This window comes from Vulpes vulpes, chromosome 16 (assembly GCF_048418805.1).
Source record: "Vulpes vulpes isolate BD-2025 chromosome 16, VulVul3, whole genome shotgun sequence".
NCBI lineage: Eukaryota > Metazoa > Chordata > Mammalia > Carnivora > Canidae > Vulpes > Vulpes vulpes.
Window position 1 is genome coordinate 13,099,952 of NC_132795.1, and position 261,200 is coordinate 13,361,151.

The window sequence follows — 261,200 nt, forward strand, 5'->3', positions numbered from 1 at the left end:
TGCTCAGAGCTAGCACATCATCCTCATGTCCTTAAGAATGGTTAAGAAAAGGGATAGGTGGGGATCACTGTATAACCTGCCCCTCCCGCAGAGCTAACAAAGAAAACACCTTGATAAAATCTATACTTGTACTTTAGAACAGACCACCTGAAATCCCTGGGCTTCATATTATGGTTTTTACAGTTTTTGTATCAAATATAAGGTGCAAGGGAAAAAACATGTTTAAAAAGAATACGGTATGTCCCCCAAGCCAGATTCTTAGATTTTTCACAAGTTCCATTCTACTCATATTGTCATGCACACACACACAAATCAAAAAGGACACGAAACAGGAATAGGGACTTCCTTTGCTTTGGAAAACAATCAAGAAGCGAGAAGATGTAAAATGCAGAAGAAAACATTTTTTCGTAGTAGCTAGTAGCCTTCATTAGGCATTAAGACACATTTCTGTTTATAACCTTAATACAGACGTATTTGTACTTTATAAAAATCAAGTCTCCCAGTAAAAATGGTATTTTACCACACTCATCTTTAAATTCCATCACTAAAAATGTAGTTATACACACCAATTTCGAACCTCTTGGAACATTCAGCAGAATAGATTTTAGTCACTGGAATGAACGGCTGCTCAGGAAAATAGCACTGCTTCAACCGTGATAGGGTTTGGTAGTCTATATACTTGTCTTCCAGTAAAAAGATTTCATAAGCGTAAACACTGGACTCCTTGTGGTTTCATCGATCAAGAGAACGTTTCTGAGCAGCTTCTGAGCAAACGTTTCTTAACAGGTTGATCACAGATCTGGGGTCATCGCTCCTCATAATGGCACTGCCAGACACAATCATGTTAGCTCCTGCCTGGAAGAAGTAAACATTTAGGTTAAACAATTTCTGGACTAGAGTTTCTACCCTTGCATTTATCAGCACTTTAGCTATGTGAAAGGTACCTGGAGGTGAAGAGACTTACACAATCTAGTTCAATGAAGACATAAGTTAAAATGCTTAACCAATGGAGACATCAAATTATTTTAAATGTGTTTTAGAAATCAATGACTTTTGTAACCACCTTAAAATAAGCTACATTGTTGCATCATTGCTAATATTTAGAAAAAGCTGTAAGAACTTTTAATCCTCAACTCTATTAAGGGTTTTGAAAAATATGCTAATGCTCACAAGGCTACTAAAAATATAAATTCTATTTTAATCTTTAAACTATGTAGTTGACCCTTGAACAATGCAGGGGTCAGGGGCACCAAACCCCTGTGTAGTTAGAAATCTGTTGATTTTGACTCCCTCCAAAATCTAACTAATAGTCTCCTATTGACTGGAAGCCTTCCAGTAACAACAGTTGACTCATCCCTATTTTGTATATTATATGTATTACATACTGTATTCTGAAAGTAAACTAGAAAGAAGAAAATCTTAAGAAAATCATAAGGAAAATACAAGTAGAATACTGTGAAAGAAGATCCGCGGAGTTTAGAACCATGTTATTCAATGGTCAAAAGTGTATGATTTGGAAGACAATTACTGCTAAAATGTGAAACTATCTATAAAATATAGCAACATTACATAATTTCTCATTTTGTTGTCAGGAAGAATGAAACACTCTTTCATGCAATGCCTCACTGCATTCCAGAAAGGCTCTGAGGGGCTTAAAAAATTTTTCAATATACTCTTAAATGTGGAACCAAAGAAATCATAGAGAAAAGCAAGTAAGGTATGTCCAAATTTAGCTCTGAGCTCCCAGGATTTGACTTGAGGAGGGAAACCCAATCTGTTATGTGATCTGCTGCCAGAACAAAGTGGTAAGAGGCTAAAGGGAGAGGCCCCAAAGGGGAAGGAAATTTCTCCCAGGAGACACTGTCACTGTGGTACAGCATACTACATCACTAACAACACTCCTCGTTAAAATGAAAAAAAAAATCTGTATGGTTACAGCTTGACATGTGTTCTAATGTAAGCAGAGAAAGCCCAATGGCAAAGCACAATTAAGTAAAAAAGAATTCCACAAGTGGTCAAAGGATACAGGCTGTTTGGTTAGCTCCTCTTCCATAAATACCTCACAGACAAGCTTTTGAGGAGTATCCAGCAGAAAAGTATGGCATTTATACAAAAAAAAGTGCAGATTAGACCATTTTGCTTAACAAAAATGGACCACATAAACTTTTAATGACCTGCAGTGTTACAGGAAGGGCTGGCGCGCTCTCTCTCTCTCTCTCTAATTTTTGAGAGAGAGAGAGAGCAAACATGAGCAGGAGGGGCAGAGGGAGAGAGAATCTCAAGAGGACTCCACACTGAGCGCAGAGCCCAACATGGGGCTGGATCTCAGTACCCTGAGATGATGGGCTGCCACCCTCTTATGAAGCTTAGGGCCTAATTACTGAGCTCGGCTAGTTACTTGGGAAAACCCACCCCACCTCTGCACAGAGGATCACAGGTACCCAGAAATCAGATGGAGATGGAGCCATCAGAAATGGCTCTGGTCAATTCTTGCAAGGGACATACTAGTAATTAATATACCTCAGTTACACAAAATAAGAATCTTTCCACTTTATAAGCACATGTTTTCTTGCCCTATTTTGGAAAAATGTCCTACTCCAAGGTCTAGAACTTAATGATCTCCAAAAAGCTGGCATTCAGCATATTGTTTTTTAAAAAAGTAACTTCCTTCAGCATCACTCAAAGAACTGGGACTTAACGTTTTAATGTGATTTGAGGACATTCTCTTATTGCTCTTCATTTTCGTAGTTCTACATTTGGATAAGAAAAAAATACTCTTCTCAGAAAGAAAGGCAATTTAGGAAATGGAGGGGAAACCTCTTCCGCCGACAAAACAATATCCTAGACAATGCATGTGAAAGGAAATTGGTCAGGGTCATAGCTGAGTAGCAGTCTCACCTCTGCACACTTATGGATGGTGTCAGGACCTACTCCACCATCGACTTCTATGTCCAAAGATGGGAACTGCGTTCTCAACCAATGAACCTAGATATACACAAAGAAATCAGTGACTCCTATGGTGGATATGTTGGGGGTCGGGCGGGGGGGGGGGGGGGACAACCAAAGGGAAAAAAGAAATCCAATAGCCAGTATCAGCCACTACAACAGGACTCCAAATATCTCACACATTTATTTGTTTGTTTACTTAAGTTTATTTATAATCTCTACACTCAACGTGGGGCTTGAACTCAGGACCCAGAGATCAACAGTCACATGCTCTTGTGACTGAGCCAGGCAGGCACCTCAACACATGCTAACTTTTTATTAATACAAATTATGATTGGCGATACCTTCCTTTTTAATATACTGAGACAAATTCAGTTTCATAAAAGCAAGGCTTGCTCTGTTTGGGAAATGGCATTCAATTTGTCATGGCTTTGCAGAGAATATACCTCATGCAAACAAGACAAAGATAAAACCCTCAATATTCTATGAAAAGAAATCTCCCAAAAGATCTAACGGCTACACAGATAAAAACTTTGAATGTTTTCTTCTTTGTGCTTACTGAATGAACACAAACAATAAATCCTCACCCCCAAATGAAGTATTTCTTTACCTTCGGCATCATATCTTCCATGAATTTCTGCCCTCCAAACCCAGGTTCCACTGTCATAACCAAGGCCATATCTATCTGATTAGCCCATGGTGCCAAATACTCAACTGTAGTTCCTGGTTTGATGGCAAGGCCAACCTATAACAGAGACAAATTTGCTACATCACATTAAAAATTATTTCCATATTATATTATTGTGGCATATCACACCCAGTAGAAATATTCTTAAAGAGTAGGACAGGCACAGAAATGGAATGCATATTCAGACTGTAGTTACTTTTTTAAGAAAGTCAACAAGGCTACCCAAACATAAATGTTTCTAAAAGGCAGTAATTTTCAGGAAACATTAGTGGAATATAGAAATCCTGTCTAACAAACCAGTTATACTTTAACTCTGGCTTCTCGGCTGAAGAACAGCTGCCTCCGTCTGGCCTTGCCTATCACTTCCTGTCTTCCACCCAAACTTCCACTCTGACAGTGGATTACTGTCACTGCTGACCTCTCACCTTCATCCCATTCTCCCGAATGTCTTTAATCAAAGCCCCTGGGTTTTCGGTTGCCTCAAGATGAAAGGTGTATTGATTGGCTCCTGCTACAGCCATTGGTTTTACCCACTGTTCCGGCCTGGACACCATCATGTGCATATCTAAAAAGAAAAGACACATCTCCTAAATATTACTGGCTCAGGTTACTGAAGCTAACCTACTGTTTTTATTGTTTGGGACAATAAACTATTTGGCATTAAAATAATTCCTAAGCAATTACCCTTCTGTATAGCTATAGTTAGCCTCCTTTGATCTTGAAGACAGGGTTCTGGTTAAACTCACTTACCAAAAAACCACACTTTTCCACACAAGGCATATGATGCTGTATATGACAAGTAAGGACTAGAATTTAGGAAACCTAGGTCCAGGACATCCCACTCTAAAAAACTTTAAAAAGTCCTATTATCTATGTGGACTTAGTTCCTCATTTATAAAACAGGAAAGCTAAAATAAGTGATTCTATCAGCACCTTATGGAACACTTACTATACCACTAATTACCCCAGGGCCCAGGGACAGAGCAAAAAACAGACAAACACCTCTGCTGTCACAGGGATTACATTCTTAGTGAGGAGGACAAACCATAAAGAAAAGAAGTACTGTATTCAGTACGCACTGGGTTGGTAGTTAATACAGAGGTGTGGCTGGATTCGGGGATCATGGGCAGAACAGATAAGGTCAGAGGGGCACAGGGTGAGGAGACACAGGACAGAGCTCCCTAGGCCACTGGGTTTTATTCTGCAGGGGACAGGGGCACACAGTGGGATTCTGAGCTGCGAAGGGACAAGATCTAACCAAGGAGGCCATGGCAGTAAGGGGAGCAAGAACGACAGCAGCAACTGAAGAGGGCGAGAAGCGGCAGGCCTCTGGCACAGAGGGGGCCGAGGAGCCAGCAGGCTGCAGGAGGAAACTGCAAGTCTGACCCACATCCCAACTGTGAAGCTCAAATCACAGAGAGACGTCGTTAGGGGAGAGGGAGGTGGCCTTCTTTGGGATCTTGACTTAAATTGTAAGAGCAGTTAACCAGAAGAGGGTGGCTAAAGGGAGGCTGACTCAAGAAATGACACCGTCAAGAAGAAAACAGCAAATACGCCTGTGCCGATGGATGTGTTCAGACAACCGCTTGACAAATGAAGCCAACATTAAAGTTTATATTTCTAAACTAACAAAAGTAACAAAAACAAAACATATTTTAGAGGTAAAACATTGTTTTTTAAAAGACAGACTGTATTTGGGGTTTATTTCTTTGTGATATAAACAAAGGCAACTCAATCTGCTTTAAAATATCTAGTTTACTCATTCCTTAAGTTACCAGACTGCTACGTCATTCCATCTCCAGCAGGCAGTGACAACTGGCAACTCCCACTGGAGAATCTCATGGTCAGTCACCGGTTCCGTGAATCTGCTTGTAGTTCACATATGGAGATAAGCAGTTCTCAAAGCAGTTCTATCATCAGCCTCCCTTTACACTCTGAAAAATTACTGAGGACCCCCCAAAGTGCTGTTGGTGTGAGCTGTGTTTATCGGTATCTAAAATATATTAGAAATTCAAGCTAAGAAATTTGTAAAGGTCTACTTCTTCACTGAACAATTAGAAGCAACAATAAGCCTACCACATGTTAATGTCAGAGGGACATTATTTTACTCATGTTGCAAGTTACTAGCGTCTGGCTTCGCAGAAGACCTCTGTATTCTCACGTGTGCTCTGCATTTAGTCTGTTGACGAATGTTGTTTTCTATGGAGACAAGGGGACAAGTACATGGAGGAAATGGCAGGGGTCCGTTAATCGCCTGTGTGGACTGGTGTGGATAGTCTCCTCGTCCTAACCCAGCACTCGACAAATACTCCTTTCCACTGCAGTGTGGAATCTGTAAACCCTACCAGTGAACTTTTCTGCACTTGGTTACCCTACAAGTCACTGGCCTAAACTAATACAATCTGAATGGATCTCTTAAGTGCCAGTTCACTGAATGGCACAGATCTTCCAAACAACGACACATTTCATTATATCCTATCAGAAAACCATACTTGCTAATGTCACTATGGAGTTTAACAGAAAAGCTGTAAACAGTAGAAAGCTAACGACCTCACAGAGGCAGATACGAGTTTTTCACAATTCAAATGGTCACTTCCAAGCTCTAACAGTGGAAACATAAAAAGAGGTTATATTCCTTGAAGTGACAAGCTAACTTAGTTACTTTTAAAGAAAATGTCAGTCCTGCGTGCAGCTTTACATGTACCTCCCACTCTGTCACACTAAGTATTAAATGAAATGTACCCAAGGATCAAGATTTACTGTAATTAATAATTTGTACTGATTCATCAAGGATATTTCTATGAACACATGGTGGTGAAGAATATTATGATAACTACTTGGATGGTTCAACACCATTGCTTTGATTCGGGCCACGGCACTAACAAACTCACCACTGCTTCTGTACTATACAAATAATGGCAAATAACACTGTCTTATGAAAATAGGGTTCACCTCACGTCCCACCTGCAAGGGATTCCTGTGGGTCGTCAGATCATAGCTGAAGACCGCTGATTTCAATAACATCAAAACAAAAACAAAACAAAACACAAAAACAACAGATTACCCCTATCACTTGATTGCTTAATGGTTATTTCTACTCAATATGGAGATTGAACCGTTCAGAACTTAAGCAGTTACATGTGCAACTTGTGAATTACTTCTTAAAATATACACGTGAATCAGTTATCCAACAACAACTAAGACCCAAGAATTAAACAAGAAAACACACTTCCTAATATAAAAACAAAGGCCACAAAACCCAAACATTAAAGCATTCGGAGTCCATTCATCTTTATTGTAGACCCACTGCCAGACAGACTGATTAGTGAGTTTATTGGCAAATAAATGAAAAACAGAAAGAAAAAGCAGATGGTGTGTGGTTGTGTCAACGGGGTTGGTAAGAGAGGCACAAACATAGGAGACACAAATAGCAGTGAGACGGGGTGCTAGGAGTCCAAATAAAAGAGGAAAAGAAAAAAAAATTCTTTTAAATCCATATAAAGCCAGATGCAAAGGACTCTGTGGCCAAAGCACAGCAGGGTAAAACAAGGCTACTTATTTCATTCACCTCTGATGATCATAAGAACAAACTTATCTTGGAAAATTCATTTTCTAAAATGTTATAAAAAGGGCAGCCCCGGGTGGCTCAGCGGTTCAGCACCGCCTTCAGCCCAGGACCCAATCCTAAAGACCTGGGATCAAGTCCTACGTCGGACTCCCTGCATGGTGCCTGCATCTCCCTCTGTCTGTGTCTCTGCCTCTCTCTCTTTCTCTCTCATGAATAAATAAATAAAATCTTAAAAAAAAAATTGTTATAAAAAGCTTAGCTAATCAGGAGTACATTCCATTATTTGAAAATTTCAAAATGGTGAACATTCTAGTGGAACATGATTTCCCTCATGCTACAGAAATTAAGTGATGAGACATTTTCTTTCGGGAAAAGTAGATGGGTCCTATAGAGGCCCTGCCCGAGAGAAATTTCCACAATGATGGCAATGCTCCAGAGTGGCATTGTACAACACAGTAGGCACTAGACTCACGTGGTTATAGAGAGCTTTCGATATGGCTACTGTCACTGAGAAGCTTAATCTTTCATTTTATTTAATATGAACTAAGTTTCACAATTCCAAAAATGACATAAGAATGTACTTATAAAAATTTGTTAAATTTCTTATAAATTTCTTATGCACAAGAGATTTGTCAGGTTAAGCCATTCCTAAGTTTAAGAGCAATAACAACACATGGACTGAATCCATGCTCTTGAGAAATGACTTCTAGGTCACTGTGACTTCTTAAAAATCTTAACTCACCTTATCCTACCTACAATGCCAGAGTGGCACATATATAGGCCCCACTTCCAGAAACTCCAATTTGCATTAAATAATTGGTTTTCCTTCTAGACCATATATCAACTGATTTATAAATTCATTTAACAACTATACTAAGCTCCAATCTTGTGTCTATGTTCACGTCTAAGGAAACCACAGTAAATAAAGTGGATTAAATCCCTGCCCTAAAGGAATTTACAGGGATGCCTGGGTGGCTCAGGTGGTTGAGCATCTGCTTTCTGCTCAGGTCACGACCCCAGGGACCAGGACCCTCCACCCCAGGGTCCTGGGAAGGAGCCCCATGTTGAGCTTCCTGCTCAGCAGGGAGTCAGCCTCTCTCTCTCGCTCTCGCTCTTGCTCTCGCTCTATCTCTATCTCTCTCTGCCCCTCCCCACCACTTGTTTTCTCATAAATAAAATCTCTAAAGGAATTTACAGTCTGATAAAAGTAATCTGATTGAAGTTCTAAAAAGGAAATTCAGAAGGTGATAGGCTAACTGGACAAAGGTTAATTTAGAATGGGGTGCTTGGAGAAAGGCCTCTCTGAAGAAATGCCAATAATTCAGGGCCAACAGATAAGTCAGAGCTAGCCAGGTGAACACTTGTCCAGGAAAAGAGATCAGCCGAAGTGGCAAGGCCCTGAAGCAAGAAAAGAGTTTGGCTTATTATAAGCAGCCAACAAAGCCTCGGCACCAGGAGCAGGGAGAAAGGAAGGGTTCAAGAGGAGACTGGAAGGTGGGAAATGGACCCTCTACTTTTCCTTTACTTGAGCAACATATCCAGCTTCTGACAGCGTTAACACACCCACTTACCAAAGAAAGGGTCCTGGCCTAGCTGCTTTCGGAGGCTTTCTACCACAGGGTGCCCAAAGGTGATGTTGGGAACAAAATGCCTATAAGACAAACAAAATCTTACTCTGAAAATGTTTTCAATTCAGTTTCTGTATTTTTCTCAAATGTATTCTCATGAGGGTAGAGGGGATCATCTGTGATAGCAGCATTTTTCAGTGCAACATTTAACATCAACAGTGTTAAACAATACCAACAATATCTGAGAATTTCAGTTATATAAAGCAGTATTTCCTTGACATTTCAACAAATTGTAACAACGTCACAAGACTTGATTCTATGATTCATCATCCAAGAGGTAAAAGTGGAAAGAAGACAAAAATCAAAACCCCGAAAGTTCTATGACTTGCCCAAGTCACACACTAGTTAGGAAGTTCTGGACTCTGACACGGGGCTCTCCAACTCTCATCTGCCACAGGCTGCCTGTGGCTACTTCTAATCTACCTCTATCACAGGGCAGTAGACGACAGTTTAAAATTTTGTAAAAATCATCAGCAAAGCAGCTTGATGTGTGTATTAATAACTACCATTTCCAGAGGATTTACAACATGCCAGGGGTTGTACCTTCTTTCATTACATCTTCACAGCAGCCTCATGAAGGAGATGCTGTTATATCCCTGCCTGAAGAGCACAGGATGAGTAACTTCCTATTGGGTTATGAGTAACCCAATAATAATCTGTGGAGGGAGGATTCAAATGAATTCCTCTTGGCATCTGACCCAAGGTACTTCACACCACCAACCCGCTCCAGGCAGCCCTCCTCTCACTAGCTCTCTTCGATATTTAACAAAACCAAGTACCTGCCTGGGTTTTATACAGAAGTTGGGGAGTTCCTGCTTACCCAGAAAAATTTACCATCTCCTTGGCAAGAAATGGCTAGGGACTCCACAGGAGCCATGACCTGACTGTGGTGGCTCTCCAATTGGTGGGAGCCAATTCCCTTCACATCCAGGTGGCCTGTGCAACTAGTTCTCACCAAAGGACTGTCACAGGATGGAAGGAGACGATGTCCCTCAATTTCTTCATCGAAGAACATTCACACTCAACTGTCACATGAACGAACTGTTCCATGAGTGAACTTTATAATGCTGACCCACTGAACTCTGGGCTTTATTGGTTAAAAGCCATAGACATTACCCTAGATGAGGACTGCAAGAAAACCTAACAGTAGCAACGTGGCAACGTGAGGGGAGTAGCATGGCTCTTTAAAAGAGGGGAGGATCATAAGATTTACAGAACAAATAGAATTTGTAAAGATGGGAAAGGAAACAAAGCAATGGCAGAAATAAGCAAGTTATAGTCAAAGAAGGGGAGAAGTGGTGGTGGTTGGCTTGGCGAACGTGAAAAGAACAGGAGGTAGACTGCGTCACATGGAGGGTAGGGAATGGCAGGTGCGGACTCTGGAATCCATCCTGTGGAAAATGTGGAGTTCTAAAGGCAGAAACAGGCTGGCTCTGTCGGTAGAGCATGTGACTCTTGATCTTTTTGGATTTGTGAGTTTGAGCCCCACAGTGGGTGTAGAGACTATTGAAAAAAAAAATTAATAATAATAATAATAAAGCAAGAAGCAAATAAAAAATAAACTGCAAATAATAAAATAGGAAGATGGCCTGGGCAGTACATCAGAAGCTAGGAGGTAGGTGTTGGCAAATGGCAAGGAGCCATAAGAATGGAAATGAAGACAGGTACAGTGACGGGACTTGCTCACTGATTACATGTGGGAGACAGAGAAGAGAAGATAAACGTGATTAGGATCTTAAGCTTAGGGCAGTCTGGTGGCTCTGGCTCGGTGGTTAGCACCTCCCTTCAGCCCAGGGCGTGAGCCTGGAGTCCCGGGATCAGGTCCCACATCAGGTTCCCAGCATAGAGCCTGCTTCTCCCTCTGCCTGTGTCTCTGCCTCTATCTGTATCTCTCGTGAATAAATAAATAAAATCTTTAAAATCTAAAACTTCCATGGGCCAGCCACCATCCTAAATTCTCAACATTCAGTATGCAACCAACTCTGTGGGGTAGGCACTCCTATCATCTGCAAGTTACAGATGAGGAAAAGAGGCTCAAGGTCAACAGCCAGGAAGTGCCGGAGGCGGGCATTGAACGGGGGGGCCATCTGGCTCCAAAGTCCAGCCTTTCAACTATTACGCTCACCTGCTGTCCACTGATAACTAACAACAAAAAAAGAAAGTCCAGGGGATGAGGAGAAAGAGGTCAGGACTCAGGACACCTCTGAGAGGGACCGGGTGAGGTGAATGGGTCCAGACACTTGCACCTGCAAACACTTCGGTCCCTGGAGGTTGTGTTTCTAGTACATAGAACATCATTCTACCGTTCACCTAAGAGCAGTGACTACCTGTGTTACGGAGAAAATGATTTTGTTTACTTGGAACACAGAGGTGGGGATCAGAGAAGCAGACAGGGAGGCCTACTGGATAGCATACAACTCCAGAACGAGAGATTCGGCTTCTGTTCACTGCTTCTGTAATCTGCTGCATGGCCCTGGGAGGACTTCAGCAGCCTCAACCGCAGGTTACCTTTATAGTGAAAATAAATTGTGTCTGTGTTCACACGCCATCTAAACACACACACCTTGAGAATATAGGAGAATAAAACAAATTTACTTTATGGGAAACAAGAATAAAATATCACCTGAAAGGACTGGTCCCCAAGTGGTAGGACTTAATTGCACTGATGATCAATGCAGTGCACTGGGTTCGCCTCGTCCACCAGGAGAACAGAAACCTACAGATGCCCTCAGAGGAAACCGAAGGCTTATGGGTAAGCCAAGGCAAAAAAGGGCAACAAACCCGAGCATGAAGTCAACGGGTCCTAAATTTGCCCAACAACATTAACCCTGGGAGCCCTTGCCACAAAGGATTTACAGGCCCTCCTCCAACCCTCTGACACCAAGGAGGACCTGAGAATCTGAATTTCTAATAAATGCCCTGTGAGTTCTTATCAGACCAGCTTGGAAAATACCAAATTATTTCACTCCAGTGAAGTGAAATCTCATCAAGGAAGTCTGCTTCATCCTTATTCTTTTTCCCCCCTTAAAGGTACTTTGTGAAGTCTGCAAAAAAGAACACACAATAAAAAAAAAAAAGGTCTCTTTCCCCCCCAGAGACTTCCTGAGATTCGGCTATAATCCTCTCCAACTCAGGCACAGAATTATTTTCTCTCTCATCACTTCCCATCATCAACCGTAAGCTTTGTTTACAATTGTCATACAATCAGCTTCAGACAAATAAAACCTTTACCGGCTCTCCCATCAAGGCTAAGATGGCTAGAAGACCTGGCGAAGGCTGATCTAAAATGGAGCTAGGCGGTAACCAGAAAACATCTCCAGTGAATCCGGAAACACCTTTCGTATGTTTACAGGGGCTGGCAGGAAACACGGAGGAGCACAACAGGGCAGGTGGGGACAGGAGACCGATGAAGAACATCCACCAGCCGAGCTGCTACGGCGGCTCCGTTCAGCTCCAGCCCGCTGTGGCCTCAGGAGGCTGTGGACCCACCACCGGTGAACCTTTGGATGTTTTTCAAAAGTCAGCAATTTAGTACTAATGTGAAATCCCCCAACCCTAAATCCTGGTAAGCAATTTAGAAATTGCATAATTGCTCTTCTCCTACACTGAGGACCAACGCATTTCTGGTCACTGTCGTGTCATGATAGGTTTATATGCTTTCCAATTTTCTTTTCTAGAGAACTCACTTGTTCTTTTTTTTTTCCCCAAGTATCCAACCATACACCATGCACCATGCCCCCCAGTATTCCCAAAACTCGTTCCTGACTTTCAAGATGAAGACATCCAGTTTTAATCAGGAGAGAAACTGGGGGGAGGGGAAATAATAGGTGCACTAAAACTGTAATAGTGGAGTCCGTTTAAACGGATCAGGAAAAAAAAAAAGCATGAAGGCAGGACCTGGAGGGAAGCTAAGCTGTGGCTGGCCACCTTGGAAAAAGGGAGTCCAGGGATCCCTGGGTGGCTCGGCGGTTTAGCGCCTGCCTTCAGCCCAGGGCATGATCCTGGAGTCCCAGAATCAAGCCCCACATCGAGCTCCCTGCAGAGCCTGCTTCTCCCTCTGCCTGTGTCTCTGCCCCTCTCTCTGAGTCTCTCATGAATAAATAAATAAAATCTTTAAAAAAAAAAAAAAAGGAAAAGGGAGTCCAGGCCCCCACTTTCACACACCTGGCCTAGGAAACAATGCACCTGAGCCAGCCTTGCCTCTTCTGGCTGCAGATCACAAGAGGTTGAACCTCCCTAAACTAGTTTCCTCCTTTGCAAAAGGGAAATAAAAATACCTCTTAGCTCAAAAAGTTGTGAAGGTTAAAAGGGAAAGGATTTTAAAACGGTGTTTGGAGAATTTAATTTTGTCAAACCAAGATGTTACTTGGCAAAGGGGGAAAGGAGTCAATAAAGACAAATACTTTTATCTTAATAAGCTCGGGGTCTGCCACAGGGGATGGGAAGGAACAAATATGATTCATTAGAAATCCCTCTTATGATGGATCCAATCATTCATTCAACCAATCATAACTAAACCTGCCACGGTGCTTCACCTGAAGAGGATTGAGGTGAGCCACAAAGAGACCCTGCTTTCAGAGTCTGCAGCATTAGCAGGAGAGATACGAAATACACAAACGTTAAGTATAAACTTTTAGTTCCTCTTTGAGGAAAAAGAATGTCTTAATCATTCTCTATTAGCCCAGGAGCCACAGAAGCCATTCGTTTCTGAGACAACACAAGCCGCTGCATGCTTCTGATCCTGGTTCCTCCACTTCCCAACTAGGAGATCTCGGACAGGTGACTTGACCTCTTTGTGTCCAATTCCCCACTGTCAAGTGCTGGTGCCAACAACAGCACCAACCTCATGAGGTTGTGTGAGTTAATTCCCAAAAAAACATCAGAATTAGTGAAGTGTTCAAAAATATTAGCTGCTACTGTTACCAATCATAGTCCTGACTTGTGAACAAGTTATCTTTTCCATTCCCTTACTCAAACATGGTCGGAGACTTATTTAAAAAAAAAAAAAAAATCAAATTGCTGTGCCTGTTAAAGAGACTACACACATATACGTGCGGCCTGCTCCATCCTGACGTAGGGGTCTCAGACGCCAAATTTCATGTCCCACACTTGAAAACGGGCCCATCTCTGAAGTACACACTCCATTCACTTACGTGTGAAAGTTCAGAACTTTCCAGAAAAGCAGAATTACCTCCCATGACAGCACGATAAAATCGCGCTTTTGTAAAGAGGAACTATTTACTAATCTGATGCACTTACCCTAGAATTCTCAATACTCTCGGGTCAAGAATTTGCCATTATCAGTCGGGATACTGATAAATGAATGAGGTGCAAACGGGAAACGAGATCTAACCAGACAGAACAAAGGAAGACAGAACTCTTGTAACAGGAGTGACATCAAAACCAAAAGGCAGTGACTGATTCTTTTCGTAAATGACACAAATTTGCGCGAGGGCACACAGGCATTCCACCTATTTAAAATCAATTATTTTTCTACCCGGACCCAAGGTAATGGCTGTTACTACTTTAAGGCCAGTAGTCGGGCGACTTAAACTACTTGGCGGGCAGCCCAGCGGTTTAGCGCCGCCTTCAGGGCGTGACCCTGGAGACCTGGGATCGAGTCCCACGTCGGGCTCCCTGCATGTAGCCTGCTTCTCCCTCTGCCTGTGTGTCTCTCTCCCTCTCTGTGTATTCTCATGAATACGTAAAAATGTTTGAAGAAGGAAAAGAAAAAGAAAAGAGGGCAGCCCGGGTGGCTCAGCGGTTTAGCGCCGCCTTCAGCCCAGGGCGTGACCCTGGAGACCCCGGATCGAGTCCCACGTTGGGCTGCCTGCATGGAGCCTGCTTCTCCCTCCCTCTCTCTAATAAATAAATAAAAAAATCTTAAAATAAAAAAAAAAAGAAAAAGAAAAGAAACTACTCGGCGAATCTAACAAAGTACAATCTGCAACTGGGGCACGATGCTGTGTGACCCCGAGAGTCCCACCGCGGTCTCCAGGTTCGTTCCCACCTTGTGGAATCACCTTCCAGAAACCAGCATCCTCCTGATTCTGAACGATCTGGACTGTGTGCTACAACTACAGTGCTTAAAAATTACTTACAAAAAAAAAAAAACAAACAAAAAAGCACTGACCTCCCTGGAGAGCAGGGTGCCTGAAGAGAAAATAAACAGGTGAATCAGAATCCCAACAATGACCCCAACAAGTGCGGATCACAGAGAGCCTGCTGTATGGCAGGCCCTGCATGCTGGGCGCTCGGCCCGTCCGCCTTCCCGAGGGGCCTGCGCGGGGCAGGTTCCATCGTTATTCCCATTTTTTCACAGAATGAAGCAGAAGCTCAGCGAGGTGAAGCGGCTGGTCCCACCTAATGGGCAGAACGCGGGCGAGCTCACCCCAGGTGCGGGGCTCGCCGTCGTCACACGGATGTGCCTCCCCAGCGTTAGCCTCTAACTAGCCATATGAGCTTGGGCAAGTCATGCCTATCCCCTTGGGCCTCAGTTTCCCTAACTGAAAACGAGCGCCGCGTCCTGGAGGTCCCCGACTGCGTGCGGGTCCCGAGGGCTGGAGACCACACGTTACGGGGGGGGGGGGGCGGATGCCCTCGGGTCGCCCGGGGCCCTCCCCGCCGGCCCCCTCCTCAGGGGCGCGTTCGCAGCGAGGCGCTCCGCGGCCCGGGCCGCCGTGCAGCCAACAGGCGCCCCACCGAGCTGCGCCGAGCCCGGCCGCGCGGCCGCCCCGACCCCAGCGCCCCAGCGCCCCAGCGCCGCCGAGTTACCCGTCCATTACATCCAGGTGCAAGTAATCGGCCCCAGAGTCCAGCATCCGGAGGCACTCGGCCCCCAAGTTGGCCAAATCGCTGTTAAGGATGGACGGGCCAATCCTGCAGCCGGACGCCATGGTGCCGGTCCCCGAGAGCAAGTTACCCACGAGTCCCCCGGCAGGACCAGAGTGTCGCCGCGATTGGCTGCGCAGCTCTAGCCCCTTCCCGGTACACTCTTCCGGACTCCGCCGGAAGCAGCTGCCCGCGCGCCGGAAGTCCCGCCTCCCCGGGGGGCGGGGCCGCCCGCCCAGGGGCCTGGGGGCGGGGCCTTGCCTGCAGGCCCCTCCTTCTTGCCCTTGACCTTCAGGAAGGCCGCCCCTCGGAGTTCGCGGCCCTAGCGGAACTGGGGCCGCTGGTTGAGTGCTGGCTTTGCACCCCCGCGGCCCCCTTGCCCTCACGCCCTCGCTTCGCTTTGTGCTTCCCTGTTTGCATCTGCATCGCTCTCCGCTCCAGCTCCTGCGCTTGTCTTCAAGGAACAAAACAGCAGCCCCTCGGCTCGCGCCTCTCTCCTTAGACTCCTGCCAAAGGTGGAGGAGTCAGGCTTGGGGCAGAGGCCTCGCGCTTCCGGGACTAGCAGTGCTCCCTGCTTCTGTTTTGTCACCTGCTAGGGTCCTCCCAGCCTTTGAGGAGATGTAAGGATTTGGCAGGTGAATCCGGGGTAAGGCGCCCTGCGCGTGCGGCCTGGTGCTGCTCGCAAGTTATCTCGGTGTCCATCGACAGGTGAGACAGGTGATGGATAGAGAAGCTGTGGTCTAGGTATTCAATGGAACATTGCTCAGCCATTAGAAACGACAAATAGCCACCACTTGCTTCGAGGTGGATGGACCTGGAGGGTGTGATGCTGAGTGAAGTAAGTCAGTCCATTGGAGAAGGACATTCTATGGTCTCATTCATTTGGGGAATATAAAAATTAGTGAAAGGGAATAAAGGGAAAGGAGAGAGGATGAGTGGGAAATATCAGTGAGGGAGACAGAACATGAGAGACTCCTAACTCTGGGAAATGAACAAAGGGTGCTGGAAGGGGAGGTGGGCAGGGGTGGGGGTGACTGGGTGACGGGCACTGAGGGGGGCACTTGATGGGATGAGCACTGGGTGTTAGGCTATATGTTGGCAAATTGAACTCCAATAAAAAAATTTTTTTCAAAAAGGGAAATAGGAAATATATTTGAGTTGAAATAAAAAATACTAACCAAAAAAAAAAAAAAAACCCCAAATCGGGGTGGTTATTACTATTTTCCTTCTTGACTTCCAGCCCTCAACCTTCTAACTGTCTGCTTTTCTCTCTCAGTCATGTTCGCTGACAAACTAATACATTTGCTGTCCAAACTCAATCTGGAAGAGAGAGGATCTGTGCCTCTCCTTAAGTGTGTCTAGGGTCATTGAGTCAGGACGAGCTGAAATAAAACCGTGTGAGGGAAAAAAGGGGATTTAGCAAGAGCATAGCTTAGATGGTAGAGAATGGGCACTTTGTACTATTTGTACACATTTGTACTATTACAAGACAGCTGGTGGGGACTTGGACGCCACGTGGTTCTGGCCACATTCAGAGGGCAACCGGTTCCTTCCCATTCCTCCCGGGAAATCTGCCAGTTATTCCAGCAGGTCACAAATCCGGGCAGAGAAATCAAACTGGGATACCCAGAAGCCCATTCTGCTTTACTTTGAAATATATGGGTGGAAAGCTTGAGAAAAATGGAGCTCGGATGGGTTGGAGAGAAGAACTGGAGGTGTCTAACTGAAGGGTGACCTCCAGCAGACCACGGGGCTTGAGAAGAGACGCCCGGGCACACCCCAGGGATGCAAAAGGAACACTTTCCTCCAATGAGTTGACCTATTCCCTATGTTGAGAAATGAGAAATGAAACTGAATCAGGCATCTTAAATGTTTTTAGCTTTATTTTATTATATGTGCATATTCAAACACAGAGGTCTTAATATCTTTCATAAATATCTTTCATAAACGTTTCAGTATTTATTCATATGCATTTTTTTCCCATGCTCTTTGGTCATTCAGTATTCATAACAGACTTCAAAGTCATCTGAGGGAAGTTGGCTGTGTAATCAATCTTTTGTTTTTACCTATAAAATGGCTAATAAAGGATTTTCATCCTGCAGTCACAGTGACTATTGAAAAATATTATGGAGGTACATTGATCTGTAATGCTAAATGATCCTGAAATAATATAAGTAAATTTGTCTTAAGCTTTTCCAAATACATTCTGCCCTTGGTTTTTATTGTCCTGAGTGTCAAACCAAACTGTGTTTCTGAAATGCTGCAGTTAAGACCCACTAAAGTAAATGAGGAAGTGGGACTTTCTACTCACTGCCAAGACAAGGCCATGGAATTGGAAGTGTGAGGTCACAGGGCAACAGCATGACTCGGTGTGATAGCAGCAAATTCCAGAGACTTAATAACGTATCCTGTATAACTTGAGGAAGGGTATTTAGTTTGCATTTTGGACTGTAATTCCACTTACGACCTTTTCTTCCCGGTTGGTCCCTATAAACACCTTAGTCTCATCTTAGATAGTCTTAGAGCTAGGCAGCAGAGTGAAGAATGTTCTTTATGGACTAAAGGGACAGATATCAAAGAAGGGAGGAGATGTCACCCTGCCTTACGTTCTCTTGCAGGCATGAAATAGCAAGCCAGTTATTCCCAGCCTGTGCAACAGGCCCTAACACCCAAGCACCAAATATTTCTTTTCTTTCACCACTGTCATGCCCAATTATGCCTTTTGACACTGTGGTTCTCAGTGACTTGTCCCAGTGCCCTCAATAGCTCAGTTTCCTTTTTGGAAAAATCAAATATCTAATAGACTGATAGAAAGCAGCAAATACTGAAAAATGAAAGTAAAATTTTTGCTATAGAAAATGCTGTATCCAGGATTTGAACTGCTTTAATTGAATCCAAGTGGTATAAATCTATACCCACTATCATGGATGATACATGTTTATTCCAAGGTCTCTCAAAAGTTAATTTCAGAAGAAGCAACCCTCTTGGTTGTGTCCAATTTTTTTATACACGGGAAGTAGGTGCCTGTTTTGCTTTTTCTTTAAACAAGATAAATATCATTAAGCATCATAGCTTAAGAAATAATCTAATCGGTATTTATCATATATAGTAATTTTTAGTCATCTACTCAATAATATTTTGATTATAAAAAATTGTTAATTATATTGAACTTTTTTCCTGATCTTCCCCAAATGTGTTTTTTAAATAGTTATTCTTTCAAACTCCAGGTAACAGTACTCCTGAGAATACATCTTGTGACAATTTTATGCACATACATATAAATACTTTATCAATACACATAAACATTCAACACATTACATTCTACACATTTAAGGGCACCTTAAACGGAACAGCTGCACATATCTGCAAAACCTCAGGAGTCCCAGTATGAAAACATCCCCACTCTCTAAGGCCCTGTTTCTCAGAGTGGAGGCTTTTTTGCAAGGTACAACAATACTTAGCTTATTAAAAAAGTTTCCGACAGACTTCCATGACACTAGAGTGAAGGAGTCAGGCTGAAAGGCAGACAACGCCAGCGTAATCATGTTCAAAACAGCCTAGTACTTTTTAAATACACGTAAAGGTATTTAGAATTCTCAGATATTCAACAATCTTCTTTGACCCCTTTACTTTTTGAATACTTGATACAATTATACGTAGAGAATTTGGATCAAGAATCAAAAAACTGGAACAAAGTGCACGCATATATAGAGACTCATGTAGCCCAGACACTTGTCATTACCAAACATAAGGCCTCTAACACTAATTGAGCAGCATAATTTTTAACAGGCAAAATACATCAGCTTAGAAAGAATCATAAAACCACTTTATATGTATATTTCTGCACTTGAGAATTAATTCAGCATTAAGTAAATGTTCGGAAAATTTTGGAAAACATTAAAAGAGGCCACATACCCCCCTCTATTTTCTCAAATGTGAGATTTGAAATTTTTCATTTTGTTCATTATCTGTAACTCACAGATATCTTTCATTCTCTTAGTAAATGGGATCAAAACCCCAAATTCTGTTTGAAAGTATAAATCATGACAGAAGCAATCCCTATTTAATAAGCAATTCTAACCAAAAAAATAATTTTTCTTTGTGATTTGGGTGAGTTCTTTGAGATCTCCTCTCTATAAACATACTTTTCATAGCCAACATAGTTGAAGTTGAAGCATACAGAACGTGTTTTCAATTCATTGCAATATAATCAAAATCTGTAACTTTAATTGGAGGACTAGAAAAATGCACACACACGCACACACACACACACACCCCACACCAATGTAGGTACATATGAGTTTTTAAATGCTTAGTAGTTATGCAACAGTTTCCTAATGTAAACTGTTAAAATTTTGAAATTCAGTTCTGAACTATATGATGCCAAGCCCTACTACAGGATCAGTAACACACTAGATATGGCCTCACAAGCCTCCTAAGTTTTATGCTTCTCTTGAAGTAATTAAACTTCAAGTTAAAGTAAAAATACACAAGCTGTGTCTATAAAGAGATTGCTCACTTTATAATTTTTCCTTATCAACGGAGATGTCTAAAGGATCCTAAGAAAATTGTTAACATTGAGATAAAGTTATTTTATTGAACCAATTCTAATAATAACCTTAATATCTGAAAATAGGCCCTGAAGGGCAGGCACAGGATACTGTAATCACATCTTCCAATATCTCCTAATCTTGGCATTGATGTGGTCATGGCTAGAAGCAGGAATACCGTCTCTTTCTAGCTATTCTATTTACATTGAGTTTTTATCATAGTATAGGCTGTTTAGGTTCTTAATTCAAAATTACGTCTGAGTAGGTTTAGAATATTTTCTCTCTAACGTGGTTGTGAAATTGAATGATCTTAGGGCATTAGCATTTTGATTTACAACATGCAAGATAAATGACGGTTGAAAAATAAATATTGAAAAATCCACAGCTTTAAAAATAGTATTTTTTTTTTCTTCTTGAAAGTGGCTGTATTGTCGATCAAAGCAAAAATGGCTGCAGGCTTATTTATTAGTCTCCTCAAACTATTATTTTCCTTATTGATTTCTTATGTAAATAGCTACTCATACAGCCACCTGATTTAATATTTTTGAAACTATAAAAATAAACATTTGCATGAGATGTATAATGTGAGTAATCTCAAAAATTGCACTCTCTTTTTAGAACATATTTGTTAATATTTCTAGGTAAGCAGCTCCATAATAGTATATATTTTTAACTGCTCAAGGCTTCTTGAATCATAAACAATGTGCAGTGAAATGGCTCTTTCCTCTTATTTCTTCCCTGGTTTTTATGGTCTTCACACAACCAAATTATCTTAGCCATCAATTTTTTAAAGATGTTTATGAAACAACGTGCGCATTAGCAGCAAAATCTACTGAGATTTGTGTCACCCGTTGGATGTAAAGTGCTGTGTTTTCATCTTTCCCAAGCAAAAGTATTCACCTTTAGTGAAGTGATCCCTCCCACATCTTGTCTACACCTGCCACTCTTACAAGACACAGGATTAAACATGAGACTCGTCTAGGTCTCCGTCAGTCTCCCCCAGCTCGGTGGGTGTAAGGGCGAACTGGCTGGACAGCAGGGGGTTCTCCATGCCATGCTCCTCACTGATGTGAAGGACGGTGTCTCCATGCTGTAGGAGGATGGATGTCTCAAGGCCTGTGAATTCATCAGGGGCTGAGAGCTGCGTAGAGAGGGGGCTGTGTGCTGGAGCACCTTGGACTTCTGTGTCCTCTTTCTTTTCTCCTTCTTCAGTGGGGAGAGGCTCCCTCTGTCATCAAAAGGATCATAACATCATAGAGAGGCAGGACAGGTGTGAGGGAAGAGGATTAAAAGTGTTGTTGTCCACCTAAAGCTGAACAAGGAATCTCATGGCCAGTCCCAGCTCTCTCTTTTGCTACGTGGGAGCTCTCATAGGGACCTTTCCACCCTTGTAAGCCTGTTTGCTAACCTGCAGCAGGAGTGCACTCTATGCCCTACACTACAAGGTAAGACTGAGGATAAGAGGAGATGATGGTGTTACCATGCTTGTTAACCATTAAACACTATACAAACATATGCAATAACATTGCCCCTTAGCCTTCTTTAAATACCACTGGGAAGGACACGGGACCTGTGGGAATCCATTTATAAATACTGAAAGAAGGAAAAAAAATCAAAATAATGAGGGAAAAGATTGGAATAGAGAGTTCCTCTCATCTGATGCGATACAGGTGACTATTCAAAGGCTTCTGAATTAGACACTTTATTTTCCTCTTAAATTGAACTATCTTTCAACCAGGTGTCATATAGTGGTTTTCAATGGTTATTTCCGTTGTGAAATATTTTTCTCTTAGGTTTTTCACAACAAAGAATACCAAGGTTTCTCTTATTCCTTCTTAAGTAGATGTATTCCTGACCACATACGTTATATGGACGATCTTGTTCATGACAACAGGACCATTGCCTGTCTGGGTAACAAAATGTTACAGATTCAGACTTAACAATATGGTATCCATGTTGTCCTATAGGTAAGGATGCAGGGGGCAAGCCTTGCCTGTTTCTTTAGAGCCCTCACCTGCCTGGGAGACAGGCTGTGAAGATCAGCAACTACAATGGCAGGGGAAGACGTGAGGACTGGTTTGCCCATTCCTTCTGGCTTCTTAGATGGGGCTGGGCTGCAGCCTTGTAACTGGCCTGTGGTCAGAAGTGTTTCTGGTGGGGCAGCTGCTGGTTCCGGCTGAGCCTCAATGAAGGTCACAGAACGTTTCTGATCTGCTGTAGGTCAGAAGTAAAGCAGTAAATAGGGAAAAAATATATCGTCAGTGCTAAATCATTTGCTTTAACCATGGTTTCCTGGCTTTTCTTCGTAAAGACACTGCTGGCTTATTAAATAAATAAGAGTATATTGGACTATTATGTACATGTTTTGTTTGATTTCACCTCCTTTCTTATAAAGAGTAGGCCTTGGGCAGAAAAAAAATCATTATTACATAAATGTCTTAAAACCAGACCTCCATGGAGCATTAGGTGAACGTAGTCGTCACTCATAACAGCTACCAACAAGACTGAGAAGTCCCTATCATTCATCATTTCTTTGTCTTCAGTAAGACACATAACAAACTCAGTTCCTGGGTTGGGTAAAGAAAACACAACCTTCTAGAATCAAATCTCCTAGCATTTGTGGTTTACCTTGGATTGTTCCATTTCCCTAGGCACATGGGATAGCGATAGGTAGGAAAGGTGAAAAGAAGAAAAGGCACTCAAACATTCTGGGAAATTCTTCCCTTATCCTGAGCATGAGCTCAGGGGCTGCAGACCTTCCCAACTGCGTTGCCTGGCATCGTGTCAATGGGATAGTCAGAAGGGACATGGGAGGCCTCACCAGCCGGCTTCGTCTTAGGTTGAATACTCCTGCGTGTGGTTGACAGCCGGGCCCCATGGCGGTTTTTGGGTTCAGTCTGCGTCTTCTGACGTGACAGTAGAGGACGTCTTAGCTGAAGAGAATAGGCAAAATAAAGCTAGCAAGAGGGCTCTAACTGCCTGGGAGGAAACTCTGTGCTCAGAGGATTCTGACTATGGTGTATTCTTTCCTGTATGGGTTTCTGTGGATGCTTGTATTTCTAGCCAGTAAAATAAACCTCTTTTGGCATATGGGATGATTATTTGAACCTGGCATCCCCCCCCCTTTAACCATTTCCACCTCCCGATCATTAGTTCTTTATGTAGTCCAAGGACATTAATTGACATATTTTAAAATAGTCAATGTGACAGTTTCAAGATTCAAAACAAATAAGTATTGCTTATTGATCAGCCTTAGCTCATCTAAAAGTTGTAGTTAAGGGGCAGCCCAGGTGGCCCAGTGGTTTAGAGCCACCTTCGGCCCAGGGCATGATCCTGGGGACTCGGGATCAAGTTCCACCTCGGGCTCCCTGCATGGAGCCTGCTTCTCCCTCTGCCTGTGTCTCTGCACCCCACCCCCCGTGTCTCTCATGAATAAATAAATAAAATCTTTAAAAATAAAATAAAACTTGTAGTTAAATACACGCTAACTCTCAAGGGGAGGTTGATGAAAAAATTTCAGATCCTGAGAAAGCATCTGCAATCCAAATCAATATTGGGAAGCTCCAATCAAAGCAACTGTACAAAGGCTCATTTAAATTTGTATGTAGAGGGGATCCCTGGGTGGCACAGCGGTTTGGCGACTGCCTTTGGCCCAGGGCGCGATCCTGGAGACCTGGGATCGAATCCCACATCAGGCTCCCGGTGCATGGAGCCTGCTTCTCCCTCTGCCTGTGTCTCTGCCTCTCTCTCTCTCTCTCTCTGTGACTATCATAAAAAAAATAAAAATAAAAATAAATTTGTATGTAGAGAGTAAAGGGACCCCACCTGAGGACATGTGTAAAGATGATCTTTACTTTGATTTCAAGTTTAACCTGAATCATTGATCTTGCAATGAAGAAAGGACAACTGTGTCTATGCCTCTGTACAGAAACAGGTCTTACATCAACTTTATAACAAATCTTTCTGGCTCAGTAACTTTGGTTGGGAAAGAAGGTTTCTAGATAGGGAACAAATGGAAGTATAGCCTGCTTATGTTATTAAGTAATCAGCTTTACTAAGAAGTTAAACTAGAAGCTAAAAATTCCCTGCTTTCCCAAGTACTTACGTTTATAAAGTTGATCTGTACTGATTATTTCAGGTGGGGAGAAGGCAAAAATATGATTTTCATATACATAGGAATTACAAGTTAGATAGAGCTTCTGTTTCATAAGATGACTCTCCCACCCTTTCTAGGTCTGCTTACCTGCCTCAGGCCCCTCTTCCTCCCCAGCGGCTGCTGAATGAGGAGATTCTGCTGGCCAGGTTCACTCTGTACACTTGCCACCCTGTCAAGCATCAACAGTGTTAGTGCGCCCCAGAGAGAGTACAGGTGACCGTCCTCTGGTGGGTGTTAGCCAAAATCACTTCTATGAAACAGTCACTTCAAAGATACCATTATCTTTGAAGGAAGGATGGGAAAAGGATCTCTGGGATGGGAGATTTCAAGGGTTTGGGAGGGAGGATGAGGCTGTGTAGCCCCAAGCTGCCAAAATTGAGATTTTGTTTTTAGTCACTGATGCTGTATCTATCATTCAGCAAAACATTGGTTCGATCACACCCCTGGTTTGGAAGCCACCAAAAGGTTAAAGGTGTCGTATTCTAATCTCAATTTTTTTTTTTCCAAGGGGAAGGGAAAAGGTGGTGACAAACAAACACAAACAACTCTATCACATGGATGGGAACACCTTTGTTAAAATTCTGATTTAAATGAAAATAAGATGGACAGATACCAAACACATCAGACACAGAATCCATTTGGGTGAAGGGGCACATTCAACACATGTTTGCAGCCTGAAGTCTCTGTGACTACTGAGTAAATGAATAGTCACACAGGTAGACAATTAAATGTTCTTTAAGAAAAGATTTTAGATTTAAAAGACCAGCAACATAATTAGGCTATCAGTAGAATTCAGAAACTTAATTGAATAGCTGCACTCGTATTGCACGACTGATAAAAACCACCACCTGCTCCTCCCAAATTACTGTGTATGTGTGTCTTTTATATGCAAAAATGATTCCTGACAGTGGTACTTCAGTGTTGGGTGAGGCTGAAAATAGTGTCATGGGCCCATGATCCATTTTCATTCTGCATGCATGTATAATAGGTATTTATAATGGGAATGGGAGGTGAAAAAAAAAGGAAATGTATCGTGCCCCAGAGAACATTGTAATCCTGTGGATGATGCCAATGTGCTTATTTGGTTAACAGGTAATTTCTGCTTTGCCTTTGCAAAAGGAGAGTCATCTACAAATAGTTTTTGGAGTAAAATATTCCACAGAGGAATCCACAGTCAGCAACTGTCCAGGAAAAAGAAAGACTATATTCATTCATCTCCATTTTTTTTTTTTTTTTAATGAGCTAGCTAAAAAATCTAGCTGCAGTTATAGGGAGAGAAACTGGTGGTAAGATGGACAATCAGATGTTTCCCCTGTTATGTTAATGACCAGTTAACCATCATGTGGTTGACGGCCGTATCTGTCATTTTTTAAAAATCTTACTCATATTTCCGCTGGAAGAAAAATCAGTGATTCCCAAATGGAGTTTATCAAAGTTTTTATGAAATAAGGATGTAATTATATCATAATTACACCACTTGGGATACACAGTACAAAATTCCATAAAGAGTCCCCAAACAGATGCTTTTTAAATGTTCTTGTTCTCTTTAATGTCAAGTTCAAAAGATCAATATGCATTATTTTTATATATATGTGACCTTTCTATGAAGATGGAAAATTATTTGCAGTAACAACGCAATAAATTCTGATAAGCAATCCAGACTATGTTGCTGGCATGTTTGAAGTGACATCTCCTTATTAATTATACATTTTAGCATGTGCCTTAAATTGGAATGAGTATTCAATCACCATATGCACAGAAGTAGAAACAAGTTTCTCCCAGATACCAAGCAAAGCTTTCTTTGGAATGGTTTCTTCATTGACATCTAAATGTTACCTCAGTTCCCTTGGCCGTAAAGGGAGGTTAATACTTACCACCTACCTCCCATTAAGGTAGAGAAAAGAAGTTAGTTGATGTAAAATGGTTTGAACATGAAAAGGGATGTATCTTGCATGCTTCTTTGTTTTACATTTGATATTTGTAATGAGTTTATTGCTTCTAGAACGCTAAAAGGAAGTAGGTTATAAAATATTTTGAAAATAATTGGGCAGAGAAAATGAAATTGAGGCAGTCCACTTGTCTCATTTTTATTCAGTAACCCGAGATTGTGAGAAAAAAATGGTGCAAGAAAAGAAATACACGTTACTCAGGGAGTGTTAAATGTCAAAGCATAATGATAATTTCATGATGATTATTCCAAGAGAGGATCATAAGCATCAAAATTTTCTCTATGGATAGAGAGGCTTAGATCTAAGAAATGAATCAAGTTTACAGCTTTAGTAATTAGCTGTTCTATGTAAATGATACAGCATTTCATCAGTGGAATGCACACATCAAAGATGAAATTATAGAACATGTCCCTGGAAATAGTATATCCCAGCTAATACATTGTATTCTTCCTAAAAAATGTGATGCTGTCATGGTTGTACTGGGGACATCAGAGTCTGGCTTAACTGTGTGCAGTTGGGACACATTATAAACAGCCAGAGAAGTTCATAATGGAAGTAATTTATGCAGAACATATTACTTTCTCTCAGGTCTGTATCAAATTGCATATAAAAAGTAGTTTCAATTTAGTTTCAATTTCTCTCCAAGTCACATACTATTTTAGTCATCTGTAGGATTTACGATTTATGACCATAGGAATGTATAATACTAAAACCAACCAGGAGAAGACCAAGGTGTTTCCCCCAAGCGCCTCTCTAAAGAAGATTGGTTTCTTGAAAATGTCAATCTTGAGAGTGAGAAATGGCTGATTTTCCAAAGTTTCACAAAATGATAGTTTCAAACAATACAGATAAAAGGAACTAAAATATTCTAAATTGAAGCTAAAATTGTCCTTCGTATTTTTGAGTCACTGAAAAACATCACTATGGCAAACCATATAATGATCTACATTTTAGGGAAGTACATGTACTTGGGGCTTAGCAGAATTTTGACTCAAATGTCCATGAAAAACAAAACCTCCTCACTCGAAATGCAAGGAAGTAAATTATAATCTAGTGAAGTTCAGACGATGTTAGGAGAACAATTCTGGCACAAATTACCTCTCTTTCCCTCTTTTGGCCTGAGGCCCTGTATTGTAGTGTAGAAATATGTATGCCTCTCCTACATGGGATATATACCTAATGGTACTTCGTAAAACACATTATAGGTGAATAAAGGGGACATTCAGTCATGTAATAAAATATAATATGTAAAAATATAATAATTCATATTATTTATCTAAAATTACAAAAATGCATAGATTGGGACATTGATATATTTCATAAATAAAAAATTTAAGTGGAAATACTAGGTAAGACTAACACATGGAAAGTGAATTAGTATTTTCCTTGTCTTCACCTGTGCTTTTCGTCTCAATTTTAACATGGTTATTAGAGAAATCTAGAGGTGGAATCCAAGACACAAAGCAAAGCCATTTACCCTGAGTGATTGTCTTGTGATTGGAATGAAGAAAGCCAGCACTAAAGGAGCCATAAAACATTTGTAGATAGTAGGGAAAAAGAAGACAAAATTCTACTTTTCCCTTTCCCAATAAAAGATCATTGTTTAAAATCTGCTTAGCCTCCACAATGTCGAGGAGCAACAAGTCCTGTTCCCTTAGAAGTCCTAGCTGGATTAAGAATCAATTAACATGAGTCAGATTAACAGCAGAAAATCAAATTTAATAAGTTTAAGTATGGAGAATCCACACAGACATGGAAATTCCAAAGATGGGCAAAATGAAGTGTATATGTCATTCTAAACTAAGGAGAACGCGTTTGGGGTAGGGATTTCAGAGGAAAGGAATGCACTTCACAGGGTGATAAGAAGAGCAGATGTTTGGTAATTAGATGTTTGCCTTACCATACAGATGGGTCACTCAGATAAAATTTGTCTCTGTTAATAAACCCTTATTCTGGGAAAGACCTCCAATTAAGAGTCGGCTGTGTGGTTAAGAGAAGGAGAAAATTTCTCTCAATGCCACAGGGTCTCTAGTGCCTTCAGCTCAAAATAATCTACATGCTAAAATGGCACATTCTAGGGGAGTCTGTCCTGACCTCCTTCAACATTATCCAGAAAAATGTATGCTAAATGCCACAGGATTTAGAGATTAGTGGCTGGACTCCGAGTAAAAAGGGAATCATCTGGATCTCAGATAGCCAGTAAGAACTGAAGCAGCATTGGTACAGGACATATCTGTGTATCACAACACATTTTCTTAGCTGTTCACTCTCAGTTACACACAAAGGATTAAAACATTTTTCTAAGTACTTGGAGAGTACTTGCCAAGTTTTCATACTTTGAAAATGTGGATGATCATGATATGGGTTCTACTAAATAGGTTATTTTAATTTTGTCTCATTCAGGCTACATAGTCTTGTTTAAACTTGAGCCACATTCTTATTTTTCACTGGGATTAAAATTACCCTTGTAGAATCAAATAGCATTCTAATCTCTTTCTTAAAAATCAGAACTGATTGTCAATTCATGTCTTTCAGAGTATTCTAACGTGTCCAAACAAAATCTAATTTTCAAGGATAAACATCCAGGCTTAAGTGCTTGAATAATTTCTGTATGTCTAATTCTTCTGGTGAGAAAACATGATGGACAGTGTGTGTATTTGGGGATTTCTAGGCCTCTACGAGTAATACTCTCAATGGAAGAGAATGGGATACTATTTTATTGATTTCTAAAAGAATCTTTGCTCCATAGCATAGTGCTTCTAACAGGCTGATACTTCTTGTGATGAATATTTAAAAGAAATCAGATAACACAGGTTAAAAAAGAAATCAGATAACACAGGTTAAAAAAGAAGAAGAAGTTTTCAAAAGATCTGTGTAATTTTTATTGGCTGTTACCTATTCATTGGGTCACCCTAGTTATTCTGGATTCTTCCTCATTTATCCCTCAGGCCAACTTGTCCCACTGACCTAAAATAAATGCTCTTTCAAAAGCAAATCTCCAGAAAGTTTACCAAAATATGGGGGTAAGGGAAGAAATGGGGTTTATTACTTTCCCTTGGGCATGCTTCCTGGTATTATTATTATTATTTTTGTAAGTAGGCTCAGTGCCCAGCATGGAGCCCAACATGGGGCTTGAACCCACGACCCTGAGATGAAGACCTGAGCTGAGATCAAGAGTCGGATGCTTAACCTACTATGCCACCCAGGTGCTCTGCTTCCTGGTATTCTTGAAGGTTCGGAGCCAGATTCTCCTTAGGACTACTTTGGATGTATTTTAGCTCCTGAGTGCTCGGGTATGTGCTAAATATAATTGCCATGGTTAGTGCCTACTGCTTCCTTAGGGTCTTAAGAGTCAGCAACATAAAGAAGTTTCATGCCCAAAATAAGATTACTTGGAAACCAAATATAAGTGCATATCCTATTTTATGAACTGACCTCAGTAAATAACCAAAAGTTCCTCTCCTCCAAAGAGAACTTGGTGACATGATGGAGTTCAAGAAATACATCTTGCAATGTGTGGCAAAGGTGGATGTGCTACTGCCTGGTGAAATATCCCTGCATTAACAGAATTACTTAGAATCCAGCATTAATGCCTCATCTTCTGTTTTCTTAATGACCACCATGGAGTCTGGGTGGCTAACCCTCAGAACAAGAACATGCCAGTTATAGGAACAACAGATCCACACAGTTGGTCTAAAACAGTCTCCAAAGTCCTGACATGACTGACTAATTCAGTTGTAGATAAAACCTATATAGCTTTGGTTCTGAAATAGTCTCATGCAGCAAGAACTTTGGGTTTATTCCCACTAGTGCTGGACCCAGGGCAGATTGGTTCTGATAAATCCCAGCTCAGCGATTTGAACCCTGAACCTACTAGAGATGGCCAAATCCTTTAGAACATTTATAAAAATAAACTCGAATTCTTGCTTTCTGTCACCAAACCTGAACTAGTATTTACTCAGCAAGAGGAAAATCTGGCCTAATTAGAAAAGCCCTGGGCCTAAGCTGGCTGAATAGAAGGCCGGTTTCATCCTTTCCACTCTCAGAGGGCCACTGAAATTCTCTTCTAAGCAAGGTTCACCTATCTCACATGCAACTTTAAGCAAAACAGATTGTTCTTTGAAAGTAGTGGTTATGGTGCTAGACTTGGTTCAGATCTCTTCAAATACCATGAACAATGAGGGGAAACCAACTTGAGGACCATCTTGTTCCTCCTCGTCCCTGCAGCTCTAGATAATGGAGTTAAGCCTGCACTCTGCAGCACTTCCACATTTACCACCAATAGCCTGATCTGTCAAGGCAAGGGCTCGCAAACACAAATGAATGTCATGAATTATGGGTCTAGTAAAATAAATGATACACCTGATAATGGACTAAATTTCCCATTTTCAGTTGCCAAAGAAAATGTGAAATCTGAACAAGATGCAAAGAAAACAAAGAGAAAAACAGAAAAGAATATCCTGGCACAGGAACAGCCTCTCAACATTTCCTCATCTTTGTGATAAAGCAATAAACACGTTGTATTGTACTCACTACATAATGCGAACCTGGAAGGGGATGTTTTTCTCTTGAGATGGAACTAAGGTACTGTTAGAATGAACAAGAAGCATTACCCCTAATGAGGATTAGTTGAGAGGTGTGGATCAACGGCACAAGAGTAGGAATGTTTGACAGGGTTTATCTGAGTGTTAAAGGTGCAGTCCCCCTTTCTGATGCTTTAAACCAATAGCCAAGACATTGTATTGTCTGCATCATGAGACATCTCTTACTTACCAGGAAATGTTTGTGTCTGATATTTCATGGCAAGTTTTGGAGTCATCTTTGTGCTGGGACAGACATTCTTTTTATCAGTGTCCTTTGAACAAGCTACTATGATAGCCTGCCACATAGCATGCATCAAAGAGAGGGAATTATATAAATTGTATTGACATTGCTACTCTTATTATAGCAGCACTGTTTGTTTTCTTACCATTCATGCCATGAGCTAAAAGACCTGTCTGGATTTAATAAGGGGCCTCTTGATGATGGGGAGTCATATTAAAAGGCTTCTGAAAAACAATTCTTAGGGGATATAGGTGTGGGAGGGAATGATTTGTTGGGAGAAAGTTAACATTTAGCACATCAAACTTTTTAGATGTCCGTGGACAAGCCCTTAAAAAACCTCCACAGATTTTTTTTTTTTAAAGTAAGCTTTTTAGCTTATTTGTGATTGAGCTCTGAAGCTGAAAACGAAGGAGGCTACACCTTTGACTTCCAGGCTCGTGTGTTCATGAGCAACAAAGGGCAAGAAATGGAAATAGATATCAAGACGGGGGGCGAGAGGAGACAGAGAGACAGAGAGACAGAGAGACAGGGAACAGCTAGTTTCCCAGCACAGACACCAATAGACAGGTAGCGTTGACACTGTACCTAGAGAGGCTGCCCTCGGCGGCCAGGCCCTGGGAGTCATCGAGGACATTAGGTTCACTGCAGGAGGGGTAGGGAGATGAAGCATTTAGGGAAAGAAAATGCAAACAAATAAAAGAAAAAGAAAAAAAGGCATGCAATTTTCTGCTTCCAAGAGCCAAAAAATAAATAAATAAATTTAACAGAACAAGAAGGAGAAGGAGACAGGTAACCATTTCACCTTGTGCTGGGTTTGTCAAGACATAGGACTCAAGGCAATGGGGGAAGGGGAGGGACTTTGGGTGGGTATGACTCTCAGAGGAGTGATCTATTTATTGGTCAAGAATTGGGACTTAAAATGAGCTCCAAATGGACACATGAGCTCTGAAATGCATTGCAAAATGAATCTGTAGAAGATGAGACTATCATTCCTTTGGTGACCATTTGGCTAGGTGATTATGACTTTTCACTTGTCTTATTATGTACATGATTCTTCATTGACCAGGACCCTACCTACTTCTCTCTTGTGTGTTGTGACATTATTACACAAAAACCACTTACCATGAATTGCCACAACCAAATTCTTGGAACTGAGGCCATTAAGAAAAGCAAAGAAAGAACTCAACTTCCCTTGCTAATTTTGCAATGAAAATGCAAGTCAACAAATGGGAGGAAGATAACCCTGGAATATTCACGTGGCACTCTCATTTACCTCCTTCCTCCATCCTCTAGTGACTCAATTGTAAATGCCAAAAGAAGAAACCTGTCAGGTTGGTGAGAGAATAATTAAATGGTTTATTGATTTATTTGGATGCAGCTAATTTGAGGATTTGTAAACAGAAACTGTGTCATACTTTCTCTTTCTCTCCTTTACTAGACAGCATTGAACTAAGCAAGCACCCACAAGGTACTCAATAAACACCTATTAAATTGAATGGAATTAAACTATTTAGAAAGCTGGAGCACCTGCCCTCCTAAATTGTTTACCTAATTGTACACTGTAGAAATAATCTCTGACTCCAGAGAGAGGCTCCTTTTCCCTAACATAGACATTACTGCCTTCATTAGCCTTCCAAAATATGAGTCAACCCAAAGGGCTGAACTATATGATTTTTCTGGATTTCCCACATATCCATAAGAGACCAAATTTTCTCCCTTGAAACAAGTTAATTTCTTAATGAATATGTACAAAGGGAATGGTCTGGTTAGTTTAGGTAAATCACACACACACAAAAAAAACCCTCTATGTTAAATTCCTACAATTCCCTAATTTAAATAAAACTTTCACATGAATTGGTAGACACTAATATCAAATGCTTTTATATTTTTTTGGGACATTTTATAGTTTAGTTCTAGTTTTGTTCGTGCATTTTATTTAAAAGACCTCCTTTTTAAAGGTAAATTAGCAAAAGGTAGGTGAAACAATCTCTTGCAATGATAGTAACCATTATATATCATTAATTTTTGTAATAACCAAATAGTATATAAGATACTGCTTTCTTTGCAAGTATGCAATTTACTTATTAATCATTTTTTATCATTTCCCCCTGTTTTTTCCTATTATCCAAAGTTAGGCTTTATTCACAAATTTTATTTCATCTGTAAAGTTCATGAACTATTTGCTAAAGGTCTTAGGCACAAGGTAATTATTTCTGTATAAAACCGATTTTATCTGAACATTAGAATGTGCTCTGATTTTTATTATTTTCCACATATGAAGTATACCACATTGAATCTGTAGGTATTAAAAATACACAAGAAATTAGCCAGAAACACATAAGGCCAACTCTGAAAGAATTTAGTTCCTGAAGTGAAAATATCATTGGCTCTGAAATAGACAATGTTTTGACTCTTATGTTAGATCATTTTCTGTATATATTTATATATATGTATATACATATATAAACTTTTTAATGTGTATTCTTAGAGGGCAGAGAATGTATAAAGAAAACGTCTTAAAATGTTTAGTCATGGAATCATAGAACTATAGAGAAGGTACCATAAAGATCACTTTAGCTAACCTCCTTATTTCACAAAAAAGAGCGCTGTTGGCTCTTGTTAAATGACCTGCCCAAGGTCACACATAGTGGCATAGGTCCTTTTCTGCTTGGTTAAGTATCACTACCTCCAACTAAATACCAATGACATACTGAAAGTCTCAACTTTGTCACATATATCAAGCTAGTCCTATATACATGATATATGTGAAATATGAGAATGTCATTTGACAACCAGAAAAAAGACCATGTATCTACTTCCAGGGAATTTTTAAGTTGAAACAATGCTTGGATCAGAATCTGGGACCCCTTCTACTGGTCTGGCTTACAAAACACTTTGCAAACTGCTGCCTGTATGACTTTGGTTGAAAAGTCCTTTGTTGACTGGTTTACATAAAAACATGATCATCTGCTTCTCTTTTGGCCATTTTAGAATAATAAAAGTGAATTTTCAGAATTTCTACCTTTGCCCCCAAAATGCAGAGTATAAGATATCTGTGGCTCTTTACCTTTGGCTGGGTAACATGCCCACCTCGGCCTGAGGTGCAGACATGCTAGAGACGTGGCTGGAGAACCGCCTCCTTCCAATGGCACTCAGGAGGTAAGCTTCTTGTTCACTTACCACACTGGGCATGCTTACAGAGTCATCTGATAGGGACAAAGGGATGGAGTGTTATAAAACTACCAGGTCAATCAGAAGACCCAAACCAAGTTGTACCTGGGTTCCAACTTAGGGCAATCATTTGTCCCTTTTTACAGACTATAATGTAAGACTCCCAAAGGTCTCAGCTTCTAATCTGTACAAAGGGACAAACAACTCTTCACATCCACACATCTCCCGCCCTCAAATAGCCTTCCTGAAATAAATACAAACTTCTTGTCCATTTTTACAAGTAAATTATTTGTGAAAGTCAAGAGGCATCTGGAAATTAATGATTTCAGAAAAGCTGGACTGAAAATTTGTAAACATTCTGAGAATAGTGCAAAAAAGAATATGGTTATTGAATGAGTCAAGTGTATTTCTTTGACCTTCAAAGACTACATTCAGTACATTTAATGATTTGTAGACTGCTGAGGGCGAGACCACTTCAGACAGTTTTAGGGAAAATATTTGAAAACCTTTAAAATTTAAAAAAGAAATGCATAAAGCTTTAAACTTCATGCACGTAGTCTTACTTTCTTCGTGAAAGCAGAAATTGATGTGTTCAAATCCATATGAAAGTTAGCTTTACCACAGTATTTGTGACAAAGTAGCCTCATTTTAAGTGAACTAATAATGTTGCTTGTTGCTGAACAGCAAACATATATATATATATGTGTGTGTGTGTGTGTATATATGTATTTATTTATTTTTAAAGATTTTATTTATTTGACAGAATGAGAAACAGCACAAGCAGGGGGAGTGGCAGGCAGAGGGAGAAGGAGAAGCAGGCTCCCTGCTCTGCAGGGACATGGGGCTCTATCTCAGGATCCTGAGATCATGACCTGAGCCGAAACCAAGCATCAGACACTTAGCCAAGTGAGCCACCGAAGCGCCCCGGAACAGTAAACATATTCTGATTAAAGTAGCGTTGTGGTGAACTGATGCTACCATGTAAGGTCATCTGACATCCTTTATTTAATATACCCCAAGCGGTCATATTTCTAATGAAACTTTTGAACCAAAAAGGTGGGATGCCTGGGTGGCTCAGCGGTTGAGCATCTGCCTTCAGCTCAGGGCATGATCCCAAAGTCCCAGATTGAGCCCCACATTGGGGTCCCTGTGTGGAGCCTGCTTCTCCCTCTACCTATGTGTCTCTCTCTCTCTCTCTCTCTCTCTCTGCCTCTCATGAATAAGTAAAATCCTAAAAAAAAAGGTGTATATGAAAAGTGCCAGAAATTTTAATTTGTTATATAACGACTGACTTGAGATTAATTCATGTTATAGAATGGTATTTCTTTTTTAGGTGTGTTCACAGAGAAGGGAATAAGCAAATGTGCCTTGAAAACATGAAAAACATGGTAAGGTAAATAAGGCTATTTCCACAAAGTCCTTTCCAATTTCTCACTGATTTTTTTCCCCCTATTTAAACTCATATATCCCTTAACAGTCTCTCAATATTTGTTTGATGATTAATTATGTGCTGCTGCCTTCCATTCACCCTTTTGTTAAATGTTCTTTATTGAAAATATCTATCATCTCCACTACAGGGCTAGATCTAAGATCTCAGAGCCCAGCCTGGGTGGCTCAGTCAGTTAAGTGTCTGCCTTCGGCTCAGGTCACGATCTTGGCATCCTGTGACCAAGCCTCACATCGGGCTCCCTGCTTGGCAGGGAGTCTGCTTCTCCCCCCACCCCTGTCCCCTGCTTGTGCTCTTTCTCTCTCTCTTTCAAATAAATAGATAGAATTTTTTAAAAGATTAAAAATAAAATCTCAGAGAATGTGTTTTCTCTCATACTTTCTTGTTGCTTATTTTGTACCTGTTAGGTCTCAATATAGGTTTGATGATAGAATGGGAAAATAGTTTAACCATCTGGCTTTTAGACCCACCCATAAGATTTTACTTATTCATGAGAGACACACAGAGAGGCAGAGACATAGGCAGAGACATAGGCATAACTAATATAAATTAATACACATGCACATCACAATCACACATTTGTTAGTGACTGTTTTCACTGGGATGGCTGTGATGTCTAAGAGCAGAGATATTAGCAAAAATTTTGTGTTCATCAGTGTGTAAGTGCTGGCTCCCAGTCAGTGATATCTCTCCTTATGTCCTATTTTTCTTCCCTATCTCCTTCCTGCTGGCTAAGTCATCTACTTATTCATAAGGTTACCTACTAAAGATATTTAGCTCTACTAAAAAATAGGTGGTAACATTTCTCATAATTAAAAAAAAATTGCCTGGAGACACTAGTTTAAGCATTAAGGAAAAACAGATATTACTAAAGTTCTGAGCTATTACTAGGACTAAATGACTATAAAAATTGCTGATCCTTATCTCTCTCATTTTGTTTTCTTGGTCATGATTTTTCAAGATTTCCCATTACAATTTGAAGATTTTTTTCCATGCGCAATAACCAGAGTGATTTAGAAACAAATATACATCTGTAGCTCAGGTGAAGGACAATATGATCATCATTTCATTATCTGATAAACCCTGAAATGAAATCTGGAAATGTTATTGCATTTATTTCTTTCCCTCTCCTCCACATCCAACTGTAATAGGGTATTAAAATACTTTCATTCATCTCAGTTAATTAAAATTCTAACCTCCACTCCTATTTCTTCTAATTTAGTTTAGAGAGGGGCTTTGTGTTGTAGTTTGATATGGAGAGGCTCGGAGTGAAGATCTAGATTTTGTCCTTTTCATTCTTAAGGCACTGACAGCACGCTTTGCTATATAAATGTTATTTCAGAATGTCTTTAAAACACAACTGGAAAATAATCAAGGCAATAAAAATAATAAAATGACTGCAGTATTTAACTGAACCGTCTACTTTTTACTTTTAAAACCCACTCCTATTAGGCATACATATGAAGCACATTCTCAACTGGATTTTTCCCTCATTTCATGATACCAAATCTTATGCATGTGTGTTGGAAGCTCCTGGACCACCTCAGTCATTAGGGACACTCTTAACTCAAAGTTGGGTTGTATTTCCTTTTGGGTTATAGTCCCTCAGGAGCCCCTATTGGTTTGCATTCTAAATAGTATAGCCAACTTTCTGAGTCCTGAGTATATGCGTGGCTTGGTTTTCCTTGTCCAGTGGGGTCATGTAAATGCTAGTCAACCCTCTAAGCCAGATGGCCAGGAGAAAAAGGAATAAACATTTCCCTTTGTTACTTAAGTACGATTTAAATGAGAGTAAGTGGAAATGGTTGAATATATAAGTTCAAAAAAAAATGTAGGGGTCACTAAAGATTTATTCTTTTTTTCTGAATTCCTTTCAAATGACCAGAGCTCTTGAGGAATTTATAGAAGAGTAAGCAGTAGGAATCATGGAATCAGTCACAATTCCATTTTATTTTATATTTTATTTTATATTTTATTATTTTATTTTATGATTTATTTCTTTTAGAGAGAGAGTACAAATGGGAAGGACAGGGAGATAGGAAGAGAGAGTCTCGAGCCGACTCCATGCTGAGCACGGAGCCTGATGTGGGGCTCGATGCCATGACCCTGAGATCCTGAACTGAGGAGAAACCAAGAGTCAGACACTTAATCGACTGTACCACTCAAGTGCCCCACAATTCCATTTCAAATCCTTTTTGTAAAAAATGACCAGAGGATCAAAACTGCGAAGAGTCAGAATGGCTTAAATCCTTCCCAAGCCCTCATTTGCATGGCCATGCTGTGTCACACATGCCACCCCCATATCTACCCCATTCTGCGGGGTGACCTACTTTCCTCATCTTCCTCATCGGTCCTACTCAGGGTGTCCTGCGAAGCCTGCTGGGAGGGCTCACTGTCCTGCTCCCAGACAGTGCCAGTGCCCGTGTTGGAGCGGGACATGGTGGCCAGGCTCAGGCGGTAAGCGGACGTGGAGGTGCCCACAGTACTGATGGATGTCTTCCCTTGGTAGGCTGGGGGATGGAAAGACCAAAAAAAATCCATGGTGAGGGTCTTGAAAGAAAACAAATGCTGGCTTCAAATTCCTCCCTCATGTCAAGGCCACTTGTACTTTTTAGGAAAGATCAATTAAATAGCTTGTCCCAGATAAATGGTCTTTAGGATAAAGTACCCAGTGGAAGTGAGATAGAAGAAGGAGGAGAAGGAGGAGGAAAAGGAGAAGAAGAATTAGCTATTGATTTATTTATAATTGAATAGCTTCCTTGTGGGAACGTAGCATCTTTAATAACATAAAATGCTTTGACATTTCTTCCTTTCTCATGGCTTTTGCTTTCAAATGTTAAGGCTGGAAGAATGCAAAATAATTTTGACATGAATTGAAGCTTCCAACTTGGCAGATTTTCCTGAGAAATATACCTTTCCTGACACAAGCATTTAGGAGTAATAAATGCATTGTCTGATAGGAACTTCTCAATCAAAATCAGAATACGTAATCAAAACTGCGTTCGTGTTCTCCTTTTCTGGAAATTATGACTTCTAAAATATCCCCTTGAATGTGTCAGGTTATTTTATTATAAAGCAGAATATTTGAATGGCACTCTGCAGCTTTCAGTAAGATTATACTTGTCAAAATCTTGGTCTTTAAGACATTGCCAGGAATAATATATTTTAGAAAGAAAAAAAAAAGGCCACATGTATGATAGTCTATTTATGGGTAATGACTGCCCTCTAATGGCAGATAATGATTTGTTTTCCCTGCTAGTAATTTACTGTCAATAACTATAAAAAGTAAACAATGAACCCCCACAAGAAAATCTTTTAAGTAATATACAGAAAGGACCTCCTAGCCTGCCAACTCTAATTCAACCCTTCCTCCCCCGATTTGTAAAAGTTAAAGGCTTTGTAAGCAATCATATTAGTTCGAAGTCCCCTCCCTGTGGTCACTGTCAGGTGTGTAGATTCTTTATTCTCTACTGAGTCTCAGTTTCTTCATTCTGTAAGGGACTCTCAGTTATGCTCCTCATAGGTATTTGTGTGGATTAAGTGACATAACACCTATGAAACCATCTCCCGTATGATAGATGCTCAAAGAATGTGAATCCCCCTTCTCCTTTCCATAAAGGACAAACATTTCAAGATTTTTTTTTTCTAGTTAAATAGCCAAGAAAGAGCTTAACTTCTGAAATGGAGATTGAAAAACACGTTTAGAAGAGAGTAAAATTCAAATCTTATGATACCCCTTGCTTTGGTGCTGACAATGATCCCATGGTCAAGTCTACTGGTTAACTCATATATGGTTCCAAAGAGAATGGTGACCTGGACAGAGGCATTCTCTGTAGGGTGTAGGTTCCACTTGCCAAACGGATTCAAAACACCCCATGGTTACTCACCTGAGCCACTATGAACTGCCTCTTTTAGAATTTTTAGTTCACTGTTGAACTCAGCAATGAGGGAGCTCTTACACAGAGGGCGTGGGATGAAGCGTCGCTCCAGCTGGTCAGCAATGTGCTGCCGTGCAGAAAGCTCTTCGTGATTCTCTGCTGGCTGAGCCAGAAGCTGAAAGGAAGGCATGGATTCTCAGGTCCTCGATATTTCCCAGCTGTAAAATGGGCTAATTATTGTACCTATCTGTCCAATAATTGGTTGTGAGGATTAAATAAGGTAATGCGAATGAAATTTTTAGAATGGGGCTTTATACAGGAAGCTCTGAATCAATACATTATTTTGAGTCACTGCCCCAGGAAATTGGGGCATGAGAAGAACAACACGGTAGCTGAATCATGAGGGAGGATTTCAAGGGAGGAAACATGCTTTAAGTGTTCTGTCTCTTTCATGTTTATTTATAATCAGATCTGTGCCATGTCACTGAAGAAAGGAGAATGTTCTTCAGATCATCCATTAGGCCGATCTTTTTTTTTTCTTTTTCCCTAGGAGGCAGGGCTGAGTAGAGAGAGAGCAGAGTTTTAGGGACTAAAATAAAGTCCCTCACTGTGAAGGGACTTCTGACATGAAATGTTACCCTCTGCGATCTGTTTTTGAGCTGTTTTCTCACAAGCATGGTCCCAACAGGTCCTACTAACTGGCCATCCTACGTCCCTCGAGCACTGCTGCCACAACCCTGCCTTAACCTGGAGAAGAGCACATCCCGGGGTGGGGGGGGGGGGTTGTCACTTCTGGGAGAAGCACACACCACACCTTGCACTGGATGAATGGGCGCAAGAGCACGAAGATGGGGATTCGGGTCCGCACGATGAAGTCGAGGAAGTCCCACAGAGCCAGGCCTCCCACCTTGCGCAGAGCCATCTCCTTCACCTGGAGGCTCAGCCAGTACCACTGGCTTCCCAGCTGCCTCTCAAAGCAGACGAGAATCACCTTCAGCGCTTCACACCAGGAAGAGAGAATAGTAAGTCTGCGTACTTGGGCTTCAGAGGAACCTGCTCACATCCACAGCCCTTTATGCATCAGAGAAGATTTTTCTGAATTTCTAAATTGGCTCCACGTTCCCAAGAACTTACGTGTACTCCTGAGTGACTGTTCTGACATCACGACAAACATTTGGATGTTTTGATCTGTTCTGATCCTGATTAGGAGAACACAGCCACCTTTCTTAAGTACCTTTAACTACTATTTTGGAACACCCGGTCAAAGTGCTCATAGCACTGAAAGGGAATGTGTTATAAACATAACGCGTGGCTAATATTTTGCTTTCTGGAAGTTCTGTCATAGAGGCTTCACAGTAATACTAGCAATATACTAGTAATATACTAGTATATAATATATAAATAATATATATAAATATATATAATATATAATAAATATATAAATATATATCAAACTAGAAATATACTCACTCCTAAGCTAAAACATGGGTGTTTTAAAAGATTTTTTCTTTTAAGCGTAGAAATACTATATTTTTGTTATTTAAAGTAAAATCAAACTATGCAGAAATGGACAAAGTTAAAACAGAACAAGGCCTTCCCCTTCCCAGCTCCCTTTCTGGCCCCATCCTCATCTGCTCCTCAGAGGAAACCAGGAAACGTGTTTGAGTATATCCTTCCAGATGAAAAAACTCCATTCTCCTTCCTTTCTCCCTCTCATGTTGGAAGTCATGTTTATTACTAAACCTTGTTGGGGTTCTTTTACAATATCTCTTTCTCCCTAGATTCTGGAAGCCCTGTCACCATCTGTATTTATTTATTGTTCTTTTAGGAAGAAGATTTCCCAAACAGCGTCTCGGGACAAACCAGAATATCGTAAGATGTCAAATGTTATGGTGGGAGCATCCTCTGGCACCTCAGCTCACCGCATGGTGTCTGCTATGGGGCAGTCAAGGGAAACTGGGCTTTCTTGATCGTGTTTTAAGGCCCATCTCAGCAATCAGACACACAGAATCCCAACTCCCTTCAGCCTTCAAAGTCACACACGCCTTTATCACTTATTTAGGACATTTCTAGGGGGGAAAACCATGCCACATAACACAGAGAGAGATGTTGTAAGGTCTTCTTTACCCCTCCGCCTCCTCCCTTTCCTCAAAATCTCATTTTTCACAGCAATCATCCATCCCAATTTCTTTCCCTTGACTAAATTAAACAAACAAACAAACAGACAAAATCCAACACTCCTCTTTCCCTTCTCTGAGCTTGGTGACATTTCTACTGCCGTGTGCCTATTAGCCTTCTTTGGGTTTTTGCCATTCTGCTTTCCACCTTCACCTCCTCAGCCCAGCACATAAACAGGATAACAAAGGGCTCAAGAGCGGGGACTCTGTTGCCAGATGGCTTGGATTTGAAATTTGGCTCTGCTGTTTATGAACTGTGTGGCTTTAGGTAAGTTATTCAACCTTTTTAGGCCTTTGCCTTTTCATTCCTAAAATGAGAAGAATGTTTACTTCTTAGAATTGTTGTGAGGATTCAAAGTATAGAAAACACTGCTTAGTGCACAGTAAGTGTTCAAAATAAATCTAAAAATCAATTTGAAACAGAGATCCAGTAGCCTGGCCAAGTAACCAAAGGATCCACCTTCATTAAAAAAGCAGAAAGCAGAGTGAACTCGTCAAGCGTTTTCTCTTCTCCTTGCCTTAAGTGGTAAGCCCTCTGTCTCCAGCATCCTCTTTGCAATGCCAAACCTTATGCAGAGAATTGTCCCAGAATCTAGATTTTCTTTGAACTCCATATTTTCATGGCTTTGGCAATTAAGCCCCATGTGAGTAGGTCCTGTGCAAATACATTCTTATTTCCTTTTTTCCCTTTTCATCTTCACTGTCAATCACATAATTTTCAAATGCTTACATTTATGTATGTATGTATGTAATCTCTCTGCCCAATGTAGTGCTCAAACTCACAACCCCGAGATCAAGAGTCATATGCTATGCTGACTGAGCCAGCACGTGCCCCAAATATTTCCCCTTATGATATGGTCCAAACACCTCACACACTCCAAAGTCCTAGGACCTGTGTTGACCAGTATGTATGGTTCATCTTCTACTCCTCACACCACAATCTACTTCAATAAATTGAAAAATGTCTGGCACGATCTTCTTAACTTGTTGCTTTTGAGATTTCCTGCTGCCAGTACTCCTTATTCTCAGAGCTATGGCAGGAGTGGTTCCCCACACCCCCCTCCCATCCCCTGGGCTCAGTTCAGTCAGGGCCAAGGGGTGGCTCTCCAGTGTTGTGTGAGTCAGGGCCAAGTTAAAGGCAGGCGTGGGGTGATGGAAAAGTAGGAGTGGAAACAGGGAAGGAAACTGGCAAGCGTCTGGGGGGAAAACAAGTCGACTGGCCCCACCAGAGTGAAAATCAAGATGGAGATTTAGAGATGATATCGTAAGGGAAGAAAAATAGCTAGTAGTGGGCTGTACTGCTGGGCCACCAAGTCTCACTGCCCCCTCTAGGGGCTCCATATAGGGGACAGACCAATGAGTCCCATGAGTTGTGTCCCCATATACTAGTCTCAGTCTACATCTGATAACAGCTGCCAAGGATAACCTCATTAGTGATCTCATACTTAACCAGCAAGGAGGAATTCTTACTGCAGATGCCTTCCTTACATGTCCAGATGCTGTTAGAAAAACAACCAAGTAATAGAGGCAACACAGATAGGAAAAAACTTTGGGATTTTTTTGGCATATGTTTATAGACTCTTTTGCAAGGGTGATGTCTCTTACTTGCTCAAGTGGCTTCTTTAAATACTTTCTGGACTGAGGTCTTTCAAAAGAGTTTTCAAGTCAAGATGTAATGTAACTCAGTAAGTACTTACATTACACATCTACACACACACACATACACACACACACACACACACAAGTGGTGGGGGTGAGGGGAGAGGGGAGAGGGGAGAGTACCCACCCAAGTAGGCTGCTTGGCTGGTGGACTCTGCTAGGCCTTCCCGACGCAGGTCTTTGCCTGCGTCCCCTGGGGTGGAGCAGTGGGCGGGGGAGCTCTCCAGCATGAAGTTCTTGCTCCTCGACGTGCTGATGATGCGTGGCGGCAGGAGCACATTGATGACCGTCTGCAAGAGCAGCTGCACCTCAGGCTGTTCCAGCCATGGGCTATCTACAGAGCAGAGTTCGCGAGAGGCAAGTGGAAAGGAAAGCCCGTCACAAGGCCGACTTCCCACTTTAGACCCAGAAAAATTCAGCTCTCTTTCCAATTGCAAACTAGAGCACCCTAGACATTCGGGAGTTTCCCCACCCAGTATAGCTTCTCCTCTGGGCAGAAACCACATTCCTGATACTGGGTAGTTTTCTCCATAGTCGGCACCCGAGAGCTTGTGTTCTTAGCCAAATCTCTGCTTACCATTTCTTTCTTTCTTTTTTTTTTTCTGCTTACCATTTCAATCTCCTTTCTTTTCTCTGCTCAAATACTCATAATGTTTTGTCTTTATATTTGAGATAAGCTCTTCCTAAAAGAAAAATCCCCCAAGAAGGAAGAGTAATGAAAATATATTGGAATGTAATGGCAGCAGCAGGGTTTATTATGCTAACCCTGATGGCAGTAGATTATAAAGTCCACTCATTGTCAATTCGTACCATGCTGTATTTCAGGTAATACCATTTTCTTAACAGAAATAATGTTCTCCCAATTTTTGCTGTACTGAAGGACACATCTTCTAAGAAGTGGAGCAGAGAAACTCGACCCAGGGTCGTTAAACTGAAACGAAAGAAAAACTCTATTTCCTAGGATAACCCTGTTTAAATCATTCACATCAACTTCAGTGATGGCCTTCATGGGAAAAAGAATAAGAAATAACAGCCTGACACTTAGGAAAACACAACAATGATAAATTTCCTTTAGTTAAATTAATCAGACCTTTGCTTCCAGATCCTACTGTGAGCACAAATGGGATGAGTAGATTTAAAAGCATCCCCTCCCTTCGCTCTTGATTGGTGAATGGAGAGATCACATGGCTTAAAGGAAAATCTTCTTTTAAAGCCTGTGCAGCAATAATAGAAAACAAAGATTAATTGACCCCCACACCCATTCGGTATGTTTGTTTCTACACAGCACGCTGGAGACGGTGACTCCCTGTTGGCTGCTCCTGGAAACTACGAATTCAATTGCGCTGCGTACAAGATTCACTCAAAACTGATACTTTACCATTTGCTTGACATAACTGAGAGTTATGTACCTAAAAAACAGCAACATCTTGAATATCAAATAAATGCAAAGTTGTTGTAGTACTTTTGGTCTGGTACAAAAACCACCACATATCCCCATTCATTTGCTCCATGTGTCCACCGATAAATATTTTAGAGATAAAAGAGAAAGAATAAAATGCGAACCTGCCACCTGTCCCATTTGGTAGTTATTTAAAAGTCCTCTGGCCTCTGTATAGGGCTTCTCCAAACCAGAAAGGAATAGGTAATATAGAGAGAAAGAAATGATCTCTGTACACGGGTTATTAACATGAATCACTTTAGGGATCATTGTTTGCTTAGTTTCTTTTCTACCATCACCCATTCTCTGGATGATGGACCGTTGAGCTAAGTTGTCAGATAATGGTTGCATTGTTGCCCATTTACATCAATTGCATATTTCCCACCAGTCACAGAGCTTTCTGATGAACTACCACTCTCTAAAATTAGGTGACACACAGCAAGAGGCAGGGGAGTTGGCATTCTGCACTTTTTGCCTTGGGAATAATTATTTTAATTTCAAGAAATAAAATAACTGGGAGAGTAAAAAAAAAAAAACAAGAAAAAGAAAAAAAGAAAAACAACCACAACAGTCAACCCACAATCATTAAATTAGATATTCAAAGTCTAGCAGTAACAGCAGAAAGAATGTTCTATTGCAATTCTTTCCATGAAGAATTTAAAACCAGACTTTGAATACTACTGTGTCTTTTAATTAACAATTGTGAGCTGATTATCTGTGAATCATTATTTTCCTGAGGTCTCACATGCAATTTGAAATGACGCAAGTGGTTCCTGGGGTTGTGGCAGGACCACATGACTCTGCTATTTTTGAGATCTCGAGAAGAATTACAGAAGCACAACTTAGGGCCAAGCTCAGGACTGACGCTCCAAACCCGTAAAAGTTTGGGAGATGTTTACACTTTTGTTTCACAGATTTTGCCCAGCCTTTGCAGAAAAAGAAGAGAACACCATGATCAGGTGCCTCCACGAGCAACTTAATGAGCGTGACAAACAGGTAAGGCAGTCACACCTGTATCTGCAATGCTACAAGCCGGACAACAGCTGTGCTGAAGGGCAGAGGTGGTGAGAGATAAGGGCTGAGATGAAGAAGGGGTAATCCATCAGCAACACTGGAAGGTCCTACCACTCCCATCACCTGAAATACAAACAGAGCACATGACCAGCCTTGACTATTGCAATTTCATGCGACCGGAGTAAGGGAGTCTCATTCAATAATAATAATGATGATAATAAGATAATAATGATCATAATAGAAATGTGAAGGTTGGACATGTTACTTTCAATCTGTTCTTGTCGCCTCCTTTGGAAGGCATGTAATGTCTGGAGTCTGATCACACGTGACACTGGATTCAGCCAAGGTTTTGTAGGATGTTGCTTATAGCTAACTATGTAAATAATGAGAGATGAACCAAAAACTATTCTAATCAGGAGATTGGACATACTTACTGGTGGATTCAAAGGAAGGCAGTCCACATTTTTTGATGGAGCTGGTGCTGACAATGATGATGGCATAGCTCTATTTGCACTAGGCATTCCAGCTATAGAGTTATTGCTCAACTAGTTAAGCAGCAGATCCTACTCAATGAAATGCTCTAACATGATTTCTACATCGTACAAAACCTTGTGAGGACCAGACTCTAGATATTACATCAATGATAAAAAAGTTTTTTTTTTCTTCCCATAGATCCTAGACTGGCCAACTCATATCATCATTTTGCACTAAAAAGGCGGAAAAAATTCTCTTTGCATTTTAAGCTCCCCCACCCCAGACTACCTCAACTTCTAGCCAATTGTGCGGTCTCCACCACCCCACTCTCCAACTGGCAGCCCTCAACTCTCAGCGCAACTTAAAGAGGCAAATTGTCAAAGTAGTGCATGGGAAGCAGCACACCAAAATCCCACTTGCGTAGGGATGGGCCCCTCATCTCCCCACGCACCACCTTGAAATGTACCTCACTATTTTCAGTGTCACCTGAGCCGTCTGTTTTCATGGGTAGGTAGGGGCACAAAGTGGTTGACCTGTAAATCTTCAATTCAGAGAAATCAATAGCAGAGTTAAATTTTGCAAAGTTTCATAAGGTTGCCACTTGGCTACTCACCAGATTGACACAGACATTGATCAGTGACCTAAGGTGAGGCAGGAAGGATATGATTGGCTGCCTCTGAAGTGTCAAACAAACCCCTTCAATCAAATTGCTGGCAGGCTCCCACTCAACCTGTCGCCTGGAATACAATATAGGAGCCATTAGCAGCGTGGCTCCCTTCTGGAGTCAGTCTGAAACAAGTGAATGGGACAGTGATTCTGACACCATCTAAGACAGGACAGGTATCTGAGACAACAAAGTGCTTCACACGGGATGAAGTTTACCCATGTTGTTCCAAAAGCACAGAGCACACTGGGAAGGGAAGAAGATACTGAAAACGTGGCAGAGGCACTCCTGCCCCACTCGACTAATGAGACAAAATCTATTGAAGAAAAAACAGAGATGATGAATGGATTGCATTTTAAGTTCCCTGGTTTCAGCTTTGAGAGAGGGTATAAGACTACAATTTTAGGAAACCCGTCACAGGGGCCATTACTCCCAACAGAACTAACCTGACCACAAGGCTGCGTTTCTGAAACCTATTTATTAGACTGCAATTGATCTTGTCAGCTGTTATACCAGGACACAACTGATTAGGTTTATATGGTTTAACTCCTGCCAAAAACATGACATTAGAAGAAAACCGTTCATTTAAAAAGTGTTCTTTCTTGGCCTCCTAAGAAATGAGATTTTTTTGGCTACTTTCTATGGTCATATAAATGGTATAAGTCTAAACCCAATTAGATGAACATGGGATTTTCTGTAATAAAAGTCAATGCAGTCTGTAATTGTCTCAGTACCCAAAACAGCCATCTCCGTGGCCCCCCAGATAAACAGGTTGGGTTTTTACTGATATCAATGCTATTTCTAATATTATCCTGGAAACAGTTTCTAAGCTTATATTTCCTATAAAATGGATCATCTACAATGACAAAATGGAAATGTTCGTAAATGAGGACATGTTGACATCCTGATTCTCAAGTAACACAAGGTCAATTTTGGTCAACATTTCCCATGTTGAGCAGAGATCACCTGAAGAATTTAAATCCAAGGCAACCTCAAATTCTTAGGATGTACCCCAAAGAAATTACCCACAATTGACCCATCTACTTTTAGGAAGCATGATGCTCTTTACAACTGGACTTGATTATATGACAAATGAGTCAGCCTATGGAGATGTCTGACATCTTTATATACAAAGTTATTTAAGAAAAAGAATTTATTTTGGCACACCCTTTTAAGAATGAGAAGACAGGCCGTTTGCCAATAGGCACAAATGCTCCATTGGGGCCACTAAAAAAAGTAGGTGTGTGGTAAGGACAGACATTTCCATGCCACTGAAATAAATAATCTTGAAATAACGTGTAGGCATTCATCATGCTAAAAAGGAATAGAGGAACAAAGTATCAATTACTGGAATGAAATCTTTCAATTTCTTTTTTATAAATCCAACAACTCCTGATGGCTGCATAAATGAACAAGAACACAGGCTAAAACCTGGATAAGTTCCAACAAATTGAATGCTAAGTGCCACAAATTCTTAGGCAAGAGCTGCACTGAATTGGAGTTAAGTTAATTTAAAGGGACAGAAAATGTTCTCATTAACTCAAATTTGACATTTCTGAGTTAGTAGGTTTATTGACATTTAACCAATTGAACTGTCTGCTCATTGGTCTCCAAACTGGACTCAGATCTCCAGGCAGTCTGGTTCAGAGGCATCCCTGCATAGAGAGTGGATATTTCAGGTTACTGAACAGAGATTAAGGGTAATAATGTTAATTTAATACCACTGTGAATTAGATGAAATGGTGAAACTTAGGTATTTGTTACTAGTCCTGGGATTTTTCTCAGAGGCTATGTGGCTGCTTATTGTTAAGATTTGTCACTTCTCAAACTGGTACCTAAAATACTCTGTTAAAGCCAGTATTCTTTGAACATTGAATTAATGTTTCTTTTCTCCTCAGTTGTTTTATTTATAAGGCACACCTTGCCTTATTTCAAAAGAAATTGAAGGATACTCACTGAATTTCTTATGTGTGTCAGATGAGGAACATGATAGCTAAGATATGAACAGATTTTTCAAGATGAACACATATAATTTTAAAGAATATATTATTTCTTCAAAACGTAGACCCTGTTACTTATGCATTCATATACCTGGTTAGCTATGCACAAATACCAACAGAAAACTTTCAAGTCATTCGTTCAACTCTGGATTGCACCACCATCTTAAAAGATGACAAACCCTAACTTTGAAGCTTGTAATACCAACAGCTCACCTCAAAGTAGGCATCTTATGAATTTTGTTGAACATTCTATCCAATCTCTTTAAAATGAGGATAAGGGCTGGCCTCACTGCCTCGGCTGTCCAGTCGGTAATGGGTAGCATCTCCATGATGTAGCGCCGAAGCCCACGGCTCTCCATCGTCTGGGTGTCGTATGGTGCCAGCTTCAGAAGAGAGTGTGCAATTTCTGCCAACCTAAATTTTTTCAGAGAATATTAAAAAAAACATGGTTTATTATTAAAATCAGTAATTTTTACATATGTTCAAACTCCTTGTACCTTTCCCCTATCATTTCCCTCTATCATTTATCTTATCTAAGAAAGCAATTCCTCTGGTTAAATTTACATCTTTCCCTACAGAGACAGAGCTGAAGTTTGCTGGGGAGAAATTCACAAACATGCTAACCAGCACCATTTAACATTCATGATTTCAAATTACAAGCTCACCCTTAGTGTTGCAAAGCAGGTCTACTGTAGGCCTCTCGTCTGCTTACTTATTCCTCTTGAGAATTATACTTTCTTTTTCCCTTAGTCCTACAACACAGTTTCAGATAGAACCTCACATTCTGCTAATACCATTTTCTATTTTCCTGAGAAAAGGGGACCATTCAGAAACTTTCCACATGATCCCATCAATTCAATTCATCTGTATCTGTAAATTATCCCTTTCTTCCATATCACAAGGGAAGATAATCCATCTTCCCATACCAAACTGCCCACTTCACTTGAGCGTTGTGTGGCATACATACTGAGTGTCTATGATCTCATTGCATGACACTAAGATCAAGTCTACTCTCTGATCAAGATTATCTGTTAAACTCCCATCTCAATAGATATAAAGGCAAAGTGTCTCAATATTCCCAAGGAACACTGATCAGATCTGGTCCCTGGCTAGCAGGAGTTCTTATTTGTCTACACTGTATCCACACTGGTTTCTTTGTGCCAAACTTCAGATTCACCACATGTTCCAAAGTCCAAGAATTTGCTGTTCTCTTGGGTATTTTACGGTTTCCTCCCTCATGCATGTATCATGTTTTCTCAACTGTCTCCTTACAAAGAAATCCTTTTCTAATTAACTATAAAACATGAAGTTCAACCATCCTAACTCACTCTTAATTTGCTTTACTTTCTATAAATCATACCCGTCTCACTTTTTATTTTTTTTAAAGATTCTATTTATTTATTCATGTGTGAGAGAGAGAGAGAGAGAGAGAGAGAGAGAGAGAGGCAGAAACACAGGCAGAGGGAGAAGCAGGCTCCCTACGGGGAGCCCAATGTGGGACTTGATCCCAGGACCCAGGATCATGCCCTGAGCCAAAGGTAGATGCTCAACCACTGAGCCACTTAGGCATCCCTGAATGTGCATGTCTTAAATAATTTTAAACAGCCTGTATGTTCTCCTGTTTATCTCTTTCTCACAAATGTGCCATGCAGAAAATTGTTTAATTTTTAGTTTGTATGACAGATAAGAGCATGTCTATATGCACATATTTCTTTTCCCTTATTATTTTATAGATAACACTGAGAAATGCTTGAGAAAGCATCAATCTGTCTATTTTAAGCACAAGAACAGTATTTAGAACTGAATTTTAGTCATTTTATGCATTACTACCTGAATTTCTCTAATCCCTGCTGGTGTTAAAAAGTGAATTTGCATTGAGCATAACACAAACATTCCCTTTAATATAATCTTTGCTGTACTAGCACATAGATAATCTTTTGGTAAAAAAAAAAAAAATCCTATGTCATTTCCCGGTGAGAACACAAGAGATTTTCCAATGGAGAGGGAGAGTTGAAGAGAAGGAGGCAAGGAGAAGAGAGAGGAGAGAGAGGGTGAGAGAGACTTTGCGGACCTTATTATCCTGCTATATATACTGCTGCTTTGGCAGCTCTGGTTTAGGCAAATGAAACATTAAATTCCCTTAGGGCAGAGACTCTATCTAATCAGAGATCCTTACAGTCAGCCATATATTTTGCTAACGCAGGATTACAGATTGCCTCTTGGTACTTTGGCTTGAATCAAATACTTCAGGTAAATTTCTCCTCTTAGATCATGCCATTCCTGTTTTTATCAATCTTCTCTCCTTGAGTGGTACTACCCATTCTTATGATTTTAAACACCACCTATGTGTCCATAGTTCTGATGGTTACATGTATCCAAATGTATATTTAACTTATAAGAGAAAGCCTAAATTATCCCTCTTGATTGGTGCAAGTCAGAGCATATGGGTCTATCCCTATTTAGCAACACAGAATATCTCTGGCCAGAGATCATGGCAGGTCCTTTTTTAATCAAAAACTTGTGAGAAATTGCATTAATAGTGGTCATTGAGTCTATTTCCTGGCAGTAAAAAATCTGCCTATCCTGCAATAGGCAATGAAATAATTGTGCTTTTAAATCACATTATCTTGGCTTCAGATAGGTTGCTCTTGATGAATTGCATTATGATGTTACGCCAACTTTCAGTACTGACAGGCATCCAGCCATGTGAAACTAACACTTTATTTACCACGCGGGTGTTGTTCATCACACCACTCTTTCCTTTTAGCAAACACCAACCAGGAGACATTTCTTATTCTTTGTATTTTAAAAAAGTAATTTTTTATCAAACAACTAGTTGTTTTTATCTTACCAACACTATGATTTTGTAATTGGTCATTTCCTCCTCATTGCTCTGACAACTTGGAAGCTCAAAATCAAATTTATGGTCATGAATAGCAGCTAATCTGATCAAATCATATAGATTTCCTGTATTGATGTTATTGTAAACATATTTATTTCCTTGCTAATTTTCTACTTTGTTTTGACTCTCTAACTTGTATATTCTATCCCTTTGCTTAATTTTCTTCTTTAAAAAGATTTTATTTATTTATTTGAGAGAGGGAGAGAAAGAGTGTACGGAGGCACAGTAGGAGAGGGAGAGAAGCAGACTCCCTGCTGAGCACAGAGCCTGATGTAGGCTCCATCTCACAACCCTGAGATCATGATCTGAGCTGAAATCAGGCGTCAGACACTTAACGACTGAGCCACCCAGGCACCCCCCTCTGTTTAATTTTCTAAGTTGCCTTAAGTATTTTGTAAATTAATAAATACATAGATAGACAAACATGGTATATATAGTACTTGCAACAATGCACTGTGGTTCTTTTCTTACGCGTGCTTCTTCTATTAGACCGTGGTCATGGTGAGGACCAGGACTTTATTTTACATTCCCAGTGTCTAGCATAGTATTTGGATCATGCTCATTAGCATTAGTATCTGTTGAACTCTATCAATTCAGTGCCAGGACACTGATGTAAGTAATTTGAACTATAGCCCACTTAATCTTTTAACAGGGTTTGGCCTCTGGAGAGAGCTCCAGATCTAACTAACACTCTCCTCTTCTTCCAAAGGCTTTAAGTAGTTACAAATGATTGAATTAAAGGACGGTTACTGACCCATGATCCTGATCTTCCTCTTTCTCTCTCATCCATCTTTTAGGAATCTCGTCCCTTTCTGCCCACAAAATGGCGGTTGGTAGAAGTGATAGTCTGATTCTAGGGAATGTGATGTTGCTTTGTTCACAGGATTACTTGGTTCAGCTAGCCATCATCAGTGGGAAAGGAGGAGAGACAGACTGAATGGAGCACTTGGTTGCTATGGCAACAGGCTCATAATACTCCAAACTTTCCTCCCCCTCCCCAGTGTAGGTGCTGAGATTCTCAGTGTGAAATAAGCTCTTCCCCATTACTGTACAGTGGGAACATGAACACATTTGAAACTCTGGAGTCCTGGGTGTGGGCCAGCCTCTCAGAGAATGTGAAATTAGCCTGGAGGAGAAAGAGTCTGTCTTCTCTCTACATTTATAGACTCTCATTTTCGCTCCCTTCGTACTTTCTAAATTTTTCAAGGGATAATTTTAAGAAAAAAGTTGACAACAATCAGGGAAGCGGGATATATTGCCAAATAGCAGTGTTATTCCTGAATGGCTGGAACCTGACTCTACCTTTAGCTTTATGAGGATACTAAACTTTTCAAGTGAATATTTTGTTACCCATGGAATTTTTCTTTCAAGGGATTTTTATGACTTTTTACACATTGTTACAAATCTAAATGGAAGATCTGGAATCATGTTTCTTTTAAGAATCTGAGAATACAGACATGGGCTTTGGGCTTCGTGGTTTACGCAACAAGTGAGATGTGACATCACCACAGGAAGAAGGAAATACGAGTGCACAGAGACGCATTTCTAGGGCCTCTCCCCGGCCTACCAACAGTAAAAGTTTTAAATGATGACTGGCCTAATCCAGATCAGAATTTCCACCAGGACACTTTTTTTTCTTTTCGAAAACATTGGAAGGCTATCATGCACAATTTGTATAAAAGGGATCCAAGCAAAATGGCTCAGAGTTAAAACTGCTCACTTCTCTGCAGGGCTCATTACTGAGTCCACAGGTCGTGTAGAAACAGAGCAAGTCTTTGGGCAGTAAGCAGTATTGAATTTATTTTCCATGTAAAATGATAGGAAATGGATTCTTGTAAAAAGTCAGAATCTGGGCAATAAATAGTACCTGGATGAAGGCTACTTTTATACAAATTTAGGTGATGAAATTTCCCTTTTCCTCTTTTTTATTGAGGAGCAAATATCTGGACTATGCTTCTCTTTAAGAGTTTTCCCCCTGCCAACCTTGAGATCCTTTTTGATAGACTTAATATACATTTTCCTAGATGGCCCTATATGATATGCATCCAAGCCACAAGAAACAAATCATTCTGAGTATCCAAGTTCTTATCCTGAGATATCGCCTTCCCGCACCCCCACACCCCCAAACCCACATCCCAAGCTGCAGCTACACTCAGAAGCAGGGAAAGCAAGGATGATACCTCATGTGTGACTTCACATCCAGCAGCTCCAGGGCAGTAACCCGAGGTTCCCCAGCCAGGTTTTGCAAGATCTTCAGCCTTGGCCCACAGTGCTTATAAAATTCGGTACAAATATTCAGCAGGGACTCCCGAGGTCTTCTGAACTCCTCCCGAGCAATTCGTTCATCCAGTTCCTCTCTGGGAAGGCCTTGCCCTTCCTCCAGTAAGTGAAGATTCTCCCTGGGGAATTATAAAAGGTTAACCGGGGGTCTGAAAAGGTGGGGGTGGAAACTGTGAGAAGAGAGTTTTGTACGATTCCTTCTATTATGTATCATATACATTAATGAGGAGAACCTCGTCTGCAGGGGAAACTTTCTTTCCTGCCATCCCAAATTGCAGTGGCTTTACACAAGCCACTTCCTGAGGATGTACCCAGAAAGAGTATGTCATGCATTAATTAAATGAAATCTAATGGGAACTATAACCCAGCTCAAAAGGCAATCATTACAAGATGTCAGAATTAGTATGAAATCAGGGCTTGCTTCTCTGTACCTGATAAAGTGCAGTTTGGCGCCTTGCTCCTGGTACCTGGGAATCAGAAGAACAGTCTGTATAACAATGAGAGCAAGAACAGGGGCTCTATGGCAGGGCTTCTTAAGGACTGTTTCTTATGAAAAGCCCTTGAAGCGACACATTTTGATAAGCTCACAAATGCACATACACTAAACCTAAAATACAAAATCTTTCTCTTTCATGTGGCTACCATACACACTGCAATCATAGGTGCTATGAAAGCTGTCCCACTGGCATATAATTCATAGAAATACATGTTATAGAAATACATACAAAGTGGTCATGGAATGTAGCCAAATTCGTAGAAATACATGTTATAGAAGTACATACAAAGTGGTCATGGAATGTAGCCAAATGAGTGGACTTTTGAAAAACTTTTGAAAGTAAAGTGAATCTAGTTACAGTTTTAATACCATGTGCTTTGTTTCAGGGGATCAGGGGAAGAACTATCAGGGGAAGACTTCCTTTCAGTTCTGGAGACTTACTTCTTTACAACTAATTGATAATAGGACTTTAGAAACTCTCTTTTTCTGTGTACCTTTCTCTGGTGGTTGAATTTAGCCACTGAATACCACTCAAAATATATATATTTTTTTCTTAATATAAGAAACTGAGGCATGGGTTAACCATCACATCAGCTAATTTACAGTTGGCTTTGGTATTTGTTTTATTTTTAATATAAATGATGAGCAGGGAATTAACTTTATATAAAGGATGATACATTCTTAAAACTGCTTCAGAGAGAATAGAACATTATGAAGTTTCTCCTTAAGATCTCCCTACTAACTAACTACTCCATACTGGGAAAAGAGAACTATTTCTCTGATCTGCGGTTTATCCTACCTTTAATCTTCCTTGAAGGAAGAAGCTAATTAAATGTGTGTGTGTGTGTGTGTGTGTGTTAAAGTATTTAGATGTTAATGCAGACAGAATGAAGCAGTGTTGAGTACTAACTAGTATAACCAGTGTCTGAGTTACACTAAAATATTTAGGGAGGGAGATTAAGTCAATGACCATGAGAGCATAATTTAAGGCCCTAAGTCAAAATTTGGATGGAACGCCTGTGGAAAATCTGTCCAGATGAAAGAAAGTTGACCCTGTATAACTGCCCCCAGGAATGAGAAACCACCCCCTGATTATTATTGTTTCATTTGCCTTTTTCTTGGAGGCAAATGAAACAACACTAGCATAGTTCAAAGACCACCCAGACAGCAGAGAACATCTTGCATGTTCATGAAAACAAACCGACACAAATGCCAATTTCTGAAGGTGGCTTGGATTTCTCTCTGACAATGTCAAGAGAAGCCTTATAACTCTACATGCTCACCTTCTGTTCTTTTCCGTGGAGAGTTTCACACTCAATATTGACTCTTTTCAAGATTCCTTTCATTCCCAACAGCTGAGGTTCAGGTTGTATGAAATTGAAAGACCACAAAAGAATAAGGCCAGTGAATTACCTGGTGTTCACCCCAGACGACATGGTGTGATTGGCTGTAGTGGTTCCCTTATGACCTTGGTCACACCTGCTCATCTGTGGGGCTGTCATGGGCCTGCAACAGGGACAGGAACCACCACAACAAAACAACAGCAACAGAAGTGGAAACATTTACAAGGTCCTCAAGTTATGGAAACTCACATAAGTTTTATATTACTCACAGAGTCTAGTTGGGCGTTTCTGTCACACGCTGGCTGTCTCTGTTCTGAGAGGCACTTTAAAGGGAACACTGATTCGCAGGGGTCTATTAGCATACCATGATTTAAGCCCTTCTACTTCTTGGTTCTGAGTAATAAACTATGACACTTCAAACCAGACATTTATGAACTCAGACTTCTAAGTCTGTATGATTTACTTAGAGGTAAGAGCTCATTTTTCAATTTGACAGGTACCAGGAAGTTAACTGTTCTAAATAATACATAAAAGATAAAGACGTACCTGCCATTTTGACCACATATGTTGTAATCAATGACCTTATTTTTCTGAAAAACTATCAAAGAATGACGAACTCCCTCTAGTCAAAATTATACCTAAGACTACCCAGAGAAGTGAGTAAATTAGTGTCTATTATAAGTCAGTAATTTAGATGTCCAGAAATAGATTTGAATCATCCCATTTTATATTTGCAGGGTTTACTTTAAATATTAGACAATCTTTGCCTCTCTATTAGTATCTGAGAGATGGAAGGGATGATGTACCTTTTCAAAACAATTGCTTGTAGGAACTCTTTAAGGCTTGCCTCTAGGACGCTCATTTTCTGTACACTGGGTGTGCTGGGAAATAGGCTTTAAACAATCACACTAGACCTTCTCTTCCTGTGCCATTGTTATAGATGGCAGAATTTAAAGATGGCCCCAGGACCCTGCACTCCCCCCACCCTCCGGTATCACCCCAGTGATTACAAACTGTTATACTGCCAAAGGGAAATCATTTGGGTAGGCTGAATCTTATTGCACCAGCCCTTAAGAAAGCAAAGTTTTTCCTCACTAGGAACAGAGATATTTGAAGCATGAGAAGGACCCAGGGCACCATCGTTGGCTGGAAGAAAGAAGGGGCTATGTGAGAAGTAAGACAGTACCCTCTAAGGTAGAGAGCAGCCCCTGGCTGGCAGAAAGGAAAGGGGATCTCAGACCTAAAGCTGCATGGTGCTGGATTCTGCCAAATACCTAAATGACATTGGAAGTGGATTTTTCCCCGGAACCTTCAGATAAGAGTCCGGCTTGATTGCCATCTTCATTTTGGCCTTGTGAGACCCTGAGCAGAGAAACCAGCTGAGCCTGCCCAGAAATATGAGATAGTACATGCTTTGTTTAGGCCCCTAAATGTGTGGTACTGTGTCACAGTGTCACATAACAATAGAAAACTAACCTTAATACAGTTGTAATATACTTATTTGTATGTTACTACCTTTTTAGCTGTTAGTTTGTTCATGAGTAAAGAAATTAGAAGAGTGTAGAAGTGAAATGGGGTTCTTCTTATCTTCTTATAAAAACAGCAAAGTCCAACTTTATTGTGAATAATCACCAGCTGAGCCATGAGGCTAGTTCTCCCCTCTGCCAAGAGACTAGTCAATACTCTGGAATATCTAGAGCCATAGAATTTTAAATGTCAGTAATATTACCCATAACTCTTGGTGGAATTTTGGGTAAGTCAATTTTGGATTAGTTAATTGACTTATCCTGATAGAATGGAAAGGAGGAAAGCACTGAGATTGCATAATATGAAGAGAAATAACAAAAGTGGCACTTAGGAAAAATTGACATAACCAGAGAGGTGTAGAAGAAAGAGTATAAGTGACATTTCTCCTTAGGATGTTCTTCCTCCTAGGACTCTCATGCAACTGACATCAAAGCATCGGGACTGGGTCCCGTTGGAAGAGGCGACTGGCCATAGTGCCCTGTTCCACTACTTCCCATCTCCTCAGCCAGGTGCCCCACAGGCCCTTCAACACTGGCAGTCCACCAAAGGCTTCTGGACTACAGTCTGCTTCCTAGGTTGGCAATGTTGCTCATGATTAGAAACTAAACATATATTGACTTAATGAGTCACAATCTTACTTCCTCCTTCACTTGCTAGTGCACGCTAGGTAAGTCCTTCCTGGACTGAAGGATTTCAGTCTGGGCTCATCAACAGGGCAAGATGGATCTGAGGAAGTTGGTGTCTTTTGGTGGGAGTAAATCCCAGACAGGAGCTAGGCCAAGGATGTGACCAAATGGGATGGAGGGGCAGAGACACCAACCCAAGAAGAAGACTTCCCCATCTCTACTCCAGGGAACAATATCTCCTTCTAGCTCATTTTAGATGGGAACAGAGAAAGAAAGCCAATCATCTGCATAGCTTGCTACCTCCACTCACCACTCCTCTCACTCTGTCTGCCCTGTCTCCTCCATCCCCATCCGGCCTCTCAATGCCTTCTGCTTCTGCACCTGAGACCTCTGTGACAGGACTAACTTCTTGGCACTTTGTTTTGGGCTGAACTCTGGTGTCAATGTACCTTTCCATTCCCAAATCCCCCAGCCTGCTATTCTACCCAGCACCACTGAGCCTTGCCCCACAGAGAATCTGAATTCTAGCACTAGAATAAAATTCTGTCGTTTATGTTTGTTATATTTTCTGAAATCATAGTAAAAAAACCACAACGCTTTACAAACAATAAAATAATAAAAGGTGGCTTAGTTGGAATTACACATTTCACATCTCAAAAAATAATATAAAATCTAATAAAAATATAGGTCATGTTTTCATATTCACTACACTGGCCCTTTTACAAAAGATTCACTCACTATTGGGTTAAAACTACCACAGAAGCTCAGCAAGCTATATGCAGATATGTTCATGGTATTGTTATTACTATTATTATTGTTAATTATTCAGAATACTTAGCATTATTTATCCAAACAATTTAGGGCTTAAATTTTCAGCCACAAAAGGCTGAGTTCAGCAGGTGTGTGTCTATAACGATAGGGTTTTAGACATTCTTAGTGGCCACGTTTTTTTCTTCCTCTTTTTGGCAGTCACATACCATGTCAGGCTATTGACTATTTGTGTGTGGATTACCTGGTGAGGACCTCTACACTGTACAGAAGGGCCTGTAGGGAGGTCGCGAGAGCAGCTGTGGCAGCGATCTCCTCTCGGGCAGCGGGTACTGTCTCCACTTGTGATGTCTGCCTCTTTAGCTTTTGGAGATAGCAGGGAACTAGAGCTTCCAAGACCATCAGCATCTGAAGACTTTAATCAACAGAAAGGAAACCAAGTCACATTTTACATTCTACTTTGGTTGGCTGTGTCTTATTTGGGAGCGCAGAAGAATGAGAAACCTCCAGAGTGATGACTGATTTTGAACCCCCTTCCCACCTCAACCAAGTCAAGAGTAAGTAGAGCTGCTAGACTAACTAATTAATTGATTACTTGAGCACCCAGTAAAAAGTGAGGAAATTCTGCTTGATTATATGATCTAGTTGGGAGGGGAGAGAAGCATATATACAGCTGGTGGAAAGAACAGAATAATGATAGGTGGGGCTATGTACTCCAGCTAGAGAAATAAGCATCACAATGGTCAATAAAGCTTCCACTCAGGGATTTCCTATGAGTGATTCGTCAGCTGAAACAAATTTTAGAAGAGATAAAACCCTTCCCTGGGAGGCTGGCCTCTTAGAGGTTAAGCAAATTTTGAGAAAGAGCCTGTAGAAACAGCCTTTGTTTTTATTTTTTATTATTTTTATTTTTTTTCTTAGTTTTATTTTATTTTATTTATAAATTTATTTTTTATTGGTGTTCAATTTGCCAACATATAGAATAACACCCAGTGCTCATCCCATCAAGTGTCCCCCTCAGTGCCCGTCACCCAGTCACCCCCACCCCCCACCCACCTCCCTTTCTATCACCCCTAGTTTGTGGAAACAGCCTTTGTGATGCAGGTCTGAAAATGGCTGCTTACTGGAGTGAATAATTAAAAAAAAAAATCTCAACTACATTTTAATAAGAGACACATGTTAAATACAAGTACATAGGAATGTTGAAGGTAAAAGTAAGAACACTAATCAGACTTATCATAAAGCTATAATAAGTAAGACAGCATAATATTGCTGCAAGTGGTGAGGGACAGAAGCAGAAAGACGTTCACCTTTAGGCCAGAAGGCTGATCTATAGCCTGCTGAGGTCTGATAAGGATAAATACATGCTGGTTGCTACATTCTTAAAAGGCCTCACGACTGCCTATGTATCTCACCACTAGTTAATACTGAACTAAATGAAAAGCACAAGAGAAATCTTGTAAAAGTAATTTTATGAGAAGTTTGAAGAAAATATTTGTGATCTAATACTCCCTGCATGTTGCCTCCCCCTTGACCACAAAACCTATAATCACCAGCTTTGTACAGCAAAAAGTACAGCTCTTTCTGACTATGGATCCTGTCCCCATGCTCTTTAAATAAACTTACTAAGCTGCATCATATAACATCTTGAGAGTTCTTTCTTGGGGGGAAAAAAGGGAATTCTTTCCTGGCTGCTGCACTCCATGACCCCACAACACAAGGAGAGACAAACAGACATGTGGGACAAAATAAAGAGTCTGAAACAAATCCACACTTGATTTATAACAGTGATGATATTGCGATGCAATGGGAAATGCTAGTCTTTTCCATAAATGGTGCTCAGTCTATTGTCTATTATATCTGTATGGGAAAAAGAAATTTTGACCTTACTTTACATCATACTAAAAATTAATTTCAGATGGATTATCTGAGTATGAGGGTAAATACAATAAAGCATCTGGCAGATATTATAAGGGGATATATTCACAACCTTGGGTTAAGCCAAGATTTCTTAAGAGGACACAGAAAGCACTAAACAGTGAGGTAAATCGTAATACGTTTGACTACATTAAAATGAAGAATTCTGTTCATTAAAAGATAATGTTAAGCAAGTAAAATTATAAGTCACAGAGTAAGATATATATATATATATATATATTTTTTGTTTGGGGGGGAGGGTAAGAGATGTTATTTGAAATGCATATAACCAGTGGTATGCTGGTGTGGACATTTAACAGGGCAAGCAAGATAGTCTAGGTATGCATCTGTTTCCAACCCCATGTTCAATGATGTCATCCTGTTACCTCATACTCAGCCATTGCTACATGTTGACCAGTTAGCAATGCTACATATGAGGGACTCTTCCCCCAGAGAACTAGCTATTAAATGTTTACCAGCACCCCAGTACATATAAGCTAAAAGTACTTATGTCAGATTCCTTAGACAAATTCTATATATCAAATAAAAAAATACTGATAATCTCATTTAAAAATGGGTGTAAGGGGAATCCCTAGGTGGCTCAGCGGTTTAGCGCCTGCCTTCAGCCCAGGGTGTGATCCTGGAGTCCCGCGTCAGGCTCCCTGCATGGAGCCTGCTTCTCCTTCTGCCTGTGTCTCTGCTCTCTTTCTCTGTGACTCTCATGAATAAATAAATGGAATCTTTGAAAAAAAAAATGGGTGGAAGACTTCAATAGAACACTTTGCAAAAGTAGATATCTGAGTTTCATTAAACATCTGGAAAACTTCCAAACCTTTCAGTTGGTAAGAGGGAAATGAAGACTAAAACCACAACAAAATATCACTAGAACCCAACGAAATAGCTAAAATAAAGACTGAGTATCAAGTGCTGATGAGGCAGTGGTGTACTGGAATGCTCATACACTGCTGTGGGAATGGAAATTGACACAGCCATTTGGGAAAACCAGTAGGATCTACTAACACAAAATATACACATATTCCATGACCTACCATAGCATTTCCACCTACAGAAATATAGACATATGTGCTCACAAAGATGTATACAAAAATTTTCACTGCAGCATTATTTAATAGCTTCAAATGTGATATAATACAAATGTCTGTCAATGAGAAATCAATTGTGGCACAGACATTACATGAAATATTCCAGATGAATGAAGAGCAAACTGTGGTCACATACAATTATATGGATGAAGCTAACGAAATAATATTGAATAACAAAAGCTGAACATTGAAACATACTATATTATTTCACTTGAATAGAGTTTAGAAATAGGCAAAGATGATTTGTGATGTAAGATAGTGGCTCCTCTGATTTTTCTATATGAGTGGTAGTTGTACAGATGGGTTAACTTTATGGAATGTTGGTAAAACTATAATATATAATGAAGCACCAGGTATAGAGGTAAAACTATAACATTATGACTTTTGAAAACTTTTTTGTATAAAAGTTATATTTAAATAAAATACATTTACTTAAAAAATTTAAGTACAATAGGGACTTGGTGTTACCAATGTTGAAGTGTTGTAAGAATTATACTTATTCCTTGAGAGATATCCCAGGGAACAACTGTTTAAGAGATCCTGATTCTACTCAGAAATTTAAGAATCCCTAAAGAACAGAAGAGGGGACTAGGGAGGATAATTCTTTAATTTTCAATTAACATAACAATATTGGACTTTGGCCTGTTACTTACAGTGACAAGAGAATTTGATTTTGAACTCTAATTTCTTTTGATTTCAGAGTTTTTGAATTTTTACTTGAGAGAAGATTTCATGTCTTTCCAGAAATTTGATAATGGGAAATAATTTTTAGTTAAATCTGGGGTTTTTCTATGTTAGAATCTTTATACCATTTATTATTGCAGTGTCTCGATCACTTCATCTCACTGCAGATCCTCTGATACACCCTATTAACAATGTGCTGGGACACACTTGGAATGGAAACTAAGATAGGGAGTATTTTTACACCCAGGAATAGAGTGGGCTTGGAATTAACTTAGCACAGGGTTTCATTCTAAAGCCTTTTATGGAGCTGTGGTATTATAGGAGGACCCAAGGAAAGTGGGAGCAGGACCACCATTACAGACTGCAGATTTGCTCTCTTGAGGGCATAGCTGCCTCCTGGTTGACCGGTATCATAATGTTTAATCCCCATGGTCAACAGGAAAAAAGCTGGGAATCCTAGGGGGATGGCTATTTCCTGCTCATTCTTCGTGTAGAGAGAGTTCAGTTAATATGAATCCCTGTCCCCCTTTGCCCCTTTATACATTCTGTTCCAGGGGAGAGGGAAAGACTAATCTGAGAAGCAAACTGATAAAGATACACTGGCAAAATCAACCCAGTTCTTTCCTTCTTCCCAGAGGAGCTTGCCAACAGAGTAGGACTTCTTTCCTCCACATTGAATTTTCAGAATGGTCCTGTTTCAAACTTGAGCTTTATACCAAAAATATGATAGCATATAACATGAGATTTTGTTTATGAGTTAGATATTACAAGAAAAGGTCAAAGTAGATTGAGAAGTTGAGAGGGAGAGATTCCCTAATATTGATATAACTGGGGAGAAGGGCCATTGGGCTGATTAAGGCAGCATTGGGAAACACTTAAAGGAATGTAACTCTTATTTTTAAGGATAACTACATAACATCCATGATTCATTTGAATTATTGTCTCTGTCTTTAAAAATATCTATTTTAACAGCAAGGTGAGACTGATTTTCATTTTGCATATCAGTACAAAAATCAGACCAGAGCCAATGTCCTGGAGTTGGGATGACACTTTCCGTGTGAATCCTTTGGATTCCTTACACTTGGCAAAATGACAGGCAAGATTCATATCTTGCTCTTTGTGTGAAAGGAGTTCTTATTGCTCCTTGAAAAGCATTTTCTTCAATAGTTTAAATGTCTTCTCTGGAATTTTGTTTTCTATTAATTTGTATTACATGTCATGACGATATTTTCCAAACAAGACTAAACGTCTTAGCTGCTGCACAAATAAATTCCAAATTTTAGGGAAGTTTAAATGAATGAAGATGTACTACATTTTCCAGAACCTATGCTATGACAAGTTTCCTAAATGTAGTTATTGAAAACACATTTGCCAGAATATTACAGGATGATATCAGCAAACATAATGTTTGTATTCATTTTTTATTCCTTTGCCGTATTTACAAATCACAAGGCCCAGAATAAAGGGCTGCATTACCTTCTGAATGACTCGGGAGCATATGCCACCACAGTAACACAGAGCTTAATGGCCTCACTTATAGAGAATGTCAGGTCTTCGTTTCCATAGCAGAAATCTGAAGGGACAGAAGGTCAAGGTACAAAGTCAGAGTGGATTCCTCCAGGAATAAAGAAGAAATTAGCACTCTTAAGATTCTAGTTCTATTTTATTGCCATTTCTTCATCAGGCTTTATTCCTAAACTGTGAGCACTAATAATTTCTTCATCTAAAGGGACTGAAAATTCTGTTTCCTACTTTTGAATAATCAGATAAAAAAATAAAAGTGCTTTCTGGGAGGTAGTTTAGGAAAAAAAGTCTGACCTCCTAGTGGATATCAAAGGGCATGTAGATGTCCAGGACATGAGACTTTATCTTTGAATTACCTCTAGTTCTACACATTCCATGATAATAAAAGACCATTTTAGAGAGTTACTCACCTAGAATTACCCAGGAAAACTTAATTTTCTGAACACTGTGGTACTAGAGCAGTGCAGAATGAAGCACCAGTTTAATACAGTTTTCATGGTAGAGAATTCCTTACGCTTTAAGATTTTCAAGAATTCTTAAATTTTTTAAAAAGATCTTATTTGAGAGAGAGAGAGAAAAAAAAAGAGAGAGTGTTTGGGAATGAGCAGAGGGAGAGTAACAAGCAGACTATGCTAAGCACAGAGCCCGCTCTGGGGCTTGATCCCAAGACTCTGAGGTCCATGACCTGAGCTGAAACCAAGAGTTGGATGCTTAACCATCCAGGCATCCCCAGGATTTTCAAGAAATTTAGGAAAAACAGGACATAGGAAATGTACTCATTCAATTTAAAGCACTTTTCCATGTTTTTGCTTTGATTTAGGTAAAAATATTTAATATAGAATTATTAAAAACAAAAACAAAAAGGGAAAAAGAAGGACAGGGCAAATTTTGTTTTTACCTAATGACTTAAGAGGCTTCTCAGCTTTGACCAGCTCTAAGATGTCTAATATGTCAGTGGTCTCTCCCTCCAGGGACTGTAGCAGGTCAAACAGGCACTGAGCTGACACACCTTTGCTGGGCCCATTATTGGCAGCATCCTGCATAAAGAAAGGCTATTTTAGTTTTATTGATTCCCACCTCAGCAATCATGTGGTTTGATCAGGAGTTCAAATTTCATAAACATCACCACTGGTAACTATTATATTGATCTGAAATTCAGCTCACGCAATCACACATCCGGCAATGCTGCCCTCTGATTTTGGAATGGAACACCTGACTTTCAAGGGATCTATTAAATGTTAATCTGGTACCAAAGAGACATTTGTGAAAATTCCTAAAAATATAGCAATAGGTAGACTGCCAGAACAATTCACATAAATGTTTCTCTTGGTCTGAGATGGAAGGACTCAGCATTCCCAAAAGAACTTTCCATAATGTATGAGTTGAATACTTCAAATATGTCTGGAGAAACAGATGCTTATTTTAACAACTCTGGGCATTTTCAGGTCTTGTTTGATAATGTAACTCCAAAATGGAGATGCCTGCCTCTCAAATCTATTTAAAATGGCTCTGATTTATTAAAACAACAAATCCCTCTTCAATTCCTACTATGTGCCAAGCACAGCTCTGTACACTGAGGCTATAACCAAACAAATCCAAAAAAAAAAAAAAACCATACAAATAAAACAACTAAAAACAAACCAAAAGCAAACAGAAAAACAGACAAAGGTCTTGCTTTAATGGAGCTTGAAATTCTTTTTTGGGGTATAGTAGAGATACATATTAGTGAAACAAATCCACGTATGGCATGTGATATGATATAAACACTCTGAAGAGAAATAAAAATAAAGTAGGGTAAGCGCTTGACAGTGATACAAAGGAATGAGAATCACTCTTCCTTTTTATTAATTGAGTATAAAAAAACTGGGGAGTTGGTCTATTTATATCCTACAGGCAGAGATGAAGGTTGAAGAAAAATGAAGAGAAATAATTCATGATATTCGTATCCCACTGGCTGAAGAAAGAGATCTGAGGCACTGATTATACAAATGGACAATACAAATGAGCAGGTGATATATAAAAATAGAAGGCTGATCCAGAACCTGGAATAACCTGCCCAGGAAACCAACCCCTTGTCCACAGTAACATGGTAGAGAATTCCTTACGCTTTAAGATTTTCAAGAATTCTTAAATTTTTTAAAAAGATCTTATTTGAGAGAGAGAAAAAAAAAGAGAGAGAGTGTTTGGGAATGGGGGGAGGAGTCATGGGAAGTCAGTCTGCCATCAGTCAGGTTAGTAGGAAGTCAGACTACTAGCTCTAGAGTGGAAACCAAATAAAAACCCCTTTAACAATTGGCCCCCAGATGGCCAGGACTTGATTAAAACTGACAGCTTCCCTAATCCTTGTCCCTGCTTCCAAGACGACCAATCAGAGTAAAGCAAATATGTACCCCTAACCAATTACATAGGGTGCCCCACTTCTAGTGAGCCTGCTCACAGCTCCCCCGCACCAACGGCCTCCAATCAGGGCATAGCTGATTGAAGTCTTCCCTCTTCTCCACCTTAAAATGTTCTTAATCCTCTGTCTGCCTGTGAGTCTTTGCCAAGACACAAGTGATGGCGGCTAACTGCCTTGCCATAGCAGACTCTCACTAGGGAGCCTTTGCTTTTGGTCATTGGGTTGGTCTACATTTGTTTCCACAGAGTGTACTTACAGGAAACTCCAGGAGAGGGGCCACACTAGCAAACAGTTGAAGCACAAATGGCTTCCGGTGTAGAATGTAGAACTGATGGCACGCAAATTCGATGGCTTGACGCAACTGGGGATTGCTTTCGTAATCAGAGTATACCTGTGGAAAGACACCACACAGTCAGCATATCAAAGTTGTGTTTGCTTTTAAAACCCAGCTATGGAGGGACACCTGGGTGGTTTAGTCGGTTAAGCATCTGACTCTTGATTTTGGCTCAGGTCATGATCTCAAGGTCTGAGATGGGCCCCCAGTTGCGCTCTATGCTGAGCGTAGAGCCTGCTTAAGATTCTCTCCCTCTTCCTCTGCCCACAACCCACCCCACCCTGATCCTCACAGTCTCAACCTCTTTAAAAACAAAACAAAACACCTCATAGGCCATGGGAAGCATGTAGGGAAATGGTTAATTTAATAAACTGGTAGATGGGAGTATAAAAACAGTATAATCTCTTTTGTGAGAAATTTGGTAATATACAGAAATATACTTTTTTTCCCCAGGGACTTTGTCACTAGGAATTTATCTCAAGAATTGGACAAATGTACAAAGATGGATATACAAGAACTCTGACTGCAATTTGGCTTATAAAAGTGAAAATTTTGAACAACTGTAATTATTCATAAATTGGGGCAGGTTGCATGGTATATACAACAGAATATTATGCAGTTATTAGAAATATGCTCTAGCACAAAATGTAGCCACATGAGAAAATGCCCATGATATTCTTAGTGCGATGTGAGAAAAGTAGGTAACAAACTTGAATATGCGGTATGATCCAACTATGGTTTAAAAAAGAAAAGGTACGATAGAGTGCCAGGATTTTCAAGAAGTATAAATAAATGGTTATCTAGGAAAGAGGATTATAAGTGATCTTTGTTTTTTTTCTTGAAATTTTAGCTTCTGAATTTTATAACAAGCATTCATTTTTGGTAATCAGTAAAAATAGTTATAAAAATAGAGAAGACCCAAACTATTTAAAAATAGGAGAAACCTGATATTAAAGAACATTTCTTGCCCCTGTAGACTGAACTGCACTTTGCACAAGCATGTGTTACTTTTATCATTTTTATTAAAACCTCCATAAAGGAGAGGACTTAGGATGAGCCTGTAGGCTCAGTCAGAACTACTCCTAAGTGCACCCAGGTATACATTAGACATGAGTACAGGGAAACTGTTCCTGCTGAAGTCACCTCCTCCAATCTCAGCATAGCAAATTTAATGCTAATGGAAATCTCTGTTCAGAGATCAGAAAACCTTTCAGGAGAAACATCAGCGGAACACTTGCCATACATTTCAATAGAGAGCAGAGCAGTGATCCCCAAACTTCTAGGGCATCAGAACCACCCAGTGTTCTTGTAAGAATCCAGAATGGGCTCTGACCCCACAGTTTCCGATTAAGTAGATCTGGGGTGGGGCCCAAGAATGTGTATTTCTTACAAATTCCCAGGTGGTGCTGATGCTGCTGGTCCAACAGCCACGCTTTGAGAACCACTCAAAGAAGGGCAAGAAGAAATGGGAAAGCATATTCTGGGTCTGGGAGGTCTCAGGATAGAATGGGATACTGAGACCTTTTGGAAATTTCTGGAGAGATTTCATCTGGTGCCTTCTGCTGCCACCAAAGAAGATAATCCCACCATCAAAAAGTTTTAGTGCAGGTTTTGTTGACCTGCCAGATGGGCAGTTAATCTTCTGGTTAGGAGGGTAGGGCCACAGCACCTGCAGCATGGTGGGGAGAATCCACTGGTAGCCACTGAGAGAGAAAAGGTGGTTGAAGTGCACTGCGCTGTTGATGACGGTGGCCGCATACTGTCTGAGCAGGGCACTGTCTTCTGGGTGGAGGATCAGAGCCCCATTAAAAACGTTGAGGAAGAGCATGATCTCATCTCCCCAGGGAAACTCGCTCGGCATGCCCAGGAACATCTCCTCCAGGAGCTGGATCCACAAGCTTTTCTGAAGAGTGTCGAGGCCAAACAGCTCCTTGCCAGCTGTGAGAACATGAAACAGCAGAGACAGAATTAGCCACACACCAATCCTGTCGGCGTGGGAGGGCCATCAAACCCGGAGGGCACTGCTGTTTCCCATTTGTTCCAATTCTGGGATTGAAGATGTACTGTAAATGCTTCCAGCACACAGTCCTGGCATTGGTATCACACTCCCTGGTTCTCAAAGGACTTCCATCATCACCTTTTTCATTCAACTCTGTAGGCAAGACAGGGCTGGCATTTGCAGCGTGTTGCTACTGAATAAGTTGTGGCTTTGAGAAAAAAAAATAAGTTGTTTCAGAAAGTAAATGGCAGGGGTGCCTGGCTGGCTCAGTGGTTGAGCGTCTGCCTTTGGCTCAGGGCGTGATCCTGGGGTTCTGGGATCAAGTCCCACATTGGGCTCCTTTCAGGGAGCCTGCTTCTTCCTCTGCCTATATCTCTCTCTCCCTGTAACTCTCATGAATAAATAATATTAAAAAAAAACACAGAAAGAAAAATAGCAGGGCTGGGACTGGTTCTAGATCTTTTAACTCCTGGACAGACTAGAGCTCTTTCTATCTGCCCTGAGCTTCTGGGTGAAGAAGACATTGAACATCAGAAGCTAACTAAATATCCCAAATTAATAATTAATCAACAGGGCAAGGTTTCAAAGTGAGCCTCTTTCTGGCTGTCTCTATCTAGATTCAGGTGTGACTGAGATAGAGTAAACCATGAACTGATCTCAAATGCGGAGTTCGGTGAGTTTTGACAAAAATACACAGTCCAGTAACCAACGCACCAATCAACACGTAGACCATTTTCACCACCTCAGGAAGGTCCCTCAGCCCCTTTACAGGAAATTCACCCCACAACCCAGAAGCAACCACTGTCCTGATGCCTGTAGATGAGTTTTGCCTCCTGAACTTCATATGAACACCTGTTCTTCACCTAGTCAAGGACTCCCCTAATACCACACGACTTCCTTCAGCTGCTTCTGACTCATTCAGAGCAGTGGTCTCAGTTTGATCCCTGCAAGAGCAGCATCAGCATCACTTGGGAACTTGCTCAAATTCCAGTTCCCGGTGGGCTCCATTCCGGAGCTACTGAATCAGAAACTCAGGAGGGTGGAGCCCAGCAACCTGTGTTTTATCAAGTGCTGCAGGTGATCCTGATGCACGCAGGGCTGAGAAGCACCTGCTTAGAGAACGGTGTGCGGGTTAAGATGCTCTCCAGCGGGGCACAAAACGAGGGCATAGGAAGCCCAAGAAAAGAAATGACTTTTTTTTTTTACTTGACACCTTGTGGATCACTGAAGAGTGAAAATTCAGCGTCAATAGCACTTCGGGGGAAGGAGGGTAGTCGGAGGAGGTCTTCCTGGAGCATGGAGACGTGGGACTGTTTGTGGGCTGTGGGGATCTTCTGCGTCAGGGAGATGAGAAACAAAACCCGCCCGACTTCCTCCAGCTTCCGAGAGAACACCTAGCAGCAAAGAAAAGCAGGAGCAGAGGAAAAGTAGAATTAGCAACTCTGAAATTAAGAGGAGCAAAGAAATTGAAGTAAAATCTTTAATGGCAAATGGGACTGATACAAAATTAAGGGGGGGAGGGTGTTGAATTAAGGGAGAAATGTTTTCTTTTTTCCTTTGCCACACAGAAGGAGCAAACAACGCTTGATTGACTCTCACTTCCTGTGTCCTCCTGCTCTTGCAGGCTGGAGGAGCACAATGCAAGCATTGTCAGGAATGGTTCCATATTCAATAGAGCCCATTTGTTTGGATGTCATAACATGGAAGACCTTTTCCCACAGGAGCCAGTCAGTTGGTTCCAAGGACCTCTCCCATTTCCACTGATGCCTTAAGCTGTTCTGGGTTTTTCTTAAAAAAAAAAAAAAAGGCTGAAATGGGATCCAGGAAGAACCTATCTTGAGACAAGAGCTGATGGGACCTGAATGGCATGGACAGGATTCTCTTTGTTCCTTTCCTGTTGACGATTGGTGAGCAGGGGGTGGGAGGAGGAGGTCCATTAGCAGTGGGAAGCTGTGGAGGTAATTCCAGGGCCAGAACCACAGGCTTGCATATTTCTATCTCCCTGCAGAACTGAGAAATCTTAAGCTTCCAACTTGGGAGTGTGCATAGAACAAGAGCTCCATTTTATGCAATTTTTTAAAAATATGTTCGTAAACTTAAAAAAAAACAACATACTAGTGAAGTGCTATTGTTGATTATGGTTTTAAGTCTTTTGCTGCCAAAATCAGGGGCTGGGATAATTTGGAGGCAATTATTTTAGGAATTATATATACTTAAGACCTTATAGTTATGTATACTTAAGACCGGACACCTCACACATTGTAACACTTGCATTATTTTCCTTCTTTCAAACGTAATTTAGGTAGTTAATGCTAACTATGCTTTTAATTACTTAAGTGGTCTAATTCTATGCCATTCTCATTTCATAAGGGTATTTTTGAATAGTTTGATGCTAAATTAACCTTCTTGATATGTGCAAAGAAACCAAAATGATAAATTATCCTGAAATTCTTTTTCAGATATTTTATTAAAAATAGGGGCACCTGGGGATCCCTGGGTGGCTCAGTGGTTTAGCACCTGCCTTAGGCCCAGGGCGTGATCCTGGAGTCCCGGGATCAAGTCCCACATCAGGCTTCCTGTATGGAGCCTGCTTCTCCCTCTGCCTGTGTCTCTGCCTCTCTCTGTGTCTCTCATGAATAAATAAATAAAATCTTTAAAAAAAATAGGGGCACCTGGGTGGCTGAGTTGATTAAGCATCTGATTCTTGGTTTGGGCTCAGGTCATGATCTCAGGGTTGTGGGATTGAGCCCCCCACTGGCCTCTATGTTTGACATGGAGTCTTCTTGATTCTCTCCCTCCCCCTCTGCCCCTCCCCATGCTTGCATGCTTGTGTGCTATCTCATTCAAACAAATAAATAAATAATCTTAAAAAATAAATGAATGTAACACAGAGATCATATTAAAACTGTACCATTATTAGAGTCATAAATTATAGCTATATTTTGTATACAAAATAATGAGTTTCCTTATTCCGTTCCTCAATCTTAAATGTAAGTACAACTGCTTGATTATATCTCCTCCTGTTTTAAGGGAAGTTAGTAACATGCCTATCGTCAGGTAACCAGTCAGTGGCAGAGCTAGGACTGTGTCCAAGTCTTTGCACCTAGTTCAGTGTTTTTCCAGGCATAATACATTGGTCCCTTGTATTTTATTCTCCCCAACCAGTGTAAACCTCTGTGGCAACCTTCTAATAGCTACATTATGTGTACTTCCAATCCTGTTTTACAAACATATGAAAAAAACCTGGAAACCAGTAGGTAAACAAATGTGAAGATTTCTAGTGTTTATGCCCAACAATTTGTCATAACATTAATCCAAGTGAGTGTTCCTTAATATCTTTGCATTATGATCCAATTTATGAAAATTAACACACTGTTTTGGAGAACTATTGACCAAGGGCCTATTCAACCACTCTCTCTAGAAAGGACCATATCAGAATAAGAATCTCAGGGTTGGCAACACACTCAGTGATCATCTATCCCAATGATTTGACAAAACCATATAATTAAACAGAAGTGGTTAGGCACCTGTTTCTGAATGAGCTCCTGTCCTTTCTCCGGATGCATGTGTACAAGGTTCAGCTGTGGAGATACTGACCTCCGGAAAGGATAAATATCCCGAACATAGGTCTGAGGTGGGGTTACACAAAGAAAAGAGTTCAGATGATTAAACTTTTACTCTCATCTCCTTTTTACCCAAATGTCAAATGAAATTTATATATTTTCAAATGTTTTATCACTTTATGCTCTCCAATTCTATAAAATCCCAGGGAAGGTAAGCTGCCTCCTCAAGAAAGCATCAAACCACCTAGCCTTAGCACCCTTTCTAAACACTAGGCTGCTATATCAGGAGCAAAGGAGCCAAAAGCAATTTAATAATGATAATAATAGAAGAAGGTCATCATTGTCAAATGAGGTCAATGATCTTTTTGAGATGCCCTTTGGTCATTAAGTCAGGTCACCGTGGTCATGCTCAACACAATAAAAAGAGGAACAACAAGGACACTAAAATTCCAAATAGACGCACATAATTATTATATGGGCAACTTACTTTTTCATCAGGATGTAATAGTAATGAGTGCTTTGCTTGCCTTATCTCCTTTAATTATTGCTACTTATAGTAGATACTATTATCCTCTTCATTTTACGGACAAGGGAAACGAAGGGTACAAAGGTACAGTGGCGAGTCCAAAGCTACACTGACAGTAAGGTGGTGTCACCTAAGTGGCCACACTCCTAACCTCTGAACAACAATGCCTCCTTGAGTGACAGCAACATTCAGGAAAGGCATGATAAGTTTCCAACACAACTCAGCATGAGCTTGTCACTGCCCAGTCTCACCTTATTGTAGTGGATAAGATTCCATCTTTTATCCATGAGAAAATAATGGGTTGACTGAGATTCTGGGATATTAAAAAACTCCAGACACTCCTAGAACAAAAACAATAAGTGTCAATAAATGTTTATGGAGAACATATTATGTGCCAGGTAGTAAGCTGGAAGATACAAATATCATAAAAACAAGGTAGCAGCTTATAAGGATTATATATCATATACTTTTTGTAGTATCTATATAGATAACAGCTATGCACTGGGTTTGGATACACAGTTGCCCAAAGAATGATATAATAAAGACTGGTAATGTAATATAAGCCATCTGCTCTCAAAGTGCTAAAAAATGTACAATTATAAATTCAGACTGAGGAGTGAACTGTGGAGGCACAGTGGCATCTACTGGTCTCAATGTCGGGAAGAAAGCATGTTAGGAATATCATTAAAAATAACACAGGTTACAAGACACTGAAGAATTATTACATACTGTATTCAAAGTTCAATGCCTTCCAAGTAGATAACTTGTACAACCTGCACTAGGACCCCAGTACTGGTAAAAAAGAATCTGAGCCTAGAGAGGACATGTTCCATTTAGGTCATGCTGGTTGTGGTAGAACCAGGGTTTGGATTTATTCTGCCTTCCTGCCTCTATAGCATTCAGTGTGAGCAGGGAAAAGTGGTGGTTGTTGACATTTGCTTCATTAGGCCTTAGAAATTCTCTGGAGATATCTGGGTGAGGGTTGAAGGAGGCACTTGGTACTGAAATAAGATATACACGTTTGGTAAAACTGAATTTTTCAGAGGCCTTTCCTGCTTACGTCTGGGCCTGGAGCTGTGTTCCAGGAAATCAGATTACCAAAAGTTTGGAATCCAGATAGATGTAGTAGTACTTCACTTATTAGTTTACCTTAAAAACCTTATAGGCACGTGTAACTATGGATTGCCTTTCTTCCGACGTGCACAACCACCATAACCATTAAAGATACTTTCTTGATTCACCTGTTTTATTCTAAGGTATATATTTTCTGCTTCTCCACTCATTTCTGTTGGTGGAAGTCAGACTATACACTGAGCAACTAGGTGCCAGAAGAGTCCCTGGCAGGATCATCAGCTGACAGAGACCTGCCCTAGCTCCCTCAGTGTGTAATCCCAGGGCACCTCCAGAACTATCCCCAAGTCATACCAGGGAGCTCCTAAGCAGGAATCAACGGCATTCCAAGAGGAGTTGGTACACACTATGGTATCAGGCTGCTGCTTCAGCTAAGAGAGAACCTGCATGCATTTGCCTACCTCAATGCAGAGCTAAAATGTTGGTAGGTGTGGGGGAGATGATACAAGAAAACAGGAAAGTATTCAATAGTGGAGCAAATTCTACAAGAGGTGAATCAATGCACATATTGATTTGAAGATAGGAAAATACCATTTAATTCTAAATGGTATGATCAGTGAGATGGCCATAGACATTGTGCATTAAAAAATCATTTCTGTTGAAAGCCATTCCTACCTTTAGCAGGGCTTCGAACTGAGTGTCTTCATGGACTGGTAACTGGGTTGGGATATCACACTCATTCTGTCCATGAACTACCAAGGTTTTGGTACCTAGAGAAGCCAAACAAATCATAACTCCACTCTAGGGAAACTTTTATTTAAGGCACAAAAAATGAAAATATGATCGATAGGCTGATGTTTTTCTTGTTATGATGGTTACTCTTAGTGAGTACTTAAAGGGAATTGTGTATTGTACTAATATCACTTTTTTATAGTTAAAATGCATGTTTTTAATATTTTTTACCAATTAAATAACAATAAACTGCCATTTATGGAGTTCCCAATACTTTTACATGTATTTTACATGCATAATCATTGTTAAGTCTCACAGCAACCTTATGGTAGGGTTATTATTATTTTTCATTCTACAAATGGGAAAATGAAGAAAACGGACTCTTAGAAGTAAGAACTTGTAAAGTAACTTAGAGACACATTTATTTAGTAGAAAAGTCAGAATTCAAACCTTAAGCATTGCAACAAGTAATCTATCCCTGTATTTTAAAGAAATAATCATGCAGTGATGGTTAAGAAAATATAAACAAATATCAGCAAAATCATGACAAGGACCTGGAACGCAAGTTAAATTTATAGTTTCAGGATTCTGCTTGGCTAGGGAGTTAGTACTTATTCGACTTCATTCATTAATTATAAGTCCTTGTGAACATTATGATATACCTTGATTTTTAATGAGCCGTTTCTCAGTCTAAGAACGACAACAAGAATTGCTTTGCTATAATAAAAACCGCTCACTTTGTTGGATAACCTATTGAATATATAAATACACAACTTCCACTTACAGAACGCTTGCTATGATTCAGGTAGGACAGCAAGTATTTTATCTACCTAAATGCACTGACTACTCATAATTGTGCAGTGTGAATCACGTCCTTGTTTTGCCCATGAAAAAAGAAAGCTTAAAAAAATGATGTACTTTTTCATAGCTAATACTAACTGTACAAATAATAAATGGCAGTAACATGATTTTAATGTAGGCCTCTACACTGCCATACCCTGCGTTTTCATCTTTATATAATTTTGCATTTCTCTTTATTTTAATACATGGATCATCTCATATTTTCTCAGTCACTGCACCAGGATAAAGACTCGGCCGAATTTCCATCTTAAAGGAAAGCAAGCTCTCAGAAGTGAAAAGGAACCACAGCTAGAGTTTACATCACACTTCATGTTCTTTTGTTGTTCTCTCTCCATTTTTCCTGCTTGTCCCTTTTCCAATTTTTCATAAAGCCATCTCTCATTGAGTTTACAAAGATCTGGGGTCCATGCCATGCAAACAGTATTATTCCCCTTGCAGTGCCAAACATTCATTCAAGAAGGCTCCCCGTTCAGCTGGCCCTCTGCGATAGACTTAAATAAATCTTCAACCTTGGCAGCTCTTCAAGGACTAATTCACGTGGATCAGTTCTGATGTCTCCCCTTTCATGTGGCAATCACTGACTTTTAAAGGATCTATTGTATTTCTTCAGATTGTATGAAACACAAATTCTTTGAAGCCCTCAACACCAGGGTCAGGTCTCTGAAAATTTTCTCATGAATGAAAGAGGCAGGTTGGTCTTTAAAAGGCTTATTTACATTCTTAGACAAAGAGAAAAGTTATATCATCCAAAAGCAGTAGTGGATTACCTGGCATGGATGCGGTCACCAGGAGCTTCACCTCACACTGCTCCTTCTTCATGGTCTGCTTGAGATCCTTGAAGAAGAGGCCCTCTACATAACCCACCACCTCCCATAGGAAAGTCAGAGTGGCTGAAATGGCATCCATCCCCCACTCGCAGGGGGTCCGCACAAAGTACATGATTAATCCCACCTAAAAGAACAGGAGGAGGTTACAAAGCCACAATAATCCTGAGCAAACATTCTCATTTCCTTGGCTTTTCTTTCCTTAATTAAATATTCTTTTGTGCCTTCATATTCTCCATTCAACGGTTCCTCTAATACTTTCAATAGCAGTAAGCAAGAGAGAAACTGGAAAACCAACCAGAGGAGGTTATGTTTTGTGTATCATCGAAATGGTGATTTGTTAAGAAAACAGAAGATTGTTTTTCCAGGCTTCAAGAGACTTGGTAGCTCAGGGGCTGAGGCCACCCCAAATTAATCTCAACATGATGTTTGCTGAAACAGTAATTGCAGATTGGGTTACATATAATAGTCTGAACCAATGAATACTCTGCTTGGCAAAACTGGTGAACTTAACAGATTTTTGTTTGTGTCCCCTACAATCTTGAAAGCCTCAGTGTCCTTTTGAACATATTTAAGTTGACATTTAAAATGTCTCATCCTGAGGGAATTTTTGTTGTTAATAGGAGAATATGTTAAACATTCTCTACATTGACGTAAAAGGCAGATTGACTATAATTAGAATGTGTATTTCAATGAATTTGATTAAAGAAATTTTTACTACTTATTCAAGTGTGCACAACAAAATCATAAAGAAGTAATGTGAAAGCTTTCCTTGCCCATGGCCTTATCTATTTGTTCTTGAAAAATTTCTTAATCCTAGAAAACTTTCTAGTTCTATTGAAAGAATCAGCCTATGGTGTCACTAACCTAATCTGCTTTGGTGGTTCTGAAGGTTAACCACCCTCCTGAGGGTCAACCCTCATCTCTAGTAGAAATCTATCAAAGACAGGAAAAAGTGGTAAGTCCTATGGGTTTAAAGTGCCTTGATCCATCAGAAATGAGGCTTCCTTAAAACTCACGCAGGACATCAGACTCTTTGTCTTACATGTCTGTCAACTGAATCTGGTGATATCTGAGCTGGTCAGAGTGGGGTTTCCTTGTGGACAGTAGAGGAATGATGTTTGAGATGGCAGGCATAGTGCATAAGTGTTAGGGCATATTTGTTAAGTTGAGGATTTGAAGATTTATTGCCTTAAAATTATCTGAGTACCCAACCCTTTTAAAAGTTTTCACATACCCCTAGATGTGCTCAAACCCCAGGGTGAAGATCACTGGGACAAAGTTCAACAGTCCCAAACAAGATTAGAAAAGATGGGTCAGTGGTCCCAACATGCCCTCTTTATGTATCCTTAAGAGTCATTAGAAAAAAAAGAAATATACAATAAGGGTAATGGTTTAAAAAGGACTCTGCCCTTCACTGTTTTGCCATTCTGACTCCTTTTCTAGTCCATTCAAGGCATCCATGTACTTGGGATTTGAGGAAAGATTAGGGCTTAGAGAGAAATGTGAAAATAGGAATTTATATTTATGTTGTAAAACAGGGTTGTACAGCAAAACCAAATTGTTGCCAGCTCTTTTTTTTTTTTTTTTAAGATTTTATTTGTTTATCCATGAGAGACACAGAGAGAGAGGCAGATATATAGGCAGCGGGAGAAGCAGGCTCCATGCAGGGAGCCCAATGTGGGACTTGATCTCGGGACCCTGGGATCACCCTCTGAGCCAAAGGGGAAGCTCAACCGCTGAGCCACCCAGGTGTCCCACCAGCTCTTTTTTCTATTAGCTTGTCAATCACCGAGTTGAGAGGACCTATATCTTCCATTAAGGCTGACAGGGAAGAGTATGGAGGAAAGGAAATGAAATGTCCAGCTTCTTATCCCAGGGCTGCAGGATGATGGAGAGTGATGGGCCAGGTAAGCATCTCCCCTACGCTAGTGACCTGAGGGAATGGGCTGACACACTGAAGGGGCTTTTGCCTCCAATCTCCGTTAGGGTCTCTGACAGAAGTTCACTTCCGGGCCTTTCGATATCAACCAGGATGCCACATAAACATGGCAGGGCACATAATTAAACTGGGGAAGGCCCTGACATTTGCCTTTGATAACCTACCTTTGGGTTCTGTGTGGGGTAGACAGGACCAAGAAGTAGAAATTTTGGCTGGAGAGCTTTCTGGAATGAATTGCCATAGACTGGTGTCACTGAGCCTAATGCTTTAGTCAGGGGTCTTCCTAAGCTGGAGCCATAAGGGACACACAACCAGAACCTAGAGGGCTGTTTAGCACCAGCAGGAGCTGAGGTGATGTTGTTTGCCAGCAAGTACCCCTGGCAGCCCATAGATTCCCAAAGTCATAGCAGCCATGGGCTTTCGCTTCCACCAGCCAGGCATCTAGCAACTAACCAGATGAAGAACATTGTCTCACAAAGGAGGAAGCCAGAGCAAATATTGAACAAGAAATAGAACGTTCACCAAATGTAGGAGTGCTGACAGCACTGACTCCGATTTTGACCATCTCATTCATGTCCATGTCGTGACTTCCCCTGGGACTATGTGTCCTGGGCCCCTTGGAGGTTAGTGTATGCCCTGAGCAGAATGCTGGAAGGCTTGTTCTGAGCTTCCTTCTAGCACACAGGTGGCACCACTTCAGATAACTACCCTTTCACTTCACCACAATGCCCTAGCTCTATAAAAGCTGTGGATTAAGGGTCTGGGTCTGGACTTGGCAGAAAATAGCTGCCTAGCACTTGGATCGGTGTCTGCCCCCATCTTCCCTGTCAGTAAATTACTCTGAACACAATTCTGTATGAACAGTATAAAGTGGCTTGCTTCATTTTTCCATCTCAAAGTGCCTTCTCAGTCTGGAGGATATTTTACTGTCCCTCCTCCACCTTCCAACAACAAAGATCTTTTTTTTTTTTCTCTCCAACCCCACACAGTGTTTAAAGATGAAAGAAGCTGGAAAGGAGGAGGATTTCTAGAGACTAAATATTTTTAGCCAAGAGAGACTGAACACGATCCAGAGTTACTATTTATATGTTTTTATCAGTCTGAACTTCAAACTGGATTGGACACTTATTTATATTCTTTCCCTTGTCAACCAGCTGGTGGGCACTTGGGAGGAAAACCAAATCAGTCAGAGATGAGAGAAAGGGATTACAAATTTTCTCTGCACATAAGAGCTGTAGTGTCAAGTTTTGCATTCTGCTACAGATGCATGTGGATACTTGTCCTCTTTCCCGACCTGCTAGAAGACTAACAATAGTAAGGGAGAAAGAAGTTCTCCCCACACAGACATTCACTTGGCCATTTGTCTGGATTAACGTGCAATTTCAAAGAAGACACATCAGACTAATCATCCCCAAACTGCATATTCTTTCAGGGTGTAAGGAGGAGATCCTAAAGAAACTGGTACATTCTGGAGGGTTCAGAAAGGAGCTGTTTGGATGGTTGAAAGCAAAGATAGTTGCTATGGAAAGATACACTCACAAATACTTTCCATCTAGGGCAACATTTGCCTCTCTGTGTATACGTGTGTGTGTGTGTGTGTGTGTGTGTGTGTGTGTGTGTGTATTTTAAAAGTGAGATAGGAAAAAATATGTCACTAAAATGACATATAAGTTTTCTTAACAGAAAACCAAAATTAAGAACTAACATAAGCAAGTTGTATGATGCCAAAGGAAGACAGAGATGAAACTGACATTTATCGAGTGCCCACCACGTGCCACGTAGTGTGGCAGCAGGGGCTTCCCCATACAGTTGGTGAATTTAACTGATCATGATCTACCTTCAGCCATATCATTAATGGGATCTTATTGAAAAAAAAAATTCCCTAGACCTTTTTTTTTTTTTCTCATGTTGCTGCTTCCTAACTGGAAATGAACATTTTTATCTTATTGGAGGCAAAACTCACCAAGTAGTTGAAGAGGATGTGAGACGTCTGGGCAGGAAAGTCTCCGATATTTAAGAGAAGTTTGCGCAGCATGTACATTAACTCATCCTGAAAGAAGAAGAGAATTTCCACATCTCATTCTGCTGCCATGCTGCAGGAAATAAAATTAACTTCTTAAAAAGTGAGGGAAGCTCTTCCTTCTCCCTCATGTTGCTTTCCACTATGTCCAGCATTTTCATACAGTATAGGTGATACTTATTAAACAGTATTTAAACCAACTGTAATACCTTCTCTTAGGAGCTAAACTATGAAATCACTGAGCAGTAGACAAGTTTTTGGTTTTTTTAGTAAAAATTTAGACTGTGTCTACAGGTCATAGGCAAATCACAGGAAAGCTGTACATTTAGTCAACTCTATTTGTTGTGACTTCCAAGTGTGATGGAAATGCAAGGCAGACCTAAATGAGGTGTAATGAACTTCACGGGTCTGCTTCCTAGGTTTTGAGGTGAAGAGATAAAGCTAGGTCGAGAGAAGATAGACAGAGATGTCTGTAATTAACCTTACCTTTCAGAAACTAAACTTAACCTTCCCACCAACAGGACCATAACACAGAAATGAACAAATACTTTTTAAAAATCAGAGTATTTTGCCATTGCTCAGAAAACTACTTTTATTTGGCATAATCTTCTTACAGGTGGCCTGCTAAATTATTTTTTTTTAAAGAAACGCACAGTTTCAACATATTCTAATAATCCTACCTGTATCACAGAAGCAATCAGAATGTACCCATCACTAAGAACACTAAGTTGAATTTAATCTTTGTCTACAAGACTGAATATCTTTCAGTATCTTAGGGTCATCACCACTCTTGTACCAAACACATATGGAGACATTAATCAAAGGACCAATTTGAAAGAAAACAGCAAATTTTAGTACTGTTCATCATCATCATTACCTAAAGCACTTATTTGCTATGTGTCAGACATTGATGTTCTCTACACAGCGCTATGAAGCCCATTGTCTGCTTTCAACAGTGTTCACACACATAGCTACACGGCTATACTCTAAAGAAAGAGGAATTTACTTGTCTATTGCTGATGGTCAGTTTTTCCAGAAAATGTCGAAGAACTGTTGATGGATCTTCAATTAGACAATTCCATAAGACTTGTTGGGCCACAGCGCTCACTTCAGAAGAGAGAGGACATTGAACATTTGTCTTAAATAGAGACAAAGTATTAGATGAACTATTCAAACAATTTACTAAGCTTTAACTGGTCTCTCTTTTTTGCCTTAACAAGGTTCTGTGAACTCTTTTCCTGCTGAAAGGTAGATATTTGTTCTCGTTGTTGTTTGTTTCTGAACATTTTCACCTATAAAGAAAAGGTAACGAAGGAGTACAAGATGGTCTTTAGATTTTAGAATTGCTGTTGTAAAGAATACATTTAAGATTCACAGCAGTATATCATTCAGCCTTAGAAGGAAATCCTGACATTTGTGATAATAAAGATGGATTCTGAGGGCATTATGTTAAATGCAATAAATCAGACAGAAAAGGACAAATACTATATGATCTCACATGTGGAATCTAAAATTAACCAAACTTGGGCAGCCCAGATGGTTCAGCGGTTTAGTGCCGCCTTCAGCCCAGGGCATGATCCCGGGGTCCTGGGATTGAGTCCCACGTCGGGCTCCCTGCATGGAGCCTGCTTCTCTCTCTGCCTGTGTCTCTGCCTCTCTCTCTTGGTGTCTCATAAATAAATAAAATCTTAAAAAAAATAAAATAAACCAAACTCCTAGATACAGAGAGCAGACTGGTGGTTGCCAGAGGTGGGGGTGCAGTAAATGAATGAAGGTGGTCTGGAGGTAAAAACTTGCAATCATAAGACAAATGAATAAATCCTGGGGATGCAACGTACAGCCTGGTGACTGCCGTTAACAATATTGCATCGTATATTTGAAGGTTGCTAAGAAAGAAAGTTTTAGAAGTTCTTATTATAAAAAAAATGTTACTACAGGTGGTAATGGGTGTTAACTAAACTTTCATAATATATGCATATATCGAATTATTATATTGTATGCCTAAAACGAATACAATGCTATGTATCAATTATATCTTTATTTATTGATTTATTGATTTTAAAGATTTTATTTATTTATTCATGAGAGACACAGAAAGAGAGAGAGGGAGGCAGAGACACAGGCAGAGGGAGAAGCAGGCTCCATGCAGGGAGCCCATTGGGGGACTTGATCTTGGGACTCCAGGATCATACCCTGGGCTGAAGGTAGTGCTAAACTGCTGAGCCACCCAGGCTGCCCTATATCTCAATTTAAAAAGAAAGAATACATTACTGAATCTTTGTTTTGGAAATTAATATTAGGAGTGGTAAGTATTTACCAACTTAAAGTCATCTTTCAAAGTTGGTTGTATGGAGAAATTTCTAAAGTAATTATTTGGTTTTTAGAAAATCCGTTTTGGTTTAGAATGCATATGAATTAGAGTTGACCTTTTACTGTTCATGTGAATGCTTTAAATAGTATCTCCCTCAGGGGATAAAATAGTTAAGCCAGCCCTAATTAGGCTGCCACATCTAATGAGGATGTCTTAGGAATAAATAATTATTCTTAACGTGAAGTACTTCTTCTTCTTTGGTGAAAATGATCAGGCCAAGACTGCCTGAAAGTGCCCCAGCTAGGGAAGCAGGTGGATAGAAGTGAGTGGTGGATAAGCACTGGATGATCTTCAGTCTAAATGGTTTAATTAATTTAATTTTCTAAACTAGAAATATAGGATTTAGCATGAATTTGTCATTCAGCCTGTGTTGTAAATAAATGATATCAATATTTTGCTTCTGAAACCAACCATCCAATTAAAAATGTGAGCCATATAAATAAGTAATAGTAATAAGAGATATGTAAACATAAGCTCTAGCTTTTATATGTCTTTATAAATAATTAAAACAAGTGTGGGTTTTTCTTAGATTGAAATTGATTGTGAAACTAACTTTGTAAATTATTTTTATTCTAATTGCTGAAGTAGGGCAATTTAACATTTAAAACATGAAAGATACAGAAAAAGACAAAAATAAGACTGGTAAGTCTATCAATCACAGAAACAATCATAAACATTTTGCAGTATGCCTTTTCATGTATTGTGAAAATTATATTTAAATGTATTTTTAAATAATATGCAGAAAATATTCTTTGGTACTTGGTTTTTTACTTAGCAATTTATTAAAAATTTTTAATGTTAATATTCTTCTAGAATGCTATTTCTAATGTGCACAGAATGCTGTCATATGGAGGTACCATGATTAGCTAATTGCTTATTGGACATTTAAACTCTTCTTTAATATTTGTTATTTTTAATAACATACAATGTGTAGCATCCTATATAGACCCTTATATAGTCCTCATCATTGCCCTAGGAAATCGCTAGGAGTCCAACACCTGTATCAAAGGGCTTTCACACTTTTAAGGTTTTTGACACATATTGTGAAACTTTGTTCCAGAATGCTTGTACTGAACTCCATACTCCCATCAGCAAGGTGTGAGAATTCTTTTTTCTCTTGAATCTTTACCAACTATGGGTATCTTCATTTAGAATAATCTTTGCTTGGTAGCTGTACTTGTAGTGAGCATAGCATTACAGACAAGTTCTCATTACAGAGAAGTTGAATCCCTACACTGTACACTCAAAACTAATATAACATTGCATGTCAACTATACTCAAAATAATAAAATGAAAAATCTCTGTACTTTTTTAGATAAAAGGTAAAACTTCATTGTTGTCTTAACACATTGGTCTCTGTATTTATATCCTTTGCCCATTTTTCTATTGACGTTTAAAAACATCATTATTGGGGATCCCTGGGTGGCACAGCGGTTTGGCGCCTGCCTTTGGCCCAGGGCGCGATCCTGGAGACCCGGGATCGAATCCCACATCAGGCTCCCGGTGCATGGAGCCTGCTTCTCCCTCCGCCTGTGTCTCTGCCTCTCTCTCTCTCTCTCTCTCTCTCTGTGACTATCATAAATAAATAAATAAAAAACTTTAAAAAAAAAAATAAAAAAAAATAAAAACATCATTATTGGGCTCTAAGCCTTTTTAAAATAACAACATTAAAAATGCTAATCTGTTGTCTGTTACAAATGTCAATCATCTTTACCCATAATTTATCATTTCATTTTGCAACTATTCTCTTTATGTCATATGTCTGTAAAGGTAATCAAGTGAAACAGATGGCATTGGTACTATCAAGCTAATGGCTAAGATTTCTAACATGGACAGAATTACTATTTGATTTTCATGTGGCCAAATAAGTGTTATTTGGTTCTCTGGTTCTCAACAATGCCTCTGGACCCAAGTATTTATTTATTTATTTATTTTTCCCACGTATCTATTTTATTTTATTTTATTTTATTTTATTTTTTCCACGTATCTATTTTAAATGCAATTTCTTGGTCATAAAGGTAGTGGGACAAGGAGATGGAGACAGTGATAATATTAGCATAGTGTACTACAAAACTGTAACTGTAATATGTACATAAAACAACTCAACATGTGGCCAGTAGTTAATGTCTTCAAAAGCACCCCGCTATCCTCCATCAGATAACAGCTTAAGTACTTTATGAGAGTTACTGATGGTTTTTCTAGTCCGCACTATACCTGCTACTCCATCTTCCCGCACCTCACCATCCTCCATTAGATGAACGATGGGGAGCACTGCTGCACAGATGCATGCTGGAAACACAGCTTGTGGGGGCTGAGGCACATGGTGGTTTGGCGTGTGTTCAGTGGTGTGTTCTTCATCTGAAGGGACAGACATAATCGGGGTGCTTTCTCAGTATTGTCATTCTAACGCAACAACATTCCTCAGTTCAAACTTCCCTATCTAATTCTTTCAGTTATAGATATCTAGTTGTCTCAGCACCATTTGTTGAAAAGGCTGTTCTTTCCTAATTGAATTTTCATGGCAACCTTTTCAAACATAAAATCAACATAAATATAATGGTTTATTTCTGGTTGGTGATTTCTATTCCATTGATTTACTATCAATCCTTATGTCAATACCACACAATATGGATTACTGCTTCTTTGCAGTAAGTTTTAAAATTAGGAAATGTGAGTCTTCCAGCTTTGTTCTTCATTTCCAAGATGATTTTGACTATTCAAAAAGGTGAAGCAATCACACTTTTTGGTAGGAAGGTAAAATGATACAGTTACTTTTGAAAATAGCTTGCCAGGTTACCCCACAAAACTTGTAGGTAACTTTTCATAGTAGTATAGTTTATAATAGCCAAAAAGTGGAAACAACCCAAATGTCCACCAACTGGTGAATTAATAAACAATGTGGTATATCCATTTAATGGAACATTATCTGGTAATGAAGAGCTGATATATGAGGCAACATGGATGAACCCTGAAAATATGCTGAGTGAAAGTACCCAGTCACAAAAGGCCACATATTGTATGACTTCACTCATTTGAAATGTACAGAGTAAGCAAATCTGTGGAAATAGAAGATAGATTATTTCTTGCCATGGGTTGGAGAAAGTGTGGATGAAGTATGACTGGTAATGAATATAAAGTCTCTTTTTAAGTTGATGAAAATTTTCCCAAACATTTACAGTTTGTTTATTTATTTATTTATTTATTTATTTATTTATTTATTATTTATGCATAATGGTTGCATAATATTGCGCAATAACCAATGCATTGTGCACTTCAAAAGGATGAATATTTTAAAAAAAGGATGAATATTATGGTCATATAATCATGCCTCAATAAAATTATATGTTATAAAAAATATAAATGTACCTTTGGCCCAATCCCTGTAAGTTGTGATTAATTAGCACTGGTCACTTTTGAAGTTCCCAAGGGTTATGCAGCCAACGGATGAGAACCACTGGCTTCTGTACAGCTTTTTAATGACTTTATAAATTAGTGATGAAATGTGTATAACCACGGAGCAATGAGTCCTAGTCAATTATTCATGATCATGTGCTTCCCACACCCCCTACTGGAACCCCACTGGAATCAGATTTCATTATAGGAGTAGCATGAACTCTGGTCTTCCTTTGATTGTTAAATTATTCCAGAACAGCATCCTAAAGCATCCTACTGAGTCCTGGCCACTCACTGGAATCTCCACCCCAAACAGATTTTAAAAATCCTAATGTGTGGGTCCCATTCTTAGGACTTCTGATTTGGTCTTGGGTGTGGCTTGGGTATTATTTTTAAAGCTCCTCAGTTGATTGTATGGTGTATCCAGGGTTGAAAACCTGCAGCATTAGGATTATTTGCAATGTAATTTAAACAGAGCCAATTTATAAAGAACAATTGCTGGGTAAAAAAAAAAATTAGGGTACCACTCAATCTAATATCTCTTTTTTGAACTTCAAGTCATGAAACAAGTTATTTAATGAAGACAGTGAAGTGTAAGAATACTAGCTGGAACATATTTCAAAACGGACACAGGTCATGAGGAATCAAGAACACATTTCTAAGAGGACCAACCTTCAGCACTAACAGCGGAACGCACGGACCAAACAGACCCTCGGCGGAAGGAGTAATTCCTGTGGGAAGTGCTGGACGTACAGGATGGACTCACAGACAGTCGACGGGATGCCAGATTGGTGACTTCTTCTACTGGCAAAGAAAATGGGGAATGTGACCTTTGGTTGTATAACAAAGTTATCTTCACAACTACAGCTGTACCTGCATCATAAGCATATACTGCTCTCAGAGCATAAGGCTTCAGTAATTTAGAGTGCACTTGCGAATGGGAAAAAAAAAATCTTTTAGAAAGACAGAAAATCCCTCCATAGATTCCACAAAAGCAAGGCAGAGGATCACTGAATTAGAATGGTTCATAAATTACTTTTGATGCTCACCAACAAATTGGCTACATTTGTGAAGGTTGATAGTTAATGGACTAAGCTCATTTTAAAGGAGGAAATGAAATTTTTAATGATGCATTTACTTTCACATACACTCAGGATTTAGCTTTTGTCCAAATTCTTCATGGTCCATTATCATACTGGTTCATTCAATGTGGCTAACTTCCTCCTCTACAAACAGGTCAACTCCAAAAATGAAAAAATACCAACTTTCCTCTTTCTTTTGCTAGTGTCAGGAGGTGAGAGAGAGAGCGTGCATATCATCTCATGTCACATAGAATCACTCATGTTTATTTCAAAGCAAGTCCTTTCTATTTCCTGTGACTTAGCCCCCCAGGAAGTCTCATGTGTAGAGGGCACCTTCTTCTTCTGGCTCTGAGTTGGGTGTGCAGGTGGGCTCATAGCAAGCCTCCTGGGTGATGGGGATGGCGGTGATGAGACTGGCTTCTCTACCAAGACGTTTCTTCTCCTCCTCCTGTTGCAAATTCTTTAAGATGTGTTCTGCCCTCTGATGGGAGCGGGATACAGCTCGGGCTGAAAAGGATTTCTATGGAGACATGGAGACCAATTTATTTTATAGAAACTGTTCTGCAAGGTCACAACCATAAAGAATCTTCCCATAGAATTACACAAATGTTGCACTTTGTCCTCAGAAACTGGTAGGGCACCTGATCTAGTTTCATGGCCAATCGTTTTTCTACCAGGTTTTCAGGTTCTGTGTAACGAAGCTAATCATTTTCATTCAATGAGAATAATTCTTCAAGGGTGTCTTTAAGTTTTAGGATTTCATCTTTAGAATTTGGGGGGATAGTAATGATCCACTTTAAACATGAAAATCAAATAAAAAATTTTAATACTCCATTCCTTTTCACAACTTTTTGATATAGTTTTAAATGGAGGACATTTATTTAATAAGGTTAATAAAAGGGAAAGAACCATGGAGAGGAGAGGGAACATGATCTCTCTCTCTCCCTTAACAATTAGTTATATGATTTATTTCATTTTTGTATCTTGAGTATCTACCACATTGTAAATACCTAATTATTGCAGGTAAATAGAGTGGCACACTGTAAATACTTAACAATATTTGTAGAAAAAAATTAGTGAATAGAAATTATGAGAATTGACAGTGTTACAAAGGCTGAATGCAGGATTTTTATAAGACTAAAAGTTTCCTATGTTGAATGGCACAGTAACAATTAAGGGCATTAGATGGGCCACATGGCAATTTATTTGCAGGCCAGGGGTTACACTGGTTCGTTATATTAAGGTAAGGTAAGAATTATGGAATCAGAGAAGGAAAACTGGATATAGAATCAGGAGTCTTGGTTTCAAATTCACTGAGAACTTGGGATAGAGAATATACTTGGCTCAAATGAATCCACTGTCTATACAGGTGACAAATCAAAGATCCTTATGCCAGTAATTCAGATGCTGGATTTACTGTATATATGGAGAAAGAACCAGGTGTGTTTTCTCTTTGGCATGAAACCCATTAGATATAAAAATACTATATGCAGGAGAATTAAAATATTTATAGGAATAAAGAGCTCAAACAGTTCTCCAAAGAAAACTACAATGACTAGCAAATATGTGATGTGCAAAACTGTTCAGCCTAACCTTATATATCCAAGTGACTTTTTAAAGAATGTGAATAAAAAACCCAATAACTTTGTTTTTTTTTTTTTGCCAAAGTGGCATTAAAATATAATATTAACTAATTTGAATAAAGATGACACACTTTCCCGTTCTATTGTATATGGGTAAAATCTTCCTGGGACTATTTTGGGTGATGTATCAAAAATCTGTAATTTTTAATTCCAATTGGCCTAATTCCATAGGAATTTGTGAAAGAAAATAGTCATGGATTTGTACAAAAATATATGTGTTTTTTTTTCTGTAGTTTCTACATTACTCTTATAATTCAGAAAAATGCTGTTCAACAGGTTAAAAAGGCATATTTTGCACGCATTTTTTTTCAAAAGGCACATAATTCTTGGTTCTTGTCTATGGACGGACAGTGTTATAAACTTAACTGTTTATGAATTATATTACATCCAGCCATGATATATTAGAGTACACAAGACCTGAGGTGATATTTGGGATGATTAACAAAATGGAGAACAGACCAACGTTCAAACAAGGAAATAAGAGCTGTCAGTTCAGTTCTTTTTCTTATTCATCCAGGGTCAATCTCATTAACTTCTGGGTAGCTTAGGTATTACAGATTAGATGAATATGTTTGTTTTATAATAACTAGAGACAAAAATGCTACCCTTGGTAAAAAAACAAAACAAAACAAAACAATGGCTAATGCTTTTCACAGCTGTGAAAGGTGGCTACTACTGTGATCATAAAACAAAACTGTGTTGGCATGGAGGTCTGCAAATGCTCTCTACTGGATATTAGTTCCTTCTATTCTATTCAAAAGAACAAAGACCTTTCAGGGCTGATTTTCAGTGTTGTTGTCACACTCTTATGATGAGAATGAACAAATTGTCTCATGCATTTATTGTTCTTCTCTCTTATTACATGTACACCATGGAGCCTGAAGAGATGAGAGAGAAAATGACCATTACTCACAGACTGGTCTTCATTAATGGGGTCCTGGACACTCCCACTGCACTGAGGGACCCACGGGGGGTCAAACATTGGGACAGATGGCATTCCAAGCACTGGTGAGGGCAGGGTGAAGTTTATACTGGGAGGCGGGATCTGTTAGTTGATACCAGAAGAATGAGTAAGATGGAAAATAAGCTGGAATGAGTCTGAAGTATAACTATGAAGTCATCTTATAGAGTACATGATGTTATAGAGCACAGGATGAATGTCACTGTGTCTCAGTTTACTCATTAAAAAAGAAGGGTTTCAACTATATGATCTCTATTTGTGTTAATTACCCCATCCTCCAAAAATATCTATATGTATAAATACAGCAAAGTATCTGAAAGATTACATCCCAACCTTTTATGGGCATACCACTGGGGATGGTAGTGGGATCTTGAGGTTTATAGAAACTTAATTTTCTTATCCTACCACTCTTCCATATTTCAATATTTTTTAAAACAAGAATTCATTCATATATGACTTAGGTTGACTTATATAATCACAGAGAAAAAAAAGAAGCATCTCTTGGGCCATACACTATTGATCTGAGGTTCAAGGATTTAAACAAGCCTTGGTTTGGATTTGCTAGTCTCCAATGGAGGAACTATCCCTTACCTTAAAAATCTGCTGTGCTCCTTCCTCCATCCGGGGCCAGACCTGGTATCGAAACCTCCAGAGTGTGTGGAACTTGAGAACAGCATTCAGCCTCTGCACGGTCTCTGGGTGGTGGAACTCTGACATCAACATGTCAGACACAGCCTCGGGGACTTTCACCGCACACAGCAGGAACATGGCAGCTAGAGACAACCAACAATTCATCAGCTACACAACTTTTAATTTTGCTTGGTTCCCTGGGATGGGGGGAAGTAGGGAGCTGTTCTTGTCTCCTGAAAATGACTCCTGACCTAGGGGAGCCAGCCCACCAGAATTGGTGAAAGCAATTTTCACTTCAGCCCCTGAAACCCAAACCTTATCCTTTGTGCCATTCACAATCTTCCAATATCTGGTGAGGGCAGTGATAACATGCTATTTCAGTAGAATACCTCATTCTGAGCAAATTTCCTTTTGGCTCACAGTGAAGAGTGAATGTGAGAGGAAGCAAACGAGGAAAGGAAATTATATACTGAAATGCCCTTTTGAGGAAATGACAAGAATCATGTCATAGCAATCTGGGGACAGTGCATAAAAATGTCCATTAAAAACTGTCCCAGTTACATTATATTAAAAATAAAATCTACATTGTAGACGGTATTAAAAACTTCCACCCTTCTGAGATAGAAGAGATGGAGAAGCCAAAAGAGATTTCATGAATCATAATACCATTGCTGTTTGTTTAATTTTGGGAAAAGTCAAATATCAGTAAGAGAAAGGTCAAGTGCCACAATGAGTTACAGAGTTAATGAATAATGGGGCAGAAAAATACATAGCATAGATGGATGAGCCAGTGACAATCATAAAAACATAATTTAAAATCTCTCTTGTACTTTTTCCTGGATCATCAAAACATACTTAGACAATTGTGTTGGACAGCTGCGGTTGAGTGCCAGCTCTGAAATCTCTCTGCTATGTGCTCCTGGAAAAGCCTCTCCACCTCTTCGAGCCTCTGTTTCTTTAGGGGCAGAATGTCAATGATAATGATGATAATTACGATGATGATGATGATACCTGCCTCCAAATTTGTTGTTAGAATAAGAGAAAATAATCTATGAGAAAGTGCTCTGTGACATGAAAAGTACTACATGCTTCTAAAGCATGTCTTATTTTTGAGAGGCAATGTGGCATATGGAAGGGACATCTCTGTGTGCAGTCAGAAGACCTGGGTTTGGTCTCCTAGCCCTGCCGCTTCTGATCTGTGTGCACTTAGATAAGTCCTTTCAACCATCTGCGTTGCAGTTTGCTTATCTATAAAATGGTAGTGGGCAGCCCGGGTGGCTCAGCGGTTTAGCACTGCCTTCAGTTCAGGGCATGATCCTGGAGTCCCATGATCAAGTCCCATGTCGGGCTCCCTGCATGGAGCCTGCTTCTCCCTCTCCCTGTGTCTCTGCCTCTGTGTGTGTGTGTATCTTATGAATAAATAAATAAATAAATCTTTAAAAAAAATGGTTGTTACAAGGATCAAGGAAGACCATGCATGTGCCGTAGTGCTATAAGAATGTTAGCTCTTGTGACCATTAGTATTTGATAATCCTTTTATTTATCCTACTAGTTCCTTAAATTTCCACTCTTTCTCCTTTTACTTTTCTTTAAAGCATGCTCTACTCTGTCTCAATTTTTAAACACTACAGTCTCTCTTTACATCATTGCAAGTTGGAGTTTTACCTCAACCCCTGCACCGAAGCAGTTTTCTTGTAATGCTCACTAATCAGTAGATCCAGTGGTACTTTTTATAGCATTTGTTTCCTTTCAGTTTTTAACACTTTCATAACAATCTTCCTGAAGAGCTACCCTCCTTTGCTTGCATAGTTTGAGGTTGAGTTCCCCTACTTTCCTGGTCATTTTCCAGGGTTTGCTGTTGGCCACTCCCCTTCCTGTTCTCTTTAGGTAGAAAAGGCCAATGGCTTAGTGTTCATCCTTCTGCTCTTTCTTCTACAGATTCTTCCCCCAGAGACCCCATCCACTCTCAGTGCTTCAGCTGCCATATAGATCAGATATTTCTCCAAGCTTATTTCCACCTTTGCCTTTTTTCTCATTAGCTTTAACATCATGTCATCAACTATATGTCTCCTAACCAGCTAAACTCAAACTGCTTTACTCCTTGCTACCATATTGAACTTGGTAATACACATAGTCTATATACAACACTACTCTGGCTCAGAACCCATGAGTGGTTTTCCAAAGTTCAATGGAAAGTCCATCATCCAGTGAGTGTCATTCAAGGGCTGTTACAATCTGAGTCCAACTCACTTGTCTAATACCATGGACTGGGATCCCTCTACAAAAGCCACCCAAGTTTCAATTCCTTCTCTGGCTTTCCAAATAAGCCTTGTGTGTTTCCATACCCTATGTGGCTTTGCATACACCATCCACTTCCTTCTAGCTTTTCTTAAAGCCCAGTCTACCTGTTCATATCTTCCATGGAAGTTTCCATGGCTGTCTCATACTTGAGGTGCATGCTCCTCCCTGCACTCTCTCTGAGAAACATGTAGTAGAGAAAAAAAATCCAAGTTTTAATGCAAACAAAAATATTTTACAAAGACATTTGGTGCACTGTAGTATAATAAAGCTCCAATTAGTAGGCCAGGCTAAATAAACTTATGCTCATTCAATGAAATATTTAGTAGACATGAAAAAGAATGAGGAGAGGCAGTCCGGGTGGCTCAGTGGTTTAGTGCCACCTTCAGCCCAGGGTGTGATCCTGGAGACCCAGGATGGAGTCCCACTCAAGCTCCCTTCATGGAGCCTGCTTCTCCCTCTGCCTGTCTCTGCTTCTCTCTCTCTCTCTCCTCTCTGTGTTTCTCATGAATGAATAAATAAATAAATAAATAAATATATTTTTTTAAAAAAACAAAAAGAATGAGGAGAATCTTCTAGCTAATGCTAAAAAATGGTCTCCTAGGGAATGCCTCTAACTACTTCTCCTTTGTGGCTGCCCATTTTGAATTGATTTTTGCTCAAATAAACTCTTCAAATTTTTAATATACCCTAGTTAATGTTCTAACAGTTCTGGTATCAGAAGAGGGAATCAAAGGAGACCCGATGGCCCTCAGGAGCAATAAACAACCAGGTATCTGTGGAGCTCCTGAACTTGCAGACTCTATTTTAGCTTCTTCTTTTTCAGAGAGAAAGAGAGAGAAAGAGATAGAGAGAGAAAGCAGGAGCTGGGGAGAGACAGAGGGAGAGGGAGACAGAATCCTAAGTGGACGTGTAACCCAATGCAGGGCTTGATTTCATGATCCTGAGATCAAGACCTGAACTGAAATCAAGAATCAGATGCTCAATGACTAAGCCACTCAGGTGCCCCAGCATTTCTTTTTCCATACAGGGTCTGAAAGCTGGTCAGAGTTAGACTGGGTCAAACTGGCTTCTGAGGACTGATTTAGAAATTAGGCGGGGTATGGGTTCAGACTGGGTCTGAACTAAACCAGACTGGCCCAGTATGAGGCCTCAGGTGAATAAAATTTTGTTTTAAGGCTGAACAAGTAAGTTAACCTTACCAAAGGTAATCTTGAATTACAGTGACCACAGTGGACAACTTTTAACCATTTTAGAGAAGCTTACCCATTTATGAAGTGCCTAGAGAGAAAGCAATCTCAACCAGGCACTCTATTTGTTGTTGGGGGTTGCTCTGGATTTTGGGAAGGGAGTATCTTTTGCATCATCTTTGTTCATCCCTCCCCCCATGTGTCCAAGGGGTTGTTCAATACTGCCAGAAATATTTACTATTTGTCCCAGATAAAACCTAACAAGTTATTCAAAAGGGTTTGTTGTTGTTGTTGTTGTTGTTTAAGTAGCTCTATAGTCAGAAGTTGGCCAGAAATTGGGAACTGATATTCAGAGCATCATAGGAACTTTTGTTTTTAATGCCACCTCCTCTAAGTCAAAATGAAACTATGTGCCTAGAGGAAAAGTAAAACATTCTGATGCCATTGAGGAAGGATTTACTAAAACATTCCAAAGAAACAGCTGTAAATCTAGAACCGTGGAATCTTTTGATTTCCATCTTAGTTGAAGATCTTCTCCCGGATATAAAAAAGCAATTTGAAGATAATGTAGTTGTATGGCTGGGTAAGCATCTTGACATTTAAGTTACATCCCAATTCTTTGAGGAATTAACAGTTGTACTTATCTAACAAATCGAGTCTTTACAAAAACAGAAATGCAGCCCTAGAAACGATTAAAAGCCCAACCATCCTTTTACCAATCTCCAAATCCCTATTCATCTCAAAAGGCTTTCAGATATTGTAAAAATTGTGATTAGGAAACAAATGTCCTTGAATAAATTTACATCCTTTCTCTATGCCTTTGAGATATAAATGTTGTACCTGGTTTTCCTTAGGAACCCAGAACCATCTCTTGAAATGCAAACTTCAGGGAGGTATTCTTGTCAGGAAAACAGGAAAAAAAAAAAAAAAAAAAAGGAAACTACTTGGGAAATTAAGTGAATAAAAATTTTCAAAGTCTTTTCCACAAATATTAGAATTAGATATCTGAGCAGGTAATATTAACTTATTCTCTCTGCTAGGAATATACTTTAGATCCAAATGTTTTTTTTTCATAAATCAGTCAGTTTTGCATTATCACATCTGACTCATGGCTAAAACTTCAAAACAAATGCTATGAGATCCCTGTGTTTGTCCATAAATATATGGATATTATATATAATATACATAATAATGTATATATATACATACATAATACATACATATATTTATGTATGTATGCATTTATGTATGTCTATGTATGTATGTTGCAGATACGTGATATTTTCCTACCCCAGATAGGGAGTAGGAAATTGATTTGTAAAGAGCTCTATTTGTTAGCTTAAAGATAAACAAGCATATGTAAATAAAATATACCGTCAGAAATAGAGAAACCTAAATGTTTTTCAAGTTCATGTTGATGTGGGAAACAAAAGGAGAAGAAAATCATTAAATTTCCTTACTATCTACAGACCACTGACAACTCCTTGAAACAGGCAAAGTAATATTTCTCTAGGGACTCAACTGCCTCCAAGTTAAAACTTTGCTAAATAAGAGACAATGTTAGCCCGACCCTCAGGATCCTGTAAGTCTACTGTAACATATAAAAATTCCTTTGGAAGCTTCCTTTATTTCTATCACTCTCCGCCCCTCCCCCTGAGATACACGTTGGCAATCATGCCCCAAGCATATGGCCCACCAATACAAATCTGAAGGATCTGACGACTCTGGTTGTATTTGACAGTAACAAATGGCCATTTCCAACCATAGTTAGCCCTCTCAAGGTCCTGGAAACCTTGCTTCCAAAATTCCTTAGAGACCTACACTAACCCCCAACCCCCTCCCAACTTGAAAGTATGTAATAGACCACTACTCATGACCCCAGTGCAACTCTTTCTGCTCACTGGTCCTGTCCTCGTGCTTTAATAAAACCCCTCTTTGCACTAAAAGCATGTCAAGAATTCTTTCTTGGTCCGTTGGCTTCAAACGTTAACATCTTTTCTATATCAGTGTGACTTAGAATAATCTATGATAAATAAAAACTAGTTTAAGTTTGTTGATTTAATTAAAACAAGACTATCTTTAGATCTATCAGCATTAAATATAATGCTCTTATTCTAATAGGCTTACTAAAAGTCAAATAATCTCAAGTTATCTCTGATGTAGAATTTATCAGCAAGAAAGATGAAATGATTAGATGTTCAATGTCTTGAGAAATTTTCATGGATAAACATAATTGTTAAGAATTAAATAGATGTAAGATTTACTATGAGGAAGAACACACTTCTAGAAATTATGAAATGTATTAATAAATTTGCCAATCCACAGAATGCTACTATAATAGTCCACAATTGCTTGCTTCTTAGCTATCACTAGGAATAAAGGATCCTAAGGGTTAAGAATCCTAATCAATATATACAATTAAAACTACTTAGAAGTAATAAGACTAAAAAATAGGTGAGTAAAGTAGAATGACCGGTAGTTCCAGAATGAGGAAGATTAAAAAGCAGAACAAAATCTGAATGGGTATGAAAAAAATTGTAGAATGCTTATAGAAAAGGAATCTTGGAAAATAAATTTTACATGTGATTAAACTAACTAAAGTTAGAATTGATGTATTTAAGTTTTTAAATAATGAGTTGTAATATCAAAAATACAGTGGTAAAAAAGTTAGAATTTGGTTTTGTCTCAGCTAAGAAACCAAACTTTTCTTGGACTATCAGTCTGCTTCTCATAAAAGACTGTGAAAATTGTTTTTTTACCTTTTGGGTAATCTGCCTGCAAGGCAAAGATTTTGTGGTTTTACCAAAATAATTTACTGTGTGTGCTTCAGGTTGTCTTTATCAGGTCTTTGATAACTTAAGAAAACCCTATCTATCTATCTATCTATCCATCTATCCATCTATCTCTTCTTTCTTTTTCTTGCAAGAGAAAGAAAGAAAGAAAGAAAGAAAGAAAGAAAGAAAGAAAGAAAGAAAGGGGAGTAGAGGGTAGGGGAAGAGGGAATCTTGAAGAGGTTCCAGCTAGTGCAGGCCCCAACATAAAGCTTCATCTCAGGACCCTGAGATCATGACCTGACCTGAAATCAAGTCAGATCCTTTACCCACTGAACCACCCAGGTGCCCTTGTATTTACCTTTCAAAACCTTTTGGAAGAGCTTTAAATTGTGGCTTCTGTTAAATAGATAATTAAGTATTATTTCATAATGATCTGAGATCCTGTTTACTCAAATGCTCAAACCTTTTGACATTTTGGCAATTTCCCCAAATCAAATTCTAAATGAAGTCTCTTTGATTTCAAAGTAACTGAGTATTCCCAGAGGGTCCCTAGAAAACCTCACAGAATTTGTCTCTCACCTTGTAAGAGAGATGTTAATAATTAGGTTTATTTGGCATGTTAAATTATGTGGCAGCACTGTCAAGTAAGAATTGACAATAAACTTCTGAAGTTATAGGTGTTGGATGTATGTTACTAATACAGATATTCCAGAAATTGTTCAAAGTTTCTAGGAAGTTGTCAGTACTCACATTGTCCAATTATTATCCTAAATTTTGTGTGCCACAGACATATAATATTTCTCTATCAAATGAACTCTCATCAGATCTTTAATCATGGCTACTTTTTTAAAGGTCTTTTTGTCATTTAGTTACTGCTTTACTCAATACTTTTGCAGAAGTGCTTCATCTTCAGAAGATGAATCTTCATAAGATTCTGGTTAAGAATTTCCAGAACTAATGGAAAAAAAGGATTCAGGTTTGAATAAGAATTACTGATATGAGATTGAGCAGACTGATGAGGATGATTACTATTTTTTTTTTAACCCTCTTCCTTTGAAATCTTGCTGGTTCCTTAATGTTTTATTTTTCCAGATTTAAGGATATTTTTTTTCCTTTTTTCTCTTAAGCCATCTATGACTTATGGTAATTTGGTAAAGCTTATTGCTATAAATAAAATGGAAACATTAACTTTTTTTCCTTACCTGATTCCTCCAGAATCCATAAGAACCTGTTTTTTTGTATAACAGGCCACAACTGGAAGCATTGGTTTTATTACCAAGACTTTGACTGGAATGTTGTATTTGAGAATGTGCATAGAAGCAGATATGATCAGACAGTTTTAACAAAGTAGGTTTGACTTGATGGAGCCAATAAAAACTCATTGGAAAAACTGGCCTGGTGTCTTGCTTATAGGATTCGCTGTAGCCTTACCATGTGAGCAAGGAAGGCCACTTCCTGGCAGGCTCAGGAAACTCAGGATATCCTGGAGACCTCAAGGAGAGAGGAATTCAGCCAAATCTATAAGTTTTCCAGGTGAAGTCTGATGGTGAGTTCCTCACTAGGCTTCTTAAGCCGGGAGAGGTTTTTAAAAGTCCAATCTAAGATTCCTTATAAAAAGTTCCAGCAAAGCAGATTTTTAAAAAAGCCTACAGGGTTAATCACTATTCATACTGCACTTATGTAAATAATCAGACCACGTTTAATGAGATTAGACTTATTTTGCAAACAAATTAGCCTTACTGTGATTATCTCTGATAGAAATAAGGATGATTTCTAGAGAAATCATGGTTTACTAATCGTGAGGGTTCAGTAAAAAAATTGTAACATTTGTGGATATCAGATTCTAGTCCTGTTCACTGTTTTTGATGTTTGTTATTTATCTGTACACCAAACTGGATCTCAAATTCTTCTAGTTTCCTCAAATATCTTGCTACAACCCCCCAAACTAGTGTCTCCCACTTTCTAATGTAGGATCACTAAGAACGAAGACTGCCTTTGAACGTCCTTGGAAGGGACCGCACCAGCTCCTCCTTACTACCTAGGTGGCAGCCAAACTTCAGGAACTTGAATGGTAGGTCTACATCCTTCATTAAAAAGAGATCCTCTAAACTCTTGGAACTGCACACCAGCTGGAGATCTAAAATTAAAATTGACTAGGGAGGTTCCTCCTCGGATGCAGATGGCATCTTGGGGACAGCTCTCCCAAGTTACACAGATCAAGATCATCATCTCCAATATTAAACATTCATTCCTATTGCTTTTTTGCTACTTGCTTTTTTTTCTCTGTCAAAGAACGGGAGAGACAGTGCTCCTTTACTCTGGCAACTATGGTTGGATCTACAGCTAAGGCCGTAGCTGTACAACAAAATCTCTATATTTTCTTGCTAAGGTGGTTTTAGATAATAGAATTGCTTTACATATTGGCTGAAAACAGAATCTGCTCTGTCAGGGTACAACACTCCTTGCTGTACCTAGATCCAAACCTCTAGTATTATAGCAAATACAAAATACTTACAAACAAGCCACTGGGCTAAAACAGGTATTTTCTTTAATTTATTTGATACCACCTGGTTTGGTTCATGGGGACTCTGGCTGAGAAGCATCCGTTGGTCTCCTGGCATTACATTTCTAATAGTTATCACTATAGTCTTCCTGCTGTATTAGGTCCTCTCAGTGATCTTAAATGCTTGTTCAAAACCATCAACCATCTATCACATGGTCTCACTGTTCTTGGAGAAGCAGAAAGAAGATGCACAATGAGATGAAAAGCAAAAATAACTGTTTTACGGATCTGACATCATAACCTCTGAGTTTCACAATGAGACAAGAGCAACATAACTCTTATCTGCTGAGAGTGGCATTAATACCAAATTTTGGGTCCATTTCTCATGTATGAGAAGATGACCAAAAGGGAGGACTATTAAAATAATTAAATAAAGAGACCATTAGAATGATGTAGCTCTAATCCTCAAAATCTAAGCCTGTAAATACCTCAAGGTTACAAATCATAATGCTAAGGACAACCAATCACACACAACCAACTTGGCTTTTAGCTACAGTCAGTCAATAATTGCCTTACTTTGCTTCTGTCCTTTTTCTATAAAAGGCTCTCCCTGGGCTCCTGTTGGTAGAGTGCTCCTAAATACTCCTGGTATGTGCTGCCTAGTTGGAATAGATTTTTCTTCAAATAAATTCTTTTAAAAATCTTGTAGATAAAAATCTTCTAGAAAAATGGAAAGCTCAAAAGTCTTTAGAGTATGTCCTATTTGTGCAAAAAAGGAAACAACATATACATTGGTACTTAGGTATATATATCTATGTGCCTAGTGTACCCTAGAAGGAATCCTGAAATCTATAAACTAAAAGAATATGTACAAGAAGTGGAAAAAAGGTGAAGAACTCACATTTTGTGTGTACTTTTTACTGGCTATATGGCTTTAGATATGTGACCTAATCTTCAGCACATTTGTTTTGATAGTATAATTTGGACACAAAACATTACTTGTGTGTTATTTAATAAAGTTAATGATGGTGGTTCATAGTAAATCTGGGAAATCACGACATGCTTTGTGAAATATAGTGAAAATGTAGGTTCTGGAGAAAATTATATTTTATAATTTGGTAATGCCCTTGGAGAGACAAACTCTTGTGCAGATTATGTGGTAAAAAGTAAAGGGTATACTTAGCACTTCAGCCTCCCTCCCTATAGTACAAAGCTGTGTCTAGGGTTCTGGAGATTGCTGCTGATCTGACCTAGGAGTGAAAGGGAATGGATGCACTTCTCTCTTGTTTAAATGGTGGAGTAGCAACCAAGGTCATGGGTGAACTGTCTTTACCTGCGGCCCCCGCCATGTGCTCATCCATGCTGAGCAGGAGCTCCCAGGCAGCTGGCTGGATGTCTCCATACATTTCTTCTGTCAGAATTGGTGCTGCCTTGATTAGCAGAGATAAAGGAGCAGGCGACAGGCTCATCACCTGGGAAAAGATGGAAATCACATCTTAAAATCTTTGAAGACACTGATTGCTGTACTCCTCTTGAAACCTAAGTGCCACTTCCCTTCTCCGCTTTCCTTAAATGACCTTCAAATACTTTCTAAAATGGTAATGTATTTATTGGCATGGTGTAGAATGAACTTTATACCTTATTAGTCAATGCATACAAAGATATACTGGCTGGAGTCTTTTGGTTTTTTTTTTCTCATAGAGCTTATTCTACAGTCTTTGTATTAAAAATCTTAGTGGACTTTTTTTTTTAAAATTTTTTTTAATTTATTTATGATAGTCACACACAGAGAGAGAGAGAGAGAGAGAGAGAGAGATTGAGAGGCAGGGACACAGGCAGAGGGAGAAGCAGGCTCCATGCACCGGGAGCCCAATGTGGGATTCGATCCCGGGTCTCCAGGATCGCGCCCTGGGCCAAAGGCAGGCGCCAAACCGCTGCGCCACCCAGGGATCCCATTTCCTTTCGATTAGGAGTTGATGTCCACTGAAGACAATGAGTAGCCTCTAAGTTATAAAGGAATTCCATGAGAAAGTTAGTTTTCTAATCCAGTAAACTTGGATGACATTTTCCCTTTGAAACATTGTACACTGTGGTTATTGCACTAGATCAGGCCACAAAAGTCCTATTTAATCCATTATTTCAGATGGTTTATTTTTTAAAGATTTTATTTCATTTTTTAAAAGATTGTTATTTATTTATTTGAGAGAGACAGAAAGACAGTGAGAAAAAGAGAGAGGGAGAGCATGAATGGGGGGAGAGGCAGAGGGAGATGCAGGCCCCCTGGTGAGCAGAGTGACTGCCATGGGCCTCCATCCCAGGACCCTGGGATCATGACCTAAGTCAAAGGCAGCCACTTAACTGACTGAGCCACCCAGGTGCCTCAATTTATTTGAGAGAGAGAGAGAGAAAACACAAGCATGAGTGGGAGGGAGGGGCAGAGGGAGAGAGATTGAAAGCATCTCAAACAGACTCTCACTGGGCACAGACACTGAGGCAGGGCTCAATCCCCTGACCCCGAGATCATGACCTGAGCCAAAAACTGAGAGAGTCAGATGCTCAACTGATTGAGCCACCCAGGTACCTCCATTATTTCAGGTGATAAATGTAGGTTGTGGATGGTCTAGATCTTTAACCATTTTAAAAACTTTCCAAAAGGGGGACCTGGACGGTGCAGTCTGTTAAGAGGCCAACTCTTGGTTTCAGCTCAGGTTATGATCTCATGGTCATGCTCACAAGGTCATGACCCCACAGTCAGTGAGATCGAGCCCCACTTCAGGCTCTATGCTCTGTGCAGAGTCTGCTTGAGATTCTCAACCTCTCCTTCTGCCTCTCCTGCGCGCGCTCTCTCTCTCTCTCTCTCTCTCTCTCTCTCTCTCTCTAAAATAAATAAATAAATCTTTAAAGAAAAGAACTTTCCAGAAAACAAGTTTTCACTCCAACTCCCCTGGGGGAATATGTGTAATGATTTAGAGCTTAGGTTTTAAGGACAATACAACAATGTGTCAAGCACTAGATAAGTAGGTAAGTATACTATCTCTTCTAATCTATGCAATAATCCTTTGAGATGGGCCTAGTGTTATAATCCCCATGGTAAAACCAAGAGAAATTAAGCAGCTCGCCCAAGGTCCCAAAGCCAGAGCGGCAGATGCAGGCTTCAGACCCAAAGTATCACATTCTAAGAGGGGTGAGCATTGTCACCACATGCTGGTGGGGTATTAGCACCATGGCATGGGGTGAGTGAGCAAAGGCATGGCTCCAGTGAGCTCCCAAGCTGTACCTCTGTGGAAGCTGCCTGGCTTACAAGAAGGGACTTTTTCCCTTGCACACTTGGTGGCACTCTTACCCACCAATTAAAGGGCTCTTCATGCTAACACTGTGCTAACTGGCATTGGATGCCTCAAGCATTAGTAAGTAAGCAGGGTACCCCTCCCTCTTACTGCTCCAGTGACGTTTCTGATCCAGGTGTCAATACCTGCAGTCTGATGTATTTCAGCATTCCAGAGTCCTTTTTCCCTTCCAGGTTGGCCTCGGAAACTCTCTTCTTCAGAGAAGGAGTCCTCAGGCATGACTTCTCTGAGCACTGCAAACAACATAAGATGTGACGAAGACTGTTGTCCCCTCTCAAAAGCCACTAGTGCTGTTTCCCCCCAAATTCTCCAAACAACTGTCTTCTTCTAATGAGAGTGACAATGTAGCCCTTTTAATAGGCCCACAGTTTCTGAAAGTAATAAAAACAGTTAATTTTGGAATGAAAGGGAGCTCAGAGATATATAGCTACAAATTCTTTTTTTTTTTTTTTTTTTTTTTTTTTTTACCATGGTGATGGAAACTGTGGTCCAGAAAAGGAGAATAATGTGACCAAGTTAGAAAGCTGGCTCTTAGCAGAATTAAAACAGGACAAGCATCTCTTGACTTCCATTTCAGGGCCAGTTATATTCCACGAAGATGGTAAAAGCACAAATCTTTAAAAAAAAATTAAGTCAGTTAAACCTGCTCTATCTAATCACCCCTTTACAGGGCTGGATGTTACAAGTTGGCCATTTGGTCATGGGAGAAAGAATAGAGTTCACAAAGGAGTGTTAGGAAGTAAAAGATAAAAGACTCATCAAGGAAGTACAAGGTCAGAGCATTTATTATCTAGGCCTCAGGTGTAAGGTTAAATGGTTTCTTTAAAAAACCAAACTCGTTCAAAAAACAAAAACAAAACCATACTTGTCTATAGGAGGCAGCAGCTCTTTTTTCAAATTCTCTCTGGAACCAGAGTCCAGAATAAAACTGACTTCTGCATAAGTATGGAGGAGACAGGGTTTCTTCCTCCAACTCCCTAAAAGGCCAGAGCACTGGGAGAAGGATGGGTCCTCACGGTGACAGGCTCTTGTTTATTTATCCTGAGTCCTGATGGCTCCTAGGTTTGCACTCCGGGCTGTGCACAGAGGGAATTCAACCTTCTACACAGAATAAAGCTCATTTGTTTTTCCAGTTCCATGTCAAAGAAACAGTTTTTCCCTCGATGCTGAGGAACAAACAGCTCCTTAAGAATTTTTGAACAGAGCTTCACAGTGCTATAGATGGAGATATTTGAAAGAAAAGACAAATCTAAAAGAACATGAATGTTCCAAGAAAGTCTTTCAAAACTCTGACAAAAAGACCCAACACAATGCATCTGGTGTGCGACTGGTATGGAATAAACTTTTAGAATGAATCTACTTCGAAACAAATGAATCAGAGCTCTTGCTGTGTTTTCTAAAGATAAAAACGTGGAGGCACATACTTGGGAACACATTTCATTTGAGGAGATAAATCCTGCATTGCATTTTATTTCTGTGAATGCAAAAACAATATACAGCAATATCCATGCCTGTTTTATGATTTGGAAACTGCTCTAAAATCATATGGCAGGCATTTTCCATATAAATGTAGGGGTGCATTTGATTTCCTTTTTAAAAAGTCAAGTTATTTTGAAAGTGGCATCTTTTGCTCTATTTATAAAACCTTACATGCAAATTGCAGAATGTCTGGAAAACACAGAAAAACTTAGAGGAAGAAAACAAAAATCCCTATAATCCTTAGCCCAGCGATGGCCATTATTTTGTTCCTTTCAGTCTTTTTGTTTTTTCATTCTGTGCATCTTAGCACGATGGTGAGGATGTCCTGTGTGTGGCACCCAATTTTAAACAACTCATTTTATTAGGAATTTATAATGAGTATCTCCCTCAGGTCATTAAATATGATTTTCAAAATAGGATTCAAAATATGATTCTTAAAGTTTGTTAATATTTCACCCTTTCTCCTCTGGTTGGACTTTTTGGCTTTTTCAGGCTTACTTTTGAACCACATCTCTTGGTTAAATTACAGGTTGTTTTTTTTTTTTTCATCTGGCAGGTCCCGGCTTAGAAGAAAAAGGGCAAACATTTATGTTTGTCTCTGACACTCTGGGAGTCGTAGGATTTTGATTAATCCTGTTTCCCAGGGACAGAAGGTATATGTCAAGCTTCTCAGATATCAGATATTTAATATTCTTGCAGGCTTCCCTGGGAAGCATGGTATGTTCTAGTGCCTCATCATAGTTAAGGTGCTTGTCGTAGAGGAAAGGGGAGATTATTAGAAAGGCTTTCACTCTAGGGTGATAGGCTAGTCACTCGCCCTGAGTGACTTGTTGAGGCTTGAGAGGTAAGTATCCAAGATGTGTACTTGGGTGATGGGCACTTGGGCACCCTATGTGAGAGTCCTCAAGTCCCTTTACTGGCGTGCCCCTAACTCAGACTGACAAGGCTATGATGAGTTGTTTTTCGGCTTTCATAACTCCACATAAAACTTGGCTAGAAGACAGCTCATTGCAGGAGGCTAGTTCTTAAGGAATTTTTTGTTATTAGTGTTTCATGGAAGAGTAAGAAATTTTACTGGACTGTGAGTTGCATATGCTGGATGGAATGACACATCAAGCTGGGACCTGTGAAGAAACCCCAAAGTAGTAATGCACACCAAAGGACAGAACGTATCACCAGTAGATGGTGGCATTCATTGTTGAATCAATCTATCGGAGGGAGCAATTGTCAATGGAAGATAGCGACACAGCCCCAAGAGGTATCAGGGATCCTGGGTGTGCTTGCTGGGGGATTGGTGTAGATCTGAGATCACTGCGTTTTCTTCTCTGTGGATGTCTTGGACAAATATTCACCATATCTGGATCTGTGACTTCTCCCCTCATTCTAACCACTGTTGATGAAATTTGCAATGCAAAAACCAATCCTTTGACTGGCTAGGGACTTATCCTGTGATGTTCGGATCATAAAGAGGAGGAGTAGAGCCCACCAAACTCCTGTCCTACGGAATTAAGGGGCAGAGAGTCTGATTCATGTGGTGATGGTTGCTGGAATTGAGCAATGATGATGCAACCTGGAGATTTTCAGGTCACATACAAGATGAACAAAGCAGGAGGAGCTGATCAGGGGGCTGAGATGAGGGAGCAGATGGAGATGCAGAAAGAAGCAGAGATGAAAAACTAGGCTCAATCTGATATGGAGAGAGCTTTCATTCTCCCATTTTAGGGCTTGGCTCCTTCCTGGTCTGTCCCTGGTTTCATGAGATTCTGCTAAGTCCCTTGAAGAAACTAGTTATTGAACAAGTTTCAGTGGGTTTCTTGTAATAAAAGATTACTGATCAGAGAGGCATAACAGTTATTTTAAATAAAAATTTATTCATTTAATAATTCAAGATGTTTATTAGGAGTTAACTATATGCCAGGAACTGGACTAACCTTTGGGGATTTGCTGTGAAGCAAAACTCCCTTGGTGTTTGCCCTCATGGAGAGCATATCTTACTAGGAGAGAGAGATAACAGTTAAACAAATGAAAAATCATGGTAAGTAGAAAAAGAGACAAATGCCATGAATGAGGATGTACTGTGGAAATAATGTGGTATTTAAAATCTATGAAAACTGGAGTCAATCTACTGAGCTCTGAGAAAGAGATCTTCCAGGACACATATTTCATGCCCAGGGAAGTCCAAATATTTCCCCAAAGGTAACCTAGACTTTTGGGCCTCATGCATCTTTGACACATGAATATGAATGGGGAGACATTCTAGCAGATGAAATCAAGACCTAGGGCCTGGTTTGGGTCTCACAACAGCATTTTCCATAGCTTTGGAAAAATGTTACTCCTGTAGGAAATCAATTGGTCTCTTGCCATTTGCATTGGTTTCACAAAATTTATAGAGACCATGCCCTCTCTTTTTCAGGCACGTATCACCTTTTACCCTCCTATCTGTTTTGGCTGAAAGGAAAAAAAATTGGTTTCATCTACTCCTTTTCTCATCAGCAAGCACTAATTGAACATTTATTCTGTTTAGAACATAGCATCAGACAAGATACATATAAAAAGGAAAAATCAAAGAATTTTTTGGTGAAGGTATTGTGTGTGTGTGTGTGTGTGTGTGTGTATAGTTTATAAAAAAAAAAAAAACCTCTCAAGCTCAGAAGTGCATTAAAATAGACTAACAGGATGTACAGTGTGTCCCTGAGCATTGAAATGTAGATTAGCAGATTGATCAGAGTTACATGGGTTACAGAATGTACTAGCTGCCACAAATACATTCTGCCGTAAAAGCCAATTCAAAAGGAAACAGGAATGAGATATCAATTGCTCACAAGGCTCAATTTTAATCAGAATCACTGCTTTTATTCTTGATTTATTGCCTACTCTATTTTCATTCGGGCCCTAGAAATGTAGGCATTGTTCATTTAGGTGACAGATTCAGCCCAGGAAATGGAAACATCATGAGAGAACAAAAAAGAGCTTGCACAGGAGGCTGGCATTTTGAAAATAAAATGTTTATTGCAGCAGACTCAATACATTTTTTGAAGCTCTTCACCTGCATGACTGATTTAAATATGTTAAGATTAGAAGACACTTAACTCTTGCTTTGCCTTCTCTTTGTCTTTCCAAAACGGAAGCATGCCTAAGGTTGGCAAGCCTCTTTTTCTGCTTCAGGCCAGTGTCCTGGGCTAGGGGTAGGGGTAGAGGGCACTCATGAACTAGATGGCCCCCTCAGCTGTTCAATATTTATTGTGCCTCTGCTTTAAGAGAGGAGCTTTGGTAGGTATTGCATAGGAAACTGTGCAAGACCGCCAGTTTCCCAGAAGCTTATAATTAAATGGCAGAGGAGAAATAGGGATATAAAGAGCCCCATTTTGCAGGCAGAATGATCTTAAAACTCTCAGTGCTTGCCACTACTCATAGGATAAAAACTAAAATCCCCCCCCCCACAGCCTGGGCAGCTCTACATGGTCTGGTCTCTATCTGCCTATGCAGCGTGCATGACAGTCTGTGCTCCTCCAGTCACGGTTCTTTGTACTCATCTCTTCTCCCAGGTTGGAAAATTGTCTATTCAATTCACATCCATGCATCCTTCAGTCAAAAGTCATTTGTCACTCTACTGGAGGGGCTGTCTGATTTACCCTGACAAGTTCAAAGTCTTGTTCATAAGCTGTCTCAGCACAGTGTGTTTCTTTTTTCCCTGGACTTATTGGTGTTGCAATTTTATAGCAATTTGAGGCATTTGATTAATGTCTTATCTCTTCGACTAGGTTGTGTATATCATATTAAGACAGGGGTCCTATTTCTTTTGCCCATTACTATACTCAGCACATGGTATGGACCCAGCATGTCCATAGGTTCTTTATATTTTTTTTCCATAGGTTCTTTAAAGATTTGTTGAATATATATGGATGGATGGATGAATTAATGAGTGAATAGTTGAATGAAGAATGAGAAAAGCACAAGTAAAAGGCCATTGTAATTTAGAGGAAGGAGGGAATGAAAACAACATTAATCATCCATCATAGTATGCTCTGTGGTTAACAGTAGGAAGATCATAAATGGTTTCAAGGAGGAGGTGGCATTTGATTTGGATCCTGAAGGATGTTTGGGTTTGGCCACATATGGCCTACAAGTGAAGCTACAGTTGGAGCGGTAAGAAATCTCAGAGTATATATGGTGAACAATGAATATTAACTTAGATTGGTATATTTTTACAACTTCTAAAATACAAGGTTTTCTCTACTAAGGGAGTTTTTATATGAAGGAGAACTTACCTAAATAAAAATACATAGACATATGTATAGACATACACACAAATATATATATACACATATATATTTTTCTTTTTATGACATCATTAACAGTTCATGAAATTACTCACATTGATCTATTCCCCCATAATCTTCCCTCAGAATATGTGTTGTTTGAATACCAGGAGATACATCAGAGTCTAGTTAAAAAGCTCTGGATTGATATTCCATATTTCTAAATTACAGTTCACCTGAGTATGTTATGGATGTGAACTCTGACAGTCCTATCCTTCCAAGCCTCAACTTTTTCATCTATAAAATGGGGAGTACAGTATCTCTTACACAAGGTTTATCAGAATCAAAAATCACTTTGTCAGTGATATACACCTGCATTATAGCCTCATATATATGCTTTGAAAAAAATGCTGAAAGATCATATCCCAGAAGGCAAACAACACACTTATGAGATGCATAAAATACAGATTTTTTTTTTTCTTTAGGATCTCTTGTATTACCCCAGATTTCTTCAATGAACTGTATCATAATTTAAAAAATACTACTCTGTGAGTGCTAAAGCGTTACAAATTGCTGCATGAGTCAATTGTGATTTTTTTGTTACTGCTCACATTCCCTAGTTGTTTGATTTGAATTTCATCACCATCCCCCACCCCCCACCCCACCAAACCTGGCTTGCAAACTCCTCAGGAACAGGATCTTCTAATACTACTAATTAATTTTTTATTTCTCCTGGAATATTTGGTCTCATAGTGTGCCAAAGGCAGGTGCACAACGAATACTCACTGAACTGAATAGGTATTATATCAAAATCTCTTTGTCAAACCACTTGTGAGGAGCAGCTGCAGAGGCGGCTGGCCGCACTGGGTCAGGCGTCTTGGCCACCATGCCTGTTCTGGGGCAGGTGGGGTGACTCAGGGCTTCCCTGGCAGGAGCACGGCAGCCCTGGTTACTGTCTTCATTTTCTGCCAATTCAGCTGTTCAGTGTACTTGTCAGGAAAGAGCAGCTGAATGCTTAGAAAATGTTAAGTTTCTTCAAGGAGTTTCCTTTGGTCTGATCTGACCTAGATTACTCTATTATTTATCTGTGAACAAACAGTTGGGCCATTTATTACTTATTCCTCAATAAGGAACTGATAAATAAAGTCAGTTATCTATTACTGTTGTAACAAATTACCACAAACTCCCTGGTGCAAAACAACACAAATTCATTATCTTATGGTTTTGGAGGGCAGATCTAAAATAGATTGGCAGGGCTGTGCTCCTTCTGGAGGCTAGAAAAGAGCCATTTCTTTGTCTTTTCTAGCTTCCAGGGGCCGTCCCATTCTGTGGCTCATGGTCCTGCATCACTCTGACCTCTGCTTCTGTTATGACATCTCCTTCTCTGACTCTCTTACCTTCTTTTTCACTTTAAAGGAGCCATGTGATGACAATGAACCCACCTGGATAATTCAGGATAATTTCCCCTTTGAAAGATTCCTAACTCATTCACACAGGCAAAGTCCCTTTTAGGCACATAAGGAAAACTCTTCACAGGTTCTAGAAATTAGAATACAGACATCTTTGGGAGACATTATTCTGTCTATCACCATAACCAACTCATCACCACCACCGCTATGAGTTCATATTTATTCACAGAAATAAAACAAAACCTGGAAAAAGATTCCATGTTTGCTCATGGACATGAAGACAAAACTTCTTTCTTTGCTCATCTTCTGTATCTGTTCAAAATCACACAGATCTGTAACCTGGTTTATACAACTGCAGTGGCCTGAAATTTGTATTTCCAAAGAAAAGATTGCTAGGGCATCATTTTCCCCATCGTAGGCATATTAGCAGGTGACCATTCACTCACCTCTTTCTGTTTCTTGCCCCGGAGAGCCACATGGCTGCTGTTACTCTCCCGGAGGGAGTCCACGGTGTCTCCATAGAGCAGCTTGATGGCTCTGACCAGCCGGGCACAGGAGCGGCTGTGGTGCAGGTAGCAGTGAGGGTGGCAGTAGTCAACGTGGGTACAAATGAAGCTTTGCTGATTGCACAGCAAGATCATGACCTGGAACACAGACATCACTGAAACTCAAACAGGCAATCGGGGTTGAAACCACAGTCACTCACTAAGAAAGTCCCACAAGAAAGCAGAGTTACAAGTCTTTATGAACTTGGCTTGTCCTCTCTATTCACACTTGATAGAAAGATCTTTCTGAAACAATAGAAGGTTAAGTAACCTTCGAAAAACTTTAACCAATTATTGTGGAATGTGTGATTTCCAAATATTTTCAAATGAAGATTCTAAATTTAAACCATATTATTTTTGCAGCTGTTAAGTTGTAGAAGGAGCCAGGTAGAAGAGCATAGACTTGTGAGAAATTCTGTGCCAAAGGATTTGGCTGGCCTTTGACAGCTGTGGGATGTCTTTAACTCTGGCCTACCTATGTGGAATTGAAAACACTTTTGCATCTTCCACCTTGGCCTAAAACCTTCTATTGAGCCTGAAACTGACTATAGAGTTTCATTTCTTCTCTCTACGAGTTCATTTTCTCCGGCTTTTGTGCCATTCTAGCTCTTGGGGTTTGATCTGGCTCAAATCCTCATATCACCTAGACTTCCCAAGTAGGATTCATGAAACCAGTTGTTGTTTGTTTTTTTTTTAAAAAGGATTTATTTATTTATTCATGAGAGACACACAGAGAGAGGTAGAGACATAGGCAGAGACTGAAGCAGGCTCCTTGCTGGGAGCCCATTGCGAGACTCAATCCCTGGACCTGGGGTCATGTCCTGAGCCAAAGGCAGACATTCAACCACTAAGCCACCTGGGCATCCCAAGAACCCAATTGTTTTAAGGATATGGTTATTCTGAGATAAGGAATGAAAGATTTTGAGTTTGTAGCTTCTTAAACTGTCTTCCTAAAAAGGCAATAGCATTCCAACATCCACAAGGCTAGTCATGAATAATCTTCTGAACGCTTCCATCCTTCATGAAACCAGTTCCCACCCCAACACCTAACCTGTAGAGATCATGTGCCATATTGAATGAAGAACATAAAGTCAGTCAATGTGGACAGGGCCTATCAAACCTACTAGGTAGGACTGCCACACATTTCCTCAGGAATGAGAGGCCCTGCTTATACCAAGGCAAAGAAAAACAACAATAACAATCAACTCCATACCTCTGTCGGACTCAGATAACAAGATCTCACACTCATTAAAGTTAAAAAAAAAAAAAAAGGTGTCTGACCACCTATTGATCTCTCTTGAGATTCACTGAATCCAGATCTCTCCTGAGATTCACTGAATATCCCTGATATTCCTGTATGGACTGTTACGAGGCAGGGCACATGTAAGAACTGTAAGGTTTCCCTTGTTATTCTTAAATCTGACTGTTAAAAAGAAATACCAAGAAAGCTTAGCAACAACAACCAAAACCAAATAAACACACAAATGACCGTATTACTGGCTTTAGTTTAGAATATTCTGATTTAGTATAATATCTGGGGTGGAGGTGACCTAGAAATCTTTGATTTTAAAATTATGGTCAGGGATGTCTTTTTGACATACATTTTATATATTTCCAAGATGCTCCTCAATGATCTCAACTTCTGGAATTAATGCACTTTGAAAACCATCCCCTGTTGAGTATGGCCTGGCCTAGTGACTTGCTTCTAACCAACAGAATGCAGCAAAGGTAAGGAGAGGTCACTTCTGTGATTAGATTGCATAAGCCAGTAACTCCTCTCTTATTACCAGACTCTCCTTTACAGGCTTTAAGAAAGTAAGTTGCCACACTGGAAAGGTTCACATAGCAAGGAAATGAGGGTGGCCTCTGGGCAACAGCCAGCCAGGAATTGAGGCACTAGTCTAACAGTTCTTGAGTAACTGAAATTCTCTCGATAATAACACAGCTTGGAAGCAAATTCTTTCCCATTCAAGCCTTCAGATAAGACCCCAGTCTTGGCCAATACTTTGATTGCTGTTGCCATCTTGTTGAGAGAGCCAGAAGCAGAGGACCTAGCTAAACTGTGCCAGGATTCCTGAAACTGTAGCTAATTAAGTGTGTGTTGTTTAACACACACACACACACATTTATTAATATATATATTTGAATGCATAAGATTGCATTCAACACAGTGAGGAAGTCAGGATCGGAAAGGCAAGATGTGGGGAGAAAGGACATTTGCTGAGGTGAGCATATGCCACATTTCTCCTTGAGGCATAAGTGGCCAAGGAGCCAGGCAAAGCTTTAGGCAGTCTCATGAGAACTGGAAGATAAAAACTGGAGTTCAGAATTGCTAGTGGGAAGAAGAATTAAGTGGATAAGATCCTGTAGAGAAGAGATATTCGGAGAAGTGAGACTTGGCACTTGCCTTCTAGGCATTTGTTGATTGAGTAGCTAAGAAGCCAAGTAGAAACCAGCTGACAAGTAGAATAGAGATTTTGGCAATTTTACTATGATGAGGAAGCAAAAGTGGAGTTTCTGACCCATTAAGACGGGGGAATTACAGGACACACCCCAGACTCTTATTGGGAACCTTGGAATGCTTCTTACTAGGAGATGTATATTGGGAAAGGGAGGAGTGGAGAGCAATACTACAAGTCAAGTCAGCTTAGTTCTTGGTAGCACTGAAGTAATCTTTGCTGTCTGCCAAAGTATGGGATGAATCTTCTTGGGAGGGAGACAGCATCATTGGGAGACTCTATAATCCTATAGTTATTTTTTTTAATTAGTAGACTTGTTTTACAGCAGTTTAGGCTCACAGCAAAAGTAAGCAGAGTTTGCAGAGTGCTCCCAAACACTGCCTGCCTCCACATATGCACAGTGGCCTTCATTATCAACATCTCCTGCCAGAGTGGTATGTTTATTATAATTAGTCAATCTAACTGACACATCACTATCATCCAAAGTGCGTAGTTTACATTAGGGTTCACTTGTGGTGTTGTACGTTCTATGGGTTTTGACAGATGTATAATGGCATGTATATATCACTTTTCTCTATAATTTTTCAGCCACCATATCTGGTAGTCAATAAAATAACTAGGCATATTAAGGAACAGACTAAGAGAGGATATATATTGGAGTTATCAGTTATGGATTTTAAACGTGTATGATCAAAATGAAAATTCAAAAGTATTTTAGCTGAATGATAATGAACATATGATGATATATCAAATGTATGATACAGCTAAAGCTGTTCCTGGGGAACATCTACAGTTTTAAATGAATATATTAGCAAAGTAGTTGGAAATAAGTTATCTAAGTGTTTATATCAAGAAGTTAAGGAAAGAGGGATCCCTGGGTGGCGCAGCGGTTTAGTGCCTGTCTTTGGCCCAGGGCGCGATCCTGGAGACCCGGGATCGAATCCCACATCGGGCTCCCGGTGCATGGAGCCTGCTTCTCCCTCTGCCTGTGTCTCTGCCTCTCTCTCTCTGTGTGACTATCATAAATAAATAAAATTAAAAAAAAAAGAAGAAGTTAAGGAAAGAAAACATCTTAAATTCAAAGAAAGTAGAAGGAATTAATAAAGGTAACAGGAGAAATTAATGAAACAAAAATTAAACATTCCCTGAATGACAAAACCAAAAGCTGATTCTCTGGTTAATAAAACTGACATCCTTCTGGCAAGACTGATTAAAAAAAGAAAGAAAAAGATATAACCTACCAACATCAAGAAATAATAAAGGTACATCATTGTAGATCCAACAGAATTTAAAAGGATTTTAAGAGAACATTATAAACATCTTTTTAATAATAAACATAAATATTTGGATTAAATTAACAAATTCCTAGGGGAAAAATGTGTTCAAACTGCTCCCAGAAGAAATAGAAAATCTGAATGGTCAGAATCATATTACATGAGTTGAACTTTTAATTAAAAACTTTCCTATAAAGAAATGTTTAGATCTAGGTTTCTACTTAAAGAACAAATAATATTGGTCTTACAAAAATACTTCATTGAAAACTAAAAAGCACTACTGAAGGAATTTAAGAGGTGGGACATAAATTAATAGAGGGATAGACTGCTTCATACATTAGAAGACTCAACATAATAAGGATTTCAATTTGTCAATATTAAATGATGTTTATATTCAATATAAGGCTGCTTTGAAAGCTTTTTTTTTTTTTATAGAAATCAATAGGTGAGGGGCACCTGGGTGGCTCAGTCAGTGAAGTGTACTACTCTGGATTTTGGCTCAGGTCATGATCTCAGGGTCCTGAGATCGAACCCTGCATTAGGCTCCATGCTGAATGCGGAGCATACTTTAGATTCTCTCTCTCCTTCTGCCCTTCCCCTCATGCTCTGTCTCTCTAAAAAAACTAATAGGTGATTTCAAATGGAAATGAATATAGCTATAAATAGACCAAGCCACCTTGAAGAGAACAAAGTTGGAGGACTTACCCTTATGTGAACCAAACAAACCATAACACAACACGGTACATAATATATGATATCAATGATATGTATTTCAAAAATAGACAAAACTAATCTATGGTATTAGAAATTAGGATGGTGGTTACTGTTAGGGGAGGGTAGTGACGGGAGAGGGTGTGTGAAGGGCTTCTAGGGTACGAAAATGTTCTTGACCTACTGGTGGTTACGCAGATTGTCACCTTGTGAAAACTGACTGAGCTGTACACATAGGTTTTCTGTGTTTTTCAAGGAATAGGTTGGACTTCACTAAAGAGTTTCCTTTAAAACCAGCTGCCTCAGAGAATCTCAAAATTAGGTTCTGGGGATCACTTCCAGCCAGTTCTGGGGATCAGCCAGTTGTGAAGACACAGCACTGTAAACCCCGAGGAGCATTCTGTACCAGCCAGCCCTCATCTGACCCCACCAGGAAGTCAGATGAAAATCAAGAAGATGGTCTGGAACATGCCTAAGAGCACAGACAGTATCCAGTTGTGGATCTGATCTTATGTTTCCTTAACTCTCTCATTCTTTCCTCATGCCCAGGCCAAACCTTGAACCCTAATCCATGCCCAGAGTTTCCTTGAAATCCCCTCTCACTCATGGCCTCTGAAGAGCCCTTGGGGGTATAATCTTTGCCATCTTAGGGTCTCCATGTTCTGGTTTACAATGAGCTCTATACAGACACAAGAATGACACCATGCCCTTGCTCTTGGCAGTGTGGGATCCTGCAGAAAACTGACTGTGTTGCCTCATCTGTGGTACCCTGGCTGTCTTGGTCCCTCAGGGTTTTCCCTGACTTATGTTGACCCATGAGCCAGCCATAACAAAGAAACTGTGGTCTTAGTTAAGCTTAAAATGAATACAAACCAACAGAATACTAATTCTGGTGAGAATTCAGAGCTTCAGCTGAAATAGAGGCCTAGGGTTTTCCTTAGAGGCTAAATTGGATGGATGGTTTTCGTATAATCCTTTGTCTTCACTCCACAGACCTTTCTCAATGCCAAAAGAAATTGATCTCAGGTCTCTTTCTGAGACTCCTACTTACATGAAGCCATGACATGCTCCTGTGATAATTTTCCTCCGTGCCAGCAGTACTCATTCCCTCTGGCTCGATGCTGGGCTCACTTGCACTCCAAGGACTCCCTTCTTTAAAAGAAAAATGCCAAGAAAGGTTATATTGTTCAATCTCCCCGGAGAGCATGTTGGAATGGTAGAGTTGTCCATGCTTTTGAATCCTAGGGCAGACTACCGTGGCCCAGTGGGTTAACAGGGCATAGCACTGACTTCAGTGGAGGACTGTTCCTAGGAGCTGTTCCCTTCACCACCAGCTGAACAGGCAATTGCAAAGACACTGATGATCTCTGTCATGGTGGCTTCCATTTTGAGACATGGGAGCAGAGAAGAAACAGAGTCAAGTCCTTGAATTGCTGAGATGAGCAAGTTATTGATTGAGTGGGCCCAAATCCACTCCAGACTGCCCAGACCTTGCAGGTGTAGTTAAGTAGGGACACCGAGCAACCTGCAGTGGCCATAAGTGTGCTGCTGCCCCCTCCGCTGCTGTGACACTAGTGCCACTGCTCTCAACACTCCCTGGCTTTGCCATCAGAGCTTTTTCAAAAATGGACGGTGCCTCAAACCCTCTCACCCCTCAAAAAGAAAAAAAAAATCCTAAGGGAATTTATAAGCAATTGTGATCAATCCTGGACCATCCTTTTGTCCAAACTCTTCTCTGTGGAAAAGTCTGGAGACATCTTTCGGGAATTCAGTACATTATATACCACATAAAAAAGCTTCGCCCTCAAATCTAAAAGCTTTCCTGGCTCATGTCTATGACAAAACCATGCCTCTGGGCTGCCTATTTTGATTCAACCGGTCAGGCTAAATCAATCAATTCAAATAATTAACCAAAATATCTCCCCGGCCCCACACAACTTGATGACATCCTTACAACTTCAGACTTGTAATGAAAGAAGTCACAGGGTTTTTTTTCCTACTGTCTCCTTAAAAAATAAGCTGAATCTTAACTAATGCATAAGTTAGTTATTTTCAAAGGTGAGGGTGGGTCGGTGTAGAAGTACTTCCTGTTTTAGGCTCTTTTGATTAGATATACTCAGCTTCTATTTCAGTAGACTTGATCGATAACGTATCCACACTTACTGATTGACTTCTGACACCACTTGCCTAGAAAGGAGAACTTTCTATCTTGCTCCTCAGACAGGCACTGAATGGCAAAGAAGATGTACTTTAACGTTTACCTAGGCGGCTGGGGAGTCCACATAGTCTCTTACTTGCTAGTAGGATGACCATCAGGCTCATTGGAGACACATTTTGGGATTCAAGAGTCTCTTTGGATCCTATGGGGACAGCCTTCACCTCTAAGGCTTTGACTGTATACAGAGCTCAGGCTCAGGTACTTAACACACTTTATAATCATCCCTTCAGAGTAGGCGAGGAGGAAAGAGAATTCTTCCCACTGAATAGTTGGAGAAAACAAACCCCTGAGACATTAGCTGACTCGCTGAAGGTCACCGTCAGGTCTTGCAATCTTTCCTGTCTGAGATTTTCGGTTTGTTTGGGTTTTTGTTTTGTTTTATTTTACTGCAAGACAGAGACTTTAAAACATGGAAGGCCTTGAGCTCACTGCCCCCCCCCAACCCCCCCAGGGAATTTCTACATTTTTGCTTTCAAGGTCCTGATGAGAAGAATGGTAGCACAAACATCTGGATTTCAAAAAACTATCCTGCCATTAAAGCATTTGCTTCCCCTAATATACTCTATCCTAGCTGCTCAAACTGTGGCCCTTGAGCTTGAGCCAGCAGCGTTAGCTTCACCTGAAAACTTCACCAGAGGCTCCCACCCCAGACCTGCCGAATCAGAACCTGCCTTTGACCACACTTGCAGATGACCTGTGTGCAGGTTAAGGTTTGAGCAGCCCTTGTCTAAAGGGCGACTGACAGTGTGGTCTAGCCTGTGGCTCTGCTCTGTGTCTCCTGATGGGTAAGAACGGGCTTCAGTTGTTTCAGGGTTTGGTCCCTGTCTTCCTACCCCCCACGTCCCTGCGCACCCCGCTCCTCTATGTTACCTAGGTCAGTGACAGTGTCCCTGCTCTGGGACAGCTGCAGCTCCTCAGCCTCGGACTCTGAGTCCTGCCGTGGTAACTTGCTGCTCTTTAAGCTGCCGACCCGGCGGATGCTGGACAAGGAACCCCCCTTCTTCACCTGGAAACTGCGGGTTCCTTTAATCTGGAGCAGGCGGGAACCTCCTATCCTGATCTTCCTGCTGGGAACTGTATTAAAAGAATAAAATAGGGCTTTTTCCCCCTTAGTGTTCCCCAGCCAGTGTTAGATCCAAGCTCTCCCCAACCTGTCCCTGAACAGCCTCCTCTCTTGGCCTGGGATGAGCAGCATGTCTGGACAAGGAGCTTCCGAGCCCCCCAGTCGGGCAGCTTTGTCAGGCAGGCAGGAGGCTGGGTCCACCAGGAAGGGCTGGTGCAGCTTCTTTCTTACACACAGCTCATCAGTGCTAGGAACAACCTGCTCCCTCTCTGGCCCAGGGTTCACAAGCATGAGTGTGCCCTTGCAGCAGCAGCATCTCGGGCTGTTAACAGCACATTCACATAATAACATCATTGCTTGATTCAATGCCACACACCATTTGTGTCTGTTTTTCTTTTGAAATGGGACTCGCAGAGTTCTGGGAGTTACACAAACCCCTGGATGTAAACCCCTTCATTTTGGAATACCTCATTAAGAAATAAAAACAAGAGGCGCTTCTCTCTCCAACAGTCAGCAGTGGGTTCCGCTCAGCTCCTCAGCAATGGCACTAAAGGATCTGTTTTCACTGGTGTGCTTTGGGTGAACATGAATGTGAAATAGTTCCATTTTCAATGCACCTAGTGATGGCATAGCATCCTTCCTTCAGTCGTAAGGCTGGGTGGGATGTGCGTCCAAATGTTGCAACACCCTGAGCCAACCTTACAGTCTACATGTACCAAGAAGAGCATGAATTATTCATCTTTAGTGTTCTGGAAAAAACAGTCATCAGTGAGGAAGATAAAAGGGTAAAAGAAACACGTTTAAACTTGAAACCTACTTTTTTTTTTTTTTTTGACTGAGAGCATCCTGATTTCCCATAGTCATTTACACTCCTACATCCTCTTCGTTTGGAGATTTGGTGTTGTCCCACATGGAATTTATAAGGGCAGGATAAAGAAAGTTCTCAGCGCTTTCTCGTTATTGAGAAAGGGCCGTTATTTTTGCATGATTTTCTTTTTTACATGAACTAGATTTCTTGTGAATTATTTAAGGCATGGATATTAATGTTTTTAAAAGTTCCATTCAGGAAGATTGCATTGTAGTCTTGGGTTGCTCACTCACAGGAGAGTTAGTGTGTGACCATGAGAGAACCTGTACGGCTCTACAAGATGGTAATGAAGTGTACACTCTCAATGTCATATGAGGAGCCCAGAAGAATTCCTGTTGAATAATGTGCAGTGTTTAATTCTCTGATTTACACTTGTGATTGAGAAAGATTAAAATCATCACCACTGAGCTGGCTAAGGCCTCGTGGAGCTCCCTGAACGCATCTGGGCAGACTTTTACATCTGGACAGAAATTCTTGCAGCACGCCTGGATAAATTCCACAACGACTATGGACTATGATGCTCCATTTTAATTATAGCACAAACTTCATCCACTGCATTTTTCAATATTATTTTTAGGCTTAATTGAGACTTTAATGACCTACATGAAATACATCTGAAGTAGAATATTCTCATTTTTAATGACTACTAATACAATTTCATGTCAAGCTAGATTGGGAAGTAGAAAAAAAGTTTAGAGAGTTTTCTTTTTCTTTTTTCTTTTTTTACAGAGATACTCTCACATTCTTTGCCTGGTTTCATGATACCTTTTACCATACAAATTTGGGAAAGTAACCCAAATTAATGTGATCTGAAAGAAATTCAATTTAAGAATCTATTCTATTAGCGAAGACAACTGGATATATCCTATAGGACTAAAAATTAGTGTTCAGAATTACGGCATTGATTATTTACAAAGGACACCACAGTTGGAATTCACATTTGATTTTTTACCTGAAAACTATCAGTGGAGCTCATACAGCACCGAGTGTTTGTTGGCTTTACCTCTAAGACAACGTGAACTAGTACAAAAGTGAAACAAATACATCTAAATTGAATAAAACCTCTTTTCCCCTTTTCTCTCACCTCACATTGCATCCATTAGCAAGTCCTGCTAGCTCCGTGCTTCAAAATTTCCTAGGGTTTTGAAAGCCCCATTACCTATTCCCTGGACTAATGTAACTGCCTCATTGCTCTCACTTACCACCACTCCCACAGCTTGACTTGTCTTTTTGTTCATTTTTCCTTTTTAAAAAACTTAAACTCAATTTGCCAACATTTAATATAACACCCAGGGCTCATCCCATCAAGTGCCCCACTCAGTGTCCGTCACCCAGTCACCCCAACCCCTACCCACCTCCTCTTCTGCAGCCCTTTGCTTGTTTCCCAGAGTTAGGAGTCTTTTCATGGTTTGTCATCATCTCTAATTTTTCCCCACTCAAGTTTCCCTCTTGACTCATCTTTTAAATACATAAATCGTAAATACACATATTAGAATCACCTTTCTGGCCAAAACTTGCCACATTTATGCAGAATTAGATTTCTAACCAGATCTACAGAGCCTACTTATTTGCCTTTTGCCTCCCTATCTGACCCAATTTCCTGCCAGTCTTCCACCAAGTCATTATGTTGCAGGCATGTTGGTCTTTTTGACTTTCTTCAAAATGTTCCACGTTCATTCCTGCATCAGAGACTAGTTCTCACTGTGGTATCTGCTTGCAAGACTCCTCCTTCAGCACTCTGCAAATCACATCATAGAGGTCTCTGTTCAATGATACTTATGGGGACTTTCTCTGACTACATTCATCCCACCTGGGTGTCTACCAGTTCTCTGACCTTTGTTTATTTTTCTTCATATCATTTGTCTTTATTTGAAAGACATCATTTGTCTATATTTGATGTTATTTACTATCATGAACTATTAGCTAATAAAAACTAAAATATATGTGAAAATTTTTTCTTCCTGTTCATTGCTGTATTCTGGGAACCCGGAATAGTGTCTGGCATATAGCAGGTGCTCAATAGATGATTGCTGAATAATCAGACACATCTTGGTGTCTGGATTTTGGAATAGCAGTCTTAGTTTGTTTTTGGAATGCGGATAAAATGCTGTGACAGACCTTGCTTGGGGATTTTAGGTAGACATTTTTAGTTTAAGAATTATTTCACATTTGTTTTCCCTGGTAGAAACTGAATTGTCCTCAGGCTGTTTATTTCAAGAACAGCATTTTTAGCTTTTATAAAAACAGATGGTATAAACTTTTAAATAAAATTTTAATAATATAATTTAGCAGGGTCCCCCTGGCTTTAGCATCTGGTATTAATTTGTCAAAGGATAAAAGAATATTGAGGGATCTTCAAGATTTTAGCCAACCAATAAAGGACATTTTATGACTATGTTTTCATTTTATTTATAGTTTCAGTTTTTTGCTCATTTATTAACCAACTTTCATATATTAACATAGTCATTCCATGAGGAGAAACAATACTAAGGTTTTGTGTTTTTGAACATCGAAGGAAATTTACATAAATGATAATCATGAAATAAAAGTGTTCTTAAAAATTGATCTGATGATTTATATTTTAAAATGGTATCAATTTACTCTGCTCAAGTTTAACCATGTCCATATTAGGAATTTTTATTTCAGCTATTAAGCAATAATTAGCATGATAACTTTGAGTAGGTGAAAAAAAATCCCCTTGGGAAAAGTCTAAAAATGTAAGTTTTTCATCATATGCAGTTAGCATTATCCAAAAAAAGTAATAGTTGTAAAAATATTGACCTGACACACTTCATGCTCAGAAATTGCTAAAACTTGGCTCATGAATTCTTGTTTTGCCACAAATTCAATATAATGTAATGATTATTTGCATTTTAAAAATACCATAACAACATTCCGGCCTTAAAATACTATAAATTTTTTCCAATGTACATCCACCCTTTAAAGATCTTATGTTTTCTCTATGTAGGGCTATTCCTTCCCGGAATCATTCATTCCGTCAGCTTTCTAACATTTATTGAGTCATTTTCTATAGGATATCAGAAAATACATAAATGCATAAAATCATCTTTGACTCTTTTAACAAATGTACTGATGTTCTTTGAATCCAAATTCATTGGAAAACCATTGAAGGGCAGTGGGATTTAGGAAATAGCAAAATCAGATAAGAAGTTAACAATTTAGGGAGCCTTTGAAAACTTAAAACTTTTGTAATCTTTAGCTTATATTTAGAACTTTCCACATAGGTTCTAGTCTATACTCTCGTGATATAAACAAATAACAAAAACTACAGCAATTATTTATTCTATACCAATTATGTACCAGGTACTGTGTTTATGCTTTGCTTATATTGTCTCATTTAAAGCTTTCAACATCACAACATGGTAGGTGTCATTAATTTAATTTTACAGAGGAAAAAACTGTGGCTTAGGAAGTAAGTAACTAGACAAGGTCAGATGACTGGTTGTTATATTTTACGATTTTAAGATGTAGTTTTCTCACATTTTAACACATCTGAAACTGAGATTTATCTTACACTTGATGCCACCCCAAGATCACTAGTGCCAGGTAGCAGTTGTGACACATTTGTTATTGCTTATGTCCGTGTGGGCATCTAAAGCACCAGCAATGGAATGTATATAATGGGTGCCAGTTCTCGTAGCTCCAAGGAGACAAATGGTAGTTTGGTGAAGGAGTGAGTGAGGTGGTAACTCAGATGTGTTTGGCAACGTTCTTGAAGCAGACACTGAGTATAAGGGTAGGCTAGCTTCAGACAAGTGAATGCTGACTTAAGTAACTTGCACTGACAGCTTTACTTCTTTTACAGATCATTTAAGGAATGATGTAGCACTAACATCCTAATGACACAGAGGACATTATCCTATAGAAAAACATGGATACTGGCAATCCTGAGTTGAAAAGTGATTAAGAAATTTGACCTGGAATTGAAGATCATTTAGAAAAACTTTAACCTGATTATTCTATTTATACCTTCCCTTTTTTTTGGCTGCACAAGAATGATAGGTATCAGTAATAAAAATCTGTATCAAATTAAGTCTGAAAGTCCTCTTTCAGTAAGAATGAAACATAGACTAAAGGATTAAAAAGTATTGCACAAGGGCTGAATTCGAAGTATTTTTTCTTTCTTACTGGTACATGAAATAATGGTTCACCTGACAAGTAACCCATGGCACCAACAGGATATGGAGAGTTGCTGAGCTGGAATTAGAACCCAAAACCTCTCAGACTGTCATGTCCAGTTCCTAACTAGCATGGTTTCCTACCTCAACAAGTGGACACAGCACTGTATGTAGCCAACAGTTTTGGACTTCTTCGGGCGTACAATTCTGTAGTGTAGACCCCAGGCCAAATATCCTATGAGAAACACTGAAACACGAAAAGAATTCTTGCTTTTCCATACCTTTCTTCTCCTCGGCACCTGCATCTGATTTGAGCGTGTGGCTACTACTGTGGAGGGAATCTTTTGAGTCTTCATTTTCATCCAGGACCCCAGCAAAGCTGATCTTCCTTTCATATCTGTGTCTGTCCAACTCAGGATCCAAACGAAGTCTGCAGCTCTCCAAGTCCTGCAATTTCAGTGAGGAAGGAGTACATGAACGCTGGCATCTCCTTGGCACTGCATTGGTCTTGTGGCAAACCTCCCTCCATTTTGAATTGCACCCAGCTCAATTTGCACAGAGCCAAATTCCTCTTTCTCTAATGCCAATTTCATATTGTGGCCATTAAAGAAGCTTCTTGCACTAAAACACACACACACACACACACACACACACACACACACACAAAAACCTTCCCCAATTCATAGTTTTTCCCTTTTCCTCAAGTTTTATCTTTGAAAAGCACAGACCTTGTTTCAAATCTAGAATTTGCTTCCTCAACTTCTAACCCTTTGTCCAAAGTTTAAACTGCATCTTTGGCATTTATCTGTTTATTAAATGATCATGCACTGAGTATGAATGTGTTAGGCACTGGGGGATAAATAAGACATGGTTCTTGCCCTATAGGAACTCAAAATCTTGACATAGAGACTGAGAAGGCAAATACAGGATAAATTTCCAAACTGAGAAACAGAATAGGAACTTAAAAGTCAGACTTGGAGGCAGAACAATTCCCCACCCTCAACCCCTGCCCAAGATGTCCATGCCCTTACATTGCAATAGGGACTTTGTGCATGTGGATTTAGCTTCAAGACCTTGAGATGGGAAATTATCCTGGACTAGCCAAATGGGCCCAGCCTAATCATACAAATCTTAAAAGCAGAAAGCTTTTCCAGGCTGTGGTCAAAGGAAGATGTAACTGTGGAAGAAGAGTGAGACAGATGCCAAATTGTTGGCTTTGAAAATGGAAAAAGGGACTATGAGGCCAGGAATGTGAGTTGCCCAAGATATTGGAAAAAAGGCAAGGACACAGAGCCTTCTCTAGAGTCTCAGAAAGGAGTACAGCTTCCTTGACACCTTGACTCTAGCCCAGTGAAACTCTTGTCAGACTTCTGATTCCTAGAACTGTAAGATACTATGTGCTGTTTTAAACAGCTAAATTTCTGCAGAAATGGAAAATGATTAAAGAGGTGATGTTGGAGTTTCGTCATGAGGATTTAAAGGTAGCTCAGCAAACAAGTGAAGAAAGGCAGCTCAGCCTTAAGAAGTTTCCTATGTGAGGTCCAGAGGCTCAAAATACAATCAGGCATTGGAGGAATTTCTTACTCTCTTCCAGAAGGACCTCAGTATAAGAGGAGGGTCCATGACTAACTGCTTATGAACAGCGTGAGCCAGTACCCTAACAAAAGCCATGGGGAGGGGAAGTATTTGGTAAGAGTTTGGTCGATGAGGCCCCCAATTGAAAATTTGACCTGTTCTGTGAATAGAGACTTGTTCAATTAGAAGATCATATTTAATTGTTAATCTGTAAAACACTTTTGGAGGACCTGTTGAAGGAAAAATAGATCAAATGTTGCTTTTGTTTCTATAGCGCATTTTTCTCTAAATATAACAGAAGTCCTCAGAGTCATCAAGATATGGAAAACAAAAACATTTTTAAAAAACCTAGTTTGCTCCAAGATTGAAATTTTATGCATTTGTTATTAATAAATGAAACTTTTTAAAAAAAGATTTGTTTATTAGAGAGAGATAAGACATGAGCAGGAGGGCCAGAGGGGGAGGGAGAGAGAATCCCAAGCAGACTCTGCCCTAAGTGCAGAGCCTGATACAGGGCTCGATCTTATAATCAATCCTAAAATCCTAAAATGCTCAAACCAGGAATCTGATGTTTAACATACTGTGCCACCCAGGCGCTCCTAATAAATGAAACTTTAGACTCTACGTGTTGTTTCTTCTTTTCCTTTTAATTAAGAACAAAAGTTTGACTTTGGTACCTAGAAAATTAGAACGCATCTCGAAAAATAAAGGAACTACATGGAATGTATTTAGCATTGTCAAAAGATTTTCTAGGAATACAATTGCTTTCCTGAAATTAATCCCTTTTAGGAAAACTAATATACTTTGTATTTTGTTAGCCAAACTTAATTATATGAATTTCTTACTTAGGATAAAATGTAATATAACAACTCTGATTCTCAAAAGTCATTATCTCTTCTTCTTTTATCCACTTATCAAAATCCCATCTCTCTTTCAAAGCTATATTCAAATGTGAGTTCTTACAGGAAGATTCTTCAAGTTTTTCCAGCCCCTTCTTTGGCCAACCATCTCCTTGTCAGGGCCACTCTTATATTTTGCATCAGGAAGTAATTTTTTATGTGTTGGATCTCCTGTTTCAATATATATACCTCTGTATCACCCCTACTCCTATAACTATCACACCATCTTTTGTTCATGGTCTTACACCCAACAAATATTCATCAGTCTTGGTATATGTAAATTGTGTTTTGCTTCCCATTTTTTAACTTTAGGAAATTTGGAATCCAGCAGTATATTTGTTATAACCTGATTTATTAAATTACATCAGCATATTTGGCATAGCCCCTAGCACAATGTTGCACAAAAGCATCTAATATGTTGTTTTATCTAATGAATGAATGTAGGCAATAGACTTCCTTACTGTTTTTTTTTTTTATTGCAGACTCATCTATCCATTGGAAGGGAATTACTTGTTTTACGTCGTGTTATTTGGCCATTGGTTATTGGTTTCATTAATTTAGTTGGTAAACATTTGAGTAGCAGTTTTAGAAACAAAATTCTCTATTTAAAAACTATTTCTTTATTGTTCTCAAGTTTGGAAGTTAATATTTAGAGAAAAATCTGATTATTATGCTATTTTATATTATAAATCTTATAAAAATGCTTTTTCTTTTAAAAAGACATTATTTATTATTATGGTTTACAAAAACATTGACTAAAGATGTTACCAGAAGCTCTTAAGCATACACACACACACACACACACACACACACAGAGAGAGAAATTATTTGTTTCAACTAGGGATCTGAGAAAAATTGTTAAGTTGGTAAAATGTTCTTTATCAACTTTTAAAATCTTTTGGTATCATTTTGCCTTTTCTTTTACCTCCATCACCCAACCAATCCAGAGAGTGGCTTCCTGGGATTTCCTGACCCTAACCAAGAAACAACTGTGGTTAAACTAATTAACTTTTAAATTATTGTATTTTCAGTTCTTTTGCTTTCTCTTCCACATTTTGGAAATAACTAGGACTTTTTCAAACAGAAATTTCTTCTGAAATCTCATCCATTTTAGGAAGAGCCTTATGGCAATTTCTGTCCAAAGGATTTTTTCTCTTGATAGAAACTGTGTCCCTGATTGTCTTTCACCCCCAAGCTTCAGATTCTAGAATATCTATTGCTTCAAAAGGTGATTATTTTACTACTTAAAACTTTATTATTTTGTACATTAGGTAGTTATTATTTTTACTGTTATTAAAAATGTTACTGAACTAAAAAGTTTGTTTTGAAGATCTGTAGACCCTTGCGGGAAGTGTTTTGTTAAAACATTATCTTTCATTTTGATGGTATTTATGCTTAAGCTGTTAGACTCACTATTTAGTACAATTTCTTAAGAACAATTGCAGCATTTACAGCTTCAGTGTTGTTCTTATACTCACCATTTATAGTACATTGAAAAGTGACTTGAGGTGTGTGTGTGTTTGTTTTTTTCCCCATCAACCAAAGTGAGATTAAACATGAGAAAAAGCTTCTTACCATTTATTTTATAAAGGTCACATCACAACATAATGCATATCTACACTGGACAATGAAAATTCCAGTGTAGTGAATGAAGGCTCTCTGAGGCCCTATTAAAGGTGATGTAGCTGTGAACTCTTTCCTCTCCTTGACTGAATGACTGAAAGCTCTGTTTTAGCTTAACTTCTTGCCATTTTCCACTAGTCTGCCAGTTGGTTCTACAGTAATTTTTTGAAGTTTTGACTGATTTTTTTAAAAAATAAAATTTTCCATAATAATGGATATTAACCTATAGCTTTATGGAATTGAAAAGGAAAACAAAAATAAATTAGTCAAACTTTAAGGCTTTTTTTTTTTTAAGGCTTTTTTTTTTTAAATCACAGTGGATCAAAAGGGTAACCAGTGAAAATCTGAAAAATGAAAAGTAGATGTACCACCATGGTTTTATGAAGGCTTCAGGATAATTAGAATGCTGACAAAATAGTACTAGAAGAGGCCTTACAGATAGATAGAGATGTCATCCCACTTGACTTTAAACACATGTGTTGGCCTGGATTTGTTTTATAGAGTAATCTCAATATAATAGTAAAGCTGACACTCAGAAAATTAAAGGCCCAAGTTAATAGGAAATATAGTAAGGGCAGCAGGAGGGAACTTGCCTGTCCGACAGCAAATAATGTAGCCCAAACACTGGTATGTTTCTCTTGAAAACATGCATTTTACCTGCAAATGTTTCCAACTTGAAAATGTCCATCTTACATTTTAGAGTGTGAGGGAACAGGTCTTCCAGATGTTGGAAAACCAGAGGTAGAGGCAGTGTTCAAGGATAACAGCACCAATTCTTTTGTATGCTCACCCCCCACCCCCACCCCAGTATGGGCTTGTTCATTTTGAGTCTGGTTAAAAAAGTAGGAGAGCTGGTGGACTGGAAAACTGGCTAAAATAGAAGCACATAAATTGTGTAACAATTTTTCTGGTAGAGTAGTATAAGTCTTGTGTAAAGAAAAAAAAATGTCTGGTTTCTCAGCTCTGGCAGGATGGTGCCTGTAATGAAAGAACCATTGGAAACTTGGTGCCTATTAGAGGACTATGGGCCAAGGAAAATCAGCTCCATCGCTTCTTGGCCTTTTGGCTAAGATCAAGTGTAGGAAAATCGGCACCAAGGGGTGCCCATCCCACACACTTTGCGAAGATGCCTGGCCCTTGCAGAATGCTGGTATACTCTGCTAAACAAATCAGACCTGGATGGTGCAGGAGTATGCATGTGTGTGCACGTGTGTGTGCACGCCCATGTGTGGTCTTCTTCTGCCTATCTATAAGAAGTACTGCAGGAATAACAATACATAGTTAGAGATGTTTATATGCTAAATACATAAGCAAGTCTTTTTGCCCATAACTTAAATGAGAAAACTCACTGGAAACACATTTCTATATGGATTTACAAGCTGTTAAATTTTTATGACAAAAAATTCTGTCAGTAATTTCTAAAAAATGCTGCCCATAAAACTCCTCATAGTTAGCACAGTAAAGGAACCAAAGGCTTGTGAAAGAAGATTTGAAACGAAGTAAGCATTGCTAAGAGAGTCACTCAAAATAGAGACCAAAGAATATTAAGGAATTAGGACCTATGTAAGTCTCCCGTTTCAGTTCTAGACACCATGGAGTTTTTACTTTTGTCAATTGCCACTTGTCAACTGCATCTCCACTGCTTCCTAGAACACCTCCTTCTACTCTGGATCAAAATAGAGATAATGTAACACCTGTTAGCTAAATATCCAATCCTGTAGTAGTTTAAACTCTGCAAGCACCAATCATAATTCGTTTAAAATAAGTTATATGACCTTGTGGTTTTCACCTTTATACGCCTGCTCACAATTCCAGTTTGGAGCACACTTTCCATTTCCATGGACTCTGTGTCTCCCAGATTGCAATCCCTAAGACTCAAACAAATGCTTCAGTTGTTTTGTGGCCTCTTCTTGGCCCAAAGGTTCGGAGACATTCCTAACATAACTGACAATGATCAATCCAGTGTTTTACCCAGTGGTGCTATCTTCAGTGATTTCAAGGTCAACTTCAGAGTTATTACTTTTTGTAATAGAAAAAAAAAGGAGATTTTATAATATAAAAATCCCCTGGTTGAGTTTTTTAAATTATATGATACATTTGGCCACTGGGCATTTGAAGAAATTGCAGAAACCCAAAACCTAGCCACATGTCTGACTTCTCTGAGTAGCCTGATTATTAACACCCAGGCCTTACTTACCACCAGAGGCTCAGTGCGTGGTCTGGGCAGGCAAGAAAAGGTTTCTCGCAGGAAGGTGGTAATCTCTAGAAGAAGCTGGCATGCGGCCATCTTCAAGGCAAAGGGGCAGCCACATTTAGAGGGGTTCACAGTACCTATGGAGTGAAAGAGTTCCTTCATAAATAAACAAACCAATAAAAAAATACAGAGAGGCACGGTTTGATGGACAAAGCCACACATGTGTAAAATCAAATTGCATATGAGAATGTTACCTGAACATGTCCAAAATGAAATTGTATATGAGAATGTTGCCTATTCATGTTCAATTTGCATTCCCTTTAGCATAATCTGTGCATAACCATATACCTCTCTTGTCCTCCACTTTGTAATTCTACAGTGAGTTCCTTAGTATTAAAAGATCTATCAGTAAGAACTAGATTACTTTCCTTACGGCTCATAGAGTAACAAAACACAGCCTACTAAGCTAGGAAGCCTTTTAACAAAAACAAATGGAAAGCAGTCTTGCAAGATTTTCACATTGCTAATTTAATCAGATTTCGACTATGTACAGGATGGTGAACTAGTTTTGGCACTATTAAAGTCTTCCCAGATACCTCTCATAAAATGAACTATCTTGAGGGCAATGATTTTGCTTCCAGTCTAGCCTAGATGTGTTTCTGCAACATAGACAAGGCACATATCATACACTATCATATTAGAGCACAGTTACACTAGAATTATGCAAATATTCTTTTTTGCTCAGAAGTACAGCAGTCTTGAATGAGTAAAATGTTGCCTCTATCTTAGACCCAGTAATGGCTTTTGCTCTAAAGGCGGCTAATATTAAGGTGATATCATAGAGACTTTTAAAATTCTTGGGATTAGTTCTCAGCTACATGTCATCACTAATCTTGCAGAAATATACTGATTACCTATCAGCCTTCAGAAAAGAAGACCAAAGCAATGTCGAGTTCTGTCTCTCATAAGAGAAAGAAAATAGTTATCTATTTTGAATCAAGGCATCAAGCAATCACAAATATCATTACATATCAACATTCCTAAAAATATTTCCTGTATGTTAGGCTTCCTTAATTAATAGGAGATCTACATACCTATCTATCTATACCTATATCTATATCTATATCTATATCTATATCTATATCTATATCTATCTATCTAGATCATGGCTGATACTGAGAGTGGGTAGAAATTATGTTCTTTCTGAAGATATCTGATTATCACTCCCTCAGGAAAAACCATTGCTTTTTCTCCCAGAGATAATGTGTGGGTGGGGACACTGCCTCTTATTAAGAACTGAAGAGACAAACTCCTCTAAAAATTTCTAGACTGGTACTTGAACCATAATTACCTTTGAAATGCAAAATGAGCTATGTACTGACAAGAAAGTGGAACTAAGCCAGAAAATCCAGTCTTAATGGATAGACTGCGTAACTCTAGAAATTGTGTGGATGTGCAATAGTTTTTAAAAAACAATCAAACACTAAATATTCAGTATAAACTTCTGGATATGTTGAGGTTACTCTCCAGATTCTTCTTGTCAATCCTGTAAACAATGTACTTGGTCTTAGTTCAGGCTCTCTCATAACTATCATCTGAAATATCCTGTTAAAATGAGCAAGGATTGAGTCCTACATGCTTTCATCAAAAAGCTGAAGTACCAGGCATAACACATTGGTAAATGATACTTATGTGGTCTCACGGAGATTAAAGTCCATTTTGGCCTGTGAAGACACATTCATCGAATGTTGCTTTAGCTCCTCTCTGTTCTGAAGGACCCCTAGCAGACCCAGGGCAGTTTGGGTATACCTTCCATAGGCATTCACTAGGTTCTGTGGTAGTCCTCAAGTGGTCCTAAGGATCAGACCCAATTCCAGTCTCCATACTACTTTTCAGAGGATAGTTTAGACTATGAACTTGAGGGAATCTTTAGGGACCAAGATTGTTGGTTCACTGGTGGGCTGAAAGACCCGTGTCAGAATTTGGTGTTTTGTCAACAGCTAAGTCAAAAAAATTGGCTCTGATGTGATAAAGGCTTAGAAGGGCAAAAAGATGAAATAAATTGCCAAAAAAAAAAAAAAATCCTGGGCATAAAAGTGGAAAAGAAGGCAATATGTTTTCTTTAATTATTATTTAATTACACACAATGTTACACCCTAGCCATCCTTTTACATTTCATGACTGGAAAGATGAAATAGGCTTGGTCTGACTTAACTAAGGACAGTCTGTAACATAACTAGGAAGTTTCAATCTCAAACCACTAGGGAAAGTCAAGAGGAAGATGCCTCACTGAGTCTCTGAGGTAATGTTATTAATTCCATAACCATTTAGGAATTTTGCAGTACATAAAAGGCAGTGGTAGACATACACAACAAGCTTATATGGTATAGAACACACATATGCACAAAATGGTATTGAAGAGGAATGCACAGGATTCTCTTTGTCTCTACTCTTCTTCTATGGTGGGACTCACTTTGATTTTAACAAGTACAGTATACAGCAGACATTCACAGTCTAATCATCTAAATTATTTAATATTTCAAATTCATGTTAAATACAGTAATTAAGTAATCCACTTCTTTAATGATCTGGGAAGCATTTCATGTTCAATTCTATTTGGTCTAATTTTTTTTTTAATCTCCAAGAGAAAAAACAAAATGTAAAACCTGATTAAACTTCTTCTGTGTCAGTAATTTTCCACAACTATATTTTCTCAGAGAGGCCTAATACTAATCTTTGTATAATAGTAAGAGACAGACTACAAACCAATGGATGTAGTTCCATATTGCCTGCCACTCCTTGTCTCTGTCTATAGTCTTCTCTTTCTGATTCTTGCCCTCTCTCTGTGTGTGGCTTTATGCACATGCGTTACATCCATGCATAGGGAAGGGGGGGAAAGGTGCAGTGGGGAGACATGGGAAGGTGGTAAGAATATGAAAGAGGAAAGAGAAATATTAAGTGCTCCTAAAGCAGAGATTCTTACAAGCAGGGGTTCTTGTAGTAAAGGGAGTCTCCTTACTGTCATCTAAAAAGTCTTCCTCCTCATCCTCCTTTCTCAGTCTCCTCTTGGTCTCCTCATCATAAATGAGACCCAGCAGGTTGGCGGGGCTCTCACTTTCCCCATGGCACAGCTCATTCAACCGGACGCCAATCGCCTACCAGGGGGAGAAAAAGAGTGAAATAGCACAAGGTATGTCAGACTCCAAAATAGGCTCTCACATTACAGAGGTCATAAGCAACCATTAATGGGAAGGTATGTATAATCAACTAGGCACATTAAACCAAGAGACTGATACTGAAACATATAGCATAAGCCTTCTCTATATGCCATGGTGTTGTTACCACATTTCCGTATGTGGAAATCCAGGGGTGGATGCCATAGACGCTATCTCCAAGGTCATTTAGAGACTTGTAGAAACTGGAACAATACCTTTGTGTTCTCATACAAATTTTTTTTTTCTGAGAATACTTCCACTTAATTGAAAGTCATTTATTTTATAGGTCTCTTATAAAGGAATGTGCAGGAGGAATCTGTTGTAGTTAAAAAAAAATAAGAATCCATGGTTCTTCAAAATGCTTCTGATGATGCTATTTTATGAGAATGTCACTGCCATGCTAATGAGTTTGGAGGCTGGCATGGATTTTCGTAGAGCGATTTTATTTATATCTGCCATTATGTACACAGTTAATGGCTTTTTTAATAGACTTTGTTCCCTCACTATATGATAATCCATGAACTAGTAAGAAATACTGAATAAAATTTTGGTAGAATACTGAACACCAACATAGAATCAATACTTGTTATCTGTTCTTCTGATTCATCATGCACTACTGTCTGATTTGCCAAAAGGAATTTTCCACAAAGAGACAAAATACACCACCTCTATCTAATCCTTTTTACATTCCGATTACATACTGTGTTCGATACAAGAAGAGATACGTGCTTAGGAAGGAGAGTCAAAAGCTAAAATTAGTACTGAACTTGGAGTTTGGCAGCTTGGTTACTATAGAATTAGTATTTTTTTTTTCAAATATTTGGAGAAGTTGCTGGATTCTGGGCATGCAAGCAATTAGACTCTCTACTGGAAACTGACAAGGATATGTCTCCAAATAAAAACACAAGTTGTTTGAATGTCTTGGCTATCTGGAAGCAAAAAGGTCTCTTTGAACTCTGGAATTACGTGACAAATAACATAAATTATATCAATGAGAAAGAAAGCAGTATAAAAAAGGTATCAAAACTTCCTAAAAGCTTAGTCATTAGCTTGAGAAGTTTCATCAAATGAAACAAAAACTAAAAGCAACTACTTCAACGAAAAGCCTTGTCCTGATGCTACTGTCCTGGAGATCTTCTCTAATGAAGGAGACATGCAATTATGAGTCTGGAATGGAGCCAACAAACTTAATAGTGAGGAGAAAAAATCTGCATCAATCATTCCAGGATGCTGACACTAAGCAATTTAAGTTAAATCCACAGTTCATAAACTTAAAGGGTTGCTCAGAAAATGGGACTTCTCTGGGGTAATACTAAATGTCTACACAATAATTTAGAACTCCATGTCTCTTCCATGGCTAGAAAAATGCCTTGGGGATAGGTTTTGTTCCTTTTTTCATTCATTAAATATTTATTAAATGAGGTCATCTGTTAGGTATTAAATAAAATATAGAGTTGAATAAATGGTTACAGTATGTCAGTATCTTTGCTTCATGTGTCCTAGTAGATTATAAACCTTCATCTAGAAGGATCATTGTTTGTCAACTGGGAAGGCTACAGAGGTTGAAAAACTAGTTCAAGGTGGTTCAGCAAGCTGTGGTCAGGGATTCAAACACAGGGTATCTGTTTTTTTGCTCTTCCCCTCAAGGAGCTTACAGTCTCCCAGGGAGGCAACAACACATCAAAATAACACATTAAATGCTGAAAGAGACTTTAAATAATTTGGAAGATGGACAGATTAAATTCAGTTCAGAGAATCATATATTGTCTCTTTGCCGTCGATTTTGAAGAATTAGTGTTTTGGCTAATAGGGAAGAGGAGGAGATGGAAAGTTCCAAAAGATCTATCAAGGAGGTGCACTGATGTGTTCAGAGACTAACAAGTAAGCCAGTTGGCTCAAGTACAATTTTGTGAGAGGAAATCATGTGCAGGAAGGCTGGGAAGGTAGACTGGGACTAGACTCTACATTCCGTAAAGCCAAACTCATTTTGTTTTCTAAGGAAGCACGATGAGAAGTAATGTGTGAGTGAGGGAGAACCCTTACTCATTTGACAGACTTTGTGCTAACAACACAGAAATGCACAAACCATGTATCCTGCTTTCAAAAATTAATGTAATAATTTTTTATTATTATTGAACACTTCTTAGATGCAAAGGATTGAGATAAATGTTCTTTTAGATATATTAGTTCATTTGATTTCATCATCCATAATCCTGGTATGGTTTGAACACCAAGAGAGAGCAGTGATGCCAGATTAAGCAATTTGGGTTTTATCCCAAGGGAAAAGGAGAGCCACTGAAGCATTATAAGTGGGTAAGAAACACCATCTGATTTGCATTTTAGCCTAATCATTGTGAGAGCAGCTTGGAGAATGAATTAGAGGGGGCAAATCTGGAAGCCCGGAGATAAGTATGAATGTTCTGCTTTTAGATGGGCCCTGCCATATGGAGATCATTTTATTGACAGTGTGTAGGATGGGTCAGATGAGGAGAAACTGTGGGAAGAAGACCAAATAGGAAAATATCTTAGTCATCGAGATGAGAAGGAATGAAGATGTGACCTAACAGGACCTTGGTACGTGGAAGAGGTGGAATCAATAAGGGAAGGAAGGTTGGAACATGTTCAAAGGCTGTCATCTTAGATAATGGTGGTACCATTTACAAGAATAGAAAGTTCGGGAAGGTTTGCACATGAGGGTATATTTATATGGGAAGAAAAGTTTTACTTTGGTTAGATTGTGTTTCAGGGTATTAAGCAAATGCCTCCGGAGTAGTTGGCAATGCTGGCCTGGGATCTGAACGGAGTGCTACAAATAGAGACGTCTGTGCCACCGGCATACAGGTTACAGTTGAAAACACAGGAATAAATGTATCCCTGCAGGAGGTTATGCAGGAAAAAAAATGATAATAAATTCTGGGAATGTCTACATTTGGGGGGGGGGCGGGGAGAAGGCAGAGGACCAAGAAACAGAGGAGATAATGTCTAACTTTATAGACTTACTGGAATGATTAAATGAATTAAAGCTTACTTTCCCCTAATATGTTTTGTTCATTGCCTGGTACGTAACAGATACTTAATTGTCTCTCAAACAAACAAAAACCAAACAAAACATAAACACAGAAGTTCTTCCCTTCATTCCAGCTCCCCAATTTTTATATAAGAAAATCAAAAGCTCACGTCTCCCCATTGGTAGAAGAGCTTGGCAGCGTTCCACTGCAGTTTCTGGTTCCGTTTGTTGCCCACGATGGGAGAGCGGCCCCTGGAAAGACCCTTCTTGGTGATATTCACGTGATGCCCTTTCATCCACTCTGGCCAGTTGCCACGGTTACAGCGGTGAACAAACCTGGCACATTCCAGGAACAGAGCTGCTCTGGCTACCACAGGAGCTTCCTGAGAGTGGTTGTTAAGGAAAGAATGATGTGAGATTAATGAGCAATAGACTGACCTTAAAGGGAATTACTACATACTTTTATTTTAGTCTCCATATCTTGATTTAGGTTAGCCATATTTCCCAGGGTTGTATTATCATGGTTAATGGTGGTGGGGATTCTGGTAAATGGATCCTTGAAGACAAATTTGGATATTGAAGAATGAGACATTTTAAGTGATTTCTGTGGTTAGTTTTCCCCTTTTGAAGAATCTCAAGTAATTTCATGACTCTATCTTTGCATAGTTAAGAGGCAGCTGGGATTTGAATGGGAGAGCGAGATAATTTTCAAAGGAATTTTTCAATATGAAGCTTTTGTTAAACCTAAAATTTTAACCTGTAGCAAACCAATATTCAATTTCTAGAACAGTCTTATGTTAATCAAGGGAGGCAAGAGTGATTTTGTTCCAACAATAATCTGTTATCTATGACCATCCACATGCTCCAAAGAAGTACTGTTTCTGTTGTTTCTATACATTTTGGCTAATAAGAAAAGGAAGTGTTTATTAGATTTTGTTGAGTTAGTCTTTTTTCTCCTGACTTTGTGATGAATAACAGATCAAATTCTGCTTAAATAGGCATGGTTTCAATTGAAGATGTCTGACAAAAAGGAAATTATTTAATTGATAAATGGAAAACAGAGCATTTCTTCAGAAAATAAAAATATGGTTCCATCTTGTCATGTCAGGATGTGTTTGAAAAAAAAAATAAAAGAAAAAACAACTTTTAGTTGCTACCCAGAAACTGGTATCAGCTACTGACTGAAATCTTTACAAGCTAAATAAACAAACAAACAAACAAACAAATAAATGGAGGGAGGAGCATGAAGTTTCCCTAGAAGGTCAACAGGTCACAAAAATCACACAGATCAATAATTAATGTGTTATTTAACTTGTGCCAATTTTAAAAGAATGCTTCACAATATTAGCCATCACCTCAGAGTTACCTAAGAATCATAAGTTGATTAATAACCTAATAACCACAAAGTTTTCAAATTGAAATACTTTCTGTCATTTCAAATAATAATATTCTTAACAATGCTTTCATCCACAATATTAGAAAAGCGGATAATATATAAATATATAAAGAGTATCAATTACATGGCAAATTAGTTTTTATGAGTCATAATTCTTAATTATAATAACAAACCTCTAGTCTAGAAATGATATCCTTATTTCAATGTTTTTAAAAATGCAGTATAACTTTTCTACCACCATACAGCTGGAAAGAGGTGACCATAGGATTCAATACCAGATCTTTCGAATGCCCAAATCTATGCTAGTTCTTCTTCTGTACCTGCATAGTCTTAATTTATACACATATAAATCTTGGTAAAAGATGATTTCTAGAAGGCATGTAGAAAGTTCAAAAATGGGGCATTGATGTCATGTGATGTTATTCTCTAAAATACAAATATATGATCACATCATTTTCCTATTTAAAATTTATTATAGGTTCCATCCACCTCAACAATAACATGAATAAAGACACCCAATCTTTGTTATCTGGTTCATCTGTCTTTCTATTCCTCTAGTAATACTTCATGATCTAACTACATCAAACTGGTTACAGTCCCCCAAATATAACACCTCATTCCTTTTCATATGTTGTTTCCATGACTTGTGGAGCTGTTAAACCCCTTTTCCATGACTTGTGGAGCTGTTTAAAATCCCTATTTTAAAGAATAAGCTTAGTTACCTCCTCTCAGAAGCTCTCCTTAATCTGTTTCCCCTTAGAGAGAGTTGGTGAATTCATACTTTGAGTACCACAGCATCTCAAGCACACGGAATGATTCAAGTAAGCCCTTTAGGCATTTTCTCATTGTCCACAGCTTAAAGGAAGCCATCAAGAATTCCAATAAGAAATATATTTATGTAGGAACTTGATTTCACAAAGCACATGATGTATTGCTACTACATACTAAGTTAATCTATGTGAAAATACAGAATACAAGATGAGCACTAATGGTGAGAACCTGTCATTAATAAAAAATGGACCCTAATGATGAGAATCTATCATCCACTGCATTGGTGCTAAGATTTGGTAGCGAGTCAAAGGAACAGAAAGACTTGAGATTGCAGAGGGTCAAATGACTTTCTGCATCAAACCTATCAATATTGCAGTACATAACAAATAGATTAAATATCTACACTCTTTTCTTGTATTAAATATTTATTTTATTAACCATCTCAGGTATGCTAATCTGTGTCTGGAAAAGGCTTGAACATCTGTCTATAAAAATGTATGGCAGTCTGGAGGGCAAGGTGAGTGATGCGAATTTATTTTTAGCCCGTCAGATTTTGACGCATTCTCAATATAAGGCAATGGGATTCATTGCTTAATGGCAAAGAGACAGAATTACTGCCGGGGCAGCATTATGTCACAGACCCTGGCTCCTACAGGATTACCAAGGGTGAAACTCAACCTACTCAAATGTATGGGACAGAGGATCTTTTTATTGCCTTTAACTTTAGATGACACTGAGAAGATTAACGGTAGAGGAGTGAAAAATCCAAATCATGCTTTGTGAGTTTTTCTTTCTATGTAGACTGGCTTGCCTTTTTCAGGGGAAAAAAAAAAGTTTTATTTGCTTAGGAAGCTCAGGGCATTTTGAATGAGAAGCAATTCTGATTTTCTTTCAAACACGTTATAATAAAACTCAGATATTACTAGTTATCAGCCCTAGGAAATCCTAAAGTTTAGAAATGCAATTGAGATCAATATGAAAATAATTCCCATTAACTAGGCAGCATAATCTTAAAGGGAGGGTTGGTTATTATCTGATGAATTTGATCCATGTAAATTGTAAAACCAGGTTACTTTTGGAAATGTCACTCTCTACATTGAGGAATGAGATATACAATAACTCAAATATTGCCCTTATAATCTTTATGAATCTGGTAGATGAAAACAGGCTTGAAACCCTATCGTCAAGATGGCACTGAATCATAGCACTTTCTGGGGGTATTGTAGTGTCTATTTTACTGTACAGACAATGAGGGAGTTGTTGAGGGCTCTACAAAGCTACGGACTCTACTATGATCCTGATAGAAGATACCTAGCAAGAAGTACTGACTTCACACTGTGTATGAAAGAACATTCGGAACATTCTAGTGTGGATGTGGCTAAGGGGAATTATTTCCCTTATAAATTCCTTTCAAAGTGTAGTTTATAAAGTATTGATTTTTAGGGGCAGGGTTATAGAATACCTTGGAAAACAGATTCTTCCTGGACACAAAGAAGAGTCCATTTTTTCCTCTTTTGATGGAGCTTACCTCTTATAGCTCAGCGCAATCTGAAGAAACAGCAAAAAATGGAGACATGACAGAATGGATAAGGATGGATTCACATCACAGAGAAAAACAGCACAAATGGAGAAAAATGAATCAGAAGAACGCTGCATGGATGAAAAGAACCACAGAGTATCAGGGCATAGTCAAAGGCGAACATCTAAGCAAAACTTGATACCACTGGTATACCACAGAGAATTTTTACTGGTAGTCCTGAAAGATAAGTAGACATATTTAAACTTCTTATTTGCATGTCTGCTAGATCACCTTTTTATGTTCCATAATACCATGGAGTGGCTTCAATTCAATTATGGCATAACTTCATAGTTTCAGACAATCCAGAAACAATTTTAACTGGGAAGACTAGATTGACCTAACATATTAGGTTAATCCTATGGAATTTGTAGATTTGAAGGTCAAAAATAGTTGAATACTAACAATTTCACATGGTTTACTCTTACATAAGTTGTTCTCTGCAATGACTACAGAGCTGTTCAGTTAAAGTTACATGTCATAAGAATGTCATTACACAGCACAGATTTCTCTAACATTCTACAACGAGAAAACTTCAAGTGTTGCCTACTTTTCCTTGACTTCCTTTGTCACTTTTTCCTGCATTTTATAAGATCATTATGTATATTGAATGTTTCCTTTATGAAAGTGAAGGAGAGAATTGGAACACTAATTCAAACAGCCATGCTTTATTTTGCCTGGGGACTTAGAAAATATTGTTACCAAGATACGATGGTTAATTGAAGGTTATAATTGCAATACATTCCTTTCCCTGAAGGACTATATCTAAACTTATTATGTGAGAAGAAGCCCTGATTCTGAAAACTCACATAAAACACTGGACAGGAATGGTTTTAAAAGACTGAATATTTTATGTTGGTCCCTGGGGAATTACATAATATTTTTATTGCCTTAGAAAAAAATTTAAAGCTCTTGCTGGTGCAGGATACCTACTTATTTAAGACCAATGGGAATAGGCAGTTACTGTGGGTCCTAGTGTGCATTGGAAGCTCGTTTGCCGGAGGGTATGTGCTTGTGAGTCAGTATTTATTACTTAGTTTGTATTGAATTCTCTGCCTGACTGAGATCATTAAGTAACTGACAGGCTGCCTCTGCCCCTGCTCATTTCCACAGTAGCTGTTGGCAACTGAAGTCATGCAGTTGTCAGACTAGAGGCAGGCATTATTTTTTAGTTCATGGTCTAGATGGCTCGCCATTTTAATAGTTACTCAGATCACACTAATATTTTGGGTAAGTATTATAAAAAAAACAAATAAAGTCTTCTGTGTCTGACAATATGATGGATTAGGTTTAAAGATGAACTTCCTATGGTTTAGACATCTAAAATATTGGATAAAATATTCCCTCAATCTCTTCACTTTGCTTTTGCTTTTGTTTCTAACACAAGATAAGAGACTACTGAAGAGTAGAAATGACAAGCACTTGTAATTCTGGGTGGGCAAGAGAGACAGGTGCCAGCTAGCATAGGAATAATTATCCTGAGGGTTTCTACCGATTATGAAGAGGCTAGACCCTGGTTTTTCAATGGGCAGTGAGTTAAATGTCTGGGCCCAAGTAGAGTGGGAGGTTAATTCATACGCTCCTATGTAAAGCCAAAATGCCAGGTGAGAGTCACCTTTAGTGGGTGAGTAAGAAAAAGATCTACCCCACCGAAATAGGCTTGCCTGACGAGGCTTGGCTCTGGCTAAAACAGGAAAAAAAATTCTTTTATGAGAATTCCTAGTCAAAATACCACATTCCTGTATAAGTTTAGAATGGTACTACTTCCATGTTCCTTTACCTCCTTCCCCAAAAGAGTTTAAAAATGGTTTTAGGTTGGTGATGTTTCCAGATGCCTGAGAAAAGAAATGGAAATCCTCTCTGGAGGAATACTTTGAATCAGTACTTCTCAAATCTTCAAACTTGAGTGTGCATTAAAGTCACTTGGCAATATAGAATGAAAAAATAGTGTTTTTATGATCCCACTCCAGAGATTCCGATTCAGTGTATCTGTTGACGGTCTGAAAATTTGCATTTCAAACATGCTCACAGATGATGATGATGATATTACTGGTACACTAATTAACATTGCTTTTAACATAGGTCTTAAAGAATTCCCACAGACAATATTCCAAGAATTTAAATTCACATAAAAAATACATTTTAAAAAATCCACCATGAGTAAGAGAAGAAACAAAAAAGTATAGAATGAAACCCACAAAGACAGCAATTATTGGCACTGTTGTGAATCAAATACATTTAAAGATTAGAATGGGTATTGAAAGTATGATGAAAAATTAAGTTATCAAGGTTGACCAAGCACTTTTAAAACAAGAATCAAATAAAACTTCTACAGATAAAAAGTAGCACTTGAAATTTAAAACTCAATATATGGATTAAAACACAGATTAGACCATGTTTTTTTCCAACTTCAGCACTATTGACCATTTGGGCCAGATAATTCTTTTTTTATGAAGAGTGCTCTATGTATTATGAGATGTTTATTAGCATTTTTGGTATCTACCCAGGAGATTCTAGTAGTCATCATCAGATTGTGACAATGAAAAATTCCTCCAGACATTGCCAAATGTCCCTCAGTGGGCAAAATTACTCGTAGTTAAGAACCCTGGGATTAAACAGTGAAAAGAGACAAAGTGAAATGGAAGAGATAACTCAGAAACCCACTCAAGATATAGATTGAAAGAGATAAAAAATATGAAAGAGAAGTTATCAAAAATAGAGGATAAAGTGTTAAGACCTATCACATACCTTTTCAATTTATAGAAGTAAAGATTAGATAAAATGTGAAAACCATAATCTTGAAAGAGATAATAGCTGAAAAATTTCCATAAGAGATGTAATATACCAATTACATAATTCAGGCACTTAATGAATCTCAACTAAGAAAAATATGTTAGAAACATCTCAGTGAAACTGAAAAATATTAAAAGCAAAGAGAAGATATTAAAAGCAATTGGGGAGGATGGGCAGATTATATTATATATATTCCCATACGTAATACAATGACAAGCCAGAAGACAATGGGATAATACCTTTGATGTACAGAAGGAAAATCTTAGTCTATACTTATAATTCTAGCAAAAGTTATCTTTTCAGAATAAGACCAAAATAGACATTTTCAAGTGAACTGTTAGCTGAGAGAGCTACTGCCAACTGATCATCACTAAAGAAATTTCTGAAAGGTCTCCTTCAGGAGGACGGAACTTAGGAGGGATGTATAAGATGCACGGAGAAATGGTGAGCAGAGAATATGCTTTTGGGTAAATTTTAAAATAATTTTCCTGAAAATCAATAAAAATAATGTCTACTTTGTCAATGTTTAAACAAAAAACAAGATAGAATTAAATCTCAAACAATAGCTGGGGTTAAAACCTTCTACAGCATTTTAGTCTGAGAGAAGAGTAAAGATATTAATTTCAGACTTCATTTAAAACTGTAATTTAAAAAAATAGAGAATATAATGATTTCCAAGCTATTGAAGCAAAATAAATAAGACAATGCTAAACCAAACCAAACCAAATCAATAGAAATAAAACTAAACCTAACACAATCTAAAAGAGGATGAGAAATAGAAACAAGAACATATACTCAATGAAATAATGAAAATGTGATAAACAGGCAAAAAAAGGGAAGTGAATCTATATCAGCAATCATAATTTGTGCAAACGGGACTAAATTTTCCAGGGGAAAAAGTTGTTAAAGTGGTATAAAAAGAATATCTATTTTTTATGAAAGTCACCCCTAAAACACAAAGATGTGGAAAAATTGAAAGTAAAGGATTGGCAAAAAAAAGACATACCAAGCCAATGCTCACATAATAAAATGGTTTCAGCTGTATTAGTGTTAGAGAAAAATCTATCTAAGGTAAAAAGCATTACTGGAAATAAACTGGGTCACTAGATAGTAATAAAAGGTTCATACCTTTTATCTGTCACACTTCAAACTGCTGTTTGGTCAGAACTACAAGTATTAATGTCATCAAATTTGTCATCAGAGTGAAGACTTAAACATAACTTAGTAATCAACAGATCAAGAAGTAAAGAAGAATGAAGATTTTTTTTAAAGATTTTATTTATTTATTCATGAGAGATACAGAGAGAGAGAGGCAGAGACACAGGCAGAGGGAGAAGCAGGCTCCATGCAGGGAGCCTGATGTGGGACTCGATCCCGGGTCTCCAGGATCACGCCCTGGGCTGAAGGTGGCGCTAAACTGCTGAGCCACCTGGGCTGCCCAAGAATGGAGATTTGAATACAAAATGCTGAACCCAACAACTGGAGACTACATATTCTTTTCAACCACAAATGGGACACTTATGAAAATTGATAATGTTTAGTTCACAAAATGTATAAATTAATTCCAAATAATCAGTAAAAATAAAGTTACAAGTCAATAACAAATGGATGCCTAACAAAAACTTGGAATTTATAAACTGAAACATCCACATATACATCTAAATAACTCATGGGTCAAAAAGGAAATCATTAAAGAAATTAAATTACTTAAAAATAAATTAACTAAATAAATAAAAATACAGCTTATTGGAATTTATGGGATGTAGTTAAAGCAGTATTTAGTGGGAAATTAATAGCTAAGTGCTCAATTTGGAAAGAAAAAATAAAATTATTAGCTAAACAATCGACCAATAAGCTAAAGAATAATACAATGAATGCAAAGCAAGAGAAGAAAATAAAAGAACAGGAGTAAATGAATTTGAGAGAAAGATAAAATAGACTCAACAAGGTCATTAAAAAAGATTAATAAAATTGACAAGTATCTAGCAAGACTAATCAAGAAAAAACTCATAATCTACTACAAATGCTGCCAAAATTAAGAACTGATAAGAAAATGTTAGGACAAATTTTATGCCACCAAATATGAAAATGTAGGTGCAGTTGACAACTAAAAAAACTAAAATTACTTGATCTGACTCAGAAGTATAGTTGAGGTGATTGGCTAATCAATTCAGAACTGAAATTCAATATCTCTGAATTTATCAGTGGACTCAATATAATTCCAAGAATAAATCAAAGGATTTTCATGAAACCTGACAACCTAATTATAAAATTCACACAGAAGAGCAAAGAGCCATAAGTAGCTTAGGTGATGTTAAAAGTTCTAGCTATTAAAACAGAGTAGTTTTACTCTGGGTAAAAGGAAAATGGAGCAGAAAAAAACAAACTCTCAGAATTACACTCATGAATATATGGAAACCTGACACATCCTTAAGATAATACAATGAATTCTAAACAATGAATGAAATGAAATCTCTGCACATCAGAGAATAAAGTATAAACTAGTAACATATTATCCTAAGATAATTATGTTCTATGTGGGAAAAAGGGAAGAAAACAATTTCCTATCTTAAAGCAATCACACAGTAATCTAGTTAAAGACTTCAGTAATGAAATGTAAACTTTAAAGCTTTTAGAAGAAAATATAAGAATATATATATGACCTAGGGATTTTCTTTAAAAAGATGTAAAAAAAATGCTAGCCATAAAGAGAGTTCTAATGAATCAAACTAAAATTTTCTCTTCATTAAAATTTAGTATAATGAATAAAATAAAATAAGCCACGAAACAGGAAATAATGCAACATAGAAAACAGAAAATGGATTCTTACTGACAAAAATCTATACTCTTTTAAAATTATCAATAAAAAGTTAAATAATCCTCCAATAAAAAAGTAAACATTATATGGGATCTTTCACCAAAGTGAAACATAAATGGTAAACAGACCTATGAAAAGAAAAGATTTCAGACTTCAGGTTGAAAATATAAAGTGTTGTTCCTTTAATTCAATGATTAAAAGTAAAAATGCTGGATAATACAAGTGCTGACAAGAACACAGAGCAACAGGAGCTTTTGTTACAGTGTTGGTACCACTAATTGTTGCAACTACTTTGAAATACACTTTGGCATCATGTAGTAAAATTATGACTCCCTAGATCCACCCCTAGGTGTATTTAGAAAACCGTAAATCAAGACCCATATGCAGTAATACTCATGAAGACATTGTTCAAAATAGGCAAAAATTTTGAAAAAATAAAAATGTCCATCTAACAGAATGGACATATAAACTATGTATGGCATATTCAAATAAATATCATTCATTAGTGAGAATGAATGTATTAATAACAAAAGCATCAACAAAGATGAACTCAGACTTAAGGTCGAACAAAAAGAGTATAGCATGATTTAAGTTAAATGAATTTCACGACTATTTTTAAAAATATATATATATATTTCCAAGGGATAAAGCTCATGTGGTAAAATAAAGCACAGGAAAGATTAAAACAGACTTTAAGAGAACAGTGTCACATGGAGGTAGGGGATGTGTAATTAAGGAAAGGAATCCAGGGGACTTTAAAGAAAGTGGAACTGTCCTATTCTTTAAGGTCGTGGTGGATATGTGACATTAATTTTTTTCTACGAAACTGTATATATTTATGAAATATATTACCTTTATGCTACATTTCATAGTTAGGATCTTTTAAAAAACTCAATAATATAGGAATACCTCTAGAATCGAGTGAATAATTTGATGATTTAGTTTTATTACTGAATTGTTTCAATCTTCTCATGATTCAAAAGGGAACACAATATGATTGTGCTCTGATTGCTCCTAGTAAGCATATATTCCTATCTTCTTGAAAGAGTTAATTTGCACTGATTACCAAGTGGTCTTGAGATGGTAAGCCCCTAGTGGATAAAATTTGATGCAGTGAACCTAAAAGTTATGACTCTACCTATTTTCACCAGGAGGTTTTCAGTTTATGTCTGTTTAACTGGTATAATTATTGATAGCATCCCCTTTCACTCTCCAAAGTGCCCCAATTTGGGGAAAAATTCTATAATCATCCCTAAAGCTATTTACAAGGCTATGTAATTTACCATGAATTAGGTTTTCACTGCCCACAGAATAGAGAGAATTCTACAATATCATTGACTTTCTCGTTTTCATGGAATTGTTCCTAATGTAAACCGACATTATTATCAGTGCTAATCATGCTAATAAATTAGAAAACACTGTGTCTGTACATGTCATATTTAATTGAATAAAAAGGGCTAGAATATTTCACCTGAAATATATAGAAAACAGAAATCCCTTTTGCTTGAACTGTTTACTATTTTTTGTGCTTATACATTACATAAACCTAGAGACAAAATGTTTTCTAAAACATGCTTTTTCTAAAATCCCTTACAGTTGTTTCTATTAAATTTGTACTAAAGAGAAAGAGTGTGAGGAAGAGCTGCGCTGGACTCTAAATTAAACCAATTACCCCTAAGTTTAGTAGTCACGGCAACAGTGACAAGAGAATTGTTTAAAATAAAACTTGCAGATAGGCAAGACTTCGAACATGGACATTTCTAATATTTCTTTCATTTAACAGTATTTTTAATTCTGAAGAAAACTGCAAACTTGAAAAAGTCACATTTACATTCTATAATTAAGGCACTAAAACAATAAAAGTGTTCTGAAAGAAAAATCATGTCATACTGCAAAAATTGCATTTAAGCTGCACTTAAAAAGAAATGCAACACCCAACAAAAGAAAACACTAAAGGAGAGATGGGAGAAAGTGGTGTAATGGAATGTGAGGAGAAACGGAACACATTTGTTTTTCCCTCTTCTCCCCAGTCCTATCTGACAAAATGGCAGAATCTATAAGCATGCCTATATCTGTTATCCATATCTGCATCTGTGTATCTATCTTTGTCATTTATATTTATACCTACCTCTCCATATATTTCTAAACTCATATTTTTATTTGATAGAAATAAAGACACTTCTACCTATATTTATACACATATACATACATGACAAAAACCACAAATACATTGTAAAACATACAAAACACATTTTTAACAGCAGGACCTTTCTCAAAGACAGGAAGCAGATGAAATCAGATATTAAGTGAAGTCAAATGCAGAGGAAACAAAAGGCAAAAATACATGTAATAGAAGACATTTGTGAAAGAGTAACCCCGAGAAACTCTTAACCCAGATGAGCAAGTATGAAGAACCACGGTTGTCGTTGTCATCCCTGTGCAAATGACAGGAAACAGAATGCTACTTTGATTCAAGCACATAGGGCAGTATGCTTGTTAGAATTCATTGGTGACTTCAGTTTCTTCACTTTTCCATGCTCGAGAAAATGGATTTAAGTGTGCCCTTATTTGGGGGGCTATTCCTTAGGCTGGTTCCTTTCCACTTATAAACAAGCAATAAATGTGAAGATGCTTTATAAACTACCTAGTATAATGAAAATATTACTATCGTCATTTTCTACCACCAATGCTGGCAACACCACAACTACCACTGTCTACCTATCCCTTTCACTCAACCCAACTAGTTCTACCTGGATTCTTTGTCTGATGATGGAGAATACTGCATTCCTTTATTTTTTTAAAAAAAACTATTTATTCATTTGGGGGGGTGGCAAATGGGAGTAGAGGTAGAGAGAATCTTCGAGCAGATCCTTTCTGAGCATGGAGCCCAATGTGGGGCTCAATCCTCCAACCCATGAAATCATGACCTGAGCTGAAACCAAGAGTCAGAAGCTTAACTATTGAGCCACCCAGGTGCCCCTACTGAACTCCTTTAAACCTTTACTAATTCTGACCTGTAACCTCTGCACACTCCTTGGCCTTCAGCTAATATCAAAGGTTCAGATATGAAAGGAAATCCTACAAACCACCCACTTTTTTGAGGTCCCTGTTCAATGGCCTCCACTAAATGCAGTCTAGCGGCAAAGAGCTCATTACTTCTCAATAGAGCTACCTCATCACTGGACATCTACAATGATCAGAAAATGCTTCTTTACTTTGAGATTCAAAAGATACTGCTTGTTAGCATCAAATCTCATTTTATTTCTTACCATTATATTTATAAGATTGAGAAGGTCAAGCAGGGTCAGAGTAGGTTCCAAAGGAAAGGAAGAAAGAAGGATCTAGTGATTTGGTAAATATCAGAGCATAGCCTTACTTTGGGGAAGTAAAATATATTTTAAATTTTCTTATTTTTAAATATTTTAAATTTTCAATGGGATTCAGTCCAATTTAGTGGTTGGAGTCAAACTCTAGTTAGGAACAGAGTGTACTTATACCTGGAAACTTCTGTAATCTCATCTCCTTGAAAACTAAAAGCATTACAGCTGCTAGAAGTCAAATAGGCATAAAACCCTTTTGTAAGAGGGAATGAAATCTCAATACCCAAGAGACTTGATTATCAAAGAATTCATTAATATTCCTCTTAAAATAACCTTCATTCAGAAACTAGTATTAATTTGTTCTATTGGGATTATTTTTCAAAACCTCATATGCTTTCTTTGTGACATGCCTCATATATCTCCCATGCCCACATATCTTACATAAATCCTAAGGGTTCCATGTAGGAGGCAATTACTGTTTTTGTATCATCAATAAAAGTTAATAAAAGTAATCATTCCAACTACTTGAATAAGGAGTCTCATTTTGCCAGATAATCATTTTGCCATTAACTGAGATTGAGTTCTTAACATTTTTGGTTTCATGGATGGTCCTGGGGATGGGGGTAGTCTGTGAACCTCCTGATAATATATGTTAAATTTTCTCTATAAGTACACTTCTCTTGGAAAAATTTCCAGAGCTTTCATCCAATTCTAAAAGAGTCTATGTCCCCAAAATGTTAAGAATCACTGGTGTAGAGAGTGAATATGTGGTGTGAATTTTTAAAGTTGAAGATCTCCTATATTTTTTGGTTATGAATTCATCATGTATTCATGTGTTAAAGAACCTTTTTAATAGATCCAAATGCTTTGGGACCCTTAAAAATCATTTATAATCTTCTTTATTCTAGAGACCATATTCACCTAAGTGTATTTTCAATGTATAAGAGATACTCATTTTCAAATAAATAAATAATATAAAATATAAATATATATTTTATATAATGTGTGTGTGTGTGTGTGTGTGTATATATATATATATATATATATATATATATATATTTACAGAGAAAGTATATGCTATTGCTACAAGAATCCTAAATGGAATCAGAAGATTTTGCTTTGAACCCAGTTTTAGCACTGACTGCCATATATGACCTTGAGCAAAATCACCTTGGCTCTTGGGGCTTTTGTTGTCTCATATGGAAATATTTAAATGAAAAGAGCTGCTCAATAAAGTTCACTGTATAATATACATTCATGTGTAGATTTCAGTTCAGTATCTGAAAGAGAGTGGGGCTTGTAAAGGACAACCTGTTATTTCTGTCATCAGGTGCTTATTTGACTAATAGTTGTCCCAATACTATCAAGCCATTATTCTCCAATTTGTATGGCAACCTGTGCCTGTATCTTTCTATCAATTTTTCAACAAGTTGAAATAATATCATTTTACTTAACCTTATTAGGCTTGCTTAGGAAATTTGATTCTCTACTTTGCCTAAAAATCTTCCTTTTTTTTTTTTCTCCTAAAAATCTTCCAATGTAGCTCTGACACTAGGATTGAGACAAAGATAGACATGATGGTACCTTTGGAACATTACAGATTAAAATACCTATAAAGTGCTAATGCACAATTTTACTGTGAACTTAATAATTTTTCAAATAACTTCTGTCATTTTCACTTTCTCACTTACATTTAGATTATCATGTATAAAATACATGCTTTATTATTTTTGCATGTTTTAGTGATTTCACACAATTTTTTTAATGAGACAGTCAATATGATAGAGTATAAAATATAGAGTCTTTGAATACAGAGGTACATCTAACCTGGCTCTCTCTTTTGCTGTCTGTGTAGCCCTGGACTGTTAGTTGGTCTTTCTCAAATTTAGTTGTTTTTCCTTTCAAAACAGTAGGTACACAATAAATGTTAATCATTAGTTTATCAGCCTTAAAATGTACACTAAGAATTCTATAAAATAGATCACTATGCAAAAATAATCTTCATAAGGAAAGGTTCAAACAGGTTGAGTTTTTTGTATCTATTAATAGCTGGTACCCTGCATGGCATATGAGAAACTCTCAACAGATACTGGTTGAGTTAATTAATTAATTACTATATGATGAGTTTCTTTTAAGCTACACTGAGTCCGGGTTTTTAAAATTCCACCATCTAGCCATTTGGTATAATTAATATGTAGAGAACTGCTCCTGCTCTGTGACTATATCCAGTCTAAAATTATTTCTATGCAGGGAGGGGTCATGAAACACTCCGCTCACCATTACTGCCCTCCCACTATTACCCTATTATTCTGACTTCTCCTATTCCCTAATCAAACCCTGCTGCTTCCACCACTAACTAACACCATATAGTAGTATCTGATATTTTATACATTGTCAACACTTTCTAATAGTTACAAATTTGATAGTTAAAGGAAGTTATGGACATATTAATGTGTATTTCTTATGTGCAAATAAGATGGGGCATACTTCGTTGGGTATTATTATTTTTAATGAGATGGCTGTTCATGTACTTACTACCCATTATTTAAATGTTCAATTGTTGGCCTTTTCTTATGGATTGTGACATTTATTTAAATTTGCTCCTTTTGGAATAGGTCAATAGTGATTAAAAAGAATCATTGCATAACTCAAAGGAATGACAGGCTAGTTACCATTCTCCCACTTAGAAAACAAGGGATTGGCTCCTTGCCTTGTTAAACTCTTTTGCTTTAGACAGGCATCTTGCTCTTTGATTAATTGCCATCAGCCTCAGCTCTCCTGGAGGCTCATGATTCCCTACATTTTATAGTCACCATAGCATGCATCAATGCACACTAAATATTTTGGAATTTATGAACATTCACAAAGGACAACATCCAGGAATGGGAGACTGACTGAAAAATCTTATATAACAAGTCATCATTTTGGGTGATTACACTGGTATTTTTATTTCAGGCTTAAGTGAAGTCACGTAACTTGATGGTAACTAGCTTGATAGCAAAGCATGCAAATGTCACAGAAAAGTGGTATAATGTTATTATCAGATTTGGTTGATTTTCCATGGTAAAATATGAGTGGTCAATGGTCACTTGTCCATATGCTGTAAAATCTGGAAAAGTGATCATTTATAGGCAGGCGTTAAGCTCTTTGTTGTAAAAAAAAAAAAAAAAGTCTATTTAGTTTTTATTTTTTAAAAGAGAAACTAAAATACTTTTTATTCTTGAGGTTTACCTGGTATATTGTACCCAGTATTTTTTTTTAAAGATTTTATCTATTCATGATAGAGACACAGAGAGAGGCAGAGATGGCAGAGGGAGAAGCAGGCTCCACGCAGGGGCCCGACAAGGGACTTGATCCCGGGACTCCAGGATCAGGCCCTGGGCCAAAGGCAGCTGCTAAACCACTGAGCCACCCAGGGATCCCTGTACCCAGTATTTATATAGTGTAGGAAGAGTTTATTAAATCAGAGGTAAATAAAGGAAACTGAGGCACTGAGTTGAAAACTTATATCTGGGCCTAGTTTACTTGACAGAAACCTTTTCTCTTTTCTTTTTTAAAATTTATTTATTTATTTATTCATGAGAGATACAGAGAGAGAGGCAGAGACATAGACAGAGAGACAGAGGGAGAAGCAGGCTTCTGTGGGGAGGGCAACGTGGGACTTGATCCCAGGACCCTGGGATCACACCCTGAGCCAAAGCCAGATACTCAACCACTGAGCCACCCAGGCATTCCCAAAAGAAACCCTTTCTTTAAAAAAAAAAAAAATTTTTATTTATTTATTAATGGGCGGTGGGGAAGAGAGAGAGAGAGAGAGAGAGCACGCGGCAGAGGGAGAAGCAGGCTCCATGCAGGGAGCCCGACGTGGGACTCGATCCCAGGTCTCCAGGATCAGGCCCCAGGCTGAAGGCAACGCCAAGTCGCTGAGCCACCTGGGCTGCCCAAGAAACCCTTTCTAAACTAGATCCATTTTATATTCTTTAATCCCTTACATGTGTATAATACCATATGATGTTCAAAGCCCTTTTGCACAATTTAATTTATCCTTCCTTTTATATCTTTCCTTCAGTTGACAACTAGACCAAGACTCAAAGATGTTTAAGTACTAATACATGAGACATAAAACTAATAATAATAAAAAAATAATAATGGCATACTTTATTGAGCAGTTACTGTATTTCAAGTACTCTCATAAGGTCTTTCCATTTAATGTGTCATTTAATCGTCACACTTAGCCAGAGGATTATTATTAGCCCTACTTTTATTTTATATTTTTAGCTAGTAAATGTCAGAGCCCTCACATCCTTTTAATCATGATGCTCTACAGTCTACTTCCCAGTGCATATTTATTATTAAATTTTTCCTTTTCTTTCACCTCATCACCTTTCTTCCTCCTTTTAAAATTAATGCTGAGAAAATCAAAAAAACATAACCCCACAAAAACCTATAATCATATCAATAAGTGCAGAAAAGGCATTTGATAAAGTACAACATCCATTCATGATAAAAAAAAAAACTCAACAAAGTTGATTTAAAGAGAACATTCCTCAGCATAATAAAGGCCACATATGAAAAACTCACATCTAACATCATAGTCAGTGGTAAAAAACTGAGAGCTTTTCCTCTAAGATTAGGAAAAAACAATGATGTCCATTGTCATCATTTTTATTCAACATAGTATTGGAAGTCCCAGCCATTTCTTCCCAATCAGACAAGAAAAAGAAATAGAAGGCATCCAAATTGGTAAGAAACAAGTAAAACTTTAACTATTTGTAGATGACATGATACTATATATAGAAAACCCTGAAGACCACCAAAAATCTACTAGCACTGGTAAATGAATTCAGTAGAGTCACAGGATCCAAAATTAATATACAGGAATCTGTTGCACTACAGATTGAAAATGCGCTAATGATGAAGTAGCAGAAAGAGAAACTAAGAAAACAATCCCATTTATAATTGCACCAAAAATGTACCTAAGAATAAACTTAACCAAGGAGGTGAAAGACCTGTACTCTGAAAACTATAAAGCATGAACAGTTAAAAAAAAAATCTCCATAGAGAGGGTTAGGATTAGAAATTCATGCTTTCCTCCATTAGCAGTATTAATTGTAATAGGAGACAGAGTGGGCAAAGTCTTCCAAAAACTTACAAGATCTAATGCAGCTGCCAGGATGGATGCATCTGGAATTGTCCCTGGCTCACAGCAGTTTAACAGAAATTGAAAGCGCTTCATGCCTTGTCGGATTGCTCCAAGATTCACAACATTTTTGCTTTTTCCACCATCTTGGTTGGAAGACAGATGGTCATCAAAACTGTGGCAACCTATAGGTTTTTCCCATGGTGGAGGAATGAAAGAAAGAAAATACAATGGATCACAGATTGAAAAGAACTCCAAAGTTATAACAACATGTTAGTGTTGGCCTGAAAGCTTTCCCCCTGACTCCATCTCATTCATTTCCAGCCCAATGCCTGATTTAGACACACCATAAACTTTTGGGAATCTGGTGACACATGGTATATGCAAATGTAGAATTTTACATAAATATTTAAATATAGGATCTGATCATTTTGCTACCAGGTCTCCTCTTTAAAACTGGCAGGAGCTCTTAGTATATTTAAAATGATCTTCCTGTAATCAACAGCTAACTTCTATTTTCATCAAAGATGGAATCACTGCACAATTGCATATATGGTCCATAAATTGATATCTCAGTTACAACACAAAGAATCACTGACTATTAGAGATGTAAAGAATCTTAGAGTTTGGTCATTTAATTCCAGGATTTCCAAACCTAACTATATGTCAGAATTACCTACGAAGTTCCTGAATTTCATCCAGACTTTCAGAATCAGAATTCTTAGAAATAGAGTATGGAAATTTGTGCTTTGTAAGCCGCCCAGAAGATAATGATGTAATCAGGCTGACCCAGCACTGTGGTCAGAGATTTGGGAACCACTGATTCCTTCCCACCCTATTTTTCCATAGTTAAAGCGCCTATGAATAAGAATCAGTCTGAAGCTTATTAAACACAGAATATCAGGTCTCATCACTAGAAATTTTGATTCCATGCCTGGGGGCTATTCATGCTTTTTTAACAAACACTCTTTGTGAGTTATTGATGCAGAAAGTCTAAGGATCACATATTTTAAACAATGATATAAAGTATCGTTTTTCATCATTTTTATCCCTAGGTACATTTTTGAAAACCTAAATATCAGGGTGCCTGGGTAGTTCAGTTGGTTCAGCATCTGCCTTTGGCTCAGGTCATGGTCTCTGTGTCCTGGGATCAAGTCCCGCATCAGGCTCCCTCCTCAGCAGGGAGTCTGCTTCTCCCTCTCCTTCTGCCCCTCCCCCTGCCTTGTGCTCTCTCGCTTGAGTGTCTCTCTCTTTTAAATAAATAAAATATTTTTTAAAAAGCATAAAGGATAGATGAAACAAATATAGAAAATTTTTGTCATTATTACAAATGGGCGATGGATATCTGGGATCCATTAAACCATTCTTTCTACTTTTTGTCTATGTTTGAAAATTTTAATAAGTACAAATAATGCCTTATAATTAAAATATTATCAAGGGCAGCCCCGGTGGCGGCCCGGGGCGTGATCCTGGAGACCCTGAATCGAGTCCCACGTCGGGCTCTCTGCATGGAGCCTGCTTCGCCCTCTGCCTGTGTCTCTGCCTCTCATTCTCTCTGTGTCTCTTTGAATAAATAAATAAAATCTTAAAAAAAATAAAATAATTGTTGAAATTTCCCATTTTTCATTCCTTATGGGCATATTTCCTCTTCAGATGCAAATGTTCCATATTCAAAATTCCATGTTCAACACCTCCAGTATTTTTTTTCCAATTAGTGTGGCATATCTGTATCATTTGCAAAAAGGAAGTAGCACACAAAGAATCTGATGGTGGAAAAAATTTGGAAGACAGAATCTTAAATGACAAAGGGCGCATAGTGAAAAGCTGCGGTATAGGAACAATACTTCCTAGGTGGCCTTGTTTCTAGACAGTTGCCTTGCAAAGGAAGCTATTTATTCACTGAACATTATCAAAACTCCTAGAACCAGTAACTTCCTGTGACTTATCCTACCTCTATGTAACTTTATCAATCATACATATATAGCCCTTTAAGTTACACAGAGGAAATCCCATCTGTCAAAAGAAATTATAACCTTAGCAGTCCCTTAAACATTGAATTTAAGATAGACCTCAAATGTCTTTCTTTTTAATGAATACAGTTGTTTTATTATTTGTTACTATAATTAAGATTTACAATATACTAGGTAATAATTGCCTCAAAGTTGTGATAGAACTAATATATAAGACAAGATGTATGATCAACAATCTCATTCTTTTTTAAAAAAGATTTTATTTATTTATTAGAGAGAGAGCATGAGTGGAGGGAGGGCAGAGGGAGAGGGAGAAACAGACCACTCGCTGAGCAGGGTGCCTAACGTGGGGCTTCATCCCAGGACCCTGAGATTGTGATCTGAGCCAAAGGCAGAGGCTTAACTGAGTCACCCACATAGCCCAAATAAATTTATTAACCAATTTATTAAGAACAGTTGTCATCATCTTATTGAAGGAGACATTAAGAATAAGCTTTTCGTCATTTTTCTTAATACTCATTTGACAAGATAATGAATTCTAAAAGGTTATTTAATATTACCAGAAGTGCCATTCTGATAAAAAGAACTTCAGAAACAATATGGTTAAGTAGCCTAAATAAAATAATGAAAAGAAAAGTGATCAAAACAATCTTTGTCAGGAAGACTTTATCTTCTTTGCTTCACAGAATGATGGATATTCATTACAGTAGATTCCTATGATCTCAGGCATAAGAATAATGCTTATAAGTAAAAGCTAATTATAATGGAAAATCTCCATTGCATTATAATGGCATTAATGGATAGCCATGCATCTGCTTCAATTTTTGAGTACTTAGTATATGTGTTCAGTATTGTATGAAATATTTTATAATTTATTTTTTGTAGCAGCCTTATAAGATAAATCCTTAAAGATAATCAAAAAAAGAGAATGGGAGAGAACGGGGCAGTAAGAACATAAATATATACAGAAAGAGGGTACAGGTTAAATAGCCTAGACGAAGTTCATGCAATAGAAAGTTATGAAGTCAGAATTCAAATCCAGACCTGATGACCATCAGCCTACCCTCTTACCGCTATGTCACACTGCATCCCCAGAATACCCAACCTTTTATGTTGAAGGAGGCCAGAATTTTGTATACTGCTGAAGGTAGAGATTATGTCAGAGTAATTTATGGTAAGAAATAAATCAACATTGTACATGTTATAAACTGATTGTAAAATTATTCCCAGTTGGCATTCCATATTGTACTAGTAAAAGAAATGTTAAAAAGTACTTTGGCTGTAAAATGCACCTTCTATTCGTCTTTTATATAATCTTACTAGTATATAAGGATGCTTCTTGGCTTCCTTGGACATAAGGCCTAATTTTTTAGTCTCAGTACATTCTCGTTGCATTTATTTACTATTTTTTACATTAAATTTACTGAGGTATCACTTATAAATTTACATAGAATACAGTTTTTATGATCTGTTAAGTTTAAGAAGGGATATTTCAAAATATAGTATTTCTTTAAGCAGCATTTCCCATGGAATTGATGGCAGAGCTGAGCACATAGATGATACTCAGTAAATTTTATTGATCGATTGAAAACAGCATTGCCTTAATAAAACATCTTCCCTCAAACAAAGACCACATGACCTCTAAAATGAAATATTCTTAGTGTATATGAAAGCAAAGAAGAAAGACAGCTGATTATGAATGCAGTTTCAGTTCTGTTAAATGTTCAGGAGATGTATTTTTCATTTGTTTAATAATTTTTTAGATTAAAGAAATTCTATTGGCTTTGCATTTGATCTTAACTCAGTGAAGTTTGAGTATATATTTGAAAGTAAGAATGCTTGATGTTTGCTTTCTTTATAGCAACTTTAAAGAAGCAGAAACAGTATATAATTAAAATAATTGAGAAAGAAAAAATCAATACATTTATAATGGATGCACAGGAATCATTTATACATACAAATTGCAAAGAAGGAAGGGAAGGGAAAGAAAGCAAGGAAGGGAAGGGGGAGGGCAGCAAGGAAGAGAAGGAAGGAAGGAAGGAAGGAAGGAAGGAAGGAAGGAAGGAAGGAAGGAAATAAGATAGATGGGAGAAAAGGCAAAAGGAGGCTCAAAGATAAATGTTTACATGGCCAAGGGCAGGAGTTGTTGCAAATTACAATGTACTAAGATTAGCAGATAATGGGGTTTTTAAAGGTTTTTGTTTTTGGTTTTTGTTTTTTAGAATAGCTGAGGATACCTGGCTTCTGCAAAAGATTCCAAAGGAATTATCTCACAGAATACCTTTTATAATTTTTAAGGAGCCAGAGAACATGGACAAAGAATGATGTTGGCATGCAAGCTATCTTCTCTTGCCAGTCAAAAAGCACATAAAATTCCAGATATCAGTCTTAGATTTTATGGTTTTGTCTTCTAGTTACACAGAGACTATTTTACTTCAGGTATAGCTGACACAACTGATCTCAGAGTCAGACTCTATGAATATTCCATACCAAGTCTTTCCTTTTGTGAATGAAATATAAGGAATATATAAAACAATGGCTGAAATCTGCAGGAATAGGGTAAAAATCTAGAATAAAAAAGATTTACAAGAAATACTCATGATAACATGTTAAGAATAAGACTAAAAATATTGGCCTATTTCTTGAAGAAAGGGAGGTAAGGGAATCAAAAGGAAGGTAAACAACTCAATTATGCTTTCATCCTTTTCACCAACAAGAAAAATTCGCAAATACATAAGTGCAGAAAAGCTTTCATTAAGGAGACACCAAATGTGAGAGACCCTCCTCTGAGTTAATTCTTAGTTCCGTGAAATTACACTGCAGGGCACAGAAAGAATTTACAGATGTAATCACAGTACTAGTCAAATGCCATTCAGCTAACACATTTTCCAGGCGAAGAACACTCTTTAGTGTTCAAAAAAAGCCTCATAAAAATCTATTTATAATTCTGATGTCTCTGAATGCTAGGTGTATCTTCTCTGAAATATCATGAGCAGTGAAAAGAGTCCCTAAAGACTGAAAATGACAAAGGTCTTGCTTTGTTAGGAAGATTCTTGAAACCACAGACTAAGAAGTTTGATGTATGCCCTAGCCAAATTCTGTAAGAGATAATTAGATAAATAGGAACTTAAAAAAAAAAAAAACAGAAGTAATCAAAGGAGTCACTGTGGTTTCATGAAGAATACACTATATTGAACTAAGCTGCATATTTCCTTTAGACAGAGTTATAAAGACATGAGATATTTCCTGGTAAAATCTGATGTTTTTATAATGAAATGGGAGAGTGTTTGCTAATTGCTAGTAAACTAAGTATATGGTTGTCTGAAAATTATACCCACAAATTGTTAATTAATAAAAGTCAACTAGAAGTATCACAGGAGTTATATATTTGTATTTGACCTGGTCAATAATCATATTAACAGTTTGGATGAAAACAGGGAAATGTGTGTCTCAGCAGATGAATCCTTATAGCACAATTGTAGAAAAGAAAAAAATTCTAAATTCAACTTGGTTTGGGTTCTCAAGAGACCTTTCCTGGGCATGTGACTTAACCACCTCCCAAGTTAATGAAACAATACATTTTATCTTTTTTGAGATGAAGAATTAATAATGGCTATACCAAAATATAGCATGATATTCACTCATGTGGAGGTGAGCTAGTAAAAGTTAATCCAAATTCAGTACAAGCCAACTATGAGATATAAAACTTTATAATGCAACCTTAAATTGTGCTCATACACTTGCTGTATCCCTAGAGCTTAATAGTTACACTATTTATTACACTGATTGAAGTCAGATATGATGTATTGCATTCCATCTGAAGCTCCACATTTTGTAAAGTATATCATCTAATTGGAACACTAAGTAAAATGGAATCAGGATCGTGATGGGTCTAGAGACTCTTCCATGTAAGGGGAAAAAAAGGAATCAACAATGTTCACCCAGCGGCAGTGAGATCAAAAGAGAGAATGTGAAATAGATAAAAGGCAAAACTAGCAGTGTGTGTGTGTGTGTGTGTGTGTGTGTGTGTGTGTGTGTTTGGCCAACGTTGTTATAACTGGGACCAGTGAAATCAAATTTATGGATGAGTATATTTTTGGGATATTAGGAAATATTATCTAACAATTTCTAACAATTAAAACTGTCTAGTTCTGGAATAGGCTGCTTTGTGAAGTAATAGACTCCCCTTCGGTGGAAGTGTTCAGAGGGTGGCTGGCCACCTCTCAGGGATATAATGTACAGAATTCCTAAGTAGATAGGTAGATGGAAATCTGAAGGTTCTTTAAAGCTCTTAGATTTTAATAAAGGATAGACACTGAAGAAGAGGCTGTCTCTCACTCTTCTTTGTAAATCTAGTATCTACCATGGAACGAGGAACACAGTAGAGCTTCCATAAATGTCTGTTGAACAAAATTGGTAAGATATTGAGAAGCTATATATAGCAGTACAACACACACAAGAGAAATGAATATGAAATAGATGGAAATAGAAAATGGACCACTCTATCCAATCAAATTTTTGTTCTGTGTGTTGAAAATCAGATGTAATTCTTAGGCTGCACAACATTTACCAAGACGCTTGAAGAAATTCTCCTCTTCATCTCTTCCGTTTTCCATTCCACTCCCTGGTCCACCTTCGGAAAGCTTCACTGCACTGGTAAATTTGACCTGAGGAAAAAAGGCAACTCTTTGTGTTTATACTAACCCTTGCCTTGAAAAATAAGTTGCTTGTAATATGAAGATTACTTTAGTCTTCTGACTTTCTCATCTGGTTAGTCAGTCAGTATGGTTTATTCCAGTGTATGAGAAAAGATATCACTTATGACTAATTTGAAGGAGGATCTAGTCATAGATTGAAAGTAAATAATCAGGCACCATGAAAATAATTCAGTGAATACATGAGATATTCTTAGAGTTTAATTCTGATAAAATCCAAACTCAAATTCCTGAACAGCAAACCATTTTAATCCTTTACAAACAACACCACAGTTGTTTCTTTATGAAAAAAGAAGTATAAATTAATTCATAAAGTACTCTATAATTAAAGTAAAATAACATATCTGGGGTTTTTTCCTAAGAATTAAAATGTGCTCTAGATCTTGCCTTTAGGCCAAAAGTACTTAAAATTTTCAGCAAGCAAGGAGGCTACAGACCTCAATATTAGGCCAATTTTTTAGCAAAAAGGATGAGAAAGAGGAGTTGTATTTTCTAAATGTCTTATAAGGTTGATATATTCTTTTTATAATTTCAAAATATTACTATTAAGACAGAAGAAAACTTGTTTTTAGTGTGATTCAAAGCAGAAAGAATAGAAGCAAATGATCTGAATGTAAAGAAATGTAACTCTGGAAATTATAGTGGAAATTATAGTGACCAGGCCATGGATCACGCACAGGGAAGCCTCTTGTAGTAAATGGATTTCATCATTACCTTTTCCAAATAGTATGCTGCTACAATGCTTAAGTATTATGAAGAAACACTTAATGGAAAAAATCATCCTGAATTTCTTTATCCTTTTCAATAGGGAGAATGGTTAAGCTAGTTACAAAAGCAGTAGAAAGAGGATGAAGTGTGTGTATGTGTGTGTGTGTGTGTGTGTGAATACATAAAGAGAATCATTAGAAAATTATTGCATCCTATTGCATTCCTATGTCAGGAATTTCACATACACATTAAAAGTTAAAAATAGGTCGGAAATACCAATTTGGAAGCCTTTCATTTCTTTTTCTTGTCCAATTGCTGTGGCTAGGATTTCCAGTACTATGTCAAATAAAAGTGGTGAGAGTAGACATTTGCAACAGCATGGATGGATATAGAGGGTATAATCTACATGAAATAAGCCAGTCAGAGAAAGATAAATGAGTTCACTCAAGTAGAATCTAAAAACCAAAACAACAAAAAAAGAGACTTAACAAAATAACAGACTCTTAACTGTAGAGAACAAATTGGTGGTTGCCAGAGGGGCAACCAGTGGTAGGAATAAGTGATGGGGATTAAAGTACACTTATGGTGATGAGCACTGGGTAAATGTATAGAATTACTGAATGACTATATTGTACACCTGAAAACAATATAACACTGTCCATTAATTATACTGGAATTAAAAAATAATAACTAAAAATAAATAAAATATAAAGTTTTATAAATATAAACTTTATAAATATAAAGTTGGGAAATAATACCTATGTATATCTATAGATCTGCATTATAATTTTATGTAAATTTTTTGTTACTCTTTTCTTCTTTTCCGTAATAGCCTACTACTTAGATATCTTAGTTTTCATTGCTCATTTAAGTTTCCAAACTTCATTCAATTTGAAGACAGTTTCTGCAACTCTTTCTTGTTTGGCCCCTCCAGGTGTTTAGCATTTCTTGGTCCTGACATTTTTCTATCAGCGACTCCAACATTCTCTTACATAAGCAATGTCCTGTTTACCTTGGAGCTTTGCCTGATGAAAGACAGGCGGTCCACAGAGCTGATGTCCAGAAGGTCCTCCACGCCATCTGCTAGGCCTGAGAGGGAAGACCGCTTCAGCCAGTTCCCTATTTAATAATTTTTGAAAAGTTAGGCCAGTATAGCATTTTCTCCCAAATGAATTAAACACAAATGTCAGCATGTGCTCAAAAAGTAATGAAAGTTACATGGCTTGATGTAAATTGAAGTGAAAACAAATGATTTTCAAAATGTACATGCTTTGAATATTCAGTATGGGATTATAAAATAACAAGACTGAGTAAAACCAGGACAAAATGAATTTTGGCTTCTTTGGTGAATAAAACCACAATCCATCCGGTTCTCCTTGACACTTTTCACATGTTCCAGTTAAGTCCTGTTCGTTTTAGCTCCAAGGTATTTCTCAAATCTGCCCACTTCTCTGTACATAGTCACCAGCCAGTCTAAGCTTCCATTACTTATGCCTGGACTACTAGACAGCTTTCTATCTGGTCTCTCTTAACCACTTGTGCTCCCTCCAGTATGTTGTCCATGCAGTGATCTTCTAGAAAAAGTTAACCTGCTTGCATTATTCCCTTGCTCAACATCCACCTGGGCTATATAGGGCAGTAGGACAAAGAGCCAACCTTACCTGCAAGGTCCACATGCTCTATCTACTCTCTATTGCTCTATCATAGTCATGCAGGCACTCTTCTCCTTATCTCAATTCTTCCACTTCCCTTCCTTCTAATACTTTTACAAATCTTATTGCTACCACTTAGAGTGCTCTCCTTCTTCCTTCCCCTAAGTACACTGAAGATCTTAATTTCATTTCCTCCAGGAAGCCTTCTCTGATCTCGGCCTCCTCCTCCCCATTTAGGTCCAATCTCATTGCATGCTTTCATAGCACAACATATACTTCCTTCATAAAATTCATAGTTTGCAACTACACTTAGTTGTAAGATTATCTGCTTTAGTGACTGTCACCCCTAATAGATTTTTAAGTTCAGCAAAATTGAGCACTATGTAATTTTGCTCATCATTGAATTCCTGATGCCTAGAATCAGAGTGTTTGCACACCATAATGCACATAGGAGTTTGATAAATATCTGCTGAAAAAAGATGAATGAATGAAGGAATGAATGAGCCAACTTAAACCTCGTGACTTGAAGGCTTTCCCTTTTCTCTGCCGTACTATGCATTGCTTTGTTTTGATTATGAGTTGATCTGAGGGCATGGCAAGGAATAAGAGAATCCATAAATAAATACAGACATACTTTTACCTATGGGGAGTTTAAGTTTCTTCCGGAGGGAAATTCTGCGGGACCGTGAGCGGGTACGGCGGTCAGAGGTGGTCCCTGAATGGGCAGTAGTGCATTCTGAAGTATCCTGCTCAGACTGGCTGCTGGTGTCACTTGCTGCACTCTGGGATTTGAACATCTTGCGCCAGAAATCTTTACGCCCCAGGTTTCCCCCTTGCATTTGTTCATCACTGAATGAAAGCAAGCAGAGGGTAGAGTTAAACGTCTGACAATGCATGTGAAGTTCTCTTAAATTTCTTTCAACTTCCTGCCAATGACATTTAGGCAAATCATGCAGTATGATCTTTGATGGACTGGGGTTTAGGATGAGTCAGAGGGGGAGTGGAAGAAGTGAGACCAAGGTTGACTCTGAGGTCTTCCCGAAAACAGTCATGTCTTAGCTGTCAAATAATGGTAATCATTTTTCCCCAGCCTTAATAAAAAGACCAAATATTATCACACATATTCTTGTGCAGGTGTGAGTCACAATATCAGAAGCACTTATGTCTAAATATTTTACTTTTTTTTTTTGAAGTTCCCAGAGGCTTGTGCAGTACCGTTATCTCACTCTCCACCTCCACCCCAGTATAGTATAATTCTCAGCACTAAATAAACTCACAAATGATATTTCAATAAATGCATAGGTGAAAATACAACCACACTCAGGGGGTTTATCATCCCACAATTGTTTACTAATTGTGCAGAGGTTCATCTCATTAGGCACTGGTTGGTTGGGGGAAGGTCAATTGAAACAAGATCCCTATTTTTACTCACTAAATTGGTAAAGATCAAAAGGGGGAAAAAAGAAAGCAATTGGTTACTATCATACTGCCAGGGATGAGATAGAGAGATTCGACCTTTCTGGAAGGTAACTTAGTAATATGTTATCCAAAACCAATATTTACAGCCATGACAGAGAAATCCAATTTCCAGGAAGCTATCCCGAGGAAATACGGGACAACATACTAACATCTAGACACAAAATGATCAAATGCTCACTGAGAAACTATGGGTCAACACTGAAAAACTGGAAGCAATCTAATTTTAAACTCTAGAGAAACAGTTAAATTATAGAACTTCTGCATGATGGAATATTCTGTAGCCATTAAAGTCTCATTTAAGAAGATTATTGATATGGGGAATGTTAAAATATATTGCAAAGTTAGAAGACAGTTAATCAATGGGTGAAATAGGATAAGATCATGTTAAATAAACAAGGTACACATGCGAGGATGTGTCTGTGAGCTTGTGTATACACATGCTCAAAAATGTACCCAGCACACTAAATATTTACAGTGGTTATCTCTATTTGATGGTATTTCAAATTTTTTTTTATTTATGATAGTCACAGAGAGAGAGAGAGAGAGAGAGAGAGGCAGAGACACAGGCAGAGGGAGAAGCAGGCTCCATGCACCGGAAGCCCGACGTGGGATTCGATCCCGGGTCTCCAGGATCGTGCCCTGGGCCAAAGGCAGGCGCTAAACCTCTGAGCCACCCAAGGATCCCCTGGTATTTCAATTTTAAAGTGATTTTGTTTTTGCTTTTCTGCTTTGCCACATTTGTCAACTTGAGCAACGTATTTGGGAATTTGGAAAGAAAGGTCAGAGAAAATACTTAGTAATATGTGATGAAATTTGTTTATGAAATTTTAGGTAACAATTTGCCTACAAGCTTTGAGATTGAATCCAGAATCTACCCAAAATTCAATAGTACTATGTAAAGCAATCATTTTCTGGAGATATTTATATGAAGGTTCAGATTTTATCTCTCAAAATCCTTACAGTACTAAATACATTTTATTCTTATTTCAAACCAGGATATTCTGTTTATCATTTTTGGCATGAATTTGTGAGTTGAAATCAGTGTTTCAGAATTTGACTTCTCAGTTTGTTTTGTTCTATCAAATGATCACAGTATATGAAACATTCCTTGCCTTTGAGAAATGTGGGACACAATGATGAAGCATATGACTATATGGTCTGGGTGGGAAAACACCTCAAGAAAATGCTACATCAGCTTTATCCAATGGGTATCTCTTTTTTCAGAGAAAAGACCATGTAAAACTGATTTTAATATTATTCAGCTAGTGTGACTTATTTTAGGAGGAAGGAGAAGAGAAGGGTCAGAAGGGGAGCGAAGGGCAGGAGAAAGAGAGTATAAAAGAGGAGCCAGGATCATCCACCTACCTTTCTCCAGGATATTTGGCATGATCATCTCCTGGGCCCACTGGGATCAGGGAAAAGCTCTATATTTAACATTCCATGACATCTCTCCAAATGGAAATTTTTATGTAGAAGCACATTAAAACATGTATCTTCATTCAAGGGGAAAGAACAGACTCATGCTAAATGCTGAGATATCAGGTAGTGTTTACAGAACACTGAAGAAAGAGAATATTTTGCAATCTAGAAAAATGATATCACCTATGAAGATAGATGGTTTTATTTCTAAAATCTAGTTTACCTATTAGATCATCTCATTAATCGTATTAGATTAATAGTTGCTAGTGCTACTTTGGGGGGAGGGGAACGCCTTCTTTTTCTGCTCATGCTCTGTATATAAAGACTTAGAACTACTCTTGTGGCTATTTGGCTACATAACTTGGCCTTTTATGTTATTTTTTTTCCCTTAGAGCTTATGTTTGACCTTTTATTATGTCCTTAAAGACTTCCTTAAACCTCACGTTTAAGAAAGGAAGTTAAAGGAAACAAAAACTTAATGGTAATTTCACAATTCTATCTTTTCCTTGATTGCCTATCACTCATTCATTCATTGTGAAATAGATATTAAGTGTTTACTATGGGGACCAAGTCCTAAGCATTGGGCTATAATGGTAAGCAAAAACTGACATGGTCCCTAGACTCACAGAGTTGATTTCCCTTCTTTTAACTTTTCTCCGGGCACTTAGAAGCAGTCTCAAAGGTTTTGAAGGGTTAGAAGAACTATGCAGGCTTTTGTTCTTTGAAGGGTCTCCCTGCTTGTGAACAACCAAGGTCCTATTTGATGCTGGTGGTTTCCTGGACTAGAGAGAACGTTTAGGTCCATAAAACCTAGAATACCCTGCAGAATTTCTGGAAGAGTAATTATTTCATAGTAATCCAAAGTTTGAGGAAGTAAAATGGTCTATCTTAAATGATGTCCATAGTTTAAATACTGATCACACACCTTATGAGTAAATAATTCTCAAAAGAAGAATGAAGACAAATGAGCCTTGCATAGAACTAGGTTGTATGCTTAGTGTCTAGAGTAATTCTCTTATTTTCTAGAGGCACTAATTTTAATATGCTTTTGATTTTGCCATTACAAAAAGTAGAGATAAACTGATTGATTTCAGAGAACACTGGAATGGATCTCAGAAGAAGACCAAGGTGAAATGAAGTACAGTCTATATTTTAGCTAAATCTGAGCACAAGAGAAGTTTATCTTATTTATTTTTTGGAAAAGCTTCAACAAGTACATTGACAGCCATTAATACATTGAAATTAAAAAAAAGTTATAAACAAATCTAAGCAAGAAAGTAGATGACACCTCCTCCCCACCTGATCCATATGCTATTTTTCATGATTTACCCGCAGAAGTACACATGAAAAGCAGAGTAGGATAGATACTGGAAATGGGAAATGCAGGTAAGGAAGTTTCCTGAACGCATAAGGTTGGTTATTTGTGACTTGGGTCTATAGAGATTTGTGGCATTGGGAATGAAAAGTAAAGGGCAGGAGCAAGGCAAAGTTCAAAGATGATGACAAGCAAACAAACAGCAGTTTGGAAAATTGAATTTCTTATAGTGGGAAGCACTCAGCTCACTGCATTGGAGATAAAAATCAATGCTACTTACTGCTCTGGGGTCTGCGAGGGGCGACCAGACATGAAGCTGCGACATTCCTCAGGTGCAGAGGACACCTGGCCTTTATCCACAATGCTTCCCGCCTCTGACCTATGCAAACAGTGCAGCCCACCAATCACAACAGAGCAGGACACACCACTTCTCAACACTTTATATACTTCATAAAGCAAAACACCCCCTATAGATAGCATATACTGCTTGCAGACTCTATGTCATCATGAGTCTATATCCTATGAAATTCATATCCTACCATTTGATTCATGTCCTACCTGCCTTATTGCCTAAGAATACCACCACAGTGCAAACAGAGTCATTAACTACAAGCAGAATTTTGAATTTAGGAATTTCTTTTAATCTCAGTAAGTGGCATATTTTATAGAATAGGCTTACAATAAATTTATGTTTACTAAAAGGAAACACAACAGGGCACTGCTCAGCAATTTGTATTTTGCCATGTTTAAAATATTACTTACTGAACAGGATATGGTATCGATAATTGCTTTTCCTCTTCGGAAAAAAATGTAAATTATCTATGGAAAAGACTAACACAGATAGCATTTCACCATACTGTTGGGAGCTATGAAGTAAAGGTCAAGTGTATGTAAACCTGAGATCAACTGAGTTTTCATTTAGAGAGAGAGAAAGGATTTATTTGATAGTAAACACATTCTTTTTCTAAACTTCAGCTGGACCATCACCAGTAATTCCCACTTATCCAAGATAGCTCCACCATCCCTGCCCCGAGTTACACATCATATGGGGAACCACATGGGACAGGACAACAAATTACATTCTACTGACACCAGGCAGACACTAATATTTATAGCGCAAGCTTCCAACCTTTTACTGCCTGCAGTCTTAGATTCTGATTCATTCTCCTCCACCTTTTTCCCTGGTGCCAACTTCTCAGCACTGTCAAGCAAAGCGCTAAGGGCCACTCTCCTGAAGACGTTCCCGTGAGCCTCTTTGATAAATTGGACCAGCTGACGGATGTCGCAATACAGCCCCTGTTTGGATGCAAGAGGGAAAGTTGTGTGGTTAAATGGTTTTCACAGGAAGAGAGGGAGAAGTTAATTCCTTAGGCTTGGATTAGCATTAGCATCGTAAAAGGAAGACATTTTACTACAAGGAAACAGATGGTATATGGTACACGGCCTTTCCATTGTTCCTCTGGCAACATTACCAAGAACCTTGCCTGTCATCCTTAGTATGAAAAAAGATGGTTACCATGCTTCATATTCAGAAAGTTGGCTGTATCATTAGAAAGACATCAATTTACACTTTAAACTGCTGGACTCCCAAGCTTTAATTTTCTCTCTTAATTACGACTTCTGAAGAGATGCCTGCAAGAAAAAGGTGATCAGAAGTTTGTTTGGACTAGAAATTTCAGTTCCTCTTCAGCTTCTCCAAATTCTCTGTGTCACTATGGTCAAATATGCTCAGACCTCTAGACACCTCTAGCAGAGCACAATATTCAAGGACAGTGCATTTTGCTGGACATATTTAACAAATACTATGTCAAAGGCCATTTGAACATGAACTTGACTATGAACTAAAGATGATGCAGGGTTACGAAAACCAATCTATCGATGAATCCACATTTAAAAATATATATGACCTTTTTTCTTGAGGTATTAACCTTTTTTTTGAGATATTAACCTTTTCATTCAGCATTTCCCCTCTCTCTTCAAGCTGGTAGTTACTGTATTTTTTGCCTTAGGGAGGGTTCAGAGCAAAGCAAAAGACGGAAGCCTCAGAAACACTTACCTTGATAGCTTTGATTTTCAAAATCTAAGATCACTGGGACAATCATGTCCATGACCCTTAAAAAATCAGAAGGAACAGTAACAGAGGAAAACACAGAAAGAGTGTTTTTCGGCCCTTTGGGCAGAAAAATCTCATGCCCTCATTGTACTCTTTAGCAGCTTGCCCGGCAGAAGGGACAAGACCCCAAAAAACAAGGGTTCCAAATTCACCAGAGCGCCCAGTCCCAAGCACACAGCAGAAAGTAGTATGTGAAATAATAAGTATTGTACGGATGACTGAGACCCATGGAGCTTCTCAGGTCCTAAGTCCTACCAAAGACTTGAGATCTTTGCATGAAGTAGAGAAACCCAAGAATGTTGGGGTCCAACTTTCAGCCATTCTGGTGGGATGGGGGTTCCAAGTCAAAACTAAGATGATTCAAAGAAAATTAAGAAATAGTTATTTCTTCTATACCTAATTTTGCATTCTAAAATGTATAAAAAGTGCTCACACGTATTATAATTAACCTGTCAAAGTACTTCTTGCCATGACCAAATTAAATGCATGGATGATGCCCATGCTTTTCTCAAGCTCCAAGAACTTTGCTGAGGTGGCTTTGACAGTCAGCAAAATTAAATTCCATTTGGTTTAGAGTTTTAGTTTACCTCAAGTTATGAGAATAGTTTCAATGGTTTAGAATAGCTTAAAATGATTTCCTGGATTTAGGTAGATTAGCAGATAGTGTCACTATGTATAAATAGGCTGATTTCTACATAGAAGTCACAATATGTAACAAATTGGTAAGACAGTGAAACATTTCTTTACTCCCCAGAGAGAACTGAATTCATCTGTTCATGTAGATTCATCAGCCTTAATCTACTTTTTGTATCCCAAACCACAATTTCCTTGGCAGCTATTAAGCACTAACTTGTTATAGGCATGGTTCTTCTCCCGCACACTGGTGGCTTTAATGGTTTAATTAACACAGTCATTTATGAGGAGTAGCTAAAAAATTGTGGTGTTCGATAAAAGAAAACAAACCTAGTTTCAGCAGGATAGTTACATTAATTTTTAAAGTAAACGTGGTTTCAAAAATGCTTGGCACAATATTCTTTAATATTTCATGAGCTAATGGTCTGTGCTCTAGCACCTCTTTCTTTTTAAGGCCTCAAAGTACTTTGTAAGTATCTCAGAAACCACCACAGAATCTATGAGGTGGGAGAGGAAGATAAGTCAATTCTGAAGTAGTTTAATGAGTAACAAGGAAAAATGCATTATGAGGCTCTACCATGAGCTACTGTTAACTTTGGGAAAATAGAGTTTAAAGTGCACACTTTTAGAGTCAACTGGTATTTCTCAAGGCCACGACTGAGAACTTTTCCTAGAACAGAGACCAAGAACTCCTGTGGGAAGAAGAGGTGAACTTCTCACCAGATTCTCAGGGCTGTGCAATTCATGCGTGGTTGAAGCGCAGCGTGTGATAAGGGATTTAAACATGGCGCTGACAACGATGCCTTCCACGTTTTGGGCTGTGGATTTGTTGTCCACTGTGGTGAAGTTATTTCCAAACCCAGCCTTGTCTGGAATGCAAAGGCACCAATTCAAGACAATGTTTCCATTAAGCTACACAGGTTAAAGAAGTAATCAAATAGATCTTCATTAAAAGTTAGTCAACTATCATACACGTGTCATATAAACCATAAAAGGCTATATTAAGAAGTTATTTCTTCTTGGGCTCTAATTAAAATGTGTATGTTACTCAACTCAGGGTTCATACATCATTTTCATTTCATTACTGTATTGCATTTGAGTGGTATTGACGGTGTTTGATTTATCATGAATTCAGTGTTCACCACCTCCACCCATACCACAGGTCTCTATGATGGGGTTTTCATAAAGCCATGAAGCTATGAAATGGTTGATGGGGCTACCTATATTTCCACTTGCCTGTTTTTAAAAAATTCAGTATATATATATGGTGTGTGTGTGTGTGTGTCTCAAAATTGCATTACTACTAGTATGTGTATATATATATATACACATATATATCTTTTCTTTCCTGTTTTGTGAAAAAAATCTCCATGCACTGATCCTGGCACACAATAGGTACTCATTTCATATTTGTTGAACTCATGAATATACTCCCTTGTTCCTTGATTTCTGTCTCAGTTGTCATACAACAGAAAGTTGTATGAGACAGAGAGGAGTGCCATGAGTGATGGTAAGTGGACTGAGGGGCTAACAACAGTGAGGATGCCACAGCTTTACCAAATCCCCTTTGCTAAGGTTAAGTTGTCATCAGAAAGCCCCCCAAAATTTGTCATCATAGATGATGCTCAAGCTTTTATTTATACCCTATTACACACACACACACACACACACACACACACACACACACACACACAAACACACTGCCCTCTAAATTCTATCTCCACATATTCAGGGTACCTCTGAAACTCTACCTGCTTCACCTTATAGCGATCTCTCCTGGAACTTGGCACAGCTTTACTTACTGTCAGTGACTGGCTCCATACAAAATCCTAGCAAAGCATGCAAGAAGTCCACTACATTATTGAGAGAGTCCTTGTTCACATAGTCCCTCATGGTTTGTCGGAATTGCATCTTATCTAGCTTGTATAGCTTAGTGAGGCAGTTCTGGGCCTGCAATGAAGGAAGAAAAGTGAAAAAGTCACAGGTACCAGCTTAAGCTAGGGATCCATTAGTCTCAGATAGAAGCCTGCAGAAGGCAAAGGCTTCCATCCCTCCCTTCTGGCAGGTGCTGGCCACTCCTGCTAGTCCCTCTTGTCTGAGCAAGAAAAAGGCAGAGACAAGCTGAGTAGTAGGAGAGACTTTACTTTGAGAAGGGTTGCTCCAAGTAAAACCCAAGGCTAATGTCTAATGCTGGGGCCAGGGGAATTCAATCTTTTCACCAAGATCTAGATTTTAGGATCTCAGTGAAAAAAGCCCAAAGTGTTAAAAAAAAAATTAGGCAGGTTATAGAATTGGTAATCCAGGCTTAGCTCAAAGACGCTGTGCAATGGGAAGAGGTGTACCACTCCCATTTTCAGCTACTTTGAACTTAGGTAGATTTAATGGAGGAGGCGAGAGGGATATAGGAAGTGGGTATCCAGTGTCCTCTTATCTGGCCACGAGAGGAAGATCCTTGAAGCATGAAGGAGGGATAAGATAAAAGCAAGTCTAGCTGACTTATTTATGTGTCTGCATTTGAATGTGAAAGTTTGATATTTAAACAGAAATTGGCCTTATATATATAAAAATCAAGTACCCATTAATTGGCTAGACCCTGCCACTCACAATTATATTTTATATGATCTAGCAAATATTTCTGCCATCTGGCAAAGGGAAAGGGAATAATCTCACCACCAGAACAAATAAAGTCACAGTCACTGGCTACAGAAGGCCACAGACAGAACGTACAGATATTATCTGGTATCATTAGAAGCTTCCCAGCCCTGTCCTACAATGAAGAGAAAAATCACATTTATGTAGTGCTTTGCTATTTAAAATTTGTTTCTTGCTTGTAAGTGCATAACAACACTTGACTTTCATACCTCTGTGATTTGATGAGTATCCCCATACTGCAGTGGAGGAAGCTGAAGGTCATGGAAGTCAAGGACTTTGTCCAAGTTGACACGGTTCACAGCAGAACCAAAATTAGGAGTCAGAGTCTTGCCCTTTATTTTTTTATTTTTTTTTTTGAGTCTTGCCCTTTATTGTGGTTATTTCTCTTTAATATTAATCCTAGAGGTCCTATGAAGGATCCAGATAATGACCGGGGAAAACATATTCAGATACCACCCACTTTCAAAAAGAACTGACCATGATGGATTAATAGAGATTAGTTGATATCTTGAAGACACATTCTGTGTAAGAGATATAAGGAAGTCCATGACAAAGGAATGAAATGGGGGAAATAATAGGAGGAGACTCTAGGTTGAGGGAAAAGGCTAAGGATCAAGGAAAGAGAGGTGGCTGGGTGAGGACCACCTTAATTGAGGATAGAGATCCTTGGGCAACCAGGCATAATCTCGGAAGAAAGAATGGAGACAGCAATCCCAAAGAATTCAAACTTACAAGGTAGGCCCTTAATGGTTTTCCAGAAGAAAACTTAAGTTACATCACTACTTTGACAAATCAAGGCCCAGTGAAGGATTCTGGGAAAATTTGAGGGGAAGAAGGAAAGATTTTCAAAGGCTCAGTCTTGGAATTAGCAATAAACTTCTTGGTATGACCATGCTGTAATCTCTCCATCTATACCACAAAGTCAGGTGAATTGATAATTGTTTTCATTCTCCCTTTACTAGGTCCTAGAATATTGTGAAATTAGGTGTTTTTATTTCAGAGAGGTTATTGGTTGCTAGATCTCAGGCAAGCTCATTTTTTTTCCTTACAAAATAAATGCTGTTTGCTACAAAATTATGTTTTCAAGGCATTTACATATTTCCTACATGAAGAAGTATTTAATTATTATCCCATAAAGAATTTGCGAAGATCTTCATTGCTATACTTACGAAGCACTTTAAAATTCTGGGTTGGAATGCCCTGAAGCACAAATTATCCTATATTCTCTACAAAACACACCAAAGACAGCATCGTTTCAAATCTACTCTTTGGAGGCTATTAGAACATCTGAATGAGTTCCATGGGAAGTTTAATAAGCAAGAATCAGAATATTGAACCTTAAGTATTTTGATTCTGAATGAATGTTCTAAACTTCTCCAAGAGATATAAAACTGTCAGAGTGAATTCCCTTTTGATAGTTTAGGACTACCAGCAAATGATTAACCTAAAAAAACACATGCTGGAATTATCAGGCATTTTGATGAATATCATTAAAGTAATCTCTTTCTCTCTTTCTTCCTTTTTTTTAAAAATATAAAGGCCCTGATCCAGTAGAAGTAAGAAATATTCTTAACATCTTTTTTTAATAAATTAATTTTTTATTGTTCAATTTACCCACATACAGAATAACACCCAGTGCTCACCCCGTCAAGTGTCCCCCTCAGTGCCCGTCACCCATTCTATTCTTAACATCTTAAGTAACTTCTGAAAATTCAATGTTTTAGAAATTTGCAAATACCCAGCTTCTTGAATTAGACTTTCCCAGGGATAATTTCTGGAATTTGTATCTCTTGGATGATGTGTTTGCTGAACAAGGATAGACAAATAAAATCCCTATAATGAGTATTAAATTAAACTGGGCTACAAGGTAATAGAAGAGTCACGATGTGAGTCAGGAAAGCTGAGAAGGCAGGTCAAAAACTGGGGAAAAAAAAACAAAAAACAAAACAAAATCTGTCTGGACATACTGATAGGAAATGTTCAGTAGTCTCAGTGAGGAAAGCATGGTGGACTCCTAAGCAGTAAATGGTCTCTCCAATAGCTTGTGACACAACTAGTCTTACTTTCTCCAAGTCTAGAAAGACAAGTTCTGGTGTCATAACCAGTGTATACTGCCAGCTAAAGTAGGACACTTATTATATTTTAGTGTTTCATTTCAGGAAATTGGTCTTCTGTATGAGGAGTAGTAATGTCTTAGCCTTGAAGACATTTATTCATACTGTGATAGAATTAAAAATCACACATTAAAAATCACATACACATGCCCCAAAATGGGGGCAACGTCAAGTCTCTATTGCCTTATTGTTATTTCGATTTTTAAATTTGGAGCCTCAAAATCTAGATCTTGGTCAAAGTTGTCATGCTTCAGAATTTAGAAGTTAATTACTGTGAATATAACCCCCCATATACAAGCAACAAACTAATATAACTCAACATAAAGAATATAAAAGAAAGAGACAAGGATGGATAAATGGATAGATGGATAGATGGGTGGATGGGTAGATGACAGAAAGAAACTGAGCATGCTAGGACTGTGTGAACATTTCATGACAAAAACTAATACCAAGAAAAAAAATGAGCTGGCATCAGATTTTGACATGATCCTAAAACTCTGCCATCTTATGTCAAAGGGTTTCCTGGACTCAATTTTGCCTAAAACCCTTATTTTCAGGAGGATATTTTCTTATGATTTCAGTTCAAATGTATGCATGAGGCAACCGTCCCAGTGGGGACTTGCTATGGAGGTGAGTTGTTGCTCAAGAGTGAAAAGAAAAGTAGCAATCGGTGGAGGCAAATGAAAAGGAGCTGGAATATGACCATGTTCCATGACAGAATTATGCTTTGCAAACCCAAGCGCAGAGTTCCAAGTTTCACACAGTTCAGGGGGACGTGATCTCCAACACGGAGGAGTTCAAGGTTCATTCTCAAACAAAGCAGCCAGAACATGACTGGCTACTTTTCCAGTCCTGTTTTGTCCCAATAAGGGCCATTTTCCATATCCACATAAGAATGACAAACAGTCCTAAACTTTGACCCCTTTTCTTTACTATAAAGTATGTTTCTATAGTACCCAGGCAGATGATTAAAAAGTCATTTGTCACAGACCATCAGAGGCTTGTTAAATGTATTCATTTTTGCAAAGGTCTTTCAAACTCTTAATTTACACATTCCAATTATATACCCTTTCACCAACTGGGAGTTGGTCTGCCCCTAGGCACAAGGCAGAAGTGTTTTCCCAATTAAACTTTCCTAAGCCTGGGTTTTAGAGGTCTTGAGATATGTTGTGGGAATCCTCCCACTCCGAATCAGCATTAATCATCCCTAATGAAATACAGTATTTTTCAGGGAACACTGACCCTCATTGTCAAAGGACTCATTCCCAAATTGGAGACAGGGAAGAGGGAGAGGAAATGGAATCTACTTTAATTCTCTTACATTCTCTCGGAATACCTGGTGTCTCAGACGATCTCCAGAGAGCCCTCGGTGTCCTTCTCCGCAACCATAGGCACATCCCAAGGACTTCACTATTTTGATGAGCATGGTGAGAGCAAGCCTATGGTTGCTTACAGGTGTACTTTCATCCTAGTGCCATGAACAAGAAAGAAAGAGATCTGTTCACTTAGTCACAAAACCCTTTTGGTGCTGAGATTCCATTTTGCAATTAAACCAAGTTTTATATGTTTACGGTGAGCACGTGCAACTTCAAAAACAGAATTGTCAAAGGCTCAACAAGCAAGTTAACCTTTCTAAAATCCAGAATGCGATTTAAAAGAAAGAAAAATGTGCATTTTGATCACCCTCTAGTGCAAAAAGATATGAATGTAGACTTCTTGATTAGAAAACATGCTTTCTGTATCCTTGGCAGACTATGAGAACCACCTAGAGAGACAAGGGGCACCATCAGTGATGAAGGCAAATAGATTTTTCCAGAAGCTACCCTCATCCATCAGGCTTCTCATAGGGCCACCAGGCAAGGATCATTGCTAAATTTCTGGAAGTGATCACAGTCTGGAACTTTGAAATCACATGGCAACTTCTTACATTTTTAAGGGATTTTCTAATTCTGTATTTTCACTGTATTGTAATATGCACCAGCAAAGTGAGAGATTTGTCAGTGTTCAACTTGCTTCTTCCTTTGAGGGTAAATAGGAAGCCCTCCTGAGATGAATAATGAAAATGGTTTTCATCTTCTCTTTTGCTCCATTTAATCCTTGTTAGTGGAGGACACAGCTTCTAGAAAAATGAACTTCTGTGAATTATTTCCGAAGAGGCAGAAGGATCCTAACAATTTCCCTATGTTGGCATACTGTGCAGAACAAAGAAAATAATGTATAAGCATTGTTCTGTAAATGATAAAGGGCTTTTCCATTGTCGTGTGGATCAGGTGGCTATGGAAACAATGAGGTCACACATAGAAAGTACTTGAATGTGGGTAGGAAATGAAAGAGACGGAGTTATCTAGACATAATCCATAATTTGGATTAAAGTTATATACAGTTGGTCCTCCTTTTCTAGTCTACAGGCTCATGTAGTGGATGTAGTGCTGAGATGTCCCCTGCAGAACTGGCCATTCTCTGAGCCTGTTAGTTTTGCTGGCTGACAGCTCTCTACTGAGATCCTAACCAGCCATTGCTCTTAGCTAAAGGAGACCTGCTTCAGGCCACACGGGGTGGCTCAGTGGTTTAGCGCCGCCTTCAGCTCAGGGCCTGATTTCTGGAGACCCGGGATTGAGTCCCATATCAGGCTCCCTGCATGGAGCCTGCTTCTCCCTCTGCCTCTCTCTCTGTCTCTCTCTGTGTGTCTCTCATGAATAAATAAATAAAATCTTTAAAAAAAAATAAAGGAGACTTGCCTCATCTAAGGTTATGCTCTTCTGGTGTCTGCCTCCAATGGCTGGTCAAAGGCAGAATGAGGGTAGGGGCTCTAAAAGGGGGCTCCCTTCCCCAACTTGGAGATCACTTTCAAGAGTCATCCTTGCTTTAGAGTTCCTTGTGTGATGGGCTGAGCTCTCTTACAACCATGTTGAAGTGCAACTTCACCCTCTCCCCCAGCCTGCTTCTTTTATACCTCATAGATGTTGCTTCTGAGAGGACACTCCAGGAAACTTCCTGCACACATCTGCACATCTGAGTCTGTTTCCTGGGAACTCTATAGATCAGATGATTGCAAATGGAAGACTCAGACTTATCAATAAACATTTATTTATTTATTATATATACACCAATTCAGTAGTGTTTTAGTTTGGATTCAAATACTAGCTCCATAACCTTAGGCCAGCCACTTAACCACCCTATGATTATGGGAATCGTAAAAATACCTATGTCATACAGCCATGAGGCTAACATGTAAGACACATAATAATAGCAAAACAAATGTTAATTATTACTTCCAGGTATGGGACACTGCTCTCCTTTGAGGCAACTTCGTGCAAATTAGAAAAGGCATTCCTGTGGGCGGATGAGTCAGAAAAAGCTGAGCCCTTGTAGGTAGATGCAGCCCTGGGGTGCTAGGGCTATAGATGCAGCTATTCCTGGGGTGAGTATCTCAGTGAGCAGAGCATGGACTGGATTTCAGTTCCTTCTTGCCCCATTAGCCACGAGGCCTTGTGTAGTGCACAGACTGCACAGCCACAGGCAGTAAGCAGTGTCTCGGAAAAGTTCACCTAGAGCCTGATTTGGAAGGTTGGTTTATGTTCATTTTTAGATTACTATATGTTCCTTTAAAAAAATCTCTAGCTCCAAAAGCTCTTTGTAAGTATCTATTCAGATTTAGATTTTTCTTTACACCTTCAGATGTCCTTAGGATTTAGGTTCCACTTATAGGAGACAATCAGAAAGATGTACCAAGCTACAGCCAGAAATCAGGACAGATACTAAATAACATTTCAAGCTCTCAGTGTTAGTCAGTAGCAAATATAGAAATAGAAATTAGATCTTCCTTTCTGAATTAATAAATTCCCCATGCTTCTGGTATTACTAGGTTGCAAAATTAGATAAACTCTCTGATTTCACTGAAGGTAACAGGGATTTAGGGCAGAACAGAACCGTGAGAATCACAAATACATGACTTGATCTATGGTTAGGTTTTATTTTATAGATTCTTTGTTTTACAAAGAATAGTATTTTCCAGAACTAACTACAAAACACTGGTATCTTGGTAGCTGTCTTATAGTCTGATATCAAAAAAATCCCATCTAATCAAGAGTGATAACTTCAGTTAAAATGATGTTTATATTATCTAGTACCTAGTATAATAACTAGATTATAAATAGGCAAGAGACTTGCAGGTCTACAATAAGAAATCAGATACAGATACCAATTGGATAACATTTTAGAACATTAAAGAAAAATATAATACTAACAATGGACCTCAGACATTCTTAGGATACATAACAAAGCCCTCTTAAATTAGTTGGAATATCTAAGCTTTACTAATAAAAGCCTATCAAGGGGCACCTGGGTGGCTCAATCGGTTAAGTGTCTGCCTTCTGCTCAGGTCATGATCTCAGGGTCCTGGGATCAAGCCCCATATCAGGCTCCCTGCTCAGTGGGGATTGTGCTTCTCCCTCCCTCTCTCTGCTCCTCCAGCTGCTTATGCTCTCTCTCTCTCAAATAGGTAAACAATATCTTTTAAAAAAAAGCCTATTAAAATTTCACAGCTCTATTTTCTGTTGAATATTATAATGGATACAATACCATCTATTAGCTCTTTGAGTAGCCAGCTTAGATGAATCAGTACAACATGGAAATTTAGTAAGAGTGAGATCTGAGGATTTGGGGATTGTCCTCAGTGACATACGAATTGGTACAAAGATGGGAACATGGAGTACTGAATGAGAGAATTAGAAAATACACATTTCTGATGAAGGCAAAGGAAGAAAATCCTAAAGGAAAGATTCTGTAATCCCAAGAATATGGGGAAAGGATATTTGGATCAGAGACTCAGAATATTAGGAAGATGGGAGTAGACAATAAGATGAAGAAACAGAGATGATAAATGCACCTTAAAAATAGGTCAATTCAATTGGGACTAGAAAGAGATGGAGAATGCGGAGAAAAGGGAACCCTCTTACACTGTTGGTGGGAATGTGAACTGGTGCAGCCACTCTGGAAAACTGTGTGGAGGTTCCTCAAAGAGTTAAAAATAGACCTGCCCTATGACCCAGCAATTGCACTGTTGGGGATTTACCCCAAAGATTCAGATGCAATGAAACGTCGGGACACCTGCACCCCGATGTTTCTATCAGCAATGGCCACAATAGCCAAACTGTGGAAGGAGCCTCGGTGTCCATCGAAAGATGAATGGATAAAGAAGATGTGGTTTATGTATACAATGGAATATTCCTCAGCCATTAGAAACGACAAATACCCACCATTTGTTTCAACGTGGATGGAACTGGAGGGTATTATGCTGAGTGAAATAAGTCAATCGGAGAAGGACAAGCAGTGTATGTTCTCATTCATTTGGGGAATATAAATAATAGTGAAAGGGAATATAAAGGAAGGGAGAAGAAATGTTGGGAAATATCAGGAAGGGAGACAGAACATAAAGACTCCTAACTCGGGGAAACGAACTAGGGGTGGTGGAAGGGGGGAGGAGGGTGGGTGTTGGAGGGGAATGGGTGACGGGCACTGAGGTGGACACTTGACGGGATGAGCACTGGGTGTTTTTCTGTATGTTGGTAAATTGAACACCAATAAAAATTAATAAAAAAATAAATAAATAAACATTTTGACCAGAAAGCTAAAAAAAAAAAAAAAAGAAAGAAAGAGATGGAGAAGAAATTACAAAAGAGGAAGGAACACTACACACTTTTACAGATATAAAAACCTGACAGCCTATAAGAAATGATGGCCAATTCATAGTTTAGATAAATATGTAGATGGTACAACTCTGCACAGTGTCGTATTACATGTGTAAACACCTGACCTGATATGTACACATCATACCATGTTAAAGATTCAAATATTTTGTTAATTTCAACTTGTTAGCATTTGAACATTTTCTAACAAAAGCTCTGAACTGAAATCAGTGTATGTTATGTGAATTTAAGTTATGGTAATTCTTTTTTTTTTTTTCTAAGCAGACCTCAAACCCAGCATGGAGCCCAATGCAGGGACTTGAACTCACAACCCTGAGATCAAGACCTGATGATATCAAGAGTCCAACGCTTAACCTATAGAGCCACCCAAGAGTTCCAAGCTATGATAATTCTTATCTAAAACCCAAATTAAAGGAGAAGATTAATTTTTGGCATTAAGTTCAGAGATCATAAACAAGGTGGTACCAAGGCAAAGGGAATTAATTCAGGAAAAACCAATAATAAGAAAGCTAAAATCATGAGATGTGAAACACTGAGACATGAGAGTGCCAAGGCTAGTCTTTCGAACCAACACCAATAAACCAATCAATTAGCTGAATAAATTTCTTCCCTTTTCTCCATAGTGATTGAAATTGGCTGCCCAAAAATGTGTCCCTTAGATCAAGAGAAAAAAACATTATTTTGAGGAAAAATTATACTGCTTGTTATGGTAGGAATGTGTTCCCCTCAAATTCATAATATGTTGAAGCCCTATGCTCCAATGTGATGGTGTTTGAAGATGTGGCCTTTGGGAGGTAATTAGGATTAGGTAAGATCATGAGAACGGTCCTGGTCTGATAAGATCAGTACCTTTATAAGAAAAGACACCAGAGAGGGACGCCTGGGTGGCTCAGTGGTTGAGTGTCTGCCTTTGGCCCAGGGAGTGATCCCAGGATCCAGGATCGGGTCCCATATCAGGCTTCTTGCAGGGAACCTGCTTCTCCCTCAGCCTGTGTCTCTGCCTCTCTCTTGCTGTGTCTCTCATGAATAAATAAATACATCCTTAAAAAAAAAAAAAAGAAGGAAAAGACACCAGAGAACTCTGTGTGTGTGTATGTGTGTGTATACAGAAAAAGAGGCCAGGTGAGCACAGAGTCAGATGGCAGTCACCTACAACCCATAAGAAGCTTAAGAAGCCTTGTGGAACCTTCACCTTGGACTTTCCGGCCTCCAGAAGTGTGAGAAATAAATTTCTATTGTTTAACCCACCCAATCTATGGCATTTTGTTATGTCAATCTGAGAAGAAAACTGCTCAATTTTGTCAGAGCCTGAAAATCTTGAGAAAGAGGCTATTCTTGGCAGACGGAGAATTATGGTAATATAGTGTAACTGAGATAACAACCCTGAAGACATACGTGACCAGGAAATTAGCTCTAACACTGCTTGAACAGCAGTGGTTTCTGAATTGAGATACAGTTTCATCTAACCATTTCTGCTAATGCCTGATGACAATCCGGTAAAGAGATTTCTAGGCTCACCATTTCCTTGCTTTAGTTACTAGCTGTGATTCTGAGTCTGCAAGCAGGCACTGGAAAGAAATTAGGGGCAACACTTCACGAGAACACAGAAGGTGGTTCAGTCATACCTTCTCTTGGTTCTTATCATTCTTCTCATAAGGTCCACCACCACCTCCTCCACCTCCTCCTCCATCACCTCCTCCACCTCCTCCGTCTCCACCTCCTCCTTCTTCTCCTCCACCATCTCCAGCTCCACTAACTGAAGGGCCCCCAAATCCACAGGGTGAACTTCCAGATACTCCTTTGAACTGGAAGGTTCCCTCACTTGCTCTTTTCTCCATAGTCTCATTTTCCTTGTTTTCACTCTTCTTTCTGTTCTTTTCTACACAAGGCACCACACCAAGTTGAAGCAAGCATTCAACAATGTTCAGCGCCACATCACAGATACGAGAACTGATGTCATGATTAAGGACAAGATAAACAGCCTTCAGAACCACCTGAGGAGAAGACAAAGATAAACAGAGGCTGATTAATTTGCCCGAACTACCTCTTCCTGCAAAGATTTGGTTATTCTGTTTAGTCCATTTTCTTTGGGCTGTTTTTTTGCATTTCAGAATAATTCAGGTAATCTTTAGATGTTCCTATCTAAACTGCATTGGAACCTTGTGTATATGCTTAATATAGAGTATAAGTCACCCAAAGAATTAAAATGTATGTGTTAAAAAGATGATTCTATGTATCATCTCACTTAAGTATCCCAAAACTTGCCATAATAGGGACAATTAATAGGGATCCTGAAGAACAGTGAATTAATGGGACAGTAATTTTTTGTCCAAAGGGAAACCTGTTCAACTGATTTTAATTTAAATTAAATTAGCCAGGATATAGTATAACACCCAGTGCTCATTCCATCAAGTGCCCTCCTTAATGCACTTCACCCAGTCACTCCATCCCCCCACCCGCATCTTCTTCTGCAACCCTTTATTTGTTTTCCAGAGTTAGGAGTCTCTCATGGTTTTATCTTCCTCTCTAATTTTTCCCCACTCAGTTTCCCCCCCTTCCCTTATGGTCCCTTTCACTATTTCTTATATTCTTATAGTCAGCTGATTTTTAAAATCAGAGTGCTTTAATCCTCTGCTTTGCACTTTCTGTCAATAATGGATAAAGAACAATGATTTCCATATCTACAAGATAAAGGAACATTGAGGCGTTCACAATTGTATCATTATTTACACTTCAATTTTAAATGCAAAATATTTGCATGTTTAAATTATGTCCTTTCATTGATTTTAATATTTTAAATTATTTACTGAGCCAGTTCTCTGATGTGAAATAAAAAATTTTGTGAAATATAATTGTAAATTATAACAACCCTTTCATTTGCTAATAACTATAATCAAGACAGGCATTCTTGAGAATGCAAGTTTAAATCTTTTAATGGGCTTCTATTCATTTTCCCTTGCTACATGGGAGGTTTGGAGTCATGTTGCTTATATAATGAAATAAAATAAACTGAGAACTTTTTCTCTTATTCTACAAAAAAAGGGACTTAGTACACACACATTTATGTACATTTTAGATATGCATATTCAGAATTTGATAATGTTTTTGGATTATAAACATATTCTGAGACCACATCTCATGTAGTATAATGCTTGGGGAAAAAAAGGGAAAGGTGCCTCTGTAATGGTTGACACATCCACGGAATTTTTTATACGGGTAGCCCTTTAATTTTGAGGTTCAACATTGCTAAGAACCTATATGCCTGTTTTTCCCAACGTCCTAAAAACTAGATCAAAGAGTCTGTATCTTCCAAGCTTTGATAAGCTTCTTACCGAAAGATCAAGCATGCCATTCTTGTGGACAAAGTTATTGGTCCCATCGATATGTTCCGTGTCCTCTAAGTAGCTGTAGTTTATGCAGGAGTCTGTGAGGCTTCGGGGCAGGTTTGCACAAGCCAAGGGTTCATGTGTCATCTCCGGGATAGGCACCTGGTTGCAGAGCTTCCTCATATGCTCACTGAAAAAGTCTGCGTAGCCTACGTTGAACGATGCCAGGGTGGTGTTGAAGGTTGCCACTGTGATAGTGGAGATCTGAGATCTCACTAATAAAAAGAAAGCCACGTATTAGTTCTCCCCATGTCAGCTTGTAACATCGTGCCAGACAGTACACTCTAATGAGCACAATCACAGCTGAAGCGTCATAGATGTTTGACTTATAGTCTCAAAGCTATTCTCAATTTCCATGGAATTGCCTCGGAGTGTCAAAAGCCATGTAATATCTGGTAAATAATGAAAGTTATAGGGGATCCCTGGGTGGCTCAGCGGTCTGGCACCTGCCTTTGGCCCAGGACGTGATCCTGGAACCCCGGGATCAAGTCCCGCATCGGGCTCCCGGCATGGAGCCTGCTTCTCCCTCTGCCTGTGTCTCTGCCTCTCTCTCTCTCTGTGTCCATCATAAATAAATAAATCTTTAAAAAAATAATGAAGGTTATAGAAAATGTGGATTCCAACTGGTTTTCTTAAGACCCAGGCTAGAGTGTAACTCTTGTTTAACAGGTGGATTTTACCCAGTGTTAAGTGGCGGATCATACTATACGGTCGGATCCAGGCATGTTCAGGATTTGCTAATGTTTTTAGCATCTAGTTTAGTTGAAGTATTTCCCCACAAGTTTGTGGCAGAGTAAAATATTTGGTTTTATCTAGGGTATTTAAGCAACAGCAAGTGAGGATTTTTTTTCTCCTTTGTTCAAGAGTAATGGAACATAAATTTGTGGTGGTTGGGGCAGCCCGGGTGGCTCAGCGGTTTAGCACCGCCTTCAGCCCAGGGCATGATCTTGGAGACCCGGGATCGAGTCCCATGTCAGGCTCCCTGCATGGAGCTTGCTTCGCCCTCTCCCTCTCTCTCTCTCTCTCTCTCCTCTCTGTGTCTCTCGTGAATAAATAAATAAAATCTTTAAAAAAAAAGATATCATCAAATACTTGAAACACACTCTGGGGAGAAGAGGAGTTACATTTCCACTCATTGGTAAAGAGTACAGAATAAGAACCAATTCGGGATTCTACTCAGATACACAGTTTTCTCCACATAAAGCATGGAAGGCACCTCTTTGAAATAGCAGCTGTCTGAGAAAAGAAGGGGTAGGCTTGGAAGGCAGTGACTTTCCTCCCACTGAAGGTGGGCAGGCCCTTTAGAGGGACATCCTTCTGGGGACCAAAGTACTGACTATAGCTGTCTTCCAAGCCTCTCCTAGCCCTGTGGGTCTATGACCTTTGGAAAACAAGTATGAGTGGCTTGCCTTGCCTCTGAGAGGCCTGGTGGTTGCAGCATGCCATCAAATAGCTTCTGCTCCTAAAGAAATCCTAAGAATGGCTCACAAGTGAATTTACCAAGCGATATAATACATGAAATGCAAGCTTTCAAAACGTACAAGGAGCCAGCTGACAATGAAAATGAGACATGGAGTAAAAACAGGAAAGAGGAAAAGGCACCTGAACTCCCGCCGGCAGGTGCCGCCTCCGACCCACCTTCCTTGACAGTGTTTTCTCCGTGGCTGTTAGAATGATCTGGGAGGTCGCTCACCAGCGTGTGATGGGAGTGGGAGTGCCTGGCACTCAGGCTCTCCATCTCCGTGGCTGCATCCGAGCTGCCCCGCCGGGTGAATTTCCCTGAGATGGACGAGAACACCACAAGAGGGTCTGAACACGAAAATTCTCCCGAGAGTTCGTCTTTCCAAAGGACAGCAGGTGGAGTAAAGGGACATTAGGTGCGTGAGACACAGCCAAGCAGCAGCAATCGGGCTGGTTCTGGGAATGGTCAAGGTCAAGACGACTGAGGAAGCTGCCTGCTGGAAGCTCAGCCCCAATCTAAGCCAAATGCCAGAAACCAGAGGTGGAGTCCCAGCTAGCTGTCGGTTTCTGGTTTCTGGATTTCAGCTGGCTTTCTTGAGATGCCACCCAGAAAGAAAGAAAAAGGGCAGCCCAGGTGGCTCAGTGGTTTAGCGCCGCCTTTGGCCCAGGGCATGATCCTGGAGACCCGGGATCGAGTCCCACATCGGGCTCCCTGTGGAGCCTGCTTCTCCCTCTGCCTCTCTCTCTCTCTCTCTCTCTCTCTCTAATGAATAAATAAATAAAATCTTAAAAAAAGAAGACGGAAAGTAAGAAAAAAAAAGCCTTTTTTCCTCTTTCTTTTTTTTTTTTTTCACATCTTCCTTTTCTAATATCCAAAGTAAAGTCTGCCTTTGGATTCACAACAAAAGCTAATGCATAGGACCCTTCCAGGCCATATTTCCACATCTAGAGTACCAAAGAAATAGGGCCATTAACCTGTCTAATTATACAGGGTTCTCCCGTATTTAATTAAATTATCTGCATTCCTTTGGTACTAGAAGTAGCATCTGGGCCCACATTTCTTGACTACACTGTTCAAGAAAGATGCAGATTTGCCCCGGAGCCCTAGATCCAGATTTCTAAACAGGTCACTCAAGCTCTGCCCTACTTTGAAAAGTCCTTGTGGTCACCTAAAATGGTGGTTTGCCAGCCTCCTTTCTCAATGCCTCGTCTGTCTTCTCCAAGCCCAGAGAAACTTCCAAAGGAGAATGTGCTTCGCGTGGGGGACACATCCAGATGGTCCTCGTGAAGCAAGAATGGCACTCCCATTCTTCGAGGTCTCCTCTTCCCTGTGTGATGGAATGGGATGGAGCCTTTCCTCTCTCGGTCTTCTTTGCGGCTCTTGAACTGTGAGGATGAGAGGTAAAGGATTAGGCACAGGGCAAAGAAGAAGTGGCATCTTGCCTCCCAAAGGGTTCTGTAATTTGCAACAAAATACAGGAATGTTCTGGGATGCCTGGGTGGCTCAACGGTTGAGCATCTGCCTTCAGCTCAGCGCATGATCCTGGGTCCTCGGATCGTTTCCTGCATCAGGCTCCCTGTGAGGAGCCTGCTTCTGTCTCTGCCAATATCTCTGCCTCTCTCTGTGTGTCTCTCATGAATAAACAAACAAAATCTTTAAAAGAAAATACAGGAATGTTCCAGGAAGAAGAAACCCTGAAAGTCACAGAGTATCATCCAATAAAGGTGGGTGAAATTTCCATAATGCATTTAAAGACTGAAAGCAACAAAGCAAAAGGTAACCTATTCCCTGGGTCTTTCTGCTGGGCTAGGTTGTCCCTGGACCAGTGGCATCAGTATCAACTGGGAAACTATTAGAAGTACAAATTCACAGGTTCAACCCCACACATACTAGATCAGAATCACAGAAGGTAAGGCCTAGCAATGTATATTTTAATAAGCCCAGTAGGTGATTCCAATACACGCTACAATTTAAGAACCGCTGGATTAGAGTATAGGATCCCTGAGTCACCACTTGGACCAGCCAGTATTTTCTGTTCCATTTTTCCAGGATTGAGACCAATTTTACCAGCTGGACAACTTCAATCAAGTGTTTGCCAGTGTCCATAAGGAGAGTCAAAAAAGACACAGGCATGAATTGGTACAAACTCATTACTCCTATTACTCCTACCAAACAAGTTCAAAATCCAGTATAAATAAGATAAATAAGAGTTCAGAATTTCTTGGGAAGCTTTTAAAATATACCAGTGTCTGGCTTTGTATTAATTCTGACCTAATTGGACTGAGTTCGGGACTGGGCATGTGAAATTTTATGGCTCCCCAGAGATCCTCATGTGCCTTCAGTACTGAAAACTTATTCCCCCATGATGAGCAACATTTTTAGAAAAACTACAGCCATTGCCTATCATTGCACTGTCAATGAAGGTAGATATGACTGCTTGCTTAACAACACTAAGCTCATAGGTAAGTTAATAATATGTTCTATGTCCTTCATGGACACACTTGACTAATTATTTTTAAAAACACGAAATGAAGCTACTACACATACATTTCCTAGTTAATTAGCTCCACATACTTAGAAAAAGAGGTGGAATGGTGGGTTCATAAGAGCCTGAACTATTTAGCTTGAAGACCCTGGTTTTGAGTTTGGATTCAACCTTTCAAAAACTACCAAAATTTCTAAGGCTCAGCTCCTTTCTTTTTTGATAATAATTAACATTTATTGAGTACTTACTAAGTGCCAAGCAAAATAAGGATTTTACATTCATTATCTCACTACTACCTCATAACTCTTTGTGGTAACTGTATAATGTACCAAACTTACAAATAAAAGAATCATTTGGCCAGGATCATGAAAGGTTGAAAAGTGGCAGAGCAAGAACTTGAACCCTGATTAGGTGATTCCCAAGTGTACACTCAACTCCATCTTTAATTTCTTTAGAGTTTTAATGAATGCATAATTAATGTTTATTGAATGGAAACCTATGCTTTGACATATAACAAGTTGTGTGGGTAGGAAATCTAGTGATCTGATGTAAGGATTTTCTACTTTATTTATTTTTTTGGTTTGTTTTGTTGTCTTTAAGCTGGAGATGACTTGCAGAATAAATGTTCCATGATGATCCCATCACTCTGAGAACTTGGGTAAGACTCAGTTTCTTAGGTGCAAAATATGGAAAATTAGGATCTCATTGGGTTAAGTGAGAAGCATTTATCTAAAATGCTTGATAAAATAAGATGAACCATACAAATATAGGTAGCCATCAAGTCCACCACAACTACCTCCACCATCACACTACTGAAATTACCCTATACACATCATCAGGATTGAGCTTGGCAACACTGAGAATGGGAAACAGTCATGCACATAGAGGGATTTGCATAAGGTCATGCTGCAAGCCAGTGTTAGAACTGGGGGCTGACTTCTCTCCTCAAGGTTCCTTTCCCAAACCGTCCCATTCTGCAGCATTACCTCATGTCCTACTGATTTTTCCCCCAATTACCAAAATATCAAAGAGCATAAGTGGTTCTACTCACCTTCTTAAAGATGTTCATGCCAAGGTCTGAAGAAAGATCTGGGACTGCAGACCTACGCAAATTGGTCAGCGAAACCTTGGAAAAGGCCTCAGGGCTAAGAGATTTTTCCTCTTCATTACACTTCATGGTGAGATCCTTAATAGACAATAAAGGTAGACTTTACAATCAAGGACTTAGGGCTTTATATCCAAAGACTTTTCTTTTTTTTTTTTTCCAAAGACTTTTCTTATTGAGATGTCATATTTTTAATAGGGATGTGCCTACTCTTTTGATATTTATGAAGTATTTCACGTGTGTGTCCAGACTTTTAGAATCCATATTCTGCTACTGAAGAGATACGTTATATATCAAGTGTAACTCCCATTTGGAGTTTCCAACAGTGGGACCTGGAAGCTCCATATTTGGTAAAGCTAAGAAAATAGGGAGGAGACAGGTATCTCATTTTCTCTCTTCATTAAAAAAATTTTTTTTCTGTTTAATGATTCACCCAAGGAGATTTTTACTTTGGGCAGAATCATCTACTATTAAAAGAGAGTCTCTCTCCCTTTCACTCTAATATTGCTCATGTTTATTTTCAGAATATGTAGACTTTTTCAGACATAGCCAATTCATGCTTAAGTAAACCAAACAACTGGAATATACTGCAAATCACACTTTTTCTCTACATATCCAACACATAGTATTGATGAGAAAGAGGAAAAGAGAAAGGGTCCAAGCTGATATTAGCACATCTGTTTATTAACAAGTGATTTTCAGGGGGATGTCACCAAATCAGGATACAGTCAGTTTATTTTTCCAAACATCTATAATAAATAGCAAGACTGTATATCCCAAGGAAATATCTCTAATTATGATATTGAGGTGCTAAAAAATTTTGAGTCAAGCAAAAGGTGTTAAACCATGTTCAGTAAAATGCTAATGTCACACATTTCATGATGTCAGTAATTAACAGTTGTATGTGAGAGCTCTCTATTAACTAGTACTTCAGTTAGCTGGAAGGACCAATTTTCCATTATTCTGGATCAACAGGTCTTAACTCTAGTGTGAGCAAGAGGCATTTTGACACCCTTCTTTAAATGGCAAATTAGATGATAAAAAGAAGCAAAAGGGTCTAGCAATATAAGAAAGAAGGGAAAGGATAATAGCATCAGAGTAAACCACCAACAAAATAGCACTGGAATAAAGAAATGGATGCATAGGAGAACAAGAGAACCTTCTATGGCCAAGGTTGTGGATTCAAAAGACGATGGACTAGAGTGCCTATTGTGAATCAGACACTGAATGCACTAAGCATTGGAGAAAGAGATGAACAAAGCTTGGGACAAGTCATTTGACTTTCTCCAGAGTACAGATCCCTTGGCTGTAGGGACATGAGGCAGCTTCTGTGGGTGTCCCCAGGATCTAAAGATAGCAGTCCTTGCCTTGGCCTCCAAACACCACCGGGTAGCGGGAGCCACCACAGCAAGGCAGCATGCCCAGATGCTGTGGTACAACAGGCCCAAGTATGTGTTCATGGAGCTTTGTGTTGAGGACAGCACCGAGGTACACCTGCTCATCAAAGACCACCATATTGTGTTCAGCTGCAAGAATGCCAGTGGAGTGGAGTTGTACAATGAGATTGAATTCTATGCTAAGGTGAACTCCAAGGACTCCCAGGATAAGCACTCTTGTTACTCCACTACTTGCTTCGTGAGGAAATGAAAGGAGAAGGTGGACTCACCAAAGAGGATATCAAGCCAGTGTGGTTGTCTATGGACTTTGATAACTGGAGGGACTGGGAAGAGGAGGATGAGGTGGAGCTGGCTCAGGTGGAATGTTACGCAGAGCTTCTGAGGAAGGTCAGCACCAAGAGACCTCCCCCTGGCATGGAGGACCTAGATGATGATTCTGACACCTGGGTATGGCTGCATCAGACAGCAGAACAGGAGAGTAGACTGGTGGGGCTCCTGACTTTCTACCAATTGGCTGTAATCTTTGAGTTTGGGCCACTCATCAGGGATCTCTTGAGTGCTCGAGCTGTGTGTATATATGTGGTAGAGCAAAAGCCAAAGATGCAGCAGATAGATTATAATACATCTGTAGGAACTGTTAAAAAAAAGACAATGGACGGAGTTTCTCTTACTTGGGTTTTGTGGGTGTTCACTAGTGAGGGAGCTGCTGCCACCATTGAGCTGCTCCTGGGTCTGGGCAGGAGAGGAATATCTGGCTCTGGGGGCTTTTCAGGCTTCTCTTCCAACATGTGCCGCAGTCTTTGCAGATAGTACATCAGAGACCACTGAGTGCCTTCCTCAGACCAATGGGGCTGCAGTAGGCAGCGAAGAACAGCAACATCAAAGTAGGTGGCATAGCGGGACCTTTGGCATGGAGGTATCACAAGAGAGGCTCTGTTTCCAATGACAGAAAGAAGATGATTATATTGGCAATCAAACATTCCAAGGGGTGACATAACATGGCTTATAGGTCTGCTTTTCTCATTTGTTTACTTATTCCTCCACTTATTTTTTGTCTAGTTTACTCTTCTATCCTCCCAACTGGTCTCACTCATTTCACTTTTGCTAGATGCTTCCTGGAAGCAGAAAGGTTAAAAAGAATTTTGAAGGATAGGTAGGAATTAGCTAGGCAAGGCTGAGGATGGGGCAAGAGGGTACATCAGCATTTTAGTCAGAGGAGAAACCATGCCTACCAAGGTGGAGTAAAAAATCATGAGTTTTGAGTAGGTGGGGGAGAGTAAGCAATTAGTTGGTGTTAGTTGGTGAGTAACTTGGGTGGGGATGATGAGGAGTGTCTAGGGAAATAGATGAGGTTCAGATTATGATATTCCTTTTATATAATCAGGCTTTTTTTTTACCTTGATAGAAATGGAAGTATTTGTGTACTTTATTGGCTATTTTAATCTATTATTGGTGATAATAGTATGTAAAAGAATCAAGGGAAATTGCAAAGTACTAAATAAGTAAAGGTTATGAAGAAAATTTTCAAAATTTTGAAATCATTTTGAAAATTCTATAGCTGTATATTCATATAAAATAGCAAAGCTAATTTAAAAAATCTCAAGGTTCTGAAATTCCATTATTCAATTTAAATACATGGTAACAGTCATTATTTGGTGTTCAACTTAATTTCACTACAAAATAAGTTTATACAATTACACAGTATAATACATAATTGTAGATGTCCCAGGGGATGTGAAGGTACATAAGCTTAACTTCTGTAGCATGGATATTTTTTTCTAGCACTACACACAGCTTTCTCTGCTCAGCTTCCATAATGTCCAGTAGCCAGCAGCACCCAGTGGCCAGCAGCTTCCCTGGCACTTTCTTTTGGAGGTTTTTTAGCAGAGCACCCCTACTAAGACATCTCCCCATGACTAGCATTCTCTAACACCCTAGAGGGTTGGATTTCTGACAAGTTCCAAAGAGTAGATTTCCAGGAGGAAATTCCCAGGAGGTTCCTCTGTGCAGCACCACAGTGACTTCTCTGCAATCTCCATAGAGTCCTAACTTTGCCCTCTCCAACAGGGTCATAATCTCAATCCTGGGAAGAAAGGGATCTCTCCTGGGTGTTTCATATGACTCTGAAAGTTGGTGATTGCTCCATTATATTTGTGATTCCTAAATCCTTTAGAATTCTCTTCTTATGAGCCACTCCCTCTCTACTCTAATACTCTAGTCCTGTCATACTTAATAATTCTCTATATTAAACTTTCCCTGTTCAAGTACTGTTTAGTTTCTCTCTCCTGATTGAACCAATCCTGACACATCTAGAAGCTGTGTTTCAGCCACATTGGCTTTCTTACTACTCTTGATTACATCAAACTTACGCTGGCTTCAGAGCTCTTCTTCTCCATGGAAATTTCTACCCTGGATGCCTTGGTTTTATCTAGGCTCTGTTCCAATGTCATCCCCTCAAGAGAGATCTTCCTCAACCACTGTGTAGAGTGGCCTCTGTCTGCCACTACCCCCATCTCTTCACCGTGTTCCAATTTTCTTCATAGCATGTAGCATAACTTATTATACTGTTTACTTGATTAGTGCCTATTCATTTATTTGAATGAATTAATAAATTTCAGAACTCAAGACAAAAATGGAGAAATCAAAGGCTTTTTTTTTTTTTACATATAAGCAATATGTACATTTTGACAACAGAAGAAAAAAAAGAGCTCAATAGAAGTAACAATAGGTAAATGCCATGGGCTCATGGCAAGATGATGAGGAACAAAACTGACAACTTACTATGTTCAAATGTAAATAACATTTGGCCCAATAAGCTGAAGATAAACATCTATTCCAAAATGTAGGGGAAAGAAATGTTAATTTAACACAACTGGTATCAGCAATATGTAGGAAATATCTAACTTTCAATGTAGATTTGACCATTGTTCTATATGACTTAAAAAAATGACTATTATCAGGGTAAACTAGGAAAGACTGTATAGGCACAAAACAGGTTAGCGTTAAACATCACCCTCCTACTAAAACAGAATAATACAGGAAGTTGGGGGTACTTGGGGACCACCACAAACAATATGGTAAAACACTTTTTAAGAAAATCTTAATAAACATTTATTTATTTATTTATTTATTTATTTATTTATTTATTTATTTTTTTTATGAGAGGATAGAGTTGGGTGGCGATAGGTAGAGGGAGAGGGAGAAGCAGACTTCTCTGCTGAGATCCCAGGGTTGATCCCAGGACCCTGAGATCATGACCTGAGCTGCAGTCAAACAGCTGAGCCACCCAGTTGCCCCACGGGAGAGAATCTTAAGGAGGTTCTGCACTGGGCTTGATCTCACAACCCTGACATCATGATCTGAGCCAAAATCAGGAGTTGGATGTGTAACTGACTGAGCCACACAGGCGCCCCAAACTGTTATTAGGATACATTCTCAATATTTTAAAGATTTTCATCCCTCCCTCAGTAATCTATAAGCTTAATGTAATTTTCTTTTGTGTTCTGAACACAATGTCAACATGTATATTTGTTGGGGGGGGGGGGTCTGTTCCACACCACAACCAATTTTCTGGATACCAACTGGGTCCATTCTGTCAACTAAATTCTGACACCTGTCTATCCAGAGACAGCATCAGATTCCACAGGTTAAGGGTTCAGTCCTGCAAGCCTGCTCTCTCTCTCCTACTTCAGACACCAGTCATGAGCCCAGGTTGTCACCTATGCTTCCAATCAACTGGCCACAGATGGAGATTCCCATGACCTACCCTTTCCCCTACCCCTGAAATTCAGATTCCAATTGCAAGTCCAGGTTGTTACCTGTACTTCTTACTGTCAGGTTTTAAATCAAAAGTTCCCACGATCCCCTCCTTGGATTCAATTAATTTTCTAGAGTGGTTCACAGAACTCAGCAAACCGGTTTACTCACTAGATTACTGATGTATTATAAAAAAAACATACAACTCAGGAACAGCCAGGCAGAGGAGACACTTAGGGCAAGGTATGGGGAAGGGGCATGGACTTCCATGCCTTCTCTGGGGGCACTACTCTCCTAGCACCTCCTCATGTTCACCAGCCCAGAAGCTCTCTGAACCCCGCCCTCTTTGGCATTTTTTGGAAGCTTCATTACACAGACATATTTGACTAAATCATTAGCCACTGGCAATTGATTCAAATTCCAGCCCTTCCTGGAGATCAGGGGGCGTGACTAAAAGTTTCAATCCTCTAATCACATGGTTGGTTCTCCTAGCAGCCTTCCCCTAGTCATAACAAAGTCACCTTTGTTGCTTTCATCATTCAGGAAATTCTAAGGGTTTTAGGAGCTCAGTGACAGAAACAGGGACTAAGGCCAAGCATATATTTCTTATTATAAATCATAGAGTCACAAATTCTGAACAAAATTCCAAATGGGTTTATCTTTTATACATCAATGAGACTATTCTGAAGCTTAACTGGATGAAAGAATAAAACATTGAGTGTAATCAAGAAATATTTAAAAGGAAGTATAAAGAATGTAAGTTGCCAGATACTAATGTGTGTATTACAACAATATTTGGCCAATTAGTGTTAATTTAGGAATAGATAAGAGTTCAGTGGTATACAACATGGAGCTACAAAAGATTCAAATATTTATAAGAATCCAATATGTCAAAAAGGTCTTGCATCAAATTAATGCAAAGGATAAACAAATAAATAATATTGTCATAATGGACTTATTCAGAAAAACATAATTTAGCCTATCTTAAATTGGCATTTTTAAAAAAATCAAGACAGATTATGATTTAAATGTAAAAATATGGGATCCCTGGGTGGCGCAGCGGTTTGGCGCCTGCCTTTGGCCCAGGGCGCGATCCTGGAGACCCGGGATCGAATCCCACATCGGGCTCCCGGTGCATGGAGCCTGCTTCTCCCTCTGCCTGTGTCTCTGCCTCTCTCTCTCTCTCTGTGACTATCATAAGTAAATAAAAATTAAAAAAAAAAATGTAAAAATATAAAAACATGAGTACTAGGAAAATATTTTGGCTATTTTTTATAATCATGGAGTAGAGAAGAACTTAATAAGAATGTAATAGACCCAAATTTAAAATAACACAAATGCCCATTCCACCAACAGGTAAATGTATAAATAAACTGTGTATGTGCATGTAATGGACCAAGGTCAGAGCTATTGGTATACTCGGTAATTATGCAGAATAAAAGAAGTCAGACAAAAAAAGACCATTTTCATTCATATGAAATTCTAGATTGCAAACCATCTCTAGTGACAAAAAGCAGATCAGCACTACTTGGCCAAATATTATTGTGATCCTTAGTAATTTTTCACCTCCTCATCCCATTCTTTCTCCATCCTCAGTCATCACAAGAAAATTTTTACAGGGTAGTGGATATGTTCATTACCCATTGTTGGGATAACAATATCTAATAAAAGAGTTGCAGTCAAAAGTTCTTGTGCTGTTCAAAAGGAGGGTTGAGAGCTTATTGAATTGTGACTTTCATTAGTCAAGTATCTGTGTTAAACTTTCAATGATAACCATATCCTTCCAAGAGAAGGAAAATGGGATTTAGAGAAAACTCAGTCAATGAATGAGAAGAGAGAAAAGAAACACATAAAGAGCAAAGTAAATAAAAAGCACAAAATAAGATGGATAATACAAACCCAAAATAGCAGTTATCAAAGTAAATATTGAATATGCTCACAGATAAAAGACAAAAATAGTGACATTAGATTTAAAAAAACAAAGTTTAGCCACATGTTAATTACAAAAGAAAATGATAAAATTGGGAAGGGAGAGAATGGTACAAAATGCAAATCTAACTGAAACAAAGTTGGTGCAGCAATGATGAAAGTCGACTTTGATGTTAAAATATTATTAGATATAAAGATGGTCACCACAAAGTTAAGTAAAAAAAAAAAATTAGCCAGGAAGCTGTACTAACTTATCAAGTATATAACTGATAACAAAATTTCCAAGTGCTTCAAGAGACTTATAAGGGGAAAATAGACAAATAATAACAGTATTTGTTATTTTTAACACACATTTTCCAACAAATAATAGATCAAGCATATCACGATTAGTAAGAATATAAGAGATTTGAATATAAACTTAATTTTTTTTCCTGCACTTGGAACCAAGTCAAGTTTCAAAAGAAACTGAAGATTCGACATTTCATGTAAGCCTCATCGTCTAACCACAGTGGAATCCCAATAGAAATCAATAGCAAAAAGAAAGAAAGAAAAGAAAAGAAAAGAAAAGAAAAGAAAAGAAAAGAAAAGAAAAGAAAAGAAAAGAAAAGAAAGAAAAGAAAAGAAAAAAAGAAAAGGAAAGAAAGGAAAGGAAAGGAAAGGAAAGAGAGAGGGAGGGAAGAAAGGAAAGGAAAGGAAAGAGACAGGGAGGGAAGAGAGGAGGGAGGAAGGAAGGAAACTAATGGGTTAGTAATTTAGAAACATACTTTCATAACTCATGATTTAATAAAAATTATGAGAATGTTTAATATATTACACAGGATGACAATGATCCCATATATAAAAACTTGTGAGATACAGCTCATCTGGAATTAGTGGGATATGTAGAGCTTAAAAAGATGCTTCTAACGAGATAAAGGATACAAAAAATAATGAGAGAAGCATCTACATTAAAAAAAAGTTTAAACAGGTTAAAAAGAGTAAGTAAAACCATGAATAGCAGAAAAAAAAAACGGAATATAAGATAGGAGCTTGTTGGGCAAAATATAAAACAAAGGTAGATAGGATTAACAAAACCAAATGTTGTTTCTTTAATAAAACTAATAAAAATTCATCAAGAAATACAGTAAAAGGTGGGATCACAATACTATCACTGAGAATGCAGACATATCCAGATACAGTGATGATTTTAGAAAAAGGGGAGACATTATGAACATTGTGATTAAAAATGTAAATACCTAGGGATCCCTGGGTGGCCAGCGGTTTGGCGCCTGCCTTTAGCCCAGGGCGCGATCCTGGAGACCCAGGATCAAATCCCACATCGGGCTCCCGGTGCATGGAGCCTGCTTCTCCCTCTGCCTGTGTCTCTGCCTCTCTCTCTCTCTGTGACTATCATAAATAAATAAAAATTAAAAAAAAATTTAAAAAAAAAATAAAAAAAAATAAAAATGTAAATACCTAGATAAACACATTTCTCCAACCAAACTTTAGACCCACAATCTTTCAAAACTGAATTGTGGGAAATAAAATTTAAAAAATTCATCAAGCCCAGAAGGTTTATAGCCAAATTCCATTAATCATCAGGGAAACTGGGATCTCCAGTTTCATACACATTTTTCCAAAGACAGAAAAAAGAAGGAAACATTCTTTTCATGAGGCCAGGATAACCCCACTACTGAAACAAGACAAGTACAGCAGAGGAAAGGAAAATCAAAAGCTATTCTCATTTATGAATATTGATGTAAAAAATATATAAAATATTAAACTATATTCAGCAATGTACAAATTGAGTTTTTTCCTAGGAATTTAAGCATGATTTATTATTAGAAAATCTAGTATAGTAATTCACAACCTAAAAAGATTATAAGAGTACATACTCACATGATTTTCTTAATAGATGTCTTATAAAATTTATCATTAGTTTATTAAAGTCAGTAATAAAAATGAGAAAAGTGCTAAAAAAAAAGAGCTGTAATAATAAGATTTTGGTACAGAATCAGGCAGAGTGATGTGCCACTGAAGAGCCCAAAATCAAACCCTCACATATGTGCAATTCTGATAGTCAATAGAAATTAAGTTACAAATCTGCAGGAAAATAAATATTTAAGAAATGGTGAGGGAAAAATAGTGATTTATGTGGGAAAAAAACACTTCTATTTCATACTGTCATATTTTTAAAAAGCCGACCTGAGATTGACTGAAGACACTGGAAAGCAAAACAGAAGAAACAGAAAAAAAATATTTATGACCTAGGGTACAAAAGGATTTCTAAAGAAGATAATAATCCAAACTACTTTTAATAAGTATTGGTAAATTTGACTATTTACATTTAAAATTTCTATAAAAAATGAAGTGAGGGGCACCTGGCTGACTCACTCAGCTGAGCATCTGCCTTCAGCTCAGACCATGACCCCAGGGTCCTGGGAGGGAGCCCTACATCAGTATCCGCATCCAGCTCCCTGCTCAGTGAGGAGTCTGCTTCTCCCTCTTCCCCTCCTCCTGCTGTGTTCTCTTTCTTTCTCAAATGAATAAATAAAATCTTTTAAAAACTAAAGTAAAAATTTACAAAGTATAAAAGATAACTGCTATGTATTTAGCCTACCAAGAATTACTATTCTCGCTAATAAAGAATGCTGATAAATCAGGAAGGAAAAAACAAACAGCTCAAAATAAAGGTATGGAAGGAAATTTCACCAAAGGAAAACCTAAAGACACTTGAAAGAGAGAGAGGTACTCCACTCCTTTAATTTTCAGGGAAATGTGGACTTAAGCCACAATCACAATCCATCAGATTTGTGAGAATATAGAAGCCTGAAGATGGGAAATATTGCTGAGGGTGTGACTACCCAGGAATACTCATCACTGCTCGTAAACACAGAGTACAAGTAGGTGTTATCTAGTAGACTTTAAATTGTCCTTATCTTATGATCCAGAAATTCCATTCCTGAGGGAAACTCTATCTTAGAGAAACTCTTGCCCATGTACACAAGGGGACGTGTACAAGGGTGTTTATAGCATCAATTTTGTTTTAATAAAAAACTAGAAAACAATTTTTTATTAAAAAGTCAGGCAGGGGCAACCCAGGTGGCTCAGCGGTTTAGCGCTGACTTCAGCCCAAGGCCTGATCCTGGAGACGTGGGATCGAGTTCCACGTCGGGCTCCCTGCATGGAGCCTGCTTCTTCCTCTGCCTGTGTCTCTGCCTCTCTCTCTCTCTCTCTATGTGTGTCTCTCATGAATAAATAAATAAAATCCTTTAAAAAAAAAGTCAAAGGAGAAGGAGCAAATAAATAAATGTTGGCATGTATTTGGCAAATATTACTTATGTGTTATATGATGCAACAGGCTAGGGTGCTTATTGTGTTCTATGTTATCAGCATGATTATTGTACTCACTTGTGAAAAGACATAAAACTGAACACTTAGGTGTTGTGTACTTTTCTGTATTTCTGTAGAGGACATTAGCTAAGATCTTGGATTTTATCAGTATGGACTAAAAATCTGCTATTCATATATACATAAAGTAGATCTATATAAAGTACATCTCTATATGAACTATATATAACATTCTATATTATATATCATATACACATGTATATAACATCATACATTTATATGTGACATAAATATATGATGTATAATTGTAATACTTATATATGTTAAATATGTATATATGTATGATTAGGTATCTATGATTTTTGCACAAATTAGTCTCATTACCCCCAAGATGATGTGCTCTGCTGGTCTTTTCAAAGTATTCTATTGTCTAACTTTCATTATGTAATCATTTTAATAGAAAGGCTGAGTCTCAAGAATTTTATTAGTTGCCAAGTTTTCACAAGAAGCATGTGGGCTAGATTGAAGATTCAGTGCCCATCCCAGGCGGGAAATCTTTTACTTTCATTTGGCTTCAGCCCCCACTTCCAGACCCATAACCCCTCTATCCTTATTTACCTCCCTGCCCTGGAAGTTTGATCTGCAGAGACTCTACCAACAGCTCCCCTGCCTCTGGTCCCTGACTGAATGTGGCAAACAGAAGCTCTCCCAGGAGTCTGGTGGCAGGATACTGTGTCTTCTTCCCCTAGACTCCTTCCTTCCAGAGGTTGCGTAGGGCTGGCACTGTGACATTAGGCTGACCTAGGCCATCAGTGATCACAGGTCTTGTTAGTTACTTGCTCCATAGACTCCTCCACAACTGCTCCCTCCTGTTGCCCCTTCCGGGCCCAGAGCTGGTCCTCCTCCTGGAGTAGAGCCACTGGGGTACCGACACTGACTTATGGCTTCCCTAGACCCTGCCCAAACCTTTGCTAGTAACTACTGTTTTCATCCGGTCTCAGATTGACCAGTGTGCCACTTGTCTCTTCCTGAGATGACAGGAAGAAGTTGTCTGAGTACATCCTTAAGCTCAGTTTGAGGGAAAGAAATAATCTTGATTCTCATTTCTACCATTTTCTGAAGAGGCTTTCACTACTCTTCCTGCCCCCTCTCACCTCCATTTCTCTTTCTTAAAAAAAAAAAGCACGGGCTAACCCACTTCTTTCAGCCTGTTGTTATACCTAGAATAACAGGATTTTCTCCCTAACGCTATAGTCTTGGATTTATTAAAAAAAAAAAAAAAAAAAAGATAAAGTATGAGGTTGGCTGGCAACCAGCTGGGTAATTTTAGGTCCTCAAGTATTTGTGGCAATCCTTGGACTTACTATAAGAGCCTGTGAAAACTATTGTTTTCTTGGCTGGGCTGCTGTGATTAAGGGAGTTATTAGTAGTTCAACAGAATTATTTTTCCCCCATTGGACTAGCTATCTTTACCCTTTACTTCCTGCCCCATACCTCAGTGTCCCCAGATGTTTCCAGTTTGTAAATTAGATTAGGGAGTTCCATAAATTATTTCAAGTCCCGAGAGCAGCGTTCCACATAATGAGATGCCAGTGGACAACTTCTTTGAGAATCCCAAGTGGAGAGGGAGAAAAGAGTTTGTTAAAAAGGCACATCCCCAGGTCTTACACCAGATTCACTAAACCAGAATTGCTGGGGATAGAGCCCAGGAATCTTTATCTTAGACAGTATCTCCAGGTAATTCTTAAACACTCTTAATAAGATTGGAAGGCAATTGCCCTAGAGAAACATGTAATGCATGACTTTTGTACTTTTAGGCCAACATCCAAAACAATTCCTATATGGAAACACTAACTGAAAGATATATTGATGGTTTTGTCCCTAAGGCTATCAAAGGACTAAATTTATGTCATTCTCTACATACAAAATGTGTTTGATGGAAGTAATTACTAACTGCACAGTTGTGTCCCCTGGTCATTAACTACTGACTACTCTCTACTCCAAAAATGGACTGCACAAAGCAGGACTCCACCAACTTAAGGCTCTGATCAGAGACTAAAAATGAGTTTTGAAGTTAATAAAAATTTGTTAAGTAAATTCACATTTAAAGTGCTTGCTATTGAAAGAGACTCCATTTGAAACAACAAGTTGCGGAGCACTCTGTAGCAAATATTTATAACCCAAATTACCTTCATTTTAGGTGTTATTCAAGGATGAGTTTATTTTTCTTAAAGTGAGCTATCCTGGAGTGAGTAGTCAATAAAAATCATCAATAAATGTTTATTTTCATTTAGGACAGCACTATCAGAGAATCAACTTGTCACTAAACCAGTAAAAGTCATTTTAATTAACAATCTAATTAACATGTGGGAGAAAAATTTACATAATTGGAAAAAGATGGTGTGGGGGTTACTATTGTGTGATGTGATAGAAATGCTCTTATTAACTAATATTCTACTATTCTGTAAGTCATTTTGTAGAAAAAATGAAAATTTTATGAAAGTATGAATACAACTCATATTCTAAATGGCATATGTAAAAAATTAAAAGAAGTATACATACAAAAAATTAATGATGTTTAATCTTCCTGATGAGCTAATTGATGATTTTTACTTTAAAAAATATTTTATACCTTTAACATTTTTCTATAATTAGCATATACTTATTTTATCTGCATAAAATAAATAATGCATTACGACAAATTTTTTGACTGTCAAAAAAGCTCAGAATTTCTTTAATATATTTTCCATCCAGCTATGGCTTCAGGAAACCAAGTTATTATTAATTAGGGTTGGGAGATGCTGGTAGAGAGCATCCAAGGCAGAAAAACACTCTGGAAATAATAATCTGTGGAGGCAGAGAACTGTGGAAATCAGTTTTGACCCTACACAGTATTTAACAAAGCAGAAATTAAGTCTGTGCATATGGTAATTGAAGATGAAATCTCACATTAATTTTAAAACCTAGCTACCTGCTCACTGATTGCAGAGTTCAGGGAACAGAGATGTTCTGTTCCGTCAAGGTCAGGGCAAAAGAGATGATAAATTGTATTTGTTTGATATCAGCAGACAGCTTTTGTTTCTAACATATCTGCATAGCTTTGTTATTAAAGTTCTCTTCATTTCTGATTAATACATGAACTCTTCCAACAAAGACACATTAACATTAGCATTTTCCGAAAGGTCTACCTTGTGCATCATTTCCATGGTAACCAGCCACTGCAGCTAGGCAGAGAGAAGATCTAATTCATTCTTCTAAAGTGCCACTGATTCATGTCTAATTCACATATGTGGGTGTGCCGTGGGTGACTGTGTGTATGTATGTGTCAAGAAATGCATATGTATATAGATGTTTGAGTGTGGTAATCTCAGAGAATGGAAAAAACAATATCCATCCACAAACAAGAAACCCTGAACCTTGCAGTTTGTCAAAGAAATATTACATGCCATTTATATTTGCAAATTTCCAGTGCATACTCTAAGAAAAATTATGTAAGAAATATAAGCTTCAGGATATTTTATGACCTCAAGATTTCACCCTGATATTGTTTTTAATAACTAAAAGTCAGGCCAAAATATAGTAGTTGAGGTAGAAATTACTACACTTAAACTTTTTGGATTTAGTGTAGAACAGAATTAGTTAAGGAGGAATACGAGAATATTTAATAATTGATTGAAGAAAAATGTACAGATATAGTCATAATAATTATATACCAAATGATGGTGACAGCATCATCATTACTGTTTGTTGTGGCCAGCCTCAAAAATAACTCCAATGATCCCTGTTTCTTGGTATTCACACCGTCATGTGGTCCCTTTCTATACCAGCATTAGTATGACCCATAGCATATAGCAGAAGTGATGGCTTGTCAACTTTAGAGATAGGTTTAAAGACACCAAAGCATTGATCTTGGGTGCCCCCTCTCTTTATGGGATACTTTCCTTTGGGGAAGCCAGCTGTCAGGTCATGAGCAGCCCTATGGAGAGACTCAGGTGGTGAAGAACTGAAGCTTCTAGTCAACAGTCATCTGAGTGATCTTGAAAGCAGTCTCACACTCAGTCAAATCTCCGGATGACTGCAGCCCTGGCCAACATCTTGACAAACCCTGAGCCACAACCACTTAGGTGAGCTGTTTCTGGATTCATGAACTGCAGAAACTATGTGAGATAATAAATATCTTCTGTTTTAAGCTGTTAAGAAATTTGGGTAACTTGTTTTATAGCAATTGATACCTAATACAGATTTTCACACCAAGATAACGTCCTAAATTTGGAGAATGGTTTTGGAATCAGGTAGTAGGTAGAGGCTGTAAAGACTTTGAAGAGTGTGCTAAAAATTGAAAGCATAGGGGCGCCTGGGTAGTGTAGTCAGTAAAGTGTCCAACTCTTGGTTTCAGCTCAGGTCATGATCTCAGGGTTCTGAGATCAAGCCCCACAACAGACTCTGTGCCCTTGCACAAATTACTAATAGAAATCCTAAACTTTAAGGAGGCTACTGGTAAGTGTTGAACGTATCTTCTGATATCTTCCTGGTGCTTACAGGAGATTGAAAGGTAAGATATATAACCTAATTGAAGAACTGCTAAAGGCTAATGAGCTGCAACTTGATGATTTTAAAAACTATCCGGGATCCCTGGGTGGCGCAGCGGTTTGGCGCCTGCCTTTGGCCCAGGGCGCGATCCTGGAGACCCGGGATCGAGTCCCACATCGGGCTCCCGGTGCATGGAGCCTGCTTCTCCCTCTGCCTGTGTCTCTGCCTCTCTCTCTCTCTCTCTGTGACTATCATAAATAAATAAAAAATTTAAAAAAAAATTAAAAACTATCCACCTCTCCAGATAGAAAATAATGGTAAAATTAAGAAATGGCTTCCTGAGCAAACATCAATCTAGGGTATTTCTGGAAAAACATGGTCTAAAGATAAAGTCAAGGGCGAAACTATAAAATCTTTTTAGAATGTCAGAAGATCGAAGGTCTTGCCTTAGAATATTATTCCACCAGACAAAAAGGTCCTCTAAAAGTTTTGAAAGTGTGATTCACATAGAAAAGGGGGCGGGTGGAGACTTTTAAGAAACTTAAGGGTGTTGTTCTTCAATCTTTCTACAAGTTGCAGAAAGGATTATCTCAAAGAGACTTGTCTCTTCTAGTGGACCCCAATAAGATTCACAGTAAACTCCCAAAGTTTTAAAAGAAATGTAACAAAAATACTGCCAAAGCAGTATAAAATTAAAAGAGGCTGTCATACTTTTCAAATTTTACTGGTAATAAGCAAGCTAAGAAAACTATTCAGCTATAAACACATCTACCTTTCTTAAAAAAAGGGAAGTTGATTTAGAGCATGGGATCAATAGCCTAGAGGGTGGGAATTAAGAGCCATAGGCAGAAATAGGACCGAGACCTAATCCGGAAGCTTCTAACCTTTGTTCAGCTTGATTTCTAAACTGCTATGGACCAGTGCCTTCTATGTTCTCCCTTTGAATAGGCATGCCCACAACAGTTATTGTGTGCCTGTCTAACCATTGTATGTGGGTGCTTTGGGTGCAGATAACTGATCTCTTTAGTTCACAGGGGCACAGATTGAGAGGAACTATAATTATGGAATTGTACTTAAATTGCACACATGAGGTACCTCATTTGTACCTAAATCTGACTTTGATGATGAGATCTGGACTTTGATTTGATGCTGTAATTGGATGAGATTCTGGGCAACCTTGGTGAGGGTAAGTGTATTTTGCATGTGAAAGAAATGGGAATCATTGGGAGTCAGAGGGCAAACAATTGTAGCCAGATTCTAAGATCTCTCCAATGATCCTCACCTTGTTGTACTCATGTCTTTGTATAGTTTCTTTCTAAAACATATTCTAGAATATGGCAGAAATAGTGGTATGTTACATCTGAAATTATTATAAAAGACCCCTCTCTGTCTCTGTCTTTCTCTCTCTCTCTCTCACACATACACACCATTTATTTTGTGTCAAGTCATCTGCTATATAGCGAGTAGCCCTACAGAGAGGCCTCAGAATCTGAGGCATCTAGTCACAAGCTGCACAAGTAATCTTGGAAGAAGATCCTCCAGTTCAGTCATGCCTTCTGATGACTGCAGTCCCAGCCAACATCTTACCTATAACCTCATAAGAGACCCTAAGCCAAGAAAGACTGCAATTGAGCTGGTTCTGGATATATAACCCTCAAACTGTGAGATAACAGATTTGTTGTTTTCAGTCACTCAATTTCAGAGTAATTTGCTACACAGCAAAGGATAACTGATACACCAGTATGACTCCAACTTGATTTCTTGGTAAGTCTATTAAAGATGCATAAGCATATAAAAATCACATCTCTGAAAAAAAAATCACATCTCTGATCTTATATTGAAAAATTCCTCACTTAGTAGAAAAAAGAGAAAGAACTCCCTCCCATCCTTTAACTTTGCTTTTGTTTCATAGTCTTAAATAGTCTACAAATAATTTTACTTAATTACTCTCTTATCTGACTATTTAGAAAATGAGCTCTTTAAGGACAAAAACAAATCAGAGGAGGGCCAGGGAGAGGAAGCCAAAGAAACATCAGGAAAGGTTTAGACTGACCTCTTCCTAAGGGAGTAGAAAAGACTGTGGACCATGTGGTCACCGAGACAGGGCTCAAATCTAGCTCTTCCACTTCCCGTATGTGTCCCTGGGGGGAACAATTTAATCTCCATTTGCTTCAGTTCCTCATCCTTAAAAGAGGAATAAGGTCTTTGCATGGCTGTTATAAAAATTAAACTCATTCACTTATTCAGTACCCTTCAGTGAAGGTCATGTGCCACGCATAGAGAGAGCAGGGAATAGTAGAAACTTGGTATCTTCTCCCGTGTGTGGATTTTACAGTCTAGTGGAGGATATAACTATTAGACAAACAGTCACACACTATTTATATCATGTTTGCTACTCATGCTATAAGAGAAAACGTGGAGATCTGTGGAAGTGTTAAACATCTGCCAGAGCCTCTCCAGGGAGTAAAGAAATGATACTTACGTTGAGTCATAAGGAACAGGAATTGGTTAAACGAAGATAGATAGAAGAACGATGCAGACAGATGGAATAGCATACTCCAAATCTCAGAACTAAGGGGAAGTTTGAAAGTCTAAAAAAGGGTTGAAGTTTAGTCACCGAGGTGTGGGTAGCAGTATAATGTTAGACTAGAGAACTGGACAGCAGCCAAATGATGTGGAGCCTTGAGGGGTACATTAAGGATTTTGAATTTTATCTTGATAGCATTGGATAGCATTAAAAGAGTTCAAGAGCAAGAGTGTTGTGATTTGTCCTTTATTTTTACTCTGTATATTCTGTGTTGGATGGTGGCAAGATTGGATGAGACGAGATTAATAGGCTATTGCAGTACTCCAAGCACAGGGAGAAGAGTGGCTTGAATGATGGCAAAAGGATACATGGACGTAAGTAGAGTCGAGTATTTTTATATATGCTTTTTCTCAGCCTTCCTTATCTTATAAATTTAATCACCATTCATGCAGTTGCTCAAGCCAAAAATCTCAGCGTTATACTTGATTCCTTTCTTTTTCTCACTCTGCAAATCCGGTCATGTCAGTTCTATCCTATAAATGAATCCCAATCCCAGCCTCATTTTAGCCTTTCTACCTGTACTACCACCACTCTGACCAAGCCATATGCTCTCCCACCTGGGCCACTGCAACAGTCTCCTAACTAGTCTCTGTCTACTTTTGCCTCCAAGTCTATTTTCCATAAACCACCTTGAATGACCTTTAAAACGTGCAATTTGGTTAATGTCACTCCATTGTTCCAACAACTCCAGTTGTTTTTCATCACACCTGAAGAGAATCCAAACTTCTTAACATTTTCTTCTGGCTCCTGTGTGATTAGACCCCTCACAACCTCTCTGACCTGTTTCCCAATATCACAAACCCTTGCCGAGCACCACTCCCTGGTCACACTGACCTTCTTGCTGTTCCTCCAACATGCTGAGTTTATTCCCATTTCAGAGCCTTTAGACTTGCTCCCTCTGCCCACATGGTTCTTCCCAGATCTTCCAAGGCTGTCTCCTTCTTACCATTCATGTAACAAGGAGAAAGAACTCCCTCCCATCCTTTAATTTTGCTTTTGTTTCATAGTTTTAAATAGTCTACAAATAATTTTACTTAATTACTCTCTTATCTGACTATTTAGAAAACGAGCTCTTTAAGGACAAAAACTGACATGGCTACAACCCTAACATACACTTAGGCTATAACCCAACATACACTTAAAAATATGGATCAGAAGAACCAATATTGTTAAAATATCCATACTACCCAAACCAATTTACAAATTTAATGCAGTCTCTATCAAAATAACGCCACCATTTTTCACAGAACTCAAACAAATAGTCCTAAAATTTGTATGGAATCACAAAAGACCTTAAATAGCCAAAGCAATCATGAAAAAGAACAAACCTGGAGGTATCACAATCCCCAGATTTCAAGATATTTTTCAAAGCTACAGTAATCAAAACAGTATGGTACTTGCACAAAAATAAACAGATCAATGGAACAAAATAGCTCAGAAATAAACCTATGCTTACATGGTCAGTTAGACTATGATAAAAGAGGCAAAAATATACAATGGAAAAAAGACAGTCTCTTTAACAGTGCTGGGAAAACTGGCCAGCTACATGCAAAAGAATGAAACTGGACCACTTTCTTATGCCATACACAAAAATAACCTCAAAGTGGCTTAAGAACCTAAATGTGAGACTTGAAACCATAAACACAGGCAGTAATTTCTTTGACACTGGCAACACTTCTGGATATGTCTCCCAAGGCAAGAAAAACAAAAGCAAAATGGGACTGCGCCAAAATAAAAGGCTTTTGTACAGAGAAAACCATCAACAACAAAAAGCCAACCTACTGAATGGGAGAAGGTGTTTGCAAATGTTATATTCAATAAGGGGTTAACATCTAAAACATATAAAGAACTTATAGCACTCAAGACCAAAGAAGCCCTAATCCAACTAAAAATGAGTAAAGGATCTATATAGAAAATTTGGACATACAGATGGCTAACAAATACTTGAAAAGATATTCAATATCACTCACCATCAGGGAAATGCAAATTAAAACCATAATGAGATAATGAGATATCACTTTATAGTTGTCTGAATGGCTAAAATAAAAAAGATAAGAAATAACAAGTGTTGGCAAGGATGTGGGGGAGAAAAGAACCCACATGCTCTGTTGGTGGGAATGCTGACTGGTACACCATGGTGGAAAACAGTAAGAAGGCTCCTCAAAAAATTAAAAATAGGGGATACCTGGGTGGCTCAGCAGTTGAGCATCTGTCTTTGGCACAGGATGTGATCCCAGGTGCAGGGTTCAAGTCCCACATCAGGCTCCCTGAAAAAAGCCTGTTTCTCTCTCTGTGTCTCTTATGAATAAATAAAATCTTAAAAAAAAAATAAAAATGCAATTACCACGATCCAGTAGTTCCATATTGGGTATTCACCCAAAGAAAATTAAAATACTAATTCAAAAAGATATATGCACCCCTATGTTTATTGCAGCATTATTTGCAATGGCCAAGGCATGAAGTGACCCAAGCATCCATCCATAGATGGATAAATGGATAAAGAATATGTGGTGTTTATATATAATAGAATATTACTCAGCCATAAATAATGAAATCTTGCCATTTGCAACAACAGGTGTGGACCCAGAGGGTATAATGCTAGGTGAAATAAGATAGTCAGAGAAAGACAAATACTATATAGGATTCCACTCATATTTGGAATTAAAAAAAAAAAAACAAATGAACAAAGACAAAAAGACAAAAAAAAAAACAGACTCTTAAACAGAGATAAGTGGTAGTTGCCAGAGGGAAGGAAGGTAGGTGGAAGGGATGGACTGAAATAGGTGAAGGAGATTAAGAGTACATCTATCTTAGGAAAAAAAAGAAGAATACATCTATTTTGAGCACTGAGAAATGTACAGAATTCTTGAATCATCTTACATCTAAAACTAATACAACACTGTATGTTGATTATACTTCAATAAAAAAATTTAAAGACAAAAATAAATGCATAAATATTTAGATAACATAATAAATATAAGGACATTAGTTTTGTTTTCAGCTTATAAAAGATATTCAATGAAAGGTAGTTCCTACCATTTAGTTTGTATCTAAAGTAACTACTTTTTCCCCCAAATCTGATTTAATTATGCCCTTGATAACTTTGTTAAAGAGTTACAGTTGTCATCCAATAAAATGGAAGCCTTGGTGTGTAGGGGGTAGGGCGCCCTTCATAACAGCTACTTTTGATTAGGTGGCAAGTTAATATGGGAAAAGCCTGTACATCTTCAAAAGGATGGTGGTAAACAGAGGAGCCACTCCTCTGTTCCCAACTGATGGTAGTTAAATCCCCTATAATCCTCTTCTCCTGAGTGTAGGTAGGACCTGTGCCTTTCTTATAACCAATAAATATAAAGATGATTCCATGTCTCTTGCAATCATGTTATATTATAAAGTCTCTGTAGTAGTAGACTGGAATTAGAATTTCTCCACCCTGTTGTAAGGTTACTATGGAGAGGGCCACATGACAGTGAATTGTGGGAAGCATCTAGAAATTTTGAGTAGCCCCTAGACAATAGTCAAGAGGAAAACATGAATCTCAGTCTCCTGCCAACAACTTGAGGGTGCTTATATGTGGAGCTTTCCCCAGGCAAGCCCATGATGAGATTGCAGCCCATCCTGACATCTGGATCTAGTCTGGTCAGACCCTAAAGCAGAGAACCCAGCTAAATTGTGCTTATAATTTTGACATATAGAAAGAGTGAGATAATAAATGTCAGTAAATTGTTGTAATTTGTTATATAGCAGTAGAAAACTAACATAAGAATCATAGAAAATTCAGAAAAGCTAAATTTGGTCAAATATAAGAAGGACATGACACTAAATAAAGCTGTCTAAAGATGAAATGAATTTCGTCCAAGAATAATAAATTCCTCATTGTTGAAAGGGTTTAAGTGTTGAAAATGTTGTAGTGCATCGGACTGAGTTGGTGATCTTCAAGGGGCTCCCTCCACATTAAAAATGACATGATTTTAAGTATTCATTATCACCAATGACCTACAACGGTAAGCCCTATGGATAAATATGAACAATCTCTGCGTATACAACTAATATTGCTATCCGTATTCATAGTCTCAACCAGCAAAAGATCATTTAACTGAGCCACTTACTTTTAAAGTTCAAAATAAAGACACAAAGATAAACTCTTTGCATATTATTTTTTCAAAGCACAACATAGTAGTATTTGGCTTAAAAAGCAATTATATTCATATAACTTCATGCTTTCAACAATTCAAAGAAATCTTTAAAAAAAATGCTATAACCACGTAGCCTGGTTCTGGTGCCAGAAGAAGGTATACCATTTAAAAATTACCAAATGAAAAGGCAAGATAATACTGAGAAAAAAATACCTGTAGATGACTTGTATCCAGAATAAAAAAAAACAAAAACAAAAATCGACAACTCAGTCATAAGGAGACAAACAACCCAGTTAACACTAGAGCAGAAGGTTTGAGTAGACATTTCACCACAGAAGATATTCAAATAGCTAATAAGCATCTGAAAATGTGTACTTACTATCATTAGTCATTAGGGAAAATATGAACTAAAACCACAATCAGATCTCCCTTCACACCCATGAGGATAGCTCTAGTGAAAAAGACAGGAAGAGTTGCTGCCAAGGAGATAGAGACAATGAGTCTTAGTGCATTTCTGATGGGAATGTAAAATGGTCCAGCCATTTTGGAAAATAGTTTGGCAGTTTCTTAAAAAATTAAACATAAATTTACCATACAACCCAGCAATTTTACTCTTACATATCTACTTAGAATACAAGAACTGAAAACAAATGCCTGCCCAAAAACCTGTACATGAATGTTCACAGCAGCATTATTCATAATAGACAAAAAGTCAAAACAACTCAAATATTCATCTACTGACAAATGGATACCTCAAATGTGATATACAACAGAATACTCTTTAGCAATAAAAAGGAAGGAACTACTTGCACATGCTCTAGTGTGGGCGGAACTCTACAGCATTAAGTGAGAGAGGCCAGATATAAAAGACCATATAGAGTATGCATCTATTTATTTGAAAATTCTATAAATTCAACTATATAGACAGAAAATATATTAAGTGATCATCTGGACCAGGGTGTGGGAATGGGAGAGATTGAAGTGGACACAAGGGACATTTTTGCATGACAGAAATGTTCTGAAATCAGACTGGTGATAGTTGCATGATTCTACAGATTTGCTAAAAACCATTAAGTTGTCCACTTTAAATAGGTGAATTTTATGGTATGTCAATAATGCCTCAATAAAACTGTTTTTAAGAAATGCCTCATTTTAAAATACTATCCACTAGATAGTAACCTCATTTGAAAGCAGGGATACCCAAGTGGTCTCGAGGACTTCTGCCCCCTAAGTGGAGTTTCTAATTGGGTTCAAAAAGCAAACCTCATGAATTCAGGCTTTCATCACTTCAGTGGGGATCGGGAAAAAGTGGAATGATGTCTGTCCCAAGGAAAGGCATTTGTGAGCAAATTTACCAGGTACACAAGCTAACAAGGGCAGTGCTGTAATGTTTACAAAGAACAGCCTTTTCGATTCTCGGTGGGTATTTTAAAAGCACCCATTTTAAACAAGGATCTGCTGGCATAAAGTATTCTTCTATAATAAATTAATGGATCTTTTCATATCCCTGCAGCATGATATTCAATAGCATAATTTTAAGTTCTGTATTTAAATATTTGAAATATCATCTAATTCAGACATCTCATTATCAGGTCTTCTCTCTTCCACCCAAGTTTGTTTAAATGAGAGCCACTCATAGTACATTTCTGGAATTCTTAACCTAATTATACCACGACCAAGGATATGTATATACACATATCATGCACTGACACATTCTAAGGAACAGAGACTATACAAGTAGCTAAAAATGCATCTTTAACTTTTGGTGATCAGGGAAAAACACTTTTGTCCCTAACACTGCAATCACATACCTGGAATGTGATGGGCCTCTTTCCTGGGAAGTTTGGGAGGACAGACTTCCATCAAAGGAATTTCCTCGGTGGCAGCCTGAAATGGTGGCCTTGGGTGACATGGGATCTGACGGGAAAGTTTCGCAGACCACCTGGAGTCCCTTTTGGAGGCAGAGATAACAGATTAGTTTTTCTTTTTTTTCTTTGTTTCTTCTTTTTTTTTCTTCAGGTATATCATATCCTCTAGAATTAGCTATCATATTACAAACATTGTTTTATAAAATTGATAATTTTTCTTTGTAGCATAGCTAACAACAATGTCATAGAACAAAGGGTTTTGGTTTCATCTAAGTGAATGGAAACATACTTCTAGAGAGCAATGTATGTCATTTGAAACATTCAGCTAAGTCCTTTCATAAATTTTATTTTATTTTGCCCTTGATTTTTTTCTTTTCACCTCCACGTAATCAGGATCTGTAGGACAAGAGTTACAAACCACCAGCTCGTCAAAGAGATGCTAATACTAAGGTGAGCTGAGTAAGGCCTGAGGCTGGACACAAGCCCCAGTTAGTAAAAGCTGATCAAACTGAAGCCAGAACAGGAGAATCAAAGCACAAGGTTCAGGTTTTTCTGTCACTCGTTTAAAAAGGATATGATCCATCTTTCCAATTGGATACAATGACTTTTATTCTGATTTGTTAAGCACAAATGCAGCATTCTCTTACAGAGTAGCTTGTTTTAATGACATTTAGCTGATAAATATAACACTCCTCAGGTAATTTGTCTTTCATTTCAATTGTCAGGATATTGTCTTTCCATAGGTACTTACAGATGAAGTTCTTCACTTTTGTATAAGGACCCTCAAAAATTTATCACAGTATTTTAGTCCTCATAATTTCCATTTTTGTATGTAAAATAAGAGTGCATTGTCCAACCGTGATGCATAGAGAAACAAATACAGCTAGAAATTTAATAAACTTAGTCCTCTGAACTAGATCAGAGAATCCCTTAGCATGAGCATGCTTTGTGAGCCTCAGGCTGGGTAATTTCAGGGGATAAAAAGTATTCAATGAATTTGAACCTTGAAGTCAAGAACTTACATTTTAACACAAATGAATATGGGTTAGAGTAGCATGCCCAACAGAAATATAATACAAGCCACAAACATGAAGCACATAACTAATTTTAAAAATAGTAAAAAAGAAATTGGTGACATTAATTTCAATGTTATATTGTTTAACCCCAAATATCATTTCAACCTATAATCAATATAAAAATTATCATTCAGATATTTACATTCTTTTTTTTCATACTAAGTTGTCAAAATTTGGTGTACATTTGATACTTATAACACATCCTAATTCAAACTAGCCTTATTTCAAGTGTTCAGCAGCCACATGGACCTAGCAGCTACCATATTAGGCAGTGTAGATTTAGAGTAATTAGACAGGAGTTTGTGGGGGCATTGAGATCTTAATTGACCCTTAAAAGAAGGATAAAATTTAGACAAGGAGGCAAGGAGGAGGAAAGGTAGCCTTCCACTCAGAGGTAACAGTCTGAGCAAAGACCCAGAGGCTAAAGCAGCATGCTCTGTATATTAGAAGCAGTGCTTAACTAGTGAAGGGTAAACAAGGTCACTGAAGAAAAATGATGCCAGGCAGTAGAGTCATGGAGAAGCAGGGAGAGGAGTTTGGTCCGGAGGTGATGGCAAAATAAATCCACTACAGATTCCCGGGGAGCAAGGGATATAGAGAAAGAACGGCACCCTTGCATATAATAAGCCTCTGTGGGATGATGAGTTAATAAATAAATGATGCATTAGGAAGATTAGTCAGGCATTATTAAGTGGTATTTATGTGAAGCAGGAAAAGCTAGAGGTAGAAAAATCCAATTAGGTGGTTCCAGCTGCAATCTAGTTATGAGGGCCGGGATTTAGAGGGTAGCAGTGGGCGTGGAGAATAGAGAGCAAGTCTGAGCACCGGAACAAGATCAAACAAGATGACTCAGCAAGAAATCAAACAAGAAGAGGAAGGAGAATGAAATAGAACTATTTTGTTGTTTCTAAGATGTCATCAGTTAGAAGACACACCATTATTTTATGTTCAATTAAGAAAAAAAAAACTCTGTTAATTCAACTAGGACACTTACCAGTGAGGACTTTTTCTAATATACTTAATAAAAGCGCTATCTTAGATTTATATAGGCATAGCCTTAGATTATATATTCATCCTGTGTATACGGAAAAAAAAGATGTAAGTGAAATAAATTGGAAGAGGTATGGTTGAAATTTCTAAATTTTAAATCAGAGTGTTTGATATATGTTTTTCTGTAGAGTAACTTCCTCTGTGTCAAAAATGTTATTTCTTAAGAATGCTATTCCTTAAAAGAGAGAGCTCCACTATTCCCTCTGACATATTCTTCTAAGCCACTGATCCGGATTCTGCAAATTTAGAGGCTGGAAATGACAAATTCATGCCGCACAACCATATGAAAATGACAACCTTATCAATACTGCTACCAGGCAGGGAGGTTTTAAGAGGCCAAAGATCATTAAACACCGGATTTCAAATATGTGAAAAGTGAAAAATCAGAATAGATAAAATATAGCATATAAATCACAGCGTCTCTACTTCGCAAATGTTCAGTAAATAGTAGATATAATAGGATTCCAAAACTTGTGGTTTTAAGGGTAAAAAGCATGATGGCACTGCTGACAGTAATCCATCAGTTAGAAAGAGGATCTAGTGTCGATGGAAAGCAGCAAACTGTATTTTGCACATGTTGACTTAGAAGTGCATTACTAAGTTAATGGTGGTACACATAGTTATGTGGCTTTGAACTACCCTGGCCTTCATTTTCTTTTCCAAACCAAGGAGTTGCATGAAAAATTTTCACTGAATTATATTCTTTTTATCATGCATATTCTGTTTTATAGGGATTAGTCTTTTTTAAATATTTTTTATTGGAGTTTGATTTGCCAACATATAGCATCTCACCCAGTGCTCATCCCGTCAAGTGCCCCCCTCAGTGCCCATCACCCACTCACCCCATCCCCACCCACCCACCTCCCTTTCTACTACCTCTTGTTTGTTTCGCAGAGTTAGGAGTCTCTCATGGTTTGTCTCCCTCTCTGATATTTCCCACTCATTTTCTCTGGATATTTCCCACTCATTTTCTCTTACAGGGATTAGTCTTGATGTTTCCTTAACCTTTAGATTTCTTGAGGGATAGGACTATACCTTATGCCTCCTTTCTACTCCCTCCTCCCCACCTGCTGCAGCATTTTCTTAGCTCTATTAGGCGTGCCTAAAGAATATTAGGAGATTTGATAATTGAGAACAAGGTGACACTTTAATTAATGTGGGATAAATAGTGATAACTAACACTTATTGAAGGTTACACACTAGCCATTGAGATAAAGCACTTCTTATTACACACTAACCATCAAGATAGTGCACTACTGATTACACACTAGTCACTGAGATAAAGCACTATTGATTACTCACTTGCTATGGAGATAAAGCACTACTGATTATACTTGCCACAAAGATAAAGCACCAGTTACACATGGTCTTATTTCAGCACTCCCACACTGGCAAAGTGCATAAAATTACTTTCCATACTTGACAGACAGAAAACCTGAGACTGCTTAAAGTTTTATATTCAGCAGTAGAAACTTGCTTTGAAACCAAGTAGTATCATTCTAGAACTCATGTCTTATCCTTCACACTTCACTGCACACATCCAGGAAATGACCACCTCCTTTCTTCCCACGAACACAATAAACTCACCTCTCGATGTCTTGTGTCTTGATTTGGTGATTCACAGGTCTGACTTTGACTGTTGATGGGGGAGCTTCTCTTAGCTGCCAAGAAATGCCATCACAAATTTTATAAGATTATGATAAGCTCATTTTATTCATCAGCTCACGTCTTTAAAAAATTTAACATATCATTATCACTTGAAAGAAGTCATTTAATAGCATATGTTGTAACAGAAATCAAATAACCAATTTAAAAGCCTTCACATTTCTAGGTTATCATAACAATGTAGATTTCTTCGTCTTTTCAGTCTGACTCAATAGGCGAGGGTGCTAAAAATCTGGCAATACTAAAAATAATAGTAGTTAACATCTATGTAGTGCCAAATATCTGCTATATATATATTTTAAAGATTTTATTTATTTGTTCATGAGAGACACAGAGGGAGAGAGGCAGAGACATAGGCAGAGAGAGAGGCAGGCTCCGTGCAGGGAGCCTGATGTGGGACTCGATCCTGGGACTCCAGGACCATGACCTGGGCTGAAGGCAGGCACTAAACCACTGAGCCATCCAGGGATCCCCCTGCTATATCCTTTTTAAAGCTTTTTATCTCTTGTCTGTGGGGGATCTCCTCCAAGTGGGTGCCTCAAACTGTAGATACTATATATGCTATGTTTTTTTCCTACATATAACATACCTATGATAAAGTTTAATTTATAAATTATACACAGTAAGAGATTAACAACAATCACTAGTAATAAAATTAAACGATCATAGCAATATCCGGTAACTGAAGTTATGTGAATGTGGTCTCTTTCTCTTTCAAAATACTTTATTGTACTGTATTCACCCTTCTTCCTGTGATGATGTGAGATGATAAAATGCCTACGTGAAGAGATGAAGTGAGGGGAAGGATATAGGCATTTCAGCATGGTGTTAGGCTCCTACTGACCTTCTGACGATGTGTCAGAAGAGGATTAAATAATCTGCTTTTGGACCACAGGGAATTGAAACTGCAGAAAGTGAAACTACAGGTAAAGGCAGGGGGGACTACTGTCTCAACTCATTTAACCCTTACAATAATCCTATCAGACATATAGTATATTATTAGACCCATTTTACAGATAAAGATACTAAGGCACAGAAAGTTTAACTTGCCCAAGATCATCTGACCCTTACGTGAAGGTTCAAGCCCAGGCTTTCTGGCTGTGCTTTCATGACCACATGAAGCTTCCCCTAAGGAAAGATTCAAGTCAGTTACATCTTTTCCTGAGGACTGGGAACAGTGGGAAGTGAAGATGACCATGCCATATCAGAATTCTGAGTAAACAGATGTTGAGAAAGGGATTTACCAAGGTCACAAAACAAGAGACCTAGGGGTGTTACGCACATGCCATGCTTTTTCTTCTGGTCATGTATCTGAGCTGAGTTTAATTTCACTTCAGATGCTGGGTACCATTTCACATCACAGGCATCAGGTAGAGAGGAAAAGAACTCACTGTGAATATCATCTCAGCAGCAAAGGGATGGTGATGTGAACAGCCCCAGTGATTCATGAGGGATATGATTTCTTAATAGTTTTAATACATCTGTTAAATAATAGTTTATATAGTAATGAGAAAGAGAGAGAGACCTAAATGTAAAATGACCTCTTCATTTAAAAGGAAAGTGATGACTTAAAAACATGAAAAAGATTCCTTAATCAACATAAAGATATGTCCTTTTCAGTAATAGTTTTGTTTTACTGTAGCACATTTTATTTTCTTCTGTCCGATTTCTATTGTTTTTGAGTTTTTTAACCTTGTACATCTGTCTTCACTCTCAGATTGTTTTAATTCAATGAAATTAACCTCATTCCATCCATGGAATCTGAAATAGATCACTTCTGGCTATGACATCGTTACTTATTTAGCTCCTTGCTATTTGAACCTTATGACAGAATGTTATTCTTGAATTTATAACTTATTTCACTGGTTAATGTATTATACACATTAATCCTGGAATTAGTCTGCTTTTACTATATGAAAAATTTCATCTTTTATGATAGTAAGCATGATTTGTCATGATAAGTATCTTATCATTTACATGAATAATATGGCACTCTTTTATTTAGAAAATCCTTTAACACATTATGTACCTTGCAAAGTTATGTTATGAGGGAAAATACAGAGGAATTTCTTTGTGGTTTCCTTCCCCTTATGAAGCTCTTTTACATGCATAATCTTCCACTGTCTGCAGAAAAATCTTATGAAGCAAATTATATATACATACATATGTATATATAAATATAAATATATCATACATCTATAGATGTACCATATAATTTATCTCTTTCTAAACATTATCAATGCTAAAAGTTTGGTTGGGCATAGAAGGATGGAATTTATTTAAGTTATAAAATGGGCACTTTATGTGGACTCTGACTCCACACTAAGAGGCCATATAAGGTGGTATTATTTTCTCCCTTTTAAAGAAATAAGAACACTCAGATTAGGTGCATATGTAGTAAGAAAGAGATCTGGAGTGACGCATGAGCCTTTCAGGTAGTATTGGTCTCTCTACAATTCACCAATAAGATTACTTCATTAGACAACTCCTATAGTGAAACAGTTTGATAGCAAATAAACACGAAGATTAGTAAGGACCTGTAAGATTATCTACTATGATGATAATTACGATGATATAATTATAATAACAGCTTATTCACTATGTGCTTGGAATTATTCTAAGTAATTTTACATATAATTAATTCATTTATTCTTCCTAACAACTCATAATTACTAGCAATATTATATTTTAACTCCTGTTTTACTTAGGAGGAAACTGAGGCACAGGATTGAAATGACCTATTCAAAGCCACATGACTCAACAGCATGTGTCCCCGGTTTAGTTTCTCATCACATGACGGAGCCCTGAGCCTGGGGTACTAAAAAGGCTCCCTGAAGAAATTTTCAACCTCTTGGTTCCTTAAGGGCAAATCATTCTATCTCCCTTACTTCTGCATATGAGAGAGTCTGCTAAGACTGTCGCACTGGACGTCCAAGTTACAAACCTGTAATGATGTTCCTGATAGGCTTTACCAGGGCTGTGAAGCCAGAGACTTCAGGCTGTCTGTGCTCCCACATGGGCTGCCATATAACAAGCCCACTGGCCAGTCGGAACGTAAGGTCAGATTCCTGGAGGAAGAGAAGATCTATGTCCAATAACTGGCTTGTAACTGATGGAGGGATCCAGTCATTGCAATGATTAATATCATTCACAAGATTATTGTCAAAGTAGGCTGATCTTCTAGACCTTCTTTCATCACACAGATGAATGTTTCTAGGGTAAACCAGTAGCCCTAAGTTATCACCACAATTACTATGGAAACCACGGTGGTCTGCTTTTGGCAAAACTAATAATTAAAATGCAGCTTTGGACAAAGCATGAAACACAAGTTATTGTTTTGTGTTAGCAGTGATCAAGGCCTGTTTTTTTCAAGAGTCTTGGCAGATCTCTTGTGGCTATCATTATTATTCCTCTTACTTATTTAATTGTCCTTCTTTTTCCCCTCTTAAATCAATATCCTCAGATAGTGGCTATTCTGACTTTCCCTTCTTCAGGCCATCTCTTATTTTCGCCCTTCATGGAATCAGGAACATATATTTAGACAATTCTAATTTATTGTCAGTAATGTTGCCTTCTCAGCAATCTTTAATTCCTTGAAGGTCTATCAGGCATTCTCCTCCTTCCAAAGTACCTAGCATCATCACATTATTTAACACAGCATTAGAAATTGGGTCCACAATAGGAGCTCAATAAGTACTTGCTGAATTGCACTGACCCTACAACCCATACTCACTCAGTTTATCTATAATTTAAAGTCTCTTCCAGGGAGCACATTCTCCACTTCATCATTACATCATTTTGAGAGGCTGAGATGTTTAAATGCAATGTCATATTGTATAAGTATATTGTATAAATATATGGCATTCTGAAATCACATTTTGAACAACTCAGCCACTAACAGGAAATAAAATAAAAACCTTAAAAAAAAGAACAGAAATAAATTAAACAACTCAGCCTCTCAAAAAAAACAGAGATGGAAGCAGACAACATGATCACAGATTAGTGAACACAACTGAGATCCAGGAATTCAGTTAGGGCAGTGATTTCCAACACTAATTTGCATATTATAATCACGTAGGGAGCTTTTAGAATCTAGGAGGTCCAGGTCTCACTTCTTCCCCTGCCCAGACCGATCAAATTAGAATGGCTCTGAAGTTCTCTGCTGACTTTCATCTGTAGTCATGGTTAAAAACCAATGTTCTCGAAGAATAAGAAGTAGAAAGAACTTGGAAAAAAAGAAAAGTGATCCGGCAAAGGGTGAATCATTGTGGCTCAGCATCAAAGAAGTTTCAGTTGGAAAGGCTGGTAAAATCCACACATTGATACAGAGGGGCCTCTTTGTAAGCTAAGAGACTGGGATCCTGGTGCTCTAGCAGTGCCTATGATGGGAAAGTATCTAGGATCCCCTGTGGAGGGGTTAGGAAAGTACATAAAGCACTTGACCAAATTCGGTCAACATTCAAATATGTATAGACCACCTACTGTATACCTGGTACTCTTTTAGGTTCTGGGCTAGAATAGTGAACAAATCATACAAAAATCCTTGCTCTTCTAGTGCAAAAGAGAAGTAAAGCATGTGAAGGGATATGTCTGCAAGGTGTTGACATTTTTAGACAGAATGGCCAGGGAAGCCCTTGTTGTGAAAGCGGCTTTTGAGTAAAAAGATCTGAATGAAATGAAGGAGCCGCCATGTAGATATTTCAGAAAAAGCATTCCATGAGAAGGGATCAGCAAGTGCAAAGGTCCTAAATATGCCTGGTTTATAAAGAAACAGCCAGGAGACTATGTGCCTGGAGCCAAGTAAATGGTAGAAGAGTAGATAAAAAAAAAAATAAGGTCAGAGAAGTTGTTGAGTTCCAAAAATGTAGGACTTGATAGGTCATTGTAAGGGCTTCAGCAATTACTGAGTAAGACGGGGAGCCACCAGAGGGTTCTGAGTAGTGGCGTGACATTACTGGATGTATGTCTGATAGGATTACTGAGGCTATTAAGAATAGTTCAAGAAAGGGCAAGAGTAGAAAGATAGACCGTTTAGGAAGTTATTATTATCATCTAGGTGGAGGATGATTACAGGAGGGTGTTTTTAGAGGGCAGAATGAGAAGTGGTAGATTGTGGATATATTTTGAAAACAGTCTATAGAGGCGTCAAAGATTTTAGGCTTTGATAAAGATAGGCAAGATGAAGGAGGGGCAGGTATGGGGATATCAGGAGCCTAGTTACACACGTGTTAAGTTTGAGATGCCTGTTGGATGTTCAACTAGAGATACAGAGTAAACAGCCTGACAGGCAGAACTAAAGCTAAAGGAACATAGCATTCATTACATGTGGTGTTAGATCCAGCAAGCAGATGATTAAAGCAAGCAAACTTTATCAGATTTGTCTCCAGAAATGTAGAAAGCCAAATCTCAGTTGACCTGGTTTTGATGATTTCATAGCTTCTGAGCTAAGTCCTTTTCCATGTTCCTCATAAGTAATCTCAGCACAAATAAAATCCTAGTGGATGCTGCATCAGAAGGTAGGTGCTCTCATACAGAAACCCTGGCCTTTAACATTGGCTCTATTGATGTTAGCCCTCACTGACAGTTTTTATTTTATTGTATTTGATATATTTCCAACTGGATTGTATATTTATTGGAGACAAATTGAGATCTCCTTCTATGCATTTCTTTTTGAGCATCATACAGACTTGTTGATTAGTTGAGCATAGTTTACATTTCGCATTTACATTACATTTACATTGGGCTAAATCAAATCATTCTTTAGACTTGAACACTTGCAGCATGTGTGGCCTCCTCTTATGTTGCTATGTTCTTTTGTAAGTCCTTTCAAGTTGGCTGAATGTATAGACTCTGGGACCTTCATTCCTCTTCTGGAATCCCCTCCAGTGGGTCATCTAATGCTACGTATGCACATATGGCCAGAAAGTTGATAGCTGGAAAAGACAGTATCATTCAAACAGCTATGGGGTGGGTGGCCTAGTAAGGTCCTTAGAAAATCAGAAGACACAGACACAGTAGAATCAATATCTCCACATTTCAGATGCATTTCTTGCTTTCACTGAAAGCTGTTTCCATTACAGAATGAAACAATTCTAAACATGTTTACTAGTAGTTTAGAGAAATCGAATTTATAAATTATTATTATTTTTAGTTTCATTTTAAAATTGTTTACGTCACACATCTGGATTTTGTGGAAACCTCCTTGAGGACTTGGATTTTTATTCCTTGCCATTTCTCTAGCACTCTGAGTAGTGCCTATCATAGACGAGGCACTCAATAAATATTTATTGAAAGAATAAGTGAATATGATCAAATGATATCACACTTAAATTCCTTAGTTATAATAAATACTCAGCATTTTTCACTAAATTAAATTTAGAACTTGACAGAATTTTTAGATTGACTTCATGTGATATATTTGAGGCAGTTATAAATTAAAATCACAGAAGTGATGTTCAGAACTCTGGTTGCATTTCTATACACAGATAATGAAGCAGCAGAAAGAGAAATTAAGAAAACAATCCCTTTTATAATTGCATCCCAAATAATAAAGTACCTAGGAATAAGCTTAACCAAAGAGTACTGAAAAAATCAGTACTCTGTAAACTATAAAACACTGATGAAAAAAGTTGAAGATGACACAGAGAAATGGAAAGACAGTCCCTGCTCATGGATTGGAAGAACAAATGTTGTCAAAATGTCTATACTATCCAAAGCAATCTACAAGCTTAATGCAATCCCTATTAAAATACCAAGAGCATTATTCACAGAACTGGAACAAACATCCTAAAATTTGTATGGACCACAGAAGACCACAAAGAGTCAAAGCAGTCGTGAAGAAGAAAAACAAAATTGGAAGTATCACACTCCCAGATTTCAAGTTATATTGCAAAGCTACAGTAATCAAAACAGTATGGTACTGGCACAAAAATAAACACATAGATCAATGGAACAATACAGAAAACCCAGAATTAAACCTACAATTATATGGTCAATTATCTTCAACAAAGGAGGAAAGAACATGCAGTGGGAAAAAAGTTTCTTCCACAAATGGTGTTGGGAAAACTGAACAGCCACATGCAAAAGAATGAAACTGGACCACTTTCTTACATCATACATAAAAATAAACTCAAAATGGGTTAAGGACCAAAATGGATTAAAGACCTGAAACCATAAAAATCCTAGAAGAAAACACAGGCAGTAATGTCTCTGGCATAGCCATAGCAACATTTTTCTAGATATATCACCTGAGGCAAGGGAAATAAAAGCAAAAATAAACTATTGGGACTCTTATCAAAATAAAATGCTTTTGTACAGTGAAGGAAAAAGTCGACAAAACTAAAAGGCAACCTACCGAATGGGAGAAGATATTTGCAAATGACATATCTGATAAAAGACTAGTATCTAAAATATATAAAGAACTTATAAAACTCAACACCCCAAACATAAGTAATCCAATTAAAAAATGGGCAGAAAAAACAGACATCTCTCCAAAGAAGACATACAGATGGCCTATAAATACATGAAAAGATGCTCAATCTCACACACCACCAGGGAAATGCAAATTCAAAACCACAATGAGATATCACCTCACACCTGTCAGAATGGCTAAAATCAAAAACACAAGAAACAAGTATTGGTAAGGATGTGGAAAAAAAAAAAAAAAACCTCCCACACTGCTGGTGGGAGTGCAAATTTGTGCAACCACTATGGAAAGCACTATGGAGGTTCTTAAAAATGTTAAAACTAGAACCACCCTATGATCCAGTAATCACACTACTGGGTATTTATCCAATAAATAAGTTTTAAAAAACCAATTCCAAGGGATACAGGTGCTCCTAACTTTTTACAGTATTATTTATAATATTCAGATTATGGAAGCAGGCCAAGTGTCCATCAATAGAAGAAGGGATAAAGAAGATGTGATATATAGATTCACAATGGAATATTATCCAGCCATGAAAAAGAGTGAAATCTTGTCATTTATAATGACATGGATGGAGCTAGAGAATACTAAGTGAAATAAATAAGAGAAAGAAAAATCCCATACGATTTCACTCATGTGCGGAATTTTAAAATTTAAATTCAATTTGCCAACATACAGCATAATACCCAGTGCTCAACACATCATGTGCCCTCCTTAGTGCCCATCACCCAGTTACCCTATCCCCCCACCAATTCCTCTTTCATATGTGGAATTTAATAAACAAAACAAATGATCAAAGAAAAAAAAAAGAGAGGAGAGACAAACCAAGAAACAGATTCTTAACTATAGAGAACTGATGACTACCAGAGGGAAGATGGGTTATCATAAAGCTAGAGGAAGAGAGGAATGGATCTTGAATGTAGTTGTGAAGGATGGAGAAGAGTTTTCTAGGCAGAAGGGCAGGGCAGGAAAGCATTCTAGGACTAGCATGAGAATAGGCCTAGTAGAAAGCATGTTGGTGATACAGTCAGATCTACATAGATCACTTTAGTGTTGAAATTGGATTTGATGAGACAATTCAGGAGACTGTGAATCCAGTTAGAAAGTGGTTTCAACAGGATTTCAGCCTCCCACACCTCCTGCAGCACCCAGTCCTAGAAGAGCCCCAACACACAGCACTGTCTATGGAAGTGCTGCTTGGCAATGGGAAGGAGTAAAGTCAAGAAAAAGAATGACAAGGTGGGCATCACAGAGTTTGGACACCACAACTCTGTAGAAACACCAGTCTGGATGGTCGTGTGATTTGCCCCCAGGAATGTACAAGTATCTGGGGGCAGGGGTAGAAGTGGAATTGGGTCATTACCTGGGGTTGGAATATCGACGGACAATGTAAAGGAAGGAGAGGGAGATAACGGACATCAAATGATGCTGGTGAGGAACAGTCCACACAGGTATAGTAGGGACAGGAGGGTGGAAGCCTAAGGCAGTGATTGTCAATCAGGGGCAATTCTCACCCCCTGCCCACCCACTTGGGGGGACATTTGGCAGTGTCTGAGGTCATTTGTGGCTGTCACAACTCAAAAGGAGGAGGTGATACTAGTATCTGGTGACTAGGGGCCAGGAATGTGTCTGGGATCCTACACAGCACAGGGCAATGTCCCACAAGGAAGAATTATTTGGCCCTAAATGACAACAGTGCCAAAGCAGAGAAACCCTGACCTAAGGACTATACATTCCCTGACTACATGTAAAAAAGCAAACACCTCACACAGAAGGAGAAAGCCTTGTGGAGAAAAAAAAAAAAAAAAAGATTAAAAAAAAAAGAAAGCCTTGTGGAGAAATTTATTGACTCATTAATATTTTTTATTCCCTATAGCATCTGAAACAAGATTCCCTTCATAGTCATAATAAAATGATGAAATAATAATATGTTAGTAATAACAGCTAATAATCATTGTTTATTATGATTTAGTCATGGTACCATGTTTTATATGCATTGTCTTATTCCCTTAAAAATACTCCAATTACTCCCTTATAAATGCTCCAGGACATAAGTAACACTTGAGGGTCTTGAGCCAGAAACTATCTGTGTACTCTCTTCTCCTAAGAGAGGACCTGGCTCCCCTTCTACTAATAACGCAAAATACGAAGAGCAATAAAATGCCAACACTAAAAGCAACTAACATTTAATACCCTTTCACATGTAATGTTGAGCACTATCATACGTTTCATCACTTTGCCCCACGAAACTATTCTTATGTCCAACTTATACTTGAGGAAAACTGAGGCTTGCTCTATGTCCCATAGTAGGGAACAGCAACCGTAGGATCAAACGCAGGCCTGTTTCCAAGACTTGGACGCTCAGCCATGTCTTCAAATGAAATTACAGCCATTCCCATCAGTACTGTATTTTCACATTTTTTTAATTCAGAGGATATTTCTCCACAGACAGACATCTCTATGGGCTCTCATTATTTAAAGAAGCCTTCTTTCCCGTCCTCTCCATTTTAAGGACTATATCTACATATCATCACTACTCTTAGCACCTGGATCGGCCTCTGATAATAATTTGGTTTTACTCAGTCACTTATTAAATAGTTATTGAGTACTTCATTTTGGCCAGACACTATTCTAGACATTGCAATACAGTGTGACCCGAATAGGCAATGTCCTTTTGCTCAAGAATTCTGTTCTAGTGGGGGTGATGCCACAAACATGCAAACAACCGCAGAAAATAGTTTCAGGTACTGATAAGTGCAAAGAGGAAATAAAATGTGTGGTCATGTGCTAGTGACACTAAAGTAGCCAGGAAAATTCTTCCTGAGATGGTGATGTTTCAAACAGAAGGAAAAACCAGCACAGGACTTGAGAGCAAGAGTGAGTGTGACGGCGAGCCTCAGAGTTTGGAGGCTAGTGAGGGAGAGAAAGCCTATTGACTATCTACATGGAGGGAGATGGGGCTGAGAAAGTGAGCAGGAGCCTGGACCTGCTGGCCCCCTAAGCCAGGGAATGGCCTCAATTAGAGGCCAATTAGCCTTAGTAAGGCTAAGCATCATAAAAGACTTTTTAAAAGGGAAAGTCAAAGATTAAAAAAAAAAAAAGGAAAGTCAAAGATTTTAAAGTAGCCATTTAATTTGGTTTCATGACATTTAAATTTTTTAGTATGCTTCTTTAATTATTTTTTAAAGATTTTTACTTTTGAAATTTTATTTGAATTCAATTAGCCTTAGTAAGGCTAAGCATCATAAAAGACTTTTTAAAAGGGAAAGTCAAAGATTAAAAAAAAAAAGGAAAGTCAAAGATTTTAAAGTAGCCATTTTTTTTAATTTTTTTTTTAATTTTTATTTATTTATGATAGTCACAGAGAGAGAGAGAGAGAGGCAGAGACACAGGCAGAGGGAGAAGCAGGCTCCATGCACCGGGAGCCCGATGTGGGATTCGATCCCGGGTCTCCAGGATCGCGCCCTGGGCCAAAGGCAGGCGCCAAACCGCTGCGCCACCCAGGGATCCCCTAAAGTAGCCATTTAATTTGGTTTCATGACATTTAAATTTTTTAGTATGCTTCTTTAATTATTTTTTAAAGATTTTTACTTTTGAAATTTTATTTGAATTCAATTTGCCAACATATAGTATGTTTTATGGACAACGTGGCCAGTGCATGCAAAGCACTTTCGGAATTTACAAAGCACTTTTAGGAATTCTCTTCCTAGCAGCAATGGGACAGTGTCAAATGACAGTGAATTAAAACAATTTTTTAAAAGATTTTATTTATTTGAGAGAGTGAGCAAGCGCGAGCAGCAGGAAGGACAAAGGGAGAGGGAGAAGCAGACTCCCCACTGAGCAGGGAGTCCGACACAGGGCTGGATCCCAGGACCATGGGACCATGACCTGAGCTGAAGGCAGACGTTCAACTGACTGAGCCACACAGGTGCCCCAAGTGAAAGTGAATTTTAAATAAAACTAAAATGAATGAAAAGACTTACTACTTTATTCTCCATATAGTAACTATTAATGGTCACAACCACCTATCTATATGTATGTACACACGGACACATACGCACACACATAAATATAACTTGAACCATCCATACATTAGGATTCAAATATTCTATTGAGGAACACTTGAGTATATCAATTTCTTCTTATCCCTCAATTTAGCACTCAGATGGAATACTATAATTTATTCATTCACAGAAATAACAAATAGATCTTGATTTCTCTCCATGTGTTGGGACTATGCTTTCTTTACATATATTCACCTTGTGTTAGCGGTATCCACAAGTGTATCTAATGGAAGATCCAAGAGATTAAGTAATATCACCAAGATCACACAGCTAGAGAGTGGTGGCACAGTAACTTCAAATGATATTATCTCTTTCAGACCCAAGGGATACTTGTATATAATTACATTTTAATACAATTGGTCTCCGTGTAATCCTACTTTTTGTATTTTACACTTTAATATTTTGAAAAGCAATTCTCAATTCTACAACACTGTCAAAAAGTCCACAGTATATATAAGCCGTTTAAAATTTCTGCTCTAAAAAAAAAAAATTCTGCTCTAGACCCACATTATAAAAGAGATAGCTTACAAGGTGCTGTAAAAATACAAAAAAGATACTATTCTGTTTACCTGGAGAGTTTCAGAGGAACAGATCTGTGGAAATGATGACATTGAAGTTGATGCTTGAAAATCATTAGGGGAACAGAAGAAAGAGGGCAGAGCAAACAGCAAGGACATATTCAAGGAATGGCTCCCAGAGCTGGATCATGAAGATGCCAGTAGGGACTGGCAAATGAAAAAGAGGAAGGTCATCCTTGACCTTATACCTTATATTTAATATGTTGGACATTATCTTGGGGCAGAAGGAGAATCACTGAAGATTTTCAGTAGGTAAATGATATGCTGCAAACTGTGTTTTTGAAATAATGCCCAGTGGTTTGATATAGAAAGGAAGCCGTCCATGTCTTGGCTTGCTACTAGATCATATACAGACACGGACAACCAAATATGGAAATATGAAAACACCATCTGAGGCCCACCTCACCTCTATCCCCCCATCAGCGTAATACTAGTCCTCTCCTTACCTTGATCCTGTGTACAAGAGGAGCAAACAGAAACACAAAGAGCTCCACAGTGGCCATGGAGTTCTGGAAGATCTTCCTGCGGTTGTTCTCTTCTTCATCATTGGAGGGGCTGTGGCAAGGCTGCCCTGGGGAACCTTGGTTTTCTACCTGGTGGATGAACGCACTGCTGCTGCCACCCCAGCTGGAGCCACGGTCTGTGCCCCCAAATCGCTCACTGTTGCAGTCCTGGGGAGCTTCTAGGAGCATCCAGTGCAGGGTGTGAAGAAGCTTTGTCTCAGCAACACCCAGTTTATCCTGGTGGCCTGCATGGGGATAGTCACACAGTCAAATTAAGACAAACTCTGCTACCAGAACAATGGATAGCCACCCTGGGTATGGGAAGAACATCTTTGCTTTGCTCTGCATTTGATTTCCTGGGAGACACTAGCATTTCAACCACTGCTGGAAGGGCTCATTCTTGTTTTGGGGCTTTCTAACTGGCTACAATCTCTGCAGCATAACGTACTGTCAGAGGAGGAGAAACGGCACGCATCATACTTCCTCAGTCGGATACCCACATATATCTCCAAAGAGGCAGCAAGGTGGTTAAGAGCACAGGCTCTGAAGATAGAACGACTCTACTTTAGACAGTGTGACCAAGAAACCCCCTCTATAAAGGGAACATTTGAGCAGAGACTCAAATAAGGGGGAAGAACTGGATGGAAAAGAGCACATACGCAAACGAGCAATCCGCAAGATAATCCAAAAAAGAAGAGTCTTTCTGCACACGTATACACATACACACAGTACTACCAGGCACAAGGGGTCCCTTTGGGAGTTGAGAGCAGAAGGGAAATCTGATTGGAACTCATCTTGGATGGGGGATAGTCTTTAACTCCCCTGTAATGTCTTAATGTTAAAAAGGAAAATATATTCGCATATCAGTTATAAAATTCAAAATTTAAAAATGGGAGAGCCGGGGCCTTCACTGGGAAAATGGACATCATTGTGGTAGCAACGTGAGGGGGCTTTTGTGAGAATTAAATGAGATAATGTGCGTTCAGTGCTTGCGAAAAGCATAAGCACTCGATAGATGCTGTTATCACAAGTGCTGATGACCGTGTGCCGCGAAGAAGCAATGCGGAGGGACCAACCTAACTTGTTTCTGTTGGAAAGCAGGGTCGCCGTGCAGTGGAGGACGTGAGGCAAAGCAGCTTGCACCAGCTCCCATCTGGAAATGCTCTGGATGGCTTCAGAGAGGGCTGGGGAGAGGCCGTGCAGCTTGTTTTCTACCAACACTCGTTCAAAGGACTGCAGATACCCAAAAAGAAGAAAAAAAATCATGTAAAATAAGGAATTGAAGATCCTGACTGTCAAGAAACTGGGGACTGAGGTACTACAAAGACACAAATCCCTGGATCAAATTTTTTAGAGTACACTCACATTGCATTTCATGTTATCATGGGTCCGTGATAATTTCTTTTTAATCATTTTAATCATTTTTAGGTTTTTGATTTAAAATACGGGACTTGAGTTATTAAGTGATTTTTATTTTCACCCAAATTAGCTTCCTCTAAAAAAAGAACACAGCACCACATTTAATTCAGGCAATTCTGTAACAGTTTAAAAAATGCTGCTAAGGCATCCAAAGGGGCTGTCGCAACTGCGGAACCAAGTGAAATGTCTTTTGAGAAAATGTCTTGAGGACAGTGTGGATGTCAATGTTCAACAAATGTTAAATAAGATACAACTCTTTCAAGAAATCTGATTTGAGGGTCGCTGAATTATTTCATGTCCTTGTCAATAACCTGGCACAGGACATTCCTCACCTAATGCCTGTAATCATAGAAATACTTAATATATCTGTTGAATAAAAAAGAAAGGGAGGGAGAGAAGACTGGAGGGAAATAAGTCATAAGCTTTGCTGGTTTATTAAATCATCTCTCTTGGCCAGGGATACTTTCAGAGAGTGGAGCATCCCAGAACGAATGTGACCTAGGCAGTTGTTGTTATTTGAATGAGGAGGAGGATAGCACTCTAAAGTGCTATAAAGCATAGCTACCAAATATTGAAATAAATCTGGTAAATATTTGGCTCATGTGAACTGAGCCTGATTTCTCCTTTATGCCCCGTGTGATCAGGAAAACCGTGGAAGTGTGCCCTAGGGTGATCATAATACAGACTCCAAGTATTCAAGCTGTAGTATTATTAAGGATATCAGAGAAAAAGACATGGCTTCATTCAGAGATTCCAAAGAAAACTAATTACCTTGTGGTTCAAAAGAGGAAAATAAGAAATTCACCTTCATAATGAAAGGCATGCTAAGGTTTCGGTAAGGAGTGTAAACAGAGATGAGGTTTTATTTTGGTTTTTAAACTAAATAAAGACAGATCCAAATGCTTTTAAATTCTTCAGCCCTCAGGTATCTAAGGATTCATTAAGTAAAGGGTGAGTATGTTGGGCATTAAAGGATTATAAAGAATTTATACAGTCTTGCTGAATACAGTTTAGAAGATGAGTTGCATTATTTTATAATATCAGGGCACTCTGGGTACTTAATATCATTTTCTTCCTAAATATTACTAATATAACTCATTATTTTTAAACCCTGAAAATTGCTTTCTACATTTTTATTTCTCTATCTATGTGACTTAGTTATTTGATATTGTATGACTACATTAAAAATGCCAGATCTTTGCCAAGAACAGGGAAAAGTCAGGATATTAAGATAGTATAATTGCAAGCATGATTTATGGAAGCCTCAGTGATTTTTTAAGTGTCAAATTACTCTAACTTGAAGTAAGTACAACAAATTCCATTAAAAGGTCCTTACTGAAAGATAATATTTTAAAAGTATCTCCGTAGCAACTTTGAAGAGCAGGAGTTAGAATAAAACAAAGCCCTAGTTGAGTGTGTGTCTCTGTGTGTTTAAAACTCTGTAGTTGGCTTTCATCATTTTTAATGGCCCTAACACATTTCAGAACTCCTTCCCAGAAGGTCATCTATGTGGTCATTTGCCAATTTTCATGGCAAGGCCCAAATGGGGAGGTTTCCACTTTTAGGTTATAATATATGAAATGTGAAGACCTTTATTTGAGTTCAAAATTTTAATGAAATCTATGAAGAGTTCATTTCATTTTTGCTTTATGATTTCATGTCTTTTGTTTTCAATTCGTGATTTGAACATTTTTAGGGACATGGGATTCCCTTTGCCTCTCAGGACAAGTGCACTCTATAGAGTATAAATCCTAGTAGCATTATTTCCATAATTGTTTTATATCATTTATTTTCAGGCTTGCACAAACCATGCAAGACACAGAAGTTTAGAACTGCTATGACTTTGAGAAGTTCACGGGCACTCATCTCATTAACTTCCACCATAACAGTCGTGATATTGTTGATTAAAGATTGGACCTCTTGGGGCACCTGGGTGGCTCAGTCAGTTAAACATCTGCCTTCTGCTCAGGTCATGATCCCAGGGCCCTAGGATTCATCCACACATCAGCTCCCTGCTCGGAGAGGAGCCTGCTTTTCCCTCTCCCTCTGCCTTCCACTCCCCCTACTTGTGTGCTCTCTCTCACGCTCTGTCAGATGAATAATAATAGAAAAAACTTTTAAAAAAATTGCACTTCTTATCTCTCTACTATTTCTTCTACTGCTCTACCCCTATCTACTCTGGGCTAAGTTCTTTTAGACTTTCTCCTCCCCTTTGCTCTTCCCTTACCTATTCTCCCAGCCCCCTTTCACAGTTTTGTCTACCAGTCACATTAGCAGTGCACCTTACCTATCCAATGCTCTTAACAAGGAATCCACTCCACCCCTGCCCCCAGCCGCCAGTGCCCCCAATCTCTTTTCTTGATCCATTTTTCTCCATAGTGCTTATCACTATCTGGCTTACTATGTATTTTACTTATTTGGAGAGGCTTGACTTCCTGCTACTAGAATGCAAACTCTGTATTTTGATTATTGCTCTATCCCATCATTTGGAACTGTGCCTAGCACATAGTAAGTGCTCAATAATATTTGCTGAGTACATTAATCTATAGTCAGTACAGTTTAATGCCTTTCTTTGGGTTGAAATTACCCCACCAAATATGGAAATAATCATTAAATGGTGAATATCACATACCACACACGAGGCTTCATATTGCTTCCCCAGTTTAGGCCTCAAAAATGCACTGAAAAATTAATAGAGATAGTTGTTATAAATAGAAGTAAAATTACCAGCATCTTTATGACATATTTTTTCAACGGATAAGACATAGTGCTATAAAACTCAAATTTCATGCCTCCCTATAGCTTGTTAATGAGCAGGTGTTGAACAGCTGACGACATTTGCTTTCACATGTGTAATTACATATATGAAAGAGATGTGGATCTCCACATTTCCTGTATCCACTTTTATTCCAAAGACTTTTTTTCCTAATTAGATTCCAAATCGTCAATGGTCAGGAGTGGTGTATTGCTCGTGTGTATAATTATATCAAAAACTAAAAATGAACACAGTTTGTGGGTTGTGATTTCCAGGACCCAATTTTTTATCTGATAAATTTCAATAATAATGATGATGATTGATGATGATGATGATGATGAAAACCTTGTTTCCTGGTCATTGGGATAGGTTTCAGGTCTTTCCAGGAAAAAAACAAAAAACAAAACAAAACAAAACAACAAAAAACAAATGCTTATCAAAAATCCTCCTCCTCGGGGTCTTGAACCAGGAAGACCACACTGGCTAAATCCGAGCAAAAATGGTTAACAAGTGGGCATAGCAGATATTCGCCAAACAGGAGCTGGAAAAACAACAGGTCACCGGCCTGGAATTACAGCAGGAGATGGAGGGGGAATTGGACGCCAGAGCACAACCAGTCATAATTATCCTTCCTAGTTCCCCGCCCCCTCTTCTGAGGCTTTCTGCCCTCCCACCCCCTAAATAATGCATATATTGATTCGGCTGCCAGTCTGCGTGCCGCCAAACTTCACGGAAATATTTTGTAAATGCGTGTTTTCCAGGCAGGTGCAGAGGGCTCGCTCTCCAGCCCCAGAGGGGGAGCTGCGGCTGCGGGCTGCGGCCTCGGCGGCGGCGGCGGCGGCGGCGGCGGTGCCCGGGCGGCCCGGGAGCGCCCCCAGCCCCGGCGGCCGCCGCGCCCCGCGCCCCGCGCCCCGCGCCCGCGCCCCGCGCCCCTCACCTGGTCTGCCGCCACAGGAAGGTCTGGATGGGCAGCGGGATGCCGCGGCCGCCGTCCTGCTCCTGGCCCTCGGAGCTCTTCCTCTTCACCATGATGGTGGCTCCCGGGAGTCCTACTGCAGGACCCAGCGCTGGCTCCTCGCCGGCCGCCGCCGCCGCCTCCCGCCGCTCGCCCCAACTCTCATCCCCTCCTTCCCCGAGGCAGAGCCGGCTCTCTCCGCCCCATCCCCGTCCCTCGCCCCCTCCCCCGCCCCTCCCGGCGCGCGGAGCACGGCTGCGGGAGGAGGGGAGGGCCGGCGGGGCGGAGCGGGGAGGGGGCGCTCGCTCCAGCAGCCCGCAGCGCCCCCGCCCGCAGCGCCCCCGCCCGCAGCGCCCCCGCCCGCCCCCGCCCGCGCCCCCGCCCCCGCCCGCGCCCTGCTTTCAGCACCTCCCACTGTGGACAGCGGCCCGCGCCGGCCCGGCCCGCGGGAGCGGGAGCGCGGCGCTGGGGGCGCTGGGGGCGCTGGGGGCGCTGGGGGCGCGGCGGGCTGGCCCGGGGCGGGGGGGTGGGGGGGTCCTCGCCCCGCGGAGCCCCCGGCCGCCTCGGGATTCGGCGGCCTTGCCTTCCAGCTGCACCCCGGAGTGTCCCCCGTCCTGCTCCCCGACCTCAGCATCCAACGACCTGTCACGGGCCGGGAGAGGAGGAGCTCCGGGAATCCGCAGAGCGGTCACTAACCCTGGCCGCATTCGCACCTCTAGCAAGGAGGTCAGGAGTCCACCCTTGGGTTTTAGCGGAAGGAGCACATGAAAATGATCAGAAGTGTAAGCAAGCAAGGAAGGGAGCCAGCTTGCCTTGAAAGTTTGCTCATGTGAGAATTTATGTTAAGATGGTGACCCCAGGTAACTAGCCACATTCTGCTAAAGCAGGAACGTCCACCAACTAACCAGTGGTGGGGATCACTTAATTATAACGTGAGAAGTAACGTTCGAATCGGGCTTTTAGGAAATGTTGTTTAGGGCATCCTGGGTGGCTCAGTGGTTTAGCGCTTGCCTTTGGCCCAGGGCCTGATCCTGGAGACCTGGGATGGAGTCCCACGTCGGGCTCCCTGCATGGAGCCTGCTTCTCTCTCTGCCTCCGTCTCTCATGAATGAATAAATAAAATTTTTTTAAAAAGGAAATGTTTATTATAGTCCATGAGTGTACTTGGGTGACCCTATTCATCCCACTGATATCTGCCATTTCCCTTCAGTTGTCATAGTCAAATGGCTCTACGTAGTTTAGAGATGGATTAGTGTTAGGTGTCTTATCTAGCAGCAAAATAAATGGGGGGGGGGGGTAAAATGAAGCAACCGGAGTAGAAAACCATTGCTGTGGAGTAGAAAACCAACAACCTGCAAACAAATACAGTCACACACCTGCTTGAACAAAGATATTGATGTAACACATGAAATAGAGAATAAGACCCCAGGGCCTGATCTCAACAGATAGAAATATTTCCTGTATAATTAACTACTGTGCATCTACTCTGTATAGAGAGAATTATATGGTATATGTCAGCATTTTCAGTCACAAAATTAAATTCTCCATTTAATTTCTTGAAGTAATCTTTTAATGGGAATTTTGAAACAACCAACGATAGAGTCTAATTACAGTTTATTCAATGCATATTTATTGAGTCCTTTTTATATGCCAAGTACTACGCTATACAGATTCCTATTCTTAGGGAACTCAACAGCATTGAAAGGAATATAGACATGGACAGAAAAGGGTACCATGGGAGGCATGACACAGATTCACTTACAAACAAAGGGACAAGGCAGAAAATATGGGCAGGAATTGGATGGAGAAAGGTTTTGTATGGCAAGCTACAAAGTTTGGATAAGACTTTAAGTAGGGCAGTAAAAACTTTTGATTCCGTTTAAGTGTAATTGGTATGACTGGGATGTAGAGGTTATTTTAAATAAACAAGAGTTGTAGATGGGAACCCCAGTCTGGAGATTAGAGAAATATTTCATGAGATGCTGAACCAAGGCCATGACAGCAGAGTTAGAAATAAGGAGATGAATTTGGATGATATTGCAGAGATATAATTAGTAAGATTCGATAACCAAGTGGGTATGGGGAAAGAAAAAATTAGATAGCACAGTGGTTAAGAGCTTCGATCTTGAGCCAGACAGTTTTGTCTCTAGTACTACCTTGTCCTAGATACAATACCCCGGGAAAGGTTCTTGGCCAAGGTTTCCAATAATAGTACCTTTCCCACAGAGATGTCATGTGAGGATTAAATGTTAATACTTATAAAGAATTTAAGAGAGTCCCTAATCTAAACTAAGCCTTTAATAAATACCAAGCAAAGCCCCAAGTTTTCTGTTTTGAGCTACCGAGTAAATGATGATCTCATTCGAAAACAGAAGTTGACAGGGAGAATTATGTTCTTATTTTACATGCGGTCCATAGGAGCATTAATGAGTTTTCCCTAAGTCTCTACTGGATATTCCAATGGATATCATGAAGAGGCAGCTAGAAATACGGGTATGGGGGTTCAGAAGATTCAACTAGGTAGGACAGATGAATTTTTATAGTTGACACTGTGTAAAAAGTAGTTGAAACCACGGAAGTAGTTAAAGTAATCCAGGTAAATATATAGAAAGGGGGGAAAAAGAAAAAGAGACCAATTTACAAGTCTAGGGGACATCAACTTTATTCTATTACCACGAAGGATGCTGTTGGGAGTTGACAGTGTAGGATAGAATAGTAAGATAGGCAGAGTTCTAAGTGGGCCTCCAAGATTCCTACCCCCTGGTGTGTGTGTGTGTATGCCTTCTAGCAGTTAAATACTAATCTAGATGCTACTGTGAAAGGATATATTTAAAGCTTAAGGTTTTAAAAATTAACATTTATTTCTTTTAGGTTTACAGAAAAATTAAAGCCAAAATACAGATAGTTCTCATATATTCTTCTAGTCCAGGTTTTTCTATTATCATTTTTAAAAAGATTATTTATTTGAGAGAGGTAGGAGGGGCCTATGAGGGAAAGAGAGAATCTCAAGGAGATCCCCTGCCGAGTGGGAGCCCAATGCAGGGCTCGATCCCACAACCCTGAGATCGTGACCTGAGCCAAAATCAAGAGTTAGACGCTTAACCAATTGAGCTGCCCAGGCATCCCTGGTGTTTTCTATTATTAACAACTTGCATTTGTGCAGTACATTAGTTATTATTGATGAGCCAATATTCATATGTTATTATTAACTAAATCCATAGTTTAAAGTTCACTGTATCTATTGTAGTTGTACAGATTTTGCCAAATAATGTCATGCATCCATCATTATCAATCATATAGAATGGTTTCATGCCCTAAAAGCCCTCCATATTCTACTTATTTCTCCCTCCCTGATCCCTGGCAAACACTGATTTTTTTTAACTGTCTCTACAGTTTAGCTTTTCCAGAATGTCATATAGTTGAAATCATATAGTATATAGCCTTTCCAGATTGGCTTTGTTCACTTAGTAATATGTATTTAACTTTCCCCTATGTCTTTTTGTGGCTTGATAGCTCATTTCTTTTTATTGCTGATCAATATTTCAATGTATAGATGTACCATAGTTTGTTTATCCATTCATCTATGAAGGACATGTCAGTTGTTTTCAGTTTTTCATAATTGTGAATAAAGATGCTACCAACATTTCACGTGTAGGTTTTGGTATATATGTAAGTTTTGAACTCATTTGGTTAAATACCTAGGAGTACAATTGCTGGATTGTATTTTAATGCTTTGTGGGAACTACCGAACTATCTTCCAACTATCTGTTGTGCTACAGAATTTTTTAAAATTAAGAGACTTGAACATATTTATGGGCCAGAATTAGTCATGGAAGAAGAAAATGTTGAGGATATTTGCGAGAGGGGGATAATAAATTAACAAGGTTCTGGAGGATACTATGTCTGGCATACAGAAGCATTAATCATTTTTGGGTAGAAGAATAGTTCCTAAGATGGGAGACAAAAAGGAAGAATGGCTAGAGGCTAAATTAGCAGAAAGCGAAGGATAAGCATATGAGAGGGTTCAGCATGATGACCTATGTCAACTGTGAAGTAATTAGTATGGTCATTTTTTAAAAGCAGTGTTTGGGGAGGAATGGAGCATTTGACAGAAAAAATATTAATAGCATATGACATATTGAATACTTGTTATATGTCAAGGTCTGTTTTAAATCAATCAATTGATCCAAAACCTCTACCATCAACACTTTAAGAAGAGAAAACTGAGACACATGAAGGTTATATAACTTGCCTGCAGTTACATAGTAAGTAATGAAGGAAATGATGAAGCCAGCTTCAAAGTGCTGCCCCAAGTTTTTAGTATAATACTGAGTGTTATGTAGTTGTAAGGGTTTGGAAAAGGTGCTATGGGTCATGTAAGTGAGAACCGCTCAAGGACACATGAGAGAATTACCCTGTTGATGATAGAAGATGAAGAAGAGCTGATAGTCCTTTCCAATTCCAAATGCCCTTAAGGCATTGAGTTATCTAGGGGTGGAAGAAATCTGTAATAAGTACTGCCAAGATCAGCATTCAGAATCACACATTAGTGGAGAATCAAGATTACTATGATGGTTTACTGTTCATATACCCACTTGAAAGCTTCCAAATATTTGTTTTGGCTTTTGGGAAAAAAAAAAAAAACCTGCCTTCCTTAAATGCTTTCATCTATACTGCTTTATGCCATGCATTTCTTTTTCAATTCAGATAAATACTGTGCAGGAAAGCTAAGAACTGGGTTAATCTGATCAATGACGCAATCATATTAATAAACCAGCTCTGTTGTAATCACTGCATGCTATTATCTCCCTGAGCAGGACTGAATTGGATGTGGAGCTTTCCCAAAGATGGTGCCTAGTGATGGAGTGGCCGTGAGCAGGAGAGAAGGTGGCTGCTGGGGCTTAGAAAGCATGGGAAAGGAAATTGCAAAAAGATCCAGACAGATGTAGCTAAATATATGTCAGCTTTGAAGGTTATCCTCTTTTCAATGGAAGAGTGAATTTTGATAGTGGCCAGATGTTGAGTTGCCAGATGAATATATAAACATTCTTGGCAGATAGGATGAACAGAGAACTCTGACTGGGTCTTGGAAAAAAGATCGCTTCAGTAAGCAGAATCCAGAATGCTCTCATGCAAGTAACATGAGAGCTAGTAGTAATAAAAACACTCATAATAAGTAATAAAAACAGTTTTTGACAAGAGCCTACCATTAATCTATGGCAACCCATTAGAATTTAAATGTGAATCATGATTGCTGTTATCTTATGTCTGTCAGTAAGAATTGTATGACAGATACATTGACGCTGTAGTTTTGGAGTTTTAGAAGAAAGGCCACATTTACGTGAAGGCCACTTCTGTCATGCAAGAATGGATACGTCCAGTGTGTCTTGGGCTTCCTTAGCCCAAATAGTTGATCTCTCTAAGGCTCTCTGGGTAAAACAAAGCTCCACTGTCCATGCTCATTTAAGCTCCTTACTCTGGTCTGCAAGGGTCTTCATCATCTGACTGCATTTCATACAGTTCTTCCTGCTTCACTTGGCTCTAGATGCACTGGCCCTTCAAGACCTTGAATTTTTGGTTTTCTTTCATACCTGTACAAGGCTGGCACCTTTCACTATTCAGGCCTCAGCTCAAATATAACCTCCTCTTATAAGACTGTTTATTAACCTGCCCAAAATGATCCTCTCTATACTGTTTCAGAAATGTTCTACCTATAATCCTTTGTTTTTGACTTCATAAAACCCATCATTTTCTGAGTGTCATATTTACTTATTTTAAGGTTTGTCTGCTCAGCTTAGAGAATAGCAAAAGAATCTATAAGGTATCCAGAGATAAATCTAACAAAAATATTTAATACTTTTGTGGAAAAAGTACAATAAATTGTTTAAAGGCATAAAGACTTAGAAAAATACCATGTTCCTAGGTAGGAAGATGCATTTTCATAAATATATATTGTTATTTTTAAAATGCAATGTTTTTCCAGGACTTTTCATAAAGTCTTAAAAAGAGTTGTTCCAAAAAAAAAAAAAAAAAAAAAGAGTTGTTCCTAAAATTCATATAGAAGGACAACGAGTCAAGAATAGGCAAGACGGGCACCTGGGTGGCTCAGTGTTTGAGCATCTGCCTTTGGCTCAGGTGGTGATCCTGGGATCGAGTCCCACATTGGGCTCCCTGCAGGGAGCCTGCTTGTCCCTCTGCCTATGTCTCTGTCTCTCTGTGTCTCTCATAAATAAATTAAATCCTTTAAAAAAATTAGGAATAGCCAAGAGAGTTCAAAAAAGAAGGAAATGGTTCAGGAATTATAAGATTATATAATAATTAAGACAATGTGGTTGATAACAACATGGGGATAGAAAAATTAGCGAGTAAAATAGAATAAAAAGTTCAAAAGATGAAATATAAAGAAATAATATGTGATACAATATAATGTGTTGTTTCTATACAGAAAAAAGTATACTGAGATTCTTACCTGAACCCTACCAAAAAATAAATTAGTCAAGATGAGCTAAAGACCTAAATGTAAAAACCAAATTTAAAAATTTTTTAAAAACATAGCTCTGATCTCCTGGTTTTTTATAAACATTTTGAGTCTTGTTTGAGAAAGACTCAAAAAATTAAAGACAATAAAAAGAAAGTTAAAGACATATAAGGAAACACAGATTACCCAAATATATTAAATATTTTTTAAATTTTTTAAAAATATATATTTTTTTTTTTATGAGAGAGAAAGAGAGATCGAGGCAGAGACACAAGCAGAGGGAGAAGCAGGCTCAATGCAGGGAGCCCGACATGGAACTCGATCCCGGGACTCCAGGATCATGCCCTGGACGGAAGGCAGGCACTAAACCGCTGAGCCATCCAGGCGTCCCTATGTTAAATATTTTCCGTCAGTGAAACTCATAAAAATGAAAATATAAATCCTAGAATGGGAAAACATACTTGCAATGCATTCAATAAACAAAAGATTATAATTCAGAATATATTAAGTTTACTAAAAAAAATCAATAGGACAAAAATTTGAAAAATGAGAATATGCTTAGATCTCATCAATAATCACAATAATCAATATGCTCAATTTCACCAATAATCTGGGGAAATGCAAATAAAAAAATTAATTCCTCTCCAAATTCATAAAGTTAAAAAAAAGCTTTAAAAGTCTGATAAATTTAGCCTAATGCAATAAGACAATAAAAGAAACTAAAAAGCATACAGATTGAGAAGAAATAAAGCTTGGCTCACAGATGACATGATCATCTATGGAGAAATCCAAAAGCACTGACAAAAAATCTTCCTGAACCTGATAAGTGATTATAGCAAGTTTCAGGATGCAAAGTTAATATACAAAAGTCAATTGCTTTCCTCTATACCAGCAATCAACAAGTGGAACTAGAAATAAAAAACACAACATAAATTATATTAGCGCCCCCTAAAATGAAGTATTTAGGTATGAATCTAAAAACACATATGTACAACATCTGTATGAGGAAAACTATAGATGGATTAAATCAAAGAATAACTACATAAGTAGGGAGATACTACATGTTCATGAATAGTAAGATTCTATATTATCAAGACGATTGTTCTTCCCAGCTTGACCTATGGAGTCAATGCCATCCCAATCAAAATCTCAGCAAGTTATCTTATGGATATTACCAAACTGATTCTAAAGTTTATACAGAGAGGCAAAAGTCCCAGAATAGCCAATACAATATTGAAGAAGAATAAAGTTCTGGTACTGTAAAATTATAGTAACCAGGACAATGTGGTATTGGTGAAAAAATAGACAAATAGTTTAGTGGAAAAGAATAGAGAGCCTAGAAATAGACCCACATAAATACAGTCACTGATCTTTGACAAAAGAGCAAAGGCAATAAAATGGAGCAAAGATAGTCTTTTCAGCAAATGGTGCAAGGGCAACTAGACATGCTCATGCAACAACAATAAAAAAATCTAGACCTGTCACAAAATTAACTCAAAGTGGATCATGGTCCTGAATGTAAGATGCAAAGGTGTGAAACTTCTAGAAGAAAATAGGGAAAACCTCAATGACCTTGGGTATGGTGATAACTTTTTAGATACAACACCAAAGGCACAATCCTTTGGATAAGATGGACCTCATTAAAATTAAAAACTACTTTGTGAATGACAATATCAGGAAAATGAGAAGATGAGCCACAAAATATATTTACAAAAGACATATCTGATAGAGGACTATCCAAAACATACAAAGAACTCTTGAAACTCAAAAATAAGAAAACAACCCAATTAATAAAAAAATGGACCAAGGACCTTGACGGGCACCTCACCAAAGAAGATATGCAGGTGGCAAATAAGCACATTAAAAGATGATCCACTTTAAAAATAATACAGAGTTTCCTCAAACAGCTAAAAATATAACTATCCTATGACCCAGTAAGTACATTACTAGGTATTTACCCCCCAAATAAAAAAAATACTAATTCAAAGGTATACATGCCCCCCCATGTTTATTGCAGCATTATTTACAACAGCCAAATTATGGAAGCAGCCCAAGCGTCCATCAATAGATGAAGAGATAAAGAAGGTGTGGTGTATATACATACAAAGGAATATACTCAGCCAGAGGAAAAAAAAATGAAATCTTGCTATTTGCCAAAACGTAGATGGAGCTAGACAGTATAATGCCAGCAAAATAAGTAAGACAACTATCATATACAATATGATTTTACTCATTTGTAGAATTTAAGAAACAAATAAATAGAGGAGAGAGAGAGAGGGACCAAGAAACCGACTCTTAACTCTAGAGAACTGATGGCTACTAGAGGGAAAGTGAGCAGGGGAGGGAGAATGGGTGAAAAAAGTGATGGGGATTAAAGAGTACACTTAACACAATGAGCACTGAGTAATATAGAGAATTGCTGGATGACTACATTGTATACTTGAAAGTAATATAACAATGTATGTTAACTATACTGGAATTCAAATTTAAAAACTTAAGATTTCTACTTTATACATCATCATGGAAATGCAAATTGAAACAATAGTGAAATATTGCTACACACCTATTAGAATGGTCAAAATTGGAAACATTGCCAACACGAAATGCTGATGAGGGAGTGGAGCTAGAAGAACTTTCATTCTTTGATGGTGGGAAGGTAAAATGGTACAACTACTTTGTTTTTGTTTGTTTGTTTTAAATATTCATTCATCCATTCATTCATTCATTCATTCATGAGAGACACAGAGAGAGGCAGAGACCTAGAAAGAGAAGCAGGCTCCTCACAGGGAGCCCGATGTGGGACTCGATCCCCTGACCTGGGATCATGACCTGAGCTGAAGGCAGATGCTCAACTGCTGAGCCACCCAGGCATCCCCCGGTACAACTACTTTGGAAGATAATTTGGCAGTTTCTTACAAAACTAACATACTTTTAGCATATGATTCAGGAATTGTATATTTTGACATATATCCAAATGAACAAATCCCCAAATTTTCAAATTGATGTCCACACAAAAGTCTGCATGTGCATATTAATAGCAGCTTTGCTCATAATTTCCTAAGCCTGGAAGCAACCAAAACACTTTTTCAGTAACTGAATGGATAATTAAGCTGTGCTATATCCAGACAAAGGAATATTATTCAGTACTAAAAAGAAACAAACCATCAAGCCATGAAGACATGGGGGAAACTTACGTGCATATTACAGAATGAAAGAAGCCAGTCTGGAAAGACTATGTACTGTATGATTCCAGCTAATTGACGTTCTGGAAAAAGCAAAACTATGGAGACAGTAAAAAGATCAGTGGGTGCTTGGTACTGAGGAGGACAGATAAATATGGGATAAATATGGGAGAACAGGATTTCGAGGGCAGTGAAGATAGTCCATATTATACTATAAATGATGAATGTATGTTATTATGCATTTGTCCAAATTATAGAATGTACAACACCAAGAGAGGACCATAGGTAAACCGTAGATTTTAGGAGATTATGATAGGTCAATGTAGGGTTATCAATTGTAACAAAGGTAGCACTCTGATGGAGATGTTCATCACGGGGCATGTGAGGACGCGTGTGGAGGCAGGAGATATAGGAGAAATCTCTATACCTTCTCAACATTGCTGTAAACCTAAAATGGTTCTAAAAAAATAGTGTTTAAAAAAAAGTCTGATAATGTCGTGTTTTCAAGAATATGTAGGACTTCCATGATTTTGAAGATAACTTTGGCAATAGTTAGTAAAATTGAAATATGTGCACACTTCAGTCCAACAATTCCCTAAGTAGACCCTGGAGGATTTATCACATATGTGCCTAAGATAAAAACATTACTCATCACGCTAACATTTTAGTAGTGAATTCTAAGCATCTTATGCATGTCCATATATAGGAGAATGGATAAATGATCTAAGACACAGTCATACAATGAAATAATATAGAGCATTTAATATATATGATTTATAGCTTCATGTATCAGCTTGGGAAATTTTCCAAAATGTAGTGTTGAGTGAACAAAATAACTTGCAGAATGATCTCATGATATGATACATTTTAAAAGCTTAAAATATGCAAAACAGTGCTATGTATTTTATGCATACACACGCATAATCATTTAGTGAAAATATTTTCAGCTATTATCTTGACCTAAGCTTCCCAGGAAGCAAGGCTTGAAGCCATGGCTTGTGTATTTCTTCTTCTTAAGGAGGTAGAAGTGAACTAAAAACAGCTAAGGTGGAGAAAACAAAGCTAATAGGATGGAATATTACCAAGCTGACTACTGCTTTGTATCAAGTGCAATAGATTGCTTGATCTGCAAGTGGGCCTCTGAGAACCTGCTTCTCAGAAATGTGTCTACAGAGGGAGGGAGAAGAGTTAGTCTGGAGGTTGGGTTTGCTCTGTGGAGTGTTAGTCCCTCTATGCTTCCTGGGCATACATGAATGGGCTCAGAGAGGATCCTACAGCATCTTGTGCCTCAGGACCAACAGGGATTCCTGAGACACTGGTAGCACGTGTAGCAGGAGTATTGGGCAAGGTGAACTCGACAAGAGGCCACACTGTACTGGTCTCTCTGCAGAAGAGACTGATGCTGGAGCAAGTGGCCTCTGGTTCCAGAAACAGCTGAGGCTAAGAGGATTTGAAATGCCATATGAGAAGTTCAGATCTGCTAACACCTCCATTTCAAGACCCTTAAGAGCAGGGACTCTGGAACCCGACTACCTGGGTTCAAAAACCAGCATTGCTGCTCACAAGCCATGTAACATTGAAAATGCCACTTAACATCTTAGGAGCGCCTGGGTAGTTCAGTCAGTTAAGCCTCAGACTCGGGGATCCCTGGGTGGCCCAGTGGTTTAGCGCCTGCCTTTAACCCAAGGCATGATCCTGGAGTCCCAGGATCGAGTCCCACATCGGGCTCCCAGCATGGAGCCTGCCTCTCTCATTCTCTCTCTCATAAATAAATAAATAAATCTTAAAAAATAAAAATAAGCCTCAGACTCTTGATTGTGGTTCAGGTCATGATCTCAGGGTCGTCAGATGGAGACCCCAACTCAGGCTCTATGCTCAGTAGGGAGTCGGCCTTCGATTCTCCTTCTCCCTCAGCCCCCCACCATTCTAATAAATAACTAAATAAATAAGTAAATCTTTAAAAAAAAAAAAAAAAGAAAAAGAAAATGCCACTTCACATCTCTGAGAGTCAGTATCTTCATTTGAAAAAAAAAAAGAGAGCAATAAGAGGAGCTATTTTGCAAGGTGGTTGTGCAGATTAAGGGAGTCAATAGAGTTTCTGGTTACAACTGTTACATAACAAATGATTAGTCCAAATCTTAGTGCACAAAACAGCCATTTATCGTGCGCACGATTTGTGAGTCAGGCTCGTGGGAGGTCTCAGCAGGGCAGTTCTCACTTAGAGTCTTTCACGCAGCTGGAGTTAGTTGTGGGGTTGGGGCCGTAGTTCCGTGGAGATGTGAGTGGTCGGTGTGTCCAAGAGGACTCGCTCCCCTGGTTGACATCTGGTTGCGCAGCTCAGGCTAATGACTGGCCTCCCCAGAGTGATGGTCCCAGGGTAGCTGGACTCTACAGCTCCCTGCACCCAGAGGGAGCATCCCAACAGGACCGGGTGGAGGCTGCCCAGCCTTTTCTGATCTAGCCTCATGCAGCAACACTTCTACTGTGGTTCACTGATTTAAGTCACACGGTTTCCTTGAGCACTGGAAGGAAGGGACATAGATCCCACTCTTAATGGGAGGAGTGCCAAAGAACCTGTGGACATATTTTAGGACAACCACACTAGGGGTAAAACTCTTGGCACAGCCCTATTCTACTCTACCACAAGTCTTATTCCTTTGACATGACAACAGAGCCTCTCAGCCTTTCAGACAAACTCTTGTGTGGCTTTGTCTTCTTTTTCCTTTTGTCTTGTTGGGGCAAACCCATGGTGACCTCCACGGAGTGACACTGAGAGAGATGGACGAACAGTCCGGGTAATTCTCAGGCTACGTTCTATAAACCTTGCAGTTCCGTGGAGACGATGGCTGTAGCATTTACATTTTTCTTTCCCATGTGGCATCTTGTTAGGGCTTGTTTGTCAACACATCCCTGAAGCACAGGGTAGAGTGACAGGCAACCGTGGACAAGGGGGGTGGGCCTTAGCTCTGGACGTCACTTTAGGGTTCACTTATTTGAAAACCTAAGGCATGAAGGGTCGCTCCCTAAATAGGTCACATCGCTGTTTTAGCTTTGGGATCGGTGGCTTCACCAAAGGATTTCAGGCCAGCGCAGCCCTCTCATTCCTGTCAACCGTCTGACAGCAATGTTTCCGGAGTACAAAACCCTTTTTCTGCTACAGATTTAAGACAAAAAGAAGATGCACATCATCGTCTGGTAGATGTCAATATCTTAAAGCCTATTTTTGTTTGTGTCCAGTTTTATAAACAATCGTGTTTTCTGTTTAAAGAGTATGAAAGCTCCACGGTGCTAGAGGCCATGCTTGCTGAGTCACTGAGTATGCATTTTCATTTTACATTGGTACAGCTTGAAATAGTTTTAATTCTCAGACTTGATTATTATGCACAGTCATGATGATGATGATGATGATGATGATGATGATGTGATGATGATGAAGATGTGTAAGTTTCCACTTTGTATTAGGCTATAATGAAGGAAGCTTTATTTTATTAAGGTGGAAATGCTGAACAGCCCCTTAGAAAACTATCCTGCAATTTCATTTTCTCCCTGATGTGTAAAAAAAAAATCTATATATTTTTTAAAAACTTCTTTTATACTGTTATCACCTGCTAAAGGAATGAGGAGATTCGTTTAAACCGTTTCTGCACAGGGGCCGCATTGTAAAAAATAATTTATTTTAGAAAGCATATCTTTTTAAAACGTGGAAATGCAGTATCTGTGCTTAAGTGTTCTGTTGACATTTTCTTGCTAATGGAAGGTTTGCTTGTGTGTGTCTGGCTGAAATTTCAGAAATACCTTAATTAGCTTGCCCTTCAGTAGGTAGCAATGAGCACTGGTGTGAGAAGAGACACGGCTTGCCTTGCCGGGCTCCAGGCTCCTTAGGAGACAGCCGGGGAGAAATAGTCTGGCCGCAGCACTCATCCCTGCTACTATGCTGCTCTTACCCCTCACTCCCCTTTCCTCCGTGTGCGTGTGTGCGTGTGCGTGTGTCCTCTCCCAGAGTGGCAGGTTCTGTCCGTGTGCGTGACTTAGTCATGTGGCAGCAACACAAACCCCAGGCCCTGACCTGCCTGCAGCAGGCAGAGCTTCCTCTGTTCCATAGTGAATATAACAATTATTGCTTGCACTCCAAACTGCATCTGCGAGTCTGCTTCCAGAGAACCCAATGGTGTGACTTTGGGCTGCACTTCCTCTCCAGCCCAGGGAGGTTTTGATCTACAGAAACATTTGCAATCTGATTTAAAATCCTGGCAAACTTAAAAAAAAAACCAAAACCAAAACAAAAACAAAAACACAGCAAATTCTGACACTCACAGTTTTCTCTTTTTAAAAGGCAAGCACTACTGATTGATGGAATAGTCTTCCTATCAATGGATAGGTTCCTATCAATGGAACCAAGCTCATGCAAGGCTTCCCAAGTTCATTTTACTCTATTCTTCAAGACATATCAAGAATCATCTCTTCTCCTGTTTCCTGATCCAGAGTGTAGTGCATTGGGATCAATATCCCTTTACCTGATAAAGAAATAAATCACACATTCATCAACCTTAGTGCTAACTAGATCCTAGAAGAGGTTAATAGGTTTCCTGAAACTGATGGTTCTCAATCCTGGTGATTAGAATCTTACCTGAGAAACCTAAAAAAAAACAAAACAAAACAAAAAACAAACAAACAAAAATAAACACTAAGATCTAGCTTCCATCTCGGATTAATTAAATCAGAATCTTTGGGAAAGATTCTGAATATTTTGTGAAGCTTTGCAGATGACTCTAGTGCATAAACTAGATTAAGTACTCTCATGCTCTAATTCAACTAAAGTAAAAATATGTGTACACTCGAAAAAGCAGGTAAGTAGCTCAGTCCAGTGGGGACAGTTGAATACATTAAAGGCTCAAGATGACAACAATCTAGCTTTTGTTATTAGAGTATAGAAAAGACGACTTCACAAAAGATTGAAAAACAGAAGTAAACAACTCCAACTGTCATATAAAAAGGATTAATCACTTTTATTGCCAGGAAAAGCAGAAACAAATGCCATAAAAGGAAATACAATCTCCTACTTTCAATCTTCAAGCCTTTGATCAACATTTGATCGTGGAGTAGTCCTCATCCAAAATAAATTTCATGGTTAGTAGTAATTAATACTCTTTACCTCTCATGAGAAATAATTCAAAACAGTTTGCCTACTTTAATTATAGTTTGAAAATATGCTCAATATTACATCAATGTGTAGCTTCTAATGTTCTCATTATTTTCACAATCATATGTATGATTATTTTTATATTTCTCCCCCAAAACCCATAGATCTACATAGGTCTTTACATACTGTAGGAAGGAAATAAAATACTACAGGGGGGCAGCCTGGTTGCCTCAGCAGTTCAGCACCGCCTTCAGCCCAGGGCCTGAGCCTGGAGACCCAGGATCCAGTCCCACGTCAGGCTCCCTGCATGGAGCCTGCTTCTCCCTTTGCCTGTGTCTCTGCCTCTCTCTCTCTGTGTCTCTCATGAATACATAAATAAATAAATCTTTTAAAAAAATGCTGCATGGATCAATCAATATGCCTTACTTTGGGCTTATTTGGTTGGAAGAAATAGGCCTATTCTGAGTAGCTTAAACAAGAGAGGGTATTAGAAGAAAGGAGATCTCACAGACACACAAGTTGTGTTTAAGTCTCACTGATATGGAAGTAGGGTGGGCAAGGGCGTGAAGAAGATCCACAGCCGATCAGGCGAGAGCTCCTGAGTTAGTGTCTCTGCTACGCTCTGTGGGTCTATTCCTCTCCATCACTTGGCTTAGGGTTTAGCTGCCTTTGAGTCATAGTGTTCTCAGTGGTTCAATGAACAGTTATAGAGTCAGGAGGAGGAAAGACATGTTCTAACCACGACTATGACAGCAGGGATTCTGCCCTGGGGTGGGGGTGGGGGGCACAGACTCACTTTGAATCTGAGAGTGAGGCAGTGAGTAACAGCCCCAGGATAAGGGAAAAGGCAGCTTGTCTAGTCTTTTCAAATAAAAGAGGATCCATCTGGGGGGTTGAGGGGGGGCGGGTGGAGGAAAGCCTGGCCTTGCAGTTAGAAGCCTTGCCTCTGTTCAACTTTTAACTCTTTCATTAACGTGCTGTATTCTGTATGATATTGGAAATTCACTTCATATCAGTTTTCTCCCTATAAAAGGTAGCAAGGATGTATACCCCCGTAGGATTATTTTAAGGATTAAATGAAAGGTTGAAAATGCTCAGTGAATCTAAACACACCAGCCAAATGCAAAGGAATGTTTATTTCAGTGAACTGGAATGTCAGGTTAGTTATTGTATGGAGGCAATGCAAGGTGACTGCTTATAAATAAATATTAGCTTGGCTGTCCATTAACTCATATCTCCAATATATTAACATGACATCTCGTGTGAGAATTTTCCAAAACAACTGAAGAGTATGGGTCAATACTTAACTGCTTTCACATGAAGGAAGGGCATCATCTGGATGATTCCAACTTTATAATAAGTAAGGAAAAGTGGAGGTTCAGGGAGGATAAATTGGTTAAGTCCACATTAGTAGTAAATTCTAGAGCCATATTTGAAGTCATCTTGTATTGTGAAAAGGATACAACTCTTTACTTCAGACTCCCATGCCTTTGTGAGGTGAAAATTAGGAAGCATGAACTGCATAAAAACACATTATTGCTATCCAAACTGGGATGGGCAAACCACAGCCTAGTAGCCAAACTGGCTACTTTGCGTAGGCTAATAATAGTTTTCATATTTTAAGGTAAAAAAAAAATTTAAAAAGGAGACATGAAAATTATATGAGATTCAAATTTCAGTGTTTTTGGAAAACACTGAAATAAAGTTTTATTGGAATGTAGCCACACTCATTTGTTTACTTATTGTTGGGAGTTGCTTTCACATTCTAAGTGGAGTCCAGTAGACAGGGAAGGTATGGTTTGTGAAACCTAAAATAGTTGCACTAAATCTGAAATTGTTAGAGAACAAGTTTACAAACCCCCAATCTAAATTGATTTCTTTTAATGTGTTTTCTTGAAATTAATTGATCAAATACTATTTTCTTATTATCAAAAAATTTAAATTTGAAAACTAAATGTATGTATAACTCCTGGGAAAAGATTAAAGAAAAAAACTGAAGTGGTAAAATATTCCTCTGCCGTGGAAATAAAAAGTAGCACAGAGTTTCTGGAAACAGTGTGACTACATGTGTAAAAAGCCCCTATGAAGCTAGATACACCCTTTGACTCAATTCCACTGATAGAAATTTTGTGAAGAAAATCATTAGAAATCTGTGTAAAGATGTGCACATGCAGAATCATACATAATAGTAAGAATCTGCAAACAGGCCAAGTGTCCAGTTACTTTGGTAAGGTATAGTACATCCTCCAAATGGAATGCAAGAAATCATTTTAAAAAATAAGGTACACAGGGATGCCTGGGTGGCTCAGTGGTTGAGTGTCTGTCCCCACTCAGAGTGTGGCTCTGGGGTCCTAGGAATGAGTCCCATATTGGGCTCCCTGCATGGAGCCTGCTTCTCCTGTCTCTGCCTCTCTCTATGCTTCTGTATCTTTCATAAATAAGTGAATAAAATATTTTAAAAAAGTAATGCGTACATATATTTATTGAATGGAAAGATATTCATAATACATAGGGGAGAATAGCACGGCATACAAAAACATGTACAGTATGTTCTTTTGGTAAAATTATGCTGTGATAGTTCATTAAACATAAATTTTAAAGAAAAATGGAACAAAAAATTCAGTATTTATGGTGTATCAAGTACTCAACTAGACAACCCTACATATTATTCATTTAAAATTACCAACAACTGGGATCCCTGGGTGGCGCAGCGGTTTGGCGCCTGCCTTTGGCCCAGGGCGCGATCCTGGAGACCCGGGATCGAATCCCACATCGGGCTCCCGGTGCATGGAGCCTGCTTCTCCCTCCGCCTGTGTCTCTGCCTCTCTCTCTCTCTCTCTCTGTGTGACTCTCATAAATAAAAAAATAAAAAAATAAAAAAAAATTACCAACAACTTGGGGCACCTGGGTGTCTCAGTCAGTTGGGCATCTGCCTTCAGCCTGGGTCATGATCTTGGGGTCCTGGGATCAAGCAGGGAGCCTGCTTCCCCTTCTACTACTCCTCCAGCTTGTGCTCTCTCTCTCTCTCTCTCTCTCTCAGGGAGCCTGCTTCCCCCTACACTTCCCCAACAACCCTAGAGCTATTCACTATTTTTTAATTCAATCATATATTTTTTTAATGTACCCACAAATATCTCTATTTTACAAGTATGGAAACTGAAGCACAGAAAAATTAAGTGCCCAAAGTTACATACCCAGGAAGCACGAAGGCCAGGATTAGAAAGCCCGTGCTTTTTATATTCTATGACACAATTTCCTTTCAGCTTTGGGCTGAAGGCTTTATTTTAATAAAAAGCCAACTGTAAGCTTTAGTATGTTCTTTTAATACAAACAACTGATGCCCGTCCTGGGATACAGCATAGTTTAGTGGGAAAACTCTAGGTTTTCCAATCCGAGAGATCCATGTACTCCGCTGCTCAATCATTTACTGACCGTGTGAGACAAGTTATTTAGCCCCGTGAGTCTCTATTTTCCTTAAAATAGACATAATGATATTTATCTAAGAGTTATTATGAAGATTAAAAGAAGCAATGTATCAAAGCACATGAGACATACTGGAAAAGCAATCAACTTTGATTTTCTTAAATACATAATAAGAAATGAGAACCAGAAGTGGTTCTGCCTATGGATGGCTGAAAATACTAAGCAGGGACTATGTAATTTAGTTCTGCTTCTTAAGACTGGTCGTCAACAGCTGGTAACTACTGATTCTTTATAGAGAATCACTAGTTGCTCTTTTGCAAGGAAACACCCCTAAAGAAAAAGGCGGACTTCTCACACACATAGCAACCGTGCTCTGAGCCCTCGCTCTAAAATGTATATGGTCCCTCCATTTACAAACAAGCACCCTTCATATCTGCAGGTATGACCCAGCCTGCCTAATGATATTTGTCTGAAGCACATAGGTTAGTTAGCAAGAAAAATATTCAATCCTTCAAAAAGAATGATGCGGGAAATTTCCTCTCCCATAGTGTTAGCACTACAGCCTAGCAAGTTAAAAAAAAAAAAATCCACCAATAGAGGACTGGTTGCTATGGGTTCCTCTTATAAGTGTCATGGCTGGGGTACCAGAAATAGCTGAGCCAGCCATTGGTTCAAGTGCAAGAAAACAGACATGGTCAAGTGTCTTGCACAGATTGATACACTTTAGAGACAACAAAGGTTTTTCATCTTCTTCCATGAGTTGTGCTGTGCCACACTTGCTAATTTTAATCTCTATTTTTCTATGTTTGTGGTTTTTTTTTTCTCCTGAAACAAGCCTAACGGACTTCTTCCAGTATTTATATCTTTCACGGATGTCACAGCTAAGATCGTTCTCTCAAATGTATTAAATTGATTCTATGAAACGTTAATGTCTTTAGAGAAGATTGGTGAGAAATTTTGCTCTATAGAGGGAATGACATTAGATGTAGATTTGAGGTTCAGATAGAAGTATTCTACTGGTCCTCCTATATTTAATGCATGTTCTAAAAAGGAGCCATGAAGTCATCTACTTATACTTTAATATTTAACATGATTTCATTTTTTTTATTGGTGAAAAAATGATTTTGTAAAAAACATAGGTAAATGCCTCCATTTCCTCGTGGGGATTTTTCTTGCTTTGCAATGAGTTGTGTTGCTGTGAATATGCTTCTCTAATCAAGCACCATTGTTCCTCTGGCATCAGGAATGAAAGGGCAGACAATTGAGCTGGGGAGAACTACAAGCCTACTGCCAAAGTTAGCCTGCAAACTTAGTTCCCCTTTCATTCTGGAGTCGTCAGAAACACTTCCCAATTACCAAGAAATTGAAAATTGAAAACTAACTTAATTTTAGAAGAGGCACATCATAAAATGTAGAATATTAAGTGTGCTCACATGCATGTGTGCATAAAAACTGGAATCAGACCAAAACAGAATTCAAAGGCAAACTATGTACGAGTGATTGCATGACTGTATAATGCATTCAAGTCTATCTAGGGAAGAAATCACAATGAATTAGGGAACCAGAAAAAATCTACTGTGGTTTTCCAGACTGGCCCTGAAGGCAGAGGGTTTTAGACTCATCAGTCATCATCCACTACTCTCATGATGTGTAAATGAGAAAACTCGGTAATTTTCATCCAAGAATCACAAATTACTCTGCAAATCTAATTGGCTAAAACACAAGGACATCAGTTAACAACTATTATCTTCAGTCTCATGGCTGGAAGGGTTGGTTAAAAGATTTAGCAAAGACCAACAAATGAATCAGGAAGGAAACAGATATTAATCACTTTCTTTTAACCCTTGGTACTCTTTGAGTTGCTTCATACACTTAACCAAAGCCTGCTTACTCTTGAAAAATTCATGCTTTTTATTCTACAAATAAATCTACCTCTATTCAGTTAGAAGACAGTGTCAGATCCAGCAGCTAGTGTGCCAGCAAAATAGCAAATTCAGGTGCTTGTGAAATAATGGAAATAGAAAGTGGCTTTCAAACACAGTCATCGATTCAGTGCAAGAGCAATGCCGTTTCACCACTGACAATGTTGACAAACTCTGAATGCCCTGGATGAAAGGCATTTCAAGAGGAAAACATTTATATTTGAAATTCTGCAAGCTCTGAGTGGGGGAATTCATTTCAGATTGCCCTTTTGGAGCTTGAGAAGGTTTTGTTTGGTTTTGGTTTTTTGTTTTTGTTTTTTGGTGTTTTTTTTTGTTTTGCTTTTTTGTTTGTGTGTGTGTGTGGTTTTTTTTTTTTTTTTTTTTTTGCCAATGGCTCCATTATGTAATTTGCCCCAGGTCATATAGAAGTGAAATGAAGTACAGCCTAAGAAGTATGTTCTAGCTCCAGCATCCACCATTGTTCTGCAAAGTCACCGAACAATCTATTTTAAAATTCAACGGCTTCTCATTTCTCACACTTGGCAGACTCTGCAAATTTTAACACTGTGCAACAACCACTCCTGTGGCTTCTGTGACATTTTCTCTCAGTACCTACCATCCCTCAAATGGCTCATCTGCAGTTTTTGGGATCACTTGTTTTCTCTGCTTGCCCCTGAAATATAGGAATTACACAAGTGTAATTTTGGACTTTTAAAACTCTTCTCCCTTTTGTGAGCCCAGTCTGGGTGGGCTCATCCATTCTCTAGGACTAATGTCTTCATCTGCATGTTAGGAATTTTTCAAAGCTGTATTTCAGATCATGCACTTTGGCAAATGAGGAAAAGAGGAAAAATAAGTCTATTATTATTATAACATGGCAAAATTAATAACATTGTCCTGGCCCTTGCCGGCTTGACTTTAAGAATGTTATTCTAGGGATGCCTGGGTGGCTCAATTAGGTGTCTGCCTTCAGCTCAGGTCATGATCTTGGGGTCCTGGGATTGAGCCCCACTTGGGCCACCTGCTCAGTGGGTAGCCTGCTTCTCCCTCTGCCTCTGCCTGCAGCTCCCCCTGCTTGTCCTCTTCCTATCTGTCAAGTAAGTAAATAAAATTTTAAAAAATGTTATTCCTAGACGACTTGATGTTTTATCTCTAAACAAAATAAATGAAGCCAAGATGCATAATGGGTAACATCAAAAACATAAAAATTAGGGGGAAAAATGACCCTTTCTTGACTTAAGATGAAACAGTCATGGGGTAATAAATCATTTAAGAATCAGCACTGATAGCAAGGGTAGATTATAAGATAGCTGCCATGGCCTGCATTCTATAGACTCATATGAAATTTTGACACTTAGCTCTTCTAACTTTCCCTAAAACACCCAACATCTTTCCTTAAAACACCCAACATCTGCAGAGATCTGGAATAGGCAAGTATGGGCCTGGGATGGTCACTAACACCACATGCATCACTGACTAGATCAACCCTAAGGGGCAATGCCTGAAATCAGAGAGTCCCATGCCCTGGGATGAATAGCAAGAGCACTGTTCATTACTGATTTATATGGTTGGGTTAGAGATGATTGGGGCAAGCCACTCCTCTTCTTATTTACCTCCCTGCTGCCCTCCCAGGCCTATGATCATCTAGAGTATGAGGTGATTCCCATATTCATCTTTGGTCATGATTCTAAGTAGATCCAGATGTGAATTAACGATTTTCTGAGCTTGCCTCGTGGACAGTCCACTGATATTTTCTTCTCCTGTATACTTCACTTCTTTAACGGCATTATCATCTACTCGGTTACCTAAGTTATGTACCTCAAATGTACTTCGCTATCTCTGCTAACTAACTCATATCCCATGCTCTCCAAATTCTGTGCCCTTTAAAAAAAGTTTTTATTTAGGGATCCCTGGGTGGCGCAGAGGTTTAGCGCCTGCCTTTGGCCCAGGGCGCGATCCTGGAGACCCAGGATCGAGTCCCACATCCGGCTCCCGGTGCATGGAGCTTGCTTCTCCCTCTGCCTGTCTCTGCCTCTGTGTGTGTGTGTGTGTGACTATCATAAATAAATAAAAATTTTAAAAAAAGGTTTTTATTTAAATTCCAGCTAGTTAATGTGCCATGTAATATTTGTTTCAAGTGTACAATAGAGTGATTCAGCACTTCCATGCAATACCTGGGGTCCATCACCTATGTCACCCACTCTCACTCTCCCTCCCCCTCCCATAACCATTTGTTTGTTCTCTACAGTTAAGAGTCTTGCCTCTCTCTTTAATTTAAATTCAGTGAATTAACGTATAGTGTATTATTAGTTTCAGAGCTAGAGGTCAGTGATGCATCAGTCTTATATAAGACCCAGTGCTCATTACATTATGTGCCTTCCTCAATTCCCATCATTCAGTTACCCCATTGCCCAGCCCTCCCTCTCCAGCGACCCTCAGGTTGTTTCCTATGATTAAGAGCCTTTTATGATTTGTCTCACTCTTTGATTTCATCTTGTTTTATTTTTCCCTCCCTTCCTCTATGATCTTCTGTTTTGTTTCTTAAATTCCACATGTGAATGAGGTCACATAATTGTTTCTCTGATTTTTTTAAAATTATTTATTTATTTATTTATGAGAGACACAGAGAGAGATCCCAATAGTTTCTTTTTGCCTTTATTTTCCTTGCCTTTGGATATGTGTTTAGAAGTCGTCACTGTGGCTGAGGTCACAGAGGTTGCTGCCTGTGTTTTTCTCTAAGATTTTGATGGATTCCTGTCTCACATTTAGGTCTTTTATCCATTTTGCATCTATTTTTGTGTGTGATGTATGACCCGGTTCATTCTTCCAGATGTGGCTGTCCAGTTTTCCCAACACCATTTGTTGAAGAGATTGTTTTTTTTCCCCATTGGGTATTCTTTCCTGTTTTACCAATGATTAGTTGATTATACAGCTGAGGGTCCATTTCTGGGTTCTCAATTCTGTTACATTGATCTGTGTGTCTGTTTTTGTTCCGGTGCCATACTGACTTGATGATCACAATTTTGTAATGGAGCTTGACATCTGGGATTGTGATGCCACCAGCTTTAGTTTTGTCAATGTCCTTTTGGCTATTTGGAGTCTTTTCTGATTCCACACAAATTTTAGATTATTTGCTCCTACTCTGTGAAATAAGTTGATGGTATATTGATATGGATTTCATTGAATGTGTAGATTGCTCTAGGTAGCACAGACAATTTAACAATATTTGTTCTTTCAATCCATGAGCATTGAACATTTTTTCCATTTCTTTGTGCTTTCTTCAATTTTTTAATGGGTGTTCTATAGTTTTCTGAGGACAGATTCTTTACCTCTTTGGTTAGGTTTATTCCTAGGTATCTTATGATTTTTGGTGCAATTGTAAATGGAATCAACTACTTAATTTCTCTTTCTTCTGTTTCATTGTTAGTGTATAGAAATGCAACTATTTTCTGTGCATTGATTTTATATCCTGCCACTTTGCTGAATCTCTGTATGAGTTCTAGCTATTCCACAGAGTATCATGTCATCTGAGAAGAGTGAGAGTTTGACATCTTCTCTGCTAGTTCAAATACCTTTTATTTCTTTTTGCTGTCTGATTGCTGAGGCTAAGACTTGTAGTGCTATGTTGAACAACAGTGGTGATAGTGGACATCCTTATCATATTCCTGACCTTAGGGGAAAGCCCTAAGTTTTCACCCATTAACAATGATACTTGCCATGGGCTTTTTATATATGGCTTTTATGATATTGAGATATGTTCCCTCTATCCCTACACTGTGAACAGTTTTTAATCAAGAAAGGATGCTATACTTTGTCAAATGCTTTTTCTGCATCTACTGAGAAAATAATATGGTTTTTATTAATTTCCTTCTTTCTTTTATGAATGCAGTGTAAAAGCACATTAGTTGATCTGCAGATGTTGAACCATCAGCTTAGGAGTAAATCACACTCAGTCACAATGAATCATCCTTTTAATGTATGGTTGGATCCTACTGGTGAGTATTTGGTGAGAATTTTTGCATCCATGTTCATCAGGGATATTGGTCTATAATTCTCCTTTTTTAATGGGGTCTTTGGTTATGGGATCAAGGTAATGCTGGCCTCATAGAAGACATTTGGAAGTTTTCCTTCCATTTCTATTCTCTGAAACAGCTTCAGAAGAATAGATATACTTCCTTAAACGTTTAGTAGAATTTCCCTGGGAAGATTTTTGACCCTGGACTCTTGTTTATTGGGAGATTTTTGATGACTAGCTTCAATTTCCTTGCTGGCTATGGGTCTGTTCAGGTTTTCTATTTCTTCCTATTTCAGTTTTGGAAGTTTATACATCTCCAGCAATGCATCCATTTTGTGCATATTGCCTAATTTGTTGGCATATAGTTACTCATAATATGTTCTAATTTTTGTATTTCTTCAGTGTTGGTTGTGATCTCTCCTCTTTCATTCATGATTTTATTTACTTGGATCCTTTCTATTTTCTTTTTTGTAAGTCTGGCCAGGAGTTTATCAATCATATTAATTCTTTCAAAGAACCAGCTCCTAGTTTGGTTGATCTGTTTTACTGTTCTTTTGGTTTCTATTTCATTGATTTCTGCTCTAGTCTTTATTAATTATCTTCTCCTTCTGGGGGTAGGCTTTATGTGCTGTTCTTTCTCCAGCTCCTTTAGGTGTATGGTTAGGTTGTGTATTTGAGACCTTTCTCATTTCTTGAGAAAGGCCTGTATTGCTATATACTTCCCTCTTAGGACCACCTTTGCTCTATCTCAAAGGTTTTGAACAATTGTGTTTTCATTTTCATTTGTTTCCATGAATTTTAAAAGTCTTCTTTAATTTTCTGGTTGACCCATCCATTCTTTAGTAGGATGCTCTTTAGCCTCTATGTATTTGAGCTCTTTACAAATCTCTTGTGATTGAGTTCCAGTTTCAAAGCATTGTGGTCTGCAGATATGCAGTGAATGATCCCAATCTTTTGGTGCTGGATGAGACCAGATTTGAGACCCAGTATGTGGTCTCCTGTGGAGAATGTTCCATGTGCACTTGAGAAGACTGTGTATTTTATTGCTTTAGAATGGAATGTTCTGAATATATCTGTAAAGTCCATCTGGTCCAGTGTGCCATTCAAAGCCTTTATTTCCTTGGTGATCTTCTGCTTAGATTACCTGTCCATTGCAGTGAGTGGGGTGTTAAAGTCTCCTACTATTATTGTATTATTATCAATGTGTTTCTTCAATTTTGTTATCAGTTGGTTTATATAATTGCTCCTATGTTACGGGCATAAATATTTACAATTGTTAGCTCTTGTTGGATAGACCCTTTAATTATCATATAGTGTCCTTCTTCATCTCTTACTACCGTCTTTAGTTTAAACTCTAATTTATCTGATATAAGGATTGCCACCCTATCTTTCTTTTGATGTCCATTAGCATGATAAATGGTTTTCCACCCCCTCACTTTCAATTGGGAGGTGTCTTTGGGTCTACAATGAGTCTCTAGCAGAAAGCATTTCGATGAGTCTTGCTTTTTTTTTTTTTTTTTAAATCCAATCTGATACCCCGTCTCTTATGATTGGGTCATTTAGCCAATTTACATTAACAGTAACTATTGAAAAATATGAATTTAGTGCCATTGTATTACCTGTAGTGCCACTGTTTCTGTATATTGTCTCTGTTCCTTTCTGGTCTATGTTACTTTTGGGATCTCTCTTCACTTAAAGGATTCTCTTTAATGTTTCTTACAGGGCTGGTTTAGTGATCACCAATTCTTTTAGTTTCTGTTTGTCCTGGAAGATTTTCTCTCTCCTATTATGAATGACAGCCTTGTTGGATAAAGTATTTTTGGCTGCATATTTTTCTCACTTATCAACCTTAATATACCATGCTAACCTGCCAGGTCTTCATAGACAGGTCTTCTGCCAGTCTAATGTTTCTACCCTTGTAAGTTGCGGACCTCCTGCTTTCAGAATTTTCAGGTAAATCTCTTTGTCTTTGAGATTTACAAACTTCACTATTATATGTTGAGGTGTTGACCTATGTTTATTGATTTTTGAGGGGGTTCTCTGTGTCTCCTAAACTTGAATGCCTGTTTCCTTCCCCAGATTAGGGAAGTTGTCAGCTATGATTTGCCCCAATATACCTTCCACCGCTCTCTCTCATTCCTCTTCTGGGATCCCAATCATTCTAATATTGTTTTTCTCTATGGTATCACTTCTCTCTCAAATTCTCCCTTGGTGATCCAGTAGTTGTTTATCTCATTTTTTCTTATTCTCCATAATTTTGTCTTCTATATCACTAATTCTCTCTTCTATCTCATTTGTCCTAGGAGTTAAAGCCTCCATTTTTTATTGCATCTCATTTATAGCCTTTTAAATTTCAACCTGATTAGATTTTAGTTCTTTTATTTCTCCAGAAAGGGATTCTCTAGTGTCTTCTATGCTTTTGTCAAGTCCAGCTAATATCTTTATTTTTTTTAAATCAATCTTTTTTTTTTAAAGATTTTTATTTATTTATTCATAGAGACAGACAGAGAAAGAGAGAGGCAGAGACACAGGCAGAGGGAGAAGCAGGCATCATACAGAGAGCCTGACGTGGGACTCGATCCAGGGTCTCCAGGATCATGCCCTGGGCTGCAGGCGGCGCTAAACCGCTGCACCACCGGGGCTGCCCCAGCTAATATCTTTAAATCATTATTCTGAACTCAAATTCCGACATCTTATGTATATCTCTACTGGTAGGTTCTTGGCAGTCAGTACTGCCTCTTGTTCTTTTTTGAGTTTTTTTCCACCTTGTCATTCTTGCAGAAAGTGGTCACTTTTCTGTTTGTAGAATTTCAGCCATTCTTTTCTTAGATCTCCAGTTGAGTTCACAGGTGTCCAGAATGATTTGATAGCCATCTAGCTGAATTGCTGGGACCAGAGAACACGAAGTCTCCTGTTCCTCCACTATCATGGACTCCCTGCTGTGCCTTTTATTTTCAAAAGTGCCTTAAGCATCTTCCTCCTCCAGATCTTCATTACCACTCTACTGGCTCAAACTCTGTTACTTCCCTCTGGTTTCCCCACCTCTAGTCTCTTCTCTCCAGTCCAATCTCCACATTGGCATCAAAATTACTCTTCTGAAGTTCAGATCTGAACATTTCACTTCTCATTATTTTCAAAGCCTGTAATATTTCTTTCACTTACACAATATAATCCAAACTTCTGAATAGAAGATTCCAAATATATTTCCAATTTTTTTTTTACCTCTGACCCACCTATGCTCCAGATATACCAAGTAACTTCATAGTCTCAGAATGTATCCTTCATTCATACCCTCATATGTATGCTTTAGAAATCTGCTTCCATTCTCTTTCTTCCTGGACTCTTTACCCCCATAGATTTTGTGAGAACCCATTTCCACATTTATCCTGGGCTGTGGTTTATTGTTTGTGATCTGTCCCCCTCACTTGACTGATATCTCAAGGGCACTGGACCAAATGAGGATTCACACTAAGTGATTGTGCCACTTATTCTCTATTTTAAATGTACAGACATTATGAGATTACTCAGAAAGAGTATAGGAAAGAAAAAAAAAAGGAATATTCAAGCTAGATTCTTTTGGGCTGAGAATCTACTGAAGGGGTAGCCTGACTGACATCAGGATTCAAAAGCGAATGAAACATTTCCCCTTTCCATG

At 38.7% G+C, this 261,200-nt stretch overlaps 3 protein-coding genes across 53 annotated transcripts; 1 reads left to right on the top strand and 2 right to left on the bottom strand.

The window, feature by feature from the left end:
• Nucleotides 1-381: 381 nt before the first annotated feature.
• RPE (ribulose-5-phosphate-3-epimerase) lies at nt 382-15,872 on the bottom strand. Of its 2 annotated transcripts, XM_026002221.2 has the most exons (6): nt 15,605-15,872; nt 8,774-8,853; nt 4,060-4,199; nt 3,557-3,691; nt 2,899-2,985; nt 382-855 (listed from the first exon to the last, which is right to left on the bottom strand). In XM_026002221.2, the coding sequence occupies exons 1-6, from the start codon at nt 15,724-15,726 to the stop codon at nt 733-735; spliced, it is 687 nt and encodes a 228-aa protein (XP_025858006.1). In that variant the 5' UTR covers nt 15,727-15,872; the 3' UTR covers nt 382-732. The 2 variants fall into 2 exon arrangements, with proteins under 2 accessions (XP_025858006.1, XP_025858007.1); XM_026002222.2 differs by lacking the exon at nt 8,774-8,853 and having other exon boundaries at nt 15,605-15,853.
• Nucleotides 15,873-17,526: 1,654 nt separating this feature from the next.
• Nucleotides 17,527-233,603, bottom strand: UNC80 (unc-80 homolog, NALCN channel complex subunit). 50 transcript variants are annotated; one of them, XM_072743044.1, is made up of 65 exons: nt 233,368-233,603; nt 232,308-232,356; nt 229,333-229,489; nt 228,200-228,501; nt 218,630-218,753; nt 215,608-215,681; nt 211,838-211,977; nt 190,430-190,691; nt 188,308-188,442; nt 185,940-186,156; nt 184,912-185,088; nt 183,256-183,524; nt 181,549-181,917; nt 175,552-175,683; nt 171,252-171,399; nt 170,170-170,318; nt 167,833-167,999; nt 166,984-167,082; nt 163,131-163,339; nt 161,851-161,957; nt 159,986-160,082; nt 153,458-153,630; nt 135,802-136,014; nt 132,429-132,564; nt 129,413-129,546; nt 123,400-123,565; nt 117,919-118,122; nt 115,882-115,982; nt 110,288-110,485; nt 102,820-102,927; nt 100,681-100,819; nt 90,544-90,725; nt 89,905-90,036; nt 87,682-87,868; nt 86,939-87,067; nt 85,088-85,231; nt 81,509-81,609; nt 80,446-80,532; nt 76,484-76,667; nt 74,799-74,893; nt 73,304-73,393; nt 72,491-72,592; nt 70,177-70,357; nt 68,634-68,902; nt 66,887-67,021; nt 65,131-65,269; nt 64,185-64,281; nt 59,249-59,419; nt 56,154-56,246; nt 54,676-54,711; nt 54,145-54,363; nt 49,276-49,476; nt 47,012-47,135; nt 45,922-46,047; nt 44,563-44,686; nt 43,600-43,806; nt 40,451-40,635; nt 39,646-39,811; nt 38,089-38,268; nt 34,208-34,346; nt 31,726-31,782; nt 24,455-24,536; nt 23,033-23,144; nt 22,226-22,425; nt 17,527-21,439 (listed from the first exon to the last, which is right to left on the bottom strand). In XM_072743044.1, exons 1-65 carry the CDS (start codon nt 233,457-233,459, stop codon nt 21,173-21,175), a joined length of 9,990 nt encoding a protein of 3,329 aa, XP_072599145.1. In that variant the 5' UTR covers nt 233,460-233,603; the 3' UTR covers nt 17,527-21,172. The 50 variants fall into 50 exon arrangements, with proteins under 50 accessions (XP_072599145.1, XP_072599143.1, XP_072599136.1 ...); XM_072743042.1 differs by having other exon boundaries at nt 86,939-87,070; XM_072743035.1 differs by having other exon boundaries at nt 86,939-87,070; nt 132,393-132,564; nt 163,125-163,339.
• On the top strand, nt 189,068-190,378 carry LOC112922433 (putative protein PTGES3L). The gene is made up of 4 exons (XM_072742809.1): nt 189,068-189,088; nt 189,706-189,950; nt 190,040-190,205; nt 190,304-190,378. The coding sequence occupies exons 1-4, from the start codon at nt 189,068-189,070 to the stop codon at nt 190,376-190,378; spliced, it is 507 nt and encodes a 168-aa protein (XP_072598910.1).
• Nucleotides 233,604-261,200: the final 27,597 nt, after the last annotated feature.

Bases quoted from the DNA above. Each gene is read 5' to 3' on its own strand.
- RPE (XM_026002221.2), bottom strand. From the start codon at position 15,726: ATGGCGTCCGGCTGCAGGATTGGCCCGTCCATCCTTAACAGCGATTTG. The intron at 4,200-8,773 runs GTAAGTGGGTGT...TTTTCTTTTTAG, and splicing joins AGGCCAGGACCCTTTCTTTG to ATATGCACATGATGGTGTCC. The intron at 3,692-4,059 runs GTGAGAGGTCAG...TCTCTGTTATAG, and splicing joins TTCGGGAGAATGGGATGAAG to GTTGGCCTTGCCATCAAACC.
- LOC112922433 (XM_072742809.1), top strand. From the start codon at position 189,068: ATGTCACCAAATCAGGATACA. The intron at 189,089-189,705 runs GTCAGTTTATTT...GGGTGTCCCCAG, and splicing joins TGTCACCAAATCAGGATACA to GATCTAAAGATAGCAGTCCT. The intron at 190,206-190,303 runs GTATGGCTGCAT...GCCACTCATCAG, and splicing joins ATGATGATTCTGACACCTGG to GGATCTCTTGAGTGCTCGAG.
- UNC80 (XM_072743030.1), bottom strand. From the start codon at position 233,459: ATGGTGAAGAGGAAGAGCTCCGAGGGCCAGGAGCAGGACGGCGGCCGC. The intron at 229,490-232,307 runs GTATGTGATATT...GGGTATCTGCAG, and splicing joins AATATGAAGCCTCGTGTGTG to TCCTTTGAACGAGTGTTGGT. The intron at 90,037-90,543 runs GTAAGGGATAGT...ATCAACTAACAG, and splicing joins GAGCACAGCAGATTTTTAAG to ATCCCGCCTCCCAGTATAAA.